This window comes from Tamandua tetradactyla, chromosome 12 (assembly GCF_023851605.1).
Source record: "Tamandua tetradactyla isolate mTamTet1 chromosome 12, mTamTet1.pri, whole genome shotgun sequence".
Taxonomy (NCBI): Eukaryota; Metazoa; Chordata; class Mammalia; order Pilosa; family Myrmecophagidae; genus Tamandua; species Tamandua tetradactyla.
This window is the reverse complement of record NC_135338.1, coordinates 25,076,351-25,364,708: the sequence shown is the minus strand read 5'-3', so window position 1 is coordinate 25,364,708 and position 288,358 is coordinate 25,076,351. Positions and strand designations below refer to the sequence as shown.

The 288,358-nt window shown below is 40.4% G+C and overlaps 6 protein-coding genes, 1 long non-coding RNA gene and 2 pseudogenes across 19 annotated transcripts in view; 4 read left to right on the top strand and 5 right to left on the bottom strand.

The window, feature by feature from the left end:
* Positions 1-4,942, bottom strand: part of RDH12 (retinol dehydrogenase 12) — an 18,017-nt gene extending 13,075 nt beyond the window's left edge. The window contains exon 1 of the mRNA XM_077122262.1: positions 4,879-4,942. Coding sequence (XP_076978377.1) covers positions 4,879-4,931 — 53 coding nt within the window. The 5' untranslated portion in view covers positions 4,932-4,942. The remainder of the gene's footprint in view (positions 1-4,878) is intronic.
* Positions 4,943-34,850: 29,908 nt separating this feature from the next.
* On the top strand, positions 34,851-48,892 carry RDH11 (retinol dehydrogenase 11). Of its 2 annotated transcripts, none has more exons than XM_077122809.1 (7): positions 34,851-34,982; positions 41,047-41,165; positions 41,522-41,677; positions 42,627-42,731; positions 43,543-43,752; positions 45,641-45,830; positions 48,554-48,892. In XM_077122809.1, exons 1-7 carry the CDS (start codon positions 34,978-34,980, stop codon positions 48,654-48,656), a joined length of 888 nt encoding a protein of 295 aa, XP_076978924.1. In that variant the 5' UTR covers positions 34,851-34,977; the 3' UTR covers positions 48,657-48,892. The 2 variants fall into 2 exon arrangements, with proteins under 2 accessions (XP_076978924.1, XP_076978923.1); XM_077122808.1 differs by lacking the exon at positions 34,851-34,982 and adding an exon at positions 34,993-35,426.
* LOC143651901 (DDB1- and CUL4-associated factor 12 pseudogene) lies at positions 46,902-47,983 on the bottom strand (annotated as a pseudogene).
* Positions 48,893-51,680: 2,788 nt separating the features above from the next.
* Positions 51,681-94,653, top strand: VTI1B (vesicle transport through interaction with t-SNAREs 1B). Of its 2 annotated transcripts, XM_077122806.1 has the most exons (6): positions 51,683-52,222; positions 62,924-62,982; positions 74,147-74,338; positions 77,108-77,281; positions 92,827-92,888; positions 94,341-94,653. In XM_077122806.1, the coding sequence occupies exons 1-6, from the start codon at positions 52,108-52,110 to the stop codon at positions 94,435-94,437; spliced, it is 699 nt and encodes a 232-aa protein (XP_076978921.1). In that variant the 5' UTR covers positions 51,683-52,107; the 3' UTR covers positions 94,438-94,653. The 2 variants fall into 2 exon arrangements, with proteins under 2 accessions (XP_076978922.1, XP_076978921.1); XM_077122807.1 differs by lacking the exon at positions 62,924-62,982 and having other exon boundaries at positions 51,681-52,222.
* Positions 93,016-160,785, bottom strand: ARG2 (arginase 2). 2 transcript variants are annotated; one of them, XM_077122805.1, is made up of 8 exons: positions 160,201-160,562; positions 159,642-159,752; positions 110,185-110,362; positions 99,874-100,033; positions 98,958-99,052; positions 98,193-98,297; positions 97,055-97,191; positions 93,016-95,088 (listed from the first exon to the last, which is right to left on the bottom strand). In XM_077122805.1, the coding sequence occupies exons 2-8, from the start codon at positions 159,661-159,663 to the stop codon at positions 94,883-94,885; spliced, it is 903 nt and encodes a 300-aa protein (XP_076978920.1). In that variant the 5' UTR covers positions 159,664-159,752; positions 160,201-160,562; the 3' UTR covers positions 93,016-94,882. The 2 variants fall into 2 exon arrangements, with proteins under 2 accessions (XP_076978920.1, XP_076978919.1); XM_077122804.1 differs by lacking the exon at positions 160,201-160,562 and adding an exon at positions 160,569-160,785 and having other exon boundaries at positions 93,024-95,088; positions 159,642-159,714.
* A 126-nt stretch (positions 160,786-160,911) lies between these two features.
* LOC143651275 (uncharacterized) lies at positions 160,912-164,427 on the top strand. Its single transcript, XR_013159947.1, has 2 exons — positions 160,912-161,171; positions 164,110-164,427. It is a non-coding gene; the product is annotated as an uncharacterized LOC143651275 (long non-coding RNA).
* Positions 164,428-206,877: 42,450 nt separating this feature from the next.
* PIGH (phosphatidylinositol glycan anchor biosynthesis class H) lies at positions 206,878-230,336 on the top strand. 8 transcript variants are annotated; one of them, XR_013160320.1, is made up of 5 exons: positions 206,878-207,100; positions 214,471-214,680; positions 215,155-215,238; positions 216,700-217,999; positions 218,039-218,300. XR_013160320.1 is itself a non-coding variant. In XM_077122800.1 (5 exons), exons 1-4 carry the CDS (start codon positions 206,915-206,917, stop codon positions 216,790-216,792), a joined length of 573 nt encoding a protein of 190 aa, XP_076978915.1. In that variant the 5' UTR covers positions 206,878-206,914; the 3' UTR covers positions 216,793-216,809; positions 220,639-230,336. The 8 variants fall into 8 exon arrangements, 7 of the variants coding, with proteins under 7 accessions (XP_076978915.1, XP_076978913.1, XP_076978912.1 ...); XM_077122800.1 differs by lacking the exon at positions 218,039-218,300 and adding an exon at positions 220,639-230,336 and having other exon boundaries at positions 216,700-216,809; XM_077122798.1 differs by lacking the exons at positions 216,700-217,999; positions 218,039-218,300 and adding an exon at positions 220,148-230,336 and having other exon boundaries at positions 215,191-215,238.
* On the bottom strand, positions 215,973-283,089 carry PLEKHH1 (pleckstrin homology, MyTH4 and FERM domain containing H1). 3 transcript variants are annotated; one of them, XM_077122793.1, is made up of 29 exons: positions 282,970-283,089; positions 274,434-274,573; positions 259,602-259,664; positions 258,549-258,698; positions 255,987-256,070; positions 254,979-255,060; positions 254,096-254,844; positions 246,272-246,350; positions 245,461-245,552; positions 236,774-236,924; positions 236,452-236,594; positions 235,323-235,433; positions 234,278-234,364; positions 233,790-233,951; positions 231,157-231,237; positions 230,657-230,839; positions 230,186-230,294; positions 229,307-229,419; positions 228,506-228,682; positions 228,088-228,185; positions 227,414-227,591; positions 226,739-226,894; positions 225,504-225,604; positions 224,623-224,764; positions 223,348-223,490; positions 223,090-223,219; positions 221,038-221,124; positions 220,589-220,735; positions 215,973-219,585 (listed from the first exon to the last, which is right to left on the bottom strand). In XM_077122793.1, the coding sequence occupies exons 2-29, from the start codon at positions 274,557-274,559 to the stop codon at positions 219,424-219,426; spliced, it is 4,086 nt and encodes a 1,361-aa protein (XP_076978908.1). In that variant the 5' UTR covers positions 274,560-274,573; positions 282,970-283,089; the 3' UTR covers positions 215,973-219,423. The 3 variants fall into 3 exon arrangements, with proteins under 3 accessions (XP_076978908.1, XP_076978909.1, XP_076978910.1); XM_077122794.1 differs by lacking the exon at positions 282,970-283,089 and adding an exon at positions 282,694-282,902; XM_077122795.1 differs by lacking the exons at positions 215,973-219,585; positions 220,589-220,735; positions 221,038-221,124 and adding an exon at positions 222,619-222,816.
* LOC143651898 (ADP/ATP translocase 3 pseudogene) lies at positions 236,941-245,451 on the bottom strand (annotated as a pseudogene).
* Positions 283,090-288,358: the final 5,269 nt, after the last annotated feature.

The following is a 288,358-nucleotide window of genomic DNA, read 5'->3' as shown; positions in this document are numbered from 1 at the left end:
TGACTCTTAAGTACAGCCCAGAATCCTCCTGAAATCTGAGAGCTGTCAGAGCACAGCCTGCTGGGTGATGTAGTCCACCCCTAACCCCATCCAGAAGAGGAAAGGGGAAAGGTTAGAACCTCATACATCCTAGCAAAGAGAATGGGGAGGAAATTGGAGCACTTGCCTCCTTACTTCCACCTTTAATTCTTTATCTTATTTAGGGAAAGTATTCTTAAACCACTCACATTTCTACTCCTATAAGGTAAAACATTTTAACTTTAGCAACAGGCCCTGTGATATTTGACATGCAAGCGTAACTAAAATAGAAGGGTAATTAAGAAATCCCCAGAATAATGGCTAGAGAAGTTAGAAGAGTGGTGGGCAAGGGGTAGTGAGTGAGAAGGGGGTATGGCGTGAGCTCCTGGGAGCTGGTAGAGTACAGTGCTTTAATAGGGGGGCTGGTTACACAGGTACTCTCACTTTGTGAAAATTCATGGAGCTGTATGCTGATGATTTGTGCACTCTTTTGTGTTTTATGTCATACTTCAATGAAGATAATGCACATATGCACATGCCAAGGATATGGAATCGTGGTTAAGAGCACAGGCTCTAGAGCTGGACGTCCTGGTCCAAAACCCAACTCATCTACCTACAAGCTCCAAGGCCATGGGCAAGTTACCAAACCACTCTAACTCAGTTTTCAGATTTGCAAAATGGGATGATAAAAATATACCCATCCCAGAGTATATTGTAAGTATGAAATTATTAAATAGGTAGAGTATTTGAAAGAGAAGCTACCACATTAAAAATGTTATATAAGAGTTGGCTATTAATGATTAGCTGTATGGAGTCCAATCTCTCTTACTATCCCACCTGCTTTACTCAAGGCTTGGCTTCTTTCCACCTCCCCTGCTCTGGCTCCACTTCTCTGCAGTGATGTCGACTCCATGGACCTCAAGGTCGCAGAAATCCCCGAGGAGACCCTGTGGCTGGCACTGCCCTGTGCTGGCCTCTGAGAAATTGGTGTCCACTGGGCTGATGTGGCCATGATGATTGGACAAATTCCTCTTCCCCCACACCTGTGACATTGGGTGTGAAACGTCCCACAGGTTATATGTGAAAACAAGGTCTTTTATTGTCTATCTCAGAGCTCTCCCTACTCCATGTAAGCAGGGCTGGGTTTAATCAGAGGATATACACAATGCCATACATGTAAGGGATAATACATCAAATACTCCTAAATATGGATAATGTTGTATGAATGTCTTCTGGGCTCCCCATTGCTACTGATTCAAATCCAAGATTCCCCTATATTTGTGGAGATATTTTTTCTTGAGTTTGTCAAGGAGGCAGCAGAGCCCTAAAGAATAACATGTAGTTCTCCAAAGCAACGTAGAGAAGACACTAGAAGGAACATAAGGCCTCTAGCATAATGGAAGCCTACAAATAGTTTGTTAAAAAACAGATGCTGGGAATCAATATTTGGAAACGACATATCAGATAAAGTCTAGTATCCAGAATTTATAAAGAGATTGTCCAACTCAACAACAAAAAGACAGCCAACCCAATTACAAAATGGGAAAAAGACTTGAATAGACACCTCTCAGAGGAGGAAATACAAATGGCCAAAAGGCACATGAAGAGATGCTCAATGTCCCTGGCCATTAGAGAAATGCAAATCAAAACCACAATGAGATATCATCTCACACCCACCAGAATGGCCATTATCAACAAAACAGAAAATGACAAGTGCTGGAGAGGATGTGGTGAAAGAGGCACACTCATCCACTGTTGGTGGGAATGTCAAATGGTGCAACCACTGTGGAAGGCAGCTTGGTGGTTCCTCAAAAAGCTGAATATAGAATTGCCATACGACCCAGCACTACCATTGCTGGGAATCTACTCAAAGGAATTAAGGGCAAAAACTCAAACGGACATTTGCACACCAATGTTTATAGCAGCATTATTTACAATTGCAAAGAGATGGAAACAGCCAAAATCTCCATCAACAGAAGAGTGACTAAACAAACTGTGGTATATACATACGATGGAATATTATGCAGCTTTAAGGCAGGATAAACTTATGAAGCATGTAATAACATGGATGGACCTAGAGAACATTATGCTGAGTGAGTCTAGCCAAAAACTAAAAGACAAATACTGTATGGTCCCAATGATGTGAATCGACACTCGAGAATAAACTTGGAATATGTCATTGGTAACAGAGTTCACCAGGAGATAGAAACAGGGTAAGATAATGGGTCATTGGAGCTGATGGGATACAGACTGTGCAATAGGACTAGATACAAAAACTCAAAAATGGACAGCACAATAATACCTAATTGTAAAGTAATCATGTTAAAACACTGAATGAAGCTGCATCCGAGCTATAGGTTTTTGTTTTGTTTTGTTCTTACTATTATTACTTTTATTTTTTTTCTCTATATTAACATTCTATATCTTTTTCGGTTATATTGCTAGTTCTTCTAAACCGATGCAAATGTACTAAGAAACGATGATCATTCATCTATGTGATGATGTTAAGAATTACTGATTGCATATGTAGAATGGTATGATTTCTAAAAAAAAAAAAAAAAATGGACAGCACAATACTACCTAATTGTAATGTAATTATGTTAAAACACTGTATGAAGCTGCATCTGAGCTATAGTTTTTTTTCTTATATATTTTTGTATTTTTTACTTTTATTTTTATTTTTCTCTATATTATCATTTTATTTCTTTTTCTGTTGTCTTGCTATTTCTTTTTCTAAATCGATGCATATGTACTAAGAAATGATGATCATACATCTATGTGATGATATTAAGAATTACTGATTGCATATGTAGAATGGAATGATTTCTAAATGTTGTGTTAGTTAATTTTTTTAATTAATAATAAAAAAAAGCTAAATAAGCTTTTTGATAGCTTAACAAGGGAAAAAAAAACAGATGCTGTGGAGCAGTCAGATGGAAGGAGCTGGGATCTCTGATGACTATGGACCCATCATGCCTGCCCAGCTTTCGGGGAGAGACATACACTTGCATTGTGTTTAATCCATTGTTATTCTGGGCTTTTTGTCACATGCCAGTCAAAACTAATCCTAATTAATACAGTTACTGATGTACCCATTGACCCAGACATACTTGCATGTACTTAATAAGGTTGCCATTGCAGCATTGTTCATAACAGTAAAAATTTGGAAACCTTCTAAACGTCCATCAATAGTATAGCCATTACCTGGATATCAGGCATCTAAATATTCTATTTTATGCTTCATATTTTTATTCTTAAAAAAACCCATAATTTAAAAAAAAAATGTTAACATACTGCGAAGCTGTAATATACGCCAGAAAAGGCCATGTTCTCTTAATACATTCCTCAGGGTGCAGACCTATTGTGGGTGGGACCTTTTGATTAGGTTATTTCCATTGAGATGTGACCCAGCCCACTCAAGGTGGGTCTTTTTTTTTTTACATGGGCAGACACCGGGAATCGAACCCGGGTCCTCTGGCATGGCAGGTGAGCATTCTTGCCTGCTGAGCCACCGTGGCCCTCAAGGTGGGTCTTAATCCCCTTACTGGAGTCCCTTATAAGAGGATAAAGGACACACAGAAAAAACCCAGAGAGCTCAGAGAAGCTGAGAGACACAGATACATCCACAGAAGCTGGAAGCAACAAAACCGGGGGAAGGAGGACCAGGAGACATCATTGTATGCCTTCTCACATGACAGAGATATCTCAGATGCCAACAGCCTGTCTTCAGAGTCCGGGTATCATCCTGTTGGTGCCTCGAGTTTGGACATTTTCACAGCCTACGAACTGTTCATTTTAAGTTAATAAATCCCCATTGTTAAAAGCCAACCTGTTTCTTGCATATTGCGTTTCAGCAGCTTTAGCAAACCCAAACGCATACTGATATGGGACAATCTCCAAGATATTTTAGGTGAAAAAGCAAAGAGTAGAACAATGTTTATAATATGCTATCATTTGTTTGAAAAATGGAGGGAATATATGAATATCAGTTTGTATATGTATAGAATATCTCAGAAAACATAAAAATGGATAACAATGGTTGCTTTTAGGGGGACAGGAGTGGAAGGAGACTTTTCACTGACTGTACCCCTTTTGTCCCTTGTGAATCTATAACCTACGGCCTAATAAACAATCAAAATTTTGAACAAAAATGACCCATATCACTTTAAGACGACTTTTTTTTTTTTTAATTAACAGCTGCAATGGCACAAAATATTTCTCAAGCCTGTATTGAGACAGCCTTAAACAGATTGCAACAGAAACAAAGCCGCCCTCACCACCCACTTTGGGATTGTAATCCTCAGCAAAAAGGCCCCGGACCAGCCTGACACCTGCTGACCCAGAGATAAGTCAAAGAGAGAAAGAGATGAAACCTCCAGCAGAGCCCGTGAGGAAGGAACCTGACATTCGGCGAGGACAGGGGCACTGGTCACTGACGACGCCTATGAGAAGGGCCCGCTTCTCGAACCCCAGGCCACAAGGTAGGGCCCACCTGGAGGCGGAGTCTGCGACCCTCGACCAGGCGAGGTGGCGGCTGCGAAGCCGAGGTGGAAGCGGCTCCCCCGGGCTCCGAGTCGCTCTTGGGTCCGAGTCCGCCACGTGGGGACGCTCTGCACGGCGCGCTCCCTCCCGGTGCCACCCGGTCCGCACCCTCTTCTGGGTTAGAGCCAGGGGAAGACCTGTACCTGCTCTTTCTCTCCCTGCCTTCCGCCCTTTCCCCTCTCCTAGTCGTACCTCACAGATTCTGGAGGCCAGAAAAGACGAGCCTGTGTCGGTCTGCCTGTGGCGAACCGCCCCCCTCCCCCGCCCCGTCCCCGGCCACCCACCCAACAGCTTTCCCCAAAGGGGTTATACTGTCACCTCAGCGTTATTTCCAGTGGTGAGGAACTTGCTGCCTGTCTCATGTCCCTCATGGGAGCTTCTACTTTAACCAAAACGGAAGCATATTCGTTGTATCTATTTTACCCAATAAGAAAGATGGCTGTTCCTTTTCCCTGGTTTTTAAAGGGGTGAGAAACACTTTATCATTCTCAAAAAAAAAGTTTGCTGCTTGTGTGTAACTGCTATTGATTATTCTCTCTATGGGTCCAACGACCCCTACCTTTACTTACCCTACAGCAGCACCTTCACATTTGGAGCTGGATAACGCTTTCTTGTGAGGAGCTGTTCTGTGCATCCTCCCCCTCTACCCTTTGCTGCTAGTGTCCGACCTCCCTTGTGCAACTGAAAATGTCTCCTGGCCTTGCCAAATATTCGTGGCGGGGTAGGGACAGAAAAACTGCCCCTGCTTGAGAATCACTGCCCTCCAGGATGTGGGGCGTGCTGGATACAGGACAATAGGAACCCCAGCATGTGTATTATTGAAAAGGTTTAGAGCCCAGTAATGTTTTACTTAGTGTCCTGTCCCTTGGGCCAAGCTAACCTGCTTACTGGCCAGGGCAGCTTATTAGCACCTTCTCAGGACTGGGGATATGGCCATTTCTAATCCTTTTGCCCTTCAAAACTTTTCCTTTTCCCAATTCTGCCAGACTGGGACCTGCAGCCCTACTTCAGAAACACCTTACATGAGGGACCTTCCAGAAGTGGTGGGAATGTCTATTTCTTTTCATTTATTTATTTTTAATTTTAATTTTTAAAAATACTTTTATTGACAAATCTTCGCACATATACAGTCCATACATGATGTAAATTAAAATCAGTGGCTCACAATATCATCACATAGTTGTGTATTCATCACCATGATCATTTTTAGAACATATATATCACTCCAGAAAAATAAACAAAAAGAACAAAGAAGAAATTCATACATCCCATACCCCCCACCCTTCCCTCTCATCGACCACCAGCATTTCCATCCACCCAATTTATTTTACCCCTTATCTCCCCACCCTGCACTATTCACTTATTTTTTTTTTTAATTAACGGAAAAAAAGAAATTAACCCAACATTTAGAGATCATACCATTCTACATATGCAATCATTAATTCTTAACATCATCACATAGATGCATGATCATCATTTCTTAGTACATTTGCATTGGTTTAGAAGAACTAGCAACATAACCGAAAAAGATATAGAATGTTAATATAGAGAAAAAAATAAAAGTAATAATAGTAAAATCAAAACAAAACAAAACAAAACAAAACAAAACAAAAACCTATAGCTCAGATGCAGCTTCATTCAGTGTTTTAACATGATTACTTTACAATTAGGTATTATTGTGCTGTCCATTTTTGAGTTTTTGTATCTAGTCCTGTTGCACAGTCTGTATCCCTTCAGCTTCAATTACCCATTGTCTTACCCTGTTTCTAACTCCTGCTGAACTCTGTTACCAATGACATATTTCAAGTTTATTCTCGAATGTCCGTTCACATCAGTGGGACCATACAGTATTTGTCCTTTAGTTTTTGCCTGGATTCACTCAGCATAATATTCTCTAGGTCCATCCATGTTATTACATGGTTCATAAGTTTATCTTGTCTTAAAGCTGCATAATATTCCATCGTATGTATATACCACAGTTTGTTTAGCCACTCTTCTGTTGATGGAGATTTTGGCTGTTTCCATCTCTTTGCAATTGTAAATAATGCTGCTATAAACATTGGTGTGCAAATGTCCGTTTGTGTCTTTGCCCTTAAGTCCTTTGAGTAGATACCTAGCAATGGTATTGCTGGGTCATATGGCAATTCTATATTCAGCTTTTTGAGGAACCGCCAAACTGCCTTCCACAGTGGTTGCACCATTTGACATTCCCACCAACAGTGGATAAATGTGCCTCTTTCTCCGCATCCTCTCCAGCACTTGTCATTTTCTGTTTTGTTGATAATGGCCATTCTGGTGGGTGTGAGATGATATCTCATTGTGGTTTTGATTTGCATTTCTCTAATGGCCAGGGACATTGAGCATCTCTTCATGTGCCTTTTGGCCATTTGTATTTCCTCTTCTGATAGGTGTCTGTTCAAGTCTTTTTCCCATTTTGTAATTGGGTTGGCTGTCTTTTTGTTGTTGAGATGAACAATCTCTTTATAAATTCTGGATACTAGACCTTTATCTGATATATCATTTCCAAATATTGTCTCCATTGTGAAGGCTGTCTTTCTACTTTCTTGATGAAGTTCTTTGATGCACAAAAGTGTTTAATTTTGAGGAGTTCCCATTTATTTATTTCCTTCTTCAGTGCTCTTGCTTTAGGTTTAAGGTCCATAAAACCGCCTCCAGTTGGAAGATCCATAAGATATCTCCCAACATTTTCCTCTAACTGTTTTATGGTCTTAGACCTAATGTTTAGATCTTTGATCCATTTTGAGTTAACTTTTGTATAGGGTGTGAGAGATGGGTCTTCTTTCATTCTTTTGCATATGGATATCCAGTTCTCTAGGCACCATTTATTGAAGAGACTGCTCTGTCCCAGGTGAGTTGGCTTGACTGCCTTATCAAAGATCAAATTGTCCATAGATGAGAGGGTCTATATCTGAGCACTCTATTCGATTCCATTGGTCGATATATCTATCTTTATGCCAATACCATGCTGTTTTGACCACTGTGGCTTCATAATATGCCTTAAAGTCAGGCAGCGCGAGACCTCCAGCTTCGTTTTTTTTCCTCAAGATGTTTTTAGCAATTCGGGGCACCCTGCCCTTCCAGATAAATTTGCTTATTGGTTTTTCTATTTCTGAAAAATAAGTTGTTGGGATTTTGATTGGTATTGCATTGAATCTGTAAATCAATTTAGGTAGGATTGACATCTTAACTATATTTAGTCTTCCAATCCATGAACACGGTATGCCCTTCCATCTATTTAGGTCTTCTGTGATTTCTTTTAGCAGTTTTTTGTAGTTTTCTTTATATAGGTTTTTTGTCTCTTTAGTTAAATTTATTCCTAGGTATTTTATTCTTTTAGTTGCAATTGTAAATGGGATTCGTTTCTTGATTTCCCCCTCAGCTTGTTCATTACTAGTGTATAGAAATGCTACAGATTTTTGAATGTTGATCTTGTAACCTGCTACTTTGCTGTACTCATTTATTAGCTCTAGTAGTTTTGTTGTGGATTTTTCCGGGTTTTCGACGTATAGTATCATATCGTCTGCAAACAGTGATAGTTTTACTTCTTCCTTTCCAATTTTGATGCCTTCTATTTCTTTTTCTTGTCTAATTGCTCTGGCTAGAACCTCCAACACAATGTTGAATAATAGTGGTGATAGTGGACATCCTTGTCTTGTTCCTGATCTTAGGGGGAAAGTTTTCAATTTTTCCCCATTGAGGATGATATTAGCTGTGGGTTTTTCATATATTCCCTCTATCATTTTAAGGAAGTTCCCTTGTATTCCTATCTTTTGAAGTGTTTTCAACAGGAAAGGATGTTGAATCTTGTCGAATGCCTTCTCTGCATCAATTGAGATGATCATGTGATTTTTCTGCTTTGATTTGTTGATATGGTGTATTACATTAATTGATTTTCTTATGTTGAACCATCCTTGCATACCTGGGATGAATCCTACTTGGTCATGATGTATAATTCTTTTAATGTGTTGTTGGATACGATTTGCTAGAATTTTATTGAGGATTTTTGCATCTGTATTCATTAGAGAGATTGGTCTGTAGTTTTCTTTTTTTGTAATATCTTTGCCTGGTTTTGGTATGAGGGTGATGTTGGCTTCATAGAATGAATTAGGTAGTTTTCCCTCCACTTCGATTTTTTTGAAGAGTTTGAAGAGAATTGGTACTAATTCTTTCTGGAACGTTTGATAGAATTCACATGTGAAGCCATCTGGTCCTGGACTTTTCTTTTCAGGAAGCTTTTGAATGACTAATTCAATTTCTTTACTTGTGATTGGTTTGTTGAGGTCATCTATGTCTTCTTGAGTCAAAGTTGGTTGTTCATGTCTTTCCAGGAACCCGTCCATTTCCTCTAAATTGTTGTATTTATTAGCGTAAAGTTGTTCATAGTATCCTGTTATTACCTCCTTTATTTCTGTGAGGTCAGTAGTTATGTCTCCTCTTCCATTTCTGATCTTATTTATTTGCATCCTCTCTCTTCTTCTTTTTGTCAATCTTGATAGGGGCCCATCAATCTTATTGATTTTCTCATAGAACCAACTTCTGGTCTTATTGATTTTCTCTACTGTTTTCATATTTTCAATTTCATTTATTTGTGCTCTGATCTTTGTTATTTCTTTCCTTTTGCTTGCTTTGGGATTAGTTTGCTGTTCTTTCTCCAGTTCTTCCAATTGAACAGTTAATTCCTGCATTTTTGCCTTTTCTTCTTTTCTGATATAGGCATTTAGGGCAATAAATTTCCCTCTTAGCACTGCCTTTGCTGCATCCCATAAGTTTTGATATGTTGTGTTTTCATTTTCATTTGCCTCGAGGTATTTACTAATTTCTCTTGCAATTTCTTCTTTGACCCACTCGTTGTTTAAGAGTGTGTTGTTGAGCCTCCATGTATTTGTGAATTTTCTGGCATTCTGCCTATTATTGATTTCCAACTTCATTCCTTTATGATCCGAGAAAGTGTTGTGTATGATTTCAATCTTTTTAAATTTGTTAAGACTTGCTTTGTGACCCAGCATATGGTCTATCTTTGAGAATGATCCATGAGCACTTGAGAAAAAGGTGTATCCTGCTGTTGTGGGATGTAATGTCCTATAAATGTCTGTTAAGTCTAGCTCATTTATAGTAATATTCAGATTCTCTATTTCTTTATTGATCCTCTGTCTAGATGTTCTGTCCATTGATGAGAGTGGGGAATTGAAGTCTCCAACTATTATGGTATTTGTGTCTATTTCCCTTTTCAGTGTTTGCAGTGTATTCCTCACGTATTTTGGGGCATTCTGGTTTGGTGCGTAAATATTTATGATTGTTATGTCTTCTTGTTTAATTGTTCCTTTTATTAGTATATAGTGTCCTTCTTTGTCTCTTTTAACTGTTTTACATTTGAAGTCTAACTTGTTGGATATTAGTATAGCCACTCCTGCTCTTTTCTGGTTGTTATTTGCATGAAATATCTTTTCCCAACCTTTCACTTTCAACCTATGTTTATCTTTGGGTCTAAGATGTGTTTCCTGTAGACAGCATATAGAAGGGTCCTGTTTTTTAATCCATTCTGCCAATCTATGTCTTTTGATTGGGGAATTCAGTCCATTAACATTTAGTGTTATTACTGTTTGGATAATATTTTCCTCTGCCATTTTGCCTTTTGTATTATATATATATCATATCTGACTTTCCTTCTTTCTACACTCTTCTCCATACCTCTCTCTTCTGTCTTTTTGGTTCTGACTCTAGTGCTCCCTTTAGTATTTCTTGCAGAGCTGGTCTCTTGGTCACAAATTCTCTCAGTGACTTTTTGTCTGAGAATGTTTTAATTTCTCCCTCATTTTTGAAGGACAATTTTGCTGGATATAGGAGTCTTGGTTGGCAGTTTTTCTCTTTTAGTAATTTAAATATATCATCCCACTGTCTTCTAGCCTCCATGGTTTCTGCTGAGAAATCTACACATAGTCTTATTGGGTATCCCTTGTATGTGATGGATTGTTTTTCTCTTGCTGCTTTCAAGATCCTCTCTTTCTCTTTGACCTCTGACATTCTAACTAGTAAGTGTCTTGGAGAATGCCTATTTGGGTCTAATCTCTTTGGGGTGCGCTGCACTTCTTGGATCTGTAATTTTAGGTCTTTCATAAGAGTTGGGAAATTTTCAGTGAAAATTTCTTCCATTAGTTTTTCTCCTCCTTTTCCCTTCTCTTCTCCTTCTGGGACACCCACAACACGTATATTTGTGCGGTTCATATTGTCCTTGAGTTCCCTGATACCCTGTTCAAATTTTTCCATTCTTTTCCCGATAGTTTCTGTTTCTTTTTGGAATTCAGATGTTCCATCCTCCAAATCACTAATTCTATCTTCTGTCTCTTTGAATCTATCATTGTAGGTATCCATTGTTTTTTCTATCTTTTCTACTTTGTCCTTCACTTCCATAAGTTCTGTGATTTGCTTTTTCAGTTTTTCTATTTCTTCTTTATGTTCAGCCCATGTCTTCTTCATGTCCTCCCTCAATTTATCGATTTCGTTTTTGAAGAGGTTTTCCATTTCTGTTCGTATATTTAACATTAGTTGTCTCAGCTCCTGTATCTCATTTGAACTATTGGTTTGTTCCTTTGACTGGGCCATATTTTCAATTTGAGCGTGATCCGTTATCTTCTGTTGGCGTCTGCGCATTTAGACAGATTTCCCTGGGTATTGGATCCAAAAGTTTGGAAGATTTTTCTGTGAAATCTCTGGGTTCTGTTTTTCTTATCCTGCCCAGTAGGTGGCGCTCGTGGCACATGTTTGTCTGCGGGTCCCACCAGTAAAAGGTGCTGTGGGACCTTAAACTTTGGAAAACTCTCGCCGTCCTGGGGGTTCGCTAGCCGAAGCGGCTTGAGCCGGCCCGGGGTCCGAACGCAGGGAGGGTTGCTGGTCGCCGCAGCCAGGGAAAGAGCCCGTCCGAATTTCCTAGTCGGCCCTGGGCAACAAGCGTGGCGGGAGGGTGCCAGCGGCAGCGGCCCGCCCGAGAGAGTGCACGTTCCCCGGGAGTCACGGGTTTGGAAGGGGCCGCCCCCACCCGTCACCGTTCTCCGCGGCCTGGGGGTTTCCGATCCAATTCTCTCAGTTGGTCCGGGGGCTGCGCGTGGTGTGGGCACCAGCCGCCTTGGTTTCAGGGGACCGCCTCTCCAATTCTCCCAGCCGGCCCGGGAAGGGGGAAGGGAGTAACTCCGGCCGCTTGCCACCCCGCCCGGTAAGGCCCGCGCGCCTCGGCGATCTCACCCGAGCTGCTTCTCTCAGCCAGCCAGCCGTTCCAGGATGGGGTACGCTGTCTTTTTTATCTCTGTTGTGGCTTTGGGCGCTTTCTGTATCGTTTCTACTCCCCTAGTAGGTGTCCTGGAGAAGAAACTAAGATCCGCGCGTCTTACTAAGCCGCCATCTTCCAGGAAGTCTCTCACTTATTTTTGATCAATATATTTTTACTCATCTGTCCATACCCTGGACACAAGGTTTTCACAATCACGCAATCACTTCTCAAAGGCTGTATCTTTATACGATCATATTCAAGAATCAAGGCTACTGAAACACAGCTCAACTGTTGCAGGTACTTCCCTCCAGCCACTCCAATACACCATAAACTAAAAAGGGATATCTATATAATGCATAAGAATAACCTCTGGGATCCCCTTTCGACTCTGTTAGAAATCTCTGTCACTGAGACTTTGTCTCATTTCTTCTTCCACCTTTTGGTCAAGAAGGCTTTCTCAATCCCATGATACCAGGTCCCAGCAATCCTGGGAGTTCTGTCCCATGTTGCCAGGAAGATTTACACCCCTGGGAGTCATGTCCCACATAGAGGGGTAGGGCAGTGAGTTCACCTGCCGAATTGGCTCAGAGAGAGAGGCCACATCTGAGCAACAAAGGAAGTTCTCTGGGGGTGACTCTTAGGCATAATTATCAGTAGGCTTAGCCTATCTGCAGGAATAATTTCATAGGGCTCAGTCTATTGATTTGGTTGTCCCCACTTGTGGTAGTTAGATTCACGTGTCAACTTGGTCAGATCAAGGTGCCTAGTTTTATTGCTGTGGACATGAACCAATGGCATGTGAACCTTATCTGTCACTAATTACATCTGCAGCTGGCTAGGAAGCATGCCTGCTGCAATGAATGATGTTTGATTTAATTGGCTGGGTGCTTAAATGAAAGAGCTCAATGTAGCACAGCCCAAGCAGCGTGGCACACGTCATCTCAGCTCTCGCAGCTCAGCCCAGGCCTTTGGAGATGCAGAAAGGAATCACCACGGGGAAAGTTGTTAAACCCAGAATCCTGGAGAGAAGGCCAGCAGAGATCGCCCTGTGCCTTCCCATGTAAGAAAAAACCTCAGCTGAAAGTTAGATTCCTCTCCTCTGAAGAACTATACATTTTCAACTAAATAAATCCCCCTTTACTGAAAGCCAATCCATCTCTGGTGTGTTGCATTCTAGCAGCTAGCAAACTAGAACACCACTGCTTGTGAGAATATCAGGAATTCTCCAAATGGGAAAGTTGAATATTCCTCCTTTCTCCCTAATCCCCCAAGGGGACTTTGCAAATACTTCTTATTCACTGCCCATATTACTCCAGAATATATATGGGCATCATACTAACTTATACAAATGAGCAAGACTCCATATACTTATGGTGTTCAACTAAATTGAGCATACAAGTTAAATTAGATAATGCACAACGCAAAATATAAATTTTACACCAAATAAATATCTCTCCCTTTGGTCTCATATGGAAGTTGAAGTTTTAAAATATGGACAATATCATCCTTTACCCTGTATTCTGCTCTACCTTTGTCCTATCCAGATCAGCTTCATTCCTATCTCTAGTAAAAGTCTAATCACTTTTTCAGGAATGTTCTACTTATTGATAGGAGTTTGGGTTACAAGGATTATGCATTTGTCAAAATTCAGCGAATGTATGCTTACGATTTTGTAAATACATTACATTTTTATGTAATGTATAAGGTGCATTACGCTTTATGTAAATTTTGCATAGAAAGACTGAAAACGAATGTTGAACTCTCAGACCTGCTGAAGTTTTTGGAGAAGTGTATTGATGTCTAAATTTACTTTGAAATGCATTAATGAAATATTAATGAAATAATATATGAATAAGTATAGTAAGGTTGATGTAGACTCTAGGAGATGGATATATAGATATTCTCCGTAAATTATTTTAAACTTTTATGAATGTTTGAAATTGTTCACAATAAAATGTTGGAAACACACACAGACACCTCACACTCACCTTCTGTCATTGGAAATCAAGAAATATAACATTTCAGAATGTTATAGTACCTTACACAGAATGTTAAAATACATAGCTCTGGTTCTTATTTTATTTTAATTTTTTATCATGGAAACTTTCTTCAACTGCAGAAATCTTGCATCATCTTTAAGGTCTATCTTAAATCTCATCTCTTCTCTTAAGCTTTTACCCATCCTAAGCAATCACTTCTTTCTCCTGCTCCCATGCACGATATTTTCCCTTTCCTAAAGGCAGTTATAATAGTTTGACTTATAGCTTAGGCAAATTCTTATCTCCTCCACTGAGGGACAGAAACAGGACTTTCATCTGTGTTCTCCCAGCATCTAGAACCAAAGTTTCCATTAGACAGGATGGTTTAGTTTACTAATGCTGCTGGAATGCGATATACCAGAGATGGAAAGGCTTTTACAAAGGGGATTTATTAAGTTAGAAGTTCAGAGTTCCGAGGCCATAAAAATGTCCTAAGGCATCCAGAGGAAGATTCTTTGACTCTGAAGAAAGGCCGATGTCTGTCACATAGGAAGGCACAGGGCTGGTGTCTGAGGTCCTTGCTCCTGGTTCATTGCTTCCAACTTCTGATTCCATAGCTTCCTCCCATAGCATCTGTGGGCTTCACTTAGGTTGTCCAGGGCAAAACTCTGGGTTCTGGGTTGTTTACCTTCTCATGGGAAGGCACATAGTGACATCTGCTGGGCTCTGATCTGTCTAGCTTCTGTCAGCTCTCTCAGCTCTGGTGTCTCCTGGGGCTTCTGCATTTCCAAACATCTGTGTCTGTGCCGACTCTGAAGCAACTGTGCTTTTCCAAAATGTCACCCCTTTTAAAGGACTCCAGTAAACTAATCAAAACCCACCTGAAATGGTTGGGGTCACATCTTCATCAAAAGGTCCAACCCCAATTAGGTGTGTTACATCTCCATAGAAACAATCCAATTATAAAGTCACACCCACAAATGAGTGTGTCACATCTCCATGGGAACAATCTAATCAAAGTTTCCACCCGAGACATTAGGTCTGCCCCCACAAGATTGGTTTAGGAAAAATAACATGGCTTTTCTGGGGTACACAACAATTTCGAACCAGCACACAGGCATTCAATAAATTCTGTTGAATATGGTTGAGTTACCGGTAATCTTTCCCCTGTTACAAGATTCTAGAATATTATCATTTAATTCTTTACAGCTTCGTGGGAACTGCAAACACTGATTCTACTAAAAGTGAATTGTGAATCATTCCTACAGAGGATAATTAGAAAGGGAACATGCTGGGCATTGGGAACAAAAAAGAGACATGAGGTAGAAAATAATCTAAGGCTTTTTTGCAATTAAATCTCAGGAAAAAAATTTTTTATTTTTAAATTTAAAAAATATATAACAACAAACACATTCTTAACTTATGTTCATTCTGTTCTACATATATAATCAGTAATTCACAATATCATCACATAGTTGCATATTAATCATCATGACCATTTCTTAGAACATTTGCATCAATCAGAAAAAGAAATAAAAAGAAAACAGAAAAAAATTCATGTATACCATAACCCTTACCTCTCCCTTTCATTGATCACTAGCATTTCAATCTAAATTTATGTTAACATTTGTTCCCCCTATTATTTATTTGTATTCCATGTGTTTTATTCATCTGTTGATAAGGTAGATAAAGGGAGCATCAGACACAAGCTTTTCACAATCACACAGTCACATTGTGAATGCTATATCATAATACAATCATCTTCAAGAAACATAGCTCCTGGAACACAGCTCTACATTTTCAGGCAGTTCCCTCCAGCCTTTCCATTACATCTTGATTAACAAGGTAATATTTATTTAATGTGTAAGAGTAACCTCCAGGATAACCTCTTGGCTCTGGAATCTCTCAGCCATTGACACTTTATTTTGTCTCATTTTGCTCTTTCCCCTGTTAGTCAAGAAGGTTTACTCAATTCCTTGATGCTGAGTCTCAGCTCATTCTAGGGTTTTTCTCAATTCCTTGATGCTGAGTCTCAGCTCATTCTAAGATTTCTGTCCTATGTTGCCAGGAAGGTCCACACCCATGAGAGTCATGTCCCACGTAGACAGGGGAAGGGTGGTGAGTTTTCTTGTTGTGTTGGCTGGAGAGAGAGAGAGAGAGGCCACATCTGAGCAACAAAAGAGGTTCTTTTGGGTGTGATTCTTAGGCCTAATTTTAAGTAGGCTTAGACTATTCTTTGCGGGATTAAGTTTCATATGAACAAACCCCAAGATTGGAGGCTCGGCCTATTGCTTTGGCTGTCCCCACTGCCTGTGAGAATATCAAGAATACTTCACTTGGGGAAGTTGAATTTTCCCCCATCTCACCATTCCTCCTTGGGGATTCTGCAAATACTTCCCTATTCATGGTTCAAATCGCTCTGGGATTTATCCTGGCATCACTCTGGACAAACCTACAAAATCTCATGCCCTATGCAAGGTTCCAAGTACTGTGGTGTTCGATTAAGCTGTCCACATAAGTTATATTATGAAATGCACTAGTCAAAATATAAATTTTGTACCAAATAAACATTTTTTGCTTGTCACACACACATGTTAAAGTTTTAAAATATTAATTACCATCTATTTTCAACACCCTGCATTATTGACATTCCTTTGTACTTCCTCATGCAGAAAAATTTTTAAATTTGCACATTTATCACTATCGTTATACACTCTAGGCATTCCTAGATTATACCATCTCAGTCTTTATTGTCTATCTTTCCTTCTGATTTCATTTGTGCCCCCAGGCCTCCTCCCTCTATCATTCTCACATTCAGTTTCATCCAGTGTTCTAGCATTATTGTATTACAGTTAGGTAGTATTGTGCTATCCATTTCTGAATTTTTACAATCAGTCCTGTTGCACAATCTGCATCCCTTCAGCTCCAATTTCTATCTCCTGATGGTCTCTGTTACCAGTGTAATTCTCCAAGTTTATTTGCTAATGTCAGTTTATATCAGTGAGACCATACAGTACTTGTACTTTTATTTCTGGCTAATCTCATTCAGCATAATGTCCTTAAGGTGCATTCATGTTGTTACACACGTCATGACGTTATTCTGTCTTACAGCTGCATAATATTTCATCATATGTATTTACCACAGTTTGTTTCGCCACTCATCTGTTGATGGACATTTCATCTGTTTCCATCTCTTCGCAATTGTAAATAATGCTACTATAAACATTGGTGTGCAAATGGCCGTTTGTGTTCTTGCCCTCCTGTCCTCTGAGCAGATACCTAGCAATGGTATTGCTGGATCATATGGCAGTTCTCTACTTAGCCTCCTGAGGAAATGCCACACTGTCTTCCACAGTGGTTGTACCATTTAACATTCCCACTGACGGTGGATAAGTGTGCCTTTTTCTCCACATCCTCTCCGGCACTTGTTGTTTTCTGTTTTATTGATAATGGCCATTCTGGTGGGTGTGAGATGATATCTCATTGTGGTTTTGATTTGCATTTCCCTAATAGCCAGGGAAGTTGAGCATCTTTTCATGTGCCTTTTGGCCATTTGTATTTTCTCTTCTGAGAAGTGTCTGTTCATGTCTTTTGCCCATTTTAATTTTAATTGAGTTGTCTGTCTTTTTGTTGTTGAGTTGAACAATCTCTTTATATATTCTGGATACTAGACCTTTATCTGATATATCGTTTCCAAATATTGTCTCCCATTGTGTAGGCTGTCTTTTTACTTTCTTGATGAAGATCTTTCATGAACAAAATGTTTAATTTTGAGGAGTTCCCATTTATTTATTTATTTATTCAATGCTTGTGCTTTGGGTGTAAGGTCTAGGAAACTGCCTCCTAGTATAAGATTTATAAGATATTTCCCTGCATTTTCTTCTAACAAGTTTATGGTTATAGATCTAATGTTTAGGTCTTTGATCCATTTTGAGTTAATTTTTGTATAGAGTGTGAGATATGGATCCTCTTTCATTCTTTTGCATGTGAATATCCAGTTCTCTAGGCACCACTTATTGAAGAGACTGTTCTGTCCCAGGTGAGTTGGCGTGACTGCCTTATCAAAGATCAATTGACAATAGATGAGAGGGTCTATATCTGAACACTCTATTCGATTCCGTTGGTCAGTACATCTATCTTTATGCCAGTACCAGGCTGTTTTAAACACTACAGCTTCATAATACGCCTTAAAATCAGGTAGCATGAGGCATCCAACTTCATTTTTCTTTCTCAGGGTATTTTTAGCTATTAGGGGCACCCTGTCCTTCCAGATAAATTTGGTTATTGGTTTTTCTATTTCTGAAAAGTTAAGTTTTTGGGATTTTAATTGGTATTGCATTGAATCTGTAAATCAATTTAGGTAGATTTGACATCTTAATTATATTTAGTCTTCCAATCCATGAACATGGCATGCCCTACCATTTATTTAGGTCTTCTGTGATTTCTTTTAACAATTTCTTGTAGTTTTCTTTGCATAGGTCTTTTGTCTCTTTAATTAAGTTTATTCCTAAATATTTTATTCTTTTGGTTGCAACTGTAAATGGAATTTTTTTATTTCCCCCTCAGATTGTTCATTATTAGTGTGTAGAAACACTAAAGATTATTGAGTCTTGATCTTGTAACCTGCCACTTTGCTGTACTCATTTATTAGCTCTAGTAGTTTTGCTGTGGATTTTTCAGGATTTTCGACATATAGTATCATATCATCTGCAAACAGTGAGAGTTTTACTTCTTCCTTTCCGATTTTGATGCCTTGTATTTCTTTTTCTTGTCTAATTGCTCTGGCTAGAACTTCCAACATGATGTTGAATAACAGTGGTTATAGTGGACATCCTTGTCTTGTTCCTGATCTTAGGGGGGAAGTTTTCAGTTTTTCCCCATTGAGGATGATGTTAGTTTTGGATTTTTCATATATTCCCTTATTATGTTGAGGAAGTTCCCTTCTATTCCTACCCTTTGAAGTGTTTTCAACAAGAAAGGATGTTGAATTTTGTCAAATGCCTTTTCTGTATCAATTGAGATGATCATGTGGTTTTTCTTTTGTTTTGTTGATATGGTGTATTACATTAATTGATTTTCTTATGTTGAACCATCCTTGCATACCTGGGATGAATCCTACATGGTCATGATGTATAATTTTTTTAATGTGCTGCTGGATTCGATTTGCAAGAATTTTGCTGAGGATTTTTGCATCTATATTCGTTAGAGAGATTGGTCTGTAATTTTCTTTTCTTGTAATATCTTTCTCTGGCTTTCATATGAGGGTGATGTTAGCTTCATAGAATGAGTTAGGTAGCTTTCCCTCCTCTTCAGTTTTTTTGAAGAGTTTGAGCAAGATTGGTACTAATTGTTTCTGGAATGTTTGGTAGAATTCACATGTTAAGCTATCTGGTCCTGGACTTTTCTTTTGGGGGAGCTTCTTAATGACTGATTCAATTTCTTTACTTATGATTGGTTTGTTGAGGGTGTCTGTTTCTTCTCGAGTCAATGTTGGTTGTTCATGCCTTTCTAGAAAGTTACCCATTTCATCTACATTGTCGTTTTTATTAGCATAAAGTTGTTCATAGTATCCTGTCATTACTTCCTTTATTTCTGTGGGGTCAGTGGTTATGTCTCCTCTTCCATTTCTGATCTTATTTATTTGCATGCTCTCTCTTCTTCTTTTTGTCAACCTCACTAAGGGTGCATCAATCTTATTGATTTTCTCATAGAACCAGCTTCTGGTTCTGTTGAATTTCTCAATTGTTTTCATGTTCTCAATTTCATTTATTTCTGCTCTAATCTTCATTAATTAATTCCTCGATTTTTGCCCTTTCTTCTTTTTTGATATAGGCATTTAGGGCAATAAATTTCCCTCTTAGCACTGCCTTTGCTGTGTCCCATAAATTTTGATATGTTTTGTTTTCATTTTCATTTGCCTTGAGATATCAACTGATTTCTCTTGTAATTTCTTCCTTGACCCACTGGTTGTTTAAGAGTGTGTTGTTGAGCCTTCATATATTTGTGAATTTTCTGGCACTCTGCTTATTATTGATTTCCAACTTCATTCCTTTAAGATCTGAGAAAGTGTTTTGTATGATTTCAATCTTTTCAAATTTATTGAAACTTGCTTTGTGACCCAGCATATGGTCTATCCTTGAGAATGATCCATGAGCACTTGGGGAAAAAGGTGTATCCTGCTGTTGTGGGGTGTAATGTTCTATAGCTGCCTGTTAAGTGTAGCTCATTTATTGTAATATTCAAATTCTCTGCTTCTTTACTGATCCTCTGTCTAGATGTTCTGTCCATTGATGAGAGTGTGGAATTGAAGTCTCCAACTATTATGGTAGATGTATCTATTTCTCTTTTCAGTGTTTGCTTCATGTATTTGGGAGCATTCTGGCTCGGTGCATAAATATTTATGATTATTATGTCTTCTTGTTGAATTGTTCCTTTTATTAATACAGAGTGTCCTTCTTTGTTCCTTTTAATTGTTTTGCATTTGAAGTCTAATTTGTTGGATATTAGTATAGCTACTCCTGCTCTTTTCTGATTGTTATTTATTTATTTATTTACATGGGCAGGCACCAGGAATCGAACCTGGGGCCTCTGGTATAGCAGGCAAGAATGCTTGCCTGCTGAGCCACCGTGGCCCCTGATTGTTATTTGCAAGAAATATCTTTTCCCAACCTTTCACTTTCAACCTGTGTTTATCCTTGGGTCTAAATTTGTTTCCTATAGGCAGCATATAGATGGGTCCTATTTTTTCATCCATTCTGCAGTCTATGTCTTTTGATTGGGAAGTTTAATCCATTAAAATTTAGTGTTATTACTGTATGGGTAGTACTTTCTTCTAACATTTTGCCTTTTGTATTTTATATGTCATATCTAATTTTCCTTCTTTTTACCTCTACTCATAGTTTTCCTTTCTACACTCTTCTCCACACCTCTTTCTTCTGTCTTTTCACATCTGTCTCTAGTGTTCCCTTTAGTATTTCTTGCAGAGCCAAAATTCTCTTGGTCACAAATTCTCCCAGTCAATTTTTGTCTGCAAATGTTTTAATTTCCCCCTCGTTTTTGAAGGACAATTTTGCTGGATATAGAATTCTTGGTTGGCAGTTTTTCTCTTTTAGTATATTAAATATATCATCCTACTGTCTTCCCTCCTCCATGGTTTCTGCTGAGAAATCTATGCATAGTCTTATTGGGCTTCCCTTGTGTGTGATGGATTGTTTTTCTCTTGCTGCTTTCAAGATTCTCTCTTTCTCTTTGACCTCTAACATTCTGATTAGTAAGTTTCTTGGAGTACATCTGTTTGGATCTATTTTCTTTGGGGTATGCTGCACTTCTTTGATCTGTAATTTTAAGTCTTTCATAAGAGTTGGGAAATTTTCAGTGATAATTTCCTCCTTTTCCCTTCTCTTCTCCTTCTGGGACACCCACAATATGTATATTCGTGTGCTTCATGTTGTCATTCAATTCCCTGAGTCCCTGCTCATATTTTTCCATTCTTTTCCCTATATTTTCTTTTGCTTGTCGGATTTCAGATGTTCTGTCCTCCAGTTCATTAATCCTATCTTCTGGCTTTCAAAATCTAATGTAGGTTTCCATTGTTTCTTTCATCTCTTCTACTGTGCCTTTCATTCCCATAAGTTCTGTGACCTGTTCTTTCAGACTTTCAATTTCTTCTTTTTGTTCATTCCTTGCCTTCTTTATATCCTCCCTCAATTCATTGATTTGGTTTTTGATGAGGTTTTCCGTGTCTGTTCATACTTTCTGAATTAATTGTTTCAACTTCTGTATCTTATTTGAATTGTTGGTTTGTTCCTTTGACTGGGGCATACCTTTAGGTTTCTTAGTGTGATTTGTTATTTTCTGCTGGCATCTAGGCATTTAATTACCTTAATTAGTTTATTCTGGAGATTGTTTTCACGTCTTTTACCTAGGGTTTTCTTGCTAGATGAATTTGTTGTCTGTCTGTTCTTTGACATTCAGTTCAGCTTTTTCTGGACCACTGGTTTAGGTTTTGTTTACCAGATCAGAATTTTTCAGTTCTTGTTTTCTTGTTTCTTGTCCTGCCTGTATGGTGCCATTTTCCCCACCCACCCACCCTTAGAAGGGTCTACTTAGGTATTATAGACCCCAGCTCGATTTTCTCAGACCAAACTGGCCTCCTGTCAGGAGGAAAGAGTCACCTGCATCAGTTTTCCCTGAGGGTGAGATCCAGCAGGTTGAAAGACTTTCCTATGAAGTCTCTGGGCTCTGTTTTTCTTATCCTGCCCAGTATGTGGTGCTTGTCTGCCTGCAGGTCCCACCAGCATAAGATGATGTGGTACCTTTAACTTTGGCAGACTCTCCTTGCTGGGGACATGGTGGAGACAGAGGAGAGGTTGTAGGCTGGTTTTAATGGCTTCAAATTACCCAGCCCCGGGGTCTTAATTCCTTGAGGGAGGGATTCCACCTGACTGGGCCCCATCTCTCTCCTGGGGAAGGTACAGGCTCCAGAGAAGTTCTCAAACAAACCTGTTTCTGCCTATGCCTAGGGCAGTGGAGCCTGAGAAGCCCTGCAGCTATCTCCAAATAGTAATCAATCCGTAGAAACACAGCCACAAAAGAGAAAGAGAAAAATCCTTTTCAGAGCAGGACTCCATTCCTCGGGTTTGCCAATCAAGAGCTTAAGTTGGTATGTTGCTCTGTTTATCTCCAGGTCCTATGTGCCCCCTCCTTTCCTGCAGGGCCCGGGCCTTTTCAGATCCACACACACACAAACACACACACACACACACACACACACACACACACACACACAAAGTTTTTTTTTCCCCGTCAGCCCTGCCCACTCTGTGCTGGGACAAAAACCAGTGACCTCTGCTTTTACTCAAGGTTCAGCTGAACTGGGGCCCTATTTTTAGTAGTCAGAATTTGTTAATTAATTCCACAATTGGCGTTTGGTTGGGCTCAGCTCCTGCTGCTGGTAAAGTCCCTTTCCTTTCCCCATGGGAAGCAGCCTGTGGGGGAGGGGTGCCGGCCACTGCAGCTTGGGGAACTCACGGTTTCAGGGGGCTCGTAGCCGGTCCAGTTGGTCCAGACTGGGTATGCTGTGTTTCCGGTCACTGACGTGGCCTCAGGAGTTGTTCTGTACTATTCTTGGTTATTTACTTGCTGCTCTGGAGGACAAACTAAATCCCACACCTTGCTAAGCCGTCATCTTGTCACAGAATCTCAGGAAAATTTTTAAAAATGAAAAGGCCCAATAAGCCCAGGCCTTATGCCTACACTGTGGTGAGGTCCTAACAAAGGTGGGAAAGCTGTGCAAAGCCACTGCCAATTCAAATGCTCACAGCAAAAAGAGAGAGTCACATCTTTAAAGAGACATCAAACATTAGGATGAGGACAGGTACAGAAAATAAATGCCTCCTAGACTACTTCAGATGCTTTATGATTTTCTCTTTTGGAAATACCAAAGAGTACGGGTAATAATATAAAGAATATTCAGAGTTACTGACCATCAGTTTATGATTTAAAATATTATCAGAAGTGGCTCTAGATGTTGTAGGAACTGAAGTCTACTCAATTTAGGGGGCTCTTTTTTAAGAAAAAGGAGTATCAAAGTAGGTACAAAAGACAAAAGTTATTTCACTATAAGAAAAGTAGCTATAACATATTACAAATTTAAAAAATCTAACAATTGCAACTAATACCAAAAAATCCAGGAGATGATATTTATAATGCATTTTATTGATTAACTGCCTGTTCTAGTTTACAAGCTGCTGGAATGCAATATCCCTGAAATGGAACAGTTTTTAAAAAGGGGGAATTTATTAAGTTGCAAGTTTACATGTTCTAAGGCAGTGAAAATGTCCAAATTAAAGCAAGTCCTTAGAAAATCCAATCTAAGGCATCCAGGGAAAGATACCTTGGTTCAAGAAGGCTGATGACATTTTGGGTTTCTCTCTCAACTCGAAAGGCGCATGGCGAACATGGCTACATCTGCTAACTTTTTCTCCAGGTTTCTTCTTTCATGAAGTTCCCCTGGAGACGTTTTCCTTCTTCATCTCCAAAGGTCTCTGGCTGTGTGGACTCTCATGGCACTAAAGCTCTTTTCAAAATGGTTCTATCTTAAAGGGCTCCAGTAAGCAACCCCACCTTGAATGGGTAGAGACGCATCTCCATGGAAACCATCTAATCAAAAGTTACCACCCCCAATTGGATGGGTCACATCTCCATGGAAACAATAAAAATGCCCCCATTCAGCAATATTGACTGAGGATTAAAGGACATGGCTTTTCTGGGGTGCACTATAGATCCAAATTGGCACACTGCCTAATACATTTTATGCATTTTCTCACATTTTTGGCTGCATGCTTTTATTGGCCTCTTCTGATGATAACAACTTTGTAATATTTTCTGTAGAGAGAATAAAAAGATAATTCCTCTACCATGGGTGATAAATTTTTTTTTAACTATTTAGTTTAAAATAATATTAGAGAAAAGTTCAAAAAACACTTCAGAAAGTTCCTGCATACCCTTAAGCCAGCTTCCTCTGATGTTAACATCTTAGCTAGTACTATATTTTGGGGGGGGGGGGTGGTGCTTGGGCTGGGAATCAAACCTGGGTCTCCCACTTGGCAGGCGAGCATTCTACCTTAGTTAGTACGATTATATCAAAACCAGGAAATGGATATTAGTGCATATCATTAACAAAATTATAGGCCTTGTTTTAGTTAGTAAACTGCCAGAATGTGATAAACTAGAATTGGAATGGCTTTTAGAAAGGGGAATTTAATAAGTTGCAAGTTTACAGTTCTAAGGCCATGAAAATGTCCAAATTAAGGCAAAGCTATAAAAATGTCCAAATTAAGGTATTCAAGGAACAATACTTTGGCTCAATAAGGCCGATGGCCTTCGGGGTTTCTCTCTCAGCTGGAAAGGCACATGGCGATGTCTGCTAGCTTTCTCTCCAGGCTTCTTCAATGGTTTCCCCAGGGCTTTGTCCATTTAATTGGTTCTGTTGGTTCTGGTGGCTCTGAGGCTTTTTCCTAAATCGTTCCCACTTAAAAGGCTCCAGTAAGCAACCCCACCTTGAATGGGTGGAGACACATCTCCATGGAAACAATAAAAGTGATATCCCACCCAGCAATAATGAATGAGGATTAAAGGACATGGCTTTTCTTGGATACAATAATAGATTCAATCTGGCACATTCCACCCTTTGGACCCCAAAAAGACATGCTCTTTCCAAAAGCAAAATATATTCATTCTATAACAATATCAGAAAACTTTAAATCATTTCAGTAATAATACAAATACAATACAAAGTCAGAAACAGTATAAAGTCTCATCAAAGACAGCTACTAGGCATGGTCTGTCCTGAGGCAAAATTCTCTGGCTGTTGACCTATAAAATTCAGAACAAGAAATTCTTGCCTATTATCTGCTGCAAACGTACACAGGAAAGACAGTCATAGGCTACATATTCCCAATTCCACAGAGGGGAATTTGAAGAAACACAAGGGTCACCAGACCCTACAGCTCTGGAAACCTGCAGGGCAAACTCCATTAGATTTCAAAGTCTGAGAGTCGTTTATCCTCAGGGCTTTGGAACACGGCAGTCCCACCCTTTCCAAGGGCTTATACAGTGTCTTTGCTCTCTCTAAACACTGCAGTGGTTACAATCTTGAAAGTGTGGTGCTGAAAAAAAGTTGGTCTTTTTTTCGGATCCACCGTCTCCAAGCTTCAGGGCAGCACCCAGGATGTCTGCTGTCTCTGAGGCACACACTCAACCCCTCCAGAACAATGGGGTGGCAGCCAGGCTCCCCCCCAGTCCCCAGCTTATGTGCTCCACCCTCTCTGAGGCCTGAGGTGGCACAACCTTCCTGAGCAACGAAGTGGAAGGTCCACCCTCTGCTCCTGGGGCAAACTCACACTCTACATATTTGGGTAGATCTGCTCTCCTGGACTGAGGTTTCTTGGCTTAGCTTCCATGGTTCTTTCTCTGCAAACTGCAATTTGTCCCTTTTCTGTCCCTTTTTGTCCAGACGGGCAGTGGTTCCATTAATACCAACAGTCTCTTCAAAGCACTCTAGGCCTTCTGTATCAAGCTCCTCAACAATTTTTCCAAAATCTTCTCCCTTATTCATTTAAAAAAAACCATTCCAACATGTTTGGTATTTACAAACTGCAGCAGCACCCCACTTCTCCAGTACCAAAATCTGTTTTAGTTAATAAGCTGCCAGAATGCAATATACCAGAACTGGAATGGCTTTTAAAAGGGGAAAATAGTAAGTTGCAAGTTTACAGTTCTAAGGCCACAAAAATGTCCCAATTAAGGCAAAGCTATAAAAATGTCCAAATTAAGACATCCAGGTAAAGATGTCTTGGCTTAAGAAGGCCAATGACCTCTCTCACACATGGTGATGTCTGCTGGCTTTCTCTCCAGTCTTCTTCAATGGCTTCCCCAGGGCTCTGTCTGTTCTGTTGGCTGTCAGTTCTGGTGACTCTGAGGCTTTTTCCAAAAATGCTTCCCTCTTGAAAGGCTCTAGTAAGCAACCCCACCTTGAACGGGTGGAGACATATCTTCATGGAAACCACCTAATCAAAGGTTACCACCCAGCAATATTGAATGAGGATTAAAGGGTTTTTAGGGGGTACATAATAGGTTTAAACCAGTACAGCTAGCTTTATTCTAATTTCACCAGTTTTTCCAGTTTTTCACCAATAAGGGATCCAATTCAGGATTCCGTATTGCATTTAGTTGTTATGTCCCATGACCTTGACACTTTTGAAGAGTACTGGTCAATTATTTTGTTAAGTGCCTCTCAGTTTGGGTTTTCTGATCTTTCTCATGATTAGATTGTTTTTAAAATCATTAATGGTTGGGTGACATAAATTATGTGACTTCATACACAAGCACATACACTTGTGATTTGTAGTATTGCTAACCTAGAAACGTAGGCATTCTAATCAATTCTTTCTCAGTAGAAAAGAAAAAATAATACATTTATAATTGTATATGCTGGATTGCTAAATATAAATAATTTCCATATTCACTAAGCATTCATGAGAACCAAATATTCCACTCTCTTTTATGCTTCTGATGATTAGAAGAATTACCCACCAATTAGCTTTTAGCTACCAACATTTCAAATCTTTATTCCTCATGCCCTACCCACATACTTCCAGTGCTGGGCAACTTTGGGCCCATTTATATTGTGATACAACCTCTGGCCCCGCACCTATGGAGACTGTATTGGGTGTTCCTGGAAGCCATTCTTACCCTGGGATGGCCAGCAGTTACTTAACTAAACAGAGAAGTGGCTGCAAGCCATACAAATATATGCTTTGGGAGAATTGGGTTTGTCTGCAGCCCCATAGCTTATCTATCAGGCCTGAGAACTAAGGCTACCTATGTCATTATCATGCTACTATTTGTTCCAAGAAATTTTTGCCTAGGAAGCTATGACTGTAAACCAGTACATAACTTTATTGTTTATTTTTGGAACTCCCCTAAAATCCATTTATCCAAACAACTAACTGATGGAGCAGCCCCCTTCTCAGGACAATAGTTTTCTCCCCTGGAAAACCAACTCCCTTACCTCCATTCCCACTTATCAAACATCTGTTTACTTATCAAGACTTGTCTCATTGCATCCACTAATCCTAAACCATTATAAAACAAAATTTGCTCCTTTCCAATCAGAGCCTTGCATGGAAAGATCTGCCTTAAACCCCTCAAGCCCAGACCTTAAAAACTATAAACATCTACCCTCTAACCTTTCCCTTCTGTGTCGCCACCAGACTCTCTCAAGGTGATGCTCTCCCTCACTGCAAGTAATAAAATCAGCTTTGCTGGATTAACAGATTATCCAGAGAGTATTATTGTGGTGTTAGCAGTCAACACACTAAGCCCGAACTAAATTTATCCTCAATTCAATGTCCCCAAGCCAATCCCCAAAAATGTGCGTGGCTATTCCACCACCACCTGATACAAGGGCAAATATGATGGAGGGAATAGAGCAGAAAGAGACAGCTGTCTTAAGGATTGTGCTTTAAAACAATCTTTACATTTATAAAAACTATGACTGTATGAAACCATTTCTAGGGCCCCTTCCAGGGGTGGGGCAAGAAAAATAGATTACTGAGCATTACAGCTTGTTTGGGGGTAAGGGGTGGTGGTGCATAAATCCAATGTTCTCATTCTTCTGCCTAAAATCTTTCACTGGTTCAATTTTACATTAAAGTTCTGCCTCTAGCACACAAGGCCCTTTATGATCTGGCCTCTGCCTGTGTCTCTGACCTTACTTCCATTCCTTACCCACACCCACCCTTTGACTCTTTCTCATCCAGGACTGATTCTGAGCTCAGTCATACCAGTGTGTGTTTATCTCTACTTGTTACGCTTGGGTCACCCCCTCTGCCTCATCTACCAGCTAACTTGGCTCAACTGTCCCCGCTTGGTGGCCTCTTGACTATTCCTTTCCTTCCTCAGTTTTGTGCCCCTCCCGTAGGGGTACTACATTGCTGCACTCCCAAATACCCTATGCTATTTCTTATCACATTGCATTAACACTGTCAGTTTTCGTGGCTTAGGAAAGAACAAATCACACCGCGCACAGGGTTACTGTACGAACATCCTAAAACCTAAGCCCTCTTGTCTTCTCCCGGACCCAAGCCCCAAATCCTCTCCCTTTTAAGCTTCTCACGGAATTCATTGTCCATGAATAACAAACTCCCTTACGTCTTCAGCCTCTCTCCAATTCCCGGCTTGGCTTTGTTTAGAGGACCCCTGTTTGCCTGCAGCCTTGGATGCCGAGGCTATTATTCTCCTTTACTACCGCACCCCAACCCCAGGCAAGCCCCAGGCTCCAGGGAGTGGGTTCATTGTCCTCTCCATAGCCCAGTCCTATTTCCAGACCCTGGAACTACGTGAAACCCTTATTCCTTTGAGGCTCAAGAAGTGAGGCTGCTCCTCCCTATTACTGTCCTATGCTCACCTCCCTCTCATGACCCTCTTCCACTAAGCATTTTGGTGCCTGGCTCTTGATCTCAACCCAGCTCTTCATTCACCTTACACAGGAGCCAGCAACAACCTGGACCTTTGAGCTCATCTCTGGGGACATTCTCTACCTCCTGCCCCTACCCCTGTCCCACAGTTTGTCAGCACCCGGAACCACTCCATCTCTGAAATCCCACCCTCCTACTACACCTCTTGCCCATCTAGCTCTCTTATGACATGAATTCCAGCAAAGCAATTATTTAACTGCAGGGAGAACTACAGGCCACCATAAGCCCCTCCTGCCATCACTTCTTTTCTCATCCAACTGAGATGTCATACTCATTACTTCTGTCATTCTCTTACCAATATCCTCAGCTACTTTGCTCTCTTGTCTTTCTGCCCCAATAGCCTGATAAACCCCAACTCTGAATGAATCCATCTGTCTATATTCTCTGTGCCTGCAGCTGGCTGATGAGAGGCACTAGAGAAAAATCACATCACTTTACATGTTGATGCCGTTATAAATTCATGGTCACCAACCTCACCTAGGCCCTCCAGTAAAACTTTTAATCTTATTTTATTTCCAGAATCACTACTGACTGATTCTCCACAATGGTTATTTCAAATATTTGCCACCCTTCTAAAATTTCTAGCCCACCCCCCTCAATTTCAGCATTTTCCTGGCTTCTTAATACATGCAAACACACACATGCGCGCCACATTAATAGAAACCAGCAGAAGGCAAATTCTTCCATATTCTGGTATAAAATTTATGTCTATTTGAATCCATGCTCATCATTTTTCTCTTTTCTCCTGAGATAAATTTCTCTTTATTTTAAACTCTCCTACTGTGCTGGTTTGGAGCTATTATGTACCCCAGAAAAGTACATGTTCTTTTAATCCATTCCTGTGGGTGCAGACCTATTGTGGGTGTGGCTTTTTGTTAGGTTATTTCAATTGAGAGGTGATCCAGCCCATTCAAGGTGGGTGTTAATCCTCGTACTGGTGTCCTTTATGAGAGATTAAAAAAACAGAGAAAGCCCCTGGGGGAGCTGAGAGAGGGAGCCACTGAAACCAGAAGCTGAAAGCAGAGAAACCTGGGAGTGAAGGACCAGCAGTTGTCACCATGTGCCTTCCTGTGTGACAGAGGTGTCCCAGATGCTGTTGGCCTTTCTTCAGAGAAGGTATTGTCCTGTTGATGCCTTGAGTTGGACATTTTCATGGCCTTAGAACTGTAAATTTGTAAGCCAATACAAATTAGTTTACACATTTACAGTATTGTAAATTCCATTGTAAAAGCGAAATTATTTTTGGTATTTTGCATTCCAGTAACTTTAGCAAACCGAAACACTTACATTTTCAGGGACCTCACGCTATCATTTACCTCCCATCTCTCTTTTATCTTCAATTTTTTATCCCTTACTTTCAATATACTTTTTTTTTTTCCCTTTTGCATGGGCAGGCACTGGGAATCGAACCCGGGTCTCCAGCACAGCAGGTGAGAACTCAACCTGCTGAGCCACTGTGGCCTGCCCTTTCAGTATACTTTTAACTCTCCTAACAGCCCAATGCCCCACAAAGACTGTGTAACCTCATTGCATTTACTATCTAAGTTGCCTTTTTCTCAGGGAAAAATTGAGTACATATATGTGCCAGTTTCAAAGTATTATGTACCAATTGTCTTTTTTAGATAAATGGTTTCTCTTTTCTAAATTCTTAAAATGTTTCCCCCCCTTTTTTTTTTTTTGGCATGGGCAGGCACCAGGAATTGAACCCAGGTCTCTGGCATGGCAGGTGAGAACTCTGCCTGCTAAGCCACCATGGCCCGCCCACATTTTCTTTTCTTTTCTTTTTTTTTTTGATAGTTTGTGCTCATGAAACTATCACTGCGATTGAAACAATGAACACATCCATTGCTTCCAAATATTTCCTCATTCCTTTTGTAATCCCTATCCTCTCATCCCCAGGAAGGCTCTGATATTTTTTGTCTCCACAGTCTAAAATCTGTAGTTTGCATTTTCTAAAAATTTTATATAAATGGAGTCATGCAGTGTGTATTCTCTTTTTGGTCTGGCCTTCTCTCAGCATAATTATTTGGAGATTCATTCGTGTGGTATGTATCAAAGTCTATATCTTTTTATTGCTAAGTAGTATATTACATTCTGTGGATATATCACAGTTTATCTACTCATTTGTTGATAGGCATTTGGCTGTTTACAACTTTTCATTATTGAAAACAGAGCTTCTATGATCACTCACCTACAAGTCTTCGCATGAATAAACTTCCATTCCTCTTGAAAAATTACCTAGGTGTGGAATGGTTGGGTCATATGATAGGATATGTTTAACTTATACTTAACTTTTTAAGAAACTTCCAAATTACTTTTCTGGTATAGTTGCACCATTTTACCTTCCCAACAGCAGGATATGAGAATGCCAGTTGTTATTCATTCTAATATGTGAGTTAGTCATTCTAGTATGTGTATAGTGGTATTTTATTGTGGTTTTAATTTGCATTTCTTTCTTGACTAATGATATTGAGCATGTTTCCATGTGCTCATTTGCCATCTGTATATCTCTTTTATGAAGTATCTGTTCAAATCACTTGACCGTTTTTTAAAATTGGATTGTTTTTCTTAATCCTGAGTTTTAAGAGTTGTTTATATATTCTGAATACAAGTTCCTTATCAGATATGTGACTTGCAAATATTTTTTCCCAGTCTGTGGTTTATTTTTATTAATCTAAGTGTCTTTCAAGAGTGGAAGTTCTTAACTTTTTTAATTTTATTTTTTTATTTTAAATTTTAATTGACAAATAAAAAACAACATACAAACATGAACATTCTTAACATACAAACATTCCATATATGGTGTACAATCAATGGCTCACAATATCATCACATAGTAGTATATTCATCATCATGATCATTTTTTAGAACATTTGCATCACTCCAGAAAAAGAAATAAGAAGAAAAAAGAAAAAACTCAAACATAAGTATACCCTTTACCCCTTCCTCTCATTGACCACTAGTATTTCCATCTACCCAATATATTTTAACCTTTGTTCCGCCTATTTTTTTTTATACCCCTAACCACTCCCTTTCAATGATCACTAGTATTTCAATCTACTCAATTTGTTTTAAGATTTGTTCCCCCTATTTATTTATTTATTTTTAATCCACATCTTTTACTCATCTGTCCATACCATAGCTAAAAGCAGCATCAAACACAAGGTTTTCACAGTCACACGGTCACATTGCGAAAACTATATTATTATACAATCATCTTCAAGAAACATGGCTACTGGAACACAGCTCTACAGTTTCAGGCACTTCCCTCCAGCCTCTCTAAGACATCATAAACTAAAAAGGGATATCTATATAATACGTAAGAATAACCTCCAGGGTAACTCCCAACTCTGAAATCTCTCAGCCACTGACACTTTATTTTGTCTCATTTTTCTCTTCCCCTTTTTGGTCGAGAAGATTTTCTCAATCACTTGGTGCTGAGTCCCAGCTCATTCTAGGATTTCTGTCCTACGTTGCCAATAAGGTCCACACTCCTGGGAGTCACGTCCCACGTAGAGAGGGGGAGGGTGGTGAGTTTGCTTGCCATGTAGGCTGAGAGAGAGAGGCCACATCTATCTCTTAGATGACTCTAGGCCTAATTCTACATAGGTATAGCCTATCAGAAGTTCTTAATTTTTTTTTCCTATTTGATCATTCTGTTCTACATATATAATCAGTAATTCACAATATCATCACATAGTTGCATATTCATCATCATGATCATTTCTTAGAAAATTTGCATCAATTCAGAAAAAGAAATAAAAAGACAACAGAAAAAGAAATAAAACGAAAATGGAAAAAAAAAATATATATATACACACACCATACCCCTTACCCCTCCCTTTCATTGATCACTAGCATTTCAAACTAAATTTATTTTAACACTTGTTCCCTCTATTAGTTATTTTTATTCCATATGTTCTACTTGTCTGTTGACAAGGTAGAAGTTCTTAATTTTGATGAAGTCTGACATCAAGTTTTTTCCTTCCCTGGATCATCATGCCTCTGGTATTGTACCTACTTCTTTTCTAATCTTAAATTAAAACAAAAATCTTGTGTAAATATATACAAAATAACCACTTTCAAATTTGCATTTCAATAGTATTAATAATATACATGACCTTGTGCTACCATCACCACTGCCTTTACCAAACTTTCCAATCACCTCAAACAGAAACTCTGTACCCATTAAGCATTAACTCTCAATCCCCTATCAGCACCCCTGATAACCTGTAATTTGCTGTTTTTGTGAATTTGCATGTTCTGCATATTTCATATTGATGAAATCATACAATATTTGACCTTTTGTGACTGCCTTATTTTACTCATCATGATGACTTCAAAGTACCTACCTCTTAAAACACTTTTCTTATGCATTTTGTTACACCACGTTCTCTAGTTTTCTTCCTGTGCCAGTTTGATACATCTCCAAATTCTCTGGTCCTTTTTTTCAGGCCCTCCTCCATGCTTTTTTTCACAGGCTTTCCAAGCAACCCCAACTGCTCTATCAGCTTCAATTATCTGGTTTAATCAATGGTTCTTAATCTAGCTTCCATGGATGGGCTCCAATGAGTCCATCAACTACCTGAAATTATAGACAAATTTTGTATGGATATGCCTATAAACATACGTATGTGAACAAGTTTTCCAGCCTCATCTTTGGATAAGTAGTTATGACTCAATAGGTAAGGGCATGGAACTTGGACACAACCTGCTTGAGTCTGAATCCCAATTTTGCCACCATGACCTGGGCTAAGATATTTGACATCACTGTGCCTCAGTTTCCCTGTCTGTAAAGACGGGAGAATTCTAGTATCTACGTCACAGAATTGTTATGGGATTTAAGAGAGCTAATATTTAAAGCACTTGGACAGGACCTGGCGCATAGTAACTTGGTTTTACTGTGATTTCTGGTATTTCCCCTAGCCTCTGTGCCCCTACTAGACCAAATATTTTCTGTTCCTTGAGTGTACTCTGCTGTTTTTGACTCTGAGCCCTCAGGTGGTCTCTTTCTTCCGCTCTGGACATTCTTGCCTTTATGTTGACTGCGCACTATATGCTGACCTTCTCTAGGCATCAGCTCAAATGTTATTTCTGCAAAGAAAGCTTTCCTAATCTCTCAACTGATAGAGGTCTCTCTGCCAAAAGTTCACAAACCTTTCTCTATTTCCTCTTATAATCCTAACCATGAGTTATTTACTTGTCTAAAGTCTTCCCTGATAGTCCATAAACCCTGAGAAGGTAAAGGTCATGTCTGCGTGGCTCCCTGCTAGACCTCACCCCAGTGCTAAGTACACTGTAGCAACGCCATAAACACCTGTCAAATAAATGACCAAATAAGGATCAAAACACGTGAAAGGCCTTTATAAAGTTATAGACCCCTATACAGATATTAGTTATGACAATAATGAGAATATGACAAAATTGGATAATTCCTAGATAATCTCATGTTAAATATGTCAGAATTTTTGCTTGAAGAAAACCCTCTCCTCTTCAGTTGCTATTAAATACATTGATTCAGTTGACCTTGGAACATGTATCTTTCAATAAAGTGGAAATTAATTCTTTAAAAGAGTCAGAAAATCACAGACAAATATTGACTTGTTCAAACATTCCCCTCCTCCACTCCCAGGAAAACAGACAAAAGCCTCAGATGGCAGAGCTGAAAGAACCGATTCAGTTTGAACAGAGGACCTGCTTGTTCCCAGAGAACTTTTTCATGGGCTTAATTCAAGACAGGATTAAACACTTACATGAGTTGGCAAAACCAACTGTTCCAACCTGAGAAATTCACTACTACCCTGGGAATTAATACAATTTATTCGAGCCATCAGGAAAACTATATTCTATTAACAATTAACCAACACAAGGAAAATCATGGTAGGCTACAATTAGAAAACAAAATAGACACAATAAAGTGGTTCGCCTGGAAATGTCTTCAAAGACCAGTTGCTTCTGCTCCATTGGATACAGGAATCCGCGAGGAGGGAGCGATCCACCCTGCCACCCACCCCTCTACCCCCCGCCACTTCACCAACTGTCAGACTCGAACCGCTCCGGTGGAATCGGCCTTAGAACATTTCCAGACACCAATGTTTGATTTCCAGGAGAAACCATGCGGTAACTGCCTAATTATGACTGGGGAGAAATGGACCAGGGTCTTGACTTAGGCACAGGGAAAGGAGATTTTACAGGACTCTAGGGGCCAGAGGGCCGAGGGACAGGTGGTTGCATGATCGCGGTGATGCTAGATCCTGGATGATCAGGGATTTGCCCGGGAGCCTGGCGCATGGTTTAACTTTTCTCGGCGTCTGGAAACAGCGCTCTCCCTGCGGTTAGCCGGGACCGGGCTGTGGACTACGTTTCCCAGAGAGCTCTGCATCCCCGGGCTGCTGTAACTTGAACTGGGGCGTGTCTAGGACCAGAAGCCATAGAGAGTGAGACCGGGTAGGGCTTCAGTCGTCTCTGCAGCCCCCGCGGCTTCCTCCTTGCAGACATGGTTGGGCTCCTGCTCCTGCTCCTCCCTCTCCCCTTTCTCCTATACGTCGCCGTGCCCCGTATCAGGTCTGTGCAAATTTATCCCCTTCTCTTGCGAAATATTTTGGGGTGGGGTACATTAATCCCCACTGAAATAGCTCCTTTTCTTCAAAAGAAGGAAGAGGAAGCTCCCCTGGGAGACCCCAGGATGGCGGAGCAGGGTCGGTTGGTGGGAGGAGAGGTCTAGCCGTTTGGGGAAGGAGAATCGAGGCCGAACCAGAAAGTGAGTTCAGGAGACCCCAAGCCGTGCGAAGGAGCTGCGGTCCGGGGCATCATGCTGTGCTTCTCCGGGTTCCCTTTTTTGTCTCACCAGCCCCTGCTTCCGAGTGCAGGGAACCCCGAGGGCCAGGCTACACCGAACACTTGAGTCTTACAACTTTGGAGGTTTCAGACTCTAGAATGGGATATGGCACACCTTGAGGCAGCCCTAACTACTTTCTTGCTTCCGGCCTTTTATCTACTCTCGGGGTGAGCGATTCAACTTTTTGCTTTTTGAAACTGGTCCTCGATGGGGATCCCGGCATCGGCAGCCCCAATGCTTGGCTCTCGTTGCCGTGAGATTCGGTCTTTCTCCGGGTAGACGTTGTAAAGGAGAGGAGCGAAAGGAAGAATGTTTCATCATGAGCCCAATCCTGCCTTCCGAGCAGGAGCATCGGGGAATCTGGGTACAGGAAGGGCAAGTTTCGGACTCTTAACCAGGTGACAGAGCTACCTAGGGTCCCAGAGACTCAGCAATGGGCTGCATAGCAGGCGGCCTGCTGATTGGTTCAGTAAGTCACTTCCGAGGTGGGCGGTCGACTACCGAATAAAACCTAAAGCATTGCTTGCTCACACTCTACCGCTTCTAACCATATTCATGTGTACTTACTTACTTTTTTTTTTCCTTTTGAAAATCTTACTTTCTCTCCTTGATGCCCGTCTTCCAGTTGTATTTGTATTTTTTTCTCCTCTTTGAACAATTGGCACATCCCACTCTAGGCACACATGGGTGCCCATACTCAAGAGATGAAAGTGCTGTTTTGTTTTTTTTTTAATCTCTTTCCACCACAGACCCTCTTAATTCCACATAGAATTTCGGTGAAAAGTTGAGTCTGAATTGAAGATAGCTCCACCCCGCCCCCCACCCCTCTGCCCCCCACCCCCACCCGGCCACTCCAAGTACCCTATCCCCAACTAAGATGGGTGCCAGGCCAGAGTTGGGTTTTTATGGTTGTGATTGTCTCTTCCATTCCTGCTGGTTAAGGAGAGGAAAATATGTTGAAGCTACAGCTGAAGGAATGTGGGAAGCCGAGCAAGGAGGCTTATTCTCTGAGGAGGAAGGTGTTCATTGATGGGCACTCTGAGTTAGTTTGCCTCCTTATCTGCCTGTTTGCAATACTCAGATGGCTTCAGTGGCTAGTAGTGTGCACCTGGAATTCCAAGTACAGTGAAAACAATTGAGGTGCTCTTTAAGCGTGCAACTCCAGGCGTGCACGGGTGGTTTGGTGGTAGAATGCTCACCTTCCATACCGGAGATCTGGATTTGATTCCCAAACCATGCACTGCCCCCCACCCCCACCCCCAAAAAGAAGGGGTGCACAGGTGTTTTCCCCTTCCATGTGGGAAACTCGGTTCAATTCCCAGACCATGCAACCCCCCTCCCCCCCAGAAAAAGAGTGCAACTCCAGGTCACCAGAGCCTTTTAACTTAAGTCCCAATATTGTAGAGAAGAGAAAAGAACAATCTGAAAAACACTGGTACATTTTGTGCTTTCACTCATTTAGGCGGGTAGTACAGATATTAAGGAGAAAGGATTCTGACTACACAAACCAGGACTTGACTCCTGGCTTCCGTATATTTTTGCCCTTTGTCATATTTTGGGTGGGTAGGATGGGGGGAGTAGTGTTTTGTTTTTGTCAGGTCCGTAGGTTTTCATAATTTAAGCTTGTATTACAATAGCTGTTTCTTAAGGCCATAAGATGCCAACTTTGGGCAGATTGGTATTCATAGTTCTTCTTCTGGCCTGAGTGTTGGGATTTCTGAGCCAAATGTGCTTTATGGGGAACTCAAGTCTGAAGCATGGCTAATCAAAATATCTATCCAGTTCTTGTACTGCAAGGAGCAGCTCTAAAGAATGTCCTTATAATGGAGTCATTTTTGTCTTTGAACAAGAGCAGGCAACTTCTTTTTTTTTTCACATGGGCAGGCACCAGGAATTGAACCTGGGTCTCCTGCATGGCAGGCGAGAACTCTGCCTGCTGAGTCACCGTGGCCTGCCCTGGACAACTTTTTAAATTTTTTTAATTAGGCAAGTTGTGGGTTTATAGAATAAGCATGCACAAAATACAGGATTCTCATATCCTACTCTATTAATGCCTTGCATTGGTGTGGTACATCTCTTAAAATTGTTGAAAGCACATTTTTTATAATTGTGCTATTTATATTAACTATAGTCCATGATTTGACTTAGGACTCACTGTATTGTGCAGTTCTATTGATTTTTTTAAATTTATTCTAGTAACATATATACAACCTAAAATTTCCCCTTTTAACCACATTTAAATATACAATTCAGTGTTCTTAATTATGTTTACAATGTTATGCTACTGTCAGACTGTGAGCACCATCCATTACCAAAACTTTTCCATCATCCCAAATAGAAACACTGTACATTTTAAACCTTAACTCCCTATTCCTTTCTCCCACCCCCTCCCCTGGTTACTGGTATTCTAAATTCTGACTCTGTAAATTAGCTTATTCTAATTTCAGATTAGTGAGGTCATTCAATATTTGACCTTTGGTGTCTGGCTTATTTTACTCAACATAATGTCTTCAAGGTTCCTCCATGTTAGAGCTTGTATCAGAACTTCCTTCCTTTTTTGGGTGAGTAATATTCCATTGTGTGTATAGACCACATTTTGTTGATCCATTCATTGGTTGATGGACATTTGCATTGCTTCCATCTTTTGGCAATTGTGAATAATGCTGCTATGAACATTGGTGGGCAAATATCTGTTTGAGCCCCAACTTTCAATTCTTTGGGGTATATATCTAGAAGTGGGATTGCCAGATCGTATGGTAGCTTTATACTTAGTTTTCTGAGGAACTGCTGTCTTCCACAGTGGCTGCATCATTTTACATTCCCACCAACAATGAATGAATGTTCCTATTTCTCCACATCCTCTCCATCACTTGTCATTTTCCTTTTGTTTTTTAATAGTAGCCATTCTAGTGGCTGTGAAGTGGTATCTCATTGTGTATATGTGTTTTTTTTTTAATTGAGAAATCTTCACACACTTACAGTACATATATGGTATACAATCAGTGGCTCACAGTAGCATCGCACAGTTGTGTGTTCATCCTCATGATCATTTTTACATTTGCATTACTCCAGAAAAAGAAATAAAAAGAAAAAATCTCATACGTCCCATACTTCTTACCCCTCCCTCTAATTGACCACTAGTATTTCAATCTATCCAATTTTTTACCCTTTATCCCCTCTCGTTGTGGTTTTGATTTGCATTTTCCTAATGTCTGATGATGTTGAGCATCTTTTCATGTGCCTTTTAACCATTTGTATGTCTTTGGAGAAATGTCTATTCAAGTCTTTTTTCCATTTTTTAATTGGGCTGTTTTTTTGTCATTGAGTAGAAGGTTTCTTTATATATTCTGGATACTAAACTCTTGTCGAATATCTGGTTTCCAAATATTTTCTCCTGTTGTGTAGGCTTTCATTTTACTTTCAAGATAAAGTCCTTTGATGCACAAAAGTTTTTAATTTTGAAAGGTCCCACTCATCTATTTTTTCTTTTGTTGCTTGTGCTTTGAGTATCAGGTCTAAGAAACCATTGCCTAACATAAGGTCTTGAAGATGCTTCCCTACATTTTCTACTGGGAGTTTTATAGTTTGGCTCTTATATTTAGGTCTGTGATCCATTTTTGAGTTGATTTTGTATATGGTATGAGGTAGAGGTCACTGTTTCTTTAGATAGTTCTTCTGCCCATTTTCGTACCCCCATAATCTGTGTATTGGTATTCCTGGTGGTAGGTATCCCAGAAGTCTCTTATGCTGTTTTTAGTTTTTATAATTCTTTTTCCTTCTGCTCCTCAGCCTGAGTCATTTCAATTGTCTTGTCTTCAAGTTTGCTGATTCTTTCTTCTGCCAGCCTCAGTCTGCTGTTGAAAACCTCCTAGAAGTTCTTCATTTAGTTACTGTGGTCTTCAACTCCAGTAGTTCAGCTTAGTTCCTTTTTAAAATTTCTCTCTCTTTATTGAGATTCTCATACTGAGCATTCACTGTTTTTCTGATATCCTTTAGTTCTTTCCCTGTTCTTTCCTTCATCTCCTTGAGTATGTTGAAGAGCTTTTTTTTTAAATCTCTCTTTGATATGTCCATGAAAAAAATCTTCATTGATGTCTTTTCTGGATTTTTATGTTCTTCTCTGGATGGGCCTTCATTTCCTGTTTCTTTGTCTTGTAATCTTTTGTTGCACATTATATATTTTAGGATTTTTTTTTTAATGTTAACTCTGGGATTTATTCCCTGAGATGTCTGTTTCTTGAGTTTGCAAGCAGCTAGTGATATGACAGATATTTTCTTGAGCGACAGCCCTCCTATCAGGAAGATCCACCCAAGGCAAAAAGAAAGTACAGGGTCCTGTCTTTTCTGGGATCGCGTCTTGTCCTGGGCTTGTGATTGCTAGTGGTCCTAGGAGTTCCCCCTCTTTACAGGATTTTGAATACCCACTCTGCCTCCCAGGAGAAAGATCTTTCTCTCTCTCTGGTATTCCTTAGCTGTGGGTCTTAAAGCAGGTAAGTCTTTGCCCCAGGTCTTCTGTCTCAACTCTTTCTTTTCTTGCCTTAAGCTACTTTTGCCTGGGTGGCAAATTCTGGGGCATGGGGGTGGGGGCGGGGGTGGGGGCATGCACCCAAGAGGTTTTCCCAAGTCAGTTTTTCCTAGCCGGAACAAAGCCAGGAACCCACAGAGGGAGCACCAGCTGGGTCCAAACTGCCCTGGAGAGGGCATGAGCCAGGGGCTGGCCAGGACAAGAGGAGTTTCTTCCACGACACCCCAAAGCCATGCTTTCTTGACCTGCCCACCCAGTGCAGCCCTTGAACTGTCCAGAGTGGCTTCGAACAATGGCCATCCTCAGAAATGGACCCCCAGAGATGAGAAGTAGCTCATCAAAAGCCATTATCAGAGATCCACCCGTGCCTGCCCCACTTGTTGGGGGAGTAGATTCTTATGTCCCTTTCTGGAGTCAGCAAGCCATGCCTTCAGACCTGACTGCTTCCTGTCGTGGCAGTGGGAGCTAGGTGCTGGAAAATGACACATAGAGAGACCAGTTTACTGGTATTTACTGCAGTTTGTTGTCCTGGACTCTGGATTTTTGAAATAGTTGGTTCAGACAGTTCCTGCCTGTTTAATAGTTGTTCTGGTGGAGAGACTGATTCCTGGAGCTTCCTACTCCACCATCTTCCCACAATCCTCTCTTGAGCAGAAAACTTTTGTCTTTGTTCCTCAAACCTTCTTTAAACCTATGAAAGGGCAGCAGTGAAAAAACCTAGGCCTATCTCAGCCTGGGGATCTGAAGACACTGGCAGTGTCAGGAACTCCCTGCTTGAGTTTAAGGTAATGAAGAACTGATAAGCTGTCCTCTCTCTGCAGGAAACTACTGTTGAGTGGGGTGTGTACATCAACTGTCCAGCTTCCTGGGAAAGTAGTTGTGGTCACTGGAGCCAACACAGGCATCGGGAAAGAGACTGCCAAAGAGCTGGCTCAAAGAGGCAAGTTCATCTGCTTCCAATTCTGACTTGCCACTGCCATTTTACCTGCTTGGTTATGGTTATTCTCATCATGTCCTCCCAGTCTGGTACTTTAAGAATACTAAAGTGCCTCACTGACAACGCTGGTCTGAACCTAGCATAGTGCTCCCTAGAGGAGCACTTTATGAATATTATTTATTTATTTTTCTTTCTTGATTTGCCTATCAGATACCCACTTGGTGAAGCAGGAGTACAAATTCCTAGTTAAAAAAAATTAACAAAAGCAGTAGAAAATAAAATTAAACATTGCTATCAGGACCTATTACTCCCACTCAAAACCAGAACTGATACTTTGCCTCTTATGTGTTGATTGGCAGGAGCCCGGGTATATTTGGCTTGCCGGGATGTACAAAAGGGGGAGTTGGTGGCCAAAGAGATCCAGACCAAGACAGGGAACCGGCAGGTGTTGGTGCGGAAACTGGACCTTTCTGATACTAAATCTATTCGAGCCTTTGCTAAGGGTTTCTTAGCAGGTAAGTGTAGAACTGAAGTCTGTGCCATGGGTCTATGATCAGCGTTACAAACATGGCCAAAAGGAAACGATTCCTTCTCCTTCTCCAATGCATAGAAATGCTGTATAAGATATAACCAAACACTTCTGATTCATAGCTGAACTCATTATCAAAAAAGGGAAATCCTCAGGAGGCAAAATCAAAAGGAGAGCAGAATCAAAGGCATAGCAGTGAGCAAGAACTGAAGCCAGAAATCTCATATGAATCAGAACTGAATCTGGGCCATAGGGTCTGGGATTTGGGATCTCAATATCCCTATAAGGATAGGAGATGAGGCCTCTGGCCCTGGATTTAGGGAGCTGGATTTAAGGCTCCATTTAAGGTAGGGACCCATAAAGGGCCATCTTGTCCTTGGGATAGGGGCTAGTACAACTGGCCATCAACTCAGGGACTTGACAGAGAATCTCACCATCTCTTTAAGACATCAATGGACAAATAGGTATTTGCAAAAAATTATAACCTTAAGCTGGTATCACATTTGGGCCTAAATACATACCACCAAATGGTAAAATATGTACTACTGAACAGTGAGAATTGTGAGCTAATAAATTAACATTAAAAAAAAACTATAGTATCTTAGCAGAAGCAAATCCAAGAGCACTTTAGAGGATACCCCCCTCTTAACCCAGGGATCTAGGCCTCCCAAGAAAAACACCTTCCATTAATATGAGCTTATAGTCAGAAAATACAAACCACATTAGGAAGTGAGCTCTGTGAGAGAGCAGAAGTAGCAAAGAGGTGAAAGAAACCAATGTTACCTTTGGGATCTGAACCCCAGTGGAAGGAGCAAATACAGACTATCCTTTATTCTCTTTCTTTGGAATCTTCCTATTCATCTTGGGAAGCCTTTGTATTGGGAAAAGTGGGCTAAACACAGCTGCCTCTAAATTCCCTCTCCTCTTCCCTGCAGAGGAAAAGCAGCTTCACATTTTGATCAACAATGCAGGAGTGATGATGTATCCCTATTCTAAGACAGCAGATGGCTTTGAGATGCACATGGGAGTCAACCACTTGGGTAAGAAATGTGGGCTCATGAGAAAGATGGCCCTTTATGGGCTGGAGGGATACAATTGGTTATAAGAGACAATAAGTGGGTAATAATTTGATCCTTTCTGAAAGCTGAAGGATAATAAACTTGAGCACCACTCAGCTTCCTGCCTACTTTTTATTTCCTGCCTACTTTTTAATCTGTAGTTTAGACTCAGTTTACCTTGAGGCATTTTTTGAACAGCCTGATGGATTGAGGACCATGTTACTTTTTTGGGGGGTATGCTGTATGCCCGGGGTCATATTTCATTCTTTCCATATGAGTATCCCATTATTGCAGCACCATTTGTTAAATTTGGGGTTTTTTTTCTTTCTTTGTTTTTCTTGCTTTTTGCAGGGGTGTGGGTAGAGGTAGGGAAGTGCATGGGCCTGGAATTGAACCTGAGTCTCATGCATGGCAGGTGAGAATTCTACCACTGAACTACCCTTGTACCCCATGACCCCATGTTACTTTTTTAGTAGTGGTCCTTGTGGTCAGCATTAGGTAGGGGCCTCATGTCTGAGAGGGTTATGTTAACCAAAGTTGGAATAAGACTGAACTTCATATTTAGACAGTCCAGACCTAGTCCATATAAGAAGGAATCTCATGTCTTTTGTTCCTGTTTCCTTAAACCCTCACTAAACCTCTGGTGGATAATGAAAAGTTCAAGGCAAAAGACTTTATTCTGAGCTTCCATTTCCCATAGCTGAGCTCTGCTTCTCCCTTTCTTAGCCTTCCCCACTTCCCCTTACCCTAATATTTGCCCTGAACTCTTATTAAATCCAGTTTTTCTCAACAGGTCACTTCCTACTGACCCACCTGTTGCTAGAGAAGCTGAAGGAATCAGCCCCATCAAGGGTAGTGAATGTGTCTTCCTTAGCACATCACCTGGGAAGGATAAACTTCCATAACCTGCAGGGCGAGAAATTCTACAACCGTGGTTTGGCCTACTGTCACAGCAAGTTGGCCAACATTCTCTTCACTCGGGAACTGGCCCGGAGGCTAAAAGGTGGGCTTCAAAGAACTGAGTGCGGAGGCAGGAGGCAGTGAGAGGTAGATAGAAACCACAGGGATGGAAACTGTTTTCCGGAGCCTGTCACCTGGACAGGACCTGCCATGACTTCAGCTGGGCCCACTTTTATTAAATGGTCACAACTGAAGATTGGAAGAGGGCTGGCAGGGCATGGGAGAATGACTTTGAGTCGGAAGGCTTGGCTTTACCACTTATTAGCTGTGTTACCTGTCACAGATCACTGGCTTTTCAAGACTTATTTCCTCATGTGAAATGGGACCACTTCACCGGTTATTGTCTTAATTAAGTCAGGCCTGAGGAACAAGTCAAGGCTTTTTAGTCATGGTGAGATGGGACGGAAGGGAGGGACCTGAACTGACACTAGATGTAACCATTAGGATAAAACAGGTCTTGGGACTATGGAGAGGGGTCTCCCTAACAGCAAAGGGTCAAATAAGAAGGTGGCTGAGGAGTATCCTAGGCAGAAGGAAGAGAATTCATACAAGTCCGGGCTTAGTTTGAAAAACTGAGAGAAGGCTGCTGTGGTTAGAGTATAGAAACCAAGAGGGAGAGAGAGGTCTGAGAGCACTGGGAAACCTGTAAAATTAAAGCCTTTTAAAAATGGGGGACATGAGTGGATGCAGCTGGCATTTCCAATATTGAGGCAAGAGATGAGGGTAATCTGGGCTAGTATGGTAGAGATAGAGGGTAGTGGATGCTCCTGAGAGATGTTTAGGTTATGAAAACCACAGGGCTTACTGCTTGGATATGCAGAGTGAGGCAGGGAATTGTCAAGAACTGCTCCGTGTGCCTGGTTGGGGGTGTAGGAAACACTGCAGGAACTAGGTTTGGCCTTAAAATTAGGAAGTCATTTTTTTTACCTCTTGAGCCTGCAGTATTAGAAGATATCTAGAGTGGATGCTCAGATAATGTAAAACTGAGGTCCACAATCCTTTATTTGCATTTCTGAAATCCAGAAGGTTTGGAATTCAGGTTTCAACAAATCTGAAAGTTCAGTGTTGTTATAAGTTTGGCGCCAGAACTCATTGGGCTGCAAAACCTGACCTATACTAGGGGAATTAAGTAATAGACAGTATGTGTGTCCATATTACCTTTCTAAGATCAAAAACATTTGGAAACATTGTGGACCCAAGGTTTCCAGTAGAGGACCTGGGACAGCACATGAATTTAGCACACTATTCTAAGCTTTTTTTTACTTAGATTAACTCATTTAATCCTCTAAACAACTGTATGAGTGTAGGTATCATGATTATCTGCATTTTACAGATGAGGAAACTAAGTTACAAAAGCAGGAATGTGCCTAAGGTTACACAGCTGATGAGTGGTGGAGCCTGGATTTGAAACTGAGTAGTCTGGCCGCTAAGTCCTGGTCAGTTTAGAGTTCAGACAATCCATCTGGGCTGTGGATAGGCATATGCACACCATAAAGGTATAGAGAGAGAGTTTAGTGAGCCCCGAGAGCTCCAACATTTAAAGATTGTATAGAGGATGAGACCTGGTTCAGGAAACTGAGACCTAGCCTCCAGAAAGGCCAGGAAAAGCAGTAGAGGTAAAGGAAGAAGCCAGTGATGAAGAGTAATGCTCCGAGAAGGGGTGGTCAATATCAGGAGCTGCTGAGAAGTCGCAGCCTGGCTCTACTGTTTCCTAAGAGAGTTGTTAACTTCTCTCTGATCTTTAACTGCCTAATCCGTGAACTGAGGGTATAAATTACTGTGAAGAGGGCTTGGGAAATCATCGTGGACAGGGAGTCCACATGGGGCATGTGGGGTAGGGGGTCACGTGTTTATTGACGTCCTCTGCTCTCTTGAGCCATTCTGCAACATCAAGTCCTGTCCTTCCCTCTCTCCATGCCCCCCCCCCCCAGGCTCTGGCGTTACGACCTATTCTGTACACCCCGGCACGGTCATCTCTGAACTGGTTCGGCACTCATCCCTCCTCAGATGCGTGTGGTGGCTTTTCTCCCCCTTCTTAAAGACGCCTCAGCAAGGAGCACAGACCAGCCTGTATTGTGCCTTAACGGAAGGCCTGGAGGTTCTGAGTGGGAAGCATTTCAGGTATGAATGTATCTGGTTGTAGTTTTTTTTTTTTTTTTTTTAATTAATTTTTAAATTTTTTTTAATACAAAAAAAAACAGCAAACAAGTGCAAACATTCATAACTTTTGATTATTCCGTTCTACATATATAATCAGTAATTCACAATATCATCACATGGTTGCATATTCATCATCATGATCATTTCTTGGAACATTTGCATCTATTCAGAAAAAGAAATAAAAAGGAAACAGAAAAAAGTTCACACATACCATACCCCTTACCCCTCCCCCTCACCAATCACCAGCATTTCAATCTAAATTTATTTTAACATTTGTTCCCCCTGTTTGAATGTATCGGTTTTTGAAGATGGAATTTTATTGCCCAAATGAAATATGTATCCTTTTTAAAAAGTATATAGCCTAATACCACTGTTGCCTTTTGACTCTAGGGCTTTTACCTTCTGTAGAGGAATGTAACCAGTTGACTTTTTAATTTTTTTTTTTTTTTGGTAAATGTTAGGTTTGATTTTGTTTATATTTTCTTTTAGAGTGGTGATTGTTTTTTATTTGTTTCTCGTCTTCTTTTTTTAACATTTTTTTTGTGTGTGTGAAATATTACATATTTATAAGAAAGCAATAAATATCCAAGTACATTTTAAAAAGTAGTGTAGAACAGGTTTTAAAGTTTGGTGTGAGTTACATTTCCATGATTTTTCGTTTTTTCTTCTAGCTTGTTTCTTGTCTTCTTATCTTTTGATATGTCAGACCAATTTTCTTAGTTCCTTTTGGAACTCAGAGTTCTATTTTCTTACATGAAAATGACTTTGAATCTCTATTTGTTTATTGCTCTCAGGACTGAAATAGTATCTGTGAACTCTCTTCTTAAAAAAGAGGACTTTTTAAATGGAGAATTTTGAACATACACAGGCACAAACAAAATAATTATATTTAACCCCCATATACCCATAATTCAGCCTTAGCAACCATTAACCCGTGTACCCCATCCCCTATCCACTACCGCTTTCCATATATATATATTTTTTTTTAAAGTTAGTATAAATGTCTGCATTTTGGGAGAGAGTTAGTTGTTATTAATTCCAGAGTCCAGCATGTTTTCCATGGTGCCCTGAAAGGAAAGAACCTCCTGCTACAAAGAGCTTCATTCTGGGTGATTTGTAATAGTGGATATGAACAGTACTGAGAAAAAAAAATCAATGTCTAAAAAGTAATCCAGACTTCATCATGATTCAGCCAACCTCTGCCATAGTTAGTTTCAGATTCTCCTCTGTTAGTCAAAACTTAGATGCCTACAAGCTGGGAGCCTGTCTTCCAGAAATCCCTGAGATTAGATGTCCTAGAACAGCAGGGAGCCCTGTCCCCTGCCCCAGTGTGATGTGCACACTGATTGGATGCCACTGCCTTGCTCCCTGGAGCATACAGACTTGATGCTGTGTGATGGCTGCCGTGGATCCAAGGTCACATGACTTGGGAACCCTCTGCATACACTGGCCATTCACCATGGGCCAGACACACATTTTCACGGCAATGTGGCAGCTGGGTGGGATAGAGCTTAGAGGGTGTATTTTTGGCCTTCCAGAGATGAAAGTCGCCATCCAAAGAGACACTGCTCCTAATTCTTCGTTCTTGTAATTAAATAAGACCTTGTAGTTGTCAGGGTTTGTGTCCTCCTTGGTGATATCTTGTAAGTCCTTGTGAGTGATAAAGGCATGCATGGTGCATGTGGCACATTGCGCTTGGCATCATTTTGATCAACACATCTTCTCTCACCTCCTGTTGTCACATAGAGCCATCACATGAGCCAGATACTGTCTGAAGTTCGCTGATCCACACAATGCAAAAGATTCAGGCCTTGTGTCTGTCACTTCCCACACACACGGGATCTAGTATAGGCAGACGATATAGATGGCAACACTGCTGGTGTTGTCTGCTCCAGTGGCTAACAGTATTCCAGAGGGATCCAGTTCACTGGCCTGGATACCTCTGCCCTGTTGGCTCATCACCACTCTAGGCTCTGGGTCTTTCAGACTGGAGATTGTGGTGATGTGGCTTGTCTGGACATGCATTACAATGCGCATTTTGCATTTTATGCCACACATGACTGAATGCATGTTTTTTTTTTTAACTTTTCCTTTCTTTAGTTGTTTTTGAAGCTGGTTTTACTTACACTAGCCACAAAATAGTTTTAAATGCAGATAGACCAGAAAAGAAATGCTTTTTCCTACTCTAAGCACCCATGACCAATGCAAACAGCAGGATTTCAGCTGTGTGACACTGTATACGGCCAAGGTCCTGTAATACGCACCTTATAGACTTATTTGAACAAGCTGACACAGGTGTCAGACAGGCACTGATATTACACTTACATCCATCCATACAAAGAGGATTATAAAGACTAAACGATGGCGGCCACGGTGGCTCAGCAAGCAGAGTTCTTGCCTGCCATGCCAGAGACCCGGATTCATTTCCCGGTGCCTGCCCATGCAAAAAAAAAAGAAAAAGACTAAATGGTACACACTGTATATCAGACAAAGTGGTATGATCAGAGGAGGTCTAGGAAGAGGTCTAAAAACACTATACTTTCTGTGGGATACAGATTGGATCCTGTGAAGCAACTAGAAGATATGTTATCTCTGGGTTGTTTTTCTGTCATATCCCCTATCCCAGACAGAGAACAGATTTAATCCTGAGCCCTGTGCATTAAGCCCCCCTCTTTCCCTTCTAGTGACTGTCATGTGGCCTGGGTCTCTGCTCAGGCTCGTAATGAGACGATAGCAAGACGGCTGTGGGATGTCAGCTGTGACCTGCTCAGCATTCCAGTGGATTGACAGGTGGTGGCCGCCAGACCCAAAAGAAGACTGCAGGAGTCTGCTTACCACTCCCTACCAAACTGACTCTCCTTCAGGGCAGCCAGAAAGGAGCAAAATCTTCCAGCCTTGCCTGCTTGGTATTCAGTAAAAGGCCAGTACACTGCCAGATTCATCTAAATGCCTTTCATTTGTCCAGATCTATTTTATTCCTGTTACTGCCAGAATTACTAGAATATAGAATATGAAAACCCTCATATGACTTGCACAGATCATATTTTCTCCCCAAAACCTAATGCATAGGAGGAGCCAAGCTATGGTAGGGTTGATTTATGGGAATTTGGACTAGTTACTTTCCTCTTTATTCACCATGTATTTCCTGCCACCCAACCTTCTTGACTTTAAGAGGACCACACTTGCAGCCTCATCTAAACTCCAGGAATCACAGTGACTTGGCTCAAGAGCAGAGTTCCTCTTTCACTTCTTTAAGAAAACCCTCACAGCACCAATATCTGGATTCTTTCAGAAAACTCTTAACTGACTCTGGACTATGGCTCTGCCTTATCTTTGACAAGCCAGAGTCACTTTGTTAAGACACTTTCAGGTCTAGACTATAGAAGAGCTTCCTTTTGTAAGTAGTCTGTGGGGTTTGGTTTTAACTGTGGGAGGGAGGCAGAAATAAACATCAAGTTCAGAGTGTCATTTTCCTGCTGTTTCTCAGATCAGCAAGCAGGGGGCATGAAGAGAGCAGTATGATGGCCACCTGACTTCAGTTACTGACCCAGTACTCAGCAAGGCTTCCTTTTTTTGTGCCCTTAGCTTCTCAGAAAACCAGAAGAAGGGAAAGGCTGTTTGTCATTGGGCTTATCTTTGTGTGTTTTCTTGTGTATCTCTTCAGTTGGGAATATTTTCAGAAAATTCAAAACAGCCACAAAGGAGGAGTATTAAACTGGACCTCCATGCAGGGTCCACATCAGAGATGGAGCAGACCAGTGTCAGTGTCATTCCGTCTTTGATGCACATGGGTAGAGCTGCTAACGGATGCAGACTCTGCATTTGTTGATAACTTCCCACCAAGAAGCTATCCATATGGATAGCAGAGAAGTCCAAAAAAGGGAAGAATCCTGGGAGATATAAAGCATGCAATGAAGGAACTAGTTGAGGATTTATAAAAAAGACACAAAACGTCTAAAGACAGGAAAAGCTATAGCAGAATTGAGGGTAAGCACTGAATCACCTAGACTGATGAGACCCTTATTGGTTAACAAGAACCAATCGACCAAGGTGGCGGGCAAAAAAAAAAAAAAAAAATCCCAATTCTTTACTCAGAATAATTATCCTAAGGACTGACTTTCAGTAATTACATTCAATTTAATAACCTTTCAAGGCATTTCTTTATATTATCTTGACAATGCTAAAATGTCTATTTGGTAAAAATCTGTATTTTATTTGGAGGACTTTTAATAAAAGTAATGCAAAAAAATAAAAATAAATAAAGGGCAGTGCAATGGTGGCTCTAATGCTGCCAGAGGAAATCAGAGAAATTGGTAATGTTTCATCACTTGTTTACAGTACATTATTCTATCAGAGTCTGAGATTTTCTTGAACTGGCAATTTATATGTTTAACTTTGGTAGGGAAAACAGTAATAGGACCACAGTCTCCACTTCTCATAATTGTAAATTAATAATCTTTTGTTGAGATTGTTTTGACCATTGAAGTGTATATTTAGAAATGGTCATATTATGGAAAATAGGAAATCTTTTGTTTTGATGATAATGCAGTAGAATAGCTGAATTAATACTTTATTACTTGATTTAAATTGAATGTCAGTGACAAATAAAAGTCTTTTTGATTATGTTTTTACTTACCAATTTAAAAAGTATAAGAATTCAACAAAGGTTTAATTATATGGTCAAAAGAAGAAAATACTTTTCATTATTACAGTTATTCATTAATTCCTCATTCTAAAGAATGATTTTCCCTGTCTAGCTGCAGTCCAGTTTCAGTTCAAATGACATTAATTTGGGTTTTGTGATAATTTGATTATTCATTCACCTAATTCCTACTTATCTTCTATGACACTGTTCAGATACCACCTTTTCCCATGTTTCTTGTTTATTCCAGGCTATCTCTCCTTTTTATATCTGCTCCTTTACTTCCATAACACAGTCCTATGGGACTTATATCAGTTCACTGCCACTAACCCCAGACTTTGTTATTTCTGTATTCTCAGTGTCTGTTAGTAACTCAACAAGGGCTTGTTGACTCAACTGTCAGCGAACTCAATCTGACAAAAATAAAGGTCTAAGAGATAGAAAGCACTAAAAAGAATATTCATATACTTTTTCATATGTGTAGGCAGTTTAAATATTGGGCTTCCAAGCAAACATTTCAGTTTAGACAAATGGTGAGGTCAGTGAAAATAGGAATTTTCTTCCATTAACCATTACACTAAGTATTTACACCCATGGCGTGCAGGAAATGACTAAATTGTTAACACATTGCATCCAGTGGTAGGTAGCCAGGTCTGCCTTCTCTACCTGATTATAAATTACCCCGGGACAGAGAGTAAAATTGTTTTATTCACCATCATATCCACATCCCGGCACAATGCCTATAACAAGCCCCTGTAGAGTGAATGAATGCAATGCACGAGGCAACCTCATGCATTACGCGAGCCGGACTGCTAGAGGCTAAGAGTGTGAACTTTGGGGTCACACTGCCTGGCTTCCACTTCTGAAAGCGTGTGACCCGTGGCCACCTGACCTACCCAGTATAAGCGCTTTACCCGCCCATGGGCAAGTAGGAACCCGGCCCGACTACCTTTCGAAAACGGAAAGTTAAGGTATGAGTCAAGACATGCACTGAGGGGGTCAAGGCATATCTTGATACCAAACCACTGCACGTCAGCGGCGACCCCGAGCAGCCGCGGTGCTGACGGAACCACCCACTCCGCGGAACGCGTGACTCCCGTCATCCGCGCCGAACTACAACTCCCGGCCTGCACTGCAGCGCGCGCCCTTCGCCAAGCCCGCGGGGCCTCGGAGGGAGGCGGCCGTGCTGCCGGGTCTGCGGCTTCCTTCCCATCTTTCCGCTTTGGCGCCCCAGCCAATCCCAGGCCGGGTATTTCCGGGCCCGGAGGACCGCAGCTCACCCCAGCGCGGCGCCGCTCCTCCATCAACCCTTCGGCTGCGCATCTGGCCTGATTTTCTGTCAGGCGTTCGCACTCGACGCTTCCGGGGCGACGCGAGAGAAAGAGAGAGAGAGAGAGAAAGGGAGAGAGAGAAAAGGGGCGGGAGAAATGGGCGTTCCAGCCTGAAAGGACCCCGCTGCCGGCCCCGGAAGCGCCTCGCCTAGGCGGTGGCGGGGGTCGTCGTGATGCTGGCCGGCCAAGGCGGCTGACTGCCGGGCTAGGAGCAGATTCCCGAGGCCAGAATCTCGGCGGCCACAGCCGAAGTGCGGCCTGCGCCATGGCCACCTCCGCGGTCTCCTCGGAGCATTTCGAGAAGTTGCATGAAATCTTCCGCGGCCTACTTGAAGATTTACGAGGAGTGCCGGAGCGGCTGCTGGGGACAGCGGGGACCGGTGAGGCGAGGGCTGGCCGGGATGTGGGAAACTGGGCTCCTCGCGCTCTGGGAAGAAGAGCCCCGACCCTCCTCCCAGACCCAGGCTTTTCTCTCCCTGTTCCTCATCTTCAGACGCGCCACAGGGCTGGCTAGGTTCCGTAGCCAGGATCTCCCCGCCGCCACTTCGACTGGGCTGAAGACTCAGGGAGGGACCTCGGGGTGTCGTCTCCCAGGGATCTTCCCTTTTGATCTTCTCGTGGCCCTCTCAAAATTTTCTTGTCTCATTTTTTCGTCATGGCAGAAAGAGCACAAGGGTTCTTAAATCTTTTGTAGACTTATGTAATTTATTTTGTGCATTTAAAAGCATCGCAAACTGGTGTTTAAATGTCAAGAGACATTGGGTTGAAAACTCAAAAAGGAATCATTACTTTGAGATTCAAAAATTTGTTAAGAGTTGGTAAACACTAGCGTGGTAGGGGAGATTTTAAAATCAGGATTGTGGTCTTGAGGTGAGGTCCTGTTGTGAAGTTTCTTGCTGCTTCCTGCCTCTTGAGTTCAAGCTTCAGGTTGTTGCAAGCTCTGCCTAGAGCTACGTTTTTTCATTTAAATCTGTAGGAAATCCTGTCATAGCTTCTTGGCTCTTGCTGAATAGATCTGTATGGCAACGAGAACAAGACTTTGAGTTTGCTCTCTGAATTACCAAGGACATGTGAATTGAGTGACTAGTGAGAATGAAATTCATATATATTTTTTTAAACAAATATTAGAAGACTGCTATGTGCCAGGCACTGTCCTAGATACAGTATCACAGTGAAAAAGACATGCAAATCTCCATTCCAGAGGGCGGATGACAAACAATATTTAAGTATTAAGAGGAGTTGTTAAGGGCTATACAGAAAAATAAAGCCCTGTAAAGAAGTAGAGTGAGGGAGGCACCAGTTTTAAATAGGGTGGCTGGAAAAGGTCTTTCTGAGGAGGGGGGTATTTGAACAGAGACTTGAATGAAGTGAGGGAGTAAATCATGCATGAATCTGGTAGTAGGGTTAGGAGGAGGGACTAGCACTGCAAAGGCCCGTAAGTAGAAATGGGTTTGGTATGTTCAAGGAAGAGCAGTAGGGCCAGTGCATTCCATGTGGAGTTGGCAGAAGGAAGAGTGGTGGTAGATGAAACTGGAGAGAGATGGCCCAGACCATATGGGGTCTTGTAGACCATGATAAAAGATTTGCATCGTCTTCTAAATGGGATTCATTTAAAGGATATTCAGCAGTAGAGACCAGGATCTGATTTATATGGTTGAAAAAAAGACTGCGGTTTCAGCCTGGCACTGAATTAAGTTCTGCGACATCCATTTCTTTAATGCTAAATAATACAAAAGGGTATTCCATTTTGAAAAATAGAAACCTGAGTTATATTCATCTTTGTCATCTACTTAACATTCTTCCCATTCTTGCAAAGAATCTAGTGAAAAGATGTGCAGTGGTGCTCAAGCCCAAAGTACGCTGACATAAATTGCATGTAATGGGCTTAATTAATTAATGGCTAATGTATACTATATATACATTCTCAGGGCTATAATAAAACTTAATCTCATTTTTCACTGTCTTGTCTGTACTTGTCTTTCAATAAATGCTGAATAAATCGAATTTAATTAAGCAAACACTCTGGGCCTCTTTTCCAAATCCTTCTTTCCTGATTCTGAGACCACTTCATAAACTTTTCAGAGATTTAATTCTCACTGTGAGTTGGTAGATACTGTGTAATGTCTATAACTCAGCCCTTGCATTTAGCTTATGATCTGTAGCTGAATTCAGTTATTTTTCAGTTAACATTTATTGAGAATTACATGCGGCAGTCACTTTCCTGGGCCCTGAGAACTCCTAAGAGTTCTTGCCTTAAAGGGAAGCAAATTTACAACAACGTGTATGATGCATCCTAAAATAAAGTTCTCTAAGACCATTAAAAACAACTACCTTAAGCATGGGAGAGGGAGGGCAAAGTTTTACACTTGGAGTTGAGTCTAAGGGAAGGAGTAGGTGTTTGCTAGACAGAGGGGAAATGGGAAAAGGCAACAAAAGAATTAAAAATTGGATACTTCCAACTATAAGTGGCTTCAGGTGTGTGGGGGAGAGTAGTAGGAGATGGGGAAAGTGAGGTAAAGCCACATTGTCAGGAGTCCTAAGTGTCACATTAAGATCCTGGGACATGATATGGAGAATCAGTAAAGGATTTTAAGCAGGTGATACGGAGTGAGGGAGAAAAATTCAAGGGTGTCTGTGTTATCTCACTTGGCCAATAGAATGAATGATGAACTTAAAAAAGAAATAGGAGAAACAGACTTGTTGGGGCTGTGGTAACTCAAGGCTGGGTGTAGAATAGAGATCATAATGTATCCCTTTCAACCTGACAAGATATTTCTTCTCCTGCCATTTAAAATAATACTTATGAAAAACATATTATATCCCCCTATTCTATATTATTGACAGCACTTTCCAACATGAGAAAGTTAGAATGGGCATAGCCCCAGTATCCCTAGAGATTGAGAAAAAGATCAAAGGAGAAGGTACAGTTATAACAGAGAAAATAGAATTTAACAAATGAATATGACAATATCAATATTTCTTTTAGTGTCCAATGTCTTGGAGCAGCCAGAAGGAAAACCTAAAATTGTGGAACTGTAACTCATACCAAACACTAAAATCTGTTCTGTAACTAATTGTCGTGGTGTGCTTTGAAATTTATTGCTTTGTTGTAAATATGTTATTTTTCACAATAAAAATAAAAAACACATTAGGTGAGTTGAGAGACATCTTGGTACGGTATTTAACAGCAAGAATTCCAGAGCCAGACTGCCTGCATTTACCTTAGTAGCTATATGATCTTGGGCAAATTACTTTAACCTAACTAGTTTCTCCTGCAAAATAGGAATAAATCTTAGTATGTACTTCATAGGGTTCTTGTGACGATTACATGTTAACATATATAAAGCCCTTAGAATATTGCCTGACTATAGTAAGAACTGTTAGCTATTGTTACTATTACGCAGGAAATCGGATATTTTATTTAAATGAAAAATAAGAATCCCAGCTCCTCTGCCAAAAGATGAAAACCGTGCAGGGCCCATTAACATATGAATGGGTAAACAAAATGTGGTATATACATACAATGGAATATTATACAGCAGTATGAAAAAATGAGGTGCTGAAACATGCAACAACATGGACGAATCTTGAGATAATACTGAGTGAAGTAAGTCAGATACAAAAGGACAGATATTGTATGATTTCACTAATATGAAATAGAAAACGTAAACTCAAAGTCTTAAATGTAGAATACAGGACACCTAGAAATAGAAGCTAGCAGAGGGGGAGCACGCTAACCTGATATGTTCAGAATATATAACAGGTTGGACTTAATATGTTTGGAAATAAAGGGTTAGGGTAGCTTGTCATGGGGAATATATGGAATAGTGCTATAGTGTAGGTAACTGTGGTTGAAAGTAGTTATTTAGAGTCATGTACGTCACCAGTTAACACTACAAATTTAAGTTCTTATATGAACTAGTACAAATATATGACACTGGTACGGAGAGTTAATAATAGTGTGTGAGAAAAATGTGGAAAACATAGTAGAGTTGAAATAAAATCACAGTTTCAACATGAAATCATATTTGTTTAATAGTTCACAGTATTTATACATTCAATCCTTCAATAAATATGGAGCACCTACTATGTGCTAGCTTTATGGACTGTAGTTAACAATAATACCTTAAAATTCTTTCATTAACAGTAACTGATGTACCACACCAATACTAAATCAATAATAGGGGGAGTAAAGGGATATAGGGTGTTTTGGGTTTTCTTTTTGTGTGTCTAGCTAATAATTTTTATTTTTGAAGCAATGAAAATGGCCTAAAATTGAGTGTGATGGTTGTACAACTAAGTGATGATACTGTGAGATATTGATTGTATGTTTTGGATGGAATATGTGATAAGTGAATATATCTCAATAAAATCTGCAAAATAAAAAAGAGTACCAGCTCTATATAAAACTACTCTCACCTTGTTCTTTTCCAGATACTTATCTTCTACCCTACTGTATACTTTACATATTTGTGTTTTTGTTATATTGTCTTCCTTTCACAAGAACAGTGATTGTCACAGTGTGGTCCCTGAACCAGCAGCAGCAGCAGGTATCTGAGAATTTGTTAGAAATGCAACTTCTCAGGCCCTACAGACCTTCTGAATCAGAATGTTTTAGCAAGCCATCTAGGGGATTTATTTCTGACACATGCTCAAATTTGAAAATCACTGAGCTAGAACACCAGCTCTACACTTTGTCTGTTTTGTTTATTATGTATCCTGAACACCTGGAACAATGCTTATGGTGTTCCATAAATATTTGTTGGAGGATTGAAAGTATAAGTACTGTGAACTGTTAAGAAATGTTAATAATACATGATTTCATATTGAAACTGTGATTTTATTTCAATGCTGCTGTTTCCTACATTTTCGTTACTTTTTAAAGAGTGTGTATAGACCTATATAATGAAACAAAAAAGATCGTCACTTCTCCAAACTGCAGTCTGTGTTTAGTTTCTGTCTTTAAAGGATAGACAACACAATGTCTCCTATTTTAGGCATGACAGTCCATTTAGCGTATAAGATGATTATTAATCCATTTAGTAATATATCAAGTGCCTACAGCCATAATTTCTAGACTTCATTTTGTACCATCTGAAGAAGGCTGTCCACTATGTATCCTTTTTTTTAGTCTTCAATCAAGTTTTTAATGAAAAGATCATAAAATAATGGTTTCTTATCACTGTACAATAAGACTGCATGCTTCTGAATGGAGGGATCAGTTGGCGATGACTTACTTTTCTATGACACTGACCTGGATTTATTCAAACTCTCGAGGGAAATGAACTGAGGCTGATGACAGCAGCAGTGACCAGTACAGGAGTATGATCCTGGGTGTCCCACCTCCTTTCTGGGAGGACATAAGGCAGGATGTGATCCCTCTCCAGTTCCAGTCAGTCTCCACGTGTTTAATGAGGGTCATAAAACTATTGAAATTTTTCCATTTAAATTTCAGTATCCTATACATGAGACCCATTATAAGAGCCAGAACAAATAATCACTATGCAGTAGTACATGCAGCAAATTGTTACTCACTGCCACAAAATTTTAACCCAGCTCTCTTATTTGCTGTTTTTGTTTGTACTCTTAGGTTTCCTATGTAAGGATTGAGTTTCAGAAACAATAGTAGTTGCTGTTTATTGAACACTTACTATGCTTGGCATTTGCAAAGTGCTTCTTTATAATGTATTCTCTTTTCTAGCCCTTTCAACAATCTTTTGATGTTAGTACTGTTATTTTTCCTATTTCCAGATGAGAAAATAAGCTTAGAGGGATACAGTGCTCTTAACTCCTACCTGGTCAAACTCCTACCATTGTGGTCAACTGAGAGGATAGGTCAGAGAAATGCCACAGTGGGGCGCCAAAAGCAAATTAATCACATATTTTAAAGATCCTGGTGAAACCGAAGTTATTTCCACAACTCTGATGAGCCATTGTTAGTCGTTCTTGGGCTGGTAATTCAAGCCACCCATCCGGAAAAGAGGCTGCCCCCCTTGCTTGAACATTTAGGGAGAGAGGTTCCCTCTAGCTCTATCTTTCAGAGCTGGCTGCTTCTATTTTATTCCATGTCTAGGATATGGTGCTGCCATTCACCTAGTTTGCCAAGCCAGAGAGAAACAGTCTTTCAGTGTTAGTCTCTCACATGAGACAGGTTTGGAGAAGTATGTGGAGTAGGAGAGTCATTTGGAATGGCTTATTCTTGTTTCTGGTAGCCATTCTGCCCAACATGCAGTCCTGCTGTGCATTATAACTTTAAATTTTAACTCCCTAAAAAAATGAACAGATTTTTAACAGATTTCACCAGTTCCTAAAGGCTATACCCTGGGAGCACAAAAAGGGACCTCAGTTGTGTACTGTACGGTATATACATTTGTACAGGAGGCACTGGATTAGAAGTCAGGAGACTTGTTCTAGAATTAATGCTGCTACACATTTGCTCATTCTGTGACCCTGGGAAAAGCACTACGGTTCTTCAGAATTACAATTTTCAGTTGTAAAAATGAGAAGGTTAGACTAGAAGAGCTCTGAGGTCCACCCCAGCTCTAAAACTCACTTGTGTTTTATGGTTCCTAGACTGAAGGATAAAGCAGCAGCCATTGGTCCTTCTCAAGTGGGTAGATCACCCTCTTCTGAACTTTTAAATACTTGCCTCCCTGGCCTCCTTAGAAGGAATAACTTCAAGGGCTTTTTTTTTTTTTTTAAATATGAGAATTCCATAAAGCATCTCGTAATGTGGTAAGAGTCTTCAAATTATTTTCAAAGGGAGCATCTCTTTTAAAAGTATATATGCTGTAGAGGGAGTGCGAGGGTAGTTCACTGGTAGAATTTTCGCTTACCATGCTGCCATGTGGGAAACCAGGGTTTGATTCCTGGCTTGTGCACTCCCCACCCTCCACCCCGCCAAAAAAATTCAGCAAATGTTGCTGCAATAACAGGATAGTCACATAAAAAAAAAAGAAGAAATGTGACCCCCACCATACAGCATACAAAAAAATATATACATATGCTGTAGAACATTCATGGGAGGAAGTGTGCATTTTATGAGATGAGGTCGAGTGTTCCTACTCCATAAGGACTAATAATCACAGATGAAGAGGCTGGGAAGGCAGTGAAAGATCAGGATTCTATGGGCCACTTTCTTCCTCTCCTACTCTAACTTATGTAGCCACTTTGAATTATTCCACAATTTGCACCTTGAGAATAAAGATCCTCATATCATTCAGTGAAGGAAGAATTGAAAGAGGAGTTTATAACTAAACCAGTTGTAGGAAAATCTGAGCTAGGAAGGGAATGAATGCACTTAGGTGTACAGTTGTGCTTTATACTGTTTTGCTTGGATCTGAAGTGCATGAACTTGAATTTGGAGATTTGTTGTTCAGAGGAGTGATGACATACAGCACTTTTGGAATAGCTTATTCCAAAATAATATGGCACCATTCCATGTAAGTAGTCATTCTTGAATGTAGGTATTATTTCACTATTGGTGACTAGGAATGCAGCCACCTCAGGAATAGTAACAGTACCTTTGGTGGGCATTTCAGTTGCATCATAGTCATGTTCACAAGATGCATACCATTTGCATACCATCAGCCATGGCTGAACTTTCCCTAATGTTTGTTTGTTTATTTATTTTTTATTTTATTTAAACAACAAATTGAGCCATGGGTTTGTGAGAAGTATGGAGTGAGAAATGGTTCACCTGGAGTGCCTTGTGTTTATTAAAGGGTGTCATGACAGTGAATGGGACATAGTAAAGGGTGTGTTGTCATTGTTTTTTCAAGCAGTAGCAACATCTAAGGAGCACGCTGCTAGAAGTTATGGGACATAAAGAAATAAGATATTTCCCTGTCTTGAGAAGCTTGATATCAAGTTGAGAATACAGAATATATACATCCAAAATTATTTATATTTACTGAGAAAAGCAGCAGACAAAATAAAATACTTTATGTGCTAGATACTATTCTGCTCAACACAGTAAAAATCCACAAAAATTGTTGTAGTGACCTTGTGTCTTATGTGGGTTTGAGTTCTAATGTCAGTGCTTAAGATGAAAATCAGGGTAGACAAAATTATCCAAGAAAATCTCTTAGGAGAGCATATTGAGTATCCACACCCTGTCTCTCCTTTAGTCCAACTCATCTCTTTTCTTTGGCCATTGGAAGAAAAAGATTGCTTTCTTCAGTTGAGGCTTAGCTGGGAATGCTGGTTTGTATTTAGGAGTCATGTTGAATGCCCCAGAGTTTGAAGATAATTCCAAAAAGTGAATTCACAAAACTATCATCAATGAGAACCTGGTGGTAATGAGTAGATTATGAGTAGAATTCCATACATTTTTAAAAAATTAGGTTCCTCATAAATGGTGTTAAATTTTGAATTGTTGCTCTTTAGATGCTCTTCAGTTACAGCCAAAAAAGGAGGTTAGGTCCAAAGGAGATGAAAAGAATTATCCAATATTACACATTGATAGGACAAGAACCTAATCCCCCTGGCCTTTTGCCCTGTACAAATGTTCCCCAGATGACAGCATTCTAATACTCCCTCTATAATTTTTGCAAGTGCAAGTACTATTTTTACTATTACTTTATTGTCCTTATATCAGCTTACCTTATGTAAAGTTCATTTAAATCACAAAATTATTTTAAAAGGAAATTTGAAATCACTAATTCAAACGGAAATCCTATGTAATTTGTCTAAATGATAGAAAAAAATACAAAGAATGCAAAGTAATGCTGTTTTAGTTAGATGCTACTGCATTGAAGCTGAAGCCTGTTCTATCTTTGTTAAAGGGTGATAAGTAATTTTTAGGAATTATAGACATATTGGCCCCAAAATGACATAATGGTAAGGATTGAAAGGAAAACAACTTTGTCCCTATGCTGTTTAGTGGTATTTACATCATTTCCATACCACCATCTTTGGATATTTGTCCAAGAAACACTTTACCACGCCCTGCAGCCTTCACATTGAGCAGAGTATTTTGTTTTGAATTTGTTTTGCAGAAGAGAAGTGGGTAAGGATTAATGTAGAGAAATAATTCACAGTGGGGGTGAAGGTGGGGGCGGGACAGAGGAGAAATCAGTATTGGTAAACCATCTTATTGATAAAAGTGTGCCTGGTACTGCTAGGATGAGAGGGAAAAAAAAAGGTTGGGGAGGGAAGGTTGAGAATGATTATTTAGATCAATTGTGTTTCTTAGTAGAAGTGCTTTCCTGGCCTCTAAATTCCAATAATACAAGTACCTCCCTGTACTACACACTCACACACACACACACACACACACACACACACACACCTGCCACCCCTCCCAACCAGTCATAAAGCCCTTCCACTTTCTCTTTTTGTTGTTGTTCTTACTGAATTTTTTAAAATTAATTTTTAAATTAAAAAAATATGACCACAGACACAAACATTCTTAATATATGATCATTCCGTTCTACATATATAGTCAGTAATTCACAGTATCATCACATAGTTGCATTATTCATCATCATGATAATTTCTTAGAACATTTGCATCAATTCAGGAAAAGAAATAAAAAGACAACAGAACAAAATTCATATATTCCATTCCCCTTACCCCCCTCCCTTTCATTGATCACTAGCATTTCAGTCTACTAAATTTATTTTAACATTTGTTCCCCCTATTATTTATTTTTATGCCATATGTTTTGCTCATCTGTTGATAAGGTAGATAAAAGGAGCATCAGACACAAGGTTTTTACAATCACACAGCCACATTGTGAAACCTCTATCATTCTACAGTCATCTTCAAGAAATATGGCTACCTCGCCCTCTCTACTTGGGACATGACTCCCAGGGGTGTGACCCTTCCTGGCAACGTGGGACAGAAATCCTAGAATGAGCTGGAACTCAGCATCAAGAGATTGAGAAAACCTTCTCCTTCTCGACCAAAAAGGGGAAGAGCAAAATGAGACAAAATAAAGTGTCAATGGCTGAGAGATTCCAAACAGAGTTGAGAGGTTATCCTGGAGGTTATTCTTATGCATTAAATAGATCACCTTGTTAGTCAAGTTGTAATGGAGAGGCTGGAGGGAACTACCTGAAAATGTGGAGCTGTGCTCTGGTGGCCATATTTCTTGAAGATAATTGTAGGATGATATGGCTGTCACAGTGGGACTGTGTGGTTGTGAGAGCCTTGTGTCTGATGCTCTTTTTGTCTACCTTATCGACGGACAAGTAAAACATATGGATTAAAAATAAATGAATAAATTCATATGGTATGTATGAATTTTTTTTCTGTTGTCTTTTTTTTCTTTTTCTTAATTGATGCAGATGTTCTAAGAAATGATCATGATGACGAATATGCAACTATGTGATGATATTGTGAATTACTCATTATATGTGTATAACGGAATGATCATATGTTAAGAGTGTTTGTTTCTTTGTTGTCATATTTAAAAAAAAATTTTAATAAAAAAATTTTAAAAAATAAAACATAGGAATGTATAAAACACATACAAAAGAAACATGGCTACTGGATCACAGCTCTGCATTTTCAGGCAGTTCTCTCCAGCCTCCCCATTACATCTTGACTAACAAGGTGTTATCTGTTTGATGTGTAAGAATAACCTCCAGGATACCCTCTCGACTCTTTTTGGAATCTCTCAGCCATTGACACTTCATTTTGTCTCATTTCGCTCTTTTTGGTCGAGAAGGTTTTCTCAATCCCTTGATGCTGAGTTCCAGCTCATTCTAGGATTTCTGTCCCACATTGTCAGGAAGGGCCACGCTCCTGGGAGTCATGTCCCACGTAGACAAGGGGAGGGCGGTGAGTTTGCTTGTTGTGTTGGCTGGAGGGAGAGGCCACATCTGAGCAACAAAAAAGGTTCTCTTGGGGGTGACTCTTAGGCCTAATTCTAAGTAGGCTTGACCTAACCTTTGCCTTCCACTTTCTCTTAATGCCAAAAGTCTTTTAGGGTGATTAAGTGCTACCCTTACCAGGAAAGAAATGCGGAGTTTATTCTAAGCAGAAAGAATGGCCTCTAAAAATGCATGGAAGCAGGAATGAGCATTTGAAATCTGCTTCCATGAATGAGCATTTGAAATTTCTCTCTTTTCCAGAAGAGAAGAAGAAGTTGATCAGAGAATTTGATGAAAAGCAACAGGAAGCAAATGAAACGGTGAGAACAGGGAGAAAGCCTTTGTTTTTCTGCCGGTATTGTTCTTTTCCAGAACGAATGTTATGACCTGATCACAGATTAACTTTCTCCTGTTTATTGATCTTGATTTTGACTATTACTTGCTAATTGAGGCCAGTTGATGGGGATGAGTGTTGAAGTTTGACAAACACAAATGATTTAAAGCTTTAACACTCTTGAAATATTAGTCTTTGTTAATATATTCGTGAAGTGAGTGGTAAGAGCATTCTCATACTTTTACCTCACTGGTCTTTTTAAATCTCATTTTAAGAGCTGGGCTTAAGTTAGTTATTGTTCTTTGTTAAATTTATTCTCAAAAGAAAATGCAGCTCACAGGTGGTTCTAGCCTCGTTGCCTCCTGTCTTAAAAGATTGCACAGTAGGTGGACTTAGTGCCATGGGCAAGGCATGGATGGACTGGATGGGTTACCAACCAGGACCCAAACAAAATTTGTTAAGAGCCAGTCCAGGCTGCTGAGCAGTTTAGCGACTGCTTGTCTCTTTCTCTCTCTCTCTTTTTTAAAATACTTTTATTGAGAAATATTCACACACATACAGTTCATACATAGTATACAATCAGTGGCTCACAATATCACATAGTTGTGTATTCATTACCGTGATCATTTTTAGAATATTTGCATCACTCCAGAAAAAGTAAGATAAAGAAAAATCTCATACATCCCACAGTCGTTATTCCTCCCTCTCACTGACCGTTAGTGAGTGAGACCACTAGTAGTTTTCAATCTACTCAAACTTTTTACCCCTTACCTCATCCATTATTTATTTATTTATTTATTTATTTTTACATAGGCAGGCACTGGGAACTGAACCCGAGTCTCCAGCATGGCAGGCAAGAACTCTGCCACTGAGCCACCATTGCCTGCCCATTATTTATTTATCTTTTTTATCCGTATTTTTTTACTCATCTGTCCATACCCTGGATAAAAGGAGTATCAGACACATGGTGTTCATAATTACATGGTTACATTGTAAAAGCTATATTGTTATACAGTCTTCAAGAATCAAGGCTACTAGAACAGTTTCAGGTACTTCCCTCTAGTCACTCCAATACCCCAAAATCTTAAAAGGGATATCTGTATAATGCATAAGAATAATCTCCAGGATAACCTCTCGACTCTGAAATCTCTCAGCCACTGAAATTTTGTTTTGTCTCATTTCTCACTTTCTCCTTTTTTGGTCAAGAAGACTTTCTCAGTCCCGTGATGCCAGGTCCTGGCTCATCCTGGGGTCCTGTCCCATGTTGCTAGGGAGATTTATACCCATGGGAGTCATGTCCCACGTAGGGGGGAGGGTAGCAACTGCTTAATTCATAATCCGTGGCTTTTCTTTAAAAAAAAGTTTTGTTTTAACCCTTTGGAAGCAAGGGTTTCTTGTTTCTCCATCTCATTATGCTCTGCTTCAGCATACCTATTCAAGAGATTGGACCTAAAATCCAAGCCTCTGGTATTTTTCCACAGAAAGAGTTACTCCTAGATTTTGTTACTTCAGAGTAGACTGAGAAGAAAAATTCTTTTCTTTTTAGAACAGAGAACTTATTGAAAAACTTCCCTATCCCAGTTAAGTTCTGAGAAGTTAAGTTTATATATATTCTTTTCTCTTTTCTGCGTCTATCTTAAAAGGACCAAGCCACCAGACCATGGAAAATATCTCCTCCATAATGATAGCCCTGGAAACTTTTCTTAATATATCTGTATTAAGAAATACAGATATTGCTGGGCATTAAGAACAGTGCAGACCATTTTAGGCAGTATTGATATCTTAACATTAACTCTTTTAATCCATGAACACTAGGTGTCTTTCCTTTTATTTAGGTCTTTTTTAGTATCTTTCAGCAATGTTTTATAGTGTTCAGTGTACAAATCTTTCCTTGGTTAAATTTATTCCTAGATACTTTATTCTTTTAGCTGCTATTGTAAATGGAATTTTTCTTTTTCAGATTATTCATTATTGGTGTATAGAAACCCAACCAGCTTCTGTGTGTTTAGCTTGCATCTTGCAACTTTGCTGAATTTATTAGTTCCAGTAGCTTTTTTGTGGATTCTTTAGAACATAGTATCCTGTTATCTTTGGATAGAGATAAGGTAACTTCTTCCTTTTCAATTTGGATGCCTTTTATTTCCTGCTTGTCTGGTTGCTCTGGCTAGAACTTCTGGTACAGGGTTGAATAACAGGGTGACAGTGGGCATTCTTTTCTTGTTCCTGATCTTAGAGGGAAAGTGTTCATTCTTTTTTTTTTTTTTAATTTTTTTATTAATCAAAAAAAAGAAAAGAAATTAACACAACATTTAGAAATCATTCCATTCTACACATGCACTCAGTAATTCTTAGTATCATCACATAGATGTATGATCATCATTTCTTAGTACATTTGCATTGATTTAGGAAAAGAACTAGCAAAACAGCAGAAAAAGATATAGAATGTTAATATAGAGAAGAGAATTAAAATAATAATACTAATAAAAAATATATATAAAAAAAGGAAAAAGAAAAAAACAAAAACAAAAGATACAGACAAACAAACAAACAAAAAAACTATATTTCAGGTGCAGCTTCATTCAGTGTTCCAACATAGTTACATTACATTTAGGTATTATTGTGCTGTCCATTTTTGAGTTTTTGTATCTAGTCCTGTTGCACAGTCTGTATCCCTTCAGCTCCAATTACCCATTATCTTACCCTGTTTCTAACTCCTGCTGGTCTCTGTTACCAATGATATATTCCAAGCTGTTTCTCGAATGTCGGTTCACATCAGTGGGACCATACAGTATTTGTCCTTTAGTTTTTGGCTAGACTCACTCAGCATGATGTTCTCTAGGTCCATCCATGTTATTACATGCTTCATAAGTTTAGTCTGTCTTAAAGCTGCATAATATTCCATCGTAGGTATACGCCACAGTTTGTTTAGCCACTCATCTGTTGATGGAGATTTTGGCTGTTTCCATCTCTTTGCAATTGTAGATAATGCTGCTATAAACACTGGTGTGCAAATGTCCGTCTGTGTCTTTGCCCTTAAGTCCTTTGAGTAGATACCTAGCAGTGGTATTGCTGGGTCGTAATCCATTCTGCCAGTCTATGTCTTTTGATTGGGAAATTCAGTCCATTAACTTTTAGTGTTATTACTGTTTGGATAATATTTTCCTCTACCATTTTGGCTTTTGTATTATATATATCATATCTGATTTTCCTTCTTTCTACACTTTACTCCATACCTCTCTCTTCTGTCTTTTCGTATCTGACTCTAGTGCTCCCTTTAGTATTTCTTGCAGAGCTGGTCTCTTGGTCACAAATTCTCTCAGTGACTTTTTGTCTATAAATGTTTTAATTTCTCCTTCATTTTTGAAGGACAATTTTGCTGCATATAGAAGTCTTGGTTGGCAGTTTTTCTCTTTTAGTAATTTAAATATATCATCCCACTGTCTTCTAGCTTCCATGGTTTCTGCTGAGAAATCTACACATAGTCTTATTGGGTTTCCCTTGTATGTGACAGATTGTTTTTCTCTTGCTGCTTTCAAGATCCTCTCTTTCTCTTTGACCTCTGACATTCTAACTCGTAAGTGTCTTGGAGAACGCCTATTTGGGTCTATTCTCTTTGGGGTGCGCTGCACTTCTTGGATCTGCAAATTTAGGTCTTTCATAAGAGTTGGGAAATTTTCAGTGATAATTTCTTCCATTAGTTTTTCTCCTCCTTTTCCCTTCTCTTCTCCTTCTGGGACACCCACAACACGTATATTTGTGCGCTTCATATTGTCATTCAGTTCCCTGATCCCCTGCTCAAGTTTTTCCATTCTTTTCCCTATAGTTTCTGTTTCTTTTTGGAATTCAGATGTTCCATCCTCCAGTTCACTAATTGTAGCTTCTGTCTCTTTAGATCTACCATTGTAGGTATCCATTGTTTTTTCCATTTTTTCTTCTTTGTCCTTCACTCCCATAAGTTCTGTGATTTGTTTTTTCAGATTTTCTATTTCTTCTTTTTGTTCAGCCCATGTCTTCTTCATGTCCTCCCTCAATTTATTGATTTGGTTTTTGAAGAGTTTTTCCATTTCTGTTCGTATATTCAGCATTAGTTGTCTCAGCTCCTGTATCTCATTTGAACTACTGGTTTGTTCCTTTGACTGGGCCATATCTTCAATTTTCCGAGCGTCTTCCATTATTTTCTGCTGGTGTCTGGGCATTTGATCAGATTTCCCTGGGTGTGGGACCCAGCTGGTTGAAAGCTTTTTCTGTGAAATCTCTGGGCTCTGTTTTTCTTTTCCTGCCCAGTAGGTGGCGCTCGTGGCGCTCGTTTGTCTGCACGGCAGTCGGCCGGGAAACCGCGCGTGGAGGCGGGGGTCGCTGGCCGCCGCGGCTTGGGAAAGTGCCGGTCCTAATTGCCCAGCTGGCCTGAAATGCCAAGCGTGACGGGAGGGCCCCGCTATCCAACGTTCCCAGTCAGACCGGGGAGCCACGTGCGTGGAGGGGACCCCAGTCGCCAGCCACCCCGGCCGGGAAAACGCGCGCCCCTCGGGTATCTCACCGCAGCGGATTCTCCCTGACCGTTCAGCCGTTCCAGAATGGGGTACGCTGTCTTTTTGGTCTCTGTTGTGGCTCTGGGAGCTGTTTCGTATTGTTTCTGTTTCTTTAGTTGCTTTTCTGGAGGAGGAACTAAGACCCGCGCGTCTTACTAAGCCGCCATCTTCTCCAGAAGTCAGAAAGTGTTCATTCTTTTACAATATATTTGCTGTGAGTTTTTCATAAATGCCATTGATTATGTTGAGAATGTTGCCTTCTAATTTTAGTTGTCTGAGTTTTTTTATCATGAAAAGATGTTGGCTTTGTCAAATGCATTTTCTGCATCAGTTGAAATGATCATGTGGTTTGTACCCCTTCATTCTGTTCATGTGGTGTTTTACATTGATTGAGTTTTCTTATATTGAATCAGCTTTCTTTTCTGGAATAGATCCTACTCAGTCATGGTGTATAATCCGTTGTTTGCCTGCATTTTGTTGAGGATTTTTGCATTTAGATTCCTAAGGGGTGTTGGTCTATGATTTTCTTTTCTTTTACAGTCTTTATGTTGGCTTTTATATCAGGGTAATACTAGCTCCAAAATGAGTTAGGAAGTAATCCTTTCTCTTCTATTTTTTGGAAGACTTTAGAAAGGATTGGTGTTAAATCATCTTTAAATTTTTGGTAGAATTCAGCAGTGAAACGATCTGATCCTGGACTTTTCTTTCTTGAGAGGTGGTTTTTGATTACAGATTCAGTTCTTGAAGAGGACTGTTGAGGTCCTTTTATCAATATACTCTTCTTTTTTCTTTTTTTTGTAATCTGTTTTTACTTAAAGTCTGTTTTGTTTGACAGTATAACTACTCCAGCTGTATAGGTCTGTTGAGGTTTCCTATTTCCTCTTGTGTCAAAATAGGTAATTTGTATGTTTCTAGGAATTTGTCCTTTTCATCTAGGTTTTCTAATTTGTTAGCATATAATTGTTCATAGTACCTTCCTATAATCCTTTTTATTTCTGAAAGGGCGGTTGTAATATCCCCACCCTCATTCCTAAGTTTAGTTGTGCTCCCTCTCTTTTTCTTTGTTGGTCTGGCTAAAGGTTTGTTGACTTCATCAGTCTTTAAAAAAGATTCTATTGTTTTACTACTCTCTCTCTCTCTAATTTATCTAATGAATCTAATCTTTTCTATTTGATTTCTTCTACTGACTTTGAGTTCAGCGTGTTCTTCGTGTTCTAGTTTTTTAGGTGTGAAGTTAGGTTATTGATTTGTGATTGTTCTTCTTTCTTAATGTAAGCATTTGGTGCTTTAAATTTTCCCTAGAGCGCTGTGTTCACTGTATCCTCTAAGTTTTGGTATTTTGTGTTCTTGTGTTTTTGTCTTAAGACATTTCCTAATTTCCCTCATGCTGTCTTTTTTGACTCATTGGTTGTTTAATAGTGTGTTGTTTAATTTATACATATTTATAGGTTTTCCTTTTTGTATTCACTTCTAACTTTATTCCATTGTGAGTTGAAAAGATAATTTATAAAGATTTGGTTTGTGGTCTAAGATAGAATTGTGGTCTCTCCTGAAAAATGTTCCATGTGCACTTGAGAAGAATGTTTATTCTGTTGTTGGGTGGGTTGTTCTATATATATATGTTAGATCTAATTCTTTAATAGTGTTGTTTAAGTCTTTGTGTTCTTATTGATCCTCTTTTTTTTATTTATTTAAAAAAATTTTTTAATCATAACAACACACAAAAATGAACATTCTTACCATATGATCATTCCATTTTTGGTATATAACCGGTAACTCACAATATCATCACATAGTTGTATATTCATCACCATGATAATTTCTTAGAATATTTGCATCGATTCAGGAAAAGAAATAAAAAGAAAAAAACTCATACATAGCATACCCCTTACCCCTCCCTCTCATTGATCGCTAGTATTTCCATCTACCCATCTTATTGATCTTCTGTTTAAATGTTTTATCAATTATTGAAGGTCATATATTGAAGTCTCCAATTATCAATTTCTCCCTTCAATTCTGTCAATATTTGCTTCATATATTTTAGGCTCTGTTATCAGGTGTGTATGTGTTTATAATTAATATATCACCTTGCTGGGTTGAACCTTTCATCAATATATAATATTATTATTTATCTGTTGTCATCTTTTTTGACTTAAAGTCCATTTTGTTTAACAATAATATAGCTACTCCAGCTTTCTTCTGGTTATTGTTTGCATGGAATATCTTTTTCCACCCTTTTAACCTTGAAAGTACTTAAAGTGATTCTCTTGTAAATATATAGATGAATCATGCTTCTCCAACCAATCTGCCAGTCGCTGCCTTTTCTTTCTTTTTTTGGCATGGGCAGGCTCCGGGAATTGAATCCTGCTCTCTGGCATGGCAGGTGAGAATTCTGCCATTGACACCATTGTACCGCCCTAATCACTGCCTTTTAATGGGGAGTTTAACTCATTGACATTTAAAGTAATGACTGAGGGCAGGCCACGGTGGCTCAGCAGGCAAGAATGCTTGCCTGTCATGCCAGAGGACCCGGGTTCGATTTCTGGTGCCTACCCATGTAAAAAAAATAAATAAAGTAATGACTGAGAAGAAAGAATTTTCTTCTGCCATTTATCTATTTGTGTTCTGTATGTCTTGTACCATTTTTTATTCCTTAATTATTCCATTTTCCTATGCCATTTTGATTCCCTTCTTTCCTTTTTTTCTATATATTTTTAAATAATTATCTTAGCAGTTACCTTTGTAGTTAGAATTAACATCTGACTAGTACTAACTTGGTTTCAGTAGTGTAGAAACTACTCCTATATATCTCCAAACCTCCTGCTATTATTGTTATTAAATATTATATACTTATACATTATATACCTGTTAACATAGATTTTCATATTATTTTACACATTTGCCTATTAAATCATTAATAGTCATTAAGTACAATCATAACAGGATTTTATAGTTACTGATGTAGTGACCTTTACCAGTGTTCTTCATTCAATTTTGAGTTACTGCCTGTTTTCCTTTTATTTCTGCCTGAAGGGCTCCCTTTAGCATTTCTTGTAGGGCAGCTCTTCTTTATCTGTAAATGTCTTACTTTCTTCTTTATTTTTGGAATATAATTTTGCTGGTTATGGAATTCTTTGTTGGCAGTTTTTTTTCTGTAAGGACTTTAAATATGACATCCCACTGTTACAATGGCCTCTGTAGTTTGTGACGAGAAAGCCACTGTTGATCTTATTGGGGAATCCCTTGAATGTGACAGATTGCTTCTCTCTTCCTTTCCAAACCCTCTTTGTCTTTGAATTTTGAGAATTTTTGCTGTGTCTTGGTGTTGATCTTTTAGAGTTTATCCTGTTTGAAGTTTGTTGTACATCCTGGATGTTTGTATTCATGCCTTTCAAAATTGGAAACTTCGGCTATTACTTCTTCTAGTGCTTTTTCTGCCCCTTTCTCTCTCATCCTTCTGGGACTCCAGTGATGTGTTCTAGTTTGCTAGCTGCTGGAATGCAATATACCAGAAACAGAATGGCTTTTAAAAGGGGTAATTTAATGAGTTGCTAGTTTACAGTTCTAAGGCCAAGAAAATGTCCCAATTACAACAAGTCTATAGAAATGTCCAATCAAAGGCATCCAGGGAAAGATACCTTGGTTCAAGAAGGCCAATGAAGTTCAGGGTTTCTCTCTCAAGTGAGAAGACGCATGGCGAACACAGTCAGGGCTTCTCTCTTGGCTGGAAGGGCACATGGCGAGTATGGCATCATCTTCTAGCTTTCTCTCCTGACTTCCGGTTTCATGAAGCTCCCCGGGAGGTGTTTTCCTTCTTCATCTCCAAAGGTCGCTGGCTGGTGGACTCTCTGCTTCGTAGTGTTGCTCTCTCTGAATCTCCCATTCTCTAATTTGTTTCCTCTTTTATAGGACTCCAATAAACCAATCAAGACCCACCCAAATGGGTGGAGACATGTCATCACCTAATCCCGTTTAACAGCCACTCTTGACTAAATCACATCATCCAGGGAGATGATCCGATCACAGTTGCAAACATACATATTGAATGTATGTTTCATACATATATATGAAATGCAGACAGTATTTCCTACCTTATTGAGTTGTTGCAAGAAGTAAGAATGAATATAAAAATGTCTTATGAGGGCGGGCCGCGGTGGCTCAGCGGGCAAAGTGCTTGCCTGCTATGCCGGAGGACCTCGGTTCGATTCCCGGCCCCAGCCCATGTAACAAAAACGGAGAAACAGAATACAATAAAAACAAGAAAATGTTTCCCTTTCTTCCTTCCTTCCTTCCTTCTATCCTTCCTTCCTTCTCTCTGTCTTTCCTTTAAAAAAAAAAAAAAAAAAAAAAAAAAAAATGTCTTATGAGCTATAAGGTCCCTGTTTTTTTTCATTCATTCATTCATCATATACTTTTTGAATGCGTGCTTAATGCTTGCTAAGCACTGTCCCAGCACTGGCAATAAGGAGGTGAATAGTCAGGGGTGGTCCCTGCCCTCACAGATTTTATGGTTAAGGATTTGTCAATTCCAAATAAGTCTCGTCTCGTATGCCCAGATTAAAGAAGAACTAGACCAATTCTACCATTCTACCAATTCTACCACAGAGACCATTCTACCCTTATGAAATGGGATTTTGACCAGAACATGACTTTTCTAGGGGGCATACTTCCTTTCAACCCAGCACATGTGTATATTGGTAAGTTTGTTGGTGTTCCACAGGTTCCTTAGTCTATGCTAATTTTTCTTTCTGTTCCTTACATTGGATAATTTCAGTTTTCTTTTTCTTCAGGGTTTTTGATCTTTTCTTCTGCCTCTTCAAATGTGCTATTGAATCTGTCTGAATTTTTTATTTTAATTACTGAACTTTACTGCTTCAAAATTTGTTTGGTTCCTTTTTATAATTTCCATCTCTTTATTTTTAGAAATTTTCCTTTAGTTCTTGGTATACAGATTCCTTCAGCTCATTGAATATCACTGAGACAGTTGATTTAAAGTCTTTGACTAATAGTTCCAATGTATTAGGTTCCTCAAGGATGGTTTCTGACAAATTCTTTTTTTGGCAGTGAATGAGTCATACTTTCTTATTTCTTTGTTTTGTAATTATTTGTTCTGAATTGGACAAATATTGTTTTACTCTGGAAATTGAGTTCTCCCACTCCTCTGGGATTATTAGTTTTTGTTGTTTTTGAAGGCTGGAGCCATCAATTTGTGACTTTTTGAAACTATTTTTGCCCCCAAGCAGGGAATGGAAAAAGAGGGGGGAAAAAACTACTGCTTCTTTAAGAGGCCTCTGCTGCTTCTGCCTGAGGGGTTTGGTTGGGGAGTAAGGTTGAAACAGTGGCCACCCTCAGAGTTAGTGATCTGAACTAGCTGATCAAAAACAGTGATCACGAATATGCAACTATGTGATGATATTAAGAATTACTGATTATATATGTAGAATGGAATGATATGTTAATATTTGTGTTTGTTATTAATTTTTTTAATTAACAAAAAAAAAAAAAACAGTGATCACCCCCACATTTTGGAAGACTTGGTCTTTGTAGCCCACACTTGAACCAGCAAGCTGGACCAGGGGCCCAGCAGCAATCCCTATTGCTGCCTGCCGTACTGCTAAAGGATGTGGGATGGCAGCCACTTCACTGAGGATGAAATACACTAATATTACTAGCTTCTTTGTCCAGCTCTTTTCTGGATGCTGCACAAAGTTCCATGAGACTCCAGAATTTCAAAATAGTTGATCCACATAGTTTCTGCCAGTCCAGTGGCTGTTTTGGTGGAGGGGCAGATTACTGACCTTCCTACTCTACAATCCTTCAGTTTTCCTAGGTATTATGTTTTACTTAACCCAGAAAAAAAATCAAGATCTGATTTCTCAGAGCAAGGTGATCTGGGCCTCTGGTTATCTCTCACCCTAGAAATGAGAGAAGTAGGGAAAAACCCTTATAAGAGATTCCCGTTACTTTTACTACTGTAGACTTCAAAATGCTTCTTGACAGCTACATTCAATCCTACAGACTAGAAGTGTGGTTATTAAAAATAGCTGGGATTTGAAGATGCTGCATCCTAACTCCTCCTTTTATTGTGTGATCTTGAACAAGTCTTTTTAAGTCTTATATATGAAATGCAGACAGTATTTCCTACCTTATTGAGTTATTGCAAGTAATAAATAAGAGAATGAATATAAAAATGTTTTATGAGCTATAACGTCCCTGTTTTTCTCATTTATAGCTGGGATTTGAAGATGCTGAGTCCTAACTCCTTTTATTATATGATCTTGAGCAAGTCTTTTTAAATCTTATATATGAAATGCAGACAGTATTTCCTACCTTATTGAGTTGTTGCAAGAAGTAAGTAAGAATGAATATAAAAATGTCTTATGAGCTATAAGGTCCCTGTTTTTTTTCATTCATTCATTCATCATATACTTTTTGAATGCGTGCTTAATGCTTGCTAAGCACTGTCCCAGCACTGGCAGTAAGGAGGTGAATATGTCAGGGGTGGTCCCTGCCCTCACAGATTTTATGGTTAAGGATTTGTCAATTCCAAATAAGTCTCGTCTCGTATGCCCAGATTAGAGAAGAACTAGACCAATCTACTCAAAAGTTTCTCCTTCTCAGCTGGCAGAGATGGAGAGGGAACTACATTATGCACCCCTATCTTTCCGAAACCCCATGATGTCCAAGCTTCGAACCTACCAGAAGGACCTTGCCAGACTCCAACGGGAGGTGAGAAGTACACCTTTGACAGCTACACCTGGGGGCCGAGGAGATATGAAATATGGCACATATGCGATAGAGAATGAGCAGATGGTAAGTGTTGGTTATTTTTTTCCTTAACAGCCTGTGGTACAAGAATTATTTGTATTATGGAATACTATTCATTATCAGTTCATACTAAACTATTCTTTTAAAAAATTTTTATTTTTAAAGAATTTTTCCCACTCTTTCCTGCATCCCTTCGCCATTTGGGCACCAATTCTACTAAATAAAACAGTTCCTGGTTTATATAGTATATAGTGCTATATAAATATTACCTATTGTTAATATATCTGGGCTCTTTATTCTGAGTCACTGATTGTAATTTCCTTTTCTTCTTGGGCTTGGATTCCTTCACATAGATTCCAGAATGACTTTCTCAAATTTGCAAAAAAAAAAAAAAATTTCAAATTTTAAATAAAAACTGCATTAAATGTATACAACAATCTGGTAAGAAGTCATATCTTTACCATGTTCAATTATCTCATTGATGAACTTAGTTCATCTCACCATTTATTCATTCTTTCATTTACTTATAAAAAGTAAATTTTTTTTTCTCTGTAAAGATCTTGCATGTTCTTATTAATCCTAGACATTTCATAGTTTTGGTTTCTGTAATAGTTGGTATTTTATTTATAGTTTCTATTTTGAATGTTGATACTTTCATCTATGCAGGTTTAATGAACTTGTTTATTAGTTCAAAAAATGTATTGACTGAATTTTCTGTTGTCTGCTCTTTAGCTCCTTTGTAGCATGAAATGACCTATAAGAGATTAGTACTGAACTGAATGTTTCTCTCCTTGGCATTGCGCAAGGCACTTGAAATAATGAGGTCACTGACTTTGTGGCGCTTATAGTTAACTGTCTGCACTTTCTCCCTGATGGGAGAAAGAGGAACCAGGTTCAAACTACTATACTTTTTTCTACCTTCATGTAACTTAAATTTAACACATAAGATTCATGTAATTTAAAGATTTATCAAAATGTTGTTATAAAATTCATCCAAACTTCCCCTTACATTCATATCAAGAAGATTCAGCAACCCAAATACAGTAGAGAATGCAGGATGCATCAAGTGTGGGCTTTCTGATACCTTAGTATGGAAAGACACATTCTGTTGTAATGGAAAAGAGAGCCAGATTGACTCTCTAGCTCTCAGTAATCTGATTTATTAAATTGGACTGACTGCTGAAAAATTTGTATTCTGAAATCATCTAGAGAAGCTAGATAATTAAAGAAATAAAATAGATCATCATAGAGATTAAATTTAATAGTGCTACATTTAGGATCATATCCACAGTACAAAATAGAAATGACTTGCAAGTAGCTTAGAAGAGAAATGGAAGGGGGACTATAAGTACAATCTGAACATATGTAAAAAAGCCAGTAATGCAGTTTTTAAACAAACAAATCCTATTTCATAATGCAACTTGATTATAGTTTAAGAGACATTCAGAACGATCCTGGCCTGATATTGCTGAAGTCAAAATAGAGAATTTGAGAATGATGCAAAATTTTCCAGAGGATTCACAGGAGATTACCACAGATCAGAAGATAACATGACTTCTGAAGAGAGACTAGAAAAAGGCAGGCAGGTGGAGTTCATTAAAGTAAGAGTTATAAAAGGGGTTATTTTTGTTATCCCCTTCAAAACAAAAACAAGCAAAAAAAGAACAGGGAGCTAGGTCCAGCCAATACTTTTGCTTTAAAATTAGTTTGGGAAGTTATTAAAAAATAATTTGGCTATATGTATCATTTTCATTAGAATTATAGTTCAGTGTCTTTCTGGGGTTGATTTATATGATCTTTTTTTTCCTGTCCTTTTCTTTGCCCTTGTCAGTGGGAAATTTTTATCTTTTATAAACACCTTTTTTCTGGTTCCTTCAAGCTAAAGTAATGGGTGTATCTGAACCTTTTTTGGTGGTTTCTTGATACACTGGCCTATATGCTATTTACAAAGTAAAAAGGTTTCTTGTTACTTCTAATCTGGGAACTCATTTTTTGGATTTTAAAGGGTGGTGCCCCAGTGCTAGTAGTTACCTGCTCAGGAAAAGACATCTGTGAAGGGCCCTTTTTTGACCTTTTTTTGTTATCTAAATTAGAACTACACCCAATTTCTGTTGATGTTGGTAAATTCTTGTGTGACAAAGGCTACTTTTGTCCTCATATTATCTGTGTTTAGGATTATAGGTGGAGATTTAGAAATTAGTGCACTTGGGAAAGTCTTGCTCAGACCCCAGAAATTACTTCCCTGAGAGCAAGTAGAAGTTTTTTCCACAATGTCATAGTGTCTCCGACTTTTAAATGATTCTTATGTGCTAAAATATAGAATGCCTTATTCATGGCACCTCATTCCTCAGCCCTCACGTGGGACTCTTCAGTGAATTAATCAGTTTCTAGGTCTAGGGTTGCAGAGTTTTGTTGGTTTGCTTGTAGTACTACTGAAGTTACAGGCTAACATTCCTGAATTTTCTGGTAGTTCCTGCACCCCCAAGCTGGATCACTGCCTCTCTGAAGTTGTTAGCCCAGGAAGCATATGGACGAGTTCAATTTATTACAAACTCACCGGGAGAAAAACGCTAATGTTTTTAATTGTCCTTCTTTTGCCTCACTTATATATAAATGGAGTGGGAGGTATTGTGATCTTGTTGATTGGATTCCAGGTTTTGCTTTAGTCTTTGACCTTGAACAGGATTTTATATCTCATTAGCAGCTAATGAAAATATGGCTTATATATTTCTTACACAAGATCATAAGAAATGTGCTGGCAATGAATTTATAAATCAATAAAGCCTTAATATTTCCTTTACATATTCCTATCAGAATTGGCAACAGTCCCAAAGGGCATTGCTTCTGGAAGGCACTGAAAGCCTGAACCGGGCCACCCAGAGCATTGAGCGTTCTCATCGAATTGCTACAGAGACTGACCAGATTGGCTCAGAAATCATAGAAGAACTTGGGGAGCAACGAGAGCAGTTGGAACGTACCAAGAGTAGGGTGAGTCTGGGCAGATGAGGAGAGCGGCAAGAGTGGGAAAAGTAGGTAGACCCTCTACATCCCAGTGCCAAGGTCAGAAGCAGTTCTGAATTCAGCGGATGACCTTTAGGTTCTTACATTTTTCTTAGTTTTAGCTTGCTTGGCTTTAGAAGGAGATCTTCCTTCGTGACAGTCTAACCCTCAAGATTTAGTGGTCTTTGGAACCTATGTTTTGTTTTTGTTTTTTTGCACATTTTCTTATTATTCTTTTTAAACATAACATACAAACCAAACATTCTTAACATATGAACATTCCATTCTTGGTATATAATAATGACTCACAATATCATCACATAGTTGTACACTCATCACCATGATCATTTCTTAGAATATCTGCATCACTCCAGAAAAAGAAATAAAAAGAAAAAACTCATACATACCATACCCCTTACCCCTCCCTCTCATTGACCACTAGTATTTCCATCTACCCAATATATTTTAACCTTTGTGGAACCTATGTTTTAATGAGGAAAGAAAAGAATGTGAAGGAACCTGATTTCTGCATTTATTGGAGATTGTCAAATATATTATATATAATATTGATATATTATACATAATATGTTTAATTTAAAATATAAGATTGTAGCCACTCCATTCTTTTATTAATTCCTATATTATCTCTTTTCAGCAAGGCAATAATCTGTCAAAAGATACTTAGATTGTAGAATCACCAGTCTGAGTTGTTGAAATTTTATTTCTCATAGATCTGGTGGAATACTCTGTTATTCTTACAAAAGCCTTATCCACTTATAAGACCCTAGCTTTCCTGGCATTTAGAACCAAGGATATTTTCCACATATCATAAAATGGTACCACTGACAAATTATAGAGGTTTAATTCTGTACTATAACTCTTTACTGTTACCTAAAAAGCTGGATCATTTTGGGAAGAAAATGGCCAAATGATGACTGAATCAGGAGCATCTAGTTTGCTGTTATTCTAACAGGCTCTGAAAAACAGAACTCATTTCTTCCTATCCATAAATGAATTAATTTATAGGAAATTAAAAGTAGTTGAACTTTCAGTACTTTGCAATATAGATATTCATTTGTTCTCATTCATGCATATGGACTAACTATAATATATGAACTTAGAGAACTGACAGAGAGAGTGGTCAGGTTGGGGCCTACTTCTAAAGAGTCCTAGATTGTAAGCTTTAACAGCAGTCACATCTATTTGTGTATGACCTGGTCATTCCCAGGAATTTTTAGTATTTATATGACACCTGAGACTCAGGGTTAGAGCTCTGAAGCTATGAAAGTCAGCATTATCCCATATAGCAACTGTTTTAAAAGCTGAAAAACTGATCAGACTTTGACTATGGATATGAATGAACCTGACCTGGATAGGACTAACGTAATTAGAATATAGGGTTAAAGGATGATATGCCATATTTTAAAATGTCAACTTCTGTGTGAGACCAAAGGGAGAGATATTTATTTATACAAAACTTATATTTATGGTAGCACATTATCTAATTTAACTAGTATGGTCAATTTATTCAAACACCCAAATTACTTGAAATCTTGAATAGAGTGAGATCTTGTTGCTTTGTACAGTTTAGTGGGATGCCCTGATACATCCCAGAATAATTTGGGCAGAGAATAAAAAATTTGTACAGAGTCCCCTTGGGGGACTGGGGAGAAAGGAGGAAATACTCAACTTCCCTATCTGGGGAAGTTCTGAGGGATGCTGTTGCAAGCAGTGGGGACAATCAATTGAATAGACTGAACTTTTGATCTTGTGTTTCAACCCTATGAAACGTATTCCTGCAAAGGAGAAGCTAAGCCTACTTATAATTATGCCTAAGGGTCACCCCCAGAGAACCTCTTTTGTTGCTCAGTTGTAGTCTCTCTCTCTCTCAGCCAGCTCGGCAGGTGAATTCACTGCCCTTTACCCTGTAGGAGGGACTTGACTCCCAAGCATGTAAATCTTCCTGGTGACATGGTACAGGACTCCTGGGATGAGCCGGGCCCTGGCATCATAGGATTGAGAAAGCTTTCTTGACCATTAGGAGAAAGAGAGAAATGAGACAAAATCAAGTTTCAGTGGCTGAGAGATTTCAAGCAATGTTGAGAGGAATAATAAGGAGGTTATTCTTATGCATTATACAGATATCCCTTTCAGTTTATGGTGTGTTAGAGTGGCCAGAGGAAAGTATCTGAAACTGTTGTACTGTATTCTAGTAGCCTTGATTCTTGAAAATGGTTGTATAACAATACATAGTGTTACAATGTGACCATTGTTAAAAACTTAAAACTGTGACTGATGTTCCTTTTATCCAGGGTATGACCAGATAAGTAAAAAAATGAGGATAAAAAATAAATAAATAACAGGGATGGGTAAGAGGTAAAAAATATATTGGGTAGATTGAAATACTAGTGGTCAGTGAGAGGGAGGAATAAGGGGTATGGGATGTATGGGATTTTTCTTTTTATTTCTTTTTCTGTAGTGATGCAGATATTCTAAAAATGATCATAGTGATGAATACACAACTATGTGATGGTATTGTGAGCCATTAATTGTATGCTTTGGGTGCAAAATATGTGTATGAAGATATCTCAGTAAAAATACTTTTTAAAGAAAAGCCACAATGAGATGCCACTTTATACCCACTAGAATGGCAACTAATAAAAAAAAAATGAGGGGAAAAAAAGTAGTAGAACTTGGCAATGGAAAGTTGATAGCATGAGGCAAATCCAAATTGAAAAGTAAATAGTATGGCCAGGACTTGGATGGGAAAATAGTAGCTCAAGGTGGAGATTTGAAATTTTTTCATACATGTGAAAAGATGCAGTTCTCCATACATGAAATAAATCAGAGTGATGCCCTTCCCTTAGTGAAAATTTACAGTAAAGTACTGAATTCAAGGCAATTTATGGAGAATGCAACTTGCCTACAGAATGTGCAGATTTTAAAATTTTTTTTATTTTTTTATTTATTTATTTTTTTATTAATTAAAAAGAATTAACACAACATTTAGAAATCATTCCATTCTACATATGCAATCAGTAATTCTTAATATCATCACATAGATGTATGATCATCATTTCTTAGTACATTTGCATCGATTTAGAAAAAGAAATACCAAGACAACAGAAAAAGAAATAAAATGATAATATAGAGAAAAAAATAAAAACAAAAAATTTAAAATATATATATAAAAAAAACAAACAAAACTATAGTTCAGATGCAGCTTCATTCAGTGTTTTAACATAATTACATTACAATTAGGTAGTATTGTGCTGTCCATTTTTGAGTTTTTGTATCTAGTCCTGTTGCACAGTCTGTATCCCTTCAGCTCCAATTACCCATTATCTTACCCTGTTTCTAACTCTTGCTGGTTTCTGTTACCAATGACATATTCCAAGTTTATTCTCGAATGTCAGTTCATATCAGTGGGATGATACAGTATTTGTCCTTTAGTTTTTGGCTAGTCTTACTCAGCATGATGTTCTCTAGGTCCATCCATGTTATTACATGCTTCATAAGTTTATTCTGTCTTAAAGCTGCATAATGTTCCATCGTATGTATATACCACAGTTTGTTTAGCCACTCGTCTGTTGATGGACATTTTGGCTGTCTCCATCTCTTTGCAATTGTAAATAATGCTGCTATAAACATTGGTGTGCAAATGTCCGTTTGTGTCTTTGCCCTTAAGTCCTCTGAGTAGATACCTAGCAATGGTATTGCTGGGTCGTATGGCAATTCTATATTCAGTTTTTTGAGGAACCGCCAAACTGCCTTCCACAGTGGTTGCACCATTTGACATTCCCACCAACAGTGGATAAGTGTGCCTCTTTCTCCGCATCCTCTCCAGCACTTGTCATTTTTTGTTTTGTTGATAATGGCCATTCTGGTGGGTGTGAGATGATATCTCATTGTGGTTTTGATTTGCATTTCTCTAATGGCCAGGGACATTGAGCATCTCTTCATGTGCCTTTTGGCCATTTGTATTTCCTCTTTTGAGAGGTGTCTGTTCAAGTCTTTTTCCCATTTTGTAATTGGGTTGGCTGTCTTTTTGTTGTTGAGTTGAACAATCTCTTTATAAATTCTGGATACTAGACCTTTATCTGATATGTCGTTTCCAAATATTGTCTCCCATTGTGTAGGCTGTCTTTCTACTTTCTTGATGAAGTTCTTTGATGCACAAAAGTGTTTAATTTTGAGGAGCTCCCATTTCTTTCTTTCTTCTGTGCTCTTGCTTTAGGTTTAAGGTCCATAAAACCGCCTCCAATTGTAAGTTTCATAAGATATCTCCCTACATTTTCCTCTAACTGTTTTATGGTCTTAGACCTAATGTTTAGATCTTTGATCCATTTTGAGTTAACTTTTGTATAGGGTGTGAGATACGGGTCCTCTTTCATTCTTTTGCATATGGATATCCAGTTCTCTAGGCACCATTTATTGAAGAGACTGTTCTGTCCCAGGTAAATTGGCTTGACTGCCTTATCAAAGATCAAATGTCCATAGATGAGAGGGTCTATATCTGAGCACTCTATTCGATTCCATTGGTCGATATATCTATCTTTATGCCAATACCATGCTGTTTTGACCACTGTGGCTTCATAATATGCATTAAAGTCCGGCAGTGTGAGACCTCCAGCTTCGTTTTTTTTCCTCAAGATACTTTTAGCAATTCGGGGCACCCTGCCCTTCCAGATAAATTTGCTTATTGGTTTTTCTATTTCTGAAAAATAAGTTGTTGGGATTTTGATTGGTATTGCATTGAATCTGTAAATCAATTTAGGTAGGATTGACATCTTAACTATATTTAGTCTTCCAATCCATGAACACGGTATGCCCTTCCATCTATTTAGGTCTTCTGTGATTTCTTTTAACAATTTTTTGTAGTTTTCTTTGTAGATTTTTTTATTTTTAAACATGTGGTTTGGATTAATTTAAAAGCCAAGGAATGAGCCTCCTGAGAGATCCACTTACCAAGACCACTGAGAAATAGAAAGAGATCGCAGATGGCATTCTTTGAAACATAACTGGCAACTAAAAGAGAAAGGTTGGTGAAGTTTAATTCCTTTCACAGTTCAATATTAGTGTCTCATAAAGGGGTGAATTAAAAAACAATCAGATCCCCAAAACAGTAGCCTACTAACATTTAAAAACAAGCACTGACTTAAGAGGCCTTCCTGGAGTTTGACAGATGAAATTCAAAATCTTAAGTTGCTCACAGTTGCTTCAGAGTCAAGGTTGGGTACAATTTGAAGCCTTCCTGTTTTGGTAGCCAAGATGAAGGATTAGCTTGGTCCCAAAAAATCCCCCACAGTAAGGATATAATGATTCCTAGGCTTAATTGATGAGTCATAATGTCTTGTCTTTTTCCAGTTTCTTTTACTTATATTCACAGGCCTTCATGTAAATTGGTTTGATTTTAGGGGGGAGGTTTTCAACACTAACCACTATGGCTACTGTCAGTTTAGGAATGTTCATATTCTATAGTGTATACTTTTTTTGGGCACCATACCTTATTCCTATTCTTTATTCTTTTTTTAAATTTATTTATTAATTAAAAAAATTAACAAACCAAATAAAACATCAGCTATAATCAGTAATTCACAATATCATCACTTAGTTGCATATTCATCATTTCTTAGAACATTTGCATTAATATAGAAAAAGAAATAAAAAGACAATAGAAAAAGAAATAAAACGAACACAGAAAAGAAAAACAACGATTATACGTACCATACCCCTTACCCCTCGCTTTCATTGATCACTAGCATTTTAAACTAAATTTATTTTAGCATTTGTTCCCCCTATTATTTATTTTTATTCTGTATGTTCTACTCGTTTGTTGACAAGGTAGATAAAAGGAGCATCAGACACAAGGTTTTCACAGTCACACAGTAACATTGTGAAAGCTACATCATTATTCAGTCATCTTCAAGAAACATGGTTACTGGAACAAAGTTCTACATTTTCAGGCAGTTCCCTCCAGCCTCTCCATTACATCTTGAATAACAAGATGATATCTACTTAATGCATAAGAATAACCTCCAGGATAACCTCTCGACTCTGTTTGGAATCTCTCAGCCATTGACACTTTGTCTCATTTCCCTCTTCCCCCTTTTGGTCGAGAAGGTTTTCTCAATCCCTTGATGCTAGGTCTCAGCTCTCTAGGATTTTTCTCAATCCCTTGATGCTGAGTCTCAGCTCACTCTAGGATCTCTGTCCCATGTTGCCAGGAAGGTCCACACCCCTGGGAGTCATGTCCCACGTAGACAGGGGCAGGGTGGTGAGATTGCTTGTTGTGTTGACTGGAGAGAGAGGCCACATCTGAGCAACAAAAGAGGCTCTCTTGGGGGTGACTCTTAGGCCTAAATTTAAGTAGACTTGACCTATCCTTTGTGGGGTTAAGTTTCATATGAACAAACCCCAAGACTGGGGGCTCAGCCTATAGCTTTGGTTGTCCACACTGCTTGTGAGAATATCAAGAATTCAACTTGAGGAAGTTGAATTTCTCCCTGTTCTCAGCATTCCCCGAAGGGGGCTTTGCAAATACTTTTCCACTCACTGATCGAATCACTCTGGGATTCATCGGAGCATCACTCTGGACAAATCAACAAAATCTCATGTCCTCCCTGAGATTCCAAGTACTTATGGTGTTCAATCAAACGAGCTGCATAAGTTATATTAGGAAATGCACTAGTCAAAATATAAATTTTGTAACAATATTTTTTGCTTTAGTCTCACACATAAGGTGACATTTTAAAATATTAATTACCATCTATTTTCAGCACCCTGCAATAATGACATTCCTCTGTTCTTCCTCATGCAAAAACATTTTAAAATTTGTACATTTAGTCACTATTATTATACACTCTAGGCATTCCTAGATTATACATTCTCAATCTTTAACATCTATCTTTCTTTCTGATTACATTTATGTCCCCAGCCCTCCTCCCTCTATCATTCTCACATGCAGCTTCATTCAGTGTTTTAACATAATTGTATTACAGTTAGGTAGTATTGTGCTGTCCATTTCTGAGTTTTTGTATTCAGTCCTGTTGCACAGTCTGTATCCCTTCAGCTTCTTTATTCTTTTTAATATTTTTATTGAGATATCTTCACAGACCACACAACATATACAAACAGTAGCTCACATTATCATCACAAAGTTGTATTTCATCATCATGATCATCTTAAGAACAGTGCATCACTCCAGAAAAAGAAAATAGAAAGCAAAAGCCCGAATGTCCCATACCCCTCCCTCTCACTGACCACTAGTATTTCAATCTAGCCAATTTTTCTTTACCTCTTATCACCCCAACTGACAAGTCGATTGTGATGATGAAAAAGTAAGCCCACTAGGCTCCTACATTCTGGAACAGCTAGAAGTAAAAATCTGAGAGGATTGTATGGTGGCCCATGACAAGCTCTGGGATCTATCCTGTAACCACTTTTTGAAGAGTGCTTTGAAAACTATTGCTTTTTTATTTCTTTGCTTTGTATATATGTTATTCTATGCAATAAAAAAAGTTAAAAAAAAAAAAATAGTGTGTACAGAGTCCCCTTGGGGGATTGGGGAGAAAGGACGAAATACTCAACTTCTATGTCAGTTTTCCAACTGACATAGAGAGTGAGCAGGTTGGGGCCTATTGTAAAGAGTCCTAGATTATAAGCTTTAACAGCAGTCATATCTATTTGTGTATGACCTGGTCATTCCCAGGAACTTTTAGTATTTATATGACACCTGAGACTCAGGGTTAGAGCTCATTATTTATTTATTTTATTACATTATTTATTTTTTTTTGTTTGTTTTTTTTTTTTACTTATCTGTCCATACCCTGGATAAAAGGAGAATCATTCACACGGTTTTCACAATCACATGGTCACATTGTAAAAGCTATATTGTTATACAATCATTTTCGAGAATCAAGGCTACTGGAACAGAATTCAAGAGTTGCAGGTACTTCTTTCTAGCCACTCTAATATACCATAAACTAAAACAAGATATCTATATAATGCATAAGAATAACTTCCTGGGTAACCTCTCAACTCTGAAATCTGTCAGCCACTGAAACTTTATTTCATCTCATTTCTCTCTTTCCCCTTTTGGTTAAGAAGGCTTTTTTAATCCCATGATGCTGGGTCCTGGCTCATGCTGGGAGTCCTGTACCATGTTGCCAGGGAGATTACACCTCTGGGAGTCAAGTCCCACGTACAGGAGAAAGGGCAGTGAGTTCACCTGCTGAGCAACAAAAGAGGTTCTCTGGGGATGACTCTTAGGCATAATTATAAGTAGGCTTAGCTTCTCCTTTGCAGGAATGTTTCATAGGGTCAAAACCCAAGATCGAAATTGGTTATCCTCACTGCTTGCAAGAAAATCAGAACTTCCCCAGATGGGGAAGTTGAGTATTTACTCCTTTTTCTCCCCAGTCCCCCAAGGGGACTTTGTACACACTATTTTTTTTTTTAACTTTTTTTATTGTATAGAATAACATATATACAAAGCAAAGAAATAAAAAAGCAATAGTTTCCAAAGCACTCTTCAAAAAGTGGTTACAGGATAGATCCCAGAGTTTGTCATGGGCTACCATACGATCCTCTCAGATTTTTACTTCTAGCTGCTCCAGAATATAGGAGCCTACTTTTTTATGATCACAATCAACTTTTTTTTCTGAACAATAACATATACAAAAAAGCTATAAATTTCCAAGCACAGCACCACAATTAGTTGTCGAACATATTTCAGACTTTGAAATAGGTTACAATTTCACAATTTTAGGTTTTTACTTCTAGCTGCTCTAAAATACTGGAGACTAAAAGAGATATCAATTTAATGATCAGCATTCATATTCATTTGTTAAGTCCTATCTTCTATGTATAATTCCACCATCACCTTTGATCTTTCCATATCTCTCACTGGGGTTGTTTGGGCTATTGCAATTCTAAATTTTTGATACTGGAAGGGTCTGTCACTAATACGGGGAAGGGAGATGAAACTATCTGATGTTCTGGACAGGCTGGGCTAGGTTTTAGGACTTATCTGGACCAGGGATCTATCTGGAGCTTGTAGGTTTCTGGAAAGTTACTCTAGTGCCTGGAGCCCTCGTAGAATCTTATAAATTGCCCTCAGTGTTCTTTAGGATTGGCTGGAATGGTCCTGGTTGGGGGTTGGCAGGTTATGATAGGTAGCAAGGTCTACCTGAAGCTTGCATAAGAACAACCTCAAGAGTAGGCTCTCAATTCTATTTGAACTCTCTCTACCACTGATACTTTATTAATTATACTTCTTTTCCCCCATTTGGTCAGGATGGAATTGTTGATCCCATGGTGCCAGGTCTGGGTTCATCCCTGGGAGTCATCTCCCATGTCGCCAGGGAGTGTACACACTTTTTTATTCTCTGCCTAAATTACTCTGGAATGTTTCAGGGCATCAACTAACTTGTACAAACCAACAAGATCTCACTCTGTGTTCAAGATTCCAAGTAATTTCGGTGTTCGAATAAGTTGACCATATAGTTAAATTAGATAATGTGCTACCAAAAATATAAATTTTACATAAATAAATACCTCTCCCTTTGGTCTCACACAGAAGCTGACGTTTTAAAATATGGAGCATATCATCCTTTACCCTGTGTCCTGATTTACTTTAGTCCTATCCAGGTCAGGTTCATTCAGATCTATACTCAAAGTCTGATCAGTTTTTCAGCATTTTAAACAGTTGCTGTGTGGGGTAATGCTGACTCTCATAGCTTCAGAGCTCTAACCCTGAGTCTCAGGTATCACATAAATACCCGAAGTTCCTGGAAACAGCCAGCTCATACACAAATAGATCAGCATCTCAGAATTTAGAGATAACAGTCACAACTCTGGAATAGATGTGAGTGCTGTAAGAGCTTACAATCTAGGACCGTTTACAATAGACCCCAACCTGTTAAACCCATGCTTTCAATGTCAGTTCTCCAAGTTTATATATTATAGTTAGTCCAAATGAGTGAGGCACCATATATTTTGTCTTTTTGTTTCTGGTATTTCATTCAATATACTGTTCTCAAGGTTCATTCACCAAGTTGCATGTCTTACAACTTCATTCCTTCTTGCAACTGCTCGGTAGTCCTTGTATGTGTATACCACAGTTCCCCCTTCCTTCCTTCAGTCATTGTACTCTTAGGCCACCTTCATCCATTGTAAATCATGAACACTGCCATCATAAACACCAGTGTGCAAATGTTCATTCATATCCCCACTCTCAGTTCCTCCGAATATAAATGTGGCAATGGGGTTACAGGATCATATGGCAACCCCACCTCTAGCTCCTGTGGAACTACCACACTGCCCCCCAAGGAGCTGTACCACTCTGCTTCCCTACAACAATGAATAGGTACATTTCTTTCTCCACATTTTCTCCAGCACTTGTATCTCTCTGTTCGTTTTTAAACAGTCTTATTCACACACTATACAATCCAATCTAAGTAAACCATCTGGTTCCCGGTATAATCACATAGCTATTTCTTTGCCACACAATCTATATGAGGATATTTCCTTTCCTTCTGCAAAGAATTTCATATTCATCCCCCATATCCCTCTCCTTTTAACAGTTAGTTTTGACATATTGCCTTTATTACATTCATTGGAAGCATATTTCAATGTTAGTGTTAACTATAGACCCTAGTGTGCATTGACTGTAATTTTTCCTGTATACCATCCCATTTTCAACACCTTACAATGTTAACATTCATTTGTGTTCCCTCATGCAAAAACTTTCTTATATTTGTACATTTAATAACCAACATTGTTCACTCTAGGCATTCCTAAGTTATACGGTCTCAGTCTATCTTTTCTTCTAGTGTCATACGTGTCCCCTGCCCTTCTCCGTCAGTCATACTCAAATTCAGCTTCATTCAGTGTATTTATATTATTGTGCTACCATCAGATAGTATTGTGATACCCATTTCTGAATCTTTGCAATCAGTTCTGTTGCATATTCTATATATGTATATATATTCTATACTTAGCAATTGCCCAATCTCTACCCTCATTCTATCTCCTGACAACCTGTGTTCTTAACTTTAACTCTCAAAGTTCACTCATTAATGTTAGTTCATATTGAGACCATATAGTATCTGTCCTTTGTTTCTGGCTAATTTCACTTATCATAATGTCCTCTAGGCTCATCCACATTGTTACATGCTTCATGACTTTATTCTGCCTTACAGCTGATTAATGTTCCATTGTATGTATATACCACAGCTTGTATAGCCACTCATCTCTATTGATGGACATTTGGACTGTTTCCTTCTGGCAATCGTGAATAATGCCACTGTAAACACTAGTCTGCAAATGTCCTTTTGTGTCCTTGCCTTCAGTTCCTCTGAATATATACCTAGTAATGGGAGTGTTGGATCATATGGCAGTTCTTTACTTAGCTTCCTCAGAAACCACCACACTGCCTTCCAGAGCAGTTGTACCATTCCATGTTCCCACCAACAGTAAATAAGTGTGCCTCTTTCTCCACATCCTCTCCAGCATGTCTTTTTTATATAATAACCATTTTAGTAGGTGTGAAATATCTCATTGTGGTTTTGATTGCACTTCCCTAATTGCCAGTAAAGTTGCACATCTTTTCATATGACTTTTAACCATTTGTATTTACTCTTCTGAAAAGTGTCTGTTCATGTCTTTTGCCAATTTTTTTTTAATTGGTTGTCACTTTGTTGAGTTGTAGCATCTCTTTATATATTCTGGATAGTAAACCCTTATCTGATATGTGGTTTTCAAATATTGTCTTCCATTGCAAAGGCTGTCTTTTTACTTTACTGACAAAGTTCTTTGATGCATAAAAGTTTTTAATTTTGAGATGTCATTTATCTGTTTCGTTTTTCATTGTTCACACTTTGGATATAAGGTTTAGGAAACGATCATAAGATTTTTAAGATATTTCCCTACATTTTCTTCTAAAAGCTAATATTAGCTCTAATGTTTAAATCTTTGATCCATTTTGAGTTAATTTTTGTATAGGGTATGAGATATGGGCCGTCTTCCATTCTTAAGCATATGGATATCCAGTTCTCCAAACACCATTTTTTGAAGAGGCTGCTCTGCCCCAACTGGGTTGGCTTGACTGCCTTATCAAAGATCAGTTGTCCACAGATGAGAGGGTCTGTTTCTGAACACTCAGTTTGATTCCATTGTTCAGTTTATCTGTCTTTATGCCAGTACACGCTGTTTTGGCCACTGTAGGTTTGTAACATGCTTTAAAGTCAGATAGTGTGAAACTTTCCACTTCATTTTTCTTCCTCAAGATATTTTTAGCTATTTGGGACACCCTCCCCTTCCAAATAAATTTGGTTGTTGGTTTTTCTATTTCTGGAAAGTAAGGTTTGGGGATTTTAATTGTATTGCATTGAATCTATAAATCAATTTGGGTAGAATTGACATCGTATAGTCTTCTAATCCCTGAACATGGTATGCCCATCCATTTATTTAGGTCTTCCATGATTGCTTTTAGCAATTTCTTATAGTTTTCTGTTTGTAGGTCTTTGTATCCTTAAATTTATTCCTTAATATTTGATTCTTTTGGTTGATATTGTAAATGGAATTTTTTCTTGATTTCCTCCTCAAATTGCTCATTACTAGTGTATAGAAAAACTGCTGATTTTGGGGTGTTGATATTGTACACCACTTTTTGTACTCATTATTAGCTCTAGTAGCTTTGCTCTAGATTCTTCAGGATTTTTGACATATGTGTATATCATCTACAAACAGTGAGAGTTTTACTTCTTCCTTTCCAATTTGGATGACTTATATTTCTTTTTCTTGTCCACTTATTCTGGCTGAAACTTCTGGCACAGTGTTGACAGTGAGCATTATGATGGTTAGGTTCTTGTGTCAACTTGCCAAGTGATTATGCCCAGTTGTGTGGTCAGGCAAGCACTGGCATGACCACTGCTGCAAGGATATTTTGTGGCTGGTTGATAAACTGGAAGGCTGGTGTATTAAATCATCAATCAGTTGATTGTATCTGAGGCTGATGGCATCTGCCATCAACTAAGGTGTGCCTCCCACCATGAGATAATCCAAGTGGTTGAAGTCTTTTAAGAAGGAAGAGATATTTTTTTCACTGCTTCTTCAGGCAGGAGCTTTTCCTGTGGGGTTTATCCAGACCCTTCTTTGGAGCTACCAGCTTCACAGCCTGCCCTACAGATTTTGGACTCTTCCATTCCCATGGTTGTGTGAGATACCTTTATAAATCTCATATTTACAGATCTCTCCTGTTGGTTCTATTTGTTTAGAAAACCCTAACAATCCTTGTCTTGTTCCTGATCTTAGAGGGAAAGTTATCATATCAGTCTTTCCCCATTGAGGAAGAAGTTCCCTTCTATTCCTATCCTTTCTAGTGTTTTCGTCAAGAAAGGATGTTAAATTTTGTCAGATGCCTTTTCTGCATCCATTGAGATGATCATACGATTTTTCCACTTTGATTTATTGATATGGTATATTAAATTAATTGATTTTCTTGTGTTGAACCAGCTTTGCATACCTGAAATATCATGGTGTATAATTCTTTTAATGTGCTGCTGGATTTGATTTGCAAGTATTTTGTTGAGGATTTTTACATCTATATTCATTAAAGAAATTGGTCTGTAATTTTCTTTCTCGTAGTATCTTTGTCTGGCTTTGATATTAGGGTGATGTTGGCTTCATAGAATGAGTTAGTTAGCTTTTCCTCCTCTTCAGTTTTTTTTTTAAGTGTTTGAGCTGGTCTCATACTAATTCTTTGTTGAATGTTTGGTAGAATTCACATGTGAAGCCATCTGGTCCTGAACTTTTTTGGGGGGTGGGGGGGCTTCTTGATGATTGATTCAGTATCGTTATCCTGATTGGTTTGTTGAGGTCATCTATTTGTTCAGGCTTTTTAGGAAGTTGTTCATTTCATCTACGTTTAGTTTATTAGTATATAGTTCCTCACATTACATCCTTTATTTTTGTGGGGTCAGTGGTTATGTCCCTTCTCCCATTCCTGATTTTATTTATTTGCATCCTTTTTTTTTTGGCAGCCTAGCTAAGGGCCCATTAATTTTTTTGATTTTCTCTAAGAACCAACTTCTGGTTTTGTTGATTTTATCTGTAGTTTTCTTATTTCTGCTCTAATCTTTGTTTCTTTCCTTCCATTTGCTTTGAGATTAGTTTGCTATTCTTTCTCTAGTTCTTCCAGGTGAACAGTTAATTCCTTGATTTTCACTCTTTTAATATATGTTGTATTTTCATTTGTCTCAAGAGATTAACTGATTTTTCTTGTAATTTCTTTTGACTCACTGGTTGTTTAAGAATATGTTATTTGGGCGGGCCACGGTGGCTCAGCAGGCAAGAATGCTTGCCTGCCACGCCAGAGGACCCGGGTTCGATTCCCAGTGCCTGCCCATGTAAAAAAAAAAAAGAAGAAGAATATGTTATTTAGCCTCCATATATTTGTGAATTTTCCAGCTCCCTGCCTGTTACTGATTTCCAACTTCATTCCATTATGATCCAAGAAAGTTTTTTGTGTAATTTCAGTCTTTTAAAATTTGTCGAGATTTTATTCTGGTGGTTTTCACTCTTTTACCTAGGGTTTTTTGTTTGGCTTAGTTTTCTGTTCTTCAACATTCAGTTCAATTTATTCTAGACCTCCAGCACAGCTTCTTTTTAACCGATTAGAATGTTTCAGCTCTTGTTTTTCTGGTTCTTGCCCTGTCTGTATGTAACCTTTTTTTGAGGAGCATTGCCTCAGATATGATGGACTCCAGTCAGATTTTCCCACACCAGACAGGCCCATGTCTGAGGAGGATGTAACCAGTATCAAGTTTCCCTGAAGGTGAGACTGACCCAGCAGGTCATTAGACTTCCCTTGTCTGGGGCAGTGCTGAAGCCTGAGAATGATAAAGAAGTGAAAAAAAGAAAAAAGCCTTTCGGAGCCAGACCTCAGTTCCCTGCGTTTGCCAATTGAGCTTAAGTTGTTGCTCTGTGTGTCCCCCTTTTTGGGGTCCCAGCCCTTTTCCAGTATTTTGTGCTGTCCAAGTCCAAAAGCTTCTGTTGTTTTTGTTTTTTCCAGCAGCCCTGCCCGCTTTCTGCCCAGGCAGAAACTCCCAGTTCCTGTAGTGCTTACTCCAGGTTTATCTCTGCTTGGGGGCTGTGTTCAACAGTCTGAAATTCTTAATTCTGCAATTAGAGTTTGGTTGACCTACCTTCCTTGCTCCTAGTAGATTTTGTTTCTTTTTTCCTTGAGGAAGCAGCCTGCGTGCCTGTGGGTAGGGGCACCAGCCTCCACAGCTTGGGAGACTTACTGTGTGGAGTCTCAGCTGTTGTACTCATTCCTGACTGGTTTATGATGTGTGTCTGGTCAGTGAAGTCCCCCCAACAGTTGTTCTGTATATTTCCTGGCTATTTACTAGCTGCCCTGGAGGACAAACTAAATTTCACACCTCACTGCACTGCCATCTTGTGCCCCTTTTTCCCAAAAATGTATACTTTTGAAAGAAGGGGAAGTAATTTCTATTTTCTCTTCTCAGCTGGTAAACACAAGTGAAAACTTGAGCAAAAGTCGAAAGATTCTCCGTTCGATGTCCAGAAAGTAAGTTTTAAAAATAAAGTCATAAAATTAATTCCCTTTAACTCTTTCAGCAAAGAATGTCAAACCTTGTTAACAGTGACTTACAGAGGTCCTGAGAAAGCATCTCAGCATCTGTTGCCACTCCTCTTAAACTTAATACCATCTAGTAGATCAGAAGAAGTAAAGGAATATGACCTTGTATAGTTAAATATCTCAGGACAGAATCCTCTTGTTAAAAGTGTACTGTTTCACCACAATTTTAGGAAAGTACAAACTGCTCCAAAAAGGTTCCCATGGAAAATTTATCACCTTTTAATCCTAGTTTATGTTCTTTAGAGAAGACAGCAGCTGGAAATAATAGAACTTAATATTCCTTGAACTTTATTTGTAAAAACTTGATTAGAAAACTGTTTTTCATTGCTACTGCTTAGTACTTGCTTTTGGCTCTGCTTGCCCCTTATGTGGGAGTTCTGACTTGTTAGCAAGAAGGTGACTTACAAAGAAGAAAAACAAAAAAACCTTGAATGCTGACTGCAACAAAATCAGGAGCGGAAAGGAGGCATTGCCGTTGAGGCTGAGGTTTGGGATAAGTGGGTTAGGTGCAGTTCCTTGGGACATGGTGGCCCAGCATGAAATGGGACTACAACTTAGTCATGGAACTAGCAGGAGAGGTGGAATTTTCCTAAACAGCAGTAAATTCCTTGCGGAATAGGTAGAAAACTTCAAATTAGAGCAAACATGGGAACCAGAATGGGATTTCTTTGTGTTAACAAAAGATAGTACTTTTTTTTTTATTTTAAGTCCCCTATATAACCTTTATAACAGAGATAGCCAGTTAGGTTGGGAGAAATGAGGGAAAATAGGAAAGAGTTTTAGAAGGATAGAAAACTTAACAAAGGTTTGAAAGGCATGATGATGTGTCTAGCTACTTATCTCAAAGCTGGATTTTAACACTCAAGACTGCCTCAACCCTTCTCATGACCTGTGATCACGGCTGTGGTATGTAACTGATGTGGATCTATATGGTTAGAAAATGATATTATATTTCTTCTACTTCGAAATAGGAGTCACCCTGATTTCACAAATGGAAGAGTTGGAGAGAAAAAATATTAAGTATACATGTAGAAAAGTATTCTAGAAGAAAAACTATTGTCAAAATAAGGGAGTAACTACCATTTAAAGGCAGTTTAGAATCAAAAACATTTTTTATGCTTTGGTATTTCCTAGTTTTCAGCATTTCTGTGAGGCAGACAGTGTTTTCCCTAGGTGACAGCTAAAGAAATTTACAAATTGTCATTTACCAGTTAAAGAACCTTGTAAGTACTTATTGACTGAGCGGCTCTGTGATTCAGTAAAAACTGTATTTGCCTCATAGTATCCAGGCTTGACCCCAGGTCAAACTACATAAAATTAAAATGAAAAGAAAGGTTATTCAGACTTCTGATTACACTCCTCCTTTGCTTCTCTTTGTAGAGTGGTGACCAATAAACTGCTGCTTTCCATCGTCATCTTACTGGAGCTAGTCATCTTAGGAGGACTGGTTTATTACAAATTTTTTCGCAAGCATTGAATTTTCTGGGAATAAGTTTGTGGACCAGAACTTAGACCCTGTGACTGAATGGCATCAGGAAGATAGAATAAACATGTTGCTGCTATGTGCTGACAGTTCAAGGATGCACTCTGTAGGAAACTATGGGAGGAGGGTGGGAAGATGAAAAACCTCTTAAATGTGAAGGAACAGCAAGACCAGTGTGATATACCAAGGTAATAAATGCTGTTTATGACATCTTTTAATTTACATAATATTCCAAACATATTAACCCCCTGAGAACTGCAAAAATCTAAATACATGTATGGTAATATTATTGGTCACCAAAATGGAGAGGGGACACCACAATTAGGAGAATGCAAATTAAGGCAATAGGGACCTACCTAACCATTTAGTATCTGCCCCCTCAAATGTCTTGCAGCTCTGGAATGCCCATCTTGAAACACCTATCAGTACATAGTATTTCCTAAATTCTCACACGTTCTGCACTTTCTGATTCATCTGGTGAACTGGGAGTAGGAAGTTGGTCATACACAATGTGTCCTCCCTCCCTTGTCTGACCAAAACTTGAAGCAATCACATCCACTGCCAGGCTAGCTGTAGCCTTTGCCTCTTCCTCTGAAGTAGCCAACTGAGGATTGACTTCAACAAGATCCAGTGCTGACAGCAACCCTGGAAGAAAAAAGTAAGAGAAAACCTCAGAAAATACCCTAACTGCTCCTTTCAGTGAGAATCCCACCTCGACAAAGAACAAGCCAAGGTAAAAACAAGACTCATTTTCTTTTATTTAGTTTATCCACTGCCAGGAAGTCCCTTGCCCATCATTTACCTGGCCATGAATTTAAGTTAAAACACTGATCCCAGAGTAAGGTTGAAATAGCCTTTAAGGGAATAAAATAAGTCTTCCCTGTTCAACTAACATAATACGCATAGCTTTCAGGCTTTCTGGAGAGATTTTAAAGAAAGGCTTAAGAGGGGCAAGGGAGCTCAAATTAAACTTAAGAGAAATTATACTTTAGTTGTTATTCTGGGCCAAATTAATCTGCGTCTTTCAGAGTTATCTGAACAAATCAGTATATAAGAATATAAGTATCTGAGAATAATATTTTTGAGTAGCCATAAAGGCTGGAAACATGGGCACATATGCCTAATTGTTTATTGATTACTTTTTTTTTGATGTATAGTGGGGGTCACATTTCATTCTTTTTCCATGTGAGAATCCCATTATTGCAGCACCATTTGTTCAGTTTTTGTTTGCTTGCTTGTTTATTTCTTTTGGGAAGTGCATGGGCTGGGAATTGAACCCAGGTCCCACACATGGCAGGCAAGAATTCTACCACTGAACTACCCCTTGTACACCCTTATTGATAGTACTTTATAGTATATGATATGCTCAGTGCCATTACATCTGTTCATTGCATCACTGCTTATTAGCAATGCATAGTTCAGTGCATTGTGCAAAACAACGAACAAGCATATTAATGTGCATTTCCATCCATCCCTGCACATATCTCTGATTTGTCTCTGGTTTCCAGTGACAAATCCTGTGCCTTTAGCATACCCCAGAAGTTTAAAAAAAAAAAAAAAAAAGTTACCTGTGTTTCTAAACTACTCCCACCCTATAAATTAGTTTAAGCAAACTGCTTTCTGTGTCTAGTTGCCAGTGTCATGAGAGACGCTGTCTTTTGGAATAAAAGAATCTTTGCAGTGGGGAAGAGAGGAACAGGCATGACCACTGCCCCATCTAAGTGCTCAAAGTTACCAACCCCTGCTCTAAGTGGCGTCATTGGGAAGCAAAGTGGAAGATTAAGCAAACTCCCAAAATCTCTAGCCACCAACCCAAGGATCATTAGCAGTGTCTGAAATTTATGGTGCTATCAGATCTCAGACAAGCATTCCTCTTCTGTTCTGTGCAAGGTTTAAGCATTTCTCAATGTCCATTTCTATCCCTGATACTCAAGGTTTCCTATAGCCCTGGACCTTTCAATCTGGTGTCTCTATGCTTCTAGCCACACCCTAATCTCATGATATGGGTACTGAATTATTAAATGGTAATTGTTTACATCTTGGAATGAAAGGCTGTTTAAAGTAGCCTTAAAACCAGAAGCTTTTTGGCAAATGGAAAGTTTGCAAATAAGCATAAGTTTTGGGACAATAACCCCTTACAGCCACCCTTGATAATCTAGAATTCACCTTGCCACTCTTTCTGCCAGCCATTCATTTTCCAATATGTCCACATTAAAGCTTTCTTCAAACAAGCTCTAGTACTAGACTTACCCTAAATAAAAGACCCAAGATAGTGTCCTACTTTGAAATAGCTTCCAAAGATAACTCCAAACTCCCAAGTTCTGGAAAAAAAGCAATCTCTTAATAGTAGAATAAATTATAACTACTTGGCCTTGCCTTCAGACAAATACAGATGTGAGGAACTCTGTTTGTGTTTAATAAATGTTTGAGAAGACTACAAATAAGTTTTTTGAAAATTACTTAGCATATTTAGGTACAAGACAGGTACCTAAATTTATGCAAAAACAAAGTCTGCAATGACATGGAATAGTAGAAAAGACTCCCTGCAGGTAAGAGACTTCAGCATATTTACTTAAGTAATTAACAGCCTACAGGCCTGGTTGCTACATACCTGTATTGTGTATTTCTTCAGTGATATACATGCCTTCTCGGTAAGTCAATCCCCCTACAACAGGGGTACCTGTGGCTGGAGCTAGCGTAGGGTCAAATGCATCAATATCAAAACTCAGATGTATTGGCCTTTGTCTTCTACAAAGAAGGAGGGTAAAGAATAGTCATTGGTTATGCTTAAACATTTCATCCTTCCTATGGTTGCAACTCCTTGATTTTATTACTGTTAGTCCTGGTACTTTAATACAGTAGATTTCCAAGATTTCTATTCCTGGAAATGACTGAATATTTGGTTTTCTGCACATTACTTTACGGCACTAGCATTTATTCTGCATGTGTTAGATTAATCTCAGTTTCTATTTCTGACTTACCCTGAGCATTAGAACTCATAAATTAATAAAACTCATAAATTAATAAATACCAATAGAGGGAGTTCTTCACTTCCATGACACTGGGCGCTGATATAGTCTAATTTAAGTTGAACTGATCTATCTTATAACTGCTGTGATTCTTTCGGCAGCTGAACTTAACTCTGATTTATATCTGCAATCTTAGCGTCCTCTGATTTTAACTTTAGCCCAGGTGTCCAATGACTGAAACTAATATACAATACAATATCCTTATACCAAATAACTGAATTTCTTAACAGTTTAAGGAAGGCTATACTACAGGTAACAATTCTGACAATCACCCAGAAATAAAGGCTCAGTATTAGGGAAGTGCTTTTAAAACTAGCATTAGATTAGCATTCACATATCTGTCAATCTTTCTGTCCTGGCAAGATTTACTTAGTATAAAACTCCTTTCAGATGAAGCAGTAGTGAGGCTAGGAAGAATGGAACAGTGAATTCCTCTCATCTGAAAAGAAGCACTAAAAATGAAGCTGAAGAGAAAGTAATGAGAGACAGGATCTGGGCAATGATTTAAGGAAACCCCCTTCTTATTCCAAAAGAAGAATATGACATTTCATAATATGCCTTTCTGAACTATTTCCATTTTTTATATGTGCATATTTTGCTTTTTTTTTTTTTTTTAAAGAAAATCTCCCCTCATCAAGAGACAGGCTAAAGTGCTACTCATTGGTGATTTGCCCATTTCCCTTTGCAATCTAGAATTAGACATCCATTATAGCTACATACTTGCCAATCAGCAGATCAAATGTCTGTTCCATGACCTTCTGGATACCGAGTCGATCGACATCCCTCATGGAAAAATACTGGATATCATAGTTCTTTAAAATAAAACTGTGGTGAGATATAAAGGAAGAAATCCTTAGTTTAAAAAGCATTTTCCACAAATCTGTATTTAGGGGGTGTGCCAGTCTGAATCTGTGGTGGACCCCAGAAAAGCCATGCCCTTTAATCTTCATTCAATATTGCTGGGTGGGAACATGTTGATTGTTTCCATGAAGATGTGACCCACCCAATTGTGGATGGTAACTTTTGATTAGATGATTTCAGTGGAGGTGTCTCTCCACCCACTGAAGGTGGAATCCTTTTAAAAAGGAAACATTTTGGAGAGAGTCCCTTTTTGGTAGAGCCATGAGAAAGCCAGCAGATGCCACTATGTTTGCCATGTGCCCTTCCGGCTGAGAGAGAAACATTGAACAGCATCGGCCTTCTTGAACCAAGGTATTTTTCCCTAAATTAGACATTTCTATCAACTTGTTTTAATTGGGACATTTTCTCAGCCTTAGAACTGTAAACTAGCAACTTACTATATATATATATATATTCCCCTTTTTAAAAGCCATTCTGTTTCTGGTATATTGGATTCCTGCAGCTAGCAAACTAGAACAGGGGGATTTTGCCTTTATACTGACCTTAAGGCAGGTTAAATCAAGGACTAGCCTTTTAAATGAAGCATAAATGGTTATATTTATGCATAACCCTAATACAACTTACTGTTCGGGAGGGTCCACATCTCTTAGACCAATATACACGATATCTGGGGAAGAGATGCAAGGTTTGATCCAGGAAAATCCTGGGAGTTGTGGTACCTATGAAAAGAGGAATGAATAGGATTAATCAAGAATTCTTGATCTCACCAAGATAATCACCCTGTGCCTCCCAGGGTATGTTTAAAGCAATACAAGATGCTCTTGATCTGGGAAAGAGAACTGATACCGGTGGAAATGGAGCTGAAGAGCACAGTACAGCTTTCTCAAGAAAATTTTTTAATCTCTTCTAATATAGCCTTGGTTTCTGATTAACTTATCTAAAATAACAGGAATACTGCTGATTAATCCTTTTCCATCTCTTGCCACATTCCTGAATTGCTTATATTACTGAATTGCTTACTGAATGGTTCTTGAAGCATAAACCTAGTTGTCATCTCAAGTTGCCAACTGCCAAAACATTCCCGCCTAATGAATAACCTTTGTAATATCCTGGTTTAACTTAGTCCTCACTGGGGTTAGGGTTGGGGGGACATACAAGGATTCTAGTCCATTCCTGTAATGGACTCCCCTATCTTCTGAACAGCATAGTAAAAATATTACCCATAAATAATCATGATTTCCCTTGTCTTCTAGACCAGTGGGTCTACAAATATGCCCTGGAGCCTCTAATCAAGAAGTCCTCAAGCTGTGTGTTTGCCCATCACTAGAGTTACTACCCATCACCCCTTTCATTTCTTATCAGCTATGGGCCCCCCTGAAAGTAGGGATCACATCCTAGTGACTTTCATAATCCCAGCATCTATGAGAACATCTAGCCCATAATAGGCCACATTCAACCCATACTTTAGAGAATTACTGAATTAGACACTCAAAGCCCCACTGGAAGCCATTTGACTTTTTTCTCATTTTGGCCCACTGACCTTGTCCTGTAGTTCCCTGAGGAGGAATGAAACTGGCTGTCCGTGAAGATTTCCAGATGAAGTGGTGAGGGGTGTATTAATGTCAGCATGGGCATCAATCCAGATGACACAAAGATCTGGGCAGTGCCGGGTATGACCACTAATGGTACCGATGGCCAGACTGCAAACAACAAATATAATAATCCTCAACTAGTATCCTTAGCCAGTGCAGCTCACACTCCGTCCTGAGGGCAAAGTCAGGGCACCAGAAATGACAGGTTTGGATAAGACAGTCCCAAGGGATATAGTTGCCTAAGATTAATCTTGGCTGAGTTATGGAGATATGAAAGGCTTTTAAAATTTAAAGCTGATAACTGGTTATATGGTAATGTGGCAGATGTTATTACTGCCCCAAATCCATATAAATTGATCCATTAGCACTGGCACAAAAAAAGGAACAAAAATATTTGTTCAGTGAATGAAATCTAGTTAATTGATGTGGTCTATAGGTAATGACTCACAGAAATGTTTAAACCTCTTAAGGAACAACCAGGAGAAACAGTTGTATTAACTTTTTTAATCATGCATAATATACAGAGTTCCCATATGCCACTTTGTTTTTAAACACTTTGCATTAATGTGGTACATTTGTTATAATTCATAAAAGAACAGTTTTGTAATTGTGCTATTGACTATAGTCCATTTTTTAACTTAGGGTTCACGTTGTTGTACAATCTTTTTTTTATTCAAGTAACATATATTAACTCAAATTTCCTCTTTAACCCACATTCAAATATATAATTGATTGCTGTTAATGCTCACAATATTTTACTACCATTACCACCATTACCAAAACTTTAAAGTCAGCCTAATAAAACTTCAATTTAAGTATGAACTCCTCATTCCCTACCTCACCCCATGCCCTGGTAACCTGAATTCTAGATTCTGACTATGAGTTAACTTATTCTAATTATTTCATATCAGTGAGGTTTTGCAATATTTGTCCTTTTGTGTCTGGCTTATTTCAGTCGACATGATGTCTTCAAAGTTCATCACCTTTTTACTTCATTCCTTTTTACAGCTAAATAATATTCCAATGTATATACCATATTTTATCCATTCATCAGTTGGACATTTCCTTCCATCCTTTGGCAATTCTGAATAATGCTGCTGTGAACACTGGTGTGCAAATGTCTGTTCAAGTCTCTGCTTTCAATTCTTTGGGGGTAGAGATCTAGAAGTGGGATTGTTGGATCATATGGTAATTCTATACTTAACTATCAAACTTTTCCACACCAGCTGGACTATATGGTAACTTTTTCAGGATAAAAATTAGAAAACAGTGCAGCTTTTTCAAAAGAGTATGTGATACTTCCTGAAACTTGAAAAGTCATATAAAAGACTGACAATAACAGGGCAACCCAATTAAAGATCTCATTAAGGTTACTGAATAAAGTAAGTTTATTTGCATATCAACTTACATATATTAGTGTGGTGTTCAAATATCCTTATGTGTTTCTCTGTTTTTGCCTTTCCTTGCCTTTGACCTCTGCTTCCATCAGCCAACTGCCCTATGTCAACTGGAGGACTATAGTTGATGAGATTGTGGTTAGAAAAATTCCTTACTTCCCAGTAACCAAGGAATTTGGCAAAGATGAGAAATGCAACTTAAGGAGTCTTAAGCATCTTAAGAACTAACTGCAGCCATATTTACTGGTCTGTGTAGTATGACACTGTCTTAGGCTCCATGCCGCACAATAGGCCTCTTTAAGAGGCCTTATTCTGGGCTAAAAGCAACTGATTAAGTCAGAATTCTGGGGGTTTAGCTCCAGAAGGGTTGTGTGACCTACAACAAGTCATCCAATTTCTCTAGACTTCAGTTTCATTTTATAAGCTAGGGATAATAATACTTGGCCTGTTCAAGTCTGAGTTGACTTGAGGATTAAGGCCATAATGTATATTGTGCTATATAAAAGGAACAGGAGGAACCTGAAAAGGCCTCGTCCTCTAAAATACTCAAGTCTGCTTCCTTTTTAGAATCTCCCAGATTACGTAGGTTTTAGTATTAAACATGTGAGCAATGACAGGGCTGCAATACAGCTAGCTATAGGCAAAAGAAAAATCAAGGGCTGTAGTAATCATATTGAGGAAGGAGACACACACAGTAGAGAACACAGGACTGATCACTCTTATTCTACCTGAATTTTTATTTGTAATGCAGAATCTCCCTGCCTCTCCAGATGTAACAAAGATTCAACTTCTGTTAAATGATCTGAAAAGCTCTCTGAGCACCTGAGGGAAAGTTGCTAGACTGGATCTGGAAAAAGAAGCTAATTGCCATAGGAGTGTGTGTCACAGGTCAGGGTTCTCTAGAGATGAGATTTATAAAGGTGTCTCACAAAACCTTGGGAATGGAAGAGTCCAAAGTCTATAGGGCAGGCTGTCAAGCTGGCAGCTTCAATGAAGGGTCTGGACGAAATCCACAGGAGAGGCTCACTGGCTTAAGAAGCAATGAGGGTCTCTTTAGAAGTCTTCGACTGATTGAATTATCTTGTGGTGGGAAGCACGCCTTAGTTGATCGCATATGTAATCAGCCACAGCTGCAATCAACTAACTGATGATTTAATCAACCAGTCACAAAATATCCTTGCAGCAACAATCAGGCCAGTGCTTACCTGATCAGACACAACTGGGCATAATTATTTGTCCAAGCTGATACCAGAACCTAACCAGCACAGTCCACCCCTTGTCAACTTGGCAGCTATACACATCACCTTGAAACACACTTAATTTCCAAAGAGAACACAGTAACAGGCGTGTTTGGCCTATCAATACTCAATTGTCCTGTGTACAAGTGGAAATACACTATATCCCTCCAGAATAGGGTACAAGTCCTTAAGTAACATTCACTCTTAAATTTCATATCCTGTGACTTAAATGCTATAACATGAACAATACAACATGTAAGATAAGAGGAAAACCAGATATTTGCTTATGTACAAAAGCAAACTACTCAAAATAGGAAATATTCATACAATCACAGTCCTTGTTTCTGTAACTGGTCATGTAGTTGTAGTTCATATTTATCACTATCTCCTACTGCCCATTCCATGTTCCCTTTACCTTTGGTAAGTACTTCAGCTAGCTGTGGTTCTTTGCCAGTTAGGGTGACCCATTCCTGAAGTTTCTGGGCCATTAGGTAGTCCTGCCTGGATTGGGTTGTTGCAGTTTTCCATTGACTTTAATCACAGGGCAGAGGTGCCCTAGGGTATCTCCTGTGTTCCAGGAAGACTCTTTCTTTACCTCCACTGTGTAGTTGTGGTCCTATTTCCCCTTGATAGGATCAGTCACCACAGACAGAACAGTAACCCCCTTTTGTGCCTGTTGATTCAGTGGCATGAAAACTCCAAAGTGGCCAAGTGGCAATCTTAGCTTCCAGTTCAATGGAATCACTATTGTGTCTCCTGGTAGGAGTAATCCTCCCTTTGGAACTAAGACCTGTAGACCAGGAGAGCTTAAGGTTTCGAGGATAGGAAGCAAAAATTTTCCTAGTGGATCACTAGGGGTGACAGTGAGTGGTACCACTCCCATTTCAACCCCTTGATTCCTGGACCCATGAATGCTGGCAATGGGAGAAACAGCACCATAGAGTGAATGTTGACTCAAAGCATACACAGTCTCCTGGAGAATGCTGCCCAAACCCTACAATGTATTGCCACCTAGTTGGCACCATAACTGGGTCTTGCAAAGGCCATTCCACCATTCTATTAAGCCAGCTGCCTCTTGATGGGGAACATGGTAAGATCAGAGAATTCCGTGAGCATGTGCCCATTCCCACACTTCAATTGCTGTGAAGTGGGTTCCTTGATGAGAAGCAATGCCATGACAGTGGATAAAGAATTGTGTAAGTCCACGAATGGTAGTTTTTGTGGAAACACTGTATGTAGGCAATGCAAATCCATATCTGGAGTATGTATCTATTAGAACAAATCGCTGCCCCTTCCATGATAGAACTGGTCCAATGTAATCAACCTGCTACCAGGTAACAGACTGATTACCTCAGGGAATGGTGCCATATCAGGGACTGAGTATGGGTCTCTGCTGCTGGCAGATTGGGCACTCAGTGGCCATAACCAAGTCAGCCTTGGTAAGTGGAGGTCCATGTTGCCGAGCCCATGTATAATCTTCATCCCTACCACCATACCCATTTTGTTCATGAGCCCATTGGGCAATGGCAGGAGTGGCTGAGGAAAGAGAATGACTTGTATCCACAGAATGGGGCATCTTATCATTAAGACCTTCCTCTGCTGAAATCACCCTCTGGTGTGTATTTACATGGGGCACAAATATCTCCAAGTACTATGTTCACTCAGAAAGATCTGTCTATATACCTCTTCAAACCTCTTTGTCACCAATCTTCCAATCATGCTTCCAAGTTCCTGATGATCCAGCCAAACCATTAGCAACAGCCTGTGAGTCAGTATATAAACACACCTCTGGCTAGTTCTCCTTCCAAGCAAAATCAACAGCCAGGGGTGCTGTTCAAAGTTCCACCCATTGGGAGGGTTTCCCCTCACCACTGTCCTTTAAGGACATTCCAAAATAGGGTTGTAGTGCTGCAGCTGTCCACTTCTGGGTGGTCCCTGTATGTCATCCAGAACCATCTGTAAACCAGGCCCATCTTCTCTTCCTCAGTCAGTTGACTAAAAGGCACTCCCCAAGAGGCCATAGTTCTGGTCTGGGAAAGAAGGTAATGAGGTAGGAGTGGTGGCCATGGGCATTTGGGCCACTTCCTCATGTAACAACTTGTGCCTCAGTACCTGCTCTGGCCCTATCTCATATATACCATTTCCATTTTATGATGGAGTGCTGCTGTGTACACCCAACTTTATGGGTTGGTGGGTCAGATGACACCCAGCTCATGATAGGCAACTCAGGTCTCATCGTAACTTGGTGGCCCATGGTTAAGTGTTCTGTCTCCACTAAGGCCCAGCAGCAGGCTAAAAGCTATTTCTCAAAAGCAAAGTAGTTATCTGCGGCAGATGGTAAGGCTTTGCTTCAAAATCCTAAGGGCCTGCATTGTGATTCTCCTACGTGGGCCTGCCAAAGGCTCCAGACAGCATTCCTGTTTGCCACTGACACTTCCAGCACCATTGGATCTGCTGGATCATATGGCCCAAGTGGCAGAGCAGTTTTCACAGCAGCCTGGTCCGTCCTGTCACAGAGCCTCCTCTTGTTCTGGTTCCCACTCAAAACCAGCAACTTTTCTGGTCACTGAGTAAATGGGCCAGAATAACACACCCAAAAGAGGAATATGTTGTCTCCAAAATCCAAAGAGGTCAACTAAGTGTTGTGCCTCTGTTTTGGTCATAGGAGGGGTTGGATGTAACAGCTTATCCTTCACCTTATAAGGAATATCTCAACATGCCCCACACCGCTGGACACTTAGAAATTTTACTCAGGTGGAAGGTCCCTGTATTTCTGTTGGATTTTTCTCCAATCCCCTGACCCGCAAATTCCTTACCAATAAGTCTAAAGTAGTTTCTACTTCTTGCTCACTAGGTCCAACCAGCATAATATTATCAATATAATGGACCTGTGTGATGTCTTGCGGAAGGGAGAAATGATCAAGGTCCCTGTGGACAAGACTGTGACAGAGCTAGAGAGTTGATACACCTCTGAGGCAGGACAGTGAAGGTATACTGCTGGCCTTGCCAGCTGAATGCTAACAGTTTCTGGTGGGCCTCACTGACAGATACTGAGAGAAAAGCATTTGCCAGATCAACAGCTGCATACTAGGTACCAGGTAATGTGCTGATGTGCTCAAAGCAATGATACCATAACTGGAACAGCAGCTGCAATGGGAGTCAGCACCTGGTTAAGTTTATGATAATCCACTATTATCCTCCAAGTCCTATCTGTTTTCTGCACAGGCCAAATAGGAGGGTTGAATGGGGATATGATAGGAATTACTACCCCTGCATCTTTTTTTGTTTGTTTTTTAATTTATTAATTAAAAAAATTTAACAAATGAACTAAAACATCAACATATATAATCAGTAATTCACAATATCATCACTTAGTTGCATTCATCATTTCTTAGAACATTTGCATCAGTTCAGAAAAAGAAATAAAAAAACAGAAAAAGAAATAAAACGAAAACAGGGAAAAAAAGATTATATATACCATACCCCTTACCCCTCACCTTCATTAGCATTTCATACTAAATTTATTTTAACATTTGTTCCACCTATTATATATTTTTATTCCATATGTTCTACTCATCTGTTGACAAGGTAGATAAAAGGAGCATCAGACACAAGGTTTTCACAATCACACAGTCACATTGTGAAAGCTATATCATTATTCATTCATCCTCAAGAAACATGACTACTGGAGCACAGCTCTACATTTTTAGGCAGTTCCCTCCAGCCTCTCCATTACATCTTGAATAACAAGGTGATAAATATACTTAATGCGTAAGAATAACCTCCAGGACAACCTCTCGACTCTGTTTGGAATCTCAGCCATTGCCACTTTGTCTCATTTCACTCTTCCCCCTTTTGGTCGAGAAGGTTTTCTCAATCCCTTGATGCCGAGTCTCAGCTCATTCTAGGATTTCTGCCCCATGCTGCCAAGAAGGTCAACCCCTGCTACCCCTGCATCTTTGAAGCCCTTAAGAGTGGCACTAATCTCTGCAATCCACGCAGGAATATGGTTTTGCTTCTGATTCACTATTTTGCTAGGTAGGGGCAGTGGCTTCCACTTGGCCTTTCCTACCATAGTAGCTCCGACTTCACAAGTCAGAGAACCAGTGTGGGGATCCTGCCAGTTGCCTAGTACATCAATTCCAATTATGCATTCTGGAATATGACCACAGAATGGGGCCAGGGACCCAATGGACTCACTGTGAGATAGACCTGAGCTAAAACACCATCGATCACTTGACCTCCATAAGCCCCTCCTCTGACTGGTGAACCATAGTGATGTTTTGGGTGTCCAGGAATTAGTGTCACTGCTGAGCCAGTGTCTAATGATCCCTAAAATATCTGATCATTTCCTTTTCCCCAGTGCACTGTCACCCTGGTAGAAAGTCATAGCTTTCCTTGGGGAAAGTTGGGAGGAAAGTTAACAGTGTAAATTCTAGGCAGTATAAAGAGTCCTTCCCCAAGGATACCCAGCCCTCCCTTCATTCGAGGGGCTCTGGGTCTGTAAACTGTCTCAAGTCTGGGAATTGATTAAGGGGTCATGGTTCTCGGTTTTGTAATTCAAGTTAGACTTCTTTTCACTTGAACTAGAATTTTTCTGGTTATACAGACAGCTCAAACAAGAATTTAGTAAACTGCCCAACTAATTTACTTCTAGGTACCACAGGATCTACTAGCCAATGTCACAAATCTCTGTGAGTCAGATTATTTTGACTGCTGTTTTCAGTCCATTATGGTGGCCACACCCACCTTGTCTATGGTGATTAATTGTTGCCACATGGCTTCTGCCAACTCAGGATCTAATCATCTCCATTGTGTATAAGGACACAACTTATACACACCAGCTCAGTGACAGCAGTTCCCACAGTAATATCTGACCTACAGAGAAGGGCAACTACAGAGCTCTTCAGGGATGATGAAGCCAGTCTCATCTTCCTGATAAATCTACTCTAACATTCCCATCTCTCTAAGCCTCTGGATCCCCTCATCTGTATTATACCAGGGCAGTTCTGGCATTTCAGCCTTAGGTACTGTTGGCTACCTTTTGATCCATGTTTCAGCCAACCATCCAAACAGTTAATGCCTTTTATAACCCCTTGAGCTACAACACTGAATGCAGAATCTGTGCTTAGTGGGCTCAGATCAATAAATTTAGCTTGATCCAACCTTACATTCCTTCCAACATTATCTCACACCTTTAAAATCCATTCCCACACATATTCTCCTGATTTCTATTTATATAGATTGGGAAATTCATGCAGTTCTTTTGAGTTATAGCATACCTCCTCATGGGTGACACTTTGTACCTCATCTTTTGGGGTCTGTTGGGACTTTAGTTATAGGTCTTGAAGAAAAGAGGGGTGGTGGGGGTGTGTCATGAAAAGAACAGAAATGTCATTCAAGCCAATTACCTCAGGGCATTCAGTTACAGTTTTATCTGGTGAAACAGGATGAGTAGTACCAGATAAGAGCAGTGAGGGCTGTTTCCCCAGGGAAAGTGGTTACAGGGTTAGCAGGCAGTGAAGAGTTAATCTCATTAGGTGGAGTTTGATGGCAGACTCCTCTGAGGAGACTGGAGGCTGGGAAGTTTCCTCAAGGCAGGTTGGAGATTGGAAATCTCTTTCCTCAGGAAGATCCATTACAGACCTAGCAAAGGCTCAGCAGATTCCAGGAATCCTGTTTTCCCATCACCATCATCATCAAGCATCATATCACCATCCCACATTTCAGGATCCCATTCTTTTCCAATCAAAGCCCTTACTTTAACAGCAGATACCCTGCAAGGTATTTTAGTTTATGTTGTCAAGCTGCTACTCGGACAAGAAGGCTTTTGTGTCTGGTTTTCAGAAATCTCAAGTCTGCGACCACAGAAAACAAGATTTTATTTCAGGGCACACACGGAAACTTTTATATCATTCAAACAGTGCTAAAGTTTCAAATTTGAAGCCTTCAGCTCATCCCTTTCCCTCATTACTGTATCCAGTATATCTAACAACAACCAGCCAACATCATTATACCTCTTAATTTCACAAAACTCTGTAAAGTTTTCAAAAACATTATCACCTAAAGCCTTGCCTCATATAAGCATACAACTAGCAGAATAAAACGGTGATATTTTGAGTATCTCTTTTGCCAACTCACCATGAACAGTCAGTGCCATCTTGATTATTGGAAACAGAGTCATTAGTGCCTCCAAGTCTAGTCAGAATAGAAAACCACCTCTAACTCTAGTTAGAGTAGAAAAACAATTGTAAAAACCCATTTTTAAGATTCTTTTTCTCAAGCTGTGTTAGTCAGGGTTCTCTAGAGAAACAAAACCAACAGGAGAGATCTGTAAATATGAGGTTTATAAAGGTGTCTCACACAGCCATGGAAATGGAGGAGTCCAAAATCTGTAGGGCAGGCTGTGAAGCTAGCAGCTTTGATGAAGGGTCTGGACAAACTCCACAGAAGAAGATGGCTGGCTGAAGAAGCAGTGTAAGAGTCTTCTTCCTTAAAAGCCTTCAACCAGTTGGATTAGCTCACATGGGAGGCATGGCTTAGTTGAGCACAGATGTAATCAGCCACAGATGCAATCAACTGATTGAGGATTTATTCAACCAACCACAAAATATCCTTACAGCAATGTTCAGGCCAGTGCTTGCCTGCCCAGACAACTAAGCATAATCATTTGGCCCACTTAACACCAGAACCTAACCATCACAGGGTCAGGTCATACTGGATTTGAATCTTGGCTTATCTCCTTCCTGGCTCTGGACCTCAGTTAAGTTATTTAATCTCAGTCTCTCAGAAGTAAATTCAGATAAAAAAATCTACCTTATGGTGCTGTTATGAGGACTGAGAGTACATATTAAGTACTTATTACTTCTAATACTTCAATGCCTTTTTCTTTCTACCCAAAACTTAGATTTCTGAGTTCAAATCACACTCCTCTGTGAAATCTAACTACTCCAGCCCAGGCTGATCTCCTCCTTCTCTGAAATCCTGTAGAACTCGCTATTTTATTTTTCATGCCCTGTGTTTTTATTTCATCATTGTAATATAGATCACGAGTTTCATAAAAACTGGGGCCTTATCTTACTTTATATACTAACAATCCCTAGCACTGTTGAGAACACCTCAGAATAGTGCTCAATAAAATATATGTTAATCCACTGATTAATTGTATTAGTCACCTAGGGTCTATGATGTGGAGGTAGAAAATATATTCACAAGCCAACTGAGGATCTCTAATAAACCTATTAGCAGAAACGCTAACAAAAATGCCCAAATTCAGCCTATTGATGGATTCTTCTACTTCTTCAAAATAGCCAAATGAAAGTCATAAGATAGTTTCTCAAGAAAGCTTTTCAAGAGTCAAGAATAAACACGGTACCTAAAAACCTTGTTTAGTCTACTTATGAATTCACTGTGTCTGAATGTACCTACCCTCACACTAAATAATGTTACATAAAACTTCCTGTGCCTCCAAAAGCTAATGATCTTAGACACTAAAATGCTCTTACATATGCCATACCCTAAAAATCTGTATGGCATTTTTCTCCAGGTAAAGAAACAGAGGCTAAATGATTTGTCCAAAGCACCATGTAAACCAGCACCCCCACCACCCATGTTCCCAGCTTACCTGTGGTCTCCTCCTACTGTGACGCAGTTGTAGCCACCTGACACAGCTCTACTGACTACCTCGGCCAGTTCCTTGTTGGCAAGGCCCACTGAGCGAGGATTCACTATTCGGTTGTTATAGAGATCATCTTTGGGGACTGGAGTAAAACTCATATCTCCAAAATCTTTTAGGTGGCAGCCTAGAAACAAATGAGAGACAAGATTAACTGTGTATGCTAGTCTAACTTAGTCGCCTGGGCCACCAATAACTTGAATTGACAGCATACTCATTTTTTTCACAGTAAGATTCAACATGTCACATAACTATATGGCAGAATAATCTTGATCATCTCAGCAATTCTGTGAGGTAGATCCTGTTAACACCATTTTACAGATGAAGAACAGGGCTTTTAGAAGTGAAGCCAAGAGATGTTAACTCAATCTAAATCACAAACTGGTAGCAATTAGACTTCAGATACCTCATAATTATAGAAAGGAAGTTAAAATACCAAAAAGAACCAATAAATCTAAAGAAAATTAAGTACAATTAACTTAGGACAGAAACATATATAGAGAAATTATGTTATAAATGTTTTAAAATAAAATACAAAACTAGGACCTAAAGCATCCTAAAAATAAGAGAAATATCCAACATTTATTGACTATTTTAAGCTCCCAGGCACTGTTCTCACTGCTCAACCTAAATTCTTAAATTTAAGTCAATAATCCTATGAAGTAACTAAAACATGTTCATTCTATAGATGAGGAGACTGAGGTAAAGAGAAGTAAATTCCTAAGATCACACAGCTGCTAAGTGCCAGAACCAGGATTCAAATCTAAGCCATGCTATATGATGGTGTTGTGAGCCATTGATTGTATACTATATATGGACTGTATGTATGTGAAGATTTGTCAATAATAACATTTTTTTTTAAATCTAAGTCATGGCCTTCAAGGTCTATTTTTTACTCTAGTTTGTCTCCCAAAGAATTCCTCCTGATTCCAACACTTTAAGTTGCTATGCATTAATTTTTATCTTTAGTATAAATACCAGTCTTTCCAATCTTAACTACTTCATATTATAAATAGATGGGTTTTTACCTTTAGGGTAAGATAGAAATAATCCAGCTCTACCAAAAAGGAATGTAAAAAAAAAAAGGAATGTGAGGGGATGTGCATGTAGTTCAGTGGGAGAATTCTCACCTGCCATGTGGGAGACCTGGGTTCGATTCCCAGTCCACAACCCCCAACACCTCCCAAAAAAGCTGTGAACAAAATTCCCTATGATATACATATCACGTATCTGCCTCTCTGTGTGTGTATATGTATAGACAGAGAAACACACATGTATGTATGGAGACGCATTAAAAAAAAAAAAAAAACAAGAACATGACCTCGAGGATACAGAGCATTACCATGGATTATATCCCTCAGGGCACTGCTCCTTAAACTGAGGCCCAAGTGTCTGAATGTGGAAGAGCAGACATGGTACATCTTATAAATGGTCTGTTTAATTCACTATTTAACTCAAGATTTGTGTTGAATGTGACTGTGTGATTGTGAAAACCTTGTGTCCAATGCTCCTTTTATCTACCTTATCAACAGACGAGTAAAACATATGGAATAAAAATAAATAATAGGGGGAACACATGTTAAAATAAACTTAGATTGAAATGCTAGTGATCAATGAAAGGGAGGGATAATGGGTATGTATGGTATGTATGAATTTTTTTCTGTCGTCTTTTTATTTCTTTTTCTGAATTGATGCAAATGTTCTAAGAAATGATCCTGATGATGAATATGCAACTGTGTGATGATGTTGTGAATTACTGATTATATATGTATGATCATAAAAAAAAAAAGTGAATGGGACAGAAATTAAAAAAAAAAAATAAAAAGATCTGTTTTGAAGATTTGCATGAAGACCAGTGTTGACCTACCATGAATTTAAAGTGTGCAGGTTGGAGCTGTATCCTCCAACCCAAACTCAACCCAAAGCCAAATTCTAAGTTGATATAAAAATTTGAGAAGCAGTGACGTGGAATGAATATCAGCTGAAAAGGCCAAAAAATTGTCACCGAAAATATTAACAGAAACAAAGCAAGAAAATCTTATTCTATTCTCAAATAAAAGAAATACCTGAAACTAGAAATGTATATGTAATTTTTATCACTGCACTTAAAAAACATAATATTAAAAGTCCAGAACCAGAGAAGATTCAAACAATTAAAAAGAAAGGGGATGGTGGTGGTAAGAAGAGAGATAGAAAAGGAAGAATATGACAACAGGTCAAACTAATTGGAAGACAAGAGAAAAAAAAGATCAAATAAAATATTAAAATCTTTAAAAATGCATAAAGTCGTTATGGTTATCATCAAATTGAAAAATATAGGGAGGACACGTCAGACTTAAAAAGAAATGAAGCTTTGGGGGTGCGAGGGTAGTTCAGTGATACAATTTTCACCTACCATGAGGGAGACCTGGGTTCGATTTCCAAAAAAAGAAATGAAGCTTTAACTAACATTCAGGACAATATCAAGTCCTGCCTCTTCTGGCAACACCATCTTGGGCAGACAGATCTTGAATGGCAGTGCCTCCACTTAGGTGTTTCTAGCAAGGTGCCAGACAAAGCGTCATGTCTGTTGCCTTGTGATATTAGGTACATACTTTTAAAAGGTTTAAAATCTAATAGAATAGGGGGTGCAAGGGTAGTTCAGTGGTAGATTTCTCACTGCCATGCAGGAGACCCGGGTTCTATTCCTAGCCCATGCACTTCCCAAACAGAGAAACCAACAAAAACAAACAAAACTTCAACAAATGGTGCTGCAATAACGGGATACTCACATGGAAAAAGAATGAAATGTGCCCCCACCATACAGCATACAAAAAAAAAAAAATCTAATAATGTTAATATAAACATTAACATCTTGCTTTTGAGTACTACTTCCAAGTCATTTGAACGCATTTAACCCTCACATGACCAATAAGAAATAAGGGAAATTAAAATGCTCTGAGAGTAAAGCCAGTAATTATCAACTCAGTGGATAAATTAAATGAGAGAACTTGGGAAATCAATCATTGAAACTAGGATGCAGACTCAGAAAATAGTACTTTGCTCACTTGTATTTACTTAGCAGAAGAAAGCCACATGAAACTTAGAAAAGCAGAATTTGGTAGTCTTGTAATGAATTTCATAGGAGGATTTTGGTAATTATGATGTAACGGCAGCACGGTGTTTCACCACATTAATCCACAGTCTGGATGGTAGAAAACTCTACTGTTATCCAACTCCATTTGCTCTGATTTCTTGCTCACCAGATGGCCTTCTGTTTATTCACTTGATTTCCCAGATGCCCTCATACCAGCAGGAGAGGCACTTTGATTTATACATGAATTTCTTTTAAGTTTGGTTAGCATGAATATTTGGATCTGAAAACCTGATCAATTTTGGACACACCAAGATTTGGATTTCTGGATACACAAAGCTGAGGGCCAGACCTTAGGAAGGGATTACTACGTTTTATCATGAGGCCCTGACTGAGTAGCCCATTCTAGATGACTCCCAACTCTGTTCCTTAATTGCTACAATCTAAGGGTTGAGGACTAGGGACAATGGGTGGTAAAGAAGTCAGAGGAAATTAAGAATTGGGGCAGTCAAGAAATAACGCCTAGAAAAAAAGTTTGTATCAGTACCGTTTGCTATTCTTTTGTTCTCTTTCCTCACTGGCAATAGAAATTATTTGTAAAACTGAATTAAGAAGTATGCAATATTAAAAATCCCCAATCTCACTTCCAAGGTTTGACTTGTTAACTGCTCTATCCTTGCAGAACTATGCAAAACATAATCCATGATATTCTATTTAATAAGGTTATTAGAATAGCAAAACTGCTATAACAAGGCTTTCAAAATAATGGTTCAAACATAATAGGTTTGCTTCTTGTTCAATTAACAGTCCAGAGTGGGTATTCTAGGCCAGAGGCTTTCTTCCATGATGTATTCAGGTACCAGGCTCCTTCTGGCTGGTGGTTCCTCCATCCCTAGGTCCTTTACTATATAGCTAAGGCTAGGTCTCCCCAGGTTTAAGGGAAAAAGGACAAGAAAGCATTGAGATGGGGAGTGCACAGGTTGTTCAGTGAATTCTCATCTGCCACGCCAGAGACCCGGGTTCGATTCCTGGCCCATGCACTTTAAAAAATAAACAAGCAAACAAACAAACAAAAAAACATTCAACAAATAGTCCTGTGGGATATTCAAACGGAAAAGAATGAAATGTGACCCTCAGGGCACAGCATACAAAAAAAAAAAAGAAAGAAAGAAAGTGTTGAGAAGAACACCTCCTTTTTGCCCTGGGAGGGGCAAACCACTCCTGCTCACACTGCATGGGCCAGGAGTGTAGATCTAGCTTATGTCCAGAAGGGGCTGAGAATGGGTTTGATGGACAGTTGCAATCTGTGCCACAAGGAGCCATTTTTTATTCTACTGCCATAACCTTTAAGAGATGATGACCTCAAATTTCTACAGCTTATGTTGCCCTGGGATTACTACCTTGTATTATTTTTAACTCTTCTAGTTCATGACAGAGTTGAATCTACTATGCCAACCTGATGTAGCCTATTAGAAGCTTTTTTTCTCTAATATCCATGGTACCAACAGCATTATAGCACCAGAGGACAAGTAGAATAGAACACATAACTGGTTTCTAAAGGATGAACAAAGGCCTAAAAAAAGGTGCATGCCATGTTTGGAAACAGTTGAGCAACTTAATAGGAATGCAAAGTGTGAATGTGGGAATAATGCAATATGAGGTTGTAGAGAACATGGATTGTAACCCTCAGACCAGCGTTTTTGAGACAAGTGAGGAGGCTAGTAGAAGGTTGATCTTTTTTTTTTAAATTAATTTAAAAAAATTAAGAACAAACAAAAACATTAACATATAATTCCGTTCTACATATATATTCAGTAATTCTCAATATCACATAGTTGCATATTCATCATTTCTTAGAACATTTGCATCAATTCAGAAAAAGAAATAAAAAGACAATAGAAAAAGAAATAAAACAATAACAGAAAAAAAAAGATTATACATATCATACCCCTTACCCCTCGCTTTCATTTATCACTAGCATTTCAAACTAAATTTATTTTAACATTTGTTCTCCCTATTACTTATTTTTATTCCATATGTTCTACTCCTCTGTTGACATGGTAGATAAAAGGAGTATCAGACACAAGGTTTTCACAGTCACACAGTAACATTGTGAAAGCTATATCATTATTCAATCATCAAGAAACATGGCTACTGGAATACAGATCTACATTTTCAGGCAGTTCCCTCCAGCCTCTCCACTACATCTTGAATAACAAGGTGATATCTACTTAATGCATAAGAGCAACCTCCAGGATAACCTCTCACCTCTGTTTGGAATCTCTCAGCCATTGACACTTTGTCTCATTTCACTCTTCCCCCTTTTGGTCGAGAAGGTTTTCTCAATCCCTTGATGCCGAGTCTCAGTTCATTCTAGGGTTTTTCTCAATCACTTGATGCTGAGTCTCAGCTCATTCTGGAATTTTTGTCTCACATTGCCAGGAAGGTCCACAGTCCTGGGAGTCATGTCCAATGTAGACAGGGGGAGGGTGGTAAGTTTGCTTGTTGTGTTGGCTGGAGAGAGAGGCCACATCTGAGCAACAAATTGGGGGTGACTCTTAGGCCTAATTTTAAGTAGACTTGACCTATCCTTTGTGGGGTTAAGTATCACATGAACAAACCCCAAGACTGGGGGCTCAGCCTATAGCTTTGGTTGTCCACACTGCTTGTGAGAATATCAAGAATTCAACTTGGGGAAGTTGCATTTCTTCCTGTTCTCACCATTTCCTGAAGGGGACTTTGCAAATACTTTTCCACTCACTGATTGAATCACTCTGGGATTCATCGGGGCATCACTCTGCACAAACCAGCAAAATCTCATGTCCTACCCAAGATACTTATGGTGTTCAATCAAGCTATCAACATAAGTTACATTAAGAGATGCACTAGTCAAAATATAAATTTTGTACCAAATAAATATTTTTTGCTTTAGTCTCACACATAAATTGAAATTTTAAAATATTAATTACCAGCTATTTTCAACAAGAAGGTTGATCTTTTGAAAGAGCAGGATGGAGACTATACTGAAGCTACTATTTTATGAGAGTGCTATGGCAAATTCTTCTAGTTCAAAGGGCATAAGAAATGGTCTTACTAACTTTTTTATTGTACACTATAACATATATACAAAGCAAAGAAAGAAAAAAGCAAGTTTTCAAACCACTCTTCAACAAGTAGTTATGGACAGATTCCAGAGTTTGTAATGGGCTACCATACCATCATTTCAGATTTTTCCTTCTAGCTGCTCCAGAACATAGGAGGCTAGAAGGAATAAATATTTTATCATTACAATCAACTCTTTTTCTTTTCTTTTTACTTTTTTGGGTCTCATTAATTTTTTTTTTTTTTTTTTTTTTAAAGGAAAGACAGAGAGAAGGAAGGAAGGATAGAAGGAAGGAAGGAAGGAAGAAAGGGAAACATTTTTAAGCATTTTCTTGTTTTTTATTGTATTCTGTTTCTCCGTTTTTGTTACATGGGCTGGGGCCGGGAATCGAACCGAGGTCCTCCGGCATAGCAGGCAAGCACTTTGCCCGCTGAGCCACCGCGGCCCGCCCTCATTAATTTTTAAAGACCCTCAGGACAATAGTCAAGAGAACAAATATCATAATATAGAAGTAATATCTGCCTATGATGCTATCTAACTCTTTGTGGTTCTAAACATCTGCAAGTTTAGGTCAGGTGAGACCTAATGTTTCATTTCTGCTCTTTCTTCTTTTAAGAAGACATAAGAAAAAAAAAGGCATAACAATACAAGATGAGCCTGAAACTTCAAAGAAACTCTCATATGAAACAGACCAAGACCAATTTGAAAGGATTTCATTTTCCACTTGGCAGTGGGAAACAAATAAAGCTTATACACTGGCACACCCTCAATGCTTCTCTCACCAGTGCTGGTAACAAAAATGCACTGAATGGTACTCTGATCTTTTAGGCGCAGATGTTACCTTTGACCTTGATAAACCTCTCAAGCTCCATCAGAGTGGAACAGAAGCAGAAATGCATCAAAAGAATGATGCAACCAGGCAGTGAGGAAATAGGGGCAGTCCTTCCTGCCTGACCTCAGCGCTGTCTGTGAATAGCACTTCTATTTCAGGGCCCTGATCACTAAGCGAGAGAATCCCTGAAAGAAGCCAGTGAAAAGAAAGAAGGAAATGAAACATAATTGTCTGCCTCCACACACCACACTGTACTAGACCTTGTGTCAATCCTCACGTCTGCTGCTGTTACCATTTTCCACTTTCCAGGGGGAAAAATGCAGCTCAACAAATCTAACTAGCTCTAACTGTAATAGATAGCTGTTTTAGAGCAAACTTGAATCACTCAGGTTAGAGATTCATATATAAAAGATAATATTATGAGTAGGTATTTTCAACAGCATAAATGTACTCCATTCATCCTACTGGTCTAATTTCTACTTACAGGTGGCTCCAAGTGCTACCAAGTCTTCCAGCAAATCAAGAGCTATGGGTTTTGAAGTGGGCTGACATATAGGAGAGTCTACTGGACCACAGGTAGAATGATGGATTTGTAGAAAAGCTTTTTCTGTCTCTAAACAGGATGGAAATGTTTATGATTTGTCAGGAATAACAAATCAGTGAAACCTGGAGACAACCTAAGACTCGCAACTTTTATTTGGTGTTGACAGGGTACTGATGCTTTTTAAAACTATCGACTCAAATACTCTGTGTAGCAGATATAGCCCCAGGTAAAGGAAATTCCCAGCATTTTGAAGGAATGCACCTAATTAATTCTTAGAGCCTCAATGTTGTACCTGGAATACTTGCGTGGTGAAAACAAAGTTGCAATGTTACAGTCTAAACTAGGGGGGAAATGCCAGGGTTAAGGGTTAGTTCAGGCCATCTGAAGTAAGCAGATTTGTGATTTGGGGAATAACCTCTGAAGAAATGTTATTTAGGGGAATTAATTTGATTACCATCAGTAAAGTGAGGTCCGTATTTTGTTTATTGCATATAATTCCCAAAGGCTATATGGTCTCAAAAGAACCATGTGTCTTAAGGTATCTAAAAATTAGCTTTTTGCTTCCTTACATCTAGTCTCCAAAATAAGATTGGTGCATTAGGGAAAAAAATACCATGCAAGTAAATACACTTGTTCTTCAAGTTCCTGTAGAAGACTGAGCCAATTAGTGTTCTCAACATCCCCTTCCCTTACACGCTACTCTTCTGTGACCTCTAAGCTGGTAGGTGTTCTCACACAAGTCAAGAAGACCACAATGCAGAAGACAAAGGAAAGGATAATGTCACTTGGGGCTCTAGGAGGAAAGGTTACCCCAGATCCAGGCTAATCACTTCACACAGATTCACTAGCAAATACATGCCAGAGTTAACCTCAAGCAAGTTCAAGTGATACAAAGGTGCTGACTTTGCTTGAATGCCTTTACATGAGTGTTACCCTTAAGTAAAAAAAGAATCCAAGTACAAAACAAGCTCCAAAATTTGGCTCAAGACATGAAATTGAGCCAAGAGATAACTCACAGCACCAGCATTTATTTCCTGCTGATTGGCTCGCCAGCTAAATCTGTCCTTCTTGCTAAAGGAGACCAAAGGGTATCATCTTCTGAAGATGGGCTTGGTAATATGTACCCCTCTGAACCACTCTTGCCAACCCTCTAAGCATGATCACAGTGAACCAGCTTAGGCTTTCTTGGGCAGACTATCAGCTGACAGCACTTTAGCTCGTTCCAGCACAGGCAGGGGTGATCATAGGAAGGTTTCTCTGGTCCCTAAGTTACAGCAACATTTTCTCTCATTCCAAACAAGACTGTCAAGCTTCTCTGAAAACTAAAGATCTGCTATGTGTTGACAAAACTTCAAGCTATTCCAATACCTAACCACAGAAGAGAAGGCAACGTTCCTTCCAATAAAGTGTTGCTCTTTTTGCTCAGTTATTCCTTACATTCTACCTGTTTCAGAAAGGATGTAAACGGACGGAGACATATTAGGTTGGTCATTCAGTTTTGCCAGTTACCAGTCCTGATGTGTATTCTGCCTCAGACCCTGGGCTATGGTGGCATCCTAGTGAGTCTGCAGAAGGAACCTCAAACCAGACAGACTGCATTCCATACTCTTCTTGGCTGAAACCACAGGGTTCACACCAAATGGACACAGGGGGCCAAGTGCCATACCAAATGCAAAGGAAAGAATCCCTTATTTATTCAGCCAAAATTTGTATTATGTGTTCAAATAAATTTAGTTTGAAATGCTAGTGATAAATGAAAGCGAGGGGTAAGGGGTATGGTATGTATAATCTTTTTTTTTCTTTTATCATTTTATTTCTTTTTTTGTTATCTTTTTATTTCTTTTTCTAAATCAATGCAAATGTTCTAAGAAATGATGAATATGCAACTATGTGATGATATTAAGAATTAGTGATTATATATGTAGAATGGAATGATATGTTAATATTTTTGTTTGTTAATTTTTTTAATTAATAAAAAAAAAAGAGAACAGAAAAAAAATAAAAGAATGGGTGAGAACTTTCCAGAACTGGTGAAATAATAATAATAATAAAACAAAAACCATGAATTTTCAGATTAAAGAAACACTGAATCACAGTTAGGATTAATAGAAAGTGAGCCATACCTAGATACATAGCAGTGAAACTCAGCACACCAAAAACAGAGATGATCTTAAAAGCAGCAAATAAGAAAAGGTGGAATACTTAACAATTAATGATAACTGTTCTGTCAATTTATTTCTCCATACCAAAAGAAAGCAATATACTATAAAATGCTATCATCAAAGTGCTGAGAGAGAAAAAATGTCCACCTAGACCCTTTGAGATTATTTTTCATTACAGAAAACAAAATAAACATTTTCAGAACAAATGAGAATTGAAAGTGTGCAACCCTTAGGAAAGGAACTTCTAAAGGAAGTAGGAAAGTAATCCCATAAAGAATGACTGAAATACCAGAAAAATGTTTGCAATGAAAATGGTAAAGATGTGAGTAAATCTAAAACACCAATGAATAAAGTTGTATTATTTGGAGTTAAATAAAAGATAGAATTAAAATTCTGGATAGTATTAATAAAGTAATCTGCATGGTGGAAAAGACTGACGCTAAAATCAGTCTAGAAGTCTAAAAAAAAATTTTATATTATGGGTAGTACGGTTTTTTTTAACTTGTTTAGCTGAACACTAAACACTCCGTAAGTATGTGGAATCTTGATTAGGGTGTGAGATTTTGTTGGTTTGTCCAGGTTAGTGTGATGCCCTGATAAAACCCAGAGTGATTTGGACAGTGAATAAAGAAATATTGGGGGAATGGGGAGAAAGAGGGAAATACTCAACTTCCCCATTTGGAGAAGTTCTGATATTCTCACAAACAGTGGGGACAACCAAATCAATAAGCTGGTCCCTCAATCTTGGAGCTCACCTCTATAAAATTATTCCTGCAAAGGATAGGCTAAGCCTACTTCAAATTAGGCCTAAGAGTCACCCACAGAGAACTTCTGTTGTTGCTCAGATGTGGCCTCTCTCTGTAAGCCAACTTGGCATGTGAACTCGTTGCCTTCCCCAACTATGTGGGACATGACTCCCAAGCATGTAAATCTCCCTCTTGAAAACAACATGAGAAAAAACTCCCAGGATGAGCCTGGACCCGCCTTCAAGGGAATGAGAAAACCTTCTTGACCAAAAGGGGGAAGACAGAAATGAGAAAAAGCAAAGTACCAGTGTCTGAGAGATTTCAAACAGAGTCAAGAGGTTATCCTGGAGGTTATTCTTATGCATTATATAGATATCCCTTTTTAGTTTATGGTGTATTGCAGTGGCTAGAAGGAAATACTTGAAACTGTAGAGCTGTGTTCTAGTAGTCTTGTTTCTTGAAATGACTATATAATGATATAGCTTTTACAATATGACTGTATGATTGTGAAAACCTTGAGTCTGATGCTCCTTTTATCTAAGGTATGGACAGATGAGTAAAAAAATGATAAATAATAGGGGGGACAAAAGTTAAAATAAATTGGGTAGATGGAAATACTACTGGTCAGTGAGAGGGAGGGGTAAGGGGTATAGTATGTACGAGTTTTTTCTTTTTCTTTTTTTTTGGAGTGATGCAAATGTTAAAAAAAAAAAAGTCCATGCTGATACATACACAACTATGTGATGATATTGTGAGCCATTAATTGTATACCATGTATGTAATGTTTGTATGTTATGCTTTATCAATTAAAAAAAAAAATCCCTACCCTCTTCCTAGAAGAGTCGAGATCTTTAATCAAGTTCAGTCTGTAAGCCTTTCCTACCTTGCACATTTGTTACAAAGATTAATTGAGATAACAAGGCAGCACATATAAGGGAGTACATATTAGTAGATGAGGAACTTTGTGGTTTTTCTCCACACTTTACCCATTTTTTTTTCTTTCCGAGAAACTGATGTGTAACCTAAGACTTTCCAAAACCTGTTTGCAATAATACTACCTCATTTTGATTAAAAACAGCTTGGGGTGAGAAACAGCAGACAAATATAGGCCCCTTAATTGCTTATTGAAATGGCTCAAGTGTCCAGCTCTCACGTACAACTCAAATTTTTTACATTCCCTCTGAAAGAATATAAAGGCAAGATCAACTAAATCTTACAACACCAATCTCTGAAACCCCTACCCACAATGCCACACCCTGCTATGACTCAATTCTTGGGTCATACAAGAGGTGTTTTCTACTTCTTTTCCTATTTGTTGGTCATCTGTTGGGGGAGGGTGGGACACAGGGAAGAGTCTTTTTTTTCTTTAAGCTTTACTATACTTATTATATTAATACACATTTGATACCAAGACAGCTTGGTCATTAATAGGGAAGGACAAGTAAAATTTATCAGGGATTAAATTATTTCAACCAACCATAGTAATCCCTTAGTTTCTGGGCCTCTGAATTGTGCTATTTTGAATAATAAAGGAATAATGTAGCATCTGTCTAAAGTAACTAGAGGTCAGTCTTTACTTGAAGAAAAAATGTCAACATCCTGGGTCAAAAACTGTCTCAAAAAGGGACCATTATCACCTACAAACATTTAGCTTGAGTGAATTTATCAAGTGATAACCAAATTTTCCTACTTATTGCAAAAGTCGATAAATATATGTGATATATAAGATATATGACAGTTATTCTTTGAGTCATATATTCTTAAAAATCTGGGAAACCAAGTGGCTTCTGCACAGCAAGTCATTTTGAGAGGAAAGAAATAGTTATCTGGGAAAATCCAATGAGTTCAGGTGAATGAAGTCACAGGAGAAAGCCTTGCCCACTTTTTTTCCTCTGTCAAATAAAAAACAAATCCATACTTGGTTAGGGAAGAGTTTATTCAAAAGGATTATTGCAAAAGGAGAAAGGAGTTTTTGCAATAGAATGAGAAGACTATTGTAATGGGGAGAACACTCTAAGAACAGCAAGCATCTCAAGAGTTAGACTACAGAGGTTTTTCTTTTAAAGAGAGGACTAGTGCAGGGAAGTGGGATGGAATGTTGATGTGATGAGATAGATTTGAGAATATTTCATGCCAAAGCAGGAATGTGCTTCAATAAAAATGTGTTGTGCATTCTCATACATCGTGTGCCCGGGACGCTAATGAATCCTACGGCTATAGAGATAAGGTATGGTTACAGCCCTCAAGGAGCTCACAGTCTCATGAGAAGACAAACGAGGAAGTACATTTCAGTGCTACCTGCTACGATATAGCTCTGAAGGCAGGGTGATAGCCACAGAAAAAGTGCTGACTCAGACCCAGGGATAGCCAGGAGGACTTCTCAAAAGAGGCAATATCTGAGTCTTAGAGGTGTTTGGCAGGAGAAATAGCCACAGTACTGTCAGACCTCCTGAATAATTCAGTTCCCCTGAGCCCAGGGTGCATCCGGGAAGACTGAGGCAGGAAGTAGTAGGGTACAGAATCCAGATTTTAAATGCAGGGAACAGCACTAAGATTTTCAAGTCAGGAAGTGACAAATCAAATTTGCCTTTCAGATCTAGTGCTCTGATAGTAGTGTGGAAAACGGACTGGCCAAAAGAACAGAAACCCCAACAGAAGTGTAAAGATAAGGCAGTGGAAGACTGGACTTGTAAGGTGTGATTAGAAGTGGGTATGGAAGAGCTTTCTGGCTCTGCTACCATGGGGAAGGGAGTAAGAAAGATGAGAAGTTCAGTTCTGGATGTTGGCATTGAGTTATCAGAGACTCCCCTGTTAAAATACTTGGAATGATCAAAATAGGAATGTTTGCATTTGTTTGGTGTTTTTCAGTATTTAAAAAAATAAAATAAAAAATAAAATAAATAAAATACTTGGAAGCAGTTGATGGATAGTGGAAGCAGAGACAGATCCCAGAGAGACCTGGGCAGCTCCACTGCACCACTGGCCTATTTACCATCAACCCCAGAAAGGGAAGAACGGCAGCTGCCACAAGCCAACCCTATCACCATCACCACAACCAAGAGCAGCAAGGCTGGGACCCAGCATCCACCCCTGCCCTCAGCACTGCCAACATCAAGCCAGGCACCACAGGGTGGCAGCCCCGGCAGCCTCACATCAACGGCGCCTACTGGTGGGGACAAAAGACCATCTTGACTGTTGCCACAGTATTGGGAACAGTAAAAATGGTTCAATGTAAGAAACGAACATGGTTCCATCAACAGGAATGCCACAAAGGAAGATGTATTTGTATACCAGACTGCCATAAAGAAGAATAGCCCCAGGAAGTACCTACACAGTGTAAGAGATAGAGAGATGGTAGAGTCTGATGTTGTCAAAGGAGAAAAGGGTGCGTAGAAGTGATAGCTAGGTAGTTAGAAAAATGCTTAATATAATCCTTAAGCTGGAAAAAAGCTAAGTATAGTCTTTGGAGTTAGAAATGCTTATTATAATCAAACCACTCAAGCAGCTTTGATTCACTTCAAGCCTGAAAGCCCTTACTAGCATTGTTTGCTGTGACCTAATCTCAAAAGCTTACACTCTGTTCCTGGTTACATTAATGAGATCTTTTTCCCAGCTCTGCTTGTAGGGATAAGGTAACACCTTCTCACTAACTGAAACCCATATGGATTAATATCAATATCTTCCTTCCTTTGAAGGACAAGATCAAAGACCTAAATGATCAATAAAGAGAGAAGGTTGACCAGGTAACAGGATATGCTAACCAAACAAAATGAAGCAGGTTACCATTACTCAATTTTAATGAATCCTGTGAATTTTACTTAGTTTAAAAAAATTTTTCTGCTTTCTTCTGGGCCTTTGGTATTCCTTTGTTTATTTGGACTATAAAAGTTAACACCACCTTTCTCACTTCGAATTGATCTTGGAAAGATTTGCTTCCCTCTAGTTCCCTGTTGATGCATCTTCAATAAACTCACCTTCTCATCAAGGCAAAAACACTTGTTTCTCTGTTTGAGGTGGGATCAGGTGAGCCTAACTATATAAGACTGTGTTTTATGACAGTACCAATTTGGTGAGCCAGGCAGGGCACCCCCCTACTTTAAGTGCAGCCCTAGTCCATGTCTTATCAGCTGCAGGTTTCTCCTGGACACCCACTCCATGTCAAACAGGTGCCCAGGAATTTTTCCGGGAAGATTGGGACTGGAGGGTCTGGATGGAGGTGCCTGCCATAGACAGATAACAGGTGAATCTGTGTACAGGTGATTTGCAATCAAGACTTTCCCTGTACTGGGTAAGTGTGTAATCTTTTGCTTTTCATATTTACTTTGCTTACTTTTGTTTCAATTAGCCTATTATGTAGAAAGGCTACTGAGTTGATCCAGGTGTCATGAATGCCAACTCAGTGGTTTTGAGCCCCACTATCCACAATCCCGGATTTGTGCTTCTCCTTTTGATTTTGTGCCACTTGCAGTTGTGTGGGGAATCAGTTGTGTTTGAGGAGCTCCTATTCTGATATTCTATCTTTGATTTCTGTTGGTATTGCCCAGCCATGGGAAACTCTCAAAGTGTGCTGGCTACATCTCCCTTGGGAACTATTCTTAAGGACTGGTTTAAATTTGGAGAGCATCATTTAAAGAAGGAATTGTTAGTACATTATTGCAACTCTGTGTGGCCACAATATAAATTAAGTAAAAGAGCAGAGTGGCCAGAGAATGGGACTCCTGACCTCCTGGTGATTATCCAATTAAAAATATATTGCAAGAAAAACAAGAGATTAGAGGGAATACCTATATTCAACCACTTGTAGGGCTGTGTAAAGATAAAGACATTGCAAAAAAATTTAACCTACTGCACCTTGAAGAGTCAAAGGGAGTTATACTGGAGGAGGCTGCTGCAACAGAAAAGGAAACTATAGAGGAGGTCTTAAAACATCATGAGGTATTTTAAAAGAAGCCCCTAGACAAAGTTCAAGGGGAAAAGACATAAAGATAAAAGATATAAAAGCCTTACATAAAATCCTCACTTGTGAGAAGGACCCACTGGATGGCTTTCTTTCTTCCCCATACCCCTACCTCCTCTACCTATCGGTGCAGACTTGGTATCTTACTCACAGTCTCCAGCATCTAGAGGAAGGAGCAACAACTCCCTATGTAAGTCCGGCAGTAGTGCAGTTCCCACTACCTCCTGTGAGCTTGGCTGAGCCCCCTAGCATTCCTACAGTACCCTCATACCCATAGTGGTGTGCAATTCAGACAGGGTGTGTTCGCTTCTACAGCAGGGCAATTTCCAATGCATCAGGTCCCTTTAGGAGTTGGTAAGGAAGGAAACTCTCAAGGAACTATGTTGGTCCACATGCTATTTTTAACATCTGATTTGTAAAACCTGAGAAATAAATAGCACAACAATGTAAGGGTTAATCTGGGCCAAATGAAAAGACGGTTTGTCTCCATTTTTGCTACACACACCCCAAATTGGGCTGATACTCAGTCATCGATCAATGTATTACTAACCTTGGACACAAGATGAATGGTGTTAGATAAGCGAGACAGGAAGCAGCCTGCTTAAGAGAGATGTCTCCTCCAGATTCTGTTTTTATGCCACTACCCTAAGTGCCACCTTAGGTCCTTGAGGTAGATCTCTGCTGGGATCCCTAATGACCCTGGGTGCAAGCTTGTTTAGAACACTGTAAGACATGCATCTTGGTGGGCCTTAAGAATGGGGCCCCAAAACAAAATTCTCCGAACGAAAGAAGAGAGATGCAGCAGGGTCCTGCTTTCCTAGAAAGAATTTTGAAGCATACTATAGGTGTTCTGATATAGATCCGGAGAGTCCAGAGAACTCGACAATAATTGACATGACTTTTATTAGACAGAGTACCCCAGACATTCAGCATAAATTACAGAAGCTAAAAGGTAGGCTTGGAATGCCTATGGCAATGCTCACAGATGCTGATTTCAAGGTATTCAACACTCGGGAACAAGCTCAGCAAAAATAGCAGATGAAGCAACAGTTTGCCCTACTGGCAGCTGTTCTAAGTGGGAACCGAGCATGAGGAGGGCATAGCGGACAAAAGAAGAAGGAAAAACCTAATAAAGATTAGTGTGCTTATAGCAGGGAGGACAGGCAATAGAAGAAAAAGTGCGCCAAACTGACAAATAAGAAAAAATAAAAGAATGAAATGGCATTAGTAGCCCATGCATCCAAAATAGAAGATGCTTATTAAGGATGCCCGAGGGCATTGGTAGTATTTTCTTCTGCCATACCTATATTCCATCAAGAACCTTGGGTAAAAATAAGAGTAGGAAACAAATTAGTGGAGTTCCTCATTTATACAGGAGCAACTTATTCTGTGATAAACCAGCAATTAACCACTGAGACAAATAAGCAAGTTATGATAGTTGGAATAAATAGCCAAAATACACCTAGGGTGCTTCTACAGCCTTTAAATTGCAACATTGGGAAACAGTACTTGAAGCATCAATTTCTGTTTGCCTGTATATGCCCTATACCCTTGCTAGAAAGGGATTTACTAACTAAACAAAATGCTCAAGTTGTATTATCAAAAGGAGAAATAAAAATCCGAGTGCCTCTAGACAAAGGACTGCATCTGCCGGTTACACTTTTTTTTAAAGCTGAAAAACCTGAAAGGAAACCAACACAGCTCATATACTAGAACATGAGACTTCTAAGATATATGGTTATCTAGCACTCTGGGAAGAGGTATAACTGCCCATCCAGTAAAGACTACGCTCAAGGCAGGAATAAATCAACTGAAGGTATGTCAATATCCTTTGTCATTACAAGTGAGGAAAGGCTCACTTTCCAGTAATAAAAACTTTAGTAAGAAGCCCCAGTAACAAAAACTCCAGTAATAAAAACTTTAAAAGTGGCCTCATTTAGTCTTGCCAGTCTTTGTATAACATGCCTATACTCCCAGCCTTGAAACCTGACACTAATGGAAATTATAGGTTTGTCCAAGATTTAAGGCTATAAACAAAATTGTGAAAGACATTTATCTAGTTGTGCCTAATCCTTACACTCTATTGACACCTCTGACTGGGAACCTCAAATGGTTCTCTATATTAGACTTAAGGATGCTTTCTTTTGCATAACTGTGGCTTTTGAACCTCAAGAAATATTTGCTTTTGAATGGGAGGACCAGACACTAAAGTTAAAGAGCAACTTACATGGACTGTTTTCCCACAAGTATTTAAGAATTCTTCCACATTCTTTGGAGATTTTTTAACAAAAAAATTTGTGTAACTTGCACTGCATCACAACGTCCTTTTGCAATATGTAGATATTTTGATAGCCAGCAAAACTACAGATTCAGATGCAAATACTATTAAAACTCTAAACTTTCTTAATGTCTCAGAAAACGGCTCAAAAAAGCCCTCTGTAAAGTATTTAGGGTATTTACTCTCCCAGAGTCAAAGGGCCCTCCTGCCTGATACGCACCAAGCCTTGATGACTATCTCAAGCCCTAAGACAAAGAGACAACTATCAGAATTTCTAGAAATGGCCAGTTTCTGTCACATCCAGATCCCCAATTTTGGACTTATGCTAAATCTCTGTATGCTGCTGTGCAGGGTTCAGAATGAAAAGCCCTAGAATAGACTGCAGAATGTAATCAGGCCTTCCAACGAATTGCCTTGGGACTGCCTTATGTGCATAGTTTGTCATATATTTGAAAGGCTTGGAATTCTCACATAAAATTTTGGGGGACATCGACAACGTGTATCATATTTAAAAAAAAAAAAAAAACTGGACTTGGTGGCGCAGGGATAGTACCTTGCCTTTGGCCTGTAGGTGTCACTTTTAATATTTTACAGGAAGCTACAAAATTTACCTTAGGTCAGGAAGTTATAGTACATACTCCACACAGTGAGTTCTCTCTGCTTGAGCAGAAAGGAGGTTACTAGCTGACTGCTGGCAGCTAAGAAAACATCAAGCCATATTATTAGATAACCCTAAATATATGCCTCTTGAATTCTGTGGTCTAAAATCCAGCTACACTATCACCTGAATCCAAGGAACCTCCTTTGAGTGACTGCATTCAGGTGATTAAAGTGTTCTCTAGTCAGATTGTGGAGGGGACACCCCTCTAAAAGAACTTGACTTGAAATGTTCTTAGAAGGGAACAGTTTTATTGGCCATGGGCACTGATGATCAGAATATGTGATGGTAACCCTGACAGAGGTGCTAGAAGCCAAACCCTTACTGCCAGGTAGGTCAGCACAGAAAGCTGAACTCACTGCCCTGACCCAAGCCTTGATCATTGGACTAGGTAAGAAAATAAATAATTATACAGGCTTTCACTATGGCTTTTCTGTAGTGCATGCTCATGGCACAACCTGGAAGGAAAGAGGACTTTTAGCCACAAATAACAAAGAAATTAAGCACCCAGAGATCATATTGGCTTTATTAGAAGTTATACCGCTACCATCAGAAGTTGCTATGATACATTGCTTGGGGCATCAGGAGTCAAACAGCTATCTAACAAAATGAAATCATAATGTAAATATGGTAGCAAAGGCAGCAGCTAGGATACTCTTTGAACTCAAAGGCACCAAGAAATTAGCTCTTATCCCAACTGTAGACCTCTTGTCATTCACTCCATTTTATGAAACAAAAGACTCAGAGCTGAAGAATGGGGATCTCATGTTAAAACAGAGAAAGAATGGTTGCAAAGTTAGGCCAAGTTTTGCTTCCTGAAAAACTAGTAGAACCTGTACTGTCATATTGTACCAGGGGACTCACTAAGGAAAAGAAGCCTTTGCAACATGGATAAGAGAGGATAGATTAAAAGACCAAAAATCCAAGCAACAATCTAGAAAGTGATGAGCAAATATGTTCTATGTCATTAAAATAACCCCCAAACTAGAGACCCACTTTGTTGGTATGGGTGCAGCATGTGGATTTTCACCTAGAGAAGACTGCCAAATAAACTTTATGATGCTAAAAATTTCCACTATCTCCTAGTGGTAGTTGGTACATTTTCAAGGTCGGTAGAAGCCTTCTCCACCTGCACTGAAAAAGCACAAAAGTATTGTTAAAAGAAATAATACCTATTGTCCAGAGTGATGCCCCAATAAATCCCAGAGTGATTTGATCAGTGAATAAAAAAGTATTTGCAAAGTCCCCATCGGGGAATGGTGAGAACAGGGGAAAATTCAACCTTCCCAAGTTGAATTCTTGATATTCTCAGAAGCAGTGTGGACAACCAAAGCTATGGGCTGAGCCCCCAGTCTTTAGGTTTGTTCATATGAAACTTAACCCCACAAAGGATAGGCCAAGCCTACTTAAAATCAGGCCTAAGAGTCACCCCTTAACAAGAGAACCTCTTTTGTTACTCAGATGTGGCCTCTCTCTCCAGCCAACACAACAAGCAAACTCACCACCCTCCCCTGTCTACATGGAACATGACTCCCAAGGGTGTGGACCTTCCTGGCAACGTGGGACAGAAATCCTGGGATGAGCTGAGACTCAGCATCAAGGGATTGAGAAAATCTTCTCAACCAAAAGGGGGAAGAGTAAAATGAGACAAAGTGTCAATGACTGAGAGATTCCAAATAAGTCGAGAGGTTATCCTGGAGGTTATTCTTATGCATTAAGTAGATATCACCTTGTTATTCAAGATGTAATGGAGAGGCTGGAGGGAACTACCTGAAAATGTAGAACTGTGTTCCAGTAGCCATGTTTCTTGATGATGATTGTATAATGATATAGCTTTCACAATGTGACTGTGAGATTGTGAAAACCTTGTGTCTGATGCTCGTTTTATCTACCTTAACAACAGATGAGTAGAACATATGGAACAAAAATAAATAATAGGGGGAACAAATGTTAAAATAAATTTAGTTTGAAATGCTAGTGATCAATGAAAGGGAGGGGTAAGAGATATGGTATGTATAATTCTTTTTTTCTGTTTTCGTTTTCTTTTTCTTTTTATTTCTTTTCCTGAATTGATGCAAATGTTCTAAGAAATGATCATGATGATGAATATGTAACTATGTGATGATATTGTGAATTACTGATTATATATGTAGAATGGAATGATCATATGTTAAGAATCTGTGTTTGTCATATATTTTTTTTAATTTAAAAATTAATAAAAAATTAAAAAAAAAATAATATCTAGATTTAGTGTCCCATTCACTACTCAAAGCGATAATGGCAGTGCCTTTGTTTCAAAAATAATTCAAGAAGTTTCACAAGCACTTGGAATAAATTGGAAATTACTAAAAAAATAAAAAACCAAAAAAAATGAATCATACTTTGAAAAAAATATGACATATTGCTAAGATATGTCAAAAAACTCACCTCGGACAAAGTAAGCCCATTGCCCGCCTCAGAATCTGGGTTGTCCCTAGAAGTCCATTAAATTTGAAGCCTTTTGAAATGGTCTAGTCAGCCCTTCCTCAAAAATGCAACTGAAGGATGCATGAGAGGGTCAGTGATTGAATGCTCGCCTGCCACATGGGAGACCTGGGTTTGATTCCTAGCCCATGTACCCTTCTCCACCCTCCCCCAAAAAAGAAGAATGCAAGAATGACTTGCAGAAAGATGCAGTCATCTCCCTGGGGAGTACTATAAAAATAATCTGAGTTTGCTGACCATCGATTTTCTTTCCCACACAGCCTTTCACTTTCACAAGCCTGAAGATCAAGTATTATTTAAAACATGGAAGAATAAACACCCCAAAAATCAGCTTACCCCTAAGTAGGTGAGACCTTATATTGTATTGCTAATCACTCAGTCTTCTTTGAAATTGTGGGGTTTAAGCGTTGGTTGGGCTCATCATTTGTGACTGAAGCTAACCCCAAAAGAGTAGTAAAGAAGATGCCTCCTACTCAGGTGCCCCCACTGCTGATTTAAAAGTACTCTTCCATAAATTGCCTAAAACAGTATATAATAATTAGGATTAAGTTGTATACCTTTTGCCTTTTTCCCTTATCCTATTTTGTGCACAGTAATATCTTCCTAAAATGGACTGCAACAGTAGCAGCTATCATTAGAGGAATGACTGGTGGGTTCATACTTATTTGCCTACGTACTTATTTTTCTCACCACAAAATTTGTCTGACTGGTTAACCTAATTTATCCTATGATCCCACTCTCCCGTACATGGGGGACCTTCCAACACCCAGCCTGGGCCCTAACATAAACCCTTGAGAAAATCCTCATTTTAACTTCACAGCAATTCAAGAAAAGTATCTCCATATGGATAGATGAGTAAAAAAATATGGATAAAAAATAAATAATAGGGGGGATAAGGGGTACAATAAATTGGGTAGATTAAAATACTAGTGGTCAATGAGAGGGAGGAGTAAGGGGTATGGGATATATGAGTTTCTTTCCTTTCTATTTCTTTTTTTGGAGTGATGCAAATGTTCTGAAAATGATCATGGTGATGAATACACCACTATGGGATGATATGGTAAGCCACTGATTGTATACTATGCACGGACTGTGTGTGAATATTATTATTCTCAATAATAATAATAAAATATATATACACACACATATATATATAAATAAAAAGAAAAGTCACTCCAGTCTAGATTAACAGACTATTTTTTATCACCCCTCCTTATTTACCTCAGCCCGGGATGGGAAAAGATGGCTAACAGCAAAAACATGGTAACGCCCCCTTTTGTGTAAAACAACGAAACACTTCTACCTAGCCTAGCCTTGTAGAAAATATACCCCACCCTAAGTATGATAAAGTCATCTTCCCAATCAGTTAGACCTTGCTACCTATCATAACTTGCCAACCCCCAACCAAAACCATTCCAGCCAATCCTAAAGAACACCTAGAGCAATATATAAGATTCTACAAGGGTTTCATGCACTTGGGTAACTTTCCAGAAACCTACAACTTCCACATGGGTCCCTGGACCAGGTAAGTCCTGAAACCTAGAAGGCCCAGCCTCTCCAGAACATAAGCTAATTCCATCTTCCTACCCCATTATTACTGACAGTCCTTCCAACATGAAAATGTTATAATGGCCATAGCCCAAATACCCTAAAGAGTGGGACTGAAAGATCAAGGATGATGGGGTCATATAGAGAAAGTAGGGTTTAACAAATGAGTATGATCTCTGGTATCTTAGAGAAGCTAGAAGTTAAAACCCAGAATTTTGGAACTGTAACCCATACCAAACTCTGAAATCTGTTCTACAACTAATTGTTGTGCTGTGCTTTGAAGTTTATTGCTTTTTTGTATGTATGTTATTTATCACAAAACAAAGAAAAAAAAGTCAATTATGATTAAAAAAATATATGTATTCCTTCTAGCCTCCCACGTTCTAGAATAGATAGAAGGAAAAATCTGAGAGGATGGTATGGTAGCCCACGACAAGCTCTGGAATCTGTCCTGTAACTACCTGTTGAAGAGTACTCTGAAGAGTATTGCTTTTTTCTTTCTGTGTTTTGTATATGTTATAATATACAATAAAAAAAAAAGTTTAAAAAAAAAGTTAGAATGGGCATAGCCCAAATATCCATAAAGATTGGAAGAAGGAGCAAAGAAAAAGGAGGAGTCATAATAGAGAAGTTAGGATTCAACAAATAAGTATGACTACTGAATCATTATATTGATATTTCTTTTAGTCTCCAGTGTCTTAGAACAGCTAGAAAGAAAAACCTGAAATTATGGAACTCTAACCCATACTAAACTTTGAAATTTGTTCTATAACTACTTGCTAGAATGCACTTAGAAATTTATTGCTTTTTTGTATATATATTTCACAATAAAAAAGTAAAAAAACAAGTAAAGTGTTGGTACATGCTACAACATGCATGAACCTTGAAGACATCATGCTGGGTGAAATCAGCCAGACACAGCCGGACAAATATTGTATGATTTCTCTTATATGAAATATTTCGAATGACAAATTCATAGAGAAAGAAAGCAGAATAATGATTACTAGGGATGGAGGTAGGGAATTATTGCTAAATGCATATAAATTTTTATTTGGAGTGATGAAAACGGTCTGGAAATAAATAGCAGTGAAAATTGCATAGTATTGTCAATGTACCTAATGTCCAGAAATTGTCCACTTTAAATTTTATATTGTGTATATTTTACAATTAAAAGTTAAATTAAAAAAAAAAAGTCATCTCCCCATGAAAAAATAAATAGCCCATGGAATCTAATCCCAGAGCTAGCCTCTGTAGGAAAAGAATTACCAGCCTATTTGCCTCCACACTAGCCAGGTGGCTCTGCAAGTCTAACTTCTAACCATATTTGCCTTAAAATTAAATTTTTCAATGCACTGTCAAGTACCATTTTTTGACTGGGCAAATACTTTAAAAGTCTACCTGAAACACTGAGTAATGTAAAAGCCTTAAAAACCCATTTAAATTTCCATAACAAGGCCTTATACTCAAGCAGGACCAAAAGAGCTTTATGGTGCTTTTAGCTATCTTCCTCCCAGGAGTGAGTGCATTAAATATCCTCTCCCAAGTTACTGCCCTAGTTAATGTCACAGCTCAGTTCATGCAAAACAAGCAAGGGCTCAGTCTGTTAAATAAAATTGCTCAAATGAGAAAAGTTATCCTTCAAAATAAATAGCTTTAAATCTACTGATGGCAGCTCAAGGAGGAAACTGTGCTTTCACTGGCATTAAAAACTGCACATATATACTGGATGAATATTAGATCATATGCAAGATGATAGTGATTTTGTTAAAAGTTAAAGTACACTGGACTCATTTTCTGAGTAGTTAATGAACATACCTATGGAATAGAAAGCCCTTATTAGCACAGCTTTCATTCTGCTTGCCGTATGTTTGTCTTGCTGCTGCTTATATTGTATCTGTGGTTTATGTCCAGACCATCTTCTAGATTAATATAAAACTTTCTTCACCCCTGCTCAGCAAAAAAGCAGTTACAGAAGATAAGACCTTCACCCACTTTCTTTTATATGAGAAACGCTTACAAGACACTGTGCTTCTCAAAAAACAAACAAAAAACATTTATTGTGAAATATAACATGCACACAAAAAAATAAATTTCAAAGTACATTGTAACAAGTACTTATAGAACAGTTTAGTATAGGTTAGTTCCACAATTCAGATTTTTCGTTCCAGCTGCTTCAAGACACTGGAGACTAAAAGAAATCAATATAATGATTCTGCAGTTATACTCATTTGTTAAATCCTATCTTCTCTGTTATAACTCCTCTTTTCATCTGATCCTTCTCCCAATCTTTAGGCATATTTGGGCAATAAACATTCTAACTTTTTCATGTTGGAAATGAGTGTTGACAATATGGGATGGGGGATAGAACTAGTTGATATTCTTGGAGAGGCTGGCCCTCTGGGTTTCAGCTTAGGAACCATCTGAAGGTTGCAGATTTCTGGAAAGTAATCTTAGTGCATGAAACTTTTGCAGAATCTCAGATGGAGCCCTAGATGTTCTCTAGGGTTAACAGAATGGTTTTGGTTGGGGGTTGGCAAATTGTAGCAATTGGCAGTATCTAGCTGAAGCTTGTGTAAGAGTAGCCTCCAGAACACCCTCTCAAGTCTTTGAAATCTCTTAGCCACTGATACCTTATTTTGTTACATTTCTTTTTCACCCTTTTGGTCAAGAAGGTGTTATTAATTCCACGGTGCCACAGCCAGGCTCATCCCTGGGAATCATGACCCATGTTGCCAGGGAGATTGCACCCTCGAATGTCATGTCCCACATAGGGTGGAGGGTGATGATTTTCCTTGCAGAGTCAAGCTTAGAAAGAGAAGCCACATCTGAACAACAAAAGAGGTTTTCTGGAAGTAACTCTTAGGCATAACTACTGGTAGGCTAAGCTTCTCTGCTACAGAAATAAGTTTGATAAGAGCAAGCCTCAAGATTAAGGTCCTGGCCTATTGACTTGGGAGTCCCTAATGTTTGAGAGAGTAACCAGGGATTTCCCCAGAGGTAAAATTTAATAGCTCCATCTTTTTTCTCCAGTACCTCAAGGGACTTTAAGATGCCACTTCTTAAGAAGTATTCATTTCCTGGACCATGTACACACACACAACTCCCCCCAACCAAAAAAAAATGAGTAAGAAGTAGTAAATAAAAAAAGGAGCGAGGGGGAATTTGATAGGTTGTTTGAAAAATGCTTAATATAATCATTTAGCTGGAAAAAGCTAAGTACAATCTTTGGTAGTTAGAAATGTATATTATAATTAAATCACTCAAGCAGCTTTGATTTGTTTCAAGCCTAAAAGCCCTTACTAGCATTGTTTGCTGTGACCTAATCTCAAAAGTTTACACTCTGTTCCTGGTTACATTAATGAGATCTTTTCCCAGGTCTGCTTGTAGAGATAAGATAACACCTTCTCACTAACTGAAACCCACATGGATTAATATCAATTATCTTCCTTCCTTTGAAGGACAAGATCAAAGACCTAAATGATCAATAAAGAGAAAAGGGTTGACCAGATAACAGGATATGCTAACCAAACAAAATGAAGCAGGTTACCATTACTCAATTTTAATTACTCCTGTGACTTTTACTTAGTTTTCAATTTTTTTTTTTCTGCTTTCTTCTGGACCTTTGCCATTCCTTCACCTATCTGGACTATAAAAGCTAACATCACCTTTCTCACTTCAAACTGATCATGGAAAGATTTTTTCCCTTCTGTTCCTTGTTGATGCATCAATAAACTCACCTTCCCACCAAAGCAAAAACAAAAACAAAAAAACAATTTATTTCTCTGTTGATGTGGAATCAGATGGGCCTAACTATATGGCACTGTGTTTTATGATAGTAACAGTAGCAAACATTACAGGCCCTGGTACAGTTCTAGTGCAAGGCTGTGAATATGCAGCAGACTATGACCATAACTTTATCCACGTCCAAGGGGTCCTCCACATACAATTACCAGCAGAATTACCAGAACGGTGAGAGTGGGATAAAGAATGAAGGATCAGCATATGCTCCCGAAGGATAGACCCAACAGCACCAGCCCTACCTTACTAAATGTAGAGACCTTATGAGCAATGATCCAGGATTCCATCCCTTCTGAACAGGAAGAAATGATGGAGGGTGCCGACAACCAGGGTCAGGGGAACAAGGTAGACCAGTAAGACAGTATGAAGTGGGCTTACAGAACATAATGCCACAAGGGTCCTACTCACCGAAGACATCCTAGAGAAGATGGCAATTAAGAAGATAAGGAAAGACTTCCGGAAAAGATGGCGGCTTAGTAAGACGCGCGGGTCTTAGTTCCTCCTCCAGAAAAGCAACTAAAGAAACAGAAACAATACAAAACAGCTCCCGGAGTCACGACAGAGACCAAAAAAGACAGCGTACCCCATTCTGGAACGGCTGAACGGGTAGGGAGAATCCACTGCTGTGAGATACCCGAGGGGTGCACGTTTTCCCGGCTGGGGTGGCTGGCGTCTGGGGTCCCCTCCACGCACGTGGCTCCCCGGTCTGACTGGGAACATTGGATAGCGGGGCCCTCCCGTCACGCTTGGCGTCTCGGGCCAGCTGGGCAATTTGGACCGGCACTCCCCCAAGCCACGGCCAGCGACCCCCGCCTCCACGCGCGGTTTCCCGGGCCGACTGCCCCGCAGACAAACGACCGCCACGAGCGCCACCTACTGGGCAGGAAAAGAAAAACAGAGCCCAGAGATTCCACAGAAAAACCTTTCAACCAGCTGGGTCCCACACCCAGGGAGATCTGATCAAATGCCCAGACACCAGCAGAAAATAATGGATGACGCTCGGAAAATTGAAGATATGGCCCAATCAAAGGAACAAACGAATAGTTCAAATGAGATACAGGAGCTGAGACAACTAATGCTGAATATACGAACAGAAATGGAAAAACTCTTCAAAAACCAAATCAATAAATTGAGGGAGGACATGAAGAAGATATGGGCTGAACAAAAAGAAGAAATAGAAAATCTGAAAAAACAAATCACAGAACTTGTGGGAGTGAAGGACAAAGAAGAAAAAATGGAAAAAACAGTGGATACCTACAATGGTAGATCTAAAGAGACAGAAGCTACAATTAGTGAACTGGAGGATGGAACAACTGAATTCCAAAAAGAAACAGAAACTATAGGGAAAAGAATGGAAAAACTTGAGCAGGGAATCAGGGAACTGAATGACAATATGAAGCGCACAAATATACGTGTTGTGGGTGTCCCAGAAGGAGAAGAGAAGGGAAAAGGAGGAGAAAAACTAATGGAAGAAATTATCACTGAAAATTTCCCAACTCTTATGAAAGACCTAAATATACAGATCCAAGAAGTGCAGCGCACCCCAAAGAGAATAGACCCAAATAGGCGTTCTCCAAGACATTTACTAGTTAGAATGTTAGAGGTCAAAGAGAAAGAGAGGATCTTGAAAGCAGCAAGAGAAAAACAATCTGTCACATACAAGGGAAACCCAATAAGACTATGTGTAGATTTCTCAGCAGAAACCATGGAAGCTAGAAGACAGTGGGATGATATATTTAAATCACTAAAAGAGAAAAACTGCCAACCAAGACTCCTATATCCAGCAAAACTGTCCTTCAAAAATGAAGGAGAAATTAAAACATTTATAGACAAAAAGTCACTGAGAGAATTTGTGACCAAGAGACCAGCTCTGCAAGAAATACTAAAGGGAGCACTAGAGTCAGATACGAAAAGACAGAAGAGAGAGGTATGGAGTAAAGTGTAGAAAGAAGGAAAATCAGATATGATATATATAATACAAAAGCCAAAATGGTAGAGGAAAATATTATCCAAACAGTAATAACACTAAAAGTTAATGGACTGAATTTCCCAATCAAAAGACATAGAATGGCAGAATGGATTCAGCTTTAAGACAAGATAAACTTATGAACCATGTAATAACATGGATGGACCTAGAGAATATTATGCTGAGTGAATCCAGCCAAAAACTAAAGGACAAATACTGTATGGTCCCACTGATGTGAACGGACATTCGAGAATAAACTTGAAATATGTCATTGGTAACAGAGTTCAGCAGGAGTTAGAAACAGGGTAAGACAATGGGTAATTGAAGCTGAAGGGATACAGACTGTGCAACAGGACTAGATACAAAAACTCAAAAATGGACAGCACAATAATACCTAATTGTAAAGTAATCATGTTAAAACACTGAATGAAGCTGCATCTGAGCTATAGGTTTTTGTTTTGTTTTGTTTTGATTTTACTATTATTACTTTTATTTTTTTCTCTATATTAACATTCTATATCTTTTTCGGTTATGTTGCTAGTTCTTCTAAACCAATGCAAATGTACTAAGAAATGATGATCATGCATCTATGTGATGATGTTAAGAATTAATGATTGCATGTGTAGAATGGTATGATCTCTAAATGTTGGGTTAATTTCTTTTTTTCCGTTAATTAAAAAAAAAAAAAAAAAAGAGAAGGGATAATTGGAGATGAAGGGATACAGACTGTACAACGGGACTGGATATAAAAACTCAGAAATGGACAGCACAATACTACCCAATTGTAATGCAAGTATATTAAAACACTGAATGAAGCTGCATGTGAGGTATAGGTTTTTTGTTTTTGTTTTTTTTTGTTTTTTTTTCTTTCTATTATTGTTTTAATTCTTATTCTGTTGTCTTTTTATTTCTTTTTCTAAATTGATGCAAATGTACTAAGAAATGATGAATATGCAACTATGTGATGTTATTAAGAATTACTGATTGTACATGTAGATCGGAATGATTTCTAATTGTTTTGTTAATTCTTTTTTTAATTAATAAAAAAAAAAAAAAAAAAAAAAAAAAACCAAGCTTTTTGGACCTTCAAGGAAAGCAAAGGAAGACTCATAAATAAAGTAAAATAAACATCAAAATTTTCTAACTGCAAAAAAAAAAAAAAAAAAAAAAAAAAAAGAAGATAAGGAAAATCAAGGAGACAAGGTCTAAATTGAGTAGCCACTAGAACAATGGGGCCCACCACAATTTCAGTAACTAACACAGATGTTCAGAAAATCCTAAACCTCAAGATGGCAAAAAGACAAAAGCAGCTGATCCACCAGCTGAGAATTCGTTTTGGAGTGGGGCTGAGCGGAGTGGGACTGAGTGGAGTCAGTTCACCATCTCTAGCATCATCAGGTTAAGTCATCCAACAAGAAGAAATGAACATGAAACTCCAGCAATAAGAAATGAACCAAAGAATGGAAATGAAGTCCTTAAGTGCTTCCTTTTTGTCCATTCACCAGGTAACTAGAACTATCTATATTATCTGTGCAGCATGGGTGTTCTTATTACTTTTACTTAAAATCATCTCTTTTTTTTTTTTTTGCTAAAGACATGTTTTGTTTGTTTTTTCTCAATATACCTTTAAAGGTTTTAAATTGTTTCAAATCTGGTCAAGTTGAGATTGTAAGAACCTCACTTTTAATTTATACACAGTTGATTTAAAAAAAAAAGTCAAACTACAAGCATATGTTAAAGATTTTAAATAAAAAATAATTAGAAACAAGTTAACGGATCAATTCTAGGCAATAATAAATGGCTAATAATATCGCTTTTCTTTAACTTTTTATTTTGAAATAATTCAAACGCACAAGACAGTTATAAAAATAATTCAAAAAACAATACAGAGAATTCCAATATTCCCTCTACCCACATGCCCAGATTTGCCAACTTTTAACATTTTTAACAGTGTCATCCTATCTGTCTTATCTATCCATTTTCTAAGCATTTTAGAGTAGGTTGTACACATTATGCACCTCAAACATATTTACTAATAAGATAATTACTCATATGACTTCATTAAGTACAACTGTAAATTTCAGGAAATTTAACATTGATGTAAAGCATACAATATATATTCCATTTGTTTCAGTTGTCTCAATAATGCCCTTTTGGACATTTTCTTCTCCAGGCCAGGTGCCTATATTGCATTTCTTTGTCATTATCTCTTTAGTCTCTCTTTTTAAAAATCATAGTAACATATAACATATACAGCATAAACTTTCCCATCTCACCCACTCTCAAACATAAAATTCATTGCGATTAATCACATTCATAATGTTCTGATGCCATCACCACAATTTATTATCAAAATTTTTCTATCATCCCAAATAGACACCCTGGACCCATTATGCATTAATTCCTATTTCATTCTCCCCTCCCCTAACCTGTATCTACTTCATCTCTATGAATTTACATATTGTAACTATTTCATAAGTGGACTCATATATTGTCCTTTTGTATCTAACTTATTCAACTCAACATATTTTCAAGGTTCATCTATGTAGCAGCATATATCGAACTTCATTCCTCTTCAAGGCTGAATAATATCCCATTGTATGTATATGCCATGTTTGTTTATTCATTCATCTGCTGGACATTTGTATTGGTTCTCCCTTTTGGCTTCTGTCAATACCACTGCTATGAACATGAATGTGCAAATATCTCTTTGAGTCTGTGCTTTCAATTCTGGTTAAAAGCCCAGAAGAGGGAATGCCAGGTTATAAGGTATTTCTACATTTAACAAACTTTTCCACAGAGACTGTACCATTTTACATTTCCATCAACAACACACTAGGGTTCCTACTTTTCTGCATCCTTGTTGGTACTTATATTCTATTTCTTTTTAAAATAATACCTTATTCTAGTGGGTATGAGGTGGAATCTTGTAGTTTTGATTTACATTTCCCTACCTGCTAATGATGTTGAGCATCTTTTCATGTGCTTTTTGGTCACCTGTATATCTTTTTTTGTAGGAATACCCATCCAAGTCCATGGCCCATTTTGTAACTGGATTGTCTTTTTGTTGTTGAGTTGCAGGAGTTCTTCATATTTTCTGGTTGTTGGACCCTTATTTTATGTATGGTTTCAAAATATTTTCTCCAGTTCTGTAGATAATCTTTTTGTTTTCTTGATAATGTCCTTAATGTACAAGTTTTAAATTTTGATGAAGTCGAATTTATAACAACATCATTTCTGACAGAAGTATATACTACCACCTATGAAACAGTCTTGCCACCTCCCAAAAAGCAAATGAACCTGAATACAGCCAAGGTAACAGATCTAATTACCAGTTTACAGGAAATATAGACAGCAAAGGAACATGTTGTCCAACACCAGGGTTTATGAACTGTAACTTCTGGAACTTTCCTTAAGGGAAAATAGAAGTTCTACCTTTGTCCCTTTTCTTTGGCCCTTCTTCCATTCTCCTGCCAGAAATAAAGCCACAACCATCTGACACCATAGGTAGAAGCCTATCCAGACTATGATTACTCAAGTGCCAGATGAACTACTATTATACTGAGTTTTTCTTAAAACCACTATTACGTTGAGTTCTATTAGTTGCAGTTGTACCTATCTCCTTATCTTCCAAGGAGAGTGGAAATACTTTTCCACTTACTACTGTAAGGATCAGTATTGATACAACCAATGTGGGGATGATAGGGGAAAAGGCTGTAACTTGAATTCATACCTGAGTTGGAAAGATAGGGACTTGAGGATTACGAGTAAAGATGTGAAATAGCTATAATGGGAAATGTAACAGGGAACATAGAGGATTTTCAAAAGTTGGAGACCACACAATTATGACTGTGCCACTCAGTTTCTTCAGTCACTGTAAGATGTGAGAAGGCAGTTGCCTAAACCAAATAAGGGTTCAGACTGTATAGGACAAGAAATGAGATTCTCAACTACTTCTACTACTAACTGACTATATGGCCTTGGGCAAATTTCTTAACCTCTTCAGGTCTTAATTTATTTTTCAACAAATTAAGATTAATAAAATGAGATAATAGCTAGGGCCTAGCACAGTGTCTGAAACATAGTAGATGTTAGATATGAAACAATTTCGAAATAAGAGGTGAAAGTCAAATTATTTCCTGCCTTTATAAATAGGAAAGACATGATTACATTGTAATCTGCCAGATCCCAATAGTGTCATTAATAGATTTTCCTTTGTTCAGGTATATCATGAGTTATATAAGCTTTCGCTAACGCATCAGGAAACTACTGATAAACTGAAAATTACTGATAATATTTTCACCTTCTAGAAGGAATATGAACTAGAAACAAGGCCTGGAAAAAGCAAAGCTGAACTTGAAGAAATATGTCACTATTATGGACATCACAGGGAGGGATAAGGGTAGGGGTTCTAAAGAAACGTCAATGCCCAAGGGCCTTCTCAGCACAGGCCTAAGCTCCTATTCCTCCATTACAAGTGACTCATCCCCCAGTGTGGTACAGACAAGGTCCAAAGTAGTAGAGGTTTGGACTTGTCATGCTGGATCCCCAAAGAAAATACAAAGCCAATATGTTAGACATGTATCTTCCAAAACCATATCAGAATGACTTTAAAAGAAAACAAAGAAGAATCCAGAACTTTACTAATCAAACAAGCCATTCCACAAACTTAGCTATCAATCACAAACTCAGTCATTAGACTACGTCTCTAACAGAGGAGGGAAATGGCAGAGGCAGAAGATTTGCAGGACCACGTACCCCTACACACCTACCCTTTGGTAACACAGCTGGTATCTGCTGTTGAGTGAACCTAGCAATCAATTCTTGTCCCCCCAAAATAAGAAGGTTGTCCCCAAAGCACCACACATGTGCTAGCTCAACCTTATTCTTTAGTGCCTTAAACTGGAGGTTGAAACTTGGCAAGGAAGATCCAGATATGTCGACAGACATGATTTGTTTTTATTGTATGCTATGTTTCACAAAGAAGTAGATGGACATAAAACCCAGGCAGTTTAACAGATAGTTGTAAAGCAAACACCTTATAATAAACATCTAAATCAAGAAACAGACCATTAGTGGCAACCAAGAAGTTCTATAGATTCTTACTGATCTCAACCACCCATATAGTGTTTTTTTAAATTATTGAGATACAATAAGCATGCAATAAAATTCACCTGAAACTGTACAATTCAGTGGTTTTTAATACATTCATAAAGAGGTATAACCATAACTTCAGAACATTTCATCACCTGTCAAAAAGAAACCATGTACCCATTAACCAATTAACAGTTGTTCCCCATTCCCTCTATCTATTAGATCCTGGCAATTACTAATCTACCTTCTGTCTGAATGGATTTACCTAATCTGGACATTTCATATAAATAGAATCATACAATATGTGGTGTTCTATTAAGTGGCTTCTCTCACATGACATAATGTTTTTAAAGACCATCTGTGCCATACCAATACCAGTACTTCATTCTTTAAAAAATATATATATATTTTTAAATAACTTCAAACTCACAAGACAGTTGAAACATAATACCAACCTCATAGAGAGAATACCAACATACCTCACAACCAGATACACCATTTTTCCCCAACTTTTAATATTTTGCCAAATTTGCAGTATCATTCTATCTATTCATCTTTCTATTTATCTATTTCCTAAACATTTGAGAGGAGGTTGTATAAATCATGCTCTTTGAACACCTAATATTTCAGGTAAATGTGTTAAGAGCAAGGATATTCCTTTATGCAACCACCTTAAGTACAATTACCAAGATCAGGAAATTTAACATTGATATAAAGCTTAGAGTCTAGTCTGGCTTCGTGTATTGCCTTTAGTTTTGTCTCTTTAACCTCTCTCTATATATATATTTTTCAATTGTTGAAACATATATACAACCTGAACTTTCCCATCTCAACCATTCTCAAGCATACAATTTAATGGGATTAATCAAGCACACAGTGTTGCACTACTCTAACCATCCATTTCCAGAACTTTCCAATCACCTAAACAAAACCTTCTACCCATTATGCATCAACTCCTTCTCCCTCCTCCCTCACCCTGTAACCTATACTCTAACCTATACTCTAATTCCCATCTCTATGAATTTGTATATTCTATTCTATTCTTATTTCATATAAGTGGAACTGTACAATAACTATCCCATTGTGTCAGACATTTTTTTATTCAACATGTCTTCAAGACCCATTATGTAGCAGCAAGTATCAGACTTTCTTTTTTTTTTCTTCTTTTAGCATGTTTAATGCAATTGTATTTAGACATATTCATACATCATACAAACCATCCAAAATATACAATAAATGGCTCACAGTATCAACATCATTCATTTCTTTTTAAGGCTGAATAGTATTACATCTTGTTTGTCCATTCATCTGCTGATGGACTTTTGGGTTGTTTTCACTTTTTCATAACTCTTAATAATGCTGCTATGAACATTTGTATGCTTGCAGTTCTTTTGGGCATAGACCTAAGAATTGAATTGACAGATCATACGATAACTCTATGTTTTACTTGTTGAGGAACTGCCAGATTGTTTCCCAAAATTGCTGTACCACTTTACATTCCAGCAGCAATGTATGAGTGTTCCAATTTATCGACATCCTGTTAACATTTGGCACTATCTGCCTTTTTGATGATAGGCATTTTAGTGAATGTGGAGTAGTACTGTAGTTTTGATTTGTACTTCTTGAAGACTAACAACATTGAGCAGGTTTCCATGTGCTTTTTGGACATTTGGATATCATCGTTAGAGAAGGTGTTTGCAAATCCTTTGTCTATTTTTTAAATGGGGTAAGTTATTGTTGATGAGTTGTCACAGTTCTTTATATATTCTGGATACTAGACCCTACTTGGTAATGTCTTTTGAGACATAAGAGTTTTAAATTTTGATGAAGTCCAATGTATCTTTTTCTTTTGTCACTTATGAGTTTAGTGTCATATTTGAGAAACCACTGCCTAACCCCAAGGTCACAAAGATTTATTACTATGTTTTCTTCTAATATTTTTATAGTTTTTGCCTCATATTTAAGACTTTGGTCCATTTTGAGTTATTTTCAGACATCGTGTGAGGTAGGGATCCAAATTCATTTAGATGTGGATATCCAGTTTCATCAGCACCATTTATTAAAAAGACTATCCTTTCCCCTCTTGAATCATCTTAGACTCACCGTCAAAAATTGATTGACTATAAATGAGAGAGTATTACTGGACTTTTAATTCTATCCCATTGATCCATATATCTTTCCTATCACAGTTTTGACTATTGTGGCACTGTAGTAAGTTTTGAATTTGGAAGAGTGAGTTTTCCAACATTGTTATTTTTTAAGATTATTTTGGTCATTCTGGGTCGCTTGCATTTCCTTATGACTTTTAGGCTCAGCTTGTTAATTTCAACAAAGACGGCTGATATTTTGACAAGGAATGTGTTCAATCTGTAGATCAATTTGAGGAGTATTCCCAAATTAACATTATTAATTCTGTCAATTCATAAGCATGGGATGTTTTTTCATTTACTTAGGTCTTCATTAATTTCCTACAGTGAATATTTTTAAATATTTAATTTATTAGTTACAGATTTATAGAAAAATTATACATAAATTACAGAGTTCCCATATATTACCCTATTATGAACATCTTGCATTAGTTTAGTACATTTCCTGCAATTGATGAAAGAACACTTTACAATTATACTTTAAACTGTAATCCACGGTTTATACTAGGGTTCACTGTGTTGTACAATCCTCTGGATATATTTTTTACTACTTTAAAAGTGTGTTTTTATTAGAGAAGATGTTACGTTTACTGAAAAATCTTGCATAAAAAAACAGAGTTCCTGGCTCAAAAGCACATGAAGAGATGCCCACTTTCATTGGCTATAAGGGAAATGCAGATCAAGACTACAATGAGATACCATCTCACACCTATAAGAATGGCTGCTATTAAACAAACAGGAAACTATAAATGTTGGAGAGGATGTGGAGAAACTGGGACACTTATGCACTGCTGGTGGGAATGTATAATGGTGCAGCCACTATGGAAGACTGCTTGGCGGTTCCTTAGGAAACTAAATATCGAGTTGCCCTATGACCCAGCAATAGCACTATTTGGTATATACTTAGAAGAGCTGAAAGCAATGACACAAACAGACATTTGCACACCGATGTTCACAGCAGCATTATTCACAATCACAAGGAGGGGCCAAGAGGCGGCTTAGTAATGTGTGCATCTTAGTTCATTCTCCAGAACAACTACTAAATAACCAGAAACAGTACAGAACAGCTCCCGGAACCACGTCAGTGACTGGACACACAGCATACCCCAGTCTGGACCAGTTGGACTGGCTGCAAGCCTCCCCAAAACCGTGAGTCCCTCAAGCCGCGGCAGCCGGCGGCCGGCGCCCCTCCCCCACAGGCAGCTTCCCAGAGGGAAAGGAAAGAGACTCTAAACCTCGTCAAGAGGGGGGTGGCTCATTGGGCCCATGGAAAAAGAGGAAAGGAGAGGAAACGGAGGTTCTAGTGGCTGTGTTTCTGCGGAGACTTGGCAGCCTCTGGATTTAGCAGCAGGACTTCTCGGGCTGCAACTGCCCCAGGCATAGGCAGAAATGGGCTGCTTTCAGGGCTGTCTCCCACCTGTGCCTTCCCCAGGGGAGGGGTGAAGCCCAACTCAGGTGGAATCCCTCCCTCAAGGAATTCAGACCCCAGGGCTTGGCAATTTGAAGCCATTAAAACCAGCCTACAACCTCTCCTCTGTCTCCACCACGCCCCCAGCAGGGAGAGTCTTCCAAAGTTAAAAGTGTCACATCATCTTTTGCTGGTGTGACCCGCAGACAGACGCGCCACATACTGAGCAGGATAAGAAAAACAGAGCCCAGAGACTTCACAGGAAAGTCTTTTAACCTGCTGGGTCTCACCCTCAGGGAAAACTGAGGCAGGTGACTCCTTGCCCCAGATAGGAGGCCAGTTTAGTCCGGGAAAACCTGGCTGGAGTCTATAATACCTACAAAGACCCTCCTAAGGGTGGGGAGGGAAAAGGCACCATACAAGCAGGGCAAGAAACAAGAAAACAAGAATGAAAAATTATCCTCTGTTAAACAAAACCTAAGCTAGAGGTCTGGAAAAAGCTGAACTGAAGGTCAAAGAACAGATAGACAACAAATTCATCTAGCAAGAAAACCCTAGGTAAGAGAAGTGAAAGCAATCTCCAGAATAAACTAATTAAGGTAATTAAATGTCTAGACACCAGCAAAAAATAACAAATCACACCAGGAAAATTGAAGATATGGCCCAGTCAAAGGAACAAACCAATAGTTCAAATGAGATACAAGAGCTGAAACAACTAATTCAGAATATACGAACAGACATGGAAAACCTCATCAAAAACCAAATCAATGAATTGAGGGAGGATATGAAGAAGGCAAGGAATGAACAAAAAGAAGAAATGGAAAGTCTGAAAAAACAAATCATGGAACTTATGGGGATGAAAGGTACAGTAGAAGAGATGAAAAAACAATGGAAACCTACAATGGTAGATTTCAAGAGACAGAGGTTAGGATTAGTGAAGAGAGGACAGAACATCTGAAATCCGACAAGATACAGAAACTATAGGGAAAAAAATGGAAAAATGTGAGCAGGGACTCAAGGAACTGAATGATAATATGAAGCACACAAATATACGTGTTCTGGGTGTCCCAGAAGGAGAAGAGAAGGGAAAAGGAGGAGAAAAACTCACGGAAGAAATTATCACTGAAAATTTCCCAACTCTTATGAAAGACCTAAAATTACAGATCCAAGAAGTGCATCATACCCCAAAGAGAACAGATCCAAACAGATGTTCTCCAAGACACTTACTAGTCAGAATGTCAGAGGTCAAAGAGAAAGAGAGGATCTTGAAAGCAGCAAGAGAAAAGCAATCCATCACATACAAGGGAAACCCAATAAGACTATGTGTAGATTTCTCAGCAGAAACCATGGAGGCGAGAAGACAGTGGGATGATATATTTAAATTACTAAAAGAGAAAAACTGCCAACCAAGAATTCTATACCCAGCAAAACTGTCCTTCAAAAATGAGGGAGAAATTAAAACATTTTCACACAATCGCCGAAAGATGGAAAGAAATCAAATGCCCATCAATAGACGAATGGGTCAACAAAATGTGGTATGTAAGTACAATGGAATATTATGCAGCAGTAAGACAAAATGACATCCTGAAGCACATGACAAGATGGATGAGCCTTGAGGACATAAGCTGAGTGAAATTAGCCAGACACAAAAGGATAGATACTGTATGAGTCCATTTTTATGACCAGCTTAAAGGTATAATCAAAGGCTTATAATACAGAATATAGGGAACTTAGAGATACACAGAAGCTAGAGATGGGTGAACCATTAGCTAATGAGGTTGAACTCCAATATGAGGGAATAGACAGGAATGAAGGTGGTTCTCTAGTGGGTCTATACGTAATATTACCATATTGAAGATGAACAAGATTGAAAGGGGTTTAAAGACCTATGTGTCCCACTGATTAACATTAGAAATATGAATTAGTTCTTGCAATAACTACTTCAAAGACATGATTCTTGTACAAAGAGAGTTTAAGTCCAGGGTACAGGGGGAAAACTGCTACTGCATCCTATGAGCTCCGTCCAAAAGGAAACCATCAGCCCTATCACAGCAATAGCAGAGGTACACAATAGGGGGAGGGACAAGAGTTAAGGGAGGTTTAGATCTCCTAATCGGGGAGGGTGTGTTTATTGGTTTTCTTTCTCTTGGGAACAATGAAATTATCTAAAATTGAGAATGCCGATAGACTATAGACTTTGGGCCCTCTACATGATGCGTGATTAATGCAGGTGGCTGAAGGATGCACTGACAGAGACGTAGATTGGCAAATGAAGGTTGTGCTGCTACAGAGAGAAAGAAAGTTGTGAGGCACACAATGATGTGAATAAACATGTGGGACATTGGTGAGACAAAATAAGCCAGAAACAAAAGAATAAGGATAGTATTTTTAGAAAACGCTTAAAAGAAAACAGGGGCCTAGCCTGCAAGCTTTTAGAGCAGACACATTAAGTCCAAAGTGGTGATTATTATTTCTAGATTCTGAGAGGCTGTTTTATATATAACCTGATATTTAGAGATAAGAACAAAGCCAAACAGGTTGGGGTTAAAGTAATTCAGAACATAGGGGTAAGGAAGACAGTGTCTACATTTTAGAACCAAATATACTCTTTGAAACCAATGGAAGAAGGGTTTATTTGGTCTGGAATTGAAATTTTCTGTAGTGTATAATCTAATTCAACCTATCTGTTTAGCTCATTTGAATAACTGAAACACAGGGAGCACAGAATAAGAAAGAGGTCCTTTAATCTTGTATAGGTTATTGTAAGGCCTGGATACATCCTCGAGTATATTAAGCAGATAATCAAAAAGTACTGGCAAAGTCCCCTGAGGGATGAGAGAAAAATATGGAATTATTAAAACTTACCATCAGGGAATTCCCTGATACTGTGTCAAACTTTAGGGACACCCACATCAATAGGCCATACCCTCAATCATGAGGCTTACTCTTGTGAAGCTTATGTAGGTAGCAGAGAACCTTACACTACCTATGAGCATGCCTAAGAGTTACTTCTGGAGGACCTCTTTTGTTGCTCACATGTGGCCTCACTCTCTCTAAGCCCAACTCTGCAAGTGAAATCATTGCCCTCCCTCCTATGTGGGAGATGATTCCCAGGATCATCTCCCACGTAGAGGGTGAAAGTCTGCCTGGCGACATGGGAGATGACTCCCAGGAATGAATCCAGACCTGGCACCGCGGGATTAACAATTTCATCCTGACCAAAAAGGGGGAAAGAAGTATAATTAATAAAGTATCAGTGGCAGAGAGAGATTCATATAGAGTCAAGAGGCTTCTCTGAAGGTTGGCCTTATGCAAGCTTCAGTTAGACCTTGCTACCTATCATAACCTGCCAACCCCCATCAAGGACCATTCTAGCCAATCTTAAAGAACACCTAGGGCAAGATATAAGATTCCACAAGAGTTCCAGGCATTAGAGCAACTTTCCAGTTACCTACAAGCTCCAGATGGGTCCCTGGTCCAGATAAGTCCTGAAACTTAGCCCAGCCTCTCCAGAACATCAGATAGTTCCATCTCCCTACCCCATATTAGTGTCAAACCCTTCCAATATGAAAAAAATTGCCAGAGCTCAAATACCCCTAAAGAGGGGGATGGAAAAATCAAAGGTGATGGTGGAGTTATACAGAGAAGATAGGATTTAACAGAATATGAATGCCGAATCATTAAATTGATATCTCTTTAGTCTCCAGTATTTTAGAGCAGCTAGAAGTAAAAACCTTAAACTGTAGAATTGTAACCCAAGTCAAACTCTGAACTATGTTCTACAATTAACTGTGGTGCTGTGCTTAGAAATTTAAAGATTTTTTGTATATATGTTATTTTTCACAAAAAAAGAAGGAAAAAAAGTCTACTGTAATGATTAAAAATATACATATTTAAGGCCTCTAGCCTCCTATATTCTGGAGCAGCTAAAAGGAAAAATCTGAGAGGACTCTAACTCTAGAATCTGTCCTGTAACTACTTATTGAAGAGTACTTTGAAAACTATTGCCTTTTTTATTTTTCTGACCTGTATATATATTATATTGTATGATAAAAAAAGTTAAAAATGAAAAACATAAAAATTAAAATTAAAAGAGTCCCTACATACCACTGTTATAAACATCCTACATTAATGTGGTACATTTGTTACAATTCGTGAAAGAACATTTTAAAAATTGTACTATTAACTATAGTCAATCATTTACAATATGGTTCACTGTGCTGCAAGGTTCTATTTTTTTTTTTATTTTATTCTAGTAGTATATATATATTCAACTGGAAATGTCCCCTTTAAACCACATTCACACATATAATTCCACACTCTTCATTCATTCACAATGTTGTGCTACCATCACCATCATTCATTACCAACCCTTTCTATCATCCCAATAAAATGGGATTGTTTTTTACAAGAAATCAGAGACAAACTATGCCTGTCCTTGTGCCAGCACCATGCCAATTTGATTATTGTAGCTTTGCAATAAGCTTTAAAATAAGGAAGTCTGAGTCCTCCAACTTCATTTTTCTTTTTCAAGATGGTTTTGGCTATTCTGGACCTCTTACCCATCCATATAAATTTCATGATTGGCTATTCCATTTCTGAAAAGAAGGCTGTGGAGTTTTTTAGTCTGTGTTGAATCTGTAAATCACTTTGAGCAGAAATGACACCTTAATGATATTTAGTTTTCCAACCCATAAACACAGAATGCCCTTCAATTTATTTAGTTTGTCTCTGATTTCTTGTAGTAATGTACTGTAGTTTTGTTTACAAATCCTTTACATCCTTTGTTAGATTTATTCCTTGATATTTGATTATATTAGTTGCTATTGCAAATGGAATTTTCAGATTTCCTCCTCAGATTATTCATTACTGCTGTACAGAAACACAACTGACTTGGAGGGTTTTGATTTTATATCCTCCCACTTTGCTGAATTCATTTATTAGCTTTAATATCTTTGTTGTGGATTTTTCAGAATTTTCGGTATATATAGGATGTCATCTGCAAATAGGGAAAGTTATACTTCTTTTCCAATCTGGATGATTTTATTCCTTTTACTCGTGTAATTGTTCAAGGGAGAACTTCCCGTACCATATTGAAAAACAGTGGTGACAGTGGTCTTGTTATCTGTCTTGTCTTGTTCCTGATGTTAGAGGAAAAACTGTTGTTCACTGTTAAGTATGACATTAGCTTGGGTTCATACATGCCATTATCATATTGAGTTTTCTTTTCTATTCCTAATATTCTAAATGTTTTCATCAAGAAGGGGTACTAGATTTTTGTCAAATACCTTTTTTGCATCAATTGAGATGACCATGTGTTCTTTTTCTCTCCTTTCTATTAATGTGGTGTATTACATTAACTGATTTTCTTATACTGCACCACCCTTGCATACCTGAGATAAATCCCATTTGATCATGGAGTATAGTTCTTTTAATGTGCTTCTGAATTTGTCTGGCTAACATATATATATTTATTTATTTATTTATTGAGGATTTTTGCATCTATGTCCATAAGAGATACTAGTCTGTAATTTTCCTTTCTTGTGGTATCTCTATCCAGCTTTTGTAAGAGGGTGATGCTGGCCTCCTAATATAAGTTAGGGAATATTCCCTGCTCTTCAACTTTTTGGAAGAGTTTGAAGAGAATTGGAGTTAAGTCTTCTGGGAACGCGTGCCAGTTTGAAGGTACTTATGTACCCTAGAAAAACCATGTTTTAATCCTAATCAATCCTGTGGGAGCAACTGTTTCTTCTAATCCCTATAGGTTGGAAACTTGATTAGGTTATCTCCGTGGAGCTGTGGCTCACCCAATTGTGGGTATTAACTTTTGAATAAAGGGAGATGTGACTCTAACCATTCCAGGTGAATCTTGATTACTGGAATCCTTAAAAAGAGGAAGTATTTTGGAGAAATCTTGAGAATGATGAAAGAACCACAAAGTCCACCAGCCAGCCACCTTTGGAAATGAAGGAGAATGCCCCCAAAGAGCTTTAAGAAGCAAGAGGCCTGGAGAGGAAGCTAGTAGATGTCACCATGTTCACCATGTGTCTTTCCAGTTGAGAGAGAAACACTGAATGTCATCGGCCTTTTGGAACCAAGTTATCTTTCCCTGGATGCCTTAGCTTGGACATTTTTATAGACTTGCTTTAATTGGGACATTTTCACAGCCTTAGAACTATAAACTTGCAACTTACTAAATTCCTCCTTTAAAAAAACCATTCCGGGGCAGGCCACGGTGGCTCAGCTGGCAAGAATGCTTGCCTGCCATGAGGAGGACCCGCGTTCAATTCCCGGTGCCTGCCCATGTGAAAAATAAAATAAATAAGAAATTAAAATTTAAAAAAAAAACCATTCCGTTTCTGGTACATTGCATTCCGGCAGCTAGTAAACTAGAACAGAACGTTTGGTAGAATTTCCCTGTAAAGCCATCTGGTCCTGGGCTTTTCTTTGAAGGGAAGTTTTTTGATTGCTGATTCAATGTCTTTTGCCTTTTGTTGATTCTATTTTTTTTATTCGTTATTTCATTAATGTCCACTCTAATCTTTGCTATTTTCTTACTTCTGTGCACTTAGGATATAGTTTGTGCATCCCCACAGTTGCATGAGATACTTTTATAAAATCTCATATTTACAGTGATCTCCTGTTGGTCCTGTTTCCCTAGAGAACCCTGACTAATATAATAGGTTACCAGGGACTGGAGTTGGGGTAAGGAGTAGGGAATTAATGCTTAAGTTATACAAAGCTTCTATTTGGGATGATAGAAAAGTTCAGGTAATGGATGGTTGTGATGATAGCACACTATTGTGAACATAATTAACAGCAATAAATTATACATTTGAATGTGGTTAAAAGGGGAAATTTTGAATTGTATATAAGTTTCCAGAATAAAAATGTTAAAAACCCATGATACTATACAACACAAAGCATGAACCATAATGTAAACTATGGACTATAGTTAATAGTTTAATTATCATAATACTGCATCATCAATTGTAACAAGGGGCCACACTAATACAAAATATTACTAATAGGAAAAACTGTGTAGAGGCAGGTATATGAGAACTCTGTATTTTCTGCATTACTTTTCTATAAATCTACAATTGCTCTAATAATTAAAAGGAAGAAAGAAATCCATGGAAACACTTTAAGCAAAGGAGAAATATGTCCAGAGTACCAATTTACTACTCTGGTAGCAATAAAGAAGGGATAGTGAATGAGGAAGACAAAAATGGGTCAAGAAATACCTTTTGAAAGTTATATCCAGGAGTGAGAAGAGGGCCTGAACTAGAGCAGGACCATTATATAGAACAATTCTAGTCATGCAGGAGGTAAAATCAACAAGAAAGACTTTTCTCGTAGTCAAGTCTTTCCCTGAAAGTAACAGACCAGAGGGAAGGAGAAGGGAACTGTGGATGGTCTTCAAGCTCAACTTAAGTAACTAGATAAAATGGGTGACAGTGAGAACACACAATAGAAAGTCAGCAAGAGAAGGAGATTTAAGGGAAAAGATAGCAAATTATGTTTTGAACATGTTAAGTCTGTGAGGGATGAAGCTACTTAGAACAATGCTGGAGGAACAGACATGGTCCTATAGAGGAAGGTCAGGGTTGGAGGAAAGTTGTAAAAGTTAGGTGGGAGTGCATGAGATTGGCTACTTAGGGTATCTGCTATAGAAAATACCAGGGATGGAACACTGGTAACATCTACATTTGCAGGTTAGGGAAGAAGAAGAAGATCCCACAAAGGTGGCTGGGATGGAATGATTTGAACAGTGAATAAATAAGTATTTGCAAAGTCCCCTTGGGGGGATGGTGAGAAAGGGGGAAAATTCAACTTCCCCAAGTGGTGAATTCTTGATAGTCTCACAAGCAGTGGGGACAACAAAAGCAACAGGCTGAGCCCCCAATCTTGGGGTTTGTTCATATGAAACTTAACCTCGCAAAGGATAGGCTAAGCCTACTTAAAATTAGGCCTAAGTGTCATCCCCAAGAGAACCTCTTTTGTTGCTCCCCAAGAGAACCTCTTTTGTTGCTCAGATGTAGCCTCTTTCTCTCGGCCAACACCACAAGCAAACTCACAGCCCTCCCCCTCTCTATGTGGGGCATGACTCCCAGGGGTGTGGACCTTTCTGGCAACATGGGACAGAAATCCTAGAATGAGTTGGGACTCAGCATTAAGGGATTGAGAAAACCTTCTCAACCAAAAGCGGGAAGAGAAAAATGAGACAAAATAAAGTGTCAATGGCTGAGAGATTCCAAACAGAGTCGAGAGGGGTAAGGGATACGGTATGTATGAATTTTTTTCTGTTTCCTTTTTATTTCTTTTTCTGAATTGATGTTAATGTTCTAAGAAATGATCATGATGAATATACAACTATGTGATGATATTGTGAGTTACTGATTATATATCAAGAATGGAATGAGCATATGGTAAGAATGTTTGTGTTTGTATGTGGTTATGTTTAATAAATAAATAAGTAAATTTTAAAAAAAGGTGGCTGGGATGGAAATAGGAGACCCAAGAGAAAGTGATATCTTGGCTAACGGAAGAAAAGTTTCAGGAATAAAGTGGACAAAGGTGAGCCAGAGAAATCCAGGAAAATAAAGACCGACAAACCAGTGAGCTTGCTCAAGATAGTCTCAGTGTAATTGTAGGACAGAAGCCAGACTGAAATATCACTATCATACAACTAAATTCATGATTGCTAACATTCCCTATTAAATGCCGAAAGCACATGAACTCACATATCAATCTGTTCCAGATGAACAGCTGACACATCTCATATCTTTGTTTAAACAACTATCTCAGGTCCTCTATCAGCAGTTTTTCCTGTGGCAGACCAGATTCTTGTCTCTCAACTGGTCTCAACCAAAGAGATTCATGTTTTATCTGACAGAGCACCAACCAAATGGAAAAGGAAGAATAAATGTCCCTGTCCTTGTCGAGAAGAACTAGAATAGCTCCCGACTTGCTTTCTGAACTCCAGAACTCTATCCTGGCCACAGTGGCAAATTTATTCAGACAACTGTCCCAGTGGCTGGTGCCTCTATTCAGTTCCCCAGATGAGTTAAGTTACTATAATTACAAAGTAATTAATCTCAAAGTATTTAATAGCTCAATTTAGAGCTGTATTTATTCACAGGACACTCACTCTACTTCTGAAGAGAAAAGCGCAAATTACCATGGCTATCAGAGCTAAATAGAATCAGACACACTATTCCTGAGCCTTGCCAGGAAAATACCTTTACATTAATTCATGAGAGGGGAACCATTAAGTGTCCTTCTAAGCCCAGGAAGAGGAAAAAACAAGTCCAAACACTGTCTAAATCAAATACATCCATTCAAGAAAACAGAAGTTTAAATGATGCCATGGCAACTTTGGCAGTCTGTGACATTGGAGAAGCAAGCTAGAAAGGGCTCTGTGAAAATTACCTTTCCATAGACCTTCTCTCCCTTGTCATATGCCTTGTCCTGCTTATTTGAAAATGCTGGAAGGATCTGTTATTGCAGTACTGTTTAGGAATACAGCAATGGAAATTTCTCTTCATACCTTTCTTTAGTATATCCCTGGAGATTAGCCAGAATCACATGCTGGAAATCTGATGAGGGTCACAATCTGATTAATATGCAATGAGATTCTATTTCAGACTGCTGGTAATACTGGGCCAACAACTAGCTACAAGGTGAGGATATAAATTGGAAAACTAAAAATATCCAAAAAAAAATGAAAGGAAAGACCAAATAAATTGAGTTGGTAGTTTAAAAAAGTGGAGAGAATGGTTTTAAGAGGATGACGTGCCTCAGCTGGAGTGGAAAAATACCATGAGCTCTGTGAGGACAGGAGGTCCTCAAAGCATGAGTAAGAGAAACTGCTACAAATGTGCCCCTCCCCCTTCATTCAGCAGCCTCAACTGAATATTATAAATGTCCATGTGAGAGCCTGAAACGACTTCTTTCAGGAGTATCTTAAGGCAGAATCTAGACACAGGATAGCTATTTGAGCAGTACCTGACCCAGCCCATCAGATGGACTACAGAAGTCTATCCAGTTAAAAATAGTAATTATCAGAGATTGTTCTCTTCAGTATAAAATTCTTTTAAAAAACAGAGTGTATACAATCTGATTTAAAGTGACACAGTATTTTCATAAGCAGGAATAAAAATTTCCCATTAGAAAACGTGTGACATATTAAAAGAAAACTAATTTTAGCAATTCATCATTCACCTTTTTCTTTCTTTCTTTCTTTATTTTTTGCATGGGCAGGCACTAGGAATCAAACCCGGGTCTCCGGCACGGCAGGTGAGAACTCTGCCAGCTGAGCCACCATGGCCCACCCTCATCGTTCACCTTTAATGGTGAATTTGGAATTAAAATGCTCAAGAAAGAGACCCTGTTAAAGAAGGAACTGTACTTATTTAACACAGAGAAAAGAAAGACTTTCGAACATTCAACCCAAGATACTATGTCAATAGGTAGGTTGAGGCATACAAATGCACCTCAACTGGAGCACATTCAGTGACCCCATAATTCCTCTGGGTTTAGGAAAATAATCTCTCCTTGAAATGGACTGATCAGCCGCAGAGGCTTCAGAGCAAGAATGAGGAGGGTTTTAGTTTACCTTGATTCTGTGTTACTATCTATAGAATTCTCACAGCTCCCTGATATCATATCTGTGGTGGTTTGAAGCTGTACGTATCCCAGAAAAACATGTTCTTAATTGTAATCCATTCCTGTGGGTGTGAACCCATTGTAAGTAAGCCTTTTTCATGAGGCTATTTCAGTTAAGGTGTAACCCACCTCAGTCAGGATGGGTCTTATCCTATTACTGGAGTTCTTTATAAACTGAATGAATTCAGACATGATGGAGAGAAAGCCACAAAAGCAAGAGACTGGCAAGAGGTCGGACAATGACAGAACCTGGAAGAGAAGGAAGACACCAGCAGACACCACATGTGCCTTGTCATGTGACAATGGAGTCAATGATCACCAGTACCTGGTCTTCAGGAAGAAAGCACCACCTTGATGATGTTTTGATTTGGACATTTCCCCAGCTTCAAAACTGTGAGTGAATAAATTCCCATTGTTTAACCCAACATATTTCATGGCAGCCTAGGAAACTAAAACAATACTTTCTGCACTTATAACTCCAGAAAAGATATGAGATAGGTCTAATATGAATTGAGTAAATGGTCTTGAACAGCAGTCAGAACATCTGGGTTAGATACAAGGATCAGCAGCAGAGGAGCTGCTTCCTACCATAAGGGTTATGAAATGGTGTCATTACTAAAAGGATTCTCCATAAATATATAAATCACATTTATCTTTAGGTGAGATTTACTACTGATTCTAAACGTTTAGAGTGCTATCCTAGTAACAAAACTGTATCTTTACTTCTAATCAGACTCACCTGGGATGCCTATGAAAATGCACATCTGGGTCCCACCTCAGAACCAACTAACTGTATATTTAACAAGTAACTCGATCATTAAATGATAAAACCAAATGAACTACTAATCTATAAATGTGAATAAAAATCAGCAAAATATAAAGATAGTCATAATAGTTCCATGTTTTAGTTTATACACCTATACTCTGAGCACTGTGAAATGTGTAGTTATAATTATATCCCCTCATAACATTTTTTTAAACATAAATAAGAAAACAACTAAGAAAGTCACAAACAGAGCTATAAAGTTCTCCTGATTCACAATGTATTGTTTTCCCTACTCTACCATGCATAGTGAGAACCTCTTCTCGTTGTTGTAATTTGGTGCTTATTTAATAACTAAAGGATCTTTTCATGTCAAACTCAGAAGTGAGCCAATTTTTAAGCGTTAAAGGTTGAGTTGTATTTTGGCTGTTGTGTCAAAAAAAATCACTCATTTTCTTTTACAGTAACATAAATTTGAAAGTGATTATGGACTCCTTTAAATAAACTTTACAATTGTAAATTGTTGAAACAATATACAAAAAAACAAACAAATAACTCCGGTCTTGCCTCCTTCACCTCTGTCTTTGCTAACAGTGCCCACATGTCCTCTTACATGTGTACCTAATAAAGGTCCTATCTGCTTACAAACATAAAACAAGTAACTCAAGTGATTTTCATAATCAAGGAAATTTGATAATATACTGCTCTAAGCCCTGCTTACTATAATATAAAGCTATGAACCCTAGACAGGAAATGAATAATTTGAAGAGGAAACTGGAGAAAATGATGAATCAAGCATCTCATGATTGAATTAAGAAAGCTAGAATTTTAGGATGAAGGAAAGGGTGACTGTGCAATGAAGGAAAGGGTGACTGTGCAGTTAAGTCACAGCTAGCATTCTCTGTACTACTTAGCAAATCACTAGTAGCTTGTTCCAACTTCTGCCTCTCTACCTCAGTCTTCCACACGTCATCTCTTTATCGCAACAAGACTTTCCCTGAAGACTCCTTGATAGATCTTAAGCTGCAGAGGGAATTCAAGGGAGGAAGGCAGACAGGGAGGCGTGGCAGACTGTTCCCAAGTACACAACTGACACAGTGCAATTCCTCGATATAAAAGATAAGACTCTGAACTAGTCTGTTAGCCCCACAAAGACATCTAAAATCCAGTCACTTACCCAAATTGGAGAGCCTTTTCATCAAGCCAGCTTCTCTTATGGCAGCTGGACCATATTCCACTCCTTTTCTTTTCTGTCACACAAATTACAGTTAGATGTGAACAAAGTTGACTGAGAAAAAACAAACACAAAACATTACTTCACAGGAATTCAAAAATCTGCCAAACCTAGTTCCCAACAGATTCCTCTGTAAACCTGTGAAAGACAACGTCAGCCCTTCTATCTATTCCTCCATCGCTAAGGACTGAACATTTCCGCACACTCTTGCAGGATAAGGGGTAACCCTGGAAAGGAGTGGGAAACACTCCATCATTGGAATTTAATTATCCTCGTTGTGGGGATAACAAGCAGAGGTCAAGACAGGTGGATCTGGTGTGTGGGTGTGTGACTGGCTGGGGCTAGAGCCCGGGCTTCTCGAGAACACCAGTGAGCGCTCCGAGACTGCAGATTTCTTCCACGGACAAAAGAACAAAACAGTCCCTCGCGTCCTCTCGCAGCTGTAGAGACCAGCGCTAATTTTCTTTCCAGGGAACACTTCCTGCGAGAAGGACGCTGAAACCTTAAATCCTCGGTCGTTCTCTTTCATTGCCTCTCCCTCGATTTTTCACCGGTTACGCTGGCCGATTTTGCCTCCTCCAGCCCCTTTAGGAATCCTCTCCGTTCCTTCCGCCCCTTCATCACAAAAGCAGGACCCACCACTTGCTCGCTCTTTCTGGGGAGACTGTAGAAACCCGCTAGCTCGCTGTCCGCCTTCCATCCAGGGTGCCCTGCACCCCCTCTTCTGGCGGGGGAAAACTCCACGTGCTCTCCGGGTGCCCCAGAGCTCTTGGCCCGTCTCCGTGTCTCCCCATCCTCCCCTCCCCCACGCGCTCTCCAAGCCTGGGGGGGCGGGGAGCCTGCTCTACGGTGCCGGGTCCCAGTTCTCACCTGTCCCTGTGAAAAGGGAGCTCCTATCACAGCCACAGAGTGAACGGATTTCTTCAGGACGGAATGCGCTTGCGTCCGAAGGAGACGCGAGAAGCTGCGCCTCAGGGACATGGTCGACAGCGCGGGTACTACACCAGCTAGAAGGAACTCCTCACAGCTCGCCGCCTCCAGTGAGCGCCGCCGTCCGCAGCCGCGCTTACCTACTCTGGAGCTCAACGCCCCGCGCCGCCCCATGACGTCACCGCAGACTTCAGCCCCGCCCCCGCCGCCCGCGCCCTAAACCGGCGCCTGGCACACCTTCCCCGCAGGCCCCGCCCCCTGCCCGGCAGGCCCAGCACACGCCTTCCAGACGTCACACCACCAGGGCCGTGCCTCCCGGGTTCTCCCGCCAGTGACACGCCCTTGCAGCTGACGCGGCCACGCCAATGAAAGAGCGGTGACGGGCAGGTGTGTCCCTCTGCCGCAAGGGGCACGCACTGGCGCAGTGGCTCGCGTACTGGGCAGAAACGCTAACCGACCAACAGGCTTGCTAATCGCAACATCCTGGTCACACAAATGAGCGGCTGGCAGATGCTCCCTATGGTAGGGCTGGCCCGACTGCAGGTGAGTGTCCTGCCAAGACAGTGCCAGCGGCCGTCTGCTCCGTTCTATCTCAAGGTCTGGGAGACACTCTTACCTTGAGTCTCGAAGGCTGGGGGATCAAATACACATTTTCCTCTCTGGTAACTGTAGGCATCCGGTTCCTCTCTTGTTCTTGATTTTAGCATTTTTCCTAAACTTTCAGTCTTTCATTATTGAGTATGATGTTGGCTGTGAATTGAGAGATTAGGATGTGCAAAACAATTATTCTCAAGCCGTTTTCAGTTTTTTATCTGAAAACAGTAGTAAAAGAAACAAAAAATAAAACAAGAAAACAACCATAGCAACATATCTGGAATATTTATCAATTTTAGGGGGCAAAAAACCTGAAAATACTAACTACTTTGAGCTTTAATACTATCTAATAATAACCAACAAAAATTCGAAGAACTTTACCCTCAGTAACAATTTTATAAGGTATGACCTATTTTAAAGACAAGGAAACAGGATCAGAGAAGATAAGTAATTTTTCCAGTCACTTTGCTTGTAAGTGATATAGCTGTCTGACTCCAGATTCCAAGTTCTTAACAATAACACTCTGGTACACAGGAATCTGGATGCTATTCCTACCAAAAAAAGTTTACATAGACACCTGAAAATTATTTCACCTGATGCCAGTTTACATCCTGTTATCCAAAGTATTTCAGAAGTCTCTGTGGCAACAGTATAACTCCAAGGGCCTTTAATACTAATAAAAATAAGCCAGTTTATTTTTGTAGTATAAATTTTACACTTGTATTCCCCTGCTGGTTTAATAAAGTGATATCTTTGAGCCCTTAACAAAATAAGCACAGTATTATTGTAAAAAGCACTTGGTTCTGAAAATAAGGCCCTGGACCAGTGACATCAGCATCACTTGGGAATTAGTTAGAAATGCAAATTCTTGGGCCTCAACCTCACACCTACAGAATCAGTAACTTCAAGTCATTCAGGAGCAAAGTTGAGAGCCACTACTGTACGGTGTTGGAAACAAACCATCCTTGCCTGAATGCATTCTTCTGGACAGCCTGTTTCTTAAACGTCTTTCTTAATAACCTGCAAGGTCACGTAAGGAATCGTCTCTACAACTTTGAGGCAACACAAAATAGTGGAAAGGGCTGGGATTGAGTTCACCAATTTGAGAAACTACTGAAACCTGGTTTCCTCATCTGTAAATCAGCAGCAACTCATAGCCTGTTTAAAGAGCAAATAGTGCTTTTGAAAGTCCTGTACACAAGAAAAATGTTTATGATATTTTCATATCACTCTTTTACTGAGAATGTTGTGTTGGTCTGGATGCCAGGAACGTGTCTTTCCTTCCTTTCTTAATGATTTATGATAAAACAATAAAGTCAGGCAGCCAAGTGCAGGGGAAAAGCAGCATCTTGAGACTGGAGACCATTATTGATGCTGTGGTACTGTGCCTCAGCAAATTCCACAATTTGAGTAACTGAAAAATAGCAATAGCACTCAAAGAAGTAGGAGAACTACTAGGAAGCGAAAAGAGTTTCAAGAAGAGAGTAACCAACACACCATCAAATGCTGCAGGGTTATGAAGGAAATTGAAAACAAACAAAAAATGATGCTGAAGTTGGAAATAGTTAAAGCAACATCAGTGAGACCAAGAATTGAAACCAAGCTCCATGGGTTTTGGAAAGAGGAAAGTGTGGTGAGAAAGTAGAGGCAGCAAAAATAGGTTTGTCTTTGAAATAGTTAGGCATAAAGGAAAAGGACAAAAAAGGATCGGTAGGTAACTTGGTATAAAAGCAAGACTGAAAGAACTAGATATGTGTGATGGTTGGTTTCTTTAGAGTGGAGTGATGAGTCCTAAGAGAAGCAGCTGGTGAAGAGAGAAAATTGGAAGAGCAGACAACAGATATAATAAAGGGTGCTGAGGTGTGCCAAGGAGATACAGGAGTGGGAGTAAGAGCATAGGTTGCACAGCCCTGGAAAGGAAAAGAGAGAATCTGGAGGAAAGGGAGAGGTGACAGTGAACATATGGAAAAGTTCTGAGATGGGGGTTTGAAGGGTTAGGACTCAGTCACTGAAACTGCGGCACTTGTTCCGTTTCCTTGGAATTATCCAGGTACTTTTCTTTTTCTTTAGTATGTTTTCTGAAGTTGATACTGCCATAGATTATCTTCTGGACTAGTATGAAAATCTCTAGTTTCTTTAGTACCTTGTATGGTGACCAGATAGATCTTTCCAAAATGCGACATTAATCCTGCATGTTACTTACAGTGGTTTCCCACTACCTATAGTTTAGTTAGAGGTGAATTGTAAGTTCCACATTATTGTGTACTCGGAGAGTGAACAGATTGATTTGTTACTATTATCCTTCAAAATTAAAATTATTTATAACTTCTCACATGTCTAAAATATTTTATAATTAATTTTTAAAAACTCAAAGTTCAAAATGACTTGCCTGCTTTTAATTTTAAAATAGGATTTTAAAAATAAAATTCTGAAGCCATGAAAGAATGAGTAAAGTTTTGGACATTTACTTTAAAACTTGGACCCTGTTATTTCATAGCTCCAGGGCCCCTCCTCAGGTCCAAATCAGCTTGCTCTGCTTTCCTTCTTCCTTTGTAGAAGTATCTAGAGGTTATGCTTCTTCTTTAATTCAGTGGCTGCCACCATACACTCTCTCCCTTGAGATCTTTTTCTCCCTGAGAAGGTTGAAGGTGGGATGGAATGTTTTCTCTGTACGTGCTTCCCCCCAAAACGGTCCCTTTTATTTTAGTTTTATTCAGTGATGTGCTGGTACAGGTTTATTAACTGGTTTGCTGGGAGTGGGGGGCTTGATGGGCTGTGTGGTGTTGAATTCAGGTGTCAACTTGGCCACGTGAAGGTGCCTAGTTCTATTGCTGTGGACATGAGCCAATGGTACATGAACCTCATCTGTTGCTGATTACATCTGCAGGCGGCTAGGAGACGTGCCTGCTGTGATGAATGATGTTTGATTTCATTGGCTGGTGCTTAAATGACAGAGCTCAACGTAGCACAGCCCAAGCCATTCAGCACACCTCATCTCAGCACTTGCAGCCCAGCCCAGGCCTTTGGAGATGCAGAAAGGAATCACCGCTGGGGAAAGATGTTGGAACTCAGAGGCCTGGAGAGAAGGCCAGTAGAGATCACCCTGTGCCTTCCCATGTAAGAAAGAACCTCAGTTGAAAGTTAGCTGCCTTTCCTCTGAAGAACTATACCTTAACTAAATAAATTCTCTTTTATTGAAAGTCAATCCATCTCTGGTGTGTTGCATGCCGGCAGCTAGCAAACTAGGACAGGGTGCAAGTGAAACCTGAATGTGGTGTTTGAAGATTTCCATGGTATTATCAAAAGAACTGCTACTCCTTGGTTCCTAAGAGTGATTGTGTAAAGATGTAACTTTTACAATGCAACTGTGTGATTGTAAAAACCTTGTATCTGATGCTCCTTTTTATCCAGGATATGGACAAATGAGTAAAGAAATATGGATTAAAAAAATAAGTGGCAAGATGGTGGCTTAGCAATGTGCGCATTTTAGTTCATCCTTCAGAACAACTACTAAATAACCAGAAACAGTACAGAACAGCTCCCGGAACCACGTCAGTGACTGGACACACAGCATACCCCAGTCTGGACCAGTTGGACCGACTGTGAGCCTCCCCAAAACTGTAAGTTCCCCAAGCCGCGGCAGCTGGCGGACGGTGCCCCTCCCCCACAGGCGGCTTCCCAGAGGGAAAGGAAAGAGACTCTAAACCTGGTCAAGGTGGAGGTTGCTCATTGGGCTCACGGAAAAAGAGGAAAGGAGAGGAAACGGAGGTTCTAGTGGCTGTGTTTCTGCAGAGACTTGGCAGCCTCTGGATTCAGCAGCAGGACTTCTCGGGCTGCAACTGCCCCAGGCATAGGCAGAAATGGGCTGCTTTCAGGGCTGTCTCCCACCTGTGCCTTCCCCAGGGGAGGGGTGAAGCCCAACTCAGGTGGAATCCCTCCCTCAAGGAATTCAGACCCCAGGGCTTGGCAATTTGAAGCCATTAAAACCAGCCTACAACCTCTCCTCTGTCTCCACCACACCCCCAGCAGGGAGAGTCTTCCAAAGTTAAAAGTGTCACATCATCTTTTGCTGGTGTGACCCGCAGGCAGACGCGCCACATACTGAGCAGGATAAGAAAAACAGAGCCCAGAGACTTCACAGGAAAGTCTTTTAACCTGCTGGGTCTCACCCTCAGGGAAAACTGATGCAGGTGACTCCTTCCCCCAGATAGGAGGCCAGTTTAGTCCAGGAAAACCTGGCTGGAGTCTATAATACCTACGTAGATCCTCCTAAGGGTGGGGAGGGAAAAGGCACCATACAAGCAGGGCAAGAAACAAGAAAACAAGAATGAAAAATTGTCCTCTGTTAAACAAAACCTAAGCTAGAGGTCTGGAAAAAGCTGAACTGAAGGTCAAAGAACAGATAGACAACAAATTCATCTAGCAAGAAAACCTTAGGTAAGAGAAGTGAAAATAATCTCCAGAATAAACTAATTAAGGTAATTAAATGTCTAGACGCCAGCAAAAAATAACAAATCACACCAGGAAAATTGAAGATATGGCCCAGTCAAAGGAACAAACCAATAGTTCAAATGAGATACAAGAGCTGAAACAACCAATTCAGAATATATGAACAGACATGGAAAACCTCACCAAAAACCAAATCAATGAATTGAGGGAGGATATGAAGAAGGCAAGGAATGATCAAAAAGAAGAAATGGAAAGTCTGAAAAAACAAATCATGGAACTTATGGGGATGAAAGGTACAGTAGAAGAGATGAAAAAACAATGGAAACCTACAATGGTAGATTTCAAGAGACAGAGGTTAGGATTAGTGAAGAGAGGACAGAACATCTGAAATCCGACAAGATACAGAAACTATAGGGAAAAAAAATGGAAAAATGTGAGCAGGGACTCAGGGAACTGAATGATAATATGAAGCACACAAATATACGTGTTCTGGGTGTCCCAGAAGGAGAAGAGAAGGGAAAAGGAGGAGAAAAACTCATGGAAGATATTATCACTGAAAATTTCCCAACTCTTATGAAAGACCTAAAATTACAGATCCAAGAAGTGCATCATACCCCAAAGAGAACAGATCCAAACAGACGTTCTCCAAGACACTTACTAGTCAGAATGTCAGAGGTCAAAGAGAAAGAGAGGATCTTGAAAGCAGCAAGAGAACAGCAATCCATCACATACAAGAGAAACCCAATAAGACTATGTGTAGATTTCTCAGCAGAAACCATGGAGGCGAGAAGACAGTGGGATGATATATTTAAATTACTAAAAGAGAAAAACTGCCAACCAAGAATTCTATACCCAGCAAAATTGTCCTTCAAAAATGAGGGAGAAATTAAAACATTTTCAGACAAAAAATCACTGAGAGAATTTGTGACCAAGAGACCAGCTCTGCAAGAAATACTAAAGGGAGTACTAGAGACAGATACAAAAAGACAGAAGAGAGAGGTGTGGAGAAGAGCTTAGAAAGAAGGAAAATTAGATATGACATATAAAATACAAAAGGCAAAATGGTAGAGGAAAGTACTACCCAAACAGTAATAACACTAAATGTTAATGGATTGAACTCCCCAATCAAAAGACATAGACTGGCAGAATGGATTAAAAAACAGGATCCTTCTATATGCTGTCTACAGGAAATTCTATACCCAGGAAAATTGTCCTTCAAAAATGAGGGAGAAATTAAAACATTTTCAGACAAAAAATCACTGAGAGAATTTGTGACCAAGAGACCAGCTCTGCAAGAAATACTAAAGGGAGTACTAGAGACAGATACAAAAAGACAGAAGAGAGAGGTGTGGAGAAGAGCATAGAAAGAAGGAAAATTAGATATGACATATAAAATACAAAAGGCAAAATGGTAGAGGAAAGTACTACCCAAACAGTAATAATACTAAATGTTAATGGATTGAACTCCCCAATCAAAAGACATAGACTGGCAGAATGGATTAAAAAACAGGATCCTTCTATATGCTGTCTACAGGAAACACATCTTAGACACAAAGATAAACATAGGTTGAAAGTGAAAGGTTGGGAAAAGATATTTCATGCAAATAACAACCAGAAAAGAGCAGGAGTAGCTATACTAATAGCAACAAGTTAGACTTCAAATGTAAAACAGTTAAAAGGGACAAAGAAGGATACTATGTACTAATAAAAGGAACAATTCAACAAGAGGACATAATAATCATAAATATTTATGCACTGAACCAGAATGCCCCAAAATACATGAGGCAAACACTGCAAACACTGAAAAGGGAAATAGACACATCTACCATAATAGTTGGAGACTTCAATTCCCCACTCTCATCAATGGACAGAACATCTAGACAGAGGTTCAATAAAGAAACAGAGAATTTGAATATTACAATAAACGAGCTAGACTTAACAGACATTTATAGGACATTACACCCCACAACAGCAGGGTACACATTTTTCTCAAGTGCTTATGGATCATTCTCAAAGATAGACCATATGCTGGGTCACAAAGCAAGTCTTAACAAATTTTAAAAGATTGAAATCATACAAAACACTTTCTCAGATCATAAGGGAATGAAGTTGGAAATCAATAATAGGCAAAGCACCAGAAAATTCACAAATATGTGGAGGCTCAACAACACACTCTTAAACAACCAGTGGGTCAAGGAAGAAATTATAAGAGAAATCAGTAAATATCTCAAGGGAAATGAAAATGAAAACACAACATATCAAAACTTATGGGATGCAGCAAAGACAGTGCTAAGAGGGAAATTTATTGCCCTAAATGCCTATATCAAAAAAGAAGAAAGGGCAAAAATACAGGAATTAACTGTCCACTTGGAAGAACTGGAGAAAGAACAGCAAACTAACCCCAAAGCAAGCAAAAGGAAACAAATATCAAAGATTAGAGCAGAAATAAATAAAATTGAGAACATGAAAACAATTGAGAAAATCAATAAAACTAAAAGTTGGTTCTATGAGAAAATCAATAAGATTGATGGGCCCTTAGCAAGATTGACAAAAAGAAGAAGAGAGAGGATGCAAATAAATAAGATAAATAAGATCAGAAATGGAAGAGGAGACATAACCACTGACCCCACAGAAATAAAGGAGGTAATAACAGGATACTATGAACAACTTTATGCTAATAAATACAACAATGTAGATGAAACAGACAACTTCCTAGAAAGGCATGAACAACCAACTTTGACTCAAGATGAAATAGATGACCTCAACAAACCAATCACAAGTAAAAAATTGAATCAGCCATTAAAAAACTTCCCAAAAAGAAAAGTCCAGGACAAGACAGCTTCACATGTGAATTCTACCAAACATCCCAGAAAGAATTAGTACCAATCCTGCTCAAACTCTTCAAAAAAATTGAAGTGGAGGGAAAGCTACCTAATTCATTCTATGAAGCCAACATCACCCTCATACCAAAACCAGGCAAAGATATTACAAAAAAAGAAAACTACAGACCAATCTCTCTAATGAATATAGATGCAAAAATCCTCAACAAAATTCTAGCAAATCGAATCCAGCAACACTTTAAAAGAATTATACATCATGACCGAGTAGGATTCATCCCAGGTATGCAAGGATGGTTCAACATAAGAAAATCAATTAATGTAATACACTATATCAACAAATCAAAGCAGAAAAATCACATGATCATCTCAATTGATGCAGAGAAGGCATTTGACAAGATTCAACATCCTTTCCTGTTGAAAACACTTCAAAGGATAGGAATACAAGGGAATTTCCTTAAAATGATAAAGGGAATCCCACAAAAAAAACCCACAGCTAATATCGTCCTCAATGGGGAAAAACTGAAAACTTTCCCCCTAAGATCAGGAACAAGATAAGGATGTCCACTATCACCACGGTTATTCAACATTGTGTTGAAAGTTCTAGCCAGAGCAATTAGACAAGAAAAAGAAATACAAGGCATCAAAATTGGAAAGGAAGAAGTAAAACTATCAGTGTTTGCAGATGACATGATACTATATGTCAAAAACCCTGAAAAATCCACAGCAAAACTACTAGAGCTAATAAATGAGTACAGCAAAGTGGCAGGTTACAAGATCAACATTCAAAAATCTGTAGTGTTTCTATACACTAATAATGAACAATCTGAGGGGGAATCAAGAAACGAATTCCATTTACAATTGCAACTAAAAGAATAAAATACTTAGGAATAAATTTAACTAAAGAGACAAAAGACCTATGCAAAGAAAACTACAAAAAACTGTTAAAAGAAATCACAGAAGACCTAAATAGACGGAACGGCATACTGTGTTGGATTGGAAGACTAAATATAGTTAAGATGTCAATTCTACCTAAATTGATTTACAGATTCAATGCAATACCAATCAAAATCCCAACAACTTACTTTTCAGAAATAGAAAAACCAATAAGCAAATTTATCTGGAATGGAAGGGTGCCCTGAATTGCTAAAAGTATCTTGAGGAAAAAAACGAAGCTGGAGGTCTCATGCTGCCTGACTTTAAGGCATATTATGAAGCCACAGTGGTCAAAACAGCATGGTACTGGCATAAAGATAGATATATTGACCAATGGAATCGAATAGAGTATTCAGATATAGACCCTCTCATCTATGTACATTTAATCTTTGATAAGGCAGTCAAACCAACTCACCTGGAACAGAACAGTCTCTTCAATAAATGGTGCCTAGAGAACTGGATATCCATATGCAAAAGAATGAAAGAGGACCCGTATCTCACACCCTACACAAAAGTTAACTCAAAATGGATCAAAGATCTAAACATCAGGTCTAAGACCATAAAACAGTTAGAGGAAAATGTAGGGAAATATCTTATAAATCTTATAATTAGAGGCGGTTTTATAGACCATACACCTAAAGCAAGAGCACTGAAGAAAGAAAGAAAGAAATGGGAACTCCGCAAAATTAAACTCTTTTGTGCATCAAAGAACTTCATCAAGAAAGTAAAAAGACAGCCTACACAATGGGAGACAATATTTGGAAATGACATATCAGATAAAGGTCTAGTATCCAGAATTTATAAAGAGATTGTTCAACTCAACAACAAAAAGACAGCCAATCCAATTACAAAATGAGAAAAAGACTTGAACAAACACTTCTCAGAATAGGAAATACAAGTGGCCAAAAGGCACATGAAGAGATGCTCAACGTCCCTGGCCATTAGAGAAATGCAAGTCAAAACCACAATGAGCTATCATCTCACACCCACCAGAATGGCCATTATCAACAAAACAGAAAATGACAAGTGCTGGAGAGGATGTAGAGAAAGAGGCACATTTATTCACTGTTGGTGGGAATGTCAAATGGTGCAACCACTGTGGAAGGCAGTTCGGCAGTTCCTCAAAAAGCTGAATATAGAATTGCCATACGACCCAGCAATACCATTGCTAGGTATCTACTCAGAGGACTTAAGGGCAAAGACACAAACGGACATTTGCACACCGATGTTTATAGCAGCATTATTTACAATTGCAAGGAGATGGAAACAGCCAAAATGTCCATCAACAGACAAGTGGCTAAACAAACTGTGGTATATACATGTGATAGAATATTATGCAGCTTTAAGACAGAATAAACTTATGAAATATGTAACAACATGGATGGACCTTGAGAACATTATTCTGAGTGAGACTAGCCAAAAACTAAAGGACAAATACATTATGCTGAGTGAGACTAGCCAAAACCTAAAGGACAGCGCATTGATATGCGCTGACATCAGTGAATAAACTTGGAATATTTTGTTTGTAACAGAGACCATCAGGAGATAGAAATAGGGTAAGATGTTGGGTAATTGGAGCTGAAGGGATACAGACTGTGCAATAGGACTGGATACAAAAACTCAGAAATGGACAGCACAATACTACCTAACTGTAATATAATTATGTTAACCACTGAATGAAGCTGCATGTGATAATGATAGAGGGAGGAGGGCTGGGGACATAAATGAAATCAGAAAGAAAGATAGATTTTAAAGATTGAGATGGTATAATCTAGAAATGCCTAGAGTGTATAATAATAGTGAAATGTACAAGGTACAATTTTAAAAATGTTTTTGCATGAGGAAGAACAAAGGAAAGTCATTATTGCAGGGTACTGAAAATAGATGGTAATTAATATTTTAAAATGTCACCTTCTGTGTGCGACTAAAGCAAAAAATGTTTATTTGTTACAAAATTTATACTTTGACTAGTGTTCCTAATATAACTTATGTAGATAGTTTGATTGAACACCATAAGTACTTGGAATCTCAGGTAGGACGTGAGATTTTGCTGGTTTGTCCAAAGTGATGCCCCGATGAATCCCAGAGTGCTTCGATCAGTGAGTGGAAAAGTATCTGCAAAGCCCCCTTCGGGAAGTGGTGAGAACGGGGAGAAATTCAACTTCCCCAAGTTGAATTCTTGATATTCTCACAAGCAGTGTGGACAACCAAAGCTATAGGCAGAGCCCCCAGTCTTGGGGGTTGTTCATATGAAACTTAACCCTGCAAAGGATAGGTTAAGTCTACTTAAAATTTAGGCCTAAGAGTCACCCCCAAGAGAGCCTCTTTTGTTGCTCAGATGTGGCCTCTCTCTCCAGCCAACACAACGAGCGGTCTCACCACCCTACCCCTCTCTACGTGGGACATGACTCCCAGGGGTGTGGACCTTCCTGGCAACGTGGAACAGAGATCTTGGAATGAACCGAGACTCAGCATCAAGGGATTGAGAAAACCTTCTCAACCAAAAGGGGGAAGAGGGAAATGAGACAAAGTGTCAATGGCTGAGAGATTCCAAACAGAGTCGAGAGGTTATCCTGGAGGTTATTCTTATGCATCAAGTAGATATCATCTTGTTATTCAAGACGTAATGGAGAGGCTGGAGGGAACTGCCTGAAAATGTAGAGCTGTGTTCCAGTAGCCATGTTTCTTGAGGATGATTGAATAATGATACAGCTGCCACAGTGTGACTGTGTGATTGTGAAAACCTTGTGTCTGATGCTCCTTTTATCTACCTTGTCAACAAACGAGTAGAACATATGGAATAAAAATAAATAATAGGGGGAATAAATGCTAAAATAAACTTAGTTTGAAATGCTAGTGATCAATGAAAACAAGGGGTAAGGGATATGGAAGGTATAATCTTTTTTTTTTTCTTTCCTGTGTTCGTTTTATTTCTTTTTCTATTGTCTTTTTATTTCTTTTTCTGAATTAATGCAAATGTTCTAAGAAATGATGAATATGCAACTAAGTGATGATATTGTGAATTACTGATTATGTATGTTGTTTTATTTTGTTTATTTTTTTAATTAATAAATAAATTTTAAAAAACAGGGAAAAAAATAAGTGAATAGTGGGTGAGAGGGATAAGGGGTAAAATAAGTTGGGTGGATTGAAATGCTGGTGCGGATGAGAGGGAGGGGTGGGGGGTATGGGATGTATGAGTTTTTTCTTTTTATTTCTTTTTCTGGAGCGATGCAAATGTTCTGAAGAGTGATCATGGTAATGAATGCACAACTATGTGATGATATTGTGAGCCATTGATTGTACACCATGTATGGACTGTATGTGTGTGAAAATTTGTCCAAAAATATTAAAAAAAAAAAAAAAAACTGCTACCGCAGTTCTTGGGAATATTTTTGGAATTTATAGTCCAAGAAAAGGGAAATGGTGGCTGGCAGATGAGTTCTGTTCTAGTGGTTTACTGGAACATCCAGGAACAAGGAAACGTGTCTGAAACTGATTGGGCCTCTATGACTTGTCTTATTTCCTATAAGTATCATTCTCCAAGCTGTGAATACCTGAAGTTTGATTGTCTCAGTATAGCGTGTCCACTTTGTGTGCTTCCTTTGTTGGGAGCCATTTTGAATCCCAAGACCTGAGGGTCAATTTAGAGTTCCCATTAACAGTGGAAATACTCCCCCATGGCTGATTTCGAACTACCAATGTGATGTTACTGAGCAGGGAGTTGGGCAGAATGCTCATTATGTAATATTTTCACCACACAGATATAATCGACCTAAATAACCTCAAGAGCATATTAATAGTAAGATGTAGTAAAATAATCATTCATTGATAAGTTTTGAGTATTTGTCATTTTGGTTTTAAATATAATTTAATTGCAAGTTTATATAATTTGATTTTTAATGGTGGTCATGTTTAACAGCTAGAGCTAAATTACCAAAAATTTGACAATAGAGATGGAAGGAGCCTGCTCCAACACATTATTATTTACTGCAATTCTAAAAGAACTCAGAAAAGACTAAACTGGAAATTCTCAAGAGCAGGGATCATAGTTCTGTGTCTGCTTATCGTTTTATCCCATCCAGAGTACAGTGCTTGGCACATAGATGGAGCTTGATAAGTAATAACTAAATATTCCAAATTCTTATGAAGTCCTTGAGGGTGGTCCTTGATCTATGACTCTGATACCGTAACAGAAGCCCGTGGGCTTTCTTTTTGGGCTTTCACTTTTATATAACTAAGGGCTGAGTTTACTGACTACATCTTTAGATTTTAGAGACTCTCTTTCATTTAAAAATTTTATTCATTCATTCCACTCATTTATGGTATCAGAGTCATAGACCAAAAGCGGGGAAGAGAGAAATGAGACCAAATAAAGTTTCAGTGGCTGAGAGATTTCAAACAGAGTTGAGAGGTTATCCTGGAGGTTATTTTTATGCATTATATAGATATCCCTTTTTAATTTATAGTATATTGGAGTGGCTGGAAGGAAGTACCTGAAACTGTTCAGCTGTGTTGTAGTAGCCTTGATTCTTGAAGATGATTGTATAGAGATATAATTTTTACAATGTGACTGTGAAAACCTTGGTCTTATGCTCCTTTTATCCAGGTTATGGACTGATGAGTAAAAAAAATATGGATAAAAAATAAATCATAGGGGGTAAAGGGTAAAATAAATTGGATAGATGGAAATACTAGTGGTCAGTGAGAGGGAAGGGTAAGGGGTATGAGGTGTATGAGTTTTTTCTTTTACTGGAGTGATGCAGATGTTCTAAAAAATGATCACGGTAATGATATATAACTACGTGATGATATTGTGAGTCATTGATTTTACACCATGTATGGACTGTATGTGCCTGAAGATGCATCAATAAAAATATTAAAAAAAAAAAAGGCCAATGGGGGCAAAAAGCCAATAAATGCCAACATTGCCAAATCCCACCTTTTCATGAAGGACCCCTAGGACAGCTATGTCGAGGGGAGGAGGAATTTGCTATAAACCAAAGAACACAAAAGTATAGAACCCATAAGAAAAAGTTCCATTTGGCACTCACACACCTATCCAGCCCCCACACACCTAATCCTCTCTCAGATCGGTACCTGAAAACCATACACAATGTGGTGTGGGAACCAGCCCACGAAATTTTTGTTCCTCATCGGAATCTCTGTTCTGTGCTAATAAATGCAGAAGTTGAGAGGTAACATTTAGAAACTTCAGCAGTGTGACAGAGTAATCTATTGTCTGTTGAATCTAGTAATAATTTTTTTAAATTGGCACTTGAAAAAAAAAAAAGAATGCCCATGTTATGTTATTGTAGGCTGAGTGTGTGGAGCTATGTGGGTTTGGTGAATGGAGTCAGGTAGGTGGGCACGGGCCAAATCGCAGAGGCAGCATGAACTTCAGAGGAAGGATTTTTTTACGCGAAGGCAAAGCGTTAAAAGTTCTGAAGCTACACCGGGCAGCTGGAAAAATTTAGTCCCTTTTTCCTTGTTCTGTAATACTGGGGCTGGGAAGAATGAAGATAAGCGCTTTAGTTAAGGTAAGGAAGCAGAAGATGACTTCTACTGAGGTTAAAACATGCAGACTGTTTACCCTGCGGTGGGGATTCCTCAGTTCAGTAGAAAGCCTGGAGCAGGTGGAATACTGGAAGTGGGGGAAAGGAGTAAATGACTGGATGGGTTAGAGGCAGGTAAGATAGGGGAAGGGGGGCAGCAGGAAGTAACCCTAAGACCCATAACAAAAAGTTCCATTTGGCACTCACACACCTATCCAGCCCCCACACACCTAATCCTCAGTCAGGTCGGTACCTGAAAAGAACCAGTGAAAAGTGCCTTATTAGCATAGCCAGAGAGGGAAGGACCCCTCCAAGTCCTTATAATGCAAGGATCCCAACCTCAGACTGCTTTTTCTCCTTTGGAAAATGCCCGTGCTCACCCTCTTCAAGCGTGTATTTTTGCTACACCTTAAAATTTTGAGCTGTACACACTGGATTCTTCGGCTGTATACACTGGCTGTTCCTCGAGCTCGTTCCTGTTTTTGAGTTTCCTGTGGCTGAGTCAAGAACCTTCATGGTACTCTAGATTCTCAGAGAATTCCTGTAGGTCTCTGGCATCCAGCCTGAAACTCCTGAGGCTCTCCGGCATTCAGCTAAAAATGCCTGGGATTCTCCGGTATCGAGCTTTATTAAACGATTTGGCTGTACACACTGACTAGTCCTTGCATTCTTTCCTGAAACTGAGTCAAGGACCCTTACACAGCAAAAAGAAAAGAACCCTTATACTGCCAGCCCTTGGTTGAGGTCTCAATTTCTCTAAGAACTTCTAGGGCTGTCTGGAGCCTCCTCCAGGCAAAGACACAACCAGATGAACACAGTAAAAATGGGTAATTCTTCTATTCCCACTGACTCTCCCCTTGGATGCCTCCTGAAACAATGGGACGCTTTCCAGCTAGATGGCCTAAAAGGGAAGAAGTAATTTTCTTCTGTAACACAGTTTGGCCAAAAAAAACGGCACCCTTAGGTTTAACACCATACTGCAACTAGTCAGGAGAAGTGGACTGAGGTCCCATATGTCCAGGCCTTCATGGTCCTTTACCAAAACCCTAACTTGCAAGAGACCTATTGTCTGTGTTACACATACAACTCTGATACTCAGGCAGACATTCTAGATGATCCATTCTTATACTCTGGCAGACATTCTAGATGATCCATTCTTATACTCAGACAGGCATTCTAGATGACCCATTCTTAAACTCTCCTCCCGCTAGAGAAGGAGCCCTTCCTGCAAACCCAGAGGCTCACTCCTCACCAGTCTCTGGGCTGCCAAGCGTCCTCCCATTGGCCTTTGTGAGGATCACCATCCCCCACCTTCTCAATTCTCCAGCTCTCTCCAAGAACAGGAGAGTCCCGCTGGAGTTACCCAGAGTGGGACCTCCTACCACCCTCCTCCAGACAAACTTCTCCCTCTCTGGGAGGTGGGAAATGGAGATACTGGAACCATCCAGGTACATGTGCCGTTTTCTACGACCAACCTGACCCAATGTAAAGAAAGATTAGGGTGTTTTTCAGAAGACCCAGCCAAATTCCCTGAGGAATTTCAGTCTCTCTCACTCTCCTTTGCTCTTATCTAGGGAGACATCCACATTGTCATATCCACCTGCTGCAACCCAGAGGACAAACTCTGAATATGGACAAAAGTAGCCCAGGCAGATAAACTAGAAGCAGCCCAGCCAAACCAGTATCTAGTAGGAGCTACTGCAGTTAATAGCAACTTCAACTGGAACTACCAATGAGGACAGGAAGATTTAAGATACTGAAATCATATGTGTTTTCTTTTCCTCTTTTTTTTTTTTTTGTATGCTGTATGGTTGGGGTCACATTTCATTTTTTTTCCATGTGAAAGTCCTGTTATTGCAGCACCATTTGTTGAATTTTTGTTTGTTTGTTCTTTCTTTTGTTGCTTGTTTGTTTGTTTTTGGGAAGTGCAAGGACCATGAATCGAACCTGTGTCTCCTGCATGGCAGGCAAGAATTCTACCACTGAACTATCCTTGCACCACCCTGATTGCCTGTCTTATATCAGGAATGAAAAAAATGTACCATTAAACCAGTAAATTACAAAATTAGAAGGGTAACCTAGGGGAAAGATGAGAACCCTGCTCTCTTCCAGGGACGCTTAGTAGAAGCCTTGAAGAAATACACTAACGTAGACCCTAACTCCAGGGAAGGGAAAATTTTATTAGGGACTCACTTTATCACCCACCATGCCCAGATATTCAGAGGAAATTGCAGAAAACAGCTATGGGACCACAAACCCCCTTTAATGAAATGCTAGACACTGTCTTTAATGTTTTTAATATTAAGAAAGAGCTGAAGAACTGAAGAAGGTCCAGTGGAATCAGCAACAGAACAAGAGGCAGGCTCATTTAATAGCAGTGGCTGTAAATAGGTCCTGCACCCTCAGAGTAACCCCAACGGCCAAATAGGATGGAAAAGCAGCTGTTTCAAATGTGGGGAGGTGGGACATTGGAGTAAAGAGTACCCTGGCCTGGGCAGGCCACTGGAATCTAACCCTCAATGCAAGAAGGAAGGCCACTGTGAAAAAGACTGTCCTCAGCTCCAAAGGGAGAAGAGGGGTGATACCGCACTTGTGATGGCCTCGAGTGAGGACTGAAGGGGCCTGAGGTCCCAACTAGCTCCCACTTCACAGCTAGCCATTACCATGGAGGAGTCTTGGGTTACCCTTGATGTAGCAGATAAGAGTATTGACTTGTTAATTAATACAGGAGCCACTTACTCTGTCCTCAGTCTTCACTCTGGAACCTTGTCCTCAAAAACTTGTACGGTTATGGGGGTTGATGGTAACCCAATAACTCACTGGATCACAATACTTTTAAGTTGCAGATTAGGGGGTGTTCTTGTAAACCCTAAATTTTCAGTAATCCCTGGGTGCCGTACCTCCCTCTTAGGTAGAGATTTTTTTACAAACTTTAGGAACAAATCTCCAACTTGTGGCACCACCAGCTCTTCAGTCCTGGCCTTCTGCAGAATGTAAACCCTGGCAAAAATCCAGGTCACATACCCTCAGACATTTAGTCCCAGATACACCCCAGGTTTGGGACCAAGGTGTACCTGGGAGGGCTATTGCTCAGCCAATAAGAATCTCTCTTAAAGACCCGAATGTTTTCCCCTTGAGAGTGTCAGTACCCACTTAAGTCAGAGGCAAAGAAAGAGCTACCACTTCTAATAAGTTTCTACAGCATGAGTTCATAATATCCTGCCAGTCTCCTTGCAAAGCTCCTACTCTTCCAGTGTTGAAACCAAATGGAGACTATTGAATGGTAAAGGACCCAGAGCCAACGAGGCTGTGGTCCCACTCCACCCAAGAGTACCGAATCCCTATAGCATCCTCACCCAAATACCAGGAGATGCAAGTGGTTCCCTGGCTAAGACCTCAAAGATGCTTTGTTTTGCAATCTCCTCCACCCTGATTCCCAGTATCTGTTTGATTCTGGGTGGACTTCTCCTGGATCCACAGATACCCGACAGTATACCTAGACAGTGCTCCCACAGGAATTTCGAGATAACCCCCACCTATTTGGGAATGTCCTCAGTAAAGAAATAAGGGAATTAAGCTTTGAAACTGGAGCCCTACTCCAGTATGTAGATGATGTATTAATTTGTAGTCCCACACTAGCAGCCTCCAAGTAGAATACTGTTTAGGTTTAAAACTTCCTGGGTAAGCGAGGGTTTCAAGTATTACCCTCCAAAGCCAGATCTCTAAGCAGACAGTGACTTATCTGGGATTCATTCTCTCCTAGGGTTTGGGGGCTCAGTACAAGCCACACAGGAGCAATAACTAGCTTGACTCCACCAAGGACCAAGAAATAACTCAAGGCCTTCTTATGTATGGCTGTTTTTTGCAGGATTTTGATCTCTGGATTTGGAGTTATTGCCAGACCTTTATATGCTTCTCCAGGCCTGATACTGAAGCTCTTGAGTAGACAGGGGAACAGCAAAAAGCCTTCAAAACTCTTAAAATCTTATTAACCTCAGTTCCAGCTCTGGCATTGCCCCATCTGGAAAAAAAACATTTACTCTGTATGTGGCAGAAAAGCAAGGAATGGCCCTTGGAGTGTTAACCTAGAAACTAGGAAAGGATACTTGGCCAATAGCCTACTTTTCTGAACAACTAGATTCAGTAGCACGGGGATGGCCAAGGTGCCTGAGAGTAATGGCTGCAACTGTGCTCCTTACTGAGGAAGTCTTCAGGCTAACAATGGGTCAGCCACTTGAAATTCAGACCCCTATCAGGTTCAAGGGGTCCTAGAGGCCAAAGGCCACGAATGGTTGATAGGAGGACGTTTAATGAAATACAAGAAGTCATACTAAAAACATCATACTCTAAACCCATCCAGTCTCATACCTACAGAAAAGTCGAGTCTTTACCCCACTCATGTGTAGAGATAATTTTTCAGGTGTACTCTAGTCACCCAGACTTGAAGGATGAGTTTCTGGAGAACCCTGATGAGGTTTGGTGCACAGATGGGAGTAGTTTCATCCTTGAAGGAACAGAAAGGGCAGGATAAGCAGTGGAAGGCCTTCAGTTAGATATAGAGGCAAAACCTCTGCCACTGGATAATCCTCCTAGAAAGCAGAACTGATTGCACTGACCAAAGCTCTAACATTAGGGCAGGAACTAAAAATCAACATCTATACTGACTCCAAATATGCCTTTCTTATTCTCCAGGTCCATACTACTATACGGAAAGAATAGTATACTATTCTTTCCGTATAGTAAAGAATACGGAAAGAAAGGGGGTTACTAACAGCCAAATGTTCCACCATAAAACACCACCTAAAAGTCCCATCCCTCCTGGAGGCCATCCAAAGGCCCAAGGAAGTTGCTGTAATCCACTGTAAGGGGTACAAGAAGGGAGACTCTGATGTTGTAATTGGAAACCGGTTCGCTGATTGAGCAGCCAAACAGGCAGCACTCTCCCCACTGTCTGAAATGAGTCTAATCCCATACCCCTAGGAAAAATATGTAAAACCAGAGTACACATTGGATAAGATCTGACAAGCTTAATGAAGTGGATATAGTAGCAGCCCTGGAGATTGATACAAGAGGGAATCAAAGATATTTCTACCCAAGCACATGCAACGGAAAGTAATCAAGGCTTTCCATGGCTCTTTCGATCTGGGAAGAGAGGCCATAACCACCCTTGTCAGTAATCTCTTTAAGGGGCTATGCACCTCACCAGGACTATAAAGGAAGCCACTTGTTCATGCCCTCTCTGTGCCCTAAACGAACCTAGGATAGAGCTAAGACCTCCCCCACTAGTACAAACAGTCCAGTGTAGGGACACATATCTGGAGAGGGCAGGCAGCTAGACTTTACCCAGATGCCCCTCTCCCAAGGATGTAGGTGTCTGCTAGTATTCATTGATACTTTCACGGGTTGGATTGAAGCCTTTCCTATTAGGACAGAAAAGGGCCAGGAAGTCTCAAAGGCTTTGCTAAAAAAAAAATAATACCCCATTTTGGACTCCCTACATCCAATTCAAAGTGACAATGGCCCTTCCCCCTTAAAAGTCCAGCAATTCTGCATGGCATTTGGAAAAGTAGAAAAAGCAAATCACTACTTTAAGAAAAGCATAGCCAAGCTGTGTCAAGGGATTGCTGAGCAATGGATAAAAATCCTACCTATTGCTCTTCTCAGAATTAGGGCTATCTGAAAAAGCACTTTGCAGCTAAACCCTTAAGAAATGACTTATGGGAGACCCTTCCTCTCCTCAGACCTTCTAATCAACATGGAGACACACAAAACTATAAAATATCTCATAAATCTAAGGCAAATCCAACAGCCTCTGAGGGAATACAGGGACTGAGAACTGCTTGCACCTCACCATGACAATTCACTTCCCTGAGTACATCCAGGACCAAGTCTTGTTAAAAACTTTAAAGAGCTGGAAACCTGGGTTCATATCCCAGTGCCTGCCCATGCAAAATAACAACAACAACACTAATAAATAATAATAATAAATCCCCAGCAAAGCAGCTATAGCCCAAATGGAAGGCCCTTATACGTGCTCTTAACCCTCCTATGGTGTCAAACTACAAGGGGTTACTAGTTGGATGCACATTTCCAGAACTAAACCTGTCTCTTCTAAGTCCCCACAGGACAAAGGAAAAGAAAAACTTGAAAGCAGAACAGAAATACAAGCATTCTTCTCTTGTGAACCAACTGAAGGCTTGAAGCTCCTTTTCAAGAAAACTGGGCAAATCATGTCACCAAAAGAAAGATGAAGTTACTCTTGTGTTTCTATGTGTGTGTCCTCTCTCCCCTCTTCTCCTGTACACAGGGCCATCCTTATTTCAATATGGTCCACCATGCAGTTAACCTCTTCAATGAATCCTCCTGCTCTCTGGTCCCCTTTTCTGGACAGTCTGTAACATGACTCATTGATGAAAGATGCTGGGCTTCCACCCCCTTGTTTGGGATGCCCAAAGCCCATATGAAACACACCAGCATCCTCTCTCAAAATTTCCATGCACCCTTGATGACCGTCTCAACAAGCTCTTCCAAAAGTCCAGCATTTCCCTAAAATCACCTGCCACCCCAGTCAAGGGTAACTTATCCACAAATACCTAACTTCCACCTTTACTAAAAACTGTACCCTTATGTTTAAATTCCAATTCCACTCATCCTGACCAAGTCAATCTAGGAAGCCTTGACCCAAACCTTTGGAACCATACATTTTGGGTCACAGAAACTCATAACCCCTCTACCATTAAGCCCACCCACAGTATTGTCAGACAAGTAGGGGCAAAATCATTTATGATAAGGAACACACCCTTACTCTCTCTGGATTCCCTGGAAGAATCATTCTCCTTGGGACCAATGTAGCACACTCCCATGGGGGAGCTACCCAATTCTACCAGGGTTGGCTGGTGGACAAATGCAGATCCTGTGTTAGCTGCAGATTTTGTGTCCAATGCTTGTGTCAAACTCTATGACCACCTGACAGGAATGCCAGGAATGGTCTGGGATAAAAATCAAGGCATTATGTTTGATTCTAGCAACAATTCCCTAGGCCCCTGTCTTTCAACATACAGTGGTACATGAATCACCTATGAACAAATCAAACTCTGGATGGCCACTGAAGCCAGTGGCATATCATCTGGACCATAGACAACCTTACATTTGTTGTCTCTCTAGACCCTAATCAAGGAGTATTCCTCCTTTGTAGGCATGACACCAAACTTAGCCTACCCCCGTGGTGGTCAGGGACATACAATTTAGTGTTTGTGGCCCCAGAATTCAAGCTGAAAAATGGAAATGAGCCTTTTCCACCCCCAGCTTTCCACCTGTCATCCCAAACCAGAATAAAAGAGCAGTCTAGTTCCTAATCCCACTCCTAACTACCATCAGGATTCGGGGAGCTGTGGCCACTGGAGCTGCAGGAATAGCCCATGAAGAGTGGGCCCACCATAATCTCTCCCTCAAACTATCCACTAGCATCGAACAAACAGCCTCCACCTTAACCCTTCTCCAGTCCCAAGTAAATTCATTAGCAGGCATCATCCTCCAAAACTAAGGAGACTTAGATGCCCTTTCAGTAGTCACTGGAGGAACATGTGCATTCCTGTTGTTTTATATTAATCAGGGCTCAAAGAAAACACAGGATAGCAACTCCCATAGAGACCAGTCTACTTGGTTATCCACTGAGTCCCAAGATCTCCCACTTGATTTATTTGAGTTTCTACCACCTACGATAGCTGTCATTCTTCACTCCATCCTTTTCTGTTTAATGGGGCTAGCCACCCTCGTTCTCCTCAGCTTCAAGGGATTTTGTCTCTTTCTCTCTCCCTTAGAATGCTGTGCCTGACAGTAACGGCATGAGTCATGGTATTTGTAAGATTGAATGTCCTTGTAAGACATCGACAGACAACCAAGAGGTCACACCAGAACAAGAAAGATGCAGACCCCCCACACCCTCCCAGAATAATCGTTAGATATGATAGTCAGAGAATTCTTTAAATTATGGGCAGGGACAGTGCCCCCTCTGACAGTAGGAAGCAGTTTCTAGAAGACTCCTGCAGCACGCCTCAAGGGGAATGAGGCAGGTTAGATGCGAAAGGAGGGAGGGGGAAGTGACCCTATAACAAAAAGTTCCTTTGGGCACTCACACACCTTCCCAGCCCCATGCTCAGGTTGCACCTGAAAAGAACTAATGAAAAGTGCAGCTCATCAATCCCTTATTAGCACAGCCGAAGGGAGAAGGCCCCTCCAAATCCTCATAAGGCAAGGATCCTGACCTCAGACTGCTTTTTCTCCTTTGGAAAACATCCGCACTTATCCTCTTCTAGGGGGTACTTTCCCTATGCATTAAAGCTTTGAGCTGTACACCCTGGAAGGTCTTGGATTCTTTGGCTATATACACTGACTAGTCCTCAAGTTCTTTCCTGCTACTGAGTTTCCTGTGGCTGAGTCAAGAATCTTCACAGAATTAAACCCTGGTTGGGGTCTAGACTTCTCTGAGAATTCCTGTGGTTCTCTGGCACCCAGCTGAGAGTTCCTGGAGCTCTACAGCACCTAACATAGAATCCTGGGGCTCTCTGGTATCCAGCTGAGAATTCCCAGGGTTCTCCAGCATCAAGCTTATTAAACTATTTGGCTGTACGCACTACACTAGTCCTTGCATCCTTTCCTGAGACTGAGTCAAGAACCCTTACGGTGCCAGCCCTTGGTTGAGGTCTCAGTTTCTCCAAGAACACCCAGGGCTGTCCAGCTTCAATTGCTAAGTTCCTGTTTGGGGTGACAGAAAAAGTTTGGTAATGGATGGTGGTGATGGTAGTTCAACATTATGAATGTAATTAACACCACTAAATTGTATATTTGAAAGGGGTTAAAATGGGGAATTTTATGCAGTGTATGTTACAATACACATTTGTGTGTTTTTTTGTTTTTTTTTAAAAAAAGCAAATGACTGGCTTCATTGCCTGACCCATTCTTGTGTAGAGGCAGCACCTGAATCCCTCTCATATTCCTCACTTCCCACCCCCCTCCCCCATGCTCACCACCACCACAGAGGGGGTTTTATTAAGGGTAATGAATGATCAGTTGTGAAAGGAGGCAACTGGCTGCCCTTAGGTCCAAATGAAACAGGTGTAAAATCTGTTTTCCTGCCAGTGAAGGCCGAGGCTGCAAAGAGCACCAGAACACTTTGTTCTTTGTTCAGGCTTAAAACAAAAAACAAGCCTCAAGCCTTTTGCACCTGACTGTTCTTTCTATTTGGGACAATTCTCCACCCACTCTGCCCCCTTTACTTTTAATCCTTCAGGTTCCAGTTTAGAAGTCACTTCCCCTGGGAAGCCTTTCCAAACCTTCCAAAGTTGAGTTAGATATTATAATAGCACTGGCTAACATTATCGAATGCTTACTATATCCTAGGTATCTGCTAAACGCTTTACAATTATTATTTGATATAATTCTCACCATAAGACTATGAGGTAGGCCCTATTGGTATCCCCACTTTAGATATGGTAACTGAGGCTTAGAAAAGCTAAGTGGTTGAAAGCAGGTTCTAAACTAAGGACAGATCAAGGGGTTAATTGCCCCTACCATAGCCTCCCTCTCATATTCCCTTAGTCCTCTAAATTATCACTGAATTGTATTCTTGAAAGTGGTTAAAATGGGAAATTTTATGCTGTACGTATGTTACCACCATAAAAACTTTTTTAAAAAAACCCATAGACCTGAACAACCCACAGAGTGAAGCCTAATGTAAAATGGACTTTGGTTAATTTTATTGTACTTATATTGATCCATCAATTGTAACAAACACATCACAGTAAGCAAAATGCCAACAATAGGGAAAACAGTCTGTGTGTATGCAGTGGTGTTTGTGGGAACTTCTTACTTTCTGCATGATTATTCTGTAAACCTACGACTGCCCTAAAAAAACAGTTGCAAAGGTAAAATAGAAAAGACAAACCTCATTGGATGGGATCAGCAGCAGAACGAAGATTATAGAGGAAAAAAATCAGTGAACTTGAACTTAGAACAACATAAATTACCCAGTTTGAGCAACAAAGAGAAAACAAACTGAAAAAATAAAATAGAATTTCAGTTACCTGTGAGACCATAACAAAATATCGAATATTTAAATCAGTTGAGTCCTGGAAGGAGAGAAGAAGGAAGGGAAAGCTAAAAATATACTATATAATAATAATATACTATAATATATAATAAATATACTATAAAATATAATCCGATCAGTTGGATTTGTCCTGATTGATTGAAGACTTTTAAGAGAGAAAAAAGAATTTTCACTGCTTCTTCAGTCAGCAAGCCTCTCCTGTGGAGTTCATCAAAATCCCTCATTGGAGTTGTCAGCCCTATGGATTTTGGACTCTTGCATTCCCCCAGTTGCATAAAACATCTTTATAAATCTTATATTTACAGGTATCTCCTCTTGGTTCTGTTTCTTTAGACAATGCTAACACATCTTGGTACCAGGAGTGGCTCTTGAGAAACAAAATCTTACAAATGGATTTTTACAATTGGTTTTTTTGGGTTTTTTTCTACTCTGATTAGACTCAAAGGCACTTTAATGACTGTATTTCCAATAATTAAGATGGCCCTGAAAGTCCATGGTGTGTTTCGGCAACAGAGATATGCAAAATATCACCATTTGATCCTGCTAATTGTACTCTTATATGAGGCAAGGATCTGTGTGAGAGTGTTGTTGACACTTTCACAGACTTTTGTGAAATGAAATTGGCTGGTAGTTCTTAGATACACTGGTTATAGTTATGAGGGAAAGAGACGAGCAGAAGGCTTCAAGTTTGCAACTTAAATGCCATATGAAAAATGTAAAAGTTTCTATGTGTGCATCAAAAGATAATCTATTTCACAGTTGCAGACTTGAGATCTCTGAAAATAAGACCCAGAATCTTATTGTATAAGTACCAGATTTACAATGTAAACTAAATTCTCTATCTTGCAAGGTGTCTGCTATTAAAGGCTTTGATCGGAAAAGAATGGAATTCTGAAACTTGGGACATATGGGTTGATAATGATGGCAATGGGGACGTGGAAACCCTGGTTTCTACTGAATCTTTCCTAGACAGATCTGTCTATCCTGATGAAATAGTTGCCCCACCTCCAGCCTTCCCTGAGAAAATATCCACCCAATCTCCAACCTGCCCTGAGGATAGAGATTTTCAGCCTCCAGTATGCCTGGAAATAGCTCCCTGGCCCCCAGTCTGCCCTAACAAGTCTGCCATCCAACTTCCACCTAAAGAAATGAACCCGTCAGTGCTTGCTAAACCTGTAACCACTTCCCCTGGGGAAAGAGTCCCCAGGCCTCTGTCTGGAGCAATTAATCCTGTTTCACAAGATGAAACTGCAAGCGAATGCCCTGAGGTAAAACTGGCTTGAAAGACACTTCTAATTACTTTCATGACCCACCCCAACTACCCTCTTTTCTTCAAGACATATAACTAGACTAAAGTCCCAACAGGCCCGGAAGATGAGGCATAAAGCATGACCCATGAGGAGGTATGCCATACTCCAAAGAAATGAATTTTCCAATCTATATATAAAGATGTCAGGGTAATATATGTGGAAATGGATATTAATGGTGTAAGATAATGGTGGAGGAAATATAAAGTTGAATCAAGCTGAATTTATTGATATGGGCCCATGTATTAGCCAGGGTTCTCTAGAGGAACAGAATCAGCAGGAAATATCCATAGCTATAAGATTTATAAAAGTGTCTCACATAACTGTGGGAACATAGAGTCCAAAATTCGTAGGGCAGGCTGTGAAGCTGAGAACTCCAATGAATGGTCTGGATGAACTCCACAGGAAGCACTCACAGGTAAGAGCAGGCTTTGCATGATAAATCCACTCTAACATTTCAATCTCTCTAAGCCTCTGGATCCCCTCATCTACATTATACAGGAAATTCTGGCATTTCAACCTCAGGTAATGTCGGCCACCTTTCGATCCATATTTCAGCCAACCATCCAAAAAAATTCTTAATGCCTTTTCTAATCCCTTGAGCTATAAAATTTTATGTAGAATCTCTGCTTAGTGGGCCCCTATCAATAAATTCAGCCCGATTGAGCTTTATATTTCTCCCACCATTATCCCACACCCTTAAAATCCATTGTCACACATATTCCCCTGATTTCTGTCTGTATAAATTGGAAAATTCACACAGTTCTTTTGGAATATAATTTACCTCTTCATGGGTGATACTTTGTACCTCACCTTTTGGGGCCTGTTGGGACTTTAGTTTAGTTATAGATCTGAGAGAAATGAGTGGTGTTGGGGGTGGGTCATGAAAAGAATTAGAAGTATCTTCCAAGCCATTTGCTTCATTTTCATCTGCAGTTTTGTTTGCAGTTTTGTTTGCAGTTTCAACTGGTGAAACATGATTAATCACTCTAAGGCTAATACATTCAGGTAGTGGTTGGGTGGCCAACTCCTCAGGGCAGGCTGGAGGTGGGGCAGCTATGTCCTCAAGGCATAGATCCATCACAAGTAAAGATTATTATTATTACAGATTATCTAGAGAAGATTCAGCATGATCTAGGGTTTCAACCTCTCCACTGACATCATCATCAATCCATAAGTCACCATCCCAGTTTTTCAGGGTCTCACCCCTTTCCAATCAATGCCCTCACTTTAATGGTAGACACCATGCAAGATTGAGATTTCAGTTTATGTTGTAAGGTTGCTACTCTAACAATAAGGTTCTGAGCCTGATTTTTGGAGATCTCAAGTCTATGGCTAGAGGAAATAAGATTTTCCTTAAGGACACTCATAGAAATATTTACGTCTGTCAGATGTTGTGTAAGCTTCTCATTTGAAGCCTTAAGCCCATCCCTTTCACTCATTAATATATACAGTGTATTTAGCAACAACCAGCCAACATCTCTATACCTCCTTGTTCCACAAAACTCCATAAATGTAAAAAAAACATTATCCTTCAGAGCCTGGCTTCAACCAAGTGAAGCATTTGAAGAATCCAATGGTGATATTTTGACTATCTCATTTGCCAACTCACCCCATGGATTGGCAGTATCATTCTGATTATGGGAATAAGAGTCCTTAGTGCCTTTGAGTCCCATCAGAGTAGAAAATCAATCATAAAAAACCCATTTTTAAGATTCTTTTTTTAAAAACCACCCCACTCTCAGTACCAAGCTGTATTAGCTAGGGTTCTCTAGAGAAACAGAATCAGCAGGAAATATCCATAGATATAAAATTTATAAAAGTGTCTCACATAGAAAATCAATAAGATTGATGGACCCTTATCAAGGTTGATGAAAATAAGAGAGAGGATGCAAATAAATAAAATCAGAAATGGAAGAGGAAACATAAACACTGACCCTGCAGAAATAAAGGGGGTAATGAGAGGATACTATGAACAACTTTATGCTAACAAGCTAGACAATGTAGATGAAATGGACAACTTCCTAGAAAGGCATGAATAACCAATATTAACTCAAGAAGAAATAAACAACCTCAACAAACCATCACAAGTAAAGAAATTGAATCAGTCATTTAGAAGCTTCCCAAAAAGAAAAGTCCAGGGCCAGATGGCTTCACATGTGAATTCTACCAAACATTCAAGAAAGGATTAGTACCAATCCTGCTCAAACTCTTCAAAAAAAATTGTAGAGAAGGGACAGCTACCTAACTCATTTTATGAAGCCAATATCGCCCTCAAACCAAAGCCAGACAAAGATATTACAAGAAAAGCAAATTACAGACCAATCTCTCTAATGAATATAGATGTGAAAATCCTCAACAAAATCCTTGCAAATCAAATCCAGTGGCACATTAAAAGAATTATACACCATGACCAAGTAGGATTCATCCCAGGTATGCAAGGATGGTTCAACATAAGAAAATCAATTAATGTAATACACCATATCAACAAATCAAAGCAGAAAAACCACATGAGCATCTCAATTGATGCAGAAAGGGCATTTGACAAAATTCAACATGCTTTCTTGTTGAAAACACTTCAAAGGATAGGAATAGAAGGGAACTTCCTCAACATGATAAACGGAATATATGAAAAAACCACAGCTAACATCATCCTCAATGGGGAAAAACTGAAAACTTTCCCCCTAGATCAAGAACAAGACAAGGATGTCCATTATCACCACTGTTATTCAATATGTGTTGGAAGTTCTAGCCAGAGCGATGAAACAAGAAAAAGAAATACAAGGCATCAAAATTGGAAAGGAAAAAGTAAAACTCTCACTATTTGCAGATGATATGATACTGTATGTCAAAAACTGAAAAATCCACAGCAAAATTACTAGAGTTAATAAAAGAGTACAGCAAAGTGGTAGGTTACAAGATCAACACTCAAAAATTTGTAGTGTTTCTATACACTAGTAATGAATAATCTGAGGGGGAAATCAAGAAAAAAATTCCATTTACAACAGCAACCAAAAGAATAAAATATTTAGGAATGAATTTAACTAAAGATACAAAAGACCTATACAAAGAAAACTATAAGAAATTGTTAAAAGAAAACACAGAAGACCTAAATAAATGGAAGGGCATACCGTGTTCATGGATTGGAAGACTAAATATAGTTAAGATATCAATTCTACCTAAATTGATTTACAGATTCAGTGCAATACCAATTAAAATCCCAAAAACTTACTTTGCAGAATTAGAAAAACTGATAACCAAATTTATCTGGAAGATCCAAGTAGACAGACAGCCCAATTACAAAATGAGAAAGAAATATGAAGTTGGGAGTCTCACGCTACCTGATTTTAAGGTGTAATATGTAGCTACAGTGGTCAAAACAGCATGATATTGGCATAAAGATAGATATACTGACCAATGGAATCTAATAGAGTGTTCAGATATAGGCCCTCTCATCTATGGACAATTGATCTTTGATAAGACAATCAAGTCAACTCACCTGGGACAGAACAGTCTCTTCAATAAATGGTGCCTAGATACTGGATATCCACATGCAAAAGAATGAAAGAGGATCCATATCTCACACTATATACAAGCAATTAACTCAAAATGGATCAGAGACCTAAGCATTAGATCTAAGACCATACAACTTTTAGAAGAAAATGTAAGGAAATATCTTATAAATCTTATAATAGGAAGCGGTTTCCTAGACCTTACACCAAAGCATGAGCATTGAAGAACTAAATAAATAAATGGGAACTCCTCAAAATTAAATGTTTTTGTGCATAAAAGAACTTTGTCAAGAAGGTAAAAAGACAGCCTACAAAATGGGAGACAATATTTGAAAATTATATATCAGATAAAGATCTAGTTATCCAGAATATACAAAGAGATTGTTTAACTCAACAACAAAAAGACAGACAACCCAAATACAAAATGGGCAAAAGACTTGAACAGATACTTCTCAGAAGAGGAAATACAAATGACCAAAATGCACATGAAAAGATGCTCAACTTCTCTGGCTATTAGGGAAATGCAAATCAAAACCACAATGAGATATCATCTCACACCCACCACAATGAGATATCAATTGGCCATTATCAATAAAACAGAAAATGACAAGTGCTGCAGAAGATGTGGAGAAAGAGGCACACTTATCTACTGTTGGTGAGGATGTCAAATGGTACAACTGCTGTGGAAGGCAGTTTGGTGGTTCCTCAGGAAGCTCAGTATAGAATTGCTATATGACCCGGCAATACCATTGCTAGGTATCTACTCAGAGGATATGAGGGCAAGGACACAAACAGACATTTGCACACAATGTTTATAGCAGGATTGTTTACAATTGCCAAGAGATGGAAACAGCCCAAATGTCCATCAACAGATGAGTAGCTAAACAATGTGTGGTATATACATATGATGGAATATTATGCAGCTGTGAGACAGAATAAAGTTATGAAGTATGTAACAACATGGATGGACTTTAACGACATTGTGCTGAGTGAGATTAGCCAGAAACAAAAGGACAAATACTGTGTGGTCTCACTGATATGAACTAACCTTAATGAATGAACTTGGAGAATTTCAGTTAAGAATGGAGATCATCAGGGGATAGAAATAGGGAGTAAATGGAGCTGAAGGGATACAGATTGTTCAACGGAACTGACTGTAAAAGTTCAGAAATGGATAGCACAATACTTGATTGTAACACAATAATGTTAGAACACTGAATGAAGCTGAATGTGAGAATGATAGAGGGCACAAATGAAATCAGAAGGAAAGATATATGATAAAGACTGAGATGGTGTAATCTATGAATGTATACATAGAGTGTATAATGATAGTGACTAAATGTACAAATTAAAAATGTTCTTGCATGAGGAAGAACAAAGGAATGTCAATACTGCAGGGTGTTGAAAATAGATGGTAATTAATATTTTAAAACTTTCACTTATGTGTGAGACTGAAGCAAAAAATATTTATTTGGTACAAAATTTATATTTTGATTAGTGCATTTCCTGATATAACTTATGTGGGCAGCTTAATTGAACATCATAGTACATGGAACCTTCAATAGGGCATGAGATTTTGTAGGTTTGTGCAGAGTGATGCCCCAGTAAATCCCAGAATCATTTGAACAGTGAATAAATAACTATTTGCAAAGCCCCCTTAGTGGAATGGCGAGAACGAGGGAAAATTCAACTTCCCCAAGTTGAATTCTTGATATTCTCACAAGCAGTGGGGACAACCAAAACTATGGGCTGAGCCCCCAATCTTGGGGTTTCTTCATATGAAACAACCCCACAAAGGATAGGTCAAGCCTACTTAAAATCAGGCCTAAGAATCACCCCCGAGAGAACCTCTTTTGTTGCTCAGATGTGGCCTCTCTCTCTCTCAGCCAAGATGATGAGCAAACTCACTTCCCTCCCCCTCTCTACATGGGGAAATGACTTCCAGGGGTGTGGAACTTCCTGGCAATGTGGGACAGAAATCCTAGAATGAGTTGAGACTCAGCCTCAAGGGATTGAGAAAACATTCTTGGCCAAAAGGGGGAAGAGTGAAATGAGACAGAATAAAGTGTCAATGGCTGAGAGTCAAGAGGTTATCCTGGAGGTTATTCTTATGCATTACATATATATCACCTTTTTAGTTAAGGTATATTGGAGAGGCTGGAGAGAAGTGCCTGAAAATGTAGAGCTGTGTTCCAGTAGCCATGTTTCTTGAAGATGATTGTGTAATGATGTAGCTTTTGCAAAGTGACTGTGTGATTGTGAAAACCTGTGTCTGATGCTCCTTTTATCTACCTTTTTGACAAATGAGTAAAATATACAGATTAAAAATAAAAAAGTAATAGGAGGAACAAATGTTGAAATAAATTTAGTAGATTGAAATGTGAGTGATCAATGAAAGGGAGGGGTAGGGGTATGGTATGTTTGAATTTTCTTCTATTTTCTTCTTTATTTCTTTTTCTGAATTGATGCAAATGTTCTAAGAAATTATCATGATGATGAATATACAGCTATGTGATGATATTGTGAGTTACTGATTGTATTTCAAGAATGGAATGATCATATGGTAAGAATGTTTGCGTTTGTATGTTGCTATGTTGAAAAAAAAAAGGAAAACTTGGTTTCAGATACTACAAACAAAGAAAAAGTGTCTCACATAACTGCGGGAATGTAAAATCTAAAATCCATAAGGCAGACTGTGAAGCAGAGAACTCTGATCAAAGGTCTGGATGAACTCCACAGGAGACGCTAGCCGACTGAAGCCAGAAAAGTGACTGTCTCTTCTGAATCCTCCTTAAAAGCCTCCCAGTGATTAGATTAAATGTCACTCATTGCAGGAGACACTCCCCTTGGCTGATTACAAATGCAATCAGCTGTGGATGCGGCTGATGTGATCATGATTTAATTCTATGACATGTCCCCATAGCAACAGACAGGCCAGCACTTGCCCAGTCAGACAAACGGGCACCACCACCTGGCTAAGTTGATACATAAACCTGATCATGACAACCCACTGAGGAGAAATTCTGCATTCATTTTTGTAGCTCAAGGGATTAGAAAGGGCATTAACAGCTTGTTTGGGTAGTTGGCTAAAACATGGATCAAAAGGTGACTGACATTACCTGTGGTAAAAGTGCCAGAACTGCCTTGGTGTATTGTAGATTAGATTCAAAGGCTTAGAGAGATCAGAATGTTAGAATAGATTTATTATGGAAGACCTGCTCACACACCCCACGTATGTCCAGAGGACACACCTTTTACCAGGACTTTGAGGAATAAGTTTGTGAGACTAGCTCCATCTTCCCTGAAGAGCTCTTTGTTCACCCTTCTCTGTAGGTCAGGTGTTAATGGATGCATTAATTAGGGTTCTCTAGAGAAACAGAATCATCAGGAGATATCTGTAATTATAAAATGTATAAAAGTGTCTCATGTAACAGTGGGGATGTAAAGTCCAAGGTCTGTAGGGCAGGCCACAAGTTAAGAGCTCTGATAAAGGTCCTCAAAGAACTCTCAGGAGATGCTGGCTGAAGCAGGAGATGTGATTGTCTCTTCTGAGTCCTCCTTAAAAGCCTTCCAGTGATTAGACTAAGTGTCAGTCATTGCAGAAGACACTCCCCCTAGCTGACTGCAAATGTGATCATGATTTAAGTCTATTAAATGTCCTCATAGCAACAGACAGGCCAGTGCTTACCCGACCAGACAACTGGACACCACCACCTGGCCAAGTTGACACATGAATCTGACGATGACACTGCAGGAACTACTGTCACTGAACTAGAATCCCTAAATACAATGGGGATGATCGAATCAAGTTGGTAGAAGCATGTGGCAACAGTTAATCACCATAAACAAGATGGGCATGGCCAACATAATGGACAAGACTTAAAACAGCAGTCAAAATAATCTGACTCACAGAGACTTATGGTGTTGGCTAGTAGATCATTGGGTACCTAGAAGTAAACTAGATGGGCAGTCTACTAAATTCTTATTTGAGCTTTATAAGCAGAAGAGCTCTAGGTCAAGTGAATAGAAATCTAACTTGAATTACAAAAACAGCGTCATGGCCCTTTAATCAATGCCCAGACTTGATACAGTTACACATCCAGAGCCCTTTGAATGAGCCCCTTCCCTTGGGGAAGGAGCCTATTACACCACCCAAAATTTACAGAGTTAGCCTTCCTCCCGGCCTTCCCCAAGGAGACAATATGGTCTTTTACCAGAGTAACTGTGTATTGGGGAAAAGGAAGTGATCAGATATTTCACAGATTACTGCACTCTGCCTCAGGAGTGACACTAATTCCAGGAAACCTAAAATGTCACTCTGGTCAACCAGTCAGAGTGGGGGCTTATGGAGATCAGGTGATCAATTGAGTTTTAACTCAGGCCCATCTCACAGTGGGTCCAGTCATTCCCCAGACCCCAAATAACTGTGGTTATTTCTCCAGTTCCAGAATGCATAATTGGAATTGACACATTCCGCAATTGGCCGAATCCCCACGTTGGTTCCCTGACTCATGGAGTGAGGGCTATCATGGTAGGAAAGGCCAAGCGGAAGCCACTAGAACTGCCCTTACCTACCGAAATAGTAAAACAGAAGCAATACCAGATTTTTGGAGGGATTGCCGAGATTAGTGCCACTCTTAATGACTTGAAGGATGCAGGGGTAGTGATTTACATCACATCCCCATTCAACAGCCTCATTTGGCTTGTGTGGAAAACAGATGGGTCTTGGAGGATGACAGTGGGTTATTGTAAAGTTGTTGCATCAGGACCCTCCTATGACCAAAAAAGAGGCACAATGCCTAGTTGGCCTCTTTGGATTTTGGAGACAACATATTCCTCATTTGGGTGTGCTACTCCAGCCCATTTACCAAGTGACCAGAAAAGCTGCTAGTTTTGAATGGGGGCTAGAATAAAAGGAGGCTCTGTGACAGGTCCAGGCTGTTCTGTAAGCTGCTCTGTGACTTCAGCCGTATGATCCAGTAGATCCAATTTTGCTGGAAGTGTCAGTGGCAAATAGGGAGGCTGTCTGTAGCTTTTGGCAGGCCCCTATAGGAGAATCACAATGCAGGCCCTTAGGATTTTGAAGCAAAATCTTAACTACTCTCCTTTTGGAAACAGCTTTTGGCTTGCTACTGGGCCTTAGTAGAGACAGAATGCTTATCCAAGGGTCATCAAGTTACTTAAGACCTGAGCTGCCTATCATGAGCTGTGTGTTGTCTGGTCCACCAAATCATAGAGGTGGGCATGCACAGCAGTCCCATCTTAAAATGGAAATGGTATATAAAAGATAGGGCTCATCAGGTCCTGAAGGTACAAGCAAGTTACATGAGGAAGTGGACTAAATGCCCATGGCCCCCACTCCAGCCACATTACCTTCTCTTTCCCAGATCAGAGCTATGGCCTTTTAGGAAGTTCCCTATAGTCAGCTGACTGAGGAAGAGAAAACTCAGGCTTGATTTACAGATGGTTCTGCACAATATGCAGGTACCACCCAGAAGTGGACAGCTGTAGCACTACATCCCCATTCTAGGATGTCCTTGAAGGATATTGACGAGGGGAAATCCTCCCAGTGCATGGAACTTAGAGCAGTGCACCTGCTTATTCATTTTGCTTGGAAAGAGAACTGGCCAGAGGTGCATTTGTATACTGATTCATGGGTTGTTGCTCATTTGGCTGAATGGTCAGGGACTTAGAAGGAGCATGACTGGATAATTGGTGACAAACAGGTCTGGGCAAGAGGTATGTAGATAGCTCTGAGTGGACAAAAAGCATGAAGGTATTTGTATCCCCTGTTGATGTTCATTAGTGGGTGAATTCAACAGAGGAAGGTTTAATAATCAAGTGGATAAGATGACCTATTTTGTAGACACAAGCAATTCTCTTTCCCCAGCCACTCCTGCCATTGCCCAATGGGCTCAAGAACAAAGTGGTCATGGTGTTAGGGATGGAGATTATGCATGGGCTCAGCAACATGGACTTCCACTTACCAAAGCTGACCTGGCTCTAGCCACTTCTGAGTGCCCAATTTACCAGCAGCAGAGACCCACGCTCAGTCGCTGATATGGTACCATTCCCTGAAGTGATCAGCCTGCTACCTGGTGGCAGGCTGATTACATTGGACCACTTCCATCATGGAAGGGACAGCAGTTTGTTCTAACTGGAATAGACACATACTCCAGAAATGGGTTTGTCCTCTCTGCACACAATGCTTCCACCAAACTACCATCTGTGGACTTATGGAAAGCCTTATTCTCCATCATGTATTCCACACAGCATTGCTTCTGACCAAGGAACCCACTTCACAGCTAATGATGTGCAGGAATGGGCACGTAGCTCATAGAATTCTTTGGTTTTACCATGTTCCCCATCATCCAGAGGCAACTGGGTTGACAGAATGGTGGAATGGCCCTTTGAAAACCCAATTATAGTATCAAACCTTGCAGGGCTGGGGCATGGTTCTCCAGGAGGCTGTGTATGCTCTGAATCAGAGTCCATTTTATGGTGCTGTTTCTCCCATTGCCAGGTATGCTAGTTTGAAAGTATTATGTACTCCAGAAAAGCCATGTTTTAATCCTGATTCAATCTTGTGGGGGCAGCTATTTCTTTTAATTCTAATTCAATATCATAGGGCAGAAACTTTTGATTAAATTTACCTCCATGGAGATGTGACATCCCAATTGTGGGTGCGAGCTTTGATTAGATGGAGATGTGACTCTGCCCATTCAAGGTGGGTCTTGATTAGTCTACTGGAGTCTTTTAAAAGGGGAAACATTTGAAGAGGCCTCAGGGCAGACAGAGCCCACACAGCCAGTGACCTTTGAAGATGCAGAAGGAAAATGTCCCCAGAGAAGCCTTATGAAATGAGAAGAGAAAGCTAGCAGACATCACTATGTGCCCTCCCAGCTGAGAGAGAAACCATGAGCTTCATCAGCCCTTTCTTTGGACTAAAGTTGTCTTTCTCTGGATGCCTTAATTCAGACATTTTCATAAACTTAGAACTGCAGATTTGCAACTTAATAAATTCCCTTTTTAAAAGCCATTCCGTTTCTGGTATATTGCATTCCAGTAGCTTACAAACTAAAACACCAAGATTCACAGGTCCAGGAATAAAAGGGTGGAAATGGGAGTGGCATCACTCAGTATCCACCCTAATGATCCACTAGAAAAAAATTTTCTTCCTGAAACCTTAAGCTCTGCTGGTCTACAGGTCTTAGTACCAAAAGGAGGAATGGTTCTACCAGGAGATACAACAATGATTCCACTGAACTGAAAGTTAGACTGCCACCTGGCCACTTTCGGCTTCTGAATCAACAGGCAAAGAAGGGGATTACTGTGCTGGTTGAGGTGATTGATCCTGACTATCAAGGGGAAATAGCACTGCAACTATACAATGGAGGTAAAGAAGAATTTTCCTGGAATACACAATATCCCCTAGGGCATCCCTTAGTACCACCATGTCCTGTGATTAATGTCAAAGGAAAACTGCAACAACCAATCCAGGCAGACTACCAATGGCCCAGAAACTTCAGGAATGAAGGTTTGGGTCACCCCACCAGGCAAAGAACCACAGCCAGGTGAAATGCTTGCTGAGGGAAGATGGAATGGTATTGGAAGAAGGTAATGAAAAATATGAACTACAACCATGTGACCAGCTACAGAAATGAAGACTGTGATGGTATGAATTTCCTCCTTGTTTTGTTATGAGTATGTTTGTATTTGTACATAAAGCAAATATCTTATTTTCTTCTTATCATGTGATAAAAGTTGTATTGTTCATGTTATAGTATTTGAGTTATAAGATATCAAGTTTAAGAATGAATGTTACCTAAGGACTTGCACTCTATTCTGGAGAGATACAGTGTGTTTCAGATTGTGCACAGGACAGTTCAGTATTGTTAGGTGAAACATATATCTGTTATTGTATTCTATTTGGAAATTAAGTGTGGTTTAAAGTGATGTGTATAGCTGCCAAATTGACAAAGGGTGGACTGTGATGGTTAGATTCTGGTGTCAGCTTGGTCAGGTGATGGTGCCCAGTTGTCTGGTCAAGCAAGCATTGGCCTGTTACTGCAAAGATATTTTGTGGCTGATTGATAACAAGAAGGCTGGTTTATTAAATCAGCTGATTGTATCTGTGGCTGCTCACATCTATGATCAACTAAGGGTGCACTTCCGAAAATAATATAATCCAATCAGTTTGGATTTGATCCAATAGGTTGAAGTCTTTTAAAGGAGAAAAGAGAATGTTCTCTGCTCCTTCAAACAGTGAGCCTCTCCTGTAGAGTTCATCAAGACCCTTTCTTTCTTTTTTTTTTTTGACATATTTCTATTCTTTATTTCCTTTCTTTTGTGTTATTTCTTTTTTTATTAATTAAAAAAATTAACAAACAAAACATTAAGATATCATTCCATTCTACATATATAATCAGTAATTCTTAATATCATCGCATAGTTGCATATTCATCATTTCTTAGAACATTTGCATCGATTTAGAAAAAGAAATAAAAAGACAACAGCAAAAGAAATAAAATGATAACAGAGAAAAAAAAGATTATACATACCATACCCCTTACCCCTCGCTTTCATTTACCACCAGCATTTCAAACTAAATTTATTTTAACATTTGTTGCCCCTATTATTGACTTTTATTCCATATGTTCTACTCTTCTGTTGATAAAGTAGATAAAAGGAGCATCAGACACAAGGTTTTCACATTCACAGAGTCTCATTGTGAAAGCTATATCATTGTTCAATCATCACCAAGAAACATGGCTACTGGAACACAGCTCTACATTTTCAGGCAGTTCCCTCCAGCCTCTCCACTACATCTTGAACAGCAAGGTGATATCTACTTAATGCGTAAGAATAACCTCCAGGATAACCTCTTGACTCTGGAATCTCTCAGCCATTGACACTTAGTCAAGACCCTTTCTTGGAGTTGCCAGTCTCACAACCTACTCTAAGGATTTTGGACTCTTGCATTCCCATAATTACATGAGACAATTTTATAAATCTTATATTTACAGATATCTCTTGTTGGTCTGTTTCTCTGGAGAACCCTGATTAACACAGTGTCTGTTGCATGAATTTGATTTTTAATGTAACACTTTGTTACACTATCAGATTCATCAAGTATATAGGTATGGCATACAGCATGTATCCTTCCCTGTGAAGCTGTTAAGACATCTGAAGGCATTCGATTTTGTAGCACTGCTTTACACATTAGGGTAACTTCAGTGTTTAAAAGAGATATACTGTTGAGGCTATCATTTAAGGCTTGTTGTGTAAAACTGTTCAGTAACTCTAGCCTAAGTATAACATCTTCAATGCCTAATGAAGTCAGAAATATAGGGGTTAGGTGATCAGACCGATGAAATGCTGATCAGGCCCATTGAGATTTTAACAATGGTAGATTTGTTCCTGATGGTAGAATTTTATGAATATTTCCTTGAACCCGGGGTAATCCCAAAGTGCATTCAACTGGGGGCAACCAGGGCCATAAATTGGTGCTACAAGACTAGTGAGTTCCATTCAGAGCTACCCAGCAAACATCAGGCCTGGTAGCCTTATCTGTCCCAACCAGTCACTCTCCTGTAATAATAGAGTTTGGAGACATTGCTCTGGCAGCAGCCATCCCATTTTCCTTTTTTGAAGGAATTATATTGCTGGGAGTGGTTCTTTTGTTCCCAACAAAGGGGGCCTGTTTGGCTTGATCTACTGTACCCAAGTGTGAGCCATACCATGCTGCCCCAGAGTTGTAAATGCCTCTCTTTTTCTCTAACTGAATGCTCTGCCTTACTGTCTGTTTTACTTGTTGAATGGCTCGCTCCATTGTTATACTCTAAGAAAAAGAAATTCGATGTCCTGGGATTTTTAAATCAATTGGCCATTTCTTTGGCTCTGCATTAGTTATGTTTATGATATCTAGAATCCCTTTTTGTCCTCACATCTTTTTTATTAATTTTCTTAGTTCTTTCCAGTCAGCTATCTGGAGGGGTTATATCCATCAGGATAACCCAGAAACACTAGACATAGGTAACTGGGCACAAACCCAACAATCTAATTGATTCATAGAAGCTGCCTAGGAGTGTACCCATTGTAAAAACCAAAATAGTATTTGATAATATATCAGTTACGTGGGCTACACAGTAGCAGAGATACAAAACAAGTCACAAATGCATGCCAGAAGGAGTATAATGATTTTAGAAAGTGATTGTTTTAGTCAGGGTTCGCTGGAGAAACAGAACCAACAGGAGAGATCTGTAAATATGAGAAAGGTCTGGATGAACTCCACAGGAAAGGCTTGCTGGCTGAAGAAGCAGTGAAAGAGTCTCTCTTTTTCCTTGAATGCCTCTAAATGATTGGATTATCTCATTGTTGGAGACATACCTTAGCTGACTGCAGATGTAATGAGCCACAAATATCCTTGCAGCAATGGTCAGGCCAGTTCTTACCTGACCAGACAACTGAGCATCATCATTTGGCCAAATTGACACCAGAACCTAACTATCACAGTAATCGATGTGGTCAGCCACATGTGCTTAATGGTATTTAGACAAAATAAATGTTCTAATATTCAGCACTTCTTATCTGTTTTCCTGAAGATGTATTTTTTTCTTTATTAATTAGAGAAAAAAAAGAAATTAACACAACATTTAGAAATCATTCCATTCTACATATGCAATCAGTAATTCTTAACATCATCACATAGATGCATGATCATCATTTCTTAGTACATTTGCATCGATTTAGGAAAAGAACTAGCAAAACAACAGAAAAAGATATAGAATGTTAATATAGAGAAAATAATAATAATAATAAAAAAAGACACAAACAAAAAACTATAGCTCAGATGCAGCTTCATTCAGTGCTGAAGATGTATTTTAAATCTTCCAAGTCTTCGCATTGATATCTGCCTGTCAGAGGTTTGCCATTTTCTTCTCCTTTGGCATTCTCAGCAGTTTTCTTTTCAGTATTTCTCCTGTGAAGGAGCCTAGGAGAGAAAAACTGGTTAGAGATATTAGTTTTTCCCTACTATGGTGTACTCATAGTTTCATCCCCATCAATTTGACAGAAGAGTGAGTTCTTAATAAAATGTCATATGGACCTTCCCATTTTGGTTCCAACTGGCCCGTTGGATGTTGATTTTTCCACTTTTTAAAAAAGAATCAGTCCCTGTGCCTAAAGTGATAGAAGAGAACATATCACATGTTCTCTTAAAAAAAAAACTGACTTGAGGCACAGCAGTGAATTACCTCTAGTGTGGCTTGCAGTGACTGAACACATCTCTTAGTTTCTAATTCATGGACTTGTGCAGTCCGGGTATACATACCACCTTGTTTTAGGAATGGTCTCCCAAATACCATTTCAAATTGGCTCAAAAGGAGCCTGTTTTGGGGTACTACCCTTACCTGCGTGAGAGTCACTGGGAGTACCTTGTTCCATGAGAGATTTTTAGTTTCTTGGCAAAGTTTCACTACCATCTTCAGGATAGACTTTTCTTCTGTTTCCTCTGAAGATTGTGCTCTCCAAGATGCATGTAATTTCCAATATACATTCAATGCTCTTGACAGTTCCTGTGAAATGTTCTATGTAAAAGCCCACACATTATCACTTTGTATTAAGAATGGGAGTTCCAACCATGGAACTCCTTCAAGTGTACCTTACTTACTTCTGAGGCTCATTCTGTCATGCACGTGAAGGTCTCTAGCCATCCTATAAATGTATCTACAAAAACAAGGAGTATGCAACTATGTGATGATATTGTGAATTACTGATTGTATATGTAGAACAGAACAATCAAAAGTTAAGAATGTTTGCATTTGTTTGGTGTTTTTTGGTATTTAAAAAAATTTAAAAATTAATAAAAACAGAAACAAGGAGTAACTTGTAATTTCCACATGCTTTTAGCATAGTAGTAAAGTCTACTTGCCAGTCCTCACCTGGTGTTGTGCACCCAGCTTGTACTCTCTTTTATAGAGGGCAGAGGCTCAGGTTTGTAGTTGTTTTTAATGCAGGTTTAAACAGTTGTGTGTATTTTCTGAAGGTTGTTTTTGAGTCTTAGGTGCTATAATATAATTTTTAAGTTACCGATAAATAGCATTTCTTCCATAATTAGTGCTTTGATGTAAATAAGTAAGAACTCTATTAGGTGTTCAGGAATAAGATTTATTCCATCTTCATTATAAATCCATCCTTCCTTTGTTCTTCTGTGTGGAATGTTTGATTAAGAATTAACATCTGTTTCTTTTAAGCCAAAGCTCCATTTTTTTGTTCTTAACAAGTCCCTGGGTTGAATACTGCAAAGAAATGTTTTTTAGATTTATGTCTGTTATTGGAGAAAGTACTAATGTTGGCGATGGAGGTTTTAGTCTGCCCTTGCTTCTTGATCTGCTATTTGATTACTTTTTATAGCATCCATTTCTGCTTTCCGATGACTATAGCAATACATTATGGCAACTTCTTTAGGCAGAATCACTGCTTCACATTCAGTAGTCTAATTTAGAGGCTCTTGCTCTAAATCCTATCAAGACTTTATATAAGGCTGATTTTGCACTCATAGCAAAATCAGGTATCCAAATTCTCCGGAATCCTGCCAGCCCTAAGAATCCTCAAAGCTACCTTTTTGTAAGTGGCTCTACCACTTGGGCTAAAACGTCTCTGCAGTCTGGCAGTAAATTTCTCTGTCCCTTGGGTAACTCAAAATCTAAATATTTTACTGACTCTTGCGAAATGTAGGCCTTTTTCTTAGAGACTTTGTACCCTAGCTCTGCCAAGAAATTCAGAATTTCAATGTTGTTCTCATCTGATGCCAATTTGCTGTCAGGATATCGTCTACATACTATAATAGTACTCCTTCTTGTAAGTGTAAATCTCTTAAAACTCTGGCTAATGCTTCTCCAAATATTGTAGGTGTGTTTTTAAATCCTCGTGGAAGAACAGGCCAACGATATTGTTGTTTTATGTTAGCAATGGGGTCTTCCCATTTAAAGGCACACAGTTCTTAAGATCATGGGTCAAAGGGTATACAGCAAAAGGCATCTTTAAAATCTAAGACAGTGAACCAACAGAGATCTCCAGATAATATAGTAAAGTATATGGATTTGGAACTACCAGATGGATATCTTCTACAATTTGATTAATGGCCCAGAGATCTTGTGCAAACTGGTATTCATTTAGGGTGCCTGGCTTTTGTACTGGCAATATTGGAGTGTTATACGGAGATTGACAGGGTCATATTAATTGATATTTCAAGACGGTCTCTCTTAATGGAGTAATTCCTTCTCTGGATTCTAGTTTAAGTTTTTTAAACCATATTGTTTAATATGGTGTATACAGTACTTGGCCTTTTATTTTTTTTTCCCTGGGTGCATGGTCCAGGAATTGAACCCAGGTCTCCTGCATGGAAGGTGGACATTCTAACCACTGAACTACGTGTGCATCCTGTACTTGGCTTTTGAAGTTTTACTTGGATGTCTTACTGTCTTTGCACATCCAGTTTTCCATCAGCCCATGCCTCAGCATTCAAAATTTCTTCTGAGATAGACATGTCTGCTTATCTCCTTCATTGAGCAGCAGGGAAGCTTGCAATGCAAAAGCTTGTCCTGGAGGCATGTCTGTTGACAAGTAAACTGGAGAAAAGGGTATCTAGGAATTTTGCTTGGTCAACAGGTCCCTTCCTAGCAAGGGAACCAGACATTCTGGTACATACAGGAAACTATGCTTTAAATTTTTGGTCCCAATTAGGTAGTCTAGCAGCTGTAAAAATGGTTATTTGCCTCACTCCAGAAAAAGAAAAAAGAAAAAACTTATATATACCCATTGCCCCTGCCTCTCATTGACCACTAGTATGTCAATCTACCCAATTCATTTTACCCCTTATCCCCCTATTATTTATTTATTTTTTATCCATATTTTTTTACTCATCTGTCCATACCCTAGACATCCTAAAAATGATCATGGTGATGAATATACAACTATGTGATGATATTGTGAGCCATTGATTTTACACCATGTATGGACTGTATGGGCGCAATGATGTGTCAATAAAAATATTTAAAAAACAAAACAAAAACAACTTAGTCCCTGTTGTTATAAACTTCAAAAGTGATTTCAACCAACCTAGAGATAGGCAATCCCAGTCCTCCATCAATTTTCTGTAGCTTTCTCCTTATTTCAGAAAACTCTGAGTAATAAAAGTCATATTTAAATTTCTGGCATTCTCTGGACTTTCTAGATCTATATCCATGTACTGCCAAGTAGTATAAATTCCTTCAAGGAAAGCTGAGGAACTTTCCTTTGGCCCCCCTGCCTTACTTTGGTTATCTTTTGTAAGTTTATAGCCTGAGGGACCCCCTTTTTGTAGGCCCTCAACAATGCACTCTTTATAAAGTTTAGCCCAGTCACCAGCATCATTCGAATTCCACTCAGGGTCACTGGTTGATGCTGCTAAACTTACTCCAGCATACATTGGGTTGTCAGGATTTTCTCCCTGTTTCTTATCTCCTTTCTACTTTGTCTTTTCTATTACCATTCTCTGTTCCTCTGTTATCAGGGCATTTAACAAATCCGTTGCAAATATCAAAGCAATTAAGCTTTCCATTTTCTTCAGGCCTTCTATAGAAGGCCAAATTGAGTAAGCTGATGGGTATGGGAAGGGGAGACCATTCCCGTCTCAGGCTCTTTTACCTCTGATAAAGGGGGATACAGAGGAGGAAGTAGGGGAGCTTCCTCCCTTTCTGATCCATTAGTACCCTTAGCTATAGGGTGGAGGTGGGGCAGATGAAGGAGTTAATAAAGGTTCTATTAGATCCACCAGATTTGAATCAGGGAGGACATTTTTCTTTTCTTAGCTATCCTCTATAGGTAAAATTCTACATTTTCCTATCAACATTGATTGCTGGGAGAGAACAAATAAAGGATTGAACATACATCATCTCATCCCATTTCTGCTCTCTTCTGCAAAACAACTCTAATACAGTATGCTTTTCTATAGAGCCATTCTCAGGTCATTTCTTTCCTGATTCTAAATCATATTGAGGCCAGACTGTGTTACAGAAGTAAACTATTTTTGCTTTTGCTTTTTTTCATAGGCTTATAACTAAAATCTTTCCAATATTTCAAAATACTGTCCAAAGGAATGCTATTGGATTTAGAATTTCTCATTTTGAAGACTTTCTGCAATCAGTAACCAATTAGTAATTAGTAAAAAATACAAATGCAGGATAAACCAATAAACAAACACTTAACACTTAACTATATTTAAGTAACACACCAATTAATAACTAGACTAGACACAAGAATTAACAGGCATTAAATGCTTAACACACCAATTAACAATTAAACATTAAACACTTACAATACCTAGGTAACACACCAACTGGCAGTTAAACAGGCCTACTCAATTTCACAAACACCAGTTAACTGTTGGATTATTTATTTTCCAGGAGTTTAATCAACAGACAAACTCAGGTCTGTACTCAGGTACAGAATGGTACCCAAATACCAGAAAGGTGTTGAGGTCAGACCAAGGGGGATCATTCTGGAAGGGAGACTCTGGCCTTCCAGCCTTGGTCTAGGGGACTCAGACCGCTGAACTAAATTTCCAGTCTGTTCTTACTCCTTGATGATCCGCTCACATCAGTTGTCTGGATTGGAACTGGAAGGAGTTTCTCTCTTTAAAGTTTCTCAAGGCTCCAAAAGGGTCTGGAGTACTGGCAGGACGGATAAAAATCGAATGGCTTAGCCTCTGTTCTATAACTTCTTGTTAAAATGCACTTTGAAATTTATTGCTTTTTTTTGTACATACGTTATATTTCACAATATAAAAATGTTTAAAAATTAATTTTGAAATAAAGTTTTATCAGAATGACTTAGAAAAAGAAGATTCAGGGCATAGAAATAAAGCTGGAAAAACAAAGCGATCTTTGAAGAAAATCATTAAGAAAAAAAAGGAGGAAACAAAACCCTGGATGAGGATGAGTCTGTTTTGCATTAGAAAGACTTAAAGCTGGTGAGAACTTTATACCGTTTATCTTCATGCACAAGGGGATCAATTCATTATCCATGATGCTGTCTCAGGGCTGAATTATCATAACGGTTTTACGGGCCACAAAGCCCTGCTGTTGCGTAATATCGGTTAGAGGAGAGAACCCAGAGGATTTTATTACTTAAGAGTTTAGAAATTTTATTATCCACGCCCTCTGCGTCCCCCCCCCCCCCCCCCCCCCCCCCGCCCCGGCTGCCTACCTCAGCCAGGATTTGTGAATGTCTCCATTCTGGGGTTTGGAAGAGAAATCCTAAGCAGTGAAACCCAAACTCCTTAACGAGGGCCTACAAGATCCTCTAGATCTCACCCCTACTTAATTCTTTAAATTTCAACTGTTTTCCCCACCCATCAGCTTCTCCGGCCTTTACAGTCTTCAGTAAGCCAACGTTGTTCCCAGCCTTGGTGAATTCGCTCTTGCGGGTCCAGACCCGAACCTGACTCGCTGTTTTAGCTCCTATGCCCTCTATTTCACAGGGACGTTCCTTGACTGCCCTATTTAAATTCCCGAGCCCACCCGTACGTTCCATCACATTATTGGCAATGGCACTCTCTGAAATTATTTCCATATTGTTTCCTCTCACTAAGAAGGAAGCTACTTGAGGAAGGAATAGCTGTCAATGTTGTTCATCACTGTATCTTCCTCACCTAGAACTCACAGGCACGCAACAGGTGCTCATTAAATATGTGCTGAATGAATCAATGGAATGAATATTTGTGGACTGTCTCCTTGGGGTGCACTCTGGCTTAGAGATAGAACGACTTCTCGGGCAAAAGTAAGTTTGATGTCAGCACTCCCAATCTGCCGCAGAGATGCCGACCCCACACGATTTTGTAGAAGAGATACCGCCACAGCGCATCGCGCGGAACTGCGGCTGCGCGGAACGTGTCTTGGGGCGTGGCTGACGGCGCTCTCCCGAAGTGTGTCGGGAGTCGACTTGCGATGGCCATGGAGGACGAGCGGAGTTTCTCGGATATCTGCGGCGGCCGCCTGGCCCTGCAACTCCGCTACTACTCCCCTTCCTGCCGGGAGTTCTGCCTCAGCTGCCCTCGGCTTTCGCTGCGTTCGCTCACCGCTGTCACCTGCAGCGTGTGGCTGGCGGCCTACGGCCTCTTCACCCTCTGCGAGGTAATGGCCGGTCAGCCCATCCGGGCCCTCGGAGTCGGGTGCTCAGGTTTCGAAGGCCTTTGGTCTGGTGGGCGAGCCGCGGCCTCTCATCGTACCCCAACTACTGTAGTAGGGACGATGGGCGGGAACTCATTGGTTTCTGGGGGCGCCACTGCATTGCTGGACAGCTCTTTTCATTTCGTTTAGTGAAGTTTGCTCGGGTACATTCTGCCTCTTATGGGTTTCTCCTCTGCTCTGTGGCTCTATCCAGCATACATCTAGTCTTGGCACGACAGCCTAAAACTTGAACTTCCATGTACTGTGTGTCGTAATGCTCATAGAAATTTAATTCCAAGTGTTCAGAAAACTTAAGCGGATCGTTCTCATCCATCACTTCCAGTCCTTAGAGTTAACAAAACCTTGTATAGTCTTCCAGAAACTGTTTCTGCTTCTCGGTGTATGTGTGTGTATTCCTATTTTCTCTTAGCCTGTTTTCACATCTCTAAAATGTAATTAATGTCTGTCATGCTGGGGTCAAATACAATAAACTGTTACAGCATTCAAAGAAATGATCCAAATTGCTCTTCTCAGGTTGAGTTCTGGTTTTCCAGGTAGTACCCTGCATTGAATATGTTATTCTGGGAGTCATTTGATCAGAGCTAAGAACAGCAAGACTATTTACTTCTGTAATATAAATGTTGTCCCCATTACTGCGTCCGTTAGCTTTTGTTGCCATTAAAGCACATTTCAGAGCATGATAATTTTAGCATAGATATGTGCAGAATTACAACTGCCCTGAGTTGTATCAAGTTTTATCTAAAAGTTTGTTCATGTCAGCTGAAATGATGCTACAAATGAATGAATTGCCAGGACAGTCCGCAAAAAAAAAAAAAAAAAAAAAGATTTAATTTATGATATAGTTAATTTGCTAGCTTGAGTTCTAGCTATGTGGTGAAAGGGGAACAGATATAATGCCCATTGAATGCCAAGTGCTTTACTGAATGTCAGACTTCAACCTTAGAAGAAAACCAAGGCTCAGAAAGAATAATAACTAAGGTCATAAATCTAGAAAGTGGCAGACCTGGGATTCAAACCCAGGGGTGTCAGACTCAGACTCTTTTTTTTTATTCCAATATATTATGTTGCCCCCTCCATGGGAAAGAGTGATCTTAGACACATTTTTAAAATAGGAGAAAGTTGTTTTTATGCCAGCTCTCTTTTATACTCTTTTCTCTCATTCTGTTGTATCACATTTTTTGCCCCATCAACTGCCTGCCTAGGACTCAGTGGCCTCACTTCTTTTACACTCTACTGCCAACACTTCATAAGGGCTCTGTGTACCGAAATTTCTTATCTTTCCTCCTATTGAAAACTTTTCCTCAGAGTAATAAATCTTGGTAGGCATTAGGAGTGAGAAAAAATCTGATTGCAGGAATTTGTTCAAAACGACTTATAGTAGCTTAACCCCAGCCCAAATGAATATTGAATTGTTGGGATTATAGACAGAAAAATAATAGGATGTAGGAAAAAATGCAGGTAGCAATGAAGTTTTGTGCAGGGATTACTTTATTAGAAAGCCTGGATCAAATCTCCTAACCTTTACTGTTCTTCCATTCCTTCTTCCCTTCCAATTTATTGCAACCTGTAATGTTCTTTCCCCTTCCTTTCCAACTAAGTATATCTGTCATTACCCACCACTACCTCCTCTAAGCCAGTTAAATTGGGCTCCCTTGGAAGTGTTCATGGGATATTTCAGTGCATTTTAATCTCTCTCTTTTACACCTTCTTTTGGCATTTATAGTCAGTATCATGGTATTTTCTAAAATATTTTGTGTGTAGTAGCCTTGCCTCTACTTAATCTATAAGGGCCAGGAGTGGATTTTATTTCTATTGTTCCATAATCTTATTCAGTTCAGAGTATGTACAAGATACTACTAGATACCAGGAGGGTAATTAACTCAAAGTAGGTATTTCTTAGTCATTGGAGAACAGCAACAAATCCTCCGTTCATTAGGTAACAAGCAATTATCTAGCACAGGAGTCAGCAGACTTTTGTTTTAAAGGCCTAGGCAGGGGGCCCCATGTTGTCTTTGCTGCATATTCTTTATTTCTTGTTTTTGTTTACAACTCTTTAGAAAATGTAAAAAAAAAAAAAAAATCCTAGCTTGATGTCAGTCAGATAGAATAGTTTGCACTTATTATTTGTGTGCTGGTTTGAAATTGTTGTGTACCCTGGGAAAGCCATGTTCTTTAATCCTGATTTAGTATTGCTGGTGGGACTTTTTGATTAAGTTGTTTTCATGGATTCATGACCCACCCAACTGTGGGTAGGACATTTTGGTTAACTGGTTTCCATGGAGATGTGTCTCCACCCATTCAAGTTGGGTTGCTTACTGGAGTCCTTTAAGAAGGAACCATTTTGAAAAAAGCTTCAGAGTTGACACAGACCAAGATCTTTGGAGATGGAGTAAGAAAATGCCCCCAGGGAAGCTGTTTGCAACCAGAGGCCAAAGGATCAGCAGATGTCAGCCATGTGTTTTCCAAGATTGGCCTCTTTTGAGTCAATGTATATTTTTCTGGATGCCTTAGTTTAGAAATCTTTATGGCCTTAGAACTATAAATTTGTTACTGAGTAAATTCCCTTTATAAAAGCCAATACATTTCTGGTGTATTGCATTTCAGGTAGCATCAACAAACTAAAAGTGATTTTGGTACCAGAGAGGTGGGATGTTGTGATTTGCAAATACCAAACATGTTGGAATGGCTTTTTAAATGGATAAGGGGAAGATTCTGGAAGAATTATGAGGTGCTTATAGAAAAGGCCTAGAATGCTTTGACGAGACTGTTGGTAGAAATGTGGACTCTTAAGATACTTCTTATAAGGCCTTAGACAAAAATAAAGCATGTGTGATTGCAAATTGGAAGGAAGGTGACCCTTGATTTAAGATGGCAGGAAACTTAGCAAAATTGACTACTGGTGTTGGAAGGAAGGCAGAATTTAAAAGTGGCGAGTCGGTATAGTTAGCTCAAGAAATTTCAAACTAAATGTGGAAAATGCAGCTTTACTTCTCCTTGCAGCTTATAGTGAAATGTCAGGTAAGCGATTAGCTGAGAACTTTCAGGGTACAAAGAAACCAGAAATTGATGTTTGGAAAATTCAGGACTCCCTGAAAGGGAGACCCCAGAGAATAGTGCCTCACATGAGAACTTAACCAAACTGGGAACCAGTCACCAATTACATGGCAAAGCAGGATTGGAGATGGTTATCCAGAAAGGATTTGTGGAAAGTCCTATTGTCTGATGGATATGAACCCAGTATACTGCATAGAAAACCAACAAGAGTGTTGTGGGATCTGTATAAACGAAACCACTGACGGTATTGGCTAAAGGTACAGAAGAGGAACAAATTGAAGGATGCTAAGAAACCTTGTGCCAGCAGAATGGACCCATCTATGCACTTGGAGAGGGTGAGTTTACCCTGAAGGCAGAAGGCGAGGCTTCCACCTCTATGTTCAGGAAGAGTTTTGGTGCCCCAGGCCTTGAAGAGGATGGGGCACATTCCTTGGGGATTGGGGAGACTTGCTGCCTCCCCATTGTTTTGAGGGGGTTGAATGTGTGCCCCGGAAATGGCAGAGAACCCATGTGCTGCCCCAATGATTGGAGAGGGTGAAGCTGAGAAAAATGTGGTCTCCCCAAAGTTCCCCAAGGTTGAAACCCTCATCCCAGCATTTGGAGAGAGGAGGACCACTGCATAGGCCGTTTTTGCTGGTTTGAAAGGATGTATGTCCCCTAGAAAAGCCATGTTTTAATCAAAGTCTCATTTTGTAAAGGCAGAATAATCTCTATTCAATACTGTATGTTTGAATCTGTAATTAGATCATCTCCCTGGAGATGTGATTTAATCAAGAGTGGTTGTTAAGCTGGATTAGGTGACAACATGTTTCCACCCATTTGGGTGGGTCTTGATTAGTTTCTGAAGTCCCATAAAAGAGGAAACATTTTGGAGAATGAGAGCAATTCAGAGAGAGCAGAGAATGCTGCAGCACCACGAAGCAGAGAGTCTATCAGCCAGACCTTTGGAGATAAAAAAGGAAAACGCCTCCTGGGGAGCTTCATGAAACAGGAAGCCAGGAGAAGAAGCCAGCAGATGATGCCATGTTCGCCATGTGCCCTTCCAGATGAGAGAGAAACCTTGACCATGTTCACCATGTGCCCTTCCACTTGAGAGAGAAACCCTGAACTTCATCAGTCTTCTTGAACCAAGGTATCTTTCCCTGGATGCCTTAGATTGGACATTTCTATAGACTGGCTTTAATTGGCACATTTTTTCAGCCTTAGAACTGTAAACTAGCAACTTATTAAATTCCCCTTTTTAAAAGCCATTCCATTTCTGATATATTGCATTCCAGCAGCCAGCAAACTACCACACCCTTGGAAAGGGTGGGACTGCTGCTTTCTAAAGCACTGATGATAATGACTGCCAGACTTTGAAATCTAATGGAGTTTGCCCTGCAGGTTTCCAGAACTGTTTGGGACCTTTGACCCCTGTTTTCCTTCTAGTAGCACACTATGGAATGGGAATATGTGTCCTATGCCTGTCCCTGTTTCGTATATTGGCAGCAGGTAACTTGTTCAGAGTTTCACAGGTCAGCAGTCAGAGAACAATTTTGCCTTAGGATAGACCATGCCTGTAACTAACTTTGATGAGATTTTATACTGTCCCTGACTTTGTATTGTATTTGTATTGTTACTGAAATAGTTTAAGGCTTTGATATTGTAGTAGAATGTATTTTGTAAATAGAAAAACATGTCTTTTGGGGGTCGAGAGGGTGGAATGTGCTGGTTTAAAACTGTTGTGTGCCCCAGAAAAGCCATGTTCTTTAATTCTGATTCAGTATTGTTGGTGAGATCTTTCAGATTAAGTGGTTTCCATGGATTTGTGACCCACCCAGCTGTGGGTGGGACATTTTGTTAAGTGGTTTCTGTGGAGATATGTCTCCACCCATTCAAGGTGGGTCACTTACTAGAGTCCTTTAAGAGGAAACCATTTTTGAAAAAGCTTCAGAGTTGACACAGACAAAGATCTTTGGAGATGGAGTAAGAAAATGCCCCCAGGGAAGCTGTTTGAAACCAGAGGCCAAAGGACCAGCAGATGCCAGCCATGTGTCTTCCCAGATTGACCTCTTTTGAGCCAAGGTATCTGTCTCTGGATGCCTTAATTTGGACATTTTTATGGCTTTATGACTATAAACTTATAACTTAATAAATTCCTTTTATAAAAGAAATTTTTAAATTCCAGCCTGCCATGCTAGAGACCCAAGTTCATTTCCTGGTGTCTGTCCATGAAAAATAAAAAAGAGCCAACCTATTTCTGGTATTTTGCGTTTCTAGCAGTATTAACAAACTAAAACAATGTGTTAGGTGTGCAGAACTAGAAAGTTACAAGGAATAGTTTAAGAACTTCCTGCCCTCAAGGAATGACAGTCACAAATTATTGAATCTCTTTGATTCTATGTCACCGGCGATTGTTTTGTGTACTGTGTTCGTTTGCTCAAGCTGCTAGAATGCAATATACCAGAAATAGAATGGCTTTTAAAAGGGGAATTTATTAATTAGTAAGTTCACAGTTCTAAGGCCGGAAAAATGTCTAAGGTATCCAGGAAAAGATACATTGGCTCAGGAAAGGCCAATGTCTGCCACATGGGAAGGCATGTGGCTGGCATCTCCTGGTCCTTGCTCTTGGTTCTGTTTCTTCTAGCTTCTGATGCCAGTGATTTCCTCTCTAAGCATCTGTCAGCCTTCACTTAGCTCCTCCAGAAGCAAAACTTTGGTTTTTGGCTTGCTTAGCATCTCATGGGAAGGCAGCTGGTGACGTCTCTCTCTCTCTTTGCCTGTCTCTAGTATCTGCTCTGTCAGCACTTCAGGCATCTCCAAACAGCCATGACTGTCAGCTCTGAAGCAACTGTTCTCCAAGCATCTGCATCTGAGGTTTCTTCAAAATGCTTCCCCTTTTAAAGGACTCCAGTAAAATAATCAAATATCCACCTTGAATGGGTGGAATCACATCTCCATCTAACCAAAAGGACTCACTCAGTTGGGCACACCACATCTTCACAGAGATAATCTAATCAGAAGGACACACCCACAACTGGGAGTGCCACATCTGTGTGCAGATAATCTGAGCAAATGGATTTCCACCCTACAATATTGAATCAGAATTAAAGGACATGAATTTTCTGGGGTGCACAACACTTTCAAACTAGCACATGTGTCATCCTTTTAAATAATTGCTTTTTGGAAAAAAAGATAAAACAATGCTACATAAACACATCAACCGAAAAATACATTTCAACTTTAGAAATGTTGAAAGGTTGTAAATATTTTAGGATCAAGGGAACAAATAATAGCTACTGATTTTGAGCCCTTGTCACATCCATTAGTCATAGTCAGTTGTAAGTAACAAAACAACTAAAAGAGTCTTAAATTATGAGGACCTTTATTATTTTACAAAAAAAAGAAGTCCAGAGATAGGAGGATACCAAAGTTGATTACCTAAGCAGCTCAGTTGACCCTGGTTCTTTTCAAATTACTGCCCTTTCATTTTCAGGATACTCTACTTTTCTCAGCCTAGCTCTCCTCATGGTTTGGCAGAGGCTGTAGTAGTTCCAGACACTACAACTTCATGATGAAGGAAATTTCTCTTCCTTACATCTTTTTTTTTTTTAATTTTAAATTTTTAAAAATTGTAATGCAATTTCATTATATATGTATTATATATTCACAAACCATGTCATTATCCAAAGTGTACAATGTTAGATCTCTTTTTAAAATCTATTAAATGTTCCAGAATCCCCTCGAGCTGACCTCCCCTCACATCTCATTAGCCATAGTCCTGTCTTGCCCCCAGTCCTAAACCAGTTATGACTCATGCCAAGTTCTCCTAGGCTGTTGAGAAGGTGATGAGTAACATCTGCTACACTGTGCTAAGCACTTACAATTCAGTCTGATTTTGCACTATATATTCTGATGAAGGTGTGTGAGAGGAAAAGATCTGGGACCTCAAGTTGCACTTTTGGAAAACTCTTTGAGATTGATGTGATGGTGGACATTTTGTTGATGAAGGTTCTCCATAGACCTATCCTGTTCAAAGTTGTCTGGATCTACTTCAATATATACATTTCATGGCACTGCAGAGCCCAAATAAAAGTGATTCTTCCTTTTACTATGCATGTTCCTTTCATCTGTTCAACCCACAGCAGAACAAAGGCTTTTTGCCTTTCTTTCACCCCTACCAAGCCTTTTCTTACCCCCCTAGAGTTGACTTGTAATACAGCAGAAAATGCAGGTGACCACTTGGTAATCTTACTGCCTATGTCTGGCTCTCTCTTCAGAACAGCATGATCCTCTCTGCTGCCATCTTCATCACCCTCTTAGGCCTGCTTGGTTACCTCCATTTTGTGAAGATAGATCAGGAGACTCTGTTAATCATTGATTCCCTTGGCATCCAGATGACTTCTTCCTATGCCTCAGGCAAAGAAAGCACTACCTTCATTGAGATGAGCAAGGTGAAGGATGTTGTCATTAACGAGGCTATTTACATGGTGAGTATTTACTGGTAAGTCTTAAAGGCCTCTCTAGAGGAGGTAGCCCATGGAGTGATTCTGGATTTAAACTGAGTCTTAATACTTTTGAAAGTATTTGATGTCACAGAATTCAACTTGAAGACCCTTCTCTTCTAGTACATGTGGTGTTTTCTTTTTGGTTGTATGTCTATAAACCATAAAACTGAATCTTACACCAAAAAGATAAGTGACTTTAGTTTTAAAGAGGGACAGCAGGTTTTCATGGATAGGGAATCAGCACTTCAACTTTAATCTCTAGCCCAGCTTCAAAAACAAAAAAAATCACGTGTTTTTTGTTTGTTTTTCTTTTAAAGAATGAGAATAAACTTCTCCCCCACTTAAAGGCTATCAGGTATTCTACTACTTAGAAACAACCATTTATAAACGAGCTTTGAAAAAGAAACCAAAATGAGTTTCACTTAGACTTCTGCTATTTGGTTTATTTTCTTACAGCAGAAGGTGATTTACTACCTCTGCATTTTATTGAAGGATCCAGTGGAACCACATGGGATATCCCAAGTAGTACCTGTCTTCCAGGTAAACACAGAGCACTTTTCTTAAATCTCCTTTCCCCCCAAAAATCCTCTTCCTTCCCCCCTTTCTGCACATTCACTGCTACTTATGCTCAGTAGGAATGTAAGTTTTTGTTGTATTTGAGGATACAGCTGTTTTTAGTGAGAATTAGGATTTTAGTTATTTAGAAGTTCCTCTTTAGGCAAATACAGGTTCAGAAATATTATGAACACATACGAACTTTAGAGAAAAAAATCATCAAATATATAGCAACTTCTGCCCTAAATCACCGTTCATCTACTTTGACTTTTAGTCGATTAGTATACAGTTTTACATAGGTGTCATTGATCTACATGAGTTTTACTCTATTTTGAATTTTGCTTTTTAAATCATATAATGCACATTTTCATGCTTCTAAAACCATAGGATTTATAATTTCAAATATCTATATAGGATTCAATCATGTTGAAGTATCACTTTATTTAGCCACTCCATTGCTAGCTTTTTAAGTGGTGTCTAGATTATTTTGTTATTCTCTTACAAAAAACTACCTATATAAACATGATTAAATAAATTTCTTTATAGGTATATGTTTATGTATTCATTTAACCCTCAGTCATCGCTATTCCTTTTTCAGAAAAGATTTAAAGAAGCTAGGCAAAAAAAAAAAAAAAAAAAAAAAGAAAAGAAAAAAATGCGTTTGCATTAGTTTCAAAATTACAATTATTTTATTAAAGTTTATGAATAATTTTATAGGATTTTATAAAGGTTAAGCTTGGGCTTCAGAGATTGGATAATTACCATGCTATTGGCAGTTTTTACTTGTTTTACTACAGCCTTGGCTAACAGTGGATTTAGTTTTTAGTTTAAATGTAGGTAAAAGCATTTTAAAGTTACTATATGTCTATCTCTTTCAGTGACAGACTCTTCATACTTCCTTTTAAGTGTTTCCTATTTCCTCTTGTTTTAAACTATTCATCTGCTCTCTTGGTCAGGTGGAATCTAGATGATATGTTTGCAACAAACCTTTATATTTTGGGGTAGCAAGCTTTTATTAAATGTTTTCACATTTTCCCCATTCTGTAGTTTTTCTTTTGATTTTGATTGTTACATTTCACTGTACAAAATATTTTTCATTATTTATATATTAACCCGACCTTCTGGTCTCTGAGGGTTATACCATAGCTTATGACACTTCTTGAAAGTCACTTGTTACTCCTTTTGCTTGCTCTTAAGAGATGGAAGTAGTGAAATTTAGAAAGAACAAGACCCTGTCCATTGAGCTTCTTTTTCACACAATTCGCAGCTGGCTGTGGGCCTTAGTTGGGGTGCTGTGAGGCCTAAACTTTCTCCCTCTCTGAGCTCACACCTGTGCCATTTATACCCCTTGATGTGGATGAAAGATTGAGTTTGCACATGGATACAGCACAACTAAGCACTCTTTTATGTCCATCTTGACTCTAAATCTCTCCCTTTTGGATTCAGAGTGCCAAGCCCCGGTTGGACTGCTTGATTGAAGTGTACAGGAGCTGCCAGGAGATCCTGGCACACCAGAAAAGCACATCAACAAGCCCCTGAGTGCCAGCATTCAGAAGGCCAGTATTGTCTTCCATGGGAGATGACTCCTAAGCCATAGTGGCTGGTTTATTTTCTGTATTCTAAACCATCAGGTGGACACGGTCCTAGAAACTGGGATGGATACAGTGGATCTCAGAGCCATAGAGTAGGTGACTGGGAAACCTAACTCGGGTGATGTTGAGCAAAGTACTTCTGTGTATTTTAGTGTTTCCCTTGTAAGGTTTTTGTCTACTTTACCAACTGAGAGGAAACCTTAAACGATATGTCAAAGCACCATCAGCAAAGAACACTTTGTGAAATTTCTAAGCACATTGTTTACTTTTTTGTTGAAATTTGTGAATCAAGACACTAAGAAACTGATATCAGATCTCTTGAGAAAGGTTTAATTTAAAACTGTATAAGGAAGTGCCCTATATAAAAGACTAGTTTCTGTCTACCTAGTTCCTGTGTTCTGTACAGGATTAATTTATGATGACTTAATAAATGTTCTTCCAAAACATACAAGTAATAGCCTGGTTCACAATCAGCTGCTTTTTATTGACAGACATGATCATGGCATTTCAGTCATGGATGTCAAGCACATTAATACTGTTCTGTTATTCAGCACTGTCTGTGGTTTCAAGAGCTGCTTTTGCAAGAGGGATGAGATGAGGCCAGACAGAAATTTGACTCTGGTTTCCAGACACTGGACTCATGTTAAAGGATTAACAAGCCAATTATAGAAAGCTTTGTTTAAAGGCACTTCTTCTGTGTAAAGTTATTCTATGGGAGGATTCTTGAAGGGTTAGTAGGAGAGAGGGTGGGAAAATAGCTTGACCCCTAAATTCACTATGAAAACAATTCTGTTCTTGCTTACTCTTGGAATTTTTTTTTTAATTTTTGTTAATTCTCAGGCAGAAAACACTCTCTTCATTGGTCCTAGAGATACTCAGGATATTATAAATTCTGTATATTATATAATCTCTGCCTTCTGCATCAGCCCTAGAGAAACAGTTATCCAGGAGCCTGTGGTACATGTGACCTGTTCGAGGTAGAAATAGCTCAGTTAGATCCCCAGGATCTAACTTCCTTCCTCAGGACTAACAGATCCTTCCTCAGGACTAACAGATCCTGAGGGGAGGAGGCAGGAATGGAAATGGGAGATGGCTGTAAAACTGCCTGTCTTGCAAAATCAAATTCAGTTAAGATTTACAAAAATCAGACAGAGGTTCTGATCTGCTTTTTTCATCATTCTTGTCAGTCAGAGGTTCTGATCTGCTTTTTTCATCATTCTTGTCAGTTTAAAGAGTGAACAATGGTGAACAATTTAAAGAGTTAGTAGCTGAGCGGTTCAGATAAACCAGTTCCAGCCTTGCATTTTGGCACTGTGCAAGAAACATACATAGTTGGGGTAAGAGGCCTGGTTCTTGGATACTGCTGAACTCATCCAGTTTTCAGCACTTTACTGACAAATGGCAAGACTGTCTTAGAGCCATGAAATAAAGCTCAGTTTCCCAATTGTTAAAAAATAGAGTTTGAACTCTGTTTTTTTTCTGTTAAGGGAGGGTGGAAACAAGGATCATTTCCTCTCAAGTAGAAGGTAGGGGTTGGGGAGTGGATTTTGGTGTCATCAGGAATACAAAAGGTGGAAGAAATTTTCCATGTTTTTCATTTGACACTTTTAGGCTAGAACAGATATCACTTATGTGCCTTTTGTCCTCAAACTAATTCCCAGCAGAAGTTTGCCAGAAGTCTTAAGAAACAAATCCTGGTCCACAAGCCTAGAGGAGTCCTCTGTGTTCCTGACTTATCTTCAGTGGCATCAATTTGCAGCAAAAAGTAGAATACATTTGCTTGGTTTTCAAAGAACAGGGAAACAAATGATAGCCACCTTCTCTTACAGTAGTGAGCACAGCCTTCACTGAGTCCTGTCTAATATCATTAAAATGAGACAGGGAAAGGTCAGATTGGACCCAACCCCTTCCCTTACTTGGACAGTGTGTAGTACTGAGTTTGGCTTACAGTCTAGTGTTGCGAGAACAGTTTCAATAGCATATTAAGGAGCCACTGCTTTGTAAGGGCACTACGTATGTCTATTTATCAGTTAAGGGCAAGGGCAAGCCTATTACTTTTTTCCAGCCCTGTCAACACTTTAAGCCAATACCTTTCCCATTAGGGAAAAGAAGTCCAGTTTTAGGCTTTTGTCAGAGTTCAGGTGTGCTGGACAGTTTAGTCTGGTGTGTTCCAGAATGTTGGGAAAACTTCAAGTATAAGTCCCCACATAACAACCATATACAATATAAAAACATTAGCCTCCCTGAGAGTATCAGTATACAAAGCCCTGCCTTACAGCACTGGTGCCCTCAGTAACAATGGCCCATCCCTGTCTATGTCTAGAATCTGGTAGCAGCCAGATTCTTATAGGAAAAAGAAGAGTAATCACTGGGTTTGGATTTTTAAAAGTTGGGCCCTGAAACATTATAAAGGCCCCAAGAATGAAGGCTTCATGAACACTGAAATTCTCACACGTTTCACAGATCAAACCAAGGAGGGAGTGAGTTAGACCCATCACAGTAGTGTATAGCTACCCCAGGAAATATATATCTAATCTAGAGGCACTAGTGGTCATAGGGAAAGGGGAAGGAGAAATCTTCACAGTAGCATTGGCCCCTTGGTAGCATGTGGAACAGAAGCAAAGAACTGTTGTCCATCCAGTTCCCATAGTTGGCGGGCAGCAGGTGGGTTGGTAGGTGACCTCAGAGTTGCAGAGCAATGGTTCATGTAGCTGGCCATGATGAAGGAAGCCTCTGCAATCTAAGTAGGGGACAGAGAAACAAAGGAATTGAGCTCACTTTGGTGTGAATACTGGCTTTCTCACTTACTGGCTGTTTTGTTGAATGCATAACCTTTTTTTGGGCTTCATGTTCTCATCTCTTATATAACTACCTGGGAGAAAATATCCAAAGAGGGTCATTACTCTGGTTTAGAGGCTCAGTGAAATGGATGTCTATTGGTCTGAGGTCCTCTGAGATGCATAGTACTCTCCAGACAAGAAAAGGACCAACCATTCTGCTCTGGTTGTCTCTACAGCCATGGAAAGGGGCCCTTTTTTGGAGGAAGGAGTGTATATATCCCCTCCTATAGCATAAGTGGTATTAAAAGGAGGAGGTTTATCATACTCCAACCTTGGAATTAAAAGTGGAAAGAACAGGGTTTCTAGTTTCTCAGAAGAGAATCAGGAATTATAAATCAGAACTTATGTTTCTGAGCCTTTGTAATTGTCGTTTTTGCTAGTCAACATTTCTAGTCAGCATTTCCAGTGCTGAGTAGGAATATAGCCCTTAAAACAAGAGAGGTCTTTGTGCTTGTTTTCTAGACCACAAAGAAGGGAGAGCACTGTGGAGACTCCCATTTTGTGACAAGTGTTGGGGACACCAGAACCCAAGGACAGTGTGAGAGCACTCTTAAAAGGGAAGCTGGTCCAGTCCCTGGGCCTACTGAAAGGAAAAGAAAATGGGCACTTGACTCAGGCCTGATGGTGCCAGAGCGTCAGAGAACTAAAAAAGATAAAGAGGACAGTAGTAGCTGCGCCAGAATTAGTTCCCTCCCCAACTAGTCCCTCCACCAGCTCAAAAGGGACTACTGAGATGCAACTCCACCTAAATCCTGTGGGATATTCATTATACTTAGGCCAAGAACTTTATTTGGGACTGGGCCCTTCTAGAGAGTACGATCATAACCCATTTCCCCTCTAAGCTCCAAGCCTATCACATCATACCAGATCTGAGTAAAACGTTTTAGCAGCTGTTGGATTTACCTTGGGAGCAGCCATCCGGAAGATCAACTTGTCAATGTGGCCTTTTCCAGAGCTCTGGTCTGGAATGGATCTAATCACAAGCATGAAGTCATCCCGGCAGCCACCAAAGGTCGTCACTGAAGAGTAGGGGTAAGTGACGTGGACTTGCTGTGGAAAGGGGCCAGTCAGTTCTGGGGAAACTTTCCACCTGCCTCATGACCAGAGAACCAGCATCTTGTACCTGTGCCCGAAGGGGCACAGGTACCTTAACCAGAAAAGGAGAGCTCTGCAGTAGTCACAATTTGTAAGTCAACATCTTGAATATTTATAAGCTGTGTCTAGACGAGACAGCTGTGCTTGGGTAGGGGGTGAGGGTAGGGAAATGCTGGTCACATAGCTCAGGCCTCTGAGTCCAGAGTGAAGAAAAGATAATGCTCAGGAGAAGGGAGCCAGTCCTCACCCCTCCATACCATACTGTTGTGGTCCAGGATGCTAATGCCATCCTCATTCACAGCAATCCACACCAGAGTATTCTCCTTGGAAGACAGCTGGGCAGGCTGGGTAAACATAAAACCACATCAGACATCCACAGCCTGAGATGCTAAACTGTTAAGAGCTTTCTGAGGAAGGCGGCACAGCCAGGGGTCTGCTAAGCAGTAATTTCCAACCTTTTTCTCATCTTGAAAATGCTATTTGTACAGCATATTGGGGTAAACAGAGCAGACTGCTGATGGCAGGAGGCATCTGACCTTGAGGCTCTGGTCACCTACATGACCCTCTCTGGGTGTTATAATTAGTTTCATGTGTCAGCTTAGTTAGATATGGTGTCCAATTATTTGGTCAAACACTGGCCTGCTTATTAATGTGAGGGTATGCTGAAATGGGATTTACATCTATAATCAGTTTATTACATCAACAATTTTAACAAAGGAGTTTGCCCTCAGCAATATGAGGAATCTCCTCATTTGATAAGTTGGAGGTGCTAAAAGCCAGAACTGAGGATTTCAGAATGAACTTCAGCAGAACTATTGCCAGAATTTCCAACCAGCCAGCTTCCCTGGGGAATCAGACTAAGGTTTTGAGCATCACCTTTATTGGTGTTTCCAGCTTGCAGCCTGCCCTATGGAATTTGGTCTTGCCAGCTCCCATGGTGCGTGAGTCAGTCCTTATAATCTAATACAAATAAATATATCCTGTTGGTTCTTTTTCTCTAGAGAACCCATCCTGCCTCAGTATGGTTAGAAAGCTTTGTACTGCAAAATACAGGCCAGTCTTGGCTGGTCTGTGATGGGAATGGGGACCAGGGTGTTTTCTGCTAGCTCTTTGAAGCTGACAATATTCTGCCCACAATCTCTCCTAGCTTAAGTGCATCTTGCTTTAATCCCTTTCCTAGGGGCTATAAAAGAAATAATACAAAATGCAATTTTATGGGGTTAGGCCCTACAAACGAAAAAAAAGATTATTTGGTGGGCATTTCCTAGAATGACTTAATTTTTACTGCCAGGGATGTAGCAGGATAATCCAGACCTCTCTCCTACCCAAAAGGCTGAGAGAGAGATGGATATGCCACCTTTTCAGAAACTTTTTCCATCCTTCCAGGCTAAGTGGATCTCTGTTATATGTTTTTAACAACTTATGCTTTTCCTTCATAACACTTGTGACAGTTTGTAAAAAAAAATGAAATTTAAAAATTAAAAAAATCTATCTTATCTATTATCTATCATCTATCTATCTATCTATCTATCTATCTATCTATCTATCTATCTATCTATCATCTTCTATAGAGAGAGTTTGATTGGTTGTTTGATGTGCGCCTCCCCTACTAGATGGGAAGTTTTGTCTGGTTCACTCACCTTATGTAACGTCAAACTAGAATAGTGCCCAACACATACTAGAAGTGCAAAAACTATTTGTTGAATGAATGAGTGTATGAGTGTCCCTTGAGTGATCTGTAGTGTCCAACTTCTGATCTGCAGCCTCAGAGAACAGGATCAGGACCCAGATTTGAAGACAGCGATTATGTATAAAGTTCATGCACACCAGACACTCAGTAAGGAAAGTTCCAACTTTAATTACTGTTGGCCACCTGGCTTTCGTGCAGGTGAAATGAACTGTTGCTTGAAGAATTTGATTCCTCTGGGTGTCATGCTAAGCCATGCTAATTTGTTTAGGTTATACATTTTTCTGTCTTTTTCTCAAATGAAACCACTCTTGAGAGGAAGTGAATTAGTTGGTCCTATCTCTTCTTTCTGGAGTAGCATTGAGAGAGAAGTCAATAATTGATAGATAACTATCATCCATAAATAATTCTGGCCCCGAAACAATGAATCACAATTCTATTCTGGACCATGGAAATCTGGAGTATGCCAGAAATGAATGGAGAGATTGCGACCCCTGGTGGTTGCTAGTGTGGAGGCAGGGGCTGCAGACTGGACTGGTTCAAACATGGAAGCTCCCAGAGAGACTTAGAACAAACCTGAGGGTATGGGATGCTCCTCCTGTTTGTAACCATTGACACCTACCTGGGCAGCAAAGAGCTTAGCACCAAAGAAGGGCCATTTCCGGGCCACCGTCAGATAGATACGGATGCACTCAGGAGGGGAGCAGCCTTGCAGTGCTGCCCACTTTGTAGTCAGCATATCTGCCAGGTGTCTGATTTGGATGGAGAGAAATGATGCCAGTGAAATGCCAACATGTTTTCACTGCAGTTCTGAAGCCTCCCCCCAACTTTACAATCCATGTCACCCCACAGGGACATGCCCCAGGAATCTGCAGCCTACCTCAGCTGTTCAGGGGGGACCCCGTGTCTGTAGCGTCTTGGGTAAAACTTGTCTAGGACCTGCTGGAGAAGATGCTGAGCCTTGGCAGGGGGTGTGCCCCCAGGGCCTGGCAAGTTAGGTCTCTCCAAATCCCCATATTCTACCTGTGGTAGAAGCACATGGGAAGACTAGTTAAGAATCTGGAGTTGGATGGGGAGAGGAGGACTCCTGGAAAGGTGAAATAAATCATTAATTCATTACTTTATTGATGGGATGTAACTAGATGTGAAATATACTTGTGAAGAGACTCTTTGTCTCATTTCATAGACACTAGAGAAAGAACCTTAAGGTGCAAGAATATTAGAGATTATCTATACTAACTCTCATTTTGCAGCTGAGGTTAAGTGCCTTATCCAAAGCCACACAATTAATTAGTAGCAGACAAGGGAAAGGAATGTGGGAATTCCGGCTTCCAGTCCATAAAAACATGCACATATGGGACTTAGGACTGAAGATGCTACAGATCCTAGAGTATAACAGTATCCCAGGTGTAGCCTTTGGAGTTGGATACTTGGTTCAAATCCAAGCCCTACCATTTATCATCTTTGTGACCCTAATCAAGTTATTTAAATTCTTTCAGCTTCAATTTCCTCATTTTTAAGTGTAATAATAAAGCATGTGAAATGCTTGGCACAGCACCTCCTATAGAGTATTCAATAAATGTTTACTACTACAAAGATCAACTATTATTTGCCCTCCCACTTCAGCATGTAGGCCCATATTCTTTCTGATGGGAATCATGACAGTGTCCAACATACCTCTGGCAAGACAGTCTTTCTTCCACAGGCGGTAGGGAGAAGAGTCCAAGTCTAAATGCATTTTCCTCTTCCTAATTCTACTTAAAATGTTTGGGTTCACAAATTTTATCACATGTTATTTAATTTGATACTTACAACAACTCTGTGGGGGCAGGCTCGGACTGCTTTCCAGAGAAGAAAACTAAAGTATATATAAGTGAAGTGATATGCCCAAGACTTCATAGCTAGAAGATGGCCAGGACTCAAACCCAGGTCTCTGGATTCCCACTCGACTGTTCTACACTTAGCCTGGATCTGCAGTAAGAGGCTCTGCTGGGTAATAAGTCACCTTCTCTCCAAAGCAAGGGAAAGTAAGGCCACCCTCTCCTCAGGCATCATATGATCTGCAGAATCTCCTGTGTTTCCAGCTACGTGCTGCATTCCACCATGGACCCAAAGATGGCATTCTGACACTCCTGGTTCCTGCAGAGAACCTTACCTGGGCCATCAGGGCAGCCATCTCAAGAGCTAGTTCCTTGTTGACCGGAAACCTCCCTGCCACTATCTCTCCACTAGTTTGGGAGGCAAGCAGCAGCCTCTCTCGTTCAGTTTCCCCTTTCACGTGACTCCGAAAGTACAGCCTATTAGGAAGAGAATGAGAAGAGGCCAGGACTCAGCTGGAATCCCAAAGAGGGATGAGACTTTCTCTGAATTTGTTTATCTTGATTAATAATAATAAAAAAAAAAAACTACTCAATACTATTTGTAAGCCTTTCTTCTATTACCTCTAGAAAAATTTAATCAAGTACAACACAGCAGATACAGGACCATGTAGATTTCACACCAACAATAGCATGTGGTTAATTCTGAAGATACAATTATATTTTTGAATTAGGTAAAAGGAATCTGGAGCCTGGAATCATAGCTTATTAAGGAACTGGATAAGTTATGATTCTAGGAGACTAATGGAAATCATTTGCCTGGAGACTTATCTGGAATTAAATTTTCATTCAAACTGATAGAAAGTCAGGATGTCTACCTCTGTATTTCCTGGAATTGATATAACAGCTATTTATTCTTTAGCCTTTAAAACTTGGTGTTCATGCAAAATTTCACTCCTTTAAAGCAACCCATGAGGTTGATCTGTTTTCAGGGGAGGGTGTGTGCATGCGTGCATGCAGTACAAGGGAAGGCTGACTAAGAGCCAGGGCTGCCCAGTGTGTCAGGACCAGGAGCAGAGCCAGCCTGGGCCTGCAGCTAAGAACCACCAACCAATCTTGTATCTGTGGGCCCCTCTGCCTATCTGGGACAGGCCATCCAGTGGGGAGGGGATGAACTGGCACCCCACATTTGACACCACCCATGGGCAGTGCTTAGGACCTGTTCTTGTATATCAGCTTCACGATGCGTGTACCGCCCTCGGACTTCCTAGGGTGCAGCTCCTTCAAGGCTTGTTCCCACTTGGAGATGGCATCACAGATCTTAAGGAGGCAAAAGAAAAAAGTCACAAAAGCCCCTGATGAGGGGAAGCAAGGTCTAGCCAGGGCAGGACTCAGGAAGAACAGACGAGCAGAGGTGAGTGACTGTCTTCCCATTGGGAGGATGACCTGTGGGGCCTTGTACTCCCAGGGCCAGAGCTGCCTGCGATTCCCCACAAACAGATGATGAGGTGGAGGAAGCCCAGCAAGGAATGCTGCCCCCAGTGGTCTTAACATCTGAGGGGAACTCCCCGGAGGACAGCAGTCCTCACTCAAATACATGGCCTTTTGCTGGCTCTAATTCCATTTCACTGACACTATTCTCCTCTTCAACAAAAATACTCAGAGGCCTACTGTGTAATAAAGTATTATGGGGGCTGGGGAATTTACAAAGAAGGTAAGTGGCATAGTTTTTCCAAGCAATGGTAAGGGACTATAGAAGTCTTCATACTGTTACACTAGATACTAGTTGACACTGGAGCTGAAATACCTTCATGTATACTGCAGCACATTGTTCTGAAAACATTTAATCCTCCCATGTTACTAACCCCAGACCATAATACAAGATAGGTCTTTCTTAAATCCCATTCAAGGGCCTTTACTTACAGAGACACCATAAGGATCTACCTCCTTAAAATATGGTTGGAACTATAAGCATAGCCAGAGCCATGCAGACAAAGTAAAAGTGAAGTACAGCATACAGTGCAATTTCTAGTGGGTCTAGGCAGTCAATGTCCACCTAATATGATTGTGCATACATAATTGGCAGGAGACTCGGGGCTACTACTGAGACGTGCCGACACAAAGCTGAGGAGCAGCTTTTCTCCTGCCTGACTTACTGGCTGCTGGCTGCACAGCAACCAAAGGGAGCCAGGGATATGGAGATCTTGAGTCTAGAGACATGGACACACAGCTTTTCTCTGCCTGTACAGGTCCATTTTAGGATGGCACAGAATTACTATCCCTTTCCCTTCTGATCATACATCTGTGTTTATGAGACCTGTGGGAGCACCTAGAGCCCAGCACCAAACAGGCTGCTGAACAGTCAGGCACTTGCCAGACAGTTCTTTCTCCCACCACCAATATACCAGAAGTAGCTCAGGAGGGGATCACTCAGCTTAATGGGGAGGCTATCACCTTGACACTCTCCTGCAGGTAGTGTTCCAGGTCCCTGCCAGAAGGATCATCTGTGAAGAGGGAAAAGCCGTTGTGGGATGACTTTCTCATGCCTGTCTCCTGGTTCAGCCGCTGGAGGAACTCATCAACTGTAGAGGAGCCATCAAAACCAACCACCTGAAGGAGGAGAGGTGTTCTGTCCCAGAGTGTACTTCTAGAGATGAGTTCATGGGGGCAGTGGATGGGTCTGAGTACAGGAGGTGAAGGGATGGGTTGAAAGGGCAAGGGCAAATACAAGAGGCCAAAGAAAGCTGGTTTCTGTATTTATATGTACTTAAGGTATGTGACTCTGCCCCCTTGTAAACCGGAATCAGACATAAGCTCTGTTTCTCCTTTATGTCAATCCTTTGGATGCCTTGATTTTGCTATTTTCTTGGTCAGTGTCTCAGCTTCCCTGTTCATGCAATGGATTCAGAGATCTACTTCCAGGACCCCAAAGAGTGAAGCACTTTTCTCCCACAACACTAGCACCAATACTACCCCTCCCCCCCAACCCTAAGCCCATACCTTTTGCTTGCTTGCCTATTAAAAATCTGCCCAGCCTGAGAAGGCTTAGCACCTATCTGGCCCACCGCTATTCTCTATGGGTAGTGATATGAGAAGACTCAAGTGAGTGAGCACACCCAGCCTCCTGACCTGGTAAGTCCCATTGGCAAAGTGCACAGGAATGCTGAAGGGCAAGGAATGGTGGAAGGGGTTACGCAGCAAGATGGACATCACTTCCATGCGTGATGGCCTGGCTTCCCGCTCTCCAGTCTGCAGAGTCCGTTCTACTGCGCGCTGACAATAGATGGCATACTGGCCAGTTTCATTTCTGAAAGACCATAGGAGACAGAAAAGGAGAATACTAGGGACTCCATCCTCCCTGTCACCTTGGTATCCTGAGTCCCCTACCCAGACCTAGTCAGAACCAAATGTGCCACCTGTGAGAGGCTGTGGAAAAAGCCCCAAAGACTCTAGGGATGTTCATTTGTTCATTCAGGGCCCTTATGCTGCAGGTCTGGTGGCATGGATATTTCTTGCAGGCAGCAGAGAATGAAAACTGGGGAGGTGGTGGTGGGGATATGGCTTCATGTGAGAGCCCCACACAACATCCATGATGTATGGTTTGGTGTAGAGAAGCTCGAGCATGCCAGAGCTCCACAACAACCCATCTATGTACACATGATGGTTGGGGTTTCTATGTACCACCCAGAAAATCTCAAGGCTGGGGCAATCTGAAGGTTTTTCATTTGGTCTGTCCCCATATCCCTCTTAATCATGCCACAGTCAGTAGTGCTAGTATGGCAGAGGAAATCATGTTCACTCACCTGGGATCTGCATGGCGTTGGAGCTGCTGTTTGACATACCAAAGAAAGTGATGCTGAGGTAGGAAGAGTGGGGCACACAGAGCCAGGAGCTGCCAGCACTGCCATGGGGGACAGACACACCGGGTGAATGTGATTCTGCAGCCCACCTACTCTCTCTGAAGCACTGCTCTCTAACCAGAGCCCCCAACCATATGAGCATCTCAGTTGGCTTTGGCTCAGAATGGTGCATAAGGACCACATGGACAGACCTGTACTGAGGCAGCTTTGAGCACAGAGGCTGACCACTGACCAACTTAACTCTGGGACATAAGAAATGCTCTGAGGATACCTGCCCAGTCACTTCCTTTCACATTCCCCACCTCCTGGGGAGCCCTTCCCAATAGCTCCTGTAAGCTGATCCATCCCCTGGGATGCCCACCTGTAACAGCGAGTACTTCTGAGGTGGGCGGCAGCTAGTCTGCTTCATGAGCTGGCAGTAGATCTCACTCTGCAGCTCAGAGTGAACCAGGCAGACCTGCAGTGCTGTCTGGGCCAAGGACACATGGTAGTCCACTGAGGCAGCTTCCAAAGGCACGTTGATGAAGAGCTGGCAGGACTGGGAGGGAAGGGATGGTAGGCACAGGAAGACTGAACGCCCTCGGTTACCACCCTCTCCATAACAGTGGAATGGTGTCTCCAACTCCAAGGGGAAGGTGAACAGACTGGCCATTCCCCCAGGGTTCAAGGGAGGCTCAAGTTCACCTGTCACTGCTTGTGAGTGTCGATGTTTGCTGGGAGGGGTAACCGTGGGATAGAATCATTACTTCTTTAAAATGTTTCCACTGCATAAGCAAGACATGTCCATTAAAAAAATAAACAAACAGAAAATTCAGATAGGTACAAAGAGCCTTCTAAAATAGGTTGGAATCTCTCAGATCCAGAAGCAACAACATAAACCTGCCTTTCCTGCTGTTAACTATAGAGGGAGAGAAATCTTCAAGGGAGAGTTTTCATTGGAGCCTCCCAAGGATTCATGCATAAAGACCTAGTTTCCTCCGTTCCAGAAGCTCTCCTCCCAGTGGGGGGGGCTACATTCTTGCAGCAGGGAACTGGGGGACTTTATCTTCCTTTTCAGATTCCTCTGCGGGCCAACTCCTAACTGCATGGGTCTCCTCCACCTAAGTATTAACATCATGTGGGTGCCACCTGCCAGTGGGGCTGGGCTTTGTGCCCACTTTACCTTGAAGAGCTTGAGGGCCTCTGTCTGCAGGGCCTCTGAGGGCAGGGTGGTGAGGGACGTGTACAGCCCGTCTTTGCTATAGCACAGCATGGGATGCCTCCAGAGCGGGGAATCTGCCCAAAGCACAGCACCAGAGACAGCAGCAATTACCAGTAGAGAAGGAACTCACCTTTCAGCACCCCTTTAATTTATGGGGAAGACAGTGGTTTAACTGTTTATAGTGCAGGGTTTATCATCCACAGAGCATGGATGTGGAGTTAGGACATACACGAGAACGACTATGCAGGAAAGTAGCTGCCACTTTGCTTGCAGGATTGCAATGTGGTTGCAATATTGTGGGCATCTGAATACAAGAGTATGTGAGCAGAGGATGATTCCTCCTGGCAGTGGCAGGTTTGGATGTAAGAGGCTGCAATAAGCCTCAAGAGTAGTAAAGAGTTGTGTATGTTGTGTGCTGTTAGTTCCTCAGTGCTCTGAGTATCCACAGCAAAATAAAGGCCCCAAAACACTCCAGGTTTAGGTTGGCCTGATCCCAATTTAGGCTTCATTTATTGATTAACAAATTCTAACTATAGATTAACCAGCTACCTTCCTTTTTCAATCCTCTGTCTAGCCAGCAAAGCTATAGGTTGAACAGAATAAAGCATTTACCCAGGTCACTGGAAAGTCTGCTTCCCAAACTCCCATGATGAAAAGCATGGTCACCTCAGTATCTTGATCAGAGACAGAGGGATCCTGGAGTTTGGGATGGGAATTCCCCTCTGTGGCTTAGATGTTTAAAACAGCTTCAAGGTGCAATAATGCTGTCTTTGGGTTCTTAATCAACCATCGTCCAACCACCACCCTCCAACCCCAGCAGTGATGGCCACTCTTCCTTACCTGGGTCTCCTTCACCATCCAGCAATTTTCCAATGAGCTGCTCATAGGCAGTACCCACTTTGGCACTGCTCACACCTGCAGCCACTGTGAGGTGGTAAAGCCACGTATCCTAGAAGGGGATGGAAAGCCATCCGGTGGAGATGGGGTGGGAAGAACGGCAATAGCTCCAAGGAGGTTCCATGAGCCCATGGTGGGGTTCAGCTAGTTTGGTTTCCTCTTAAGAAGAAAGACTTAGGATGAAGTGAATATGAACCTAAGTTTCCAACCCTGTAGTCCTATCTCATGGCCCCAGTCAAGAGTGTTGATCACTGGGAGTAATTTCATATTAGGAATATCCCACTTAGAGAATACTGGTTGCTGAAGTGCCCAAGAGGGAAATAATCTTGAATTTTGGGGAGCTCAGGGGTAAGAGAGAAGGAAAGACGGGCATCACGGGTCCAACCCTTGCCATGGCACAGTTCCCTCCCTTACCTTTTCACGCTTGGTGCCAATGAGGAGGTAGGTGGGGCTGTGCTCTGGGGGGTAGATCACCAGGGTGCAATGTGAGGAAAGCAGCTTCCTGGTTCCTCCAGCCTCATAGTCCTCATCGGAGTCACAGGATCTATCTACTTCCTCTATTCGTGCATCCTGCACAGGCAAGCAGCCTAGGGGTCGCTGCGGATAGGAGCCTTCCATGAGTGAGAACGAGGGCTGTGGAGGGACCTCCTCTCTCTGAACCCATAAGCTCACAGAAATGAAAGTGAAAAGGACAACAGGATGGGGAGGAGGAGATTACAGTATCGCAGCTACAGGTATATGGCCCATGCACCCTGGAGGGATCCAGCCAGCTGGTGCCTGCATTTGTTGGGGCATTAGATGGGGTGAAGTGTAAAGCTGGGGGCTTCCATCAGGACATGGACCACAGCACTATGGTTTGGGAGAGGTGGAAAAGTGGGTGCTGTTGGAAGGCCTCACCAAACCCAAGAAAGCACCTTGTCCTCATGGCTCCGATAGTAGTAGAAGGTTTTTCCAGTGAGAGCACACCAGACCAGCTTGGAATGGCCATGCTTTACCTGTAAGAGAGACATGAACTAGCATTGTTAGGACCAGGTAACCCCAAGAATAAATCCAGGGAGACAGATTTCAAAATTTATGGTCAAAGATGAGTTAAAAAATGAACAAACAATAGTTAGGGATCAGGATGCTTTGGATGTTCTTTTTATATTTTTATTTTTTGAATAATGAAAGTGTTCAAAAATTGATTGTGGTGATGAATGTAAAACAACATGATACTGTGAACCACTGACTGTATATTTTGGATGAGTATATGGTATGTGAATATATCTCAATAAAATCACATTAAAAAAAAGTCTGCAGTTGGGCGGTGCAACAGTGGTTCAGTGGCAGAATTCTTGCCTGCCCTGCTGGAGACCCAGGTTCGATTCCCGGAGCCCACCCATGCCAAAAAAAAAAAAGAAAGAAAAATTTAAAAAGTCTATGGTCAAAACTGGGTCTTTAGTGGAGATGTTACTCTGACTCCTTCTAAAGGAATCCATCCTTTTCACAGAGAGGGTGCTGTGCTGTGTACCACATGACACCTACCCATCCTTAGGCTGCTCCATGACCTGACCTGCCATTAAATGATTACCCATAACTCTCAGAACAGAAGAATGGGAGCTGTTTCAAGGCAGATCCCTGAGCTACCACCCAATGTGGCCAAGTGCTAGAGATGAGGATCCTTTAGGGCAGGGAGCCCAGACCATGGTCCCCCTTCGCACCCTGGGGTGAGCCTCCGTCTCCTGTTCTCCATGATTTCCAAATGTGGGACAGCTCCCCTGCAGGAGGGTGTGCGTGTGCATGAAGGGAGAGGTCACAGGGAGGGGGGCAGAGCCTGAACTTGAATAACAGTGAGGGTGAGATGAGGGGTTCCTGAAGCCCACCAGGCTGGTCTCTTTATAACCCTTTCTAATTAGCAAAAAGTAATTAGTAAGCACTAGTTGTTCATAATGTAAATATTTAAGTTTTTCTTTAATTGGAGGTCATTCTGCTAAAGGTGGGTGGGACATTTAGATATATTTTTCTCATGGGCTTTGTAAAACATCGTTTGAAAGGATGTGTCATGTCTGGTGGAGAGAGCTTTATGCATTAAAACACTGGAAAGATTTCATGTGGTGATGATAGCTCAACATTGTAAACACAATGAACAGCACTAAAATATATATCTGAACATGATTAAAAGGGGAAATGTTAGATTGGATATATGGTAATAGAATAAACATTTTTTAGAAATCCATGGAGTCATGCTACACAGGGAACCCCAAGTTAAACCATGAACTTTAATTAATAGTACAAGTATTAAAATGTGCCATCATCAATTATAACAAATGTTCTACACCTTTGCAGGGTTTTGGTGGAGGGGTGGTTAATGGGGATCCTCTGTTTTATGCATGATAATTACGTAAATCCATAACTTCTCTAATAAAGAAAAATAAACATATGTCAACAACAACAACAAAAAAACAAATGAGGAAAAAAACTTCTGTTAGGTGTTTTCTGATTAGGATCACAGATATTTTGTATTTCTGCAATATATATATATATATATTTGTATTTTTAAAAAGTGTTCAAAAGGAGACATTCTACTTTAAAGAGCTGACCAGAAATCAATCTTTTAGTGATAAACCTTAGCTGAAGTTATACGGCCAAATATAGTATTTAAAATAATCTGGTGAGCTTCAAAGTCCTAATTAACACTATAACTAATATTTACTTACTGTAAAATGTCTTTCTTATAAGCAATTTTATATAAATTTATATAAATTATGACACACTCAGGATGATAAATCAATAAACGTACTTTCTTGATAAAACAAAAATAAGATTAACTAGGCCAATCAGATTTCCTCTCTCAGGAGTGTCAACCAGGGAACATGGAAGAACAGTTGGCAGAAGCCCGTTGTAAGGATGCTGTGAGGGAGGTCAGAGCCATGGCAACTGGAAGCTCTTGGGCAAGCATCAGTCAGAAGGGAACAGAAACTGCGCACAGGCAGAGGAGAATGGCATGCACAGAAACTGAATGGAGAAGCAGGGTACAGAGAGAACCCACGAGCACTGAGCTTGCTCAAACAAGCTGCTTGGCTCCTGAGGCCTTTTGGGTCTAGTTCACATGCACCAGTGTTAACTTCCCTTTTCTTGGGGGTAACGAATGCTTCTCTGCTCCTGAGACCAGAAGACACTTAACTAAAACTTAAGGGCAGGTCCCTCAGTACCCTGGGACACTGGGTCCTTGAACGGCCATGACTACCTCACCTAAATCTCTGCTTCCCACTAATACTGAAGCTTTGGGATACAATGGGAGTGAGGGCAACCCCTAATGACATCAAAACAGGCACAAGACATTCCTTTCCCTCCTCCGTCTAGAGAAAAGCCCTGATCCCTATTTCCAGAAAATCATGCACTATCACCTTGGATGGTCAGTCCATGTCTGAGGACCAACTACTGGAAGAAAGTCCCTGGAGAAAGGAGCTGTGCATGAGGTGGGAACACACTGCCCCTGGCACTCCCAGTCCTAGCTCCCCTGACTCTCAGGAGGCCCGCATTCCTCCCAACCAACTCCACCCCATACCTTGGTCAGCCAGCCCTTCACAGCAGGCTTGGTGCCACTCTGCAGCGGGGATGGAGGCCCAATGGCTTGGACCTTCAGCAGGCTCTGGAGTACTCGGATCCACTCCTCCAGCAGGCTGGGTGAATCAGCCGTCAGGTAGTAGGTTTTCTTATCAGAAATGAGCTGTGGAAGAGAGGGATTGGAGGCCAGGAGTGGGGACATAGGAAAATGGAGTAACAGGGACCTGGCTCTGAGGGGACACAAATCTCTAAACCCACTGATCTTCCCTTTCTATCCTGTTATTCTCTCCCTTCTTTTCCTACCTTCACTTCATCTCTCATACTCTACCTCTCCTTTCTTTCTTGTTCTCACAACTTAGGGTCATGGCCAAATGTTGATACAATGTCTTTTATCCATGCTCATTCGGCCCCATCTTTGTCTTAATTATAACTATATCCAAATCCAGCACCCCTTATGTCTAAAATACTAACCACTGGAAGCCTACTCACCTGGAATGTTTGTGCACCCTCCTCTTGAACAATGTGGCAACGGGAGTTCAGTTCCACTTGACCTTGAGGTTTCCGGATGACATCATTCTGTAAAGAAAGGGGTGGGAAGGAAAGAAGTTGGAGTGTGGAAACTTGTCAGAGCAGCATCACTGACCATCATCTCTTCCTCCAGGTCACATTTCCAAGCTTTCTGGGCTAGATGGATGGGTAACTTGTTCTGGATCCTGTTTCTAGCTAAATGGGTCATTGATTGAGGACTTAGGCCCTACTGAGCCAAGGTTTCATAAAAGAAAGATTGAGCATTTAAAAGTTGGTCAGAAGCCCCCAGGTTATTGCTGATCTTGAATGGTTTCCACTGCATTCTTCATAGCAAGCATGATAAGTAAGTGCACGTATGTCAGAGCTACATTTCCAGTGCCCACTGAAGACATTACTAATCAATCACAATACGCTTTTTCACTGAGCCAAGCTACAGCCCACAGTTCTTAACATGGTGCTCTCGGCAGCCAATACCAGTCAGCAGGAGCTGAGTAAGAGACAAGGTCTTTTTGCCTTCTTTAAAATATTCAAATTGGCTCTCCAGAGAGATTCAGTCAAACTAGTTCCTAATGTCCAAAGTTCCCTAATCCCAAACAGCAACTTTTGTAGTGGAAGGAGGTGGCAGAAGTAATGGGCTCGTCTGTTAGGACAACCCAGATGACGTGAAGATGGCCTGGGAAGAGTTCTCTTACAGGACCAGATAGAAGAAGAAACTGGCTTCTGAATGAAGAAGGAATTACCAAGCCGACAGGCCTAGGAAATACCTTTTACCAAGCTGTGGCTGGGCTGAGCTTTCCTTGGTGCCTCATTTCATGGTGAGAGCCGACAGTCAGCCTCTTGGCTGGTGTCCCCTTATAGGTAGGGCGCAATGTCTTCAGTGGCAGAACCGCCAGGCCCTACCCTGTCTGGCTTCAGGCTACACTTCCACTCCTCCAGCCCCTCCCCCACAATTCTGAGTCTGGGGAACACAATTCAACTATACAGTCCTAGGGAACGAGGGTCTCACCGGGGACTTGTAGTACATAATCTGTCCCTGTCTCAGGACAAACCAGCGCCTCTTCCACGTCTTCACCCGGCTCCCCATTTTCAGCAGGTAGCCTGACTTCTCCAGTGACTCCTATAGGAGTGACAGGTGTAGGAGAGAAAGGAGCAGACAGAAAGGAGATCATTTGGAGCTTCTGAATGTTACACAGGCCATAATTGTCCAGCTGAGTCCCTGCTGTGTCATCGATTAAAAAAATTATTGAGCACCTACTATGTGTATTTTCAGAGCATCAAGTGGCTAAGGGTTCAGAAAGGACCAAAGCAAGGGAGGTCCTGCCACTGAAGGACGCTCATGCTGCGTGGTGAAAACAACCTCTCACCATGGGCAGGTGGTGAATTAGGGACTGCAAAAGGGAAAGGCTGGCCAGGGAGACTTCAGGAAAGAGAACTCATTGGCCTCTGAAGGGGAGGTCAGCCTCAAACAAGCCAAGACAGGGGGGTGGCCATTCCAGACAGCACAGGGGGGAGGGCAAGGCAGGTTTGAGGGACAACAGGCACATCGGCCAGGCTGGGGTGGTAGGTTTATGGGGTGTGGGGGAGATGAAGATAGAAGGCAGTACAGTGGTATAGAGCAAGGGCTAGGGAATTAGGTTTGGATTTCCTGCTGGCTCTGGCATGTAGAAGCACATCCCTGGGCCTCAGACTTCCCACCTGTAAAATGGAGTCGTTCTCCTTAGAGGACTGTGAGACAAATGAGCCAAGGCATGAAAAGCACTGAGCATAGTGCCTGGCTCAATCACTGTTAACTTCCATTAGCATTCCAGGGTGGGTCTTTGATATAATGAGGTATAGCGTTTAAAACTCCTCGGGTAGGTTGGTGGGTCATGGTGGGCTCATGGCAACTGGCCGCTCTGGGTATGATGAGGAGCTAAACAGGCGCCCCCTCCTTCCTCTTGGGATCTGCGTGTGCCTGATTCCATGATGGCACAACTCCCCTGCCCAGTTCCCATGGCCTCACCTCAATGGCAGAGCCTGGACCCCACCCTCTTTTCTTCCCTCCCTTCACTAACCCTGGGGTTACCTGTATGTGCAGGAGGTCTGCTCCCACCCTGACCCCCTGGGCCCCCATTGGCCTCGTGCTCCCAGCTCACCCCGCCTAGGCCCGGCCCGTCAGTGGAATAGGATGAGGTTCGCTGCAGCTTGTGCTCAGGCTCTGAGTAGTCACTGTCCAGCGAGCAGGCATCCGGGGGGATGGCATAGTCACTCTCGGAGCTCAGCGAGGACATGGAAACGCCTGGCCATGGGAGAGGAGACAAGGCCCGGGGTCCCACACCTCCCCTAACTCCTACTTCCCAGGACTTCTGAATCTGGGGCTGAAGGCAGAGCAACTGGGGAGTAAGCATGCAGGAGCCTGGGCGTCCAACTGCTCAGGGAGGGGGTGCCCCTTGTGGGTCCTGCTCCCCTTCTCTGTACCTCTCTTGATGGCCCGGGGGCTGCCCAGTCCGCTGGTCTTATGGGACTCCGAGCAGGGAACCGAAGTTCGGGAACTCGCCTGAGAGCTGCAGTCATCATCAGATCCAGAGGACTCGTCCATAAAGGGCACATTGCTGATCTGCATGGCTTTCTGCAAAACAGGTGCCCTCCTCCACTACAGCTCCTGCTCCAAATAGACAAATGCTCCAAAGGGCTATGGACCCTGGGCGGCCCTTCCCGGCTTCAATCCAGTGTGTTCACCTCCACTCTTCTCCGTGAGCCTCCCACCCCAACCACCATCTTCTGTGGTCCCCGAAAGTACTACCCCATCTGGGCTAAAGACCGGCTGCTATAGTCTTGACCCCTGCCACTAGGGAGCCAAAAGTCATGTCATAGGTTAAGTGTGGGAGAGGGCTTTCAAAACGTGTGAGGACATCAGCAAAAATTTTTTAAATGTTTTAAGAGAGTATGGAGGAGACTCTTAGCATGATAAAGCCTTTTTAGAAGGCAATTTGCTAGTACCTATCAACATTTAAAACACATATAATATGCCCAGAAATCCCACCTGCAGGACTCTATCCTACAGAAATACGTATAAGTCCACAAAGACATGTTTGCACAATGATATCCATCACAACATTTCTTTTAGACAAAAAAGGGGTTCAACTAAATTCTCAATCCGTGCGGCCAAGATTATGGCAGTTATGGTGCATCTATACCAAGGAGTACCAAACAACAATATAAAAAAGAGGTGGCGCTGCACGTGGAGGTATGGAAGGTGCCCTTGGTGTGTGTGTGCATGTGCAAGAGAAAGAGAAAGAGACAGCGAGAGAGAGAGAGATTGTAAATGCAACAATGCATCAGAGGATTTTACAGCATACACATTAAATCATTAACAATAGTTGCCTCCCAGAGGAACTAGGGATTAGGGAAAAGCGAGGTGAAGAAATGCCACTTTTGGCTTTTTATTCTTCCATCAATTTTTTTTTAACCAAGTATTACTGTTATAATTTCAAAAACCAACAAGAAAAAGAAAAACCAAAATACATAGGAAAACTTCATGCTGCAGGGCCCACCCAGTTCAAGGTGAGATGCTTCAGGGTTCCATCCTCCCAAGATGGAACAACCAGCAGGAACAGGCAGAAACCTCTTTATCAATGTTCCAGAAAACGGTTAAAGGACTGTAATAACAGGGTTGAGCATCAAAGCAACAAAATGCTACTTAAAAGCAGTTGGATCTCAGGGTGCCTGGCTGGGTTCTCCCCCATCCCTTCACGGCTCAGCCCAGAGCTGGCGCAAGTTCCCAGGGCCTATTCCTGGTCCTGGTTCCAAAGGGAGCAGAGCAACGCTGTGCACATGCTGGGAGCATGAATGTCTGGCTCAGTCTGTCTAGTGATGCCTAAAAAAAGATGCATGTGCAAAAAGGATCGGGGGGCCCCAATAATTTGGCCTGGAGCTATTCTCCAAGCCCATTTTATGAATAAGTCCTGAAAGAGACCACATACACAGGTCAATGTGCTAAGTCTGAGAAAGGTCTTTTTTCTTTCTTCTTTTTACAATTTTTTTGTTCCTAGCATTCAAGGAAAGTTCTGTCATAACACTAGTTGGGTATAAGCTAAGGAACAAATGCCCTAAAATCTAAATTCCAGTGAAAACACAATAAAATATAAAAATGTCCAGGCTTCAACAAAAGAGCATAAAACATACAAAGAAAGAGGAAGTGATGTCCCAGGCAAAGGAGAAGATTTAAGCATTAGAAACCATGTATAAGGAGGACCACGCCTGGGACATACAGCATACAGAGTGTCCTGCTCATTTATTATTTTGCAGCAGAATGCCCAACATAAAACATAATTGCAAATATCCAGTTGTGCAAAAGGAGATAATGCTTAAGTACAAATAGGAGAAATGATTTCTTTTTAAATAAATACTTAAACACAACAGAAGGTCCTACAAGCGTTTGGACTCAAGGGTTTCTAGGTCTGTGGAGCTGAGCTTCCTTACCCAGGGACCCACAAGAATGGTCAGGACTCCCCCCTGCCCACCCCCCACCCCCAGTAATCAAAACATGGAATCAGCAGGGCCAATGTAATCACAATGATCCCCTTTTCTAGAGCTTTCCCTAGCCCACCATAGTTTTGATCTGCCTGGGTAAAAACAACAGGAATTTCTCGAAGGTCAATGGTCCATAATGGTTAAGTAAGGATTCTACATGATCCTTTGTTCCCATTTCTAGTTAAGGACAGACACATTTAGATGACTTTCTTCAATTCATCATACAGGATCAGCACAAAGGCTCCACCCATGCCTCTGAGAACATTCAACCAAGCACCCTTGAAGAAGGCTTTGCCACCTTCACCCTTGAAAATCTTCCTCCAGCAATCGACGGTGCCACTACACATGATGTCAGCTCCTTTGCATCCAGATTGCATCATCATCCGTCGCCTCACGGTGTTGAAGGGGTAGGAAACCACACCAGCGACAGCTGTCACTGTCTGGGCAATCATCCACCTCACCACAATGTGCGTATTCTTGGGGTCAGGGAGCATACCTTTGGCTGTATCATACATGCCAAAATAGGCAGCCCTGTAGATGATGATGCCTTGTACAGAGACGTTGAAGTCCCGGTACAGGCCTCAGATGCCGTCAGACTTGGTGATTTTCACCAGACAGTCTCCCAGGCCTTCGAATTCTCTTTCTGCACCTGATTTCCCAACATCAGTTGCCAAATGGGCTCTAGCAAAATCCAGCGGGTAGATGAAGCAAAGGAAAATGGCTACAGTGGCCCCGCCGGAGGCCAGGTTGCCGGCAAAATACCTCCAGAACTGGGTGTGCTTGTCTACGCTGCCCAGAAACACCTGCTTATACTTAAAGGCAAAGTTGAGGGCTTGGGTGGGGAAGTACTGGATGACGTTGGCCAGGTTCCCCCTCCAGAAGGAGAGGATACCCTGTTCCTTAGGGATACGGGCTATGCAGTCCACGATGCCTCTGTACTGTTTGTCTGCGGCGATCTGCTTGCTGGTGTGCTGGACCTGCAGCAGCAGCTTGACCAGCTCGATGGGGGCCACGGCGATCTTGGAGATGGTGGCGGCGATGCCGCCCGCCAGGAAGTCCTTGGTGAAGGAAATGGCCTGTTTGGTCACGGCTGCAGGGCCGGGTGCGAGCATAGGCAGGCGGGAGGGTTGCGCCGCTGGTACCGAAAGGCCAGACAGACTTTTAAAATCGGTCCTACTCAGAGTTGAAGTTTTGCAGCTCTGAAAATCAGCATTGCTACATACAAATGTTAAAGAAACTGAAAAGGAGATCAGGCCTCAATTAGAGATAAGAATGAAGCCAATCGGGTTGGGACTAAGGTAAATCAGAATACAGGGCAAAGGAAGATATCGTCTGTATTTTAGAGCTTCACCCACTATATGAGACCAAAGGAAGAGCAGTTTACTTTGTTCAAAGCCTAAATTTTCTGTAGCACACTAACTTAACCCATTTGGATGGTTCATTTAAACAACCCAAATACATGGAGCCCAGAATGGGAATGAGGACTAGTAATTCTGTACAGCTTAATGTAATACCCAGATACATCCCAGAGTATGTTGCACAGATAATTAAAAAGTACTGGCAAAGTCCCTTGAGGGACTGGAGAAAGAATATGGAACTATTAAACTTTCCCACTGGGAAAACCCTGATACTCTCCCAAACATGAGGGACTCCCAAATTAATAGGCCAAGCCCTTGATCCTGAGGCTTGCTCTTATGAAACTTATTTCTGTAGTGGAGAAGCTAAGTCAACTTATAATTATGCCTAAGAGTTACTTCCAGAGAACCTCTTTTGTTGCTCAGATGTGGCCTCTCTCTCTTTAAGCCAAACTCTGTGAGGAAAATCATTACCCTCCTCCCTACATGGGCCATCATATCCAGGGATGAAGGTCTCCCTGGCAACGTGAGACATGACTCCTAGGGATGAGTCTGTTTTGGACACTGTGGGATTGACAATGCCTTCCTGACCAAAAAGGGGAAAAGAAATGTAATAAATATAAGAGGCAAGGTATAAGAGGCAAAGAGAGTTCAAATAGAGTTGAGAAGCTATTCTTGAGGCTACTCTTATGCAAGCTTCAGCTAGATATTGCTATTGCCATGGTTTCCCAAACCCCAACCAACATCATTCCTATTAAACCTAAAGAACACTTAGGCCTCTGAGATTCTACTAAGTTTACTTTCTAGAAACCTATTTCCTCCAGATGGTTCCTAGGCCAGATAAGTCCTGAAACCCAGAGGGGCCAGCCTCTCCAAGAACATCAACCAGTTCCATGTCCCTATCCTATACTGTCAACACTGCTTTTCTTTTTTTTTCTAACATTCTTAACTTTTGATCATTCCATTCTACATATATAATCAGTAATTCACAATATCATCACATAGTTACATATTCATCATCATGATAATTTCTTGGAACATTTGCATCTACTCAGAAAAAGAAATAAAAAGAAAACAGAAAAAAAATCATATATATCATACCCCTTACCCCTCTCTTTCATTGACCACTAGCGTTTCAATCTAAATTTATTTTAACACCGCTTTTCAAGACGAAAAAATCAGAATGGGCGATAGCCGCAATGCCCCTAAAAATTGGGAGAAGGATCAAAGAGGAAGGAGGAGATACAATGGAGAACATAGGATTTAACAAATGAGTATGACTCCTGAATCATTATAGTGATATTTCCTTTGGTCTCCAGTGTCTTGGAGCACCTAAAAGGAAAAATTTGAAATTGTAGAACTGTAACCCATACCAAACTTTGAAATCTGTTCTATAACTACTTGTTAAAAAGATCTTGGAAATTTATTGCTTTTCTTATATATATATTCTATTTCATAATAAAAAAATTAACAATGGTCCTAATTATGCTCAAAGAGCTAAAGGAAAACATGGACTAGGAACTAAAGGAAATCAGGAAAATAACAGATGAACACAAAGAGTATATCAATAGAGAGATGGAAATTATGAAAAGGAACCAAACATGGTTCTGAAAACCATGGTAACAGAAATTAAAAATCCCCTAGAGGTGCAGATTGAAGTTGGCAGAAGAAAGAATTAGGGAACCTGAAGATATGACAACTGAAATCATTCAATCTGAGAAGCAGAAAAAAGAAAGAATGAAGAAAAGTGAAAAAAGCCTGAGGATCCTCTGGGACATCACTAAGTGTACTAATACACATACTGGGGGAATTCCAGAAGGAGAACAGAGAGAGAAAGGACAGAAAGAATATTCAAAGAAATAATGGCTGAAAACTTCCCAAGTTTAATGAAACACATGAGCACAAACATACAAGATGCTCAATGAACTCTTAACAGTATGACTTCAATAGACCCACACCATGATACACTATAATGAAACTGTCGACTGCCAAAGCTAAAGAGAGAATTCTGAAAGTCACAGGAGAGAAGCAACGTGTCACATCTGAGGAAGCCTCGGTAACATTTTTGCCAGTTTCTCATCGGAAACTATGAAGACAACATGGCAGTGAGATAAAGTGCTGAAAGCAAAAAAATTACCACTCAAGAATTATGTACCTGGCAAAATACTCTGTCAAAAATGAGACCTAAAAAATGATCAGGGTGATGAATACACAACTATGTGATGATATTGTGAGCCACTGATTGTATACCATGTATGGAATGTTTGTATAATAAGAATGTTTATGTTTGTATGCTGTTTTATCAATAAAAAAATTTTTTTTAAACTGAATGAAAGATTAAGACATTCCCAAATAAAAACTATGGGACATCAGCATGCAGTGGTAGAATTTTTGCCTGCCATGCGGGACACCTGGGCTCAATTCCCGACCCATGCACTTTCCAAACAAATGATGATACAATAAGGGGATACTCACATGGAAGAGAATGACATGTGAACCCCGCCATACAGCATACTTTCCCGCCTGGGAAACCCCTGATACTTTCAGGACTCCCTAATTAATAGGCCAAAGCCCTTGATCTCGAGGCTTGCTCTTATGAAACTTATTTCTGTAGTGGAGAAGCTAAGCCAACCTATAATTATGCCTAAGAGTTACTTCCAGAGTATCTCTTTTGTTGCTCAGATGTGGTCTCAGTCTCTCTAAGTCCAACTCTGCAAGTGAAATAACTGCCCTCCCCTCTTTGTGGGACATGACATTCAGGGGTGAAAGTCTCCCTGGCAGCATGGAAGATGACACCCAGGGATAAACCTGGCCCTGGCACCGTGGGACCGACAATGCCATCCTGACCAAAAGGGGGAAAATAAGTGCAACTAATAAGGTATCAGTGGCTAAGATGGTTCAAATAGAGTCAAGAAGCTACTCTGGAGGCCATTCTTATGCAAGCCTCAGTTAGATATTGCTACCTATCATAGTTTACCAAACCACAACCAAAACATTCCTGCCAACCCTAAAGCTAGGAAGTTATCTAAGATGCTACAAAGGTTCCATGCACTAGGTTATTTTCCAGAAACCTACAACCTCCAGATGAGTCCCTGATCCAGATAAGTCCTGAAACCGAGCCCAGCCTCTCCAAACATCAGATAGTTCCATCTCCCTACCCCATATTAATGACAGACCCCTCCAATATCAAAAATTTATAATTTCCATAGCCCAAACAACCCCAAAGAGAGGTATGGAAAGATCAAAGGTAATGGTAAAATTATACATAGAAGATAAGACTTAACAAATGAATATGAATGCTGGATCATTAAATTGATATATCTTTTAGTCTTCAGTATTTTAGAGCAGCTAGAAGTAAAAACCTAAAATTGTGAAATTGTAACCCATGTCAAAGTCTGAATTATGTTCTACAAGTAACTGTGGTGCTGTGTTTTGAAATTTATAGCTTTTTTGTATATATGTTATTGTTCACACAAAAAAGGAAAAAAAAGTAGATTGTGTTGATAAAAAAGTATTTGAGCCCTCTAGCCTCCTATATTCTAGAGCAGCCAGAAAGAAAAATCTGAGAGGACTGTATGGTAGAGCATGACAAACTCTGGGATCTGTCCTGTACTCACTTGTTGAAGAGTGCTTTGAAAACTATTGCTTTTTGATTTCCTTGCTCTGTATATATGTTATACTATACAATTAAAAAAAAAAAAACCCCAAAAACTAAGGGACTTCACCACCACTACATGAGCTCTACCAGAGATGTTAAGGATAGTCCAGCAGGTTGAAGTGAAAGGACACTAGACAACAGATCTAAACCACGTGAAGCAATAAGCATCTCCATTTAGGGTAACAACATGGGTAAATATAACTGTCAGTACTATTGTATTTTTGGTTTTTAACTCCACTTTTTACTCCTTACAGGATCTAAAAAGCAAATGCACAAAATAGAATGAAAATTCAGTGATTTGGATCTCAATGTAAAAACATGCAATTTCTAACGAGAATTACTCATAAAGGTGGGGAGTCAGAGGGTTACAGGAATACAATTTGTGTATATGCATCATTGTAGTTAATTCAGTACCAAAGCAAATGAGATTATTATAGACTGTGGATGTTAAATTCAAGTCCCATGGTAACTACAAAGAAAAAAAAGAGAATATGCAAGCACAAAAGACAGAAAGTTGAGTCCAGGTTGACAGGGGAGGGGTATAGGAGGAACTGGGAATGGATGGAGAATGGGCACAGGACTTCTGTTGGAGAAGATGGGGCAGTATTAGTAATGGAAGGTGGTTAGGGCACCAAGGCATCATGAATATAACTAATCCCATCCCTGAGTGGTTGAGATGGGGTCCCACAATCACAAAAAAAATTTTTTTAAAGAGCACCTCAAGAGACAATGACAATTAAAGGCAACAGTGAAGCTGGACAAGATCTAAGAAGGAAAGAGAGGAGGCTGGAAAGGACGTCGTGGGGACATATGAAAACCTGGAGTGTAGTCTGTAAGCTCTACGTCAATGTTAAATTTCCTGAGCTTAAATGCATTTTAGGTGGGTACATAAGTGAATACCCTCGTTCTTCGGAAACCTACACGGCAGTGTTAAGTGTTCAAGGAACATGATGTATACAACCTATACTCAAGAATTCAGAAAACACATTGATATATAGATGAATGGAAAGGTAGAAGGGAGGAAGGGAGGGAGGGAGGACAAATGTTAAAATTGGTGGATCTGGGTATCTGGGGGATAGGGGTATGTGGGAATTCTCTGCTTAAGGTTTGTATTATTTTTAAACTATTCTGCAAGTGTGAAAGTATTTCAAAATAAAAAGTTAAAAAAACCATCATGTTGCAGCACCCTATGTATCTGATTTTTTGTTAAAAAACATGTAGAGATGTGTATGGAAGCATGTATCTATGTCTGAACATATATAAAAAACTTCTGGAAGGAGACCTACTGCCCTCTGGAACCTGGGAAATGGGGCAGACATGAGGAAAGAAGGGGAGCAGGGGTAGAGCAAACATAGGTTTAACCTTTAACTTTTTACTTTGTCCACATTCATACCAATTCAAATTTTTTGTAGATGTACAATTTCTACAGTAAAAATCTAATAATGATGAACAATAAAATCAAAATAAAATGTGTGGGCTGAGCTCCTAGAACAGGGTACTGTGGGTGTAGAAGCCTGACTCTGAAGCCCCAGCCCAGCCATGCATGCGGAGACGGGGTGGCGGCAGGGTGGGGGCCTCTCCTGGTGCAGGGAGCCCCTCTCTGGGCAGCAGGTCCTTACCCCTTTCAGGGCCGTGTAGACAGGCACAGTCACATTCTTGTAGACAAGACCAGAGAAAGGCCCAGGAGATGCAAGGGCAGGAGGGCTTGAAGCTGGAGGAGAGAAACAAAGGCTGAGATCAGGGTCATGGGGTTGGCAGGGAACTGGGCAGGGTGGGAAGATCCATGCAGATCTCAGAGTGCTCCCTGAAAGAGCACTCCAAGAGAGCAGACGGAGTGCCAGGTCTCAGGAGAGGGGGCCAAGGTTTTCTTCATCTTCTCTCCTTCCTTTCCCTCCTCTTATTTCCCTTTGGGGACTATGATTCCAATGCAGAAAAGAACCCACTGCAATGGAATCCAAAAGCCTCACCCTTCAACCATTTTATCTCCATGATGCTTGCAATGTGTCCTGCGGGGGTGAGTTAAAAATCATGCTCCTATGGGGCTCTCGTTTCACTGGGGGATTCTGCGGCTGGCTGGTGACTGGAGAGTCAGTGGGGATGGGAGTGGCCCCTTCAGGAGGCCCTCCCATCTGAGCCCTTGCACTCCAGAAGGATAGAAACCTCAGTGATAGGAGGCTGGGCTGGAGGACTGTCCAGAAGAACCCTTCCAGCTCTGTGACTGGCTACAATCCTTTTCACACCTAGCAGGTGAGGACTGAATATGCACAACTTCCTTTCCCCTAAGCTTGCCATGTCTCCTGCCTGACTGCACCTGAACTTCGCCTGTTGGGAGAGGGAAGTGGGCGCCTCTTGACCCTGGACATGGGTGTAGCTCAGTCCCCTCCCGCTCCCAGGTCCACCCAGCCCACCTTCACCTCGCCCAGCACTCACCGCAGCAGGAGACATGACTTCTGGGAGATGTGTCCGAGAGCCGCATGCCCGATGTGGCCACAGCATAAATCCTGCTCTCCTGGAATGAGAGGTCCCCGGGGGTGCAGTCAGGGCCCAGGACTGTGAGGGAAGAGCCTGGCTCAGGAGACAGACCTGGGTCCACAGCCAGACTCGGCCAGTGACTGGCTGAGCAATCTTGGGTAAGTTATATTGTAACAGAGAAATTAAGAATGAACAAATGATTATGATTAATGAATCATTATACAGATGCTCATCTTTCTATATTGCAGAACAGGCAGAAGTTAATGTCCGAAACTAAGGAAACTCAACTAGTCTCACCCGTGTACACTTACTTTTGTAATGGTAGTTGTGGCCTGGTCACAGCCCAGTTTACACTTTTGTAATGATTAACCTAGCCTTGGCACAGCCTTGTATATATTTACTATTGTAATGGTAACAACTCCATCCCGCCTTGTTTGAATCCATGAAAACCCTGAACTCCTCAGACTCGGAGAGGCAGATGTTTCGGCCGATAGGCCGTCTGCTCCCCTGTTTTGTATATATTCCCCTTTCTCTATTTGAAACCCCGGTGTCATGAATTGTCTGTTATACACATTGGGTAGAGAACCCATAGCTTTTGTCCAGTATCAATTTGGTGACCCCGGCAGTGACAAAGATTCCTAAGGAGTCCGATTGCCCCAAATTCTGGAGCCCCAGCAGTACAGGTAAATGCAGTAATCGAGTCTTTTGCGGCCGCCAGTCTCTCTACCCTGCTGGTACTTCATTCCCTCAGAGCCTTCAACAGCTTCAAAGAGAGAAACAATTCCCTAGTTCCGAGTTTGCACATCTGACCGGGTGGGTGGGCCACCAGGGCAAAGGTGGTTCGGGAGGGTGGCCCGGCAGTTCCAGCCCCCTGCTTCCAAAACGATCTCCCATGCTCTGACCACTACACCTTCCTGTCTTCTGACATTGTGTATGGGGTTTGCGGCCCCGACCCGTGTTTGTCTACTCAGGGTTCGAGACCCTGCCCAGAATGTGTCTGCTGGGTACACTCCTGGAAAACAAGGCCTCCAACAATTAACTGGCCTTCACTGACTGGGTGAGTGGGCCACCCAGGTGAAAGTGGATCGGGAGGTTAGTACAGAGGTTGGAGTCCCCTAGATCTGGGTTTTAAGACTCCTGCTTCCAGAACGACGCCCTTTGCTCTGACCTCTATCCCTTTCTGTTTTCTGAGTCCATTCTGCACAGTGTTAAAAAAAAAAAAAAAAAAGGGAAACCAAAGGCCCACTCAGGTGACTGTGGTGAGTCACAAAGGCTGGCCAGGGAGGCTGCCAGGCTGGCACAGGGGGGCAGCTGAGCATCTGGGCTGGGGGAGGGCCAGCTGGGCTGGCAGGAGAAGCTGAAAGGGAGGGGGGGGCCCGGTATGGGGGTACTACCCCAGAGGGGAATTGCGGCACTGGGACACCTGGGGGAGACAGGCAGAGGCTGGGGAGTACCTGGATGAGATCCTGAGATAACTGGAGGGATGGGGAAATAAGAAAGAGAAGTGAGGAAGGGAATTCCAGGAGGGTTGCTTGGGGAGGGGGAGGGAAATTCCTGTGGTCATCAGGCTGTACTCCAAGCCTTGCTGATACAGGGCAGATAAGCTAGATCCAAATGGTAAAATAAAGCATTAAAAAAAAAAAAAAAAGATCATTTCTGCCAGTAGTGGTCATGGAATTCAACAAAGGACAGGTCTCTAACTCCACAGAGGAACTATAACTGGAGAGGAATTTAGGTTAAACAAAGCAGAACTGCTTTCACAAAAGGTTATCTAACGCCTGATTTACATAGTGATTTTGAGGATGAGCAGATAAAGGGCTCTGCCAATTCTGAACTGGTAGATAAATATATCTGACTCCCTCAGATTGAGAAATGTCTTCTCTGAATTCTCAGTCTTCCCCACCCCAGATGATTAATGCCCATTGGTCCTTCCTGAGAGGAGGACTCTGGCCACTGTGATTTCCTTGGCTCACCCTCTGGCAGGAGCGATCCTGCCTTGGGGACCATGGAAGGAGCTGGCACTGTACTGTGTTTTCCTTAGGGACGAGTTACAAAGAAGACTGCAGACATGAGGCAAATTCTCCTTAAACGGGTTTGACTGATTTCTGGGTCCTGGGGCCCAGCTGAGGGAGCAGAGAGGGTCTGACACCCCTCAACCCCTCAAGCCCAGAGTTTAGCTGATGTTTTTGTGGGGAAATTGTCATCTGAAGCATTTCATATATTTACTCTCCCCATCCACACCCCCATCCCTCTCTCACACACACACTTAACATGCACAGGCAGAACACAGGACCCACTATTAGTCACCACGGTAGGTGGCTAGTATTTTGGAAAAATGAAAGAAGCAAGCAACATTTTCCTCTGATAATACCTGCTGGGCCTTCTTGCCACATCTTTTATCTGAAAGATCCCTCGTTCCCACCTGTGCTGAACAAGAGGGATGGTTCTGATCAGTTCCAACCTGACTTGGCCCTTGCCCCATTTTCAGCATCTCCTCCTCCTTCACCCCAGCTGTCCCTCTGCATCCTTCTCTGCCCACCTGTCCTCTACCTCACACTTGATCAGCAGTGTCCTGGGCAGTGCTCTCATGATTCTGTGGGCTTTACGGACAGGTCAGCAGCCACTGACCTGAAGATGGGCTGTCCTTGGGTGACGCTGCACTTCCCCACTTCCTAGCCCTCCCTCTGGTGCTTGCAGGTCCCCCCCAGACCTCTAAGCTGCTGGTCAGCAATCACTGCTAAGGACAGGGCTGATGAGCCAGGGATGCAAAATCTCTGTGGAGTACCAGCATTTTCAAGAGAACCTAGGAGACACTGATGAAAAGATGGGTCCCTCCATCACCAGCAGTGACGTGGAGGTGGTACTGTGCATCCTGATGCCTCTTCCCCCAGGTACCCTATTCCCTCTGCTTTCCGATGGAAATCTGACACTGAAATGTGCTGCCAGTGCTGCCTCTCACCACCATGGCATCCGGGGGTCAGACCATGAGTACGAGGCTGATGTCACTCCGCGACGTTCCCTTAGAGGCAGAACTAGAGGTAGAGCTAAACTTTGGGGGCAGCTGGGCTCATATTTAAGGCCTGGTCCCCTCAACAACTGCCATGTGACCTTGGGAAAGTAACTATGCCTTTGGGGACAAAATTGTCTCCATCTGTAAAAGGTGGAAATAGCACCAAACTTCCTGTACACATACTGAGTGCTTGGCAGGTGCCAGGTGCTGACTATGCATTCGACACTCATCATCTCACCACTGACCTGTGAAATGTCATCAGCCTCCACCCCATTTCTGTTTTCACTTTTTATCAAGTGACACAAATGTAGAGAGAACAGTAAAAAGAATGACCTTATATATGCACCCCACAGCTTCTACGATTAATTCAAGGCCAATCTGGTTTCACCTGTATTCCCCCTTAACCCCACCGCAGCTGACTGATTTCAAAGCCATTCTACCAGGCATCCTGAAACCAGCACTACCTGATACCAGAGCCTGATAAAGTTATCACAAGACAAGAAAATTGTGGACAAATATCCTTCATGGAATATGATGCAAAAATCATCAAGAGAAATACTAGCAAACTAAATCCAACAGTATATTAAAAAAAAATTGGACCATGATCAAATGGTATTTATTCAAGGTATACAGAGGTGGTTCAAATAAGAAAATTGACTAACATCATATACTACAATAGTAGAACAAAGGAAAAAAAAACCCCACATGATCATCTCAGTGGACAAAGAAAAGCCATTTGAAAGAATTCAGCACCACTTTCTAATAAAAACACTCAGCAATAAAAGGCATTCAAACAGGAAAGGAAGAAGTAAAACTCTTCCTATTTGCAGATTACATGATTCTATACATAGAGAATCCTGGAAAATCCCTGAAGCTACTAAACTAATAAATGAATACAGCAAAGTGGCAGAGTACAAAATCAACACACAAATCAGTGGTGTTTTTATATACTAGTATTGAGCAATCTGAAGAGGGAATCAAGAAACAAATTCCACTAACAATAGCAACCAAGAGAAGCAGATATCTTGGGATAAATTTAACCAAGGATGTATAGGACTTATACATGGAAAACTATAAAACATTGCTGAAAGAAATTAAAGGCAATCTAAATAAATGGAAGGACAGTCTACATTCATGGATTGGAAAACTAAATATTATTAAGATGTCAATTCTACCCAAAGCAATATTAAGATCCAAGGCAATTCCAACAAAAATTCCAACAGCTCCTTTGCAGAAATGGAAAAGTCAAAACCATCATGTAACAGAAAAACAAATAGGACTGATATTTCCCAATTTTAAAACTTATTACAAAGCTATAGTGTGCTAGTTTGAAAGGAAGTATGCACCCTAGAAAAGCCATGTTTTAATCAAAATTCCATTTCATAAAGGTAGAATAAAACCTATTCAATACTGTATGTTTGAAACTGTAATCAAATCATCTCCCTGGATGATGTGATTTAGACAAAGAGTGGTTGTTAAACTGGATTAGGTGACGACATGTCTCCACCTATTTGGGTGGGTCTTGATTGGTTTATTGGAGTCCTAGAAAAGAAGAAACATTTTGGAAAATGGGAAATTCAGAAAGAGCAGCACCACAAAGCAGAGAGTCCACGAGCCAGTGACCTTTGGAGATGAAGAAGGAAAACGCCTCCCGGGGAGCTTCATGAAACCAGAAGCCAGGAGAGAAAGCTAGCAGATGACGCTGTGTCCACCATGTGCCCTTCCACTTGAGAAAGAAACCCTGAACTTCATTGGCCTTCTTGAACCAAGGTATCTTTCCCTGGATGTCTGAGATTGGACATTTCTTCAGACTTGCTTTAATTGGGACATTTTCTCGGCCTTAGAACTGTAAACTAGCAACTCATTAAATTCCTCTTTTTAAAAGCCATTCTGTTTCTGGTATATTGCATTCCAGCAGCTAGCAAACTAGAACATATAGTAATCAAAACAGCATAGTGGGTGAAAGGGTGGTTCTGTGATAAAATCTCTCCTGCCATGTGGGAGACCTGGGTTCGATTCCCAGGCCATACCACCACCCACCAAAAAAAACCAAAAACAAAATAGCAGTATAGTATTGGCACAAGAATCAACACAGAACAGAACAATGGAATCAAACTGAGAGTTCAGAAATAAACCCTCACATTTTTGGCTTATTGATCTTTGACAAAGGTGCGAAGTACATTCAATAGGGAAAGAATAATTTCTTCAACAAATGGTGCTGGGAAAACTGAATGTACATATGCAAAGAATGATGGTGGACCTCTACCTCACACCACATACAAAAATGAACTCAAATGGATCAAGGACCTAAATACGAGAACTAAGACTGTAAAATGCATAGAAAAAAATATAGGGAAGCATCTTTAGAATCTTATCTTAGGTAATAATTTCTTTACAATAAAAGCACAAACAATAAAAGAAAAAATAGATAACATGGACATCATCAAAATTTAAAGTTTCCATGTAATGGACTTTATTAAGCCAGTAAAAAGACAACCCTTAGAATGGGAGAAAATATTGGGAAGCCATATATCTGACAAGAGTTTAATATCCAGAATATATAAAGAATTCCAATAACTCAACAACAAAAAGACAATCTAATTTAAAAATGGCAAAAGACTTGAATAAAGATTTCTCCAAAGAAAATATACAAATGGCCAAAAAAAAAAACCATGAAAAGATACTCAACATCATTAGTTATTAGAGAAATGCAAAAGAAAAACACAAGATACTATTTGTGTTGATTTGAAAGTACCACAGAAAAGCCATCCTCTTTTAATCCAATCTTGTACGTACAGATTTTTTGTGGGTGGGACCTTTTGATTAGATTATTTCCATTCAAGGTGGGTCTTAATTAGTTTACTGGAATCCTTAAAAGAGCTGACATAAAGAGCAGAGTGATGAAACCAAGACACAGACAATGGACGCACAGAAGGAGCTGAGAGAGCCATCTGAAACCAGAAGGCAGTAGAGAAGGACCGTAGACATTGCCATGTGCCTTCCCATGTGACAGAGAAACCCTGGACATGCTGGCAATTCTTGAGTGAAGGTATCCTCTTGTTGATGCCGTAATTTGGACATTTTCATGGACTTAGAACTATAAATTTGCTACCTAATAAATCCCTTTTGTAAAAGCTGACCCATTTCTGGTATACTGCATTCTGGTAACTTTAGCAAACCAAAACACCACTTTCATACCCAACAGAATGGCTACTATTAACAAAACAAAAAATAAGTGTTAGAGAGGATGTGGAGAAATAGGAACACTCATTAATTGTTGGTGGAAATGTAAATTGGTGCAGTCACTGTGAAAAACAGTTTGGTGATTCCTCAGAAAGTTAAACATAGAACTACCATATCACCTGGCAATCCCACTTCTACATATCTACCCCAAAGAACTGAAAGCAGGGACTCAAACAGATATCTACACACCAGTGTTCATAGTGGCATTATTCAAAATAGCCAAAAGGTGGAAGCAACCTAAGTGTCCAACAACAGATGAGTGGGTAAACAAAATGTGGCATATCTATACACTGGAATATTATTTGGCTATAAAAAAGGAATGAAGTTCTGATGCATGCTACAACATCGATGAACCTTGAAAGTATCATGTTGAGTGATCTAAGCCAGAAGTAAAAGGGCAAATACTGCATGATCTCACTTATGTGAAATAAGCAGAATATGCAAATTCATAGTCAGAAACTAGAATATAGTTTACCAGGGGCCAGGCTGGGGAAGGGAAGAAGGAGTTGGTGTATAATTGGTACAGAGCTTCTTTTTGTGGTGATGGAAACATTTTGGCAATGGATGATGGTGATGGAGGCCCAACTTTTTGAAAATCCGTAAGACCACTGAGCTGAATAACTTGAAAAGGGAAATTTTAGGTTGCATTTAAGTTACCACAAGCACACACACAAAACAGAACTGTACAAGACAAAGAGTAAACCCTAAGGTACACCGAGGGCTAAAGTTAACAGCGTAACTATAATATTGCTTTATCAATTGTAATAAAAGTACCACACTAATGCAAATGTTAATAAGAAGGAAAATGCTGTGTGAGAGAAGGTATATGGGACTTTACACTTTCTGCATAATTTTTTATAAACCTATAAATTCTCTTATTAAAAAAGTTTTATAGCATGAATAAATGAATGCTTGAAATATACTTAGTATAGTGCTTGTCATTAAGCAAAACTTCAATAAACTATGATTGCTAATAGTAATAATAATAACAACCAACCCTTATGTACTACTAACTATGTTTGTATGTCAAGATTTACATGCCACTTACTAGGAATCAAGCTATACTTTAATTAAATATTAGGACACTCAAGCCTCACAACAACCCTTAAAGTAGACACTATTATCCCCATTTTATAGGTAGGAAAATTGAGGCACAAGGGCTAGTAACTTGCCCACAGACACACAGTTAGCAATTTTAACCCTAGCGCTTTGACTCTGAGACCTGCACTCTTAACTGCACTGTACTATCTTGAAGAGTCATGAAGATTAAATGAGAAAATCTGTATACAATACCCAGCTTGGTGCATGGTACACAGTGAGTGCTCAGGAAATGGCAGCAGCTACCATTTGTGTCATTTCAAATCCTGACTCGGCCCCTTACCAGTTGTGTGGTACAGACAGGCTCCACAGTACTCGCCTCCCCGGGCTGTGGTGAGGATACCAGCCTCGTCTCCTGCTCAGTGCATGGATGAGCACGATGAAAAGGTTTCGCACTGCTAGCCCTGCCCAGACCTGAGCTGGTCTCTTACCCAGGATGGAAAGCGGTGCAGGGGTGGTGTGGGGGGTTTGTTTCCCGGCTCCACATCCTCCAGCTCAGTTCTGGTGGCTTTTGGGCTCTCTTTTTTCTCTTTCCTCCCTGTGGAAGGTGGCTCCTCCATTTCCATCTTCTCAGGTTCTTCCTGGAGTTCAGCTTGGGTCTCCCCTTCAGGAAGGTTAGAGGGGTGCAGAGCTGAGAGGGTGCCAATCTTAATGCTGACCATGTGGTTGAGGTGCTCAGGGCCCACCTGGGGTTGGCTGTGGTGCCGCTTGGCCAGCTGGATGCTCTCCCGAGGGGTGCTGGGAGCCCGCATCTTCGGTAAGGTCAGGCTGCTGCCGGGGCCAGAGACCTTTGTCCCAGGGGGCAGCCCGCCCTGAGCACTGCCCAGGCCCTCACCCCAGGAAGCTGAACCACTTCTAGGAGTGTGAGGTTTCATGCATACTGGGCCAGGAGAGCCTTTTCTTCCTAGATAAGGACGAGGGGTCCTGGCTTCTGCTATTTTCCAAGGGTGGACCAAGCTGGAGCTAGAGTCCTCCACGGGGCTTCCTGCTTCAGGGACAGAGTCCTTGTCCTGCAGGGCACCTGGAGAAGGTTCTGGCACAGGTGTCTTCGGGGCACCCTGGGTTTGGGAACCACTGTTCTGCCCCACTGGCTGGGTTCCTGGCCCAGAAGTAAGAGACTCCCGATAAAGGGTTTCTTGGGGGGCCACCAGCAGCTCCCCTGAAGGTGCCATCTGAAGAGCTGTGGTTAGAGCAAAAATAGGCATAGCCAAAGCCAAAGCCATGTGAGGGCTCCTTAAGAGTCAGCCCCACACTCCACCATGCACACACGCACACACACACTCACACATGGACCCTAGCCTCTAGCCTCCCTACCTTCCAGTGCATTTTGAAGGGCTCCCACCTGGTCCACCAGGCACTGATTACAGCTTTTCAGATGCTGATTCTCCATCTCAAGCTTGGCAAAAAAAAAAAAAAAAATTTAGAATGCTGAACCTACAGGTTCAGTAGCATAATTCAAAGTAAGATTAAAAGTCCAAATCTTTGAAAAACAATTGGTGCCCCATAAATCCAATGCTGACCCTCTCAGAGAGCCCTGGCTACCTCTCTCCCTCTGTGCCAACTGGTATGGTTTGCGATAAAATTCCATTTGAGAGCACCTGCACTTTCTTTTCTTATTATTTGTAATGTTTCTTATTGCAAAATACAACACACAGAAAAATGCACACCACATCAATAAACAGATTTCTAAACAACTGTGAAATTAATATTCATGTGACCACACCCTGGTTAGGAAACAGAAATTTGTTAGCAACCCAGGCAACCCCCCTTGCCAGTTTGCCCCATCTCGATCACACATTCCTCCCTCCCCTGTAAAGGGAATCACTGCTCTAAGGTTATATACTCACTTCCTTGTTTTCTGAGTTTTTACCAGCTATATATGTATCCCCAAACACATTGTTTTACTTTTGCCCGTTTTTTAAACTTTGTATAAATGTAATTATTCAGTATGTGCTTCTCTATGCCTGGCTTCTTTGACTCAACACAAGCATAAGACATACTCATTGTTGCACTTTCTTTTAAATTAAATCCAACACACTTTTCATTTGGAGCGCCTTTTAGCAAGGGTTGGTGCTGTGGGAATATGGAGATACCCCAAAGAACTTGCAGTCCAGCAGGAGACTTGAGAACAGGTTCCAAAAAAAGAAAGGGGAGGCCAGGTGAGCAAAGCATTTCAGCATTTAAACTGAATGAAGGACGAATGGTTAACAAAATGAACATTCGTCAAGGCACCACAAACAGGAGGCAGGAAAACTTTGGGAGATGAGACCATCCCCAGGCTCATCTCATTCTAGGCTTCCTGGCTTCCCATGGTTGAGTTACCTCTGCCAACTTTATTGTCACCCACTCCTTGATCTTTGCAGCTTTCTCTTGAACAATTTTTGCTTCCTCAGCTCTCATCTGCTTCTGCAATAAAGAGGGGGTCTTAGTTTATCACAGCAGTCGTTGGGAGAGTGAATGATTGGAGGTGGGAAACCCTAGAGAAGAAACGCCAAATGAAGGTACACCCACCAATGGAATGCTATGCTTCAACACAAAAGAAAATGTTCACAGGGAACAGTTGTTAGCAGTGAGGAGTAAAAATGACGGGTTGGGGATAGAGGAACAAATTTACTTGTCTTTTTTTTTTTTTGGCATAGACAGGCACTGGGAAATGAACCCGGGTCTCTAGCATGGCAGGCGAGAATTCTGCCACTGAGCCACCATCGCACCACCCCTACTTGTCATTTTACAGCATTTTGGTATTTTTGCATTTTTTATTATAAGCATGTATTATCTTTACAGACAAAAAATAAAGCTAAATTAGCACACAAGTGAGGTCTCTCTCCCCTCCCCCACCCTCCCCCCCAATAGTCAAAAGAGTGTAAGATGACTGAACAGGGAGTTTTGTATCTGAAAAACAGAAATACAGCAGCCTAGTAGAGAGTGAAAGTATGGGCTTTGGGACCCTGGGCAAGAAACCTAACCTCTCCAGGCCTGCACTCTCACCTCCACAGCAAGGGTGGGGGGGAGGTGAAACATGGACCTTGCAGGGCTGGCTTGAAAATTAGGTGAGAGAAAGTGCACAGCACAGTGTCCGACACACAGGTAACCAACCAGTTCTACAAGGAGTACTAGTTCCCAGATCTTAGAAGGCATGGAGTCAATGGGCCTTCCCTGAGTTGTTCAGAGAACAGCAGCAGTGACCTTGGTAACACTTCAAGGGAGAAACTGTCTGATGATTGCAAGTTGACAGACCTAAGACTCAAAACAGGTAAGTCTACAGAAATGAGTTAAGAATATGAAAATGTCAGGCTCTTGGCATTTCAGAGCTGAAAGGATCTTAAAGGTTATCTAGTTCAAGGGATGACAAATTTTGGCTCGTGTTTGACATCAACCCCACATCTAGGCCTCAGCCTGGCGTCCCCCACCCCCACCACTGCCACGTTGTATTTCAACAGTGAGGGTGTGTTGTAATATAGTCACACTCATTCAGCTCATGCATTGTCTATGGCTGATTTCAAGCTACAATGGCCGAGTTGAGGAGTTGCAACAGAGACCACATGGCATGCAAAACCTAAAATATTTACTATCTGGCTGTTTATGGAAAAAGCATGTCAACCCCTGACCTAGTCTGATACTCTCTTCATTCAGCTGTGGGAACTGAAAACTCAGAGGGGTGAAATGACTTGCCTCTGTCAGTCAACTGCACATCTGGGACTAAAGTCAGGTCTCTTCACTCACAACAGCATTCCTTCTGTTCTGATCTTGACCTATTGATTATTGTTGTAAAATGATTTTTTCCTACCTATGGAGCTTCAGCAGGATTCATAGTGGCCTCCAATTTCCAAGAATACTGCCACTTCTAACTATGAACCAGTCAAAAGTGAAGATAAAGCATCTCTTAAAATCAATGGAAAATTGAGTTGAGATTCCATGTATCAAAATTGTTTTCCCACTATTTTTTCAGGAATACTTAGTGCCCCACAGCATATAAAGGCCTATTCCACAAAGGAATGTTCAGCGAATTCTGCCGAGTGATTAAGAATCTGCCCATAATGGTTAGAAGGTACACTAGGATTAGCTAGGGAATGCACACGTGGAAAATTAAAGCTCATCTGACTGCATCATAGGAGCTCCTATGGGAATTGATGGAGCCCTGGCATGAGGGGAAAGCTGGATAGGTAAGGCCAGTGGCAGAGGGAAGGGATAGAAATGGGGCACAGTTAATGAGATGGTGAAGGGGAGGAGGCTAGGCACAGGGACGCAGCAAAGCAATGCTCCAGGTGCTCAAAGGCGCAAAGCTGCTGACTGCAGGTGAAAAGGTTGAGCACTAACCTCTCCTGGGCCCATGTGCTCAGCAAAGGAGGTCTTGCTTTTCAGAGGAGGTGGTAAATTTGGTCTCTGCCTATACAAGACCACTGACAAACTTTGGCTAACCAGCTCATCAAGGTTGACCAGCCAGCTCTGCTGTTCTGATCATACTACAGCCAAGTACCATGTACCACACAATGGGCAGGACACTGAAATGGCCAGGAAGGAAACGGAAAAGCTATGCTTATCGAGCACCTACATTATACCTCATCCTATATATGACAATCCTACGAGGTTTCATATCCTCTATTTACGGATGCATAAAATGAGAATCAGTGGCAAGTAATTCTCCTACACTCATAGAGCAGCAAGTACTAGAGGTGGGATTCAGACCCAGATCAGTTCTGGCTTCTTTTTCCACTATATTCCCTGCCTGGCTTCTAATGACCAGATGTGAAGGGGAAGACCTTTGTAATAATTAAATTTACACATAAAAGAATAGCCTCCTGAGGGAGTGAGCCCAAGAAGCTGGAAAACCAATGGATGAAGATGCTGAAGAGGGGACTCGTGTCTGCTGCCCTTAATGCTTACCTGCTTCTCCAGCTGCGCCTCCAGCTGGCTGATGAGCTCATCTTTGCCCTGCAAAGCTTTCAGCAATTCTTGGTACTTCTGGTGCAGGCTGCCTGCTGAGTCTACATTCTTCAGATAGGACAGTTTCACCTTCTCTTCCATGACACCCACCTGAAAAGTACCAATTGGCTCAGAGGGTAGGGGATGTGGTGTGAGCTAGCCAATAAGATGAGACAGGATGCCTCGGGAAGCCCCAGACAGTGATTCCCAGGCGAAACTCTTCCACAGGGCAGTCTGGACCAATTAATTAAATGACCACTTATTAGGCACTCATCTGGGCATCAGAAGGAACTGACAGTATTTTAGTTACTCTAGAGAAACAGCTGGGTCTTGGGCCATTTAACTTTGGGCCCCTAGGAGGGTAGAGGTGGGCCTTGGATAGCAATGTTCCAACTTCACTGTAGCAGAGATATTTACTGCTCACTGAATACCTTTGTGCTTCCCCATGTTTTCCACCCACCTTGTCGTTAGATGGAGTCATGTCATTGGCTCCAGCCAATGGACTGAATGGAAAGGACTTATCACTTGTGGGCTGAAATATTTAAGAGCTGGTGCACAAGTGTCTGGTTTTCTCTTCCCTTGCCATGGAGACCAAGGAGGCTGAGTTTACTAGATGGTCCAGCTATAAGACAGGGGAGCCTCCACGAACTCGGATCCCTGAATGACTGTGTGAAACACAGTCCCTGGCTAACCCTCAATGGGCACATTCCATGAGTGACAACTAAAGGTGATTATCCACTGAGACTTCAGAATTAATTTGTTACCTCATCATAGCTAGCCTATTCTGACCAATACATCCACCTACTAACTGTACCAAACTTTACCTAAATGCTCCTTCATTAGCATATAAAGCTCCATGTACCTTAATTTTTTCAAAGTCTGATAACACATAACTGCTGGTTTTCTTTGTCCCCGTAAGGAGCTCATTAGTGTCTGGGTGTGTTCATGAAAAGGGCCAGGAAAGGCCAGCGGTCATTTCCCCTGCACACTCCCACCAATCCTCTCCTTGCTTACCTGGGTCTCAGCATTCTCTGCTCTCTGCTCTGCCTCCAGCAGCCTCTGTTCCAGCTCCTGCATCTGCTCAACCAGAGAGGAGGGGGATATAGTCAAGGATTCCCTACCATGATCATGGTATCAAAACAAGAAGAGCGAGTGGTGCTGATGCTGCACATAGGCCAGTGAAGATTTTCATGGCAACGTCCAGCAACCCGACCATGAATTTATGGGCAGTTAAAAAGCCCATGGCTGCTGTCCTCTGTGCTAAGGGAGTGAGAGCCCAGTTCTTCTCCCGAGTAGGACATCCGCTGAGGGGCAGAAGGACCATTGTTATTCATTCTAAGGCTTTCCTGCCCTCAATCCTGCTTTCACTCTTTTCCATGAGGCCTCTTTCCTCTCTGTACTGGGTCCCAGACTCTCTCACATGAGCCCCTATCATGTCAATGGTAACAGAATACTCCTTCCCACCAGGAAATACCGCTAAATGAAAATGACATTTCACAGGTTTCAACTTATTGATTTCTTTAAGTTAAAGAACTAGAATGGGGAAGAGAAGTTTAAGACACATTTTCAAAATTTTTACCTTTTTTTCTTTCACTAAGATGGTGCCGAAAGCGAAGAAGGAAGCCCCTGCCCCTCCCAAAACTGAAGCCAAAGCAAAGGCTTTGAAACAAGGAGGCAGTACTGAAAGGAGTCCACAGCCACACAAACAATAAGATTCGCACCTCACCCACATTCCGCCGGCCCAAGACACTGCGTCTCAGAAGACAATCCATTATCCTCGGAAGAGCACCCCCAGGAGAAACAAGCTTGACCGCTAGGCCATTACCAAGTTCTCCCTGACCACCGGATCAGCCATGAAGAAGCCTGAAGACAATGACACTCTTGTGCTCACTGTGGATGTCAAGGCCAACAAGTAGCAGATCAAACAGGCTGTGAAGGAGCTTTATGACACTGATGTGGCCAAGACCAACACTCAGATCAGGCCTGATGGAAAGGAGAAGGTGCGTGTTTGACTGGCTCCTGACTATGATGTTTCGGATGTTGCCAACAAAATTTTAAACTGAGTCCGGCTGGCAAATTCTAAATACGTAAGTTTTTTGACCATAAAAAAAAAAATTATCTTGCTGCCAATAAAGGCATATCATTCAGGTCAGAGCAGCTCAGCAAATCAGGAACCTTATTCCACATGGCCCAAGCAAAGAGCCCAAAGTTCCTGTACCTGGAGACTCCCCAGGGACCAGACCTAGACTGAAGTCTAAGGAGTTGCTCATGAGCCTACAGCCTACATAGCATCTCTTTGCAGATTTGCCAGCTCACGGCTTGGCAAGCGGAGTGAGGGTCGGATTTTAGTTCCCATTCTCCCCCTGGACAGGGCACCGCCATGTGCTGCCCAAACCGCACACCATCAAACAGACCCTGCAGCAGCAGAGTAAATTCACTCATCAAACTCTTCCATCAAATTCCTTGCTTTCCATGGCTCAGTAGGAGTTAGCTGCTTCTCTATCCTGCCTTGCCCAGAGGCAATATTTATGCATTATAAATAAGCAAGAAGCATAACATCCCAGGCTGGGTCCTCCCAGAGGCTGGGCAGGCTCAGGCCTTGCCTTCTGAGCTCTAGCCCAGCCCTCAGGCACCTCATCTCTGCAGATTAAAGTGCAGAAGGGAAGTGTGAGGATGCAGGGCCCAGACCCCGCCCCTTCCTCAATTAGAGAACACGTCATTGCATGCAGCTGCACACATAACCAGGAAGACATTAAAGGTCAACAGACCCCCTCAGGGGGGAAAGAATGTCATTATTTTGTATATGGAAAGAACGTCTTTTTGGGGTCCAGAGGGTGGGTTGTGTTGGTTTAAAACTGTTTTGTACCCCTAGAAAACCCATGATTCTTTAATCCAATCTTGTAGGGACAGATAGTTGTTCTGATTAGGTTGTTTCCATGGAGATGTGACCCTGCCCATTCAAGGTGGGTCTTAATCCGTTTACTGGAGTCCTTTAAAATGTCCCTCCCCTGCTGAAACTCTACGCACACCCTGTGGACCTAAACCTTTATACCCACTCCTGCGGCACTCCTCTCTCTCTTACGCAGGGAACAATGACTTCCATTTCCCGACCAGCCTCCATTGGGAAGAATTTTCTCCTGTTCGAAAATTCCTAATTAAACTTACAGGTAACTCCGTGCCAGGCATGTTCTCTGGTCTTGGGGTTAAGTCGGTGGCAAAGGAAGGAACCCCTAACCTGATGCTGGGCAGCAAAAGGAGAGGGACACCGGAGAGGAGCTCATATTTGAGAACTTAGGGCTCCCCTTTTCTTGGGAAAGCCTTTCCTCCTTTGTTCGCTCTCCTTCCTAGGACTGTGGATCATGACACAGATGCTTGTAGTACACATTCCCTTTAAAGGAGACTTGGGGTTACATTCATCTGAGGATCCCAAGTAAAATCCGAGATTTACAACCCATGGAACAAAAATGTCTGAGGCTCCCAACTGAAAGGACCACTCTTAACAGACATTCATGTTCTCAGGTCAAGGATGCCAGAACCTCTTCTCTTTTCCTTCTACTCTGGGGTTTAATTATTGTGATGGGACCTCTCTCTGTTTAAGCCAGACAGCCAGCGTTGGTTCTGGTGCTACCCAGGCATCAAATTAGAGCCAGATGGCCTTTCCCAAATCAAACAATCCTCAGCTAGTCCTAGAGGAGTCCCCTGACCTTCAAACAGTTGCTAGGAGGAAGATAACAGCATAGCAGAAACCAATATCAAGGTTAGAGGCAGGGGGCAGCCCAGCATGGAAGGAACTCCCCCTGTGTGTATGTGTGTGTTGATGGGGGAGGAGCATGTGATCAATACCTAGGTGATGGCCCCAGTGATTAGGTTAGTGTTCTATAACCCTCCCCGCCCTCAACTCCAACTGTGGCTGGGCTAATCTAGTTCTCTCTTCCCAGGAATCTGAGATCTGGAACTGAGAAACCGCAGACTGGAGCCAAGGGGCTGCATCAGAGAAGGCACAAAAACTTCAGCTGCCAAAGGGCCTTGTTTCTTGCCTTCCCAAGTCATGAGTGTTGCACAGTTCCAGAGTTCATGAACTGCCCCAGGCACCTTCCAATAAAGTCCCTGTTTGCTTAAACTAGCCACAGTTGATTTCTTTGCCTGCATCAGAAAGAACTCTAATGCAATTTCTGAAAGCACTTTGTTTTTCAAGAATAAAATAAAATACTGAATGGGAAAGCTTTGGATTCTTGAGAAGCTCCCCCAAGACTGACCCTTAGGTGAACCATTTAGAGCTCATGTCTGGTAGACCAGCAGAAGGCACAGAATTTCCACAGGACACGATCGTTTTTATTCTTGACTTTTGTGTGCTACTTTGAAACTACTATGTACTCCAGAAAAGCCATGCTCTTTTAATATACTCTTGTGGGATCTTTAGATTAGGTTGTTTCTATGGAGACACTTATGGGTGGGACCTTCTGATCAGGTTATTTTCCATGGAGATGCGATCCACTTAACTGTGGGTGGGACCTTTTGATTAGATGAGATGTGACCACACCCATACAAGGTGGGCTTTAATTAGATTACTGGAGTCATTAAAAGAGCAGACGCAGATGTTTGGAAATGTAGAAGGAAAGCCCCCCAGCAGATTCCAGAAGGACCCATAGGAACTGAGTGAGCCATTCTGAAGCCAACCCAAGAGACCAGCAGATGTCACCATGCGCCTTCCCATGTGACAGAGGAACCCAGAGGCTGCCTTTCCTCTGAGAAAGAATTCTCTCTTGTTGGTGCCTTAATTTGGATATTTTCAGGGCCATAGAACTATAAATTTGTAACCTAGTAAATTCCCTTTATAAAAGCCAATCCATTTCTGGAATATTGTATTCTGGCAGCTTTAGCAAATCAAACATTTTTATCTATTTATTTATTAAACACACCAACATACAAACACATTCTTACCATATGATTATTCCATTCTTGATATATAACCAATAACTCACAATATCATCACATATTTGTATACTCATCATCATGATTTCTTAGAATGTTTGTATCAATTCAGAAAAAGAAAGAAAAAAGAAAAAAATTCATACATACCATATCCCTTACCCCTCCCTTTCACTGATCACTAGCATTTCAATCTACTAAATTTATTTTAACATTTGTTCCTCCTATTATTTATTTATTTTTAATTCATATGTTTTACTCATCTGTTGATAAGGTTTCACTGGTGGTGAAACCAAGTAGTGTCAAGAACTGAATGTATTTGGTTCTACCTCCCTGCTGGACATTTCCTTTTAGGCAAGAATGATCAATGAACCATTGGCTAGAGCCAGAAATCACTCTCTGTCACTGACAACCTACCAAACATTTTTTCCCCTTGGGATTTTAATATTATTTATTTCTTTAATATACACCATGTGTGCTGGTTTGAAAGGATGTATGTACCCTAGAAAAGCCATGTTTTAATCCTAATCCCATTGTGTAAATGCAGCTGTTTCTTCTAATCCGTATTCAGTACTGTATGTTTGAAACTGTAATTAGATCATCTCCCTGGAGATGTGACTCAATCAAGAGTGGTTGTTAAACTGGATTAGGTGGAGACGTGTCTCCACCCATTCAAGCGGGTCTTGATTAGTTTACTGGAATCCTATAAAAGAGGAAACATTTTGGAGAATGAGAGAGATTCTGAGAGAGCAGAACAATGTAGCCATGAGAAGCAGAAAGTCCACCAGCCAGCAACCTTTGGAGATGAAGAAGGAAAATGCCTCCCGGGGAGCTTCATGAAACAGGAAGCCAGGAGAGAAAGCTAGCAGATGATGCCATATTCACCACATACCTTTCCAGATGAGTGAGAAACCCTGACTGTGTTTGCCATGTGCCTTCTCACTTGAGAGAACTTCATCGCCCTTCTCGAACCAAGGCATCTTTCCCTGGATGCCTTAGACTGGACATTTCTATAGACTTGTTTTAATTGGGACATTATCTCGGTCTTAGAACTGTAAACTTGTAACTTATTAAATTCCCCTTTTTAAAAGCCATTCCGTTTTTGGTATACTGCATTCTGGCAGCTAGCAAACTAGAACACGCCATTACTAAAATAGAATGGAATTGCAAAGCACCTTTCAGAGCCTAGGGTTTTCTCCCAGCCCTCAACCAACTACTCTGATCACTGCCCCGTGGTCCTCATTGATGACAACCCTCCCAGGTGGCAAGGCCATCTGAGACTCAAAGCAGTGTATATTCACTTTATGCTGGAGTATTTTCTGTTAAAAAAAAAAGCGTGGAAATACATATATATATATACATACACACACATATAAAACATAAAATTTTTCATTTTTACGATTTTTAAGTGTACAATTCAGTTGTGTTAATTACAGTCACCATGTTGTACAATCATCACCAGTATTCCAAAATTTTTCATTACCCCAATAAATATTCTGTGTCCATTAACAACAGCTCCCCATTCCAATATATCCTCCTGGAAATCTCTAATCTACTTTCTGTTCCTATGAATTTGCAGACTCTATATATTTCACATAAGTGAAATCATACAGTATTTACCCTTTTGTGCCTGGCTGATTTCAGTTAGCCCAACGGTTTCAAGGTTCATCCACATTGTAGCATGTATAAGCACTTGATTCTTTTTTTTAATGCAATTGTATTGAGATATATTCACACACCATACAAACCATCCAAAATATACAAACTTCATTCCTGTTTATGGTTAAATAATACCCTAATGTATGGATATACCACATGTTGCTTATCCATTCATCTGATGATGGATGGACACCTGAGTTGTTTGCAGCTTTCAGATATTATGAATAATACTGCTATGCATATTGGAGTACAAGTAACTGAGTTGAAGTATACTTTTTTCTCTAAAACTATTTCTGAAAATTGAAAACATTTTCAACTTTTTTTTTAAAAGGAGAAGAATATAATGACCATCCATGTATCTGTTCTCTCATTCCAACACTCTGCCATCCTTGTTTGAAGAGACTATTTTAGAAATGAGTTTTCTTTCAATTCTTAAGGAAATAAATCTTCTTTATTGCCAGTGAAGAACTCCAGGTATTTGTGCTGAAATGTCAATTTCAGAGGTTTCAAAGGGCCAACTTTCTTTTAATCACAGTCTCAACACTTTTCACCATGGCAGATCATTTTTCCTGTTACTCGCTTCAAGTGTGACACCTGGAGCCTTGAAAAGCTGTGGCTATCTGTGGACCACCCCTTATGTGGGTCTATTTCTTGTCTCAGAGAGCTCCCTCAGACCATGTCCTCAGCTCTCCTTTCAGCCGAGACTTCTGTGGCTCTGAGATGACATGCCAGCCACAGAGGTGTCAGGTTTAGGGGGCTGACAAGGATCCACTTTCACCAGCTGCAACTCACACTAAGATTCATAAGCTGCCCTAGCACTGGCTGCGGGGCCTGATGAAATGCAGTTGGCACTAATCTGGTATTTAACCCCCGTACCCACAGCTCCTTGTTACACTCAGTAATGAGGTGAAATATCAGCCTGCTAGCAGCAATGAGGGAAGAATGGGCTGGCTCTCCTTCACCCCTTGGCCCTGCAGTGCCAGGCAGTGGCCTGAGCTGAGCCACACCATTGGTTGAAAGAGGAGCTCAACATTCTTATCATTGCCTTTTGCCTGCTGGAGTTAAGTATGTAAGTCAGACTACAGGCTCTGGAATCAGTCTGGTTCTACCATGATATGGCTTTAGATCAGTCCTTTAACCTTGCTGTGCCTCAGTTTCCCAATCTGTAAAAAGAGGGTAATCACTGTATTCACCTCCCAAGGTTACTGTGAAGATTACAGAAGATATCACATAAAGCACATGTTCTTAAGGAGCAATTCATAGATAGTAGCTATTTGGTTTCTCATATACAAAGATGGCACTCAAGACCAGAGGGACCAGTTTACCTGGGACAGTCTAATGTACACCATTTATCCCAGTACAATTAGTGGTACAGCCTCCTTTCCCTCTCCAAAGCGTCCCAGTTCAGATGATGAATTATATGGTCATCCTACTTGAGGTCCATCTACAGAAAGGATGGGCTTAAGCCAGCAGCTGTCAACTATTAGCCAGAAGGAGTGTCTTGTATGACCTACAGTTTTATAGAAACCAGGACATTTAGCCTACACATAAATAGCTAACCAGGGCCACTTGCTGGTGACTAGCGCTTTACATTTATTGACTCATTTAATCTTCCTAACAATCCTAGGAGGCAGGTGCTATTATCCCCCATTGTAGAGATCAGGAAACTGAGTCAGGAACTTGCCTATGGTCACACAGCTAAAAAGGGGCAGAACAAGGATTCCAACATAGCAGTCCAGCTCCAGAGTCCATGCTTTTAGCCACTGGGCTATAGAAATCTCACGTCACATAAGAATCCACATCCACACAAAATTCTCCATTTCCAGCATCTATTAAAAAAAATCATATCTGCCACACTAGTTCTAAAGTTTCATATGGCAATGACTAGCTTCCGCCTTTAGAAGTAGCATGTTCCCTAGAGTTCTCCCATGAAGGCACCCAGCTCTCTTCACCCTCCCATCTAACTAAGCTGCCCATAAGCATTTGCATTTGCAGCCCCCAGTTTTAGCTATTAAATGGTTCTAATTCTTGTAATCAAAGATGACGGTTTTTAACTTTTTTTTTGGTTTGGCGTCAGAACTTTTGTTCAATTGAAATAATAAGCTTATACCCAAATATGAAAATGTATGAATGTAGAACTGCCCTGGTGTCTGATTGAAGAAAAGAGGAAGAGGAAAGGGCCCCAAGTCTTGTCTGTGGGCCCCACCATACTCCTCAGAGCCCCAGAACCTCCTCTGGGGCCAAGGGGCTCAGGGCATCCACGAGGATGGTTGAGTGGGGCCCAGGGGTAAAGGCTTATAACAAAGGTTAGTGGTAGCAGATCTCAGAGGGTCAAGAAATAATCACAGGTGGAACTTGTTATAATGCCAATTCCTAGATCACATCCAAAGAGGGTTTTTGTTTGGTTGGTTTTTTTGCTTGTTTTAGTAAACTGAGGCACAGACCCGGGAATGTGCTTTAAAAGAAAATCCCAGGTGATTCTGATGCAGGTGGTTGACAGACTAAACTCTGAAAGTCATCCGATGGGCCATGATGCAAAGCAAAGCTAACTGGCTCCTTCAGCAATGGACTCTGGGTCTGTGGCCCATAAGCACGAGGGTCTTCTCAAACGGCTTCACAGCAGTACAAGATTAATGTGGGTAAGAGAACCACCTTATACAAAATGGGAGGTTGGGAGAAGAACTATAAAGATCTCTTTCTCTTAACACACACATCCACACATAAGTATAGTCAGCAAATAGAAGTTCTAGAAAGCATCTGCTTCCAAAGCAAATCAGATCTGGCAGCATAAAGACCTGCTAAGGCATATTCTCTGATGATCTTCTATAATTTTATACAGACTTCAAACATATTTCCAACTAATCCTGACAGCCCTCGTATACTCCTATTACAATACCTGGCCTTTTCACAAATTATGAGGTATTTAAGGATGTGTTTTTCAGTGCCTTGTATTCTATTCCTCTGTTGGGAAGCTGGTGCTTATACTGAACGGATGGCTCTGTGCAATTCCTTGTCTGAGGAGGGAGAGGCAATACCCACTGTTCTGCTGTTCAACGAACAGAACTGAACCATTTATACATTTTTTTTTTTAATTCCTGGACTACAAGTATTTGGTATATAAATGTAATACCAAGTTATTCCAAAACCTTGGTTGGTGAAACTGCTAACAGATTCTGGAAAAGACAAAGTACACACTGTTGCATTGGAGCAGGACTAGGGAAAAGTCATTTCAATTAGAAATTTTCAAGTTAAAAAGGGGGGGGGTTTCTATTAATTACTTCTTCTTTCATAAATCCAGATAGGGAGTAATAAATAAAAAATAAAGAAACCTGTATAAGTTCTAGTATTAATGCCATCTCTGCATCATGACAAAGACCTTTTGTAGATAGATATTATATCCTCCTTTGCAAATGGAGTAACTGAGGCATAGGCGCAGGAAAAATAAAAACAAGTCAAGGAAGAATCACATTCTAATATTCATCTACACAGCCTATCAAACAGCATCTACTTTAAAACCGAGCTGAGCAGCCTTTATGACTTCACAAGGAGGTCAAGGAAGACAGACTCCCAGGGAGCAGAGCAAGATGTGAATTCCAAGCCATCAGCCACTGTATCAGACTCCTCTACCAGACGGAAAGCAGACCCGGGGCTAATCAGGCTCCAGAAAAGCATGGCCAGCAGTCTAAGTGCCCACAACAGCAGCACACCAGACCTCAAAAGCTGTAACAACAGAGATAAGATCTCCTACCAACTTCTCACTTCTCCCCACCCTTCATCTAGCTCTCTCACACTTAGGTGATAGATTATCTGGTAGCCTGGATGCTTTCCCTCTTTTTTTTTTTTTTAGCACAGATTACTCCATTTCTAGAATGGCAGCTCTTATAAAAGGGAGTCAGGTCTGTTTGTTGGGGAAGGAGGAAGGCCAGGTTGGAAATTCTCAGCCTTGCTGCCAATGGGCAGCATCTGATCCCAAGCAGGGATGGTCCCCCCTCAACACTCAAGCTTTGCTTGCCCTGCAGAGTGGCCAGCGGTGAGCAAGGGACCATCCAGGCAATGTGATCTCCACAGGCAAGATGCGCCGCAGAGAGGTACAGTGGACAGGTGGGTGGGCGGCTGGCCAGGGGGACAGCTGACTTGGCTCATCCGGGTTTGGGCAGGGACTGAATAATGGGTGACAAGTTCTGAGAGAGGAGCAGACACTGAGCCAGGCCAGACCCCAGCAGGACTCTCCTGGGAAATTCCAGCCATCTCTTCCCAGGCTCTGAAACCTACCTTAACTCTACTGGAGAAAATCTGTTATGAACTGTTGAACCTATCATATTGGTGTGGGGATTACTGCAGGTAAAGGAAAGGCCCAACATTGAAGCAACATGGTGTTCATGGCCTTAAGGTTTCTTGCAGAGGGGTTTGGTATCAGGCTAATGTCTCAGCCTTTTTTCTTACTTAAGTCTCTACCCCGTGAGCCCTGATCCAGATTTATTCCCCTCCTCTTTTCCCTCCCATCCTCCTGGCCTTTTTTTGCCTTTTATCTGTATCTTTCCTCTGTCTTTATTTCCAACTCTAACCAAGCCACACTACAAGCCCCCATTCTTTTTTTTTTTTTTATGAGGAAATAGTTACATGCTGATCAAAGGTAGCCTTGAAGAGGAAACACTATTAAAAGTTCAACTTTGCAGTCCCAAGAGGCTGCAGAGAAACACAGTATTTATGTCTTTAGGACTTTATAGTTATTCTGCCAGCCCTGGAAGAATGAGGGGAGAAAGGCATCTTAAAATAATTTTTATTCTGAAAGATTTCAAGCAAACAAAAATGTATAGGGAATAATTTTTTTAAACCTGTGTTCTTCTTCCCAATTTTATTCCTCTCCCTCTAGTATTTACCCTATATTTGGTTGTCTTGTTTTTTATTTACCTCATTTATAGGTATTCTTAAATTAAAGACGGTCCTATTTGCAGGTTTTAAAACTTTATGTAGACAGTGCATGGGTAGTTCCATGGTAGAATTCTCACCTGCATTCCAGTGATTTGATTCCGGCCCATACACTCCATTAAAAATATATATATATGTATATATACATATATATATTCAACAAATGATGCTGCCATAACAGGATATTCACATGGAAAAGAATGAAATGTGACCCCTACTGTGGGAAACTGCTTATGGCACCGGCAGTGTGCCGGCCATCCTGTGGTCTGACGCCATCTTAGGTACTAACTCAAGTTAAGTTTCTATCTCAAAGTTAAGTTCCTATTTCCTCACTTCTGCTCTGCCTTTCCCCGGAAATCAGCTGACCAGCCTTGGCTATTCTGCCTTTCCTAACTTAGTCTCTACTGATTGGATGCTTAACTGCAGGGTAATGCCCAACCTCTGTTAGCACTCGATACAAGTCACCTCCCCTTTCTTGCTGCATAAATACCCTGGATTCGCCCTCAATAAACGAGACTTGATCAGAATCCTGTCTTGTCTCCATTCTCTGTGTCTCTTGTCCCTATACATTCTCACTCCCTCCCTCAGGTCAAGGTTCGTCTGTCCTGTGGGTCGGGTCACCCTACCAAAGAGCATAGCAAAAAAAAAAACTTTATGTAAATTGTATTATACTGTATATACTTCTGACAACATCATGACATCAGTTGCTGAAATTTATTGATCTTAGACATGCAGCTCTACTTGATTCATTTTAATTGCAATGTAGTACTCTGTTGTACAAACATATCCAATAAGTTTATCCAGTCCCTGTTGAGACATAATACTTCCAATTTTTCATTCACTCGACAGTGCTGCAATAAACATTCTTGTACACGTCTCCTTTTAATTGACATCTGGATTTATTTCACCATTGCATTTTGTGGTTTCTATTTATTTCTTTTTTCATGCTATTTTTCTCCTCTCTGCCTAGATTTAACAAACTTTCATTTGCCAGCTCTACTGATTTGAAAGTTATATACTCTATTCCTATTAGTTGAGTATTATTCCTATTACTCTAGACTAATAGATCGCCAATTGGTCTCCAGTATCTGTTTTCTCTCATATAAATAGAACCCCCAATTTGAAGCTGAGCACAGAATAAAGACTACATTTCCCAGTCTTCCTTGCAGTTGGGTTATACCATGTGAATAAGTTTGGGCCGATGGCATAGGAACAGAAGGAACATATACAACCAATGGGTGCTGCACTTTCAGGGAAAGGGTGAGAATATGGGCATCAGGTGAGCTACGTTCATGCATGCAGAGGGCAGCGTCCAAGAGCTTGACTGCTTCTGTCTGGAATGCTACATGGGAAACAAACAGATGCCCATCCAGTTTAAGCCAGTGTTATTTCATGTTCCTTCTTTGAGGAGACAAACGAAAACCTAGCCATTATACTAAGCAAGGATTTTTGTTTCTTTTACCCTGCTCAGACTCATTCTACTGCCTGAATCTGAGACTTCATATCTTTCATCAAATTTGGGAACTTTTTAGCCATTATCTCTTCAAATAGTGCCTCTCTCATTCTCTTCTTCACTTCTGGAATCTTATTTGGTGAATATAGGATTTTCTCATTCTCGCATCCTCGTTTAAAGCCTCTGCATCTTTCCCTCTGTGCTGTATTCGGGTGATTTCCTCAGGCCTGTCTTCTCATTCATTAAATGCATCTTCAGTGGTGCCTAAGCAAAAATACAGTTTTCACTTCTAGAAGTTCTATTTGATTCTTTTTCAAGTCTGCTTGAAATGTCACATCATTTTCTCAGGTTTCAGTTTCCTCATGTCTTCAATAGCTTAAAGCTCATTTATTTTATAGTCTCTTGCCCATTATTCTATCATTTGAAGTTCCTGGAGGTCTAGTCTAGCTGTCATTTGTATATGTGGACTCTTACTATAGATTACTCCATCAATTTTAGTAACTTGGAATGACATATTCATCTTCACTAAGGCATTTTTTTCTGTGGGGATCCTGTGAGATCTGCTTGATGTCTGTCTCTTCAGAGAGGTTTTGTGTCTGTTTCTACAAGGCATCACTGGCCCAGAACTTAGGATCCTCAAATCACACAGTCAATATGAATTCCAATACTGAACTCATATTATCTTCAGGTTCTGATCGGAGACTTTTCTTTTCCTTATTTTTGTTATTCCCATCCAGAGCCTGGATCAAATTTGAGAAGCTTTTCTGTTGTCTCCCTACGCAGAATAAAAGCTGGGTAATTTTCTTTTCCTTGTCTACCTTTTCATTTAGGACAAAGCCCTTGGATAGTTATGAACTTAACGGGGAAATCTCAGTTCCAACTCCAACATTCACCTGGCCAGGCCTCATCTCTGTCTCCATGGATGTTAAAGCTCGATCCCCAAAGCCTCGATCACTAGAGGGAGTCCAACCACCCCACCCGCTGTACCTAGCTGCACCCAGGGTCCATGACCACTTCTGTTTTCCTGAGTTTTGCCCCCTGAGGACTTCTCGCATTTTTTTTTACAGAACCCAGCACTGCATTTAAAAAGTGATTTAAAATATTTAATCTGATATTTATAGATATTTAATACTGGGGGGGTGGGGGAGAGATTAGATTATAGTCTTCTCCATATCACTAGAAACAGAAGTCTTTTCCCCCTACCTGGCTGAATCGATCCCTACTTATTCTTTCCTTTCTTCGCCCCCCTTCCCCAATATCACACCCTAAGACAAGGTTCTCAAACTTTATAGTGCACAAGATATTTCTCGGGGAGGTTGCTGAACACACAGATTACTAGCACACCCTGGGAGACATAGATCAGGACTGGGGTGGGGCCCAGGAGCAAACATGTTCAACATGTGGGTGGTTCTGACACAGGTGGTCCCAAGACCAAATCCTGAGAATAAACAGAGTCTAAGGTCCACTCCCCTTCCCTCAAGGTGGCTGAATTCTTCCCTTCCTACTAGCAGTTCCTCTAGGCACCCACATGAACCCTGATGGTCTCTGTTTTACAAAGCCTGAACAACAAGACAGCACTGCCAAAGAAACCAAAGGTTCAGGAATTCTAATCCAGGGTAGTCCACGGCCTCACCCCTCAGCTATGGAAATGCAGAAATGAATCCACTGACTTGTCTTCTTGGACTCCAGATTGTGGAGCTATTAATACAAAAGATCATTTATTCAGGAAGACTTCAACAGTAGTTGGAGAGATGGTGGGCTGAATCTTACCCTTCTTCTAAGCAGATGGATAATATAACTAAACCATAGAAAGAACAGCTGACTGATATAAGATGTAATATAATTTGTTACGTACAAGTCACCACTCTCTAAATGGTATGTTCTAAAATACCTCTGTTAAGTCAGCCACTGCAAATTAATTTTCCCATAGACACACAACGAATAGTGGTCAGTTTCCCAGAATAGTCCACCAAAGCTTACATACATAACAATAGTTCCATTTATGAATGTATTTCATGTCAGGACCCTTACATATGTGATTAAAAAAAATTTTTTTTTATTGAGAAAAATCTTCACATACATACTTTCTATACATGGTGCACAATCAATGGCTCACAATATCATCACATAGTTGTGTATCCATCACCGTGATCATTTTTTAGAACATTTGCATTACTCCAAAAAAAAGAAATAAAAAGAAAAATTCATATATACCATACACCTTGCCCCTCCCTCTCATTGACCACTGGTGTTTCCATCTACCCAATTTCGTTCACCCTTTCCCCACTATTTATTTATTTATTTATATCCATATTTTTTACTCACATATGTGATTTTGTACAGTCTTCAAAATAACTCTGAAACGTAGACATTTGTGTTCCCACCTTAGAGATGAAGGAACTTGCCCAAGGTCACAGAGCTAGCAAGAGTCAGAGCCAGGTGGGTATGACTCCAAAACTCAAGTCCTTGACACCAGAAAACCCGACTGCCTTAACAGAGGATGGGCAGTAGGGCAGAAATTTCTATTCTTTCCCCTAAAGCATCTTCCTCCCTCACCTTGCGGAAGAAATGCTAAGGGAATAATAGACTTTCCATTGCAACCCAAGCAACTCATATGGTGATGAAGGACCAGGAGACCTGTGTCATTTCTTTGGAACGCCATATAAAGAAGCAGAGTGAGAAAGAAAGCCAGATGACAGCTCAGTAAACTGCTTTGATTTTGGTCTTTATAAAAAAAACAAACAAATTGTGGGCTTTATTTTGCATGTGTAGAAAGCATCTTGCTAAGTTTTCCTTCCTCAACTCTCCCTCCCTGGCCGGCTCTGACTCAGACCTCTGCACTGAGGTTGGGGAGCTGCTTGCTCTCCAGCACTCACCTTGTCAGCCAGAAGCTCCCTTATCTTGCTGGCCTGTACACGAAACCGGAAAAGCTGGGTCTCCAGGGCAAGGCAGCGTTTCTGCCAGTCCACACTGGCCGGTGACTCCACCTTGAGTTCTGCCATGATGGAACCAACCTCTGAATGTTTCAAGGATTGTGAGAAACAGCACAGAGAAAGAGACAAAGATAAATAAGTAAGTGTGTGAGGAGTCATGTGGGGAAAGGAGGGGGAAATCAAAGGAGGACAGAGAAAACAGGGTTGGGGAAGGGAAATTAGTACTTTATTCATTGAACTGCCTCTGCCCCATTTTCCCCCTCTCATAGCTCAGTGTGGCCAATGCTATTAGAAGTCAGCTGAGCAACCTCAGGAAATCATGAAAACTGAGTGAGGAGAAACCTTAAGGATAAATTTTTACAGAACTGAATAGTAGGGCTCATTTGTTTAGTCATTCAGTTATCCATTTAACAAATATGTATCCATTCAACAAGCATGTGCCTAGTTTCCTAGGCACTGGAAACACAAAGATAAATAAAAGAGGTCCCTCCCATGTATCAGTTGGTATTTCTCCGGAACTCTGAGTAACGCTGTGACACCTAAGACCCAGAAGTGGAGTGCTGCAGCCCTGAAAATTATCATAGCTACATGTAACAGCAGTTAAAATAACTGGAAAAGAGATCAGGCCTCCGTTAGAGTTTAAAATAAAGCCAATCTGGCTGGGTCTAAGTAAATTAGAATACCTTAGATTTAGGATGATAGTGTATATATGCGAGACCTTCACCTACTGCATGAGACCAAAGGCAGAGATGTTTATTATGTCTGGAATCTAAATTTTCTGTAACATAATCTAACTCAACCTGTCTGGATAGTTCATTTAAACAGCCCAAATGCCTGGAGTTCAGAATGGAAATAAGGCCTTATGTTTCTGCATAGTTTAATACGATACAAGGATATATCTCAGACTATGGTGGCTAAAAGTTAGAAACTACTGTAGAGTCCCTTAAGGGTCCGAAGAGTAAGGTAAATATATATATAAATACATATATATATTTACCTTACTTTCCCATCTGGGAATAAACTTTCCCATCTGGGAAACCCTGGGTACCCTCTTACCCACCGGGAACTCCCAAGAAAATAAGCCAAGCCCTAGATTTTGAGGCTTGCTCATACAAGACTTGTTTCTGTAAGGGAGACGCTAAGACTACCTAAAACAAGGCCTGAGAGTTGCTTCTAGGAAGCCTCTTTGTTGCTCCGATGTGGCCTCTCTCTCTCTAAACCCAACTCTGCAAGGAAAATCATTGCCCTCTTCACTAAGTGGTACAAGCCATTCAAGGATGCAAATCTCCCTGACAATGGGGGTGGGGGTGGGGGTGGGCATGGATCCCATGGATGAGTCTGGCCTTGGCATCATGGGATCGACAACATCTTTCAGACCAAAAGGGGCATAAAGAAGTGTAATAAAATAAGGCATCAGTGGTCAAGAGAGTCAAATGGAGTCAAGAGTCTACTCTGGAGGTTACTCTTATGCAAGCTTCAGTTAGATAGTGCTAATTGCCACGGTCTACTAAACCCCAACCACGAACATTCCTAGGTCTCAAGCTGAGACTCTATAAAGGTTTCATACACTAAGTCTGCAGTTCTGGAACCTATAATTTCTGGAGGGTTTCTAGGTCAGATGCATCCTGAAGCCCAGAGGGACCAGCCTCTCAAAAAATATCAATTACATCCCTCTATCCTTTAGTGTTGACACCCCTTCTCAACATGAAAAAGTCAGAAGGGACACTGCCCAAAGATCCCTACAGATTGGGAGAAGGACGAAAGAAGGAGGAGGTATAACAGAGAAAAAAGGACTTAACAAACAAATATGACTGCTGATTCAGTATATTAATATTCCTTCTAGCTTCCAATGTTTTGGAGCAGTTAGAAGGAAAAATCTGAGATAGTGGAATGGTAGTCAATGGCAAACTCTGTAATTCTGTAGCTACTTGTTAGAGTGTGCTTTGAAAATTATTTCTTTTTTCTTTCTTTGTTTTGTATATACATTATATTTTACAACAAAAAAGTTTAAAAAAATAAAAAGAGAGGTCCCTGTCTTTGAGTTCTTCAAGGAAGTCTTAGGAAAGTCTAACTACAAAATTAGAATGTAGTCACACTGCTAATAGATGCAGGGATAAATGGGAACAGAAGGAGAGAGCTGACTGTGCTGGGGAGGGAACGAGAACGACGTTTGGGGAAGGCTTAAAGTAGGTAAGAGATTCATCCAAGGTCACATAATCAGAAGCAGAGTGCTGGTTCCCAGTTTTGTTCTGATTCTGCTCTACCTATAAAGATTACAGGCAAGGACGAAGGGGAAAAAGTGAAACTCTTGAATTTCCTTGACAATTTTCTATTTACTTGGGATTTTTGTCAACTGTCCTAATTGAATCATTCTGCTTTGGAACAGATTCTCACTCTCTTCTTTAAGTTATAAAATGCAAGCCAGAAAATTGCTAGATGTTTTGCTGCAGCCTCTGGAGAGAGTCACACGTCTCTGGAAAATACTTTATACAAATTCAGAGCAAATCACCAGATACCTATGATATCCCAAGCCAATGGGATTTAGTCAGATATCTCCCAGACATAAGGACAAGATATTTTAGAGAATAAAAACTGAGTCAGTGGTGAGAAAATGAGGAATGAATGCGTGTGTGTGAGAAAGGAGATAGGACACAGAGTAAGGAGAGAGGGGAGAAGGATGAAAGATACACCCATCATCAGGATTTTTAAAATCCCTTTTCTAGGTGTAAACTTGATCTAGTCCCAAAGCACGAAGTTTGGTTACCTTCATATTACACAATTTTAAAGAATTATTGTTAATTTTTTAGGTTGATAATAATATGTTGTTTTTTTAAGTCCTATGATTTATGGGTAAAATGATACAATGTCTATCTGGGATTTGCTTTAAAATACTGCACGGTAAGGGGTAAGGAATGTGGGGGAGATACATGAGTAAGACTGGTCAAGTGTTGATGATATTTGAAGCTGGGTGTTAGGTATATGGGGGCTTTATGGACTGGTCTTTCTGTGTTAGCATATGCCTGAAATTTCCTTTCCCTTCATCAGGAGCCACATGGCCTCAGAAAACAAGCCATCTTCTGTGTTGTTGCCCAAATATGACCAGGGTTTATCAGTGAGCCTCTATTTTGCTAACATCAGTGTGCTTCTCACCTAAATTCAGCTTTTACAAGTATACTTCTCCCATTATACCCTACAAACAGCTATCACTTATTGGTCCTTGTGTTCCAGCCATACGAGGCCTCTTTGAGCCTCAAATCTTTGAGGCAGGTGCTGTTATCCATACTTCTCCATAAGGACACCAAGGAATGAAGAGGTTAACTAACTTATAAAGAGAGTCACACAGCTAGCAAGGAGTAGGGCTGGGATTCTGCTTCTAAAGACCTTGAAAAGAAATCTGATTTCACAAAGAGTGAGGTAGATTGTTAAGAACAAAAGAAATACCTCAGAGGATTTTCCAGGATCCTCAGCCGTTAGGGTAAACCTATATATCTCAGATTTTTCAGGGTCTCCTGTTCTCACATATTCTGATAATCTTGTTCAGCACAGACATTCATCATATATCCCAACTTTTTGTTTAAAAAATGGGGTCAGTGAACCTGGAAAGACCCAGTGATAAACCCACCAAAGGGTCTAATGGCTTAGTCTTTTGGTTCTGGACTTCTCAGAACACTGGGTACATGACCTCAGCCCTGCTCTTCCAGAACTGTCACCCCAAACAATCCCCACATTGTGATCTCCCAGCAATCCCCACCTCAAAAGACTGGGACCAACTGGAACGGGCAAGAAGACAAAAGACAAAAACAAAACATGTCCTCTGAGCTAAGATCACAGCTGAGAAGACAAATAGAACCCTGTCGGGCCTGCAGAGAAGGCCAGGACGTTTCATGTTTGACTTTCTTTGTTCTTTAAGAAAGTTTTGCTTTTCCTCATACAAATAAATAAGCGGCAGATCTGAGACTAAGACCTGGGAGTCTTAGCCCAGGGCTAAGAATTAGCAGTAAAAGCCCCCAAGTAAAGCCAAGGGGTAGGGGAATTTAATCCCTTTGTGTAGTTGAAAGACTTTGGCTAATTTTAATTCCCTCTTATTGATTGTCAAAGCTACTGCTCAAATTCCACGGTCTTTGGACTCAGGGTCTTTGGATATAATATGTTATTGGTCTGTGTGCCTCCTCGAGCCCTAAGGGAGTGCTTTCCTCAATCAAGCATCCTCATGACATCACAGGCCTGCACTGATCAAGTGGTCTGGCTAATCCTGTCATGCCTTAGGGATACTGGCAAGTTCCCAAGGGGACGGAGACTTGTGCTGGGCTTGCCTCGGCATGTGAGGAGAGCTAAGAGGTTTCGAAACAGATCGGGAGTCAAGGGTCTCTGCCAAGCCCAAGGCCCAGAGGCTGTTCCGACAGAAGCAGGTGGTAGGAGGAACTGCTAGAAAATAAGGGACCTTAAAGGAGGATGCCTGTCAGTTGAACCTCACCTGCTAAGTCACCTTGTACAAGCACCCCTCCAAAAAGATGCACAAGGATGAGCAGAAATGAATTCCTTACATTTAAAGAAGTCTTTTTTTTTTTTTTTTTTTTTAACTTTTCAAAGCATTGGCAGATGCATTATTCTCTTGCCATCCTCTCAACATCCCTGAGATGGGGAAAGACAGGTGTGATAATTCCTAACCGCTAGAGGAGAAAACTCAATACACCTGTGCCCTGTTTAGAGCCCTAGCGCTTAGCTCTAGCAGAGCTAGGCCTAGAATGCTGATCTCCCAAGATCTAGAACTGTCCTCTTTCCATGATGATGCTTCAGTAGCGGCAGCAGGATGTCAGGAGCTATTCAGGTTAGCCTAACACAAATACAGCATGGATGACAACAATGGATGGGAGAATGAAAGAAGAGAAGTTAGCTGGGAACAAAACCCAGTTCAACTATTTCTTTCATTTTTTATTCTGGAAAACTTCAAACACACAAGAAGTAGGGACAATAGTACGATAAATCCTCATGTACCCCCCATCCAGCTACAAATACTGTCAACTCACAGCCACTCTTGTGAAATCCAGTTCTGTTGATTCCCACTGGTGCCCAGCAGGCTAAATTATTTTGTGGGTGAGAGTCAAACAGTTGCCAGTGGCCTTGGCATCTGCTTTGGAATTTCCTAAATCCTCCAATGCTCTGGATTGAGATGTCCACAGAAGTGTGTATACAGGTTAGTAGGGAAGTGCCTCCAAGGCAGGGCTGCGGGAAGGACAGGGAGTGGAAAGGAGACAAAGGACGTCCTTAGGTGGTTTCAGGGTCTGGCTCTGCATCAAACCTGCAATCTCTCTGACAAGTTTGGGGATTTGACAAAAGCAGAGATTAAATTTAGTGCAACCAACCTTTGCTAAGTGACTCCTATATACACAGCTGAGCACACAAAGATGAATAAAGATGCTGTGGCTTGTGAGGCTCACAGTTCACAGTGTGACTATCCTGAGACTTCCCTGCAAAGGGAGCCCATCAGCACAGGAGCCTTAAGAAAAGCGGTCCCTGCAGGCCTCAGAACACACTGCTTCTACCTCTTTACCTTTTAGCACTTTTGTCATCTGATGAAAGCCCACAACATGCATTTCACAGGGTTCTCCAGAAAAACATGAGGAAATATATATATATAGAGAGAAAGATTTATTTCAAGGAATGGGCTTACACAAATGTTGCAAGTCTGAGGCCAGCAGGCTGGAAACTCTTGGGCAGGTGCTGATGCTATAGTATTGAGGCAGAATTTCATCTTCCTCAGGGAAACCCTAGTTTTGCTCTCAAAACATCTCAACTGGTTGGATCAAACCCACCCACATTATCAAAGATAATCTTCTTTACTTAAAGTCAGCTGACTGCAGATGTTAACATTGATAAAATACCTCCACAGCAACACTGTGTGCGTGTCCAGTTGAACACCTGGGTACTACCACCTAGCCAACTCGATAAATAAAACTGATCATCACAACCTTTAGTGGGTGCCAAGCTCCCATGACACACAATATTGGGAGAGACAAAGGAAAAAGTGAGCATGCCCCAGCCATCAGCGGTCTAAAATCTAAGAGAAGGGGCTAGGGCCACCACACACAGCATGTGTAGAGAACAAAAACAGTAAGATACAGCAGCGCTTAGTATGTTAAGATCCCACATTCAAGCACCAAACAGACCCGGGTTTGAATATTGGCCTTGAACAATTTGCTTAACTTTTCCAAGCTTCAGTTCCTTCATCTGAAAATGAGGGCAATAATATTAGGTTACACTATATGAAACTGCCAACATTCAACCTTTTTTGGGGGGTGGAGGGTGGGGGGAGAGGGTATGTGTGCATGGTCCAGTAATCGAATCTGGCTGGGTCACCCGACTGGAAGGCGAGCATTCTACCACTGAACCACCAGTGCACCCCAACATTTAACCATTTTTGACCTACAAAAAAAAAAAAAGGCAATTTCACGTGATTCAATCCAAGATCACACCATGCAAGATTTTTTTGATAATTAAAGGAGCTATTAGATGGCATTAGTAGCTGCTGTTACTATCAACAAACAAAAGGCAAACCAACAGTGCCCTGAACATATGAGGAGACGTGGCCTGGCAAATGTGCTCACCAACATGCAGAGTAGTTGAATACTGAACAAAAGGGTAAGAGGTGGGAACTTCAGCGACAGTTCTCTCCAAAAGATCACTGTTGCTGGGTTTCTGTATATTCTTTCAGATATTCAATACACACAAAAACATTCACGTTAAGTTATATACACACCCCCAGACACAAACAGTATACTAACACATAGTACTTAATAATATAACTCAGAGATCTTCCAATATCATTATACCTATCTGACACAATTCCCCCCAAGTTTTTTAATAGCTTTCATGGCGTGGCTATTACATGATTTTATTTAAGGGTCCCTTATTGACAGACAGGTGGGTTTCCAGCCTTTCGCCAAAGCAAACAATGCTGCAATGGGTATTCTTTTACATATATCATTTTCCATACATTAGAGTATACATAAAGGATCATCTCTTAGAAATGGAATTGTAGGGTTAAGTGATGTACATTTTAAATTGCCAGATAACCTAATTTCCCCTCCTCTGAGGCTATACTCACTCACAGCCCAGCCAGCAACAAGTGTGTGTTTTCCCACAGAGAGGGTCAGTTTTGAACTAGCTTGTGGTGGAAAGACAGCTCAGGTGGGCTCCCTCAGAGAATGCAGGAGGGTGGCTCAGCAGCCAGCCAGCAGGGAAGTCACCTGAACCTGGGATGGGATGATCCAGCACCTTAACATCTGCATTTATAAACTTTCCAGCAACCCATAGAAAGCACCGAGTCTGGCATACATTAGCCCCAAAGAGAAGAGAAGGGTAATAGTAAGGAGGAACATGCCATGGGAGAGTCAGATGGGAGGCATTTCTCCCTCCCCAGTAGCTGGTGATTTCTGACAAGCGCAGAAGGGGTGTCAATTTTTTTCCATTCAATTTTTAGTTTCAATTAGATTGGGGCGACGGGGTGCCACTTTCGGAATTTAGGACACCTCGGTTTCTTGCCTCTTTCACTTCTTAGTTATGTGACTTTGCGGTACGCCATAACTTTTCTGAGTTCTAGTTTCTCCTTTGTAAAATGAGAATAACATGCAAAGACAACGGGATCCACATTCTATGGAGTGTTAAGAGATGTGATCAGCACTAAACAACGTATGGCACACAGACGACAGTCAAAAAAGTTTGGTGAAAGAACCGATGACTCTTGCATCGGTTTAATGAAAGAGGCATTAATATGATCTAAGCAAAAGTTTAAGCTAGAACTAAGGCTCTGTTTCCCAGACTTTTATTAGAAGCGCTCATAGTAAAAGCTCATGGAGGAGGCGTCCTGGCAGAGAGAAATTCAACAAGGAGATAAGTCTACTCTCAATTGGGGGTCTTCCGTTACCTCTGCCACCCCATGCATGCCCCCTGGCCCCTGACCCTTGGTAAGTGATTCTTTAAGGCTTCTAGGACACAAACCTCCTGGTGTCATTCGACGCCCCCACTTGTTTTCTTTTCTGCTTGGCTGACCTGCCTCTACGAGTCATTCCTGATCCATAAGGACCCCTAGGAGAAGCCACCCTGACAGGAATCACACAAGAAATAACCAAAGATGAGGTGGGGAGGAGAGCGGGAGGGGTGAACGCGAGCGAGCACGGACAACAAGGTGGTAGCCTGCACGTACGCCCCGCGGGAGGGACTGGATCGGGCCAGTCCCAAACTCCAAACTCCTCAGGAAAGCTACCCCTCGCCTGCCAGTGCGGGTCTCGAGGGGCTCCCAGCGTCCCCAGCTGCGTGGAGCTCGTTTCCAGGTGGGGAAGCACCTGCTCCGGAACTGCCCTCCGCGGGAACGGAGCCCGTCCTCTCCGCTCAGCCGAACACCGTACCACCCCCCACCCCCACCCCGCCAGAACCCATCCCAGCCCGGGGTGGGGGTGGGGGGGTGCGCGGGTCCGCTCACCTTCAGCGAGCTCGCGGCCGTCCCCCCCGCATCCGGCACTGGGGCGCCCTCTGCGCGCGGCCGCCGCTGACCTTGCGCCGTTCTCGCCCGAGTCCGGCGCGGCCGCCGGGTCTCCACTCTCCCGAGGCAGCGGTCGGGGGGGCGTGACGGCCGAGGGGCTGGGGCGGGGCGGGCTCCCGCAGGCTCCCGGCGCAAAGCCGAGAGGAGCCCTCGGCCCTTCGGCCACTCTCGCGTGCCGCCGCCCGCCCTCCCTTCCCCCTCCCGCTCCTTAGAGGCGGCGCGCTGGGCTCAGATCTGCCGGCGGCTCGCGGAGAGGCACAGGAAATGACCTCAGCAGCCCCAGCCTCCCAGCGCCGCGCACCGCTGGGCTCGTCCCTGGGGTGTCGGGGAGCACTGCGGGGGTCCCGCGGGCGGCGGGGGTCTCCGAACCCTGAGTTCTCTGCGGAGGCTGTACCGGCTTCCCCCCGCCGGGAGCGGCCGGAGCGCCCTGGGGATCTGTTTATTCCCAGCTGGCGTGGGTCCCTCGCGGGATGCCGGGCAAGACGAGACCTTTTCTAGGGACCTGTGTGAGCGATAACGCCCGGACATTGGGAGCACAGGATCTTATTTCAGATTGTCTGTCCCACTGGCAGACCGAATATTATGATTTGTAATTTGGTAATCTATCTATCTATCTATATATATCGTCACCATAGTCGGAAAGTAAATTTGCCTATTTTTAATTAATTATATTTAAAAGAAGAGCTCTAAGCGGGGTATTCGGTGTACTTTTGTTCCTCAGGAGTCTACAGTCCCTCGTTCACCCGATATAATCCTACACCCAGAGAGGATTTAAACACTCAACATTTGGTCAGGTGGGGAGGAAGTGGAGAAGAGGAAAATGAATGCTGCGGAGAAGGACCCGTATTTCAAACCCCAGAGTTTTCTTCCCCAATCCTGCAAGCTCACAATCAAGGCCTGAACAGAGGCAAAACATCACCAGGGCAATTTTCTGCAGAGGTGCCTCAGGAGAATAATCTCAGGCACAGGTGTAGACTCTCTCCTCCCAATGCGGGTCTAAATTAGAATTTCTGAGGGTGGGCCTGGGAAATTTCCCCTTTAACAAGCTCCTCAGGACATTCCCAGAACATTTTTGAGAGTCCAGGCACTCTGGAAAACTGTTGCTGATACTTCTGGAGACCAAAGGAGAATGTTTAGTTGAGCCTCTGGAGCTCTGGAAACCTGCAACCTGATTCTCTGGGAAACAGATTCTCCAAGGAGCTGAGCTTGCAGATAGATATGTAGCTCATGGAAATTGGCATAAATCGGCCTCAGGCTGTTGGATGCTGTGCCTGTGCCATCCCTTTTAACATTCTCTCAAAAGTCAGAGAAAACAAATCATCTGGAGTTTGCTAACAAAGACTAATTCATTCATTCATCCATTTGTTTGTTCAATCCCTCACTTTAAATTGGTAATCATGTACATGGTATAAACTTCAAATGTTACAAAAGGGCAAATGATGAAAAGAAAGTTTTCTGCTGCCCTGTCTCTTGTCCCCCAGATCACAGCCCCCAACACAACTACATTTGTAAGGTTTTGTGTGTGTCCTTCTAAGATATCATATACATAACTATGTTTTCATGAGTATGTATTCATATCCCCCTTTTAATACTAAAGAAGCATCCCTTGTTTTTTTCTAAAATTATCATTTGTTGACTGACCCATATTAGCACACTTAGAGCTGCCTCATTCTTTTTTAAGAGTTCCCTATTATTCCTATTGTGTTGGGTTGAATCTGTTATATACCCCATAAAAACCATGTTCTCTTAATCCATTCTTGCGGGTGCAGACCCATCGTGAGTGGGACCTTTTGATTAAGTTGTTTCCATGGAGATGTGGCCCACCCAATTCAAGATGGGTCTTCTATGAAAAAAATAAAGGCAGAAAACACAGAGAGACAGAAACAGAGAAACGAAATCATGTGAAGGACACAGAAAGAGAGAAACACTTTGGAGATGCCAAGAAGAAACCCGCAGAACACAAAGAGCTCAGAGAAGTGTCTCGGGAGAAGCAAGCAAGGACACACAGAAACTAAAAACAACAGAACCAGAATCAAAGGACCACATGCCTTCCGATGTGACAGAGGAACCCCTGATACCATCGACCTTTCTTCAGTGAAGGTATCAACTAATTGATGCCTTACTTTGGATATTTCCATAGCCTTAGAATTTTAATTTGTAACATAATAAATCCCTGTTGTTAAAAGCCAACCCATGTTTAGTATATTGAGGAAACACCTATTGATGGATATTTAGGCTGTTTCCAATCGTTGACTATTAAATACCTTGCAGTGAATATCTTTGCAAATACTTCTTGATCCACAATTACGACTATCTATGGCTTACTTCTTTTTTTTTTTTAATTTTAATGCAATTTCAGATATATATTATATATTCACATACCCTGTAATCATCCAAAGTATATAATCAATGGTTCACAATATCATCATATAGCTGTACATTTATCATCACAACTGACTTTTTGTTCTTTTTTTTTGATATATAACATATATACAAAAAAGCGATACATTTCAAAGCATGCTAATTAAAAACAATTAGTTGTAGAACATATTTCAGAGTTTGGTGTAGGTTACAATTTCACAATTTTGGGCTTTTACTACTACCTGTTCCAAGATACTGGAGACTAAAAGAAATATCAATATAATGATTACCATGGTCAGGTTCATGTGTCAACTTGGCCAAGTGGTGGTACCTGTTTGTCTGGTTGGGCAAGTGCTGGCCTGTCTTTTGCTATGAGGACATTTCATAGAATTAAATCATGAGCACATTGGCTATATCCACAGCTGATTCCATTTGTAATGAGCCAAGGAGAGTGTCTTCTTTAATGAGTGATGCTTAATCTAATCACTGGAAGCCTTTTAAGGAGGTTCAGAAGAGACAGGCTCTCTTCTTGCTTCAGCTGGTGAGCCTCTCCTGTAGAATTTGTCCACATCCTCCATCAGAATCATCAGATTCACAGCCTGCCCTACAGATTTTGGACTCTACATTCCCATGGTTGCATGAGACACCTTTATAAGTTTTATGTTTACAAATATTTCCTGTTGATTCTGTTTCTCTAGAATACACTAATACAACGATTCAGTAATCATACTCCTTTGTTAAACTGTACCTTTTCTGTATAACTCCACCATCATCTTTGATCTTTCTCTCACTCTTTAAGGGTCTTTGGGCTATGCCCATTCTAACTTTTTCATGTTGGAAGAGACAGTTGATAATATGGATGGGGAATGGAACTAGTTAATGTTCTGGAGAGGCTGACCTCTCTGCATTTCAGGAGTAATCTAGTCTAAGGACCCATCTGTAAGGTTGTAGGTTTCTCGAAAATAACCCTAGTTCATAGAACCTTTGTAGCATCTTATATAACTCCCTAGCTTTAGGGTTGGCAGGAATGGTTTTGGTTGTGGTTTGGTAAACTATGATAGGTAGCAATAGCTAACTGAAGCTTGCATAAGAATGACCTCCAAAGTAACTTCTTGACTCTGAACCGTCTTAGCCACTGATACCTTATTAGTTACACTTCTTTTCCCACTTTTGGTCAGGATGGCATTGTTGGTCCCATGGTGCCCAGGCCAGGTTCATCCCTGGGAGTCATCTTCCATGCTGCCAGGGAGACTTTCACCCCTGGATGTCATGTGCCATGTAGGGGGGAGGGCAATGATTTCATTTGCAGAAGAGAAAGGCCACATCTAAGCAACAAAAGAGGTCCTCCAGAAGTGACTCTTAGGCATACCTATAGGTAGGCTAAGCTTTTCCACTACATATATAAGCTTCACAAGAGCAAGCCTCAAGATCAAGGGCTAGGCCTATTGATTTGGGTGTCCCTACTGTTTGATACATTTACATGCTGGTCGTAAAGTTTAATAGTTCCATATTTTTTCTCCTATCCCTCGAGGGACTTTTTCAATACTTTTTTTGTTATCTGCTAAATATACTCCGGGATGTATCCAGGCATTACATTAAGCTTTACAGGATTAAAGGCTCTCATTCTTATTCTGGGCTCCCTGTGTTTGGATTGTTTAAATGATCTATCCAGACAAGTTGAGTTAGATTATGTGCTACAGAAAATTCAGGTTCTGGATAAAATAAACCTTTCTTCCTTTGGTCTCATGGAGTAGGTGAAGTTCTAAAATATAGACAGTGTCTTCCTTACCCTTGTATTCTCAATTACCTTAATCTCAACCTGATCAGTTTCGTTCTTACCTCTAAATAGCAGGTTATACATATATAACATACATAAAAAAAGGCCTCTAAAAATCAAGAAATAACAATTACTGCTCCAGACCAAATGTGACTGCTATAAAAGCTTACAATCTAGGCCCCAATTTTCTTATAAGTAATTTCTAAATGAGACCATACAATATTTGTTCTTCTGTTTCTGGCTTACTTTGCCTCACTAAATGTCCCACAGGTTCATTCACAAAGTTGCATGCCTCACAACTTCATTCCTTTTTTGTAGCAGTGCAATATTTGATCATACATATATACCATTGTTTGCTGCTCCACTTCTCAGCACATTCAGCCGCCTCCATCCATTGGGCATCTATGGCTTAATTCTTAGAAGTGGGATTGCTGGTTCTAAGTACATGTGAATTTTAAATTTTGATAGATGATACCAAATTGTCCTCCAAGGAGACTACATCAACATACAGTTCTTTCAATATGTAGGAGTGCCTCTTCATGCCCTCCCATTCACGTCAATACGTGACTTATCACTTAGACTAAATCTCTGGGAAGGGGAGAATTAAATGAGTCAGTATGGCTGCAAGATTTTAAAACAGTACTAGCACACAGAATGGCTTGAATCCTATTAGCCATTGATCTCCCAGCAGGACTCCAGTTCTTCTCCTTGGAGATTCGCTCCAAGGTTACACCCTGTGTTCTAATCCTAGCTGGGTTACCTTGGCAAATTTACTTAGTCTGTCTGGATCTCAGTTTCATTATCTTTAATATGAAAATGATAATATCTTTCTCTCGGGTTGGTATGAGGATTAAACCAAATAACAGAGATATGTAAGTTTGAGGCCCAATAACTGCTCAGTAAGTGATAGCTTTTCTCCACTGATCCCCAGCTTTACTCCCTCCCAACTTTTTATTTTGAAAAATTTCAAAACTACAGAAGTTGCAAAAAATAGTACAATACTCATATACCCTTTATGTAGGTTTTGTTATTGTTAACATTTTGCCTCATTTGTTTTCACTCTCTCTGTCTTCCTCCCCTTTACATACATACATATATCCATATATGTACACACACACACACACATTTTTTTCTGAACTATTTGAGAGTTAGTTATAGACGGTCATGACCCTTCACCCCTGAATACTTCAA

What these genes read in the sequence shown, in the direction of transcription:
- RDH11 (XM_077122808.1), top strand. Translation starts at nt 35,359, where the DNA reads ATGGTTGGGCTCCTGCTCCTGCTCCTCCCTCTCCCCTTTCTCCTATAC. An exon ending in CAAAGAGCTGGCTCAAAGAG is followed by an intron (nt 41,166 to 41,521) that starts GCAAGTTCATCT and finishes GTTGATTGGCAG; the next exon opens with GAGCCCGGGTATATTTGGCT. An exon ending in ACTGGCCCGGAGGCTAAAAG is followed by an intron (nt 43,753 to 45,640) that starts GTGGGCTTCAAA and finishes CCCCCCCCCCAG; the next exon opens with GCTCTGGCGTTACGACCTAT.
- VTI1B (XM_077122806.1), top strand. Translation starts at nt 52,108, where the DNA reads ATGGCCACCTCCGCGGTCTCCTCGGAGCATTTCGAGAAGTTGCATGAA. An exon ending in AACAGGAAGCAAATGAAACG is followed by an intron (nt 62,983 to 74,146) that starts GTGAGAACAGGG and finishes TCTCCTTCTCAG; the next exon opens with CTGGCAGAGATGGAGAGGGA. An exon ending in CTCCGTTCGATGTCCAGAAA is followed by an intron (nt 92,889 to 94,340) that starts GTAAGTTTTAAA and finishes TTCTCTTTGTAG; the next exon opens with AGTGGTGACCAATAAACTGC.
- ARG2 (XM_077122804.1), bottom strand. Translation starts at nt 160,679, where the DNA reads ATGTCCCTGAGGCGCAGCTTCTCGCGTCTCCTTCGGACGCAAGCGCAT. An exon ending in CTCCCTTTTCACAGGGACAG is followed by an intron (nt 159,715 to 160,568) that starts GTGAGAACTGGG and finishes TTTGTGTGACAG; the next exon opens with AAAAGAAAAGGAGTGGAATA. An exon ending in TGAAGAAATACACAATACAG is followed by an intron (nt 95,089 to 97,054) that starts GTATGTAGCAAC and finishes TTTTTCTTCCAG; the next exon opens with GGTTGCTGTCAGCACTGGAT.
- PIGH (XM_077122796.1), top strand. Translation starts at nt 206,915, where the DNA reads ATGGCCATGGAGGACGAGCGGAGTTTCTCGGATATCTGCGGCGGCCGC. An exon ending in GCCTCTTCACCCTCTGCGAG is followed by an intron (nt 207,101 to 214,470) that starts GTAATGGCCGGT and finishes CTCTCTCTTCAG; the next exon opens with AACAGCATGATCCTCTCTGC. An exon ending in TTAACGAGGCTATTTACATG is followed by an intron (nt 214,681 to 215,154) that starts GTGAGTATTTAC and finishes ATTTTCTTACAG; the next exon opens with CAGAAGGTGATTTACTACCT.
- PLEKHH1 (XM_077122793.1), bottom strand. Translation starts at nt 274,559, where the DNA reads ATGGCAGAACTCAAGGTGGAGTCACCGGCCAGTGTGGACTGGCAGAAA. An exon ending in AAGTCATGTCTCCTGCTGCG is followed by an intron (nt 245,553 to 246,271) that starts GTGAGTGCTGGG and finishes TCTCTCCTCCAG; the next exon opens with CTTCAAGCCCTCCTGCCCTT. An exon ending in TTGCCAATGGGACTTACCAG is followed by an intron (nt 226,895 to 227,413) that starts GTCAGGAGGCTG and finishes CTCCTCCTTCAG; the next exon opens with GTGGTTGGTTTTGATGGCTC.